Here is a 243793-nt window from a genome sequence, read left to right on the forward strand (position 1 = left end):
GCAGGAAGCAGCATAGGTTGGGGGAGTGCACAGAGAAGTGGCATGGGCTGGGAAGGGTTCTCAGGATTCCTTCCTCCTTTTTTTCCTTCCTTCCTCCCCCTTCTCTTTGCAGCAGACAAATAAATGGCTGCTGATGGGTGTGGAAGACAGCAAGGGATTGCAAGCTTTTTCAGTGCCATTGTAATTTCAAATATTTGCTAAACAGGATAGTTGTTAAGCAAGGATTGTTCGTGATAATTCAACAAGCTTTATTCATTCCAATTTTCTCCTCCACATTATTCTAAAAGAAAGGGGCCCATGAAACAGTTCATATGAACTAGTCAGATTTAATTCAAAACAGTTCCGCCTAAATCCTACCAATATAAAGCCCAATATTTGAACTTTAATTAAACTCAATTAAATGCTCAACCTCAATCCTACCAAATCAGCTTAAATATTTAACTTATTTATGGACCAAATAAACAAAATAAAATAGTCTTAAACTATGGGTTTATCTCCTTAGCCTTGTTCTGCAAAATTATGTCTCATCTAGTCTAATTTGGAAATTTCTCAGTGAGACTTGTTAAATGGGTTGACTGTTCCCAGATCAATCCTTCATTAAGTCCCCATAGCACAAGTGCTCTTTAATCACTTTAATTAAATTAAATTTTAAGTGAGTCAAAGAGCATGGTGTAGAAATTCAAAATTATAATGAATATCTGCACAGATTATCCCAGTATCAGTATGGACCGTTAACCAGTTCTTGAAGGTAGGAAAGAACAGTGTCCTCTCTAATTGTGCCCAGCTTACTGAGAAGACAATCTCCACTCATCATTTCCTATTACACATCAGAAGTTGTACCTTCCAACTTGTACCAGCACAGGTGAGGCTGTCTGGTTCACCTTTTGCATTTCATTTTATTATAGGCAACACCTCTACTCTACTTGGTTTCTGTGCATTGTGGCAGGAGCAGTTTCTACCCCAATACTTGCTGCCCTCCATTTTGTTCTACTAGTAGGCTGCCTTGAAGGAGGCGGTGGTGAGGCCCCTCCTCAAGAAGCCTGCCCTGGACCTGGCCATTTTGAACAACTATCGTCCGGTCTCCAACCTTCGCTTTTTAGCGAAGGTTGTTGAGAGTGTGGTGGCTCTTCAGCTTCCTCTGTTCCTGGAGGAAGCGGATTATCTGGACCCCTACCAATTGGGCTTTAGGCCCAAGTACAGCATGGAGACGGCATTGGTCACACAGGTGAATGATCTCTGGCGGACAGGGGTTGTTCCTCTGTCCTAGTCCTATTAGACCTCTCAGCGGCTTTTGATACCATCGACCATGGTATCTTACTGCGGCGCCTCAGGGGGTTGGGAGTGGGTGGCACTGTTTTACAGTGGTTCTCCTCCTACCTCCTGGGTCGTTCGCAGTCGGTGTTGGCAGGGGGACAGAGGTCGGCCTCGAGGCCTCTCGTTTGTGGAGTCCCTCAGGGGTCGGTCCTCTCGCCCCTCCTGTTCAACATCTATATGAAGCCGCTGGGTGAGATCATTCGTGGTTTTGGGGTGGGGTATCATCAGTACGCTGATGATACCCAGCTTTTTATTTCCACCCCAGATCAACCCAGTGATGCCCTCTCCGTGATGTCCTGCTGCCTGGAGGCGGTGAGGGTCTGGATGGGGAGGAACAGGTTTCGTCTAAATCCCGACAAGACCGAGTGGCTGTGCATACCGGCATCTTGGGTTGTCCATTCTATTCCATCTTTATCTATAGGGGGTGAGGTGTTACCCCCTGTAGATAGGGCTCGCAACTTGGGTGTCCTCCTTGATTCACAGCTCAGTTTTGAAGATCATATAGGAGCTGTAACCAGGGGGGCTTTTGCCCAGGTTCGCCTGGTGCACCAGTTGCGGCCCTACTTGGACCGAGATGCCCTACACACAGTCACTCATGCGCTCGTGACCTCTTGGATAGACTACTGCAAGGCTCTCTACATGGGGCTGCCCTTGAATACCACTCGGAGGCTCCAGCTGGTGCAAAATGCGGCCGCACGAGTTGTGATGGGGGTTTCCCGATACTCCCATGTAACACCTCTGCTCTGCGAGCTGCATTGGCTTCCAGTTGTCTTCCGGGTGAGATTCAAGGTGCTGGTGATGACCTATAAAGCCCTAAATGGCATGGGTCCAGGTTATTTATGGGAGTACCTTTTGCCGGCGTTAACTTCCCATCGTCCTGTGCGCTCCCACAGAGAGGGCCTCCTCAGGGTGCCATCGGTCAGGGAATGTTGACTGGCGGCCCCCAGGGGGAGAGCATTCTCTGTGGGCGCGCCTGCCCTCTGGAATCAGCTCCCTGTTGAGCTCCGGATGGCTCCTGACCTTCACTCCTTCCGCTGCGACCTGAAGACTTGGCTATTTGAACTTGCCGGCCTAGACTGAGGGACTGGGATTTTAGATCTTAAATTTAAAAAAAAATAAATTTTAGAATGTGTTTTATTGTTTAGGGCTATTGGTTTAATTGCATTTTAATTTTTGTATATTATGTGTTGTTTATAGTGTTTAATTGCCCTGTACACCGCCCCGAGTCCCTTGGGAGAGGGGCGGTATACAAATCCAAATAATAAATAATAAAATAAATAAATAAGCTTTTTTTGTTTCAGCCATGGAGATTTTTTAATGTGTAAAAAAGACTTTCCATACCCTGTTTTTTAAGCAGATGAAATTGTCAAGATTTCTGCCAGTTTCTCCTTCTTTCTACCCCATGTAATAGAAAGAGCCTTAAAACTCTTAAACAAAACAACAACAACAACACTCTATCTATCAGATAGAAATGTGTCAACTACAAGGGGAAACAATGGAGGAGCCAGGTCTCATATAAAAGATCTATCAATATAAACTACATGTCTTAAAAGATCCATTTTGAAAAAAGCAATTGATACTTGCTTTCCTGGCACAGGTGGGACAGGTGGAATCCACCAAACAGGTGTGATAAGTGGTATGTCCATTAAGAATCCAATGTCACCATTTTGGCCAATGCAAAAAGGGGGTTGAGAAGTGGAGATTTCTTATGCTGGCTCCATTTCCATTTGGTTTGTATACAGGTGTCAAGTAGCTTAAAGCTGCAGGCAGGACACAGGTAATTTACTGTATATTCCCAATGCTTCTAACGCAAAATTAATGATGCTGCTAGCCAAAAAAACAACAACCCACTTATGTCCCACCAGCTAAGGAAATTCAACACTTGGAGTATATTGTGTTACAACCATACAATATGGGCGACATATGCAAGCGGGTAGTGTTGGTTTTATGACACCTCAGGGTGATCATATTTTCTCACCATTACCCACATTCTCTCAACATGTTGATGCAAGTGCTTCTCAACAACAATTTTAGTTGTTTTCTGTATGTTTTGGATGTAATAATAAATGTGGTCATAGTGTAAATCCTGAGTTTTTCTTAATAGTTTCTCAATGCAACTACACAGTGGCAAACTCACTGCCTCGGTCCACTTCAGAAATCTACCCCAGTCCCTTTTATAACCTGATTACAAAAGTTCTTTTTTTCTCTTCAGTCAGCTTCACAAGCAGACTTGAAACCACAGTTTACTTGATAAGAAGAGAAGATTCCTTCCCCCCAAATATTTTTTTTTCTTTGAGTTGGGGAAAGATGTCATCTTACATTTGCTGAAAAAAATAGAAGGCATTGTTGAAAATAAGGGACTAAAGTGAAGATTTAAATGGCTACAGACATTATTGCTGAAAAATGTGACTGCGCCTTTTCAAGATTAATTATTGTTTGGCATGGGATATTTGCAGAGTGATTTTTTAAAAAATTCTATATGCAATGTACAAACTTTTATTCCTGCTGAGTTTCTTCTCCTTAATCTTCGTTCAGTTTTGTTGCCTGTTTTCTATTTTTCTTCATTCCTACTACTGTTTGTCACAAGTTTATCCCAAAAGAGAAAAGGAATGCACAGGTGGACTTTCATATTTCACTACAGTAGTATATAATTACTGTATGTAAATTAATTTTTTAACTGGTTTGTTTTGTTTTATAGTTAATTTTAATCAATAATGATACATTTAATCAATATTTGCATTTCTGCTATGTGATCTCTGGAATCTATGCAATACATGCATATATTGATGAATAGATAAAAAATAATTACACTGACCCCTATATTCTATTGCTATGCTTATAAATAAAATAATATAAATAAAAAAATGTATCACTTGTATACATTTATGGCAGAGGGGAATCTTATTATTGGGTTCAACTAGAATTGGCAATCTTAAATTAACCAGTGGTAAGGTTGGACATTGAACAAAGATTTCCCTCTCTCTCTCTCATACAGGGCATCCAATTAATGTGACCTATCTGTAGATAAAGAAATATGGTGGGAAGATATTTAGCTTTAATTACCTGTCATGTTGCATGTACTACTATAATCCATTATCTAGAGCTTGGTTTGTTTTGAACTGCTAAGGAAGTTTGGAACTGGTTAATGCCTGATGGATTGAGAAGTTGAAAAAACAGTTCAGAAGATTAGAGTAGCAAATCATTTCTGTACTTTCTTCATACCCATGGAGATGGTGGGTATGAATTCACCAGGAGTAAAGCTCAACTCCAAATAAGCTTCATCTATAATCTTGGGGCAAAATGTGGGTTTTCCCACTATAACACACGAGTGGCTTATGGAATTTCTTTTAAGAATTATGTATTTATTATATTTCTACCTAACACAACCAATTCTCAGTGTGGTGCAAATAAGCGTTTATTCAACAATGCACATCTGGTACTCTGAGGCAATACTGGGCTACATATAACCCTCTAAGACTTGCTCATTCACCTCTGTGGCAACAAGAAAAAAAATTGCTTTCATTGGAAGATTGCTTCGCTAGCCAGAAATTCGGTAGGTCCATGCCCCCTGCAGACATAGTGCCCAGATTAGGGAACAATGGACCCCACCGCTGCTTGCACACTTTTCTATGTTCTCTATACGTGACACAACTCCCAGGGCAGACAGGACAGGGAAAAGCTGGAGTTTCCCGAGACCCTTCCTCTCTCCTGAACGGGCAAGGGAAAAGGAACAGAGACCGAGATTTAGTTTTATTCTCAATAGGCGCGCGTGAAGCAAGCAAGGCACAGGGCTGTCTTTTTTTCCCCCAGGAGTATAGTAAAATTTATTAGCTTAAAGATGCCACAGCTCCCCCGCTGTTGTTCTTTTGCAGCAAAAGGACTACTACCTCTCTGGAGGAAGGGGGACCCCCTCCTTTTCAAAATCTGGCTCTAACGTCATCCGCTGTTAGGCCCCGACTTGTTTGGTACCCACGATCAAAGGAGGGCTGGAAGCGGGAAGGCAGCCTGGGCAGGAACTGCGCGGATCCTCCCTTCGAAGCCTCTCGGCTCTTTGTAGTCTCCTTTCAAGTCAACCGGTGTCCGGTTTCAGGCGGCAAGCAGTTCGCCCGGCCCGGCCCCGCCCCGGGCCACCCAGACCCCTCCTTCTGGGGTTGCGGCTGGGAAGGGAAATATGAAGGGGAGTAGTTGTTGGTGCCGCCGCCGCCGCCGCCGCTGCAGCGCTTCAGATAAAAGCCGCAGGAGGAGACGCGGAGGGAAAACCGCCTGGGAAAAAAAGGCGGCGGTGGGCGCCCCAGGCGCGATCTGAGCCTGAGCAGGCGGCGGCGGCGGCTTCGGAAGGCCAAGGACTGGGAAAGCCTTGGGAGCTTTGGCGCGCGCCCGAAGCTCGCCGCCTGGGCCGGCACGAGGCGGACCGCCTCCCTTGAAAAGTTTTGGTCGGCGGGTGGGTGGGAGAGCTGGAAGACTGAAGCCCAAGGGCGGCAGCTGCCTGAAGACGCCGGAGCCTCGCGCTACTTTCTGCAGTTGGAGTTCGCCCCGAGTTGGGAGGGAGAGGTGCGAGGGCTTGGGGAGCGGGGAGGGGGGAAGAGGTTGGATCCCGCCAGGTGGGTTGCGCGCGGGGTCTGGACTTCATCCTTTGCGCAGGACCTTCGCTCGCTCCTGCGCTGGGTTTTGCCTTTTTTAACGATTAATATTGCTTTTAGCGCGTGTTTCGAGCTTAGTGTGCGTGAGAGGACTTGGGGGATTTGGAGGAACTTCAGCGGTGCGGAAGAAAGGGATTAAAGCAAAAAAAAAAGAAGAGAGAAGATTTTTTTTATTATTTTATTTTTTAAGGGCGCAAAAAAAAAAAGTTCAGAATAGAGAAGCTGTTGAAAAGCTGGAAATGTCCTGTCCCTGCTGCATCTTGGTTGGGTACCTGTTCCTAGTCCTGCTCTTGCATGGTGAGTACTCAAGAAAGAAACAGAAGTGCATTTGCAATAATCTTTTACATTATTCTGATAACAAGAGTAATGCCTCAACTTCCAACTCCTATGTGTTGCTAACGCTGTTCTTATGGATAACAAATAATTTTCCCTTTAACGATGGGTTGTCTTCTGTCATTTCAAGCCTTTTGTATTGTAGTGGAAAACAATATTTTTTTTAATTTTTTTTTGCTGTACAAATGGTTAGAGACGTTAGCCTAGTATTTATTGGCAGTATTCTCATGACAGCCAGGTCTCTTATTTCCCTGGAAAAAATGAAAGAGGCATATTGGTGAACAATTTAAATATGCAACATTTGGGAGGCTGATTTTTTTTATTAAAAATGTCAGCTCCAAAAGCAGGAATTGCTGTATAGATGCATTCATGTTTTTTATCAGTTGCATATTTGATATATAAAATCCTGAAAGATCTAACACAATATTTAGGCAGAGAGAAATGTGAGATTTTGCTTTGTTATCCATATTAATATAGTCCCATTTTTGCCTGTTTAGAAGTTTCATAAAAGAACTTCCCACTTTTATTTTCTTAAATGCCTACCTTAATATCACCATGGGCTTAATAGAGAGGCCAAGTTGACTTCTACATCCAAGAAGACCTTAGAAAAAAGGGTCTTAGGCCATTGACCCAAACCAGTTTTTGCTTCAGATGCATTGTTCACTAATAAAATGATGGTACATTACAGTCACAGTTCTTTTCCACTTAATGATGAAATGCCAAGATGTATTCTAATTGGGGGGTGGGGGTGGTTTAAAAGTTATATACATAAAAGTAACAACAGGATCACCCCAAGCATTTGTAGAATTTACATTCTGTTCCCAGCACTCCACAAACAAGTAAGGAGACCCATACTGGTCTTTTGTAGTTTTGACCCCAAAATTGGTATCCAAGAGTACTGAAAACTGTGTTTAAACATATACTTTCTACTTAGTCATTGCCAAATCTTTTAAATTCATCTTAAAACAGAGGCATAATCTCATACTGTAGTAATGGATTCTAGAAAAGTACATGCTATGTAAGAAAATACATTTCTTGGCCTGCCTTGACTTTAATGTTCATTAATGTGCATTTGAATGTTATCCCACACTATTAGTGATGTAATGTACCTCTGTCATGATCCCTTTTCACTTTTCTTATTTTCTACTGTCAAGTCCATTATTTTAGTCTTTTCTCAAATGGAAGATAATAACTGCATCATTTTCGTGCCCTTTCCATTGCTCTAATGTCATTTTAGAGATCCGATAGCTATCTAGAACTGCAACTAAATTTGCAGATAACGTAATATTGTACATGTCTATAAAAGTGTTATGATATAGTTATCTTATTTTCAGTCTTTTAAAAGGTTTTTTTACTGTTGCTGCAAAATCTGGTATTCATATTCCCCTGATAAAATTCCAGTGTCTTCCAATAATCATAGCTGCTTCATTTGTCATCATTACTATATTATTATTTGACAGGTGATTTTCACATTTAATATTCTGTTTGTGATTTTATTGTCTATGTCTTCAATATGAGGAGAGTGTCTTCAGTGTTCAGGAGTCCTTCATAATCTGTGTTGTATTTCCCTATTCTGAATAATTTGTTTACAACTGCAGCCTGATTTTATCTAGTTTTTTTCCATCTATTACCGCCCACAGAACAATTTTTTTTCTGTTGCTTCCCTTTTGCACTAAAGCAAATTTCAGAGAGTTTGAATCAGTGAGAGGAATGTAAGGGAAAATTCAACTGTGCAAAAAGCCCATTTATTTGTTGCATTCAATTCCAGATCACTACACATGCATAGGGGAATATTCTTTAGTTATTAATCTACAAGAGGGCTTTTAAGTTTATATAGGAGCTTATGTTTATATAGAAGCTTATTAAAAACAGCTATAGACTAAAAATTGTTAAGAACATTGCTAATATTCTGCAGCAAGGCTTTTGTTCTTTCATAACATTTTTGCTTTGGTGATCTCCAATTTAAAATGTTCATAAAAGTTTGTAATATTTTAGATTATAGCTGAGAAACCTCTTATAGACACTTATGGAGTCTATTTTCAACTAGGATAAATGAATGATTGGAATTCTAGTACACTAACATTATGTTTTCCACTTTGCCCTAAATGTTATTTGATAGAAATGTTTATTCATTGGATGAATGAGTATCTGAATAGCTGTCCAGTATCTGTTAAATTAATAGAAATTAGTTTAACATCAGCATTTGAACACACCTGTATTTTTATACAGGTGTTTTAAACACATAGATGTTACCTTTCCATCTCTTTCGGACTCTCAAATGCTGAAATGCCACACATCATGATTAAAAAAATCTGTACCTTCTAGGTAACTTGTCATTTCATAGATAAAAGGCCTGCTTTAAAAAAAAGTACTTATTTTCCTCCAATAACTCAGCACAACATATACAGACTATATAAATATGTCTGGTTGAAACAGACCGGCATGAACGCCAAGGTGTACTTTAAAATTCTCTGGTCTGGGAGTCTAGAAATCAGAACAGAAGATTTGAAGTTAGAGGCTAAGTAAGGAGAGAAGGTGTAATTATAGGGTTAGACTCATAGGCTCATCTGCTTAGAATTACCAAGCTGTTTTAAACTTTGGCTGAAATATGAAACAAATCAAGGCCAGTAGTCAGATCAAAACAGCCGCTGCCAAAAGAATTTGAAATGGGGAGTTTTGCTTGTCCCTCCTTCAGAGTACTATCAAATTGGTAACATGAAAAAAGGGAGGAGAAAGAATCAATTGTTGGGGCTACAGTAAACATAGAGGTGAAGAACATAATAGAAAATCATAACCCTTTTGCATTCAAGTAAGAACAGATAATTGGATGGGCAGTGCTGGCTGGCCTCTTCTGTGTGATTTTTTTGTTGCTAAATTTATGTAACATTCATAATGTTGACCTTCGTTTATGAATAAAGGAATCTATAGAGTAAGGCAACTGCCACCTCTTTTTTATATAATGCAGGTAACTTAAGAATCTGTCAGTTTCTGGTATGTATCTTAAGCCTTTTGTTACTGTCATTAAAGGTCTAAACTCATTTTTTTCCCCTTGAACTAATATCCCTTAGATCAGGGGTCCCCAACCCTCGCCCGGTCTATGGACTGGTACTGGGCCGCAGCATGCCAGCAATCGGTCCGCACAAACAAGCAAAGCCCCATTCATGGGATGGAGGCAGCACACAAAACCATGCACTCTCCAATCCAGGTGGAAAAACCTCTCTCCATGGAGCCGGTCCCTGGTTGGGGATCTCTGCCTTAGATTGCGGGTTCTCAATCTGGTTTTCCCTTTCTCTCTCTCTCTTTCTCTCTCTCTCTCTCTCTCTCTCTCTGTGTGCGCATGTGTGATACAGCAAACATAGTATTAAAGGTCCTGAGGTCCAGCTTGGGAGAAATAAAAGAATATTTTAATGCTAATATATATTATGTCATTACATTTATAATTTACTGTCTCAGCAACTTTAGTCCTCGACTTGCAACCACAATTGGGACCAGAATTTCCATTGCTGAAGGCAGTTGTTAAGTGAGTCACACACGATTTTATGACCTTTTTTGCCATTGTTGTTAAGCAAACCACTGCAGTTGTTATGTGAATCACATCACATGATTGTTAAGCAAATCCAACCTTCCCGATTGACTTTGCTTGACAGAAGCCGGCTAGGAAGGTCACCAAGTGGTGATCATTAGACTCGGAGTGTCATTAAAAAACATGCTGGTTGACAAGTTGACAAGATTTTGATCATGTGACCATCATGTGAGTACCAGTTGTAAGTCACTTTTTCAGTGCCATTGTAACTTTAAGCAGTTGCTAAATGAATGGTTGTAAGTTGAAGACTACCTGCATTCTGTTCTCTTTTGAGACTCATCTGTGGTACAACTATTGCTAGTGGAGAATAAGTGCTTTATTATCCATCGTATTGGCTTGAGGTGAGTTTTATACAACAGAGGTCCCCAACCTTTTGGGCACCAGGGACCGGTTACATGGAGAGAGGTTTTTCATGGACCGGAGGGGGCGTGATTTTGTGTGCTGCCTGTATTCTGCAGATGGGGCTTTCCTTGTTTGTGTAGACTGGTTGCTGGCATGCTGCGGCCCGGTACTGGTCCACAGACCAGGGGCTGGGGACCCCTGTTATACAACATTTAGAATCAATTTGCAAAAGTTGAAATCAATGTGGCTGCATAGAACAAGGCTTCTTTACTAAACCTGTCATGCACTGCTCCAAACAATCCCATTTACTATACTGTCACTTGCAAAATGTTGAATCAAATAATTTCTGAAAAAGGTAATGGGCCTGAGTTCAGTTGGTTTTATAAGCAATTCTGTTACTTTTATTATAACCCAATATATGTGATATCTGATGCAAATTTTTCAAACGCTGCTGATTGGGTGAGATATAAATTTAGGATTACCTGATTAATTAATTTAGGACAGAAGATATAAATATTACATATAATTAATTTAACAATTTTTGTTGCCTTAAGATGTGATGGATTTGTTGAATTAATTGGAGACTAGATTTATCAGACTATTAACCCTAATAATCATGTGGGAGTTTGCATATTCAGAAACAGTACATTTCCGAACTTCAGTTTCTTGCATGCAAACACACACATTGCCTCCCGTGTCTTTTTTGTGGGTTTCCTATAAGCATCTGGCAGGCCATTGTTGGAAGCAGATGGTAGAGATAATCTAAATGGACTTCTGATGTCTTTGATTTTTGTTCTAAACATGGAGAGTCTTTGTCTTTTATTTCTATGACTCATACTCTCTGAATCTTTTCCGATTCCACCATTGGTCAAAATCTTGTCTGGAAGATTATATCCGTTGCAGCTGCATAGCATCCCAGCCTTAGGATTTTGCTTTTTCTATGGAAGATTCAAGCTAAATTATTTCTTCAAGTCAACTATTAAAATTGACATTTATCATTAATGACTGATAAAACTGAAAAAAATCTTATCAAGATACTAGATTACATAGTTGTATCGAACCAGTGGGACTATATGTGGCAATTCATAATTTATTATACATTTTATGTCAAACATACAGAAACTCTACTATATATTTAAAAATTGAATCAATTTCCTTATCTACTGACATTATGTAATGGAATAAAATGTAAATTGAAAAAATTCACTGTATAGACTAAGGAAAGGAGAAAAAAGGGAGAGAGAGAGCATCATCTCAGTAACTTAGAAAAAGACTTAAAATCTTACATTTATTACTTGTTAAAGGCTTGCATCATAGGACAGAATTTTTCTGTTACAAAGATTCTGAATTCATTTTACTGCTCATTTTAATCTGAATTTCTGGAACAGAAAAAATTTGTCACATGATGCAAACTTATTATTTTATTTTGCTTACTTTATATTTCCTTTCTCAAAATAAAATTGATATTGTTATATTGAGTCTGTAGTTAGTTAACATGAAATACTGGACTGTACGGCAAATACATACAGTATATGATACCTATTGTAATTGCTTTTAAAATATATCTTTGTGAACATTGTGGATATTGTTATGAATGTTGCTTTTCTTTTCTTTATAAAGCTAGTGTATATATAACAAGTTACACAATCTAAAGTTGTCTGGGCAGCTATATATACATACATATATATAGTGTTTTCAAGTTAGTCTTGACTGTTGACTACATGGAGAAGTTCATGCAGTTTTCTTGGCAGGATTTTTCAAAGTGGTTTGCCATTACCTTCTTAGTAGGGCTGAGAGAGAATGACTGGCCCAAAGTCTTTCAGCTGGCTTCATGCCTGAAGCCGCATTAGAATGCAGTCTCCTAGTATCTAGCTCACTACTTTAACCATTTCATCAAGCCGTTCCCCCCCCTCTCTTTTTTTTCTTTAACAAAACATTAAAATGTATCCAGTATTAAGAATTAGAATTTGGGCTGTGGAGGCATCAAAGTAAGGACCACTCTTGAATTTTCAGTAAAATTATCATTTCAGACAGCCATTCATCCTAGAAAGTAACTTATGTTAAACTATATTAAATGTCATAATTATAATACATTCTGTCAAATTTGTTTTTTATGTTTATTATTTATGCAGTCTTGTAAGTATATAAACATCCTTGTTGATTGAAGACATTCCTATATAATATAAAAATGTGACTTAACATCTTTTTAGTTGTATACTAAGGCTGCAGGCTGTAGAAAAGCTTTTGTCTTTTGGTGATAAAATATGTGTCAACTAAATATTTGAATAATTGAAATTAAAGAATTTTCAACTACATTATTTAAACTTAAATTACTTAATTACTTTAGTAAATTACTGAATTACCTAACAAATTCTGTTACAGACTTTCATGGGACACAGTAAACTGTTGCATTCTGTTCATTTACTTAGCTGTTTATTATTATGGTTGGTCACACAGCCAGATGTTTAGACAGGATTTGGAATTTTATCAACCTATTAAGTCTTTTCCAAAGACCTGGGGTAGGCGGATGTTATTTGATGGTGTTATAGTTAAAGCTGTTCCAAGCAAAGCTGCCTTTTGCAATTGACTGTTGATGGTTTTGTCAACACAATAGTGGTACTCTAGCTATTTTGGGATTGTACCCAATGTGTCTATCACCATTGATGTTATATTTGCTTTGCTGACTTACCACAGCCCTTCTTTTCAGGCCAGATATTTTTATAATCCTTCTAGGGGTTAAACTTAAGACCTTTTACATACAGATCATATGCTCTATCACTGTGTTATAGCTCCTCCCCTTTTATAATCTTTTTTCCTTTAGTAAGTTTGCATCACAATCACAGATTTAAACATAAGCAAGAAAACAAGAATATAGTCATTGCTCAGCAAAAAATAACATATTTAGCCATTCTCCAGTATCTTTTGCTGTTTTTCCATTTTATATTAAGTCCTTGCGAAAGGATACATATTTTTAAGGGATGTATACTAAAATATATACTGAGCCACATAGGGAAAATAGGTACAGAATTTCAGAAGAGCATTAAAGAAGATTATCCTTTAATAATTTGGCTTTAATAAGTTACTGTCATTAGAGCTCCATGAAACTTTCATTAACTAGCTCCAGATGGAAAACATTTGTCCCAACATTGTGCAATCTCCCTTCTTTCTGGTTTAAGTAGGAAGAGTTACTATGTTATTAATAATTTACTAATCAATTTGTATGGCCATCCAACTCACAATTGTGACTCTCAGCAGCTAGCATCAGCTGAAAAACACATAAACAAAAGGCAATAAAATACATTTTAAAAAGGACATCTATTGTTAAGCACAACCAGTTTTAACTCAACAAGCTTGTCTAACATCCTAGTCCAATGCCTCGAAAGTAGAGCCCCTCAAGCTAACCACAATACTTCATTCTGGACCAGTTGTTGCTTCCAGGTGGTCTTCAAGGATACTTATGTATAGTTTGCGTTGTAGTAGTCCAAACAGGAGGTGATCAAGTTTGAGGGATCGTGAACAGAGCTTCTCAATTCAGGAGCTGGTGCAATTAGTGTATAACTTAAGTTTGTTCAAAGACTTTCCTAGCCTTAGCAACCATTTGCTGTTCAAATAGGAACTGTGAATCCAAGAAGATCCCAAATGTGTAACAGTACTGTTTAGGGAAACACTATTCCATTAAAAAAAAAGTTGGAAAGTCCTCAGATCTCAGGGGCTCTAAAACCCACAATCACTTGGTTTTGAAATCTGTTCTTCCTCCAGACCCTCCAGCCTTCAACACTGGGGGAAAATCTAGGTGGAATCACTTGGTTGGCCAGGGATAAAGATGAGCAACCGAGCAGCATATTGATGTTGCTTAATCCTTTACCAATGAACCACCTCATCTAGAGGCTTCAGATACTGTAATGTGAAATAAAAGTGGGGACAGAGTTGAGCTCTAAGGAACCTCACAAAGCAAAGGCCTAAAACTAGACCTCTCTCCCTACCAATATGATTGGAATCAGCCCCAAAGGGAGGAGGAAAACTACTGTAACATCATTCCCCAGCATTCTAATATCCTATGCTGATCCAGAAGGATACCATGATTAATGACACTTATTTTACTTACTTACTTACTCACTCACTCACTCACTTACTCCGGGTGGCTGTATTGAAGATTTTTGACAGATGAGAGAGATGGCTAGCCAAAATTATGAACAAATGCAATATAGCAACAAATATTCTAAAGCAAGTCATTTCAGCAATGATTTAGGATGCAGGGGAAAGAAAAGCAACACTGCATGTAGCTCAGAATTTTTTAAAACTTCTGAAAAGTTTCTGCTCCAAAAAGCATGTTGCGAAAGATAATACTGTCTTAACAAAGTGAATATTCACAGGTTACATGTTTTCCTTATTTATTTATATCCTATTTGTATTAATTGTATAAATAACTCAAAGTGGTGAACCTACATAATATTACTTCTTCCTCCTGTTTTTCTGACAACCATCCTGTTAGGTGGGTGGGGCTGAAAGAAAGTGACTGGCCCAGTGTCTCATCCACCTAGCTCTCTGGCCTAAGGCGGACTAGAACTCCCAGTCTCCTGCTTTCTGGCATGGTGCCTTAACTACTAGACCAGGGGTAGGGAATCTTGACTCTTTTATGACTCATGGACTTCAACTCCCAGAATTCCTGAGCCAGCATTGCTGGCTCAGGAATTCTGGGAGTTGAAGTCCACGAATTATAAAAGAGCCAAGGTTGCCTACCCATGTACTAGATCAAACTGGCTATGTGCTAAACCTATCGAACCATGGAATCAAATAGGCCAAGTCTTGATTTCCCTTCGTGAAAATATTTGCTAATGATTGCACAGTGTCATCTTATACATAGTTATCCAGATGTTCCTTGCATAAATATTTGTAACCTCAGTGGGTATAATCTTGAGATCTATGCATATATTGGGTGTGAATATATAATATAATTTTTGTATAATTGTATCATTTCGGATATCCCTCAGTTTCAGAATTTTAGAACTGAAGTAGAAAAAAATTAAATGGCAGTGTTTTCATGGGATATTGTATTCTGTATATAAAATATATAATAGAGCATAAAGACTTGGTTTCCCTTTTACAATGATTAACAGACCAGTGCTACCTAGAAAGTAAGCTAATCTTGCTATAAATTGTCCAAATATATATGAAAGCTAATTTCTAAATACATTCTAGCATAAACAAGACATTTAAATATAAACAGAGAAAGAAATTGGGATCTGCAATCAAAAACAATTTGATAGTTTAAAAAACACTCCTGTAGAATGAGAACAAAAGAGGGTGTTGAAAATAAAGGAATTACCTCCAGAATAAGAGGCTACTTGATTTAGAAGGCCATAACTTAAGATTCGGATGGCACAGTTATTTATGGTATGACAAGGTTAAAGTAAATGTTGACTTTAGCAATCACTTTGTTAGATGTGCCATTCTAAGAGTCTGGAACAAATATAAAATAAGGTATTGGTGTCCCCCCAAGAAGCTTTTTTTTAGAAAAGTAATGGTGAGGAAGCTGGACTGGTGAACTTATGGTAAAATAATAACTTTTAACTTTGGTGATTCCATCCTCAAATCTAAGGAGGAGCTAGAATCAGAAGTACATGTCTGCCACTAGTTTACATATTTACAACTGAAAGAAAGATTTAAACTAGACAAGGCGGCTAGCCAATGGGGTTGGCCCTAGGTTTCCCGCCGAAACTGGGTTTCCCGCCAAAACCGTCCAGCCCAACGCCCCCTGGTGGCTGTTGCTACGCAGATGCCTGCACTTGGATACATAACAAAAAGAGCTATTGGTTTGACTCTGTTAAAAATGAATTCGAAACCCTATTGTGTGGCAGTGATGAATGTATTGCTAGGGTCTACAAAGTGTTATTGAGTTTGATTTTGGAAAGTAGATACGTAAAACATGGTATGATTCACTGGGCAAGGAACTTTGGATGTAATATAAAGCTTAAACAATGGGAGAATATGTGGATGAAAGCTTTAAAATTAGAATTTAAAAGAATTTTTTTACAAAATGATGTATTGGTATTTAACAACAGATAAGCTATCAAGACAGTAGAAAGGTATTTCAAATAAATGGAAATGCAAAGAAAGGACTTTTTATCATTTATGGTGGACATGTGATAAAGCAAAGAAATACTGGAGTACGATTCATATTCTAATACAGAAAATTCTGAAAGTGAATATAAAGATAAAACTAGAAAATTTATTTTGGGTTTAATGGAAAAAAGACTTCGATTTTTTATTATTATTTTTTTTTGGAATTTTGATGTTATATATGTGGATGGCAGCAAGATTACTCTATGCACAAAAATGAAGGACACTTTGATCCCCACAATAGACAAATGGTTGCAAAAGCTGATGGAGTTAGCCGAGATGGCTAAATTGACTGCTTTGATAAAAGAAAAAAAACACAAGTACTTTTGTTTCTACTTGGAAACCACTTCTGGAATTTGTGCTTGAGATGGAAAAAAAATAAAACTTTGATTTTGGGTTTTACTGATTAGATAGTTCTATTGTTATAGAAATGGCTAGTTTATACTGTTATGTAAAAGTAGAAAGTTGAGGTTTGATGTTACTTCTTATTCTACTGCACCAAAGGGAGTCAGTGCCTTTTTTTCTTTTTCTTTTTCCTCCCCTACTTTTCCTATTATTTGCTTTCGTATTTTTGTATTTTATATTATAAACTAATTTTTAAAAATGTGGCCAAAAAAAAAGAATTACTATGAAGTGCAAAAGGCCCAGCAGATGCTCCTGATGCCTTTGAAGATTATTTTGTAACTTGGAAGGGCTGTTTGCCTATGAAATTTAACCCTTTTTAAAAGGCATAAACAGGTGTCTCTTTTCTTTCCTCGCTGTTTCTCTTCCTTCTTTTTCCATTTCTTCTTCATTTTGCTGTTTCTGCCAGGAATGAGGGTGTGTGTGTGTGTGTGTGTGTGTGTGTGTGTGTGTACGCACGCACGTGTGTGTAATGTGTAATATTTATTTGTGCATGACAAAAAATAGTTGGAATATACAGGTAAGCTTTCATTACTTTTGTAAAAAGGGTAATTTATTTTACTGGTAATTAATTTGATTTAATAGTCATTAATTTAGTCAATATTTACTCCTTTCATCACAGCTCTACAAAATGCTTGGGAAGCAGGAATTATAGCTGTTGGCAGGTATCCATATTTGCATACATAAAATCAAATATGACACTTGCGCTCATTTATTGACAAAAGGGATTTTTTTAGAATAGGCTTCAGCTGAATTTGGCAACCCCAAGTTGATAAATTTGGAAGCTAGGCATTGCACAAAGCTTTTTTTTCCATGTAGTGATAGCATGCATGTAATTCCTTGTATGTAGGGTCCAAGGATTAAAATCTGTCAGTCAATTAACTTTTTGTAATATCTCTACAGTCTTTTAAAATTTGCACTCATCATAATCTCCATTTCAAGCAGATGGTCAGCTTCTAGAGGCCTGCATTCACACATGAAGATGTCTCTCATTGCCAACAAGTGGAATTTATTTTTTTTGTACATTTATTTTTTATTAATCTAAATTCCCCAGAATGTTTATGTTTCATCTTTCATTATCCAGGGCTGGGAGAAGGTTCTGCACTTCACGACAGCAGGATTTCTCCTCAAACATTAGAAAAGAACGCATGGCGAACTTTCAAGGAATCACAGTGTCATCATATGCTGAAACATCTTCACAATGGCGCTCGGATTACTGTACAGATGCCACCCATAATTGAGGGACATTGGGTCTCGACTGGGTAAGTTTATAGGCAGACAAAATGATCCTATTGGAAAACACTACAGGCTAAAATAACTTGCAATCAGTTAAAGGATTTGGGAACATTACTTTTTTTCTTCCCCTTAATGATAATAGCGTCTGCTTCTCTCTCTCTCTCTCTCTCTCTCTCTCTCTCTCTCTCTCTCCCTCCCTCCCTCCCACCCCTTCCCTCCCTCTCTCCCTGTCTCTCTCTCTCTCTCCATAAGTATCAAAGTCAGTTCTTATTGTAACATGTGGCTGTAGTGATTGGCTGCAGAATTTTGTGACCACAATCTGTGTTTAAGCCATTTTAAATATTTTCTATTGTCCTTACTTGGAACCTGCAGCATAGCATAAAATTGTTCATGTGCTGTTCTCTTGTTGGAACTTAAGTATTATAGGATCTGGTGAATAAATTCGTGATTTCATGTTTTGTCTTCTGACATCTATACAAATTCATTAATAAATTGAAATTACCAACTTTCAGTTGACAACCCAAGCACGTGTAAATGTTTAATTGACACTATAGATGTTCTTTTAGAGTAAGATTTATTTTATAGTCTTCTTTTATGGTGTACCCTAAATTATGTATTTAGGATTACAACTCCTTCAAGCCTAATCCAGCTGTCCTTATTTAGACAAAAGCCACAGTTAAACTTAATAGGACAATTACTTTCAAAAATACCAGTCTTCATTCAAGTCCGTAAAAGATTCTGATAGAAGCTACAGAAGCTCATTTCTTAGGTGAATTATTTCTTATTTATAATTGGCAAACAGGCAAGTTGGTTCATTTCATACATCATGTTTTGCATTTATAGTCTGTATACAACTATTTGATACAGGTGGTTGTTTAATATATTAGTGTAGCATATGTTACATTATTAATCTAGAATACATTTAAGCTACTGATCTAAAATTTGGAAGATGGTTCAGTATTTTGATAGGAATGTGGATGAAGCATCTTTACAGAAATTCCATTAAAATATCTCCATACAGCATACCATGAATTCTTTATATATAAAAAAGGAGAAAAAACAACAAATAACGAGAAATAAAAGGCTCTTATCAGAAGGGTTCTGTTAAGAAATCAATTTTGACAGTAACTAAGTTGTATAATTTCATTCTTTAACGATGTGTTTTTTTTCCCTGTTTGACTATAGTTGTGAAGTTAGAGCAGGTCCAGAATTCATCACAAGATCCTACAGATTCTACCATAACAATACTTTTAAAGCCTATCAATTTTACTATGGAAGCAATCGATGTACCACCCCAATCTATACCTTAGTTATCCGTGGTAAAGTCCGCCTTCGCCAAGCATCCTGGATTATCAGAGGAGGGACCGAAGCGGATTATCAATTGCATAACATTCAGATCATCTGCCACAATGAGGCAGTAGCTGATAAACTGAATCAGTTGGTGAACCGTACCTGTCCTGGATTTGTAGCAGAAGCTAAACCTTGGGAGCAGAATGTGAGCTATGATTTATGGAGAGAAGAGAATGGCTACGAGTGCACAAAGGCACTGAATTTTGCTATGCATGAACTTCAACTGATTCGAGTAGAGAAACAGTATCTGCACCATAATTTAGATCACTTAGTAGAAGAACTGTTTCTTGGAGACATCCACACAGATCCTGCTCAAAGGATGTATTATCGCCCATCCAGTTATCAACCTCCACTCCAAAATGCCAAGGTATGTGAACATTTCAGTTGTATTTCCAAGACATGTAAATGAAGTATGTTTTTAAATTACTTAGCCCAAAACTTAAGTCCAGATCCCATGCAGGCTTTGTCTGTTTCCACTTGTATTCCTTATTAGGGTTGCTTATCTTGTCTGTCAGTTATGCCTTCTAGACTTTATTATCCTCATTGTTACATCTTCTTATCTGACATTCAAAGTGCTATTTTCTGTTTGCTGGCTTATCACCCGTGTTGCCACTTTTTCATGTCTTTCTAATTTGCACCTTGGATGCAGACTTGTAAGAACAAATCTGTTTTATGTTTTTAATGTTTTAATTGGAAAGAATGTTGCAATGTATCATTTTTTTTCAATATATTTACAGCAGTGGCATCTAGAGAGGGAAGTGGGGTTCAAAATATTAAAAGCAGTATCATGACATAGGCCCTGAGTCTTTAATAGATGTAGTGCAGAGTACTACATACATGTACAAAAGAGATGGAGCTTGCTGACAGAATGCAATAATATTGCTTTTGTCATTTTGATGAAAACAGCAAGATACTGAAGACATTGCTGCTTGGCAAAATAATTTCCTTGGTGGCAAGGAAGCATTGATTCATACTCTCAAAAGTTTCTGCTCTTTAAAATCTGTCTGATAGTTACAAGGGAATACATTGCAAAGTTTCCTGAATAATTGAAAAATATACTGTGTGGCCACCCACCCACCCGAAAGGCAATTTCATATTTTATATTTTATTAAAAGTGAGGTATTTTATATGTATAGGAAAGATAAAAGTAGAATAAAGATAATGACAAACTTGTTTTCTATAGATTTTCATAATGATTGCGAAAAAGAAACAGTAAATAATGTATAGTAGTTCATTGCTTTTCAATATTTTCAAAGTGCATTTCATAAGATTTTTTCACGGCCTAACTTTTTTTCACTTTTATGTACCGGTACTTTATATATTTAATTTGCTTTATAATATTTTCTCCTTGCTCTTTATCCAAAATATATTCAGAATGGCTTACGTGTGATTAGTAACTGTCTCCACTCTGCCCCCTCCTCCCCCCGAAAGGAAGAAGCAAAGCAGGGGAAGCAACTCAGGCACAATTTGTTAAAATGTATTAAACATTAATCTGCCAGCACAGCTGATAGTATCTTTTCCCTCAAAATTGTAGAAAATATGGAAATTATTAAACGGAAACTCCAGTGCTTTCATTTTGAAAGGGATTAATGTTACAAAGCAGCAGAATATGGGCAATCCTCCTCAATGGACAGCATTTTTTTATATCGGGTGGGGAAGGATGGCCCCTTTATGACTGGTGGACTTCAATTCCTGCTGGCTCAGGAATTCTGGGAGTTGAAGTTGAAGTCCACAATTCATAAAAGGGCCATTGGTTCCCACCTCTGATTTATATAATCTTCAAGCATGTTTGGGTATTGATCATTTCATTGGAGGGAAATGGCATCCATTTAGAACAGGGGTGAGGAACTATGGCCCTTTTATGACTTGTGGACCAACTCCCATGACTGGCTCAGGAATTCTCTGGAATTGAAGTCCACAGGTCATAAAGGGGCCATGGTTCCCCACCTCTGATTTAGAAGATCATAAGTCACAATGAAACAAACCCAATTATAGCAGCTAGAATTAAAGGGGCAACTGTTTATAACAGAATGGAATAATACAGATTTAGGATAAGCATATCCCCGTGTGAATCAAAGAATAAAATTCTTGTCTTACAAGTCTTGACCGAAATGTAGCATCCAAGACTGAGAAGAATAAAAAATTAATGAAAGCAATTCCTGAAAATATTTAATAGCATTTTCTCTCACATTTGACCAGCTACTCTTTGCTATCAATTTTTTTCTTTTTGCCTTTCGTTAATACTGTAATAATTACTACAATGCCCACATTACAGTGCAGTAACACAATATGTTTTGATATTTGCGTGAAGTGTGATTATAATTAAAGCCCCAGAAAGGTTCCTGCTAATGGGGAAGATTTTTACTGAAAGAAATAAAAAAAACATGCCTGAGAAAACAGAAATGGAGGGAGAGAATGATAGCAATCAACAGCAGGGACAAAAGCTTAGAGTTCCTCAAATGGTGTACATGTGTCCTTCAAAATAACATGAGGATCATTCCAGCATACTGGCAGTTTGGCTTATTGATCAGGAGGATCAGAAGGACCATGCAGGAGGAATGTACTTCCGTACTACAGCTAGGGTAAAGAGGCCTACCAGTTGCCTAGTTTGATACCTATTTGAGGGAGAAGGGAACTTGGGAGGTGCTGACAAGAATACAGAGAGTGGTACTGATGGTCATGAGATTAAGACTGTATAGAGTAGTGTTTCTCGACTTTAGAAATGCTAAACTATCTGGACTTCCCAGTTGGATGGAGGATTCTGGGAGTTGAAATCCAGATATATTAAAGTTGCTAACATTGGGAAACACTGGTATATTTACTTTTGCATTATGGGATAATTTAGTGATATATCATGTGACTCCAATGCAGTGGAACACACCAATGTAAGATTTACTTTTCTTTTGAGTAAGGTGTTACAAAAAGCTTCTCTAATATTATGATTATGTCTAATAATCATTATTATGACACCTTTCCTAGTAATATTTTTTCTTATCTTGGAGTTTTACAGGAGGAAAAACTATTTTATATACTTATATACATACATGCATGCATATATATATATACATGCATGCATGCATACATACATACAAAGATACATTTTGGAAAGCCTGATGTCCAAAGAAGTCCACTAAGAGTATTAAGGTAGTAACTCAGTATTAAACTATGCATGATCCTGGAATTGGATGACTTTTTCTTGCAGAATGTGCTTCATAAAAAAGATGACAACTGAAGAGTTAACAATATGTTTAAAGAGGCATTTAAACATTTTAGCTGTAGTGAAAACTGAAGCCACAGCCCCTCAGTGAGCTATTCACAAGACATACATAGAAATGAGAATATATTGTTAAAGTTTCACAGTAGAGCTGTACATCTTTTCTGAAGACATCTCAAAGGAATGTACATGGCAATTGTAACCACATTTGAGATCAGAGTTGTCATCAGCTAATTCCAGCAGAATCTTTCAGGGTTACTTCAAGTTTACTCTTTAAACATTTTCATATCATGAAAATATGATCATAATCAAAGTGTGATTGAATGAACCTATAAAATATTTATAAACAAAGCAACATTTTTTCCTTGGTTGAACTCAGTGGTGGGATTCAAATATGTGATCAACCAGTTCTCTGTGTGGATGCCGCTTCCGGAAGTCCATTCTGGGCCTGGGCAACAAAAAAATTAGCTACCGGTTCTGCTGAAGTGGTGCGAACCGGCTGAATCCCACCACTGGTTGAACTGTATTAATCCTTCTGAATGTTTTCTAGTATAAATTTGGACAGTGCATACTTAAGTGAAGCATATGGTATTATTTTAGACCATATAATTTTATTGTATGAAGTGTTACAAATTGTTTTATTTTCATGAATATGCAATAAGAGAACAGAGGAACTGGCTGTCTGGCTCAGATCCAGAGCCCTTTGATGTAATGTTCCATTTCAAGCAAAAGTGCAGATAAAGTCTTTGGGTCAGACTGTGCAATTAAGTCAAAGGTGGGGGGGCTTATTGGGCAGCTTTCCCCAACAAAGCATCTTCCAGACATTTAACTACAAGAATGCTTAGCCAGCGTAGCTAATGGGAAAATTGGGAATGCTGTGATAAGACTTAACAAAAGTAGAACATCTATTTGAAGTAAAATTGCAGTTTGAAGAAAGAATTCATGTGGCTGCAAAGTGCATCTATTATTTTACCCATGTCCTACTTTTTAAAATATTAAACTTGCCTCTAGGATGTTTTTTACCCCAACAGTTATGAACATATATCTTTTATGTATATTCTTCTTATTGGTGATAATTATTTTGAAAGCATATATGACAGTTTCATGGAAATGTGTCATATTCCAGTACCTCTTCTTGTAAAAGAAATAAAATAACCTTTGCAGAAATATTTATCAAGTGAACATCTGCACTTTGATTACTTATGAGGTAAGCATAAAACGAGACTAGTGTTAAATATAAAATGGCTTGCATAATTATTATCCTTCTGTCTTGAATTTCTTTTTCTCATTACCCACAGCAACACTGGTGAAAATCAACTCTAAATACTAGACTATATTTAAAAGTTCTAACCTTAGTTGCTTCTGGAATTTGAAAACAAAGACATTAAATCAACTTCTTACATCAGGTTTTTGGCCATCAAACACAAAAGCAAGAATGTCCAACAGGATTTCTATCTCTGTCTTTTTCCTGACACAGATCATTCCACCAGGTGACCAAAATGAATTCTTTTTGATAGCTGAGTCTGAAACCAGTTTGAAAGGAATCTAGAAATCATTTTTACCCAAGAGAATCTGTAACTGATCAGTTACCACCTACACAAACGCCTAGCCTAGCAAGAGGGTATTGACTATTAGAGTATGGAACTGTTTTCATCTACTGGGTCCAGGTTATGTTTCTTCAGGAATAGCTTGATCACTGTCTCTTAAACAGGTGGACGTCACACTCTGTCTGAACAAGGCATTTACAACTCCCTGCATCCATCAATCTTGAGCTACTTTAAATGAACTTTTTGGATTATTCATTTTGTATTATTTTCTATTGGTTAGTAAATGCAAGGGCCTTGTTAATAAGGGACTTTCTCTAGGGGATGCTGATGTTTCTTTCCAAGATTGGCAAATGCTTCACTGTTGATACTTTAGATTTATTTAATTTGAGTTGTTCCTGACCTTTTTGGTTCTCTGTTTCCTATATTGGTGATTCCCCACAATCAGCAGCCCAACATAATGGCCAAGTCATCTGTTTTACTTTTAAAAATGGAGAACAAAGTTTGAGGGTCTACATGTATTCCCACTGAAAGGTATACTGATCTCTTGATTACCCATATCTTCTAAGACATTGATATCCCAAGATATAAACAAACAAATAAATAAATATTAAATATGGAATAATAAAACTGACAGCTGAACATCTTCCTTTCTGCCATTTAATTAGGACTGAGTAATTGGTTTTCTTCACCAGTAGGACTTCAGGGAATTCAATCACTACTTTAAACCCGTCCTAATTTACACTTTATGAAGTCAGCAACCCTGAGTGGCTGTGCTTGTAAAACATGATAAAAATAGTCTGTGGGAGCAGCACTTATATCAACATTGTTTCAAGCTTGGGAAGGGAGCACATTAATGTGTTGTAAAGAAGAGCCCTAAAGTGTAGGGTGTACTCTATGAAAGTAACTTAGGTCTTTGTCATGTTTGTCTTTGCACAATTTGCTCAGCAATTTGAAACGGACAAGGAATTAGTAACCAGTTCAGCTACTTCAGTATAGAACTAATATAGCACTTTTATGAAGTGCCACATCATCCTACTGCTTTCTGGACCAGTTGAGTTTCTGGACCCTGTTCAAATGAGTAAACTGCAGTAATCCAATATTAAACTTATTGGCTATGGAGCATCGGCTCAAGTTTGTTATGTATTCACATATTATTAATGTTATATATATTAAACAGGGCTGAGGTAAAAGCCGCAGCAGCTTTTGACAGCTGTCAAAAGCTGCCGGACAGAACTACGCAGGCGCCAACCGACTGACAGCTCTCGGCTGTCAAAATCACCTGGTAACAGCACGCGCCGCCGATGACAGCTCCGAGCTGTCAAAACCAGCCGACTCCGATTGGCGGAAGCGAACGGCGCGGGAACCCGGCTCAGTCCTGATTGGCCAACCTGTTGACAGCTGCTAGTATAAATAGGAGCCATGTTCTTCTGTTGTTTGCCTGGTTCGTAAATAAAGTTGAGTTGCTTAACTTCGCTGTCTCGCCTGCTTCTTCGCTAAAGCACTGGCGACGAAGGTGGGATGCCTGTTTGCATAGCTGAAGTCACCGCCTAAGGGGAGAAGAGATTTTTTCCCTTAGCCTGAGCTAGTCACTCGCTGAAGTCACTCGGGAGCCTAACTCCCACACAACGCAAGCAGCTGCACCCACGACTAGACAGACAGCATGACGAACCACGGCCACATTCGAGAGTTCAACACTCGCCACCCAGAATGCTGGGAATCTCATCTGGGCCAGGTAGAAGGATACCTGGTGGTGAAGAAGATTACGGACGACCGGGCGAAGGCAGCCACCCTCCTCTGGCTCAGCGGGCCCACTGTCTACGATGCCACTGTGGGACTCTTCAGTCCAGAACCTATCGCCACGATCTCCTATGCTGATCTCACTGAGGGGCTGAGTAAACACTTCATGCCCACGAAGTCAGAGCTCTTCTGGAGGGTAAATTTCGCCTGAAGAATACAGCTCCCTGACGAGCCCGCCAATGACTTTATAACCAGGGTCAGACACGCCGCACGACGATGTCGGTTCCCAGACTTAGAGGACCGAATCCGGGACCAAATCGTCATAGGGCTTAAAGATGAGCGGCTGAGGAGGAAGCTGATCGCCAAGCCCGAACTGACTGGCTGCCATTTATATAACACAATTGCTAAGTATCAGTGTCAAATTTAGATGGAACACCAGGCAGAAAACTTGATTCTCAGGGGAAAGAGTCAGGGGCATCTTCCCAATTTCAAAATTCGGCTCCCAGAATCAGCAACAGCAGGTCTTGCCTCATCTGAATTCAGCTTCAGCTTTTTCTCCAACATCAAGGTCCCTTTTAGCCTAAAGATATTATAGAACATAGGAGATTTGGTGGAGCCCACAGATTGAGTCCCAAGGAGCCAAGCAAGAGTATTGCAACAACACATTTCAATACCTCTTGGAATAGTGTGTTGGAGAGAGAGATGCAAAATAAATTGTTCAGGACAAAGCAACTCAGGTAAATCAAATGTTGCCGTTTAGTTTTCTCATTTGAAACATTATTTTATATTAGGTATGGAAATTTGTATTAACAAACATATCTGGTATTATGTTAACTATTAAATAACTAAGTGGGTAAGATAGATGATCATTTGCCATAGAACTCTAGAGATGTTATTGTTTTCAGGCAGTGATTGGGTAAGCAAGAGATTACACCTAATAAGGTGATTACAAAGCAAATTGGCAAATAAGCAAATAATTAGATGGTGACAAAAAATCTCCTGATAAACTATTGTTACTGCACAGATCAAAATATTGTAATTCACCAATATATTGTTTCAGGTGACAGTATATTTTTAATCTCACAAATTAGTTGTGCTTAAAGCTGTGCTGTAGTCTGTAATAGTACGTTAGCATTTCGAACTATTAAAGTATACTGAGGATCTAAAGGAATGTTTTTTTAAAAAATACCCTGCTCAAAATTAAGTGAATCTACCCCAAAAATAATCTTATCATTTGTATTATATAAAATACAAAGTATAGAGTAATTCTGACCTGGCATATCCTTTTTCTTCAATTTTTGTAACTCAACATTTTATGAGCTTCAAGGTTCACAAGCAAGTACTTATTTTAAAGCAAATCAAAGTCAGCTCAAATTAAAACCATTCTCTTATTTCTCTTACCTGTTTGTAATTCTTTAGCTTTTTAACTAAAATACAAATCAATTCCTAGTCAACAAACTGGAACTTGACATAGGTTATTGGATAAAAGCTGATATACATCAGAGCATCTGGACATTTTTATTGAAGCATGCTGAGATGTAGATAAAAGGACAGGAAAAATAATTCCTGAAACATTTTGTCTCACTGAATCTGAGCAAGGCATTTATTATTATTAACCGGGATAATATTGTCTAAAATAGAAAAGCTATCATAAACATATTCAGAAAAAGTTATGAAAAAAGCAAATTACATGTATATTTTTATTTAAAGTGCTGGTCTTACAACAGATATTTTAAAAAAATTGGTTAAACTCTGCAATTCTTGAACTGCATTTTAATTTCACTGTTTCATCAATTAAAGGAGAAAGTATAAGCATAGAGTGAAAGGGGATAGGAATAAAAAAGTTGGCTTCCGGTTTGCCGACAGCCATAAATGGATGCCTGGAGGACGGCTCCCGTCTTCCACGTCCAGATTTGCGTCGCTGGGGGATCCTAAAAGGACCGAAGAGTCACCCTGGAGGGGTGTCCAGACAGAAGGGGCTTTTGCAGAAATGCGGGGGGGCAGCAACCCCCTCATTAGTGCCTGCATTCCCTTTGTACCGGCGGACAAAAGACTGACCATAGGAATATGGCCAGCTCCTAGGCTGCAGACAGCCGAAGTCGAAGCTACCATCAGGCAACATTAAAGCAGCGTGGAAGAGACGAGAGTAAGATTCCTCTCTTGTACCTTAATCATCTTCTTTTCACCTAATTAAGCTGCTAAGTACTTTTCCCCCTGTGAAGAGGGAGGGGGAATTTAACCCTCCCTTCAGAAGGCGGCAAACAAACTCAGGGGTGTTTTTTTTTTAAAACAAAGAACGTTTAAGAAAGAAATAACAAGAAAAGAACTCTTAAAGTACTTGGGGGACACCCAGTGGCTAAATGTGAAATTGCAATTCTGACTTTCTCTTTAAAAAAAAACCAAGAAAATATTTAAGAAAATAAGATAAAGAGTAACCTTGAACATCAGATGTGAAAGCTTACAATGGAAGAGTTTCAAACACAAATTCATGCTCTGTGGGAAATATCTTACCAAACTTATCAACTCCTTTCTACAGCTGGCGATGAAATAAGAGCTTTTGGGAAAGAATTAGAAAGTATCTCGATGAAACAAACTCAAATTCAAACTGTGACTACAACTAATATTTTACTGGGACAGAATTCAATAGAAGAAATTGAACAATCAAATATACTGACATAAGAATTAAATAGTCAACAAATACAGGTTTTTGAAGATGGTGATGGAGAAAATATGGAAGGAAATTTATTTGAACCAGGACAATTGTTCCAAGAGGTGAAAATAATAAGATTTGGTGCTGTTGGCAGATTCTTTAATTCTTCAATGGTGGAGTCTGGAGGTCCACTTCAATATGAAATAGTAATACAAGAATGTTTTGATGACCCTGAGGCAAAGAAGTGTAAAATGGCATGGCAAAGGAAGAAAGCAAGAATACGAGTGAAGAAATATGAACATTTTTAGGAGGCCAAATAGATAATATTAAAATAGACAGGATGGTACTGGGACCATGAGAATGTTTTGATGAGTAGATAAAAATATTGATTAACTAATAAAAAATAATAATAAAAATAAAAAAATAAAATACAAATGTATGAATATTAACATTGAAATATTGAGTTTTTCTAAATGATATGGGTTAAGATGTATACATGCTAAAAATGATAGAATATAACTAATATATTTGGATGCAGAGACATGGATGTTTTGAATGTTAAAATGGAACAAATTTTGGTTAATTTTTAATATGTGGAAACTATAAATGAGAAATAAAAATATCTTATTGCCCTCCTCTTTTCTTTTTCTTTTTTCTTTCCTTTTTTCTGTTTTTTTCTCTTTTTTCTTTTTTTTCTCCTCATGATATGTATTTTAGTGACTACTATTTTAAATATTCTATAATTGTTATAGATATGGAAATGAGGTAAATGAGAACTGGATTACACTACTAGATATTGAAGAGAATTGTATAAAGGAAAAAGAGATTTTTTAGTGATATGAAATTGAAAAATCTTAAACGTTTTAATTTTAATACCAATGTAAAATTAAGCTAGAAAAAATATATAAGGTGTTTGATGTTTTTAAGATGGAATGTTAAAATATGAAATATACTAAAAGATTGATGGATATATATTCAAAAAATAAAATAAAATAAACTATTAAATGTTTTATGAATAGCAATAAGAAATATGTTAATCTAGATAAGAGATAGTATATATCGAACAAAAAAGAGAGAGGAAGTATTGGTTATAATAATGTGGAGATCTGTAATAATATGTGTTTGTTTGAAATGGAAATATTGTAACTCGGATACCACGTTGCTTCTTAAAGATATTATTGTAAATGTTGGAAAACTAATAAAATATTATTTAAAAAAGGAATAAAAAAGAGTTTACTTTTGTTCCAACTACTTAAAACTAAATTGCATTTCTTAAGCCTTTTGAAATTGATTCATAGACCATATTATAATTTCAGATTGCGTGCATCAGAGCTACAAAATACAATAATTCTCCTTTTTTTGTCAAAATATTAATTCCTGATGCATATTTTCATTTAGCAGTTTATTCATCATTTTCAAATTAGTAGACTGATAAGAATGTATGTTATGAAGAAGTGGCTTTGAGTAAGATTTGGGATTTAACATAGTATTTCATTTTATAATCTATATTAAATACAAGAAACTAATACTTTGCATTTAGGATAATTAACTATAGAATAAGGAGGATCATTCTCCACATGTAAAATGCTATATTATTCATCTGTGAAATGGGAAAATGCAGATGAATAAAACAGGATTAATGACATAATTAACAGTAAGAACTATATAAAGTATTAATCAAGTGATAAGTTTTGATTTTTGTACTAGAATATAAAATTTGCTTAATAAGACTTTATAGATTTCAGATTCTCATGCTTTTCCAGATTCCATATACTTAATATAGCAATACATTCAGTTTCAAATGCAGAATCTAAGCAGTTTCACGTAAATCAAATGGATTGCCTAAAATAGGTTTTGAGGGGGTTTTTTTGTTTTGTTTTTGAGAATGGATTCTTGACCTTTATCTTCACATTTCAGTAAAAGGAACAAAATTACAGAGTAGCATTTTTAACAGCCATCAGAGAATAAGCAATTTTAATTTACATTTTAAAAAATCCATTAAATTAAAGTTATCAATCAGCCTGGTTTTCTTGAAGGTTGACTTAGAAAAGGCACAGAATAAGTTTGGGAGAGAATTTAGCAGTTCTTAAACAAACAAGCAGTGTTTTCTTGAATTGAGGTACAGTTTTGGCAAAAAAAACCCCAACCCTTGTTTTCGCTTAGGCTCATTTCCCTAACCTAACCCTATGCAATTTTACATGTATCAAGGAATTAGGATTACATAACTTTGTTCTATAGAGATGGACCACTATAAGGAAGAAAATACATCTCTTGCGTAGTTGTAAGAAAGATCAGAATGTTTATTTTCACCACTATTAACATACTAAGGCTTGTGAATGCTCAAAGGGATTTTTTTAATAAAAAAAGTCTAAAGATTTATTTCCAGCATGAAATAGTTTTCTTTTTTTTAATTTATTAAATTTATTATTTAAAACATTGGACACGGTACAAACGGACTGACATACCTTCTTGTCTACAATATTCATATATGTATATATACACATAAAATACACTTAAGATACATATCAATTATATATAATAATACAATACTTAGAACAATTAACCAATCTATAAATTCTAATAGAGAACTTCCTTTTGTTCCCGCCAAAAATAAAACTTATTAGAAATTTTGTACTAACCTGATTGATCCTTATTTTTAATTTCCAAAGTTAATTTATCCATTTCTGCGCATTCCCAAATTTTCCTTATTACCTCATTTTCTACTGGAATTTCACTCCTTTTCCAATTCTGGGCAAATGACATTCTTGCTGCTGTAATAATATGAATCATCAGATACAACTCTTCTTTGGGGTATTTCTCTTTTGTTATACCCAATAGGAAAAATTCTGGACTAAACTCAACTTCTTGTCTTAGTATTTCTTTTAGCCAGGTCCAAATCATTTGCCAAAATCTTTGTGACTTGCTACAGGACCACCACGTATGAAAATATGTACCTAATTCTTCGGAGCATTTCCAACATTTGGGAGATACTGTCTTATACATTTTGGCTAAACGTGCTGGAGGAAGATGCCATCGATAGAACATTTTGAATAGGTTTTCTTTGTAAGATGAAGCCAGTGTTATTCTTTTATTTCTGTCCCAGAGCGTTTGCCATGTATCAAGATCAATGCCACAGCATGAAATAGTTTTCAAGCACCTTGATCTCTTAAGCAGGCAAAGCTAGTATTGTCTCATTTTTTATTTTAGCCACATTTAAGCACATGACCCATATGATAGGCAAAGGTTATGAGCATTACAAAATGAATTGTATTTCATACAATTATCAATTTTTTATTTTTTTTTCCAGAACCACGACCATTCGTGCATAGCTTGTAGGATCATCTATCGATCAGATGAACACCATCCTCCAATTTTGCCTCCAAAGGCTGATTTGACTATTGGATTACATGGGGAATGGGTGAGCCAGCGCTGTGAAGTACGTCCTGAAGTGCTCTTTCTTACTAGACACTTTGTTTTCCACGACAACAATAACACCTGGGAAGGTCACTACTATCATTACTCTGATCCAATCTGCAAGCATCCAACCTTCACTATTTATGCAAAAGGCCGTTACAGCAGGGGTGTACATTCATCCAAAGTGATGGGAGGGACAGAATTTGTCTTTAAAGGTAAGATTCTGTTCTCTTCAGGTTCAGATTCTTTCAGCCTGAGTGAGAGGGTGATGTAATAAGGTCTACTGCAGGGATGACAAACTGCTGGCCCGCAGGCCAGATGCGTCATCTGGAAGTCGCGCCCACCCCATTGCCGGCAATGGCAAAACCATCCTGATACGTTGCGCAATGTCACGTGACATCAAGAGTTTGACATGTCTGGTCTACTGGAAGAGATGGAACGTGTGAGGCGTGTGTTTCTTCCTTTTGGTTGTGGGCAATGATTTTAAACCTCATGAGGGGCTTCATGCACTAGTGGATTTTTTTTGTTTCGTGTCAAAACATATCAGGAAGTTACACTGCTTCTGTTTGCCCATTTGTATTGTTGTAATTTAATTAAAGTCTCGGAGGGTGTGCAAGTTAAGGCAGTTAATCAAGAAAAGTTAAGATATGCATGTTATTAAAGGGAAAAGATAGCAAGGGCTTGTTTATGTTTTAGGTAACAAGAAAAGTAGGAAGGAAATAGTAGTTTCAGGCAGTTTTCCTAATCCCCTGCCTTTAGCTGTATTGTGTTTATAACTGCTAGAATTATGTTTCTGTGTTGGCTAGGGAATTCTGGGAATTGTAGTTCACATATTCTAAAGTCGCTAGCTAAGGTTGAGAAACACTGTAGAGTTTTCAGGCAGAATTGTAAGCCCAATATATTTGAAGGGCACCGAATTAGAGAAGGCTGGCATAATAAAGAGAGATCTTTGGAAGCAACTTTCACAGTGTAAGTGTAGAGCTCAATACAGTCCTTGTTTAGTATGGTTAAGCAAGGTTTAGCCCCTTGATTTCAGACTGTGTGCAGGTAACTTCCTGTCAGCTCCTTAACCCATACATATCCTTTCCTAGCATTGTGCTGTCATTCTTGCAGGGCAGCTACACAATCCTGAAAAAGGCAAATTTGACTTCAGGCATTTCCAACAGGTGCTGTCTAAAAGCTTAAGCACATACTTGAAAATCTTCTTCCCTTTGAATCAAAAGTGCTCCCCCACCATATTGCTTGAGATGTTGGCTTTGGGCCAGGCAAACACATTATAACACTAAGTCCACAGAGCTGATTAACAGACTTTTGTTTTCTTTTCTTTTTTTAAAAAAATCAGGTGACATGACAAAATTTAAAATGTACCTTTTGCAGGTTAATTATAGAACAGCTTCCCTGGCTAAATGGTCAGTTAACTGGCATAAAGTAAAAGTAAAACTAAACTTTTAAAATGAAATTACTTGTATATTGGTAATGGCAGGGAAAAATAAAACTTTTTGCTGGAGTTTGAATTTTTATATATGACATTGACCCAGAATTGAAATGGAACCAATGTCTGTCTGCTTGATAATTCTTTTGAGGGAGACTATTCAGTTCAGTTGCAACTCAAAACTAAAATCATTTATATTACATATAGTCGTTCTTCTCAGGATCAAAATAACTTAGTTCATATAAAGCAAGTTTGTTTTTCCACAAACTGGTGTTTATAGATTATCATTCCTCAGGAAATTATGCTAGATGAAGTCTCAAAAGAAGGTAATACGTTAATGGCCACCATTCTATCTGAAGCTTAATTCCCATTTGGCAGCTACAGAACAATATTTAATATTTAATTGAAGTTTTGCATCATTCTCTCTCCACAATATTTCCATAAATACTAGTTTATAAGCTTGGCTGGCCAAGAGCATCAAGAAACAAAAACATTTATCTTCAATTTTCCATCCAAGAAATTAATTTTCAAATGGAGCATTATTTTTAATGGGATGTTATGTGCAAACACAGAGTTGTGTAGTTTGTGGAATGCATTTAGAAAAGTTTGCATTGTTTTAAAAATTAGTAGATGACTTGATCTTAACTGATCCAAAAATAAGTCAAAAATTGTAAATATAATGACCTTTAATGAGTAGATATATTCTACACTTAGTATGTATATTTCATGATCTAATTCTAAAATTGTGAAAGGTATGAATTTGTTAAATTACATTTCTATTTTAGAAAAAAAATAGGATTACACCATATGAAAACATTAATGTCTACATACTGATTATTTATAGGTAATGGGGGAAGGAAAATAAATTTATCCCACTTTGCTCTTCTTGCCAGCAAATAATAAATAATAATAAACCTTTATTGTCAAAGTACAACATGTGTACATTGAGATTAGCTGAGCCTCCCCCCCCGTGCTCTCTCCCCCCAACACACAGTGACAACAAACCCTCCATCCCACCACACTATGTGAACCAACTACACCACACACCGGCCTCCCAAGTCAATTCTGCATAAGATTATGTCCCATTCAAAAGCCTAACAGCCCACGGATAAAAGCTATTTTTCAGCCTGTTGGTACGGCTGGCTATATTCCTGTATCTCCTACCGGATGGTAGGAGAGTAAAGAGATACCGTCCAGGGTGTGAGTCATCCCTGAGAATCTTCCTCACTCTTCCAAGGCAACGAGCCCTGGCAATGTCATGAGATAAATGATAGGATTTCTGCATTTCTAAGACTTTCATATGCACAATTGTTAAAACCAAACTGCAAATTACATTTATCACATTTTTTAAATAAAAGCTTTTTTCCTGCTACTTTGTTCTAATAAAAGAAACCATAAGGCTTTGTTCCTGATCCAATTTTACAAGAAATAACCTGCATTCTCCTTCTAAGTAGTGTTTGCAATAAATATGTATTAAAAGTGTAATAAAATTTTCAGCAAAACAACTGTATGAGATCCACACAGAAGATATGAATCCCTTATTTTTCAAAATAAATTTTACCTGTATTTTTAAGATTTTATTACTATAGTTCAAGCATCAGATCAAAACTAATAGCTCTAGCAATTTCAGAGTTTAATCGCCTGAGTAAGTTATCCAGAAGTTATTTGTACCTAGGTTAAAGAAAATGAGAAAATTTGGGCAATATTGCTCATGGCTTCACTCCAAGGTCTCTTTAAGATGAGTTACATTAATGTGTACTAGTCTCATCGTTGTTAAAATTGTCAAATGTGGGTAGCTAAATGTCATTCTGAGGTACAGGCCCTCTGTTGGGAATTATTGGTAATTGAACTCAAGGACCTTGCAGATGGATGACTACAGTACAATGTAACATCTGTTTCTCCTCTGAGACCTTAAGGCAGGGGTGTCAAACTGCCGGCCCATGGGCCGGATGCATCATGCCAAAACCACGCCCACCCCATTGCTGGCAATGGAAAAAAAGTCATGATACATTGAGACACGTCACGTGATGTTGCAAGTTTGACATCCCTGCCTTAAGGAAGGTGGACTTTATATACTATTCTGATGGCCTGTGAAAGATATATTTTGCCCATAAAATGTTATTGTAACATTTTATCCTAAAAGCTTACCTATTTCTATATTTCACTCAGCTCCCTCCACTGAAATCAAATGCAACTACCCACATAAAGTTTCAGGTGTCCACTCACAAAACCTTGGCAGTAATAAGCAACACAATTACGTATTTGTAAACACTATGCATTCTAAAATTGTAAAAAATGCATTGTTGAAATACTATTTGTGAACAAAGCCCATTCAAAACTGCCAGCTCATTGCTTTTCTGGTTGCACAATATCCACATATATTGGATGCAAGATGATGATCTCTGGAAACATTTGGATTCAGCAGAACACAGCTACAACAAAAATTATTTATATTGTGTTTGAGGGATATCATTTATTATTCACAGATCAGTAGACAACTTTAATACTGCAAACATAGTTATGCCACTTTTGCATCTTAGAAAACTAGAGTATTTTTTTATTATTAAAGAGTTTTACAAAATTTTACAATATATCCCCAAATCCCTCCCACCCCAACCCCCCACTTCCCCCCCCACTTCCCAGAGCTAAATACAGGATTATAGTTACAACAATCATATTCTAAATAAAAATTTACACAATATACAATCAACCAAATTCGTACTGCGCTTTAACTCTCTCTTAGCATAACTACTAACACTAACAATATCCCACTAAATTCTACTCATAAGCTAAATGGAACTTTTTGGTTCCATATTTATTTTCAATATAATTTATCCATCTCCTCCAAACTGAAATATATCTCTCCTGTGAGTGATCCTTTAAATAAGCAGAAATCTTGGACATTTCTGCAAGATTAGAAACTTTAAACACCCATTCTTCTACCGTGGGCAGATTGTCCTTCCAATATTGTCCCACCAGTAACCGTGCTGCCGTTATCATATTCAACATCAGATTAGTCTCTTTGACATCACAATTTACAACAATACCCAGTAAGAACAATTGCGGGGAAAACTTTATCTTCCTCTTAAAAATCTTTTGAATGTTCCACCAAATTTTAATCCAGAAGGCTTTTATGTTTCTACAAGTCCACCACATGTGGAAATAGGTAGCTTCTAAGCTACCACACCTCCAACACTTAGACTGCAGATTAGGATACATGTTGGACAACTTCTTGGGATCCAGATGCCATCTATAAAACATTTTGTAAAAAATTTCTCTTAAATTTTGAGCCTGGGTAAATTTAACATTTCTGACCCAAATTATCTCCCAGGTGTCCAACGAGATTGGTTCCTGAATATTTTGTGCTCACTTTATCATGCAATCTTTAACCAATTCTGTTTCCGAATACAATTCAATTAAAGCATTATATATCCTCTTTATATGTGCACAATTTGAATCTCTAATTTGCTTTACTAAATTTTGATCTGTGATTGTGATACCAACCTTTTGATCTGACTTCCACCTAGCTTTCAATTGGGTATATTGAAACCAAGAGTAATTTATGTTTTCTTGTCTTAACTCCTCTGCTGATTTAAGTTGCCAATCATTCCCTTGCAATTTGAGTAGCTCCTTATAAGAAACCATATCCATACTCACTCCCATAGATACACCCTCTATCGCGTGTCCAGGAATTCCCCAAATCGGTATTTTATAATTTAACTTATTATAGTACTTTTTCCAGACACGCAGTAAAGCACTTCTAAGAATATGGGATTTAAAAGCCCTGTCTACCTTCTTATCATAAAGCAAGTATGCATGCCATCCATATACCAAATCCCATCCCTCAAGATGAAGTATTCTCTTGTTAGTTAAATTAAGCCAATCACTAACCCAGGTCAAAGCTAGAGTATTAATCCAGTACTGTCACAAACAGAAACTAATTCTTTTGAGTGTTTTTATATTTTTCTGCACAGCATATTTTCTAAGTATATACTCAGTAGCTACAATGTGAAAATACTTTGAGGGACACAATGAAGATGGAGCTAAAACGAATACTATCTTTAGCTGCATGAAATGCATTCTGTCCCCACTGCATCAGTTTTTCAACAATTATTCAGGGAAGGACAATAAAGCACTTTTCTACTTGGTTGGGATTGCCCTGCTGTGGAAGCACTGCCATCACTCAGATCAGCTGTTTGTTCTTAGTCAAGTCTGCATTGATTACAGCAACCCTGACTACAATAATAGAGGCAGAAACAAACAATAATGTCCAGACATATAGATGGACGGGTGACATTTTAGGTCCTCTCAAAGCATTATTTTAAGCCTATTTCTAAAGACCGAGCATATATTGAGAATATCCATATAAGATTAATTTTAATAATTTTAATTTTAATTTAATTTTAATCTTAATTTTACTTAATAACTGGTAACATAAGTGGATTTTGCTTTTATGATATCTGAGATATTTTCACTCGGTGCATAAAAATCTTGCAAGATGTGGTAGATCAGGGGTGTCAAACTGCCGGCCCGCAGGCCAGACGCATCATCTGGAAGCCGCGCCCACCCCATTGCCGGCAATGGCAAAACTGTCCCGATACATTGCGCGACATCACGTGATGTTGCGAGTTTGACATGTCTGTGATAGGTGGTAACTTAGACACCTTTAAATATTAGCCACATTGATAGAGGATATATCTGTTAACATGTTAGTCATGAATTCTAATGGAATCTCTAAGTCTAAAAAGTGGTAACGGAAAATCAATGGTTTAAAAGGAAATAAAAAGGAATAGTTGTTTTTTGAAAGGATCTTGCTGAATACCATTGGAAATAGAATGCTGGAGCAGATGGGCAAGTGTTGGAATACCTTTGAAGCAAATTAATTTTAGGCCTGTTACAGTTACATCACTTTTAATGTATAAAAGCACAGTTTAAAGGAAAACCATAATTTAAATATAAGGATTTTGATAATGTTCACAGAATAGCATCAAGTAATGACTGGACTATTGTTATTCTTCAAAACATAATGAGCGGTTTCTTCTTTTTGCAGTGAATCATATGAAAGTTACCCCCATGGATATAGCTACAGCCTCTCTACTGAATGTTTTCAATGGAAATGAGTGTGGAGCAGAAGGATCCTGGCAAGTTGGGGTGCAGCAAGATGTGACTCACACAAATGGATGTATTGCTTTGGGAATCCGTCTGCCTCACACAGAATATGAGATCTTCAAAATGGAGCAGGATGCCAGGGGGAAATACTTGCTATATAATGGCCAAAGGCCTAGTGATGGATCCAGCCCAGACAGACCAGAAAAAAGAGCAACCTCCTATCAAATGCCCTTAATTCAGTGCACATCAGCAGCCCCAAGAATAGAAGGAACATTAAAAGAAAACATTTTAGGATGGTATAATAGTGGAGCATCGGCAAGGAATTCCTGTGCATTTGTGCTAGCCACAATAGTGGCTGTTTATACTGTGCCACACTTGGACCTTCTCAGCTAGAACATTTTGAAATTTCTCAGATCAGGGCAATATAAGAATTGGGATTCATGAGAATGGCATTTTAAAGACAAAAAAGAATATTTTCTTGATGCACTTGAATGCCCAAAACTTTTTGTTATTTCTTCATGCTTTCTTATATTTGAATCATGAACAGCACTCATTTCTTTGAGCTTCATCCAGTCTGATCTACAGTCTGACATGACTGCACAATAGTAATTGCACTTTAAGACTGCAGTTTCTTTATTTCATGTTAAAAATTCTGTTACAACCAGAACATATTCTGCAACTTTTCTTCCATCAGCTTTGCTGTTGCAGTCCATTGAATTAAAACAAAAATCTTCACTGATTTTAATTATCAGGTATTATATTATACCTTTATCGTGCCAATACTAGAAAACTGCATCTTTAAGCTACAGTGTACATATGTATATACACAAAAATTCAAACCATGGATGTATCTAAATATACTTTTATAGATTTTACATATTAAATGCTTAGAATAAAAAAAACTGACATGAACTTCTCAAAAATTGAAAATTTATAAAGATTTTGTGAAATTCAGTGATGCAGAATAACACATGACACTTTTTATATTGTTGCTCAATACATGATAAATTAATGATTTTCTGATTTCCAGTAACTTGTAATTAAAATTTTAAAGTAAAATGGGGGAGGAAAGATCACAAGACTTCTCATTTAACAGCTAAGGTATTTTTTAAATGTATTTTCATGAAGAAATGTTGCTATATTCATTGCACAAACCTTGAATTTCATTTTATTAATCTGGAAAATTCATTAAAACAGCTAAGTTCTAATAAATGTCATTCTTTACAAGGAAGCTTTTAAAACTAAAAACATGTAGCAATTTCCTGAACAGTTTATAAGCAACTGGAGTCAAATTGCAAACTTGTATTTGGTTGAGCAAAGTAGAGGCATTTTAGATGAAGTGTAACTTCATCTTTATTATTAGTAATGGAAAAGAATACACTACAAATATGTATCATTGTTCTTTTTAGGGTCACAGCTCCTTCACCAAATATGAGAAGTCCAGAAAACACAGTATTCTCCAGATTATGTTGTTTTCTACAGGTGTGCATTTGTGTGTACCTATGCACTCACAAATGCCTACATGGTTGCCATCTACTAGTATGCATGCCAACTACTACTGTGCAGAAAAAAATAGTAATGGAACAGAGCATATGGATAAGCTAAACAACCATTATATCACAAAATATAAGAACTAGATAAATCTTACATATCTTATAGAAAAGAGTACAGCATATAGATTATGATTTAGCCATTTTATAACTTCCTTAACTTTAGAAGTCTAACCAATTAAAAATACAAGAAAAGGGAAACTTATCCTTTGAAATAAAACTTTTAATATAATGTCATGTCAAATTGAATTTTACAAATTAACATTGTAACTTATAGTTTATTCCCTTTTTAATAAAAATGGATTATTGAAAACATTGCAAAGAATTGAATATGAAATTAAGAAAATTGTTATCTATTTTTTTCCAGGAATTATGTCCAAAGCTGAATAGCAATTCTGTTTTTTTATTAATGTTATTTTTGAATCTTTACAGCTAGCAATATATGTAGATAAATCAAAAGTACAGTAGTACATCATGATCTTTATTATTTTTCAAATGTTTCTAAATATGATTTAAAGATGTTATCACCTACCGACTTCACTTTGGAAGACAAATGTATAATTCTGCAGTAATGACAGTTGTATTTAAACCCCATTATTTTTGAGTTTTTAAACTGATAAGGTAACAAGTTAGTTTTATTTTAACTGTGAGAAATAGAAGTTAAGACTTAATGTGGTCAAACTTCCAGTCAGGCCTCTATACCAGGGGTCCCCAATCCCCGGTTCATGGATCAGTAGTGGGCCACAGCATGGCAGCAACCGTACCACACAAACAAGCAAAGCCCCATCTGCAGGATGCAGGCAGCACACAACACCACACCCCTTCTGTCTGCAGAAAAACCTCTCTCCACATAATTGGTCCCTGGTGACCAAAAGGTTGGGGACCTCTGCTCTATACTGTATTCACTTACATGTACTTCCCACATAGTATTTGAGGATTTATGTGCATGTTTATTGACACAATTTCACTCTCAAAATTTCAGTTTACATACTAAGCTGATTGGCAAAACTGTTCCACTTTGATATTTAATAGGGAAGATGAAGATATCACATGTTTTTAAATTGAATCTTGCATAATGCACGTTATTGTTTAATGCTAATAAAGGGACTGAGATCTGAAATTTCCATCTCCTAGTACCTGGTTATGTTTTTGAAATTTACACTGGTGCTGGCTTAAATAATTTCCTTCTGATTGTTTAGGAAAGAAACAAAATATACTAAAATCAAAGGCAGATGAAACTATAAGCTTCCATTAAAATAAAACAAAAAACAAAAAGAACCTAGAAATGAACATTCACAAGATGTATAAAAAAGCCACAGAGACATTCTTAAAAGCAAGCAAATTAGTATCATTTGAAATATTCCATTATTGATACTCTGGCCACATATTAATTTCCAGAAAGAAAATTCATTTATACTAAAGGCATTCGTTTAAGTAATGAAATGCAAGTAATCAGGTGTATTTTCTGGTGTTGACAGGCAAATGGATTTACATGTGTGCAAAAACTACACCTACTGTATTAAAACCAATACAGTAATCAGCAAAACTTTTGGGATTAGGTTGTAAACTGGTTTTATATTTATGTATGTGCCCAGAAATTATAAGATAACACTTTTTTCTAATATTTTATCCCTATTCATTTTCTAAATTTACAGTGCTTGGGAAACTTGAGCATGTTATGTTAACTATTTAATTATGTTAATTCTATATTAATATCCTAAATACATGAAACTATTTATTAAAAGATTAATTATTCTAACTAGAACATATTTTTCTCAACTACAGCTGTCTCTCATTTGTTGCTATCCAGATGTGTTGAGATTGAAACTGCAAGCATTCTCTTAGAAATCACGGTTGCCAAACCTCTTTAAGGGTGTAAGTCTATGAAAATTGTTCCGTTAGATTGCAAAATGAAACATTTTGCTGTTTTACAAAAAAGTGACATGCTATAGTGAACTAACATTAAATACATTCTAGTACGAATTAACCAATTCACCTAGAAAAAAAGGTGCATATAAAGTAATTCTGGTAGAAATTAGCTTTATCTTATTTACAGTTGAAATTATTTATATCCAACTATCTTAACTTTTAAAATAGCAGGAAATGCTCACAAATAACTTGGCATGACATTGCAGCTAACATTTAAAATTTTCTTTTTGCTCTTATATTCTTTCTGATGGGAGATATAAAACCATTTAATATTTCCTAACCCACTTTTTTTTTTTTTGCAAAAGTTGCAGAGCAAATCTGAGTTTTATAGTCATTAATCTACTACTATGCATACTGGTTATTCTGTAATGTGTAAAAAAAAAGCAATATGGTGTAAGCATTGTTTTAAAGTGAACACAAGAAGACGATTTATGTAAAACAACTATTAGCACGTCTGTACTAGAAACCAAAGCTATGCAGAAAAATGTTCCAGTGCTTCCAACAAGAATTAAAATGTTGCCATCTAGTGGTAGCATTTTGCCTCAAAAGATGGATAGATTTCATAGTAGTAATTATATTTATCTATCAATACTACTCATTTATTTACAAGTCAGGGGCAGACAGCCAAACACTGTGGTAAAGGTAGAATAAAGTGGAATAAATAAAAATGCAATAAAATGTGATAAAAGGGGAAAAAATCCTCTGATCTAGCCAACTATTAGATAAAACACCAACATCTCAAAGCCATTAAAACAAAAAGCTAGCTCTGGTCTAAATTTCATTTGGGCATCTGGTTTTCAAAAACATGTTGAAAGCAAATTATTCAATTTATTGTACAATTCACCTAATCTATTTTAGGACTATAATGCTGCATTAAAAAAAGATTGTGCACAAATTAGGTTTCATCAGAAAATAGAGATTGTTAGAATTATGTTCTAGGCCAGACACAGTCATGTATTTTGCCTATTCTCTGGTGTATATCTAAATTTTTTTTGCTGAACTATGCTTAAAAGAGACGTGTCCATAGGCTATGGTCAAGAATCAGGATGGTGGCCATAATGGTGTGACTGATGCTGTTTTTCTAATGTAAACGTTTTTATCCATTACATCTGGTTTTTTTATGTGATACACATAAAAAAACAGGAAGAACTTTGATTGCAACCGTACAGAAATTTCTGTAAAAATAGTTAAAATGAAAATAGCAGCAAACTAGAGTTGCGACACAGAATCTTTTTTTTCTATATTTAGAAAAAGGCAATGTAAGATTTGGAAAGATTTACAAACACTGAAGATGTTGGAACATATAATGTACAATTCTGTATATTATAATAAAATAAATGTTTTTTGTTTTGTTTCTTTCCCCAATAATTTATAGGTCTCAAAGTAGATGAGAAGAATAGCACTGGAAGCTCAAACCACATGTGTCAATCCATTTGTCACTCATCATCCAGTAATCCTCATTTGATCTATTTCTTCTTTTGAGTTAGAAACTTGCAGTTTCTCTGAATAAAGGCAAGCTTGAGACAGATTTCTTCTCTTATACAAGTAGCTCCAGACCCAAACTAACAGAATAAATCTAATTCTGCAAACTAAGATTTTCTCAATTCAAGTATTTTATGTTTAACAAAGCTGTCACAATAATAGAAAAATAAGCAAAACAGAATCTTCACAAAGATATAACTTTAGCTAATCTCAGATATTACCTATGTAATTTCTATTTTGGTAGCTTCCATGTAAACCACTTTCAGAATGACTAATAAATGGGGGAGCGCCCTCAAGAACATTTCCCACCAGCATCCTTTTTAGTTAGGGAAACAGCTACCATAAAAACAACAATCAAATACTCAAGATCACTGAGGCAGCAGCTCAAATCTCAGAACATTCTTTCTAAATTATCTAAACACTGAATGCCAAGATTTATATGCTGACATTTGGGAAATGGCACAATATTACAACTGAAAAAGTGTAGATACGACAAATGACAAAATATATTTAACTTTTCAGAGAAACTTTATGTTTAAGCAACTAGATTAATCAAATGCAGTATGACTTATTTTTTATGTTTACATTAAATGCTTATTTGAATGAGCATGCATGAAATGATACCTCAGTATTACATCAAACATAAATTATTAACAGCAGACGTTCACTATGATCTGACCTTAAATTTAAGTACTTAGTGAAAATATAGTTGTCCAGCTTCTTCAGATTTCTGAAATCAGACATTATGCATAAACAAAAGTTTGCTAATACAAAATACCTCTATGAGATATGCTGAATGAGGAATCATTACTATTTCTTGCCTGAGAACTGATCATACTACTAGAAAATAGCCTGTTAATAATAACTTTGGGTCTTACAAATATTGTTACTTTATTACAAGGGCAATAGATTTGTATTTGCTTAAAACTTTTTGCAGACAACACAGCAAAATTATGTGTAATAAAATAGCATTAGATAATCATCAGGGAAAAGGTTTTAATTTATAAATTCATACATTAGATAACGCAGGTGCTAAGAGTCAAGAACAAAATCAAACAGCCTCTCAAATTTACCCATCTTTTCTCAGATAAGAATATGCCTATTCTTATGCAATTGCACTGATTCACAAAATATACTTATCTGAGCACAAATATCAACACATCCCAACATGCCAATACTTACTGAACATGATGATATTCAACTCCAATGGCTTATTTTATACACTTGATTGCATAACAGGGTACGTTAAAGTTTTATGATTGTTACCAAGAACTAATGGGGCATGCTGCATGTTTTCTGCATTGTTTCTCCTATAATCCCTCTTAGTATAGGTCTTTTAGATCAGGGCTTTTCAACCAGTGGTACGGGTACCACCTATGGTACATTGGCACCTGGCAGGTGGTACGTGATCATCCTAGAAAAGTGGTAGCGGGGGAGGGGAATGAGCTGAACCGGTGGTAGCACCGCACAAGCCTGAGCAAGATGGCTGGAGCTGCAGGGCTGTCAGGGCTCAGCGGAAGCGCCAGGATCAGCGCCAGGCTGCAGCTGGAGCTCGGTGCTTATCCTGGCACTTCTGCTGAGCCCAGAAGCGCCGATCACCTGGAATGTTGCAGCATCTCCAGGGTCTTGTGATTTACATTCAGATGCTTGGCAACTGATTCATATTTATGATCGTCAGTGTCCCAGGGTCATGTGAAGTGACCAAAACCTACTGCAACCACCCAGCAGACGGGGGGGAATAAAAACCAACCCACCACCACCACCCTGCTGCCAATCCTCCACAGAAATCCTCACAACAATGAAAACCTCGGACAGAAGGAAGAGCGCTGCTGGGTGGGCAGGCAGGCATCTTGCTCGGCTGTGGCTTCTGGGGCACTTTTTTCAGTGCCATTGTAACTTCAAACAGTCACTAAGCAAACTGCTGTAAGTTGAAGACCACCTGTACTTCATCACTTTTTTCCCCTTTTTTTTGGTCAAGTTTTTGACACCTTGCTAGGTGACTGGTGGTACTCGGATGTTAACGTATCCTAAAAGTGGTACAATGGGTGAAAAGGTTGAAAAGCCCTGTTTTAGATGTTCAGGAATTGTAATCCAAAACAACTTGTGTGCATGTAATTGCCAGCTTCCCATCACCTGTTATGAATACCAGGTTTCAATTTATTTTATAAACTTTTATAAATTTTATAAACACAACGGAAATATTTTGTACTACAAAAACCAATGGGTACCATAAATCCTTTGCAACTTTTGTGAATTTCCACTCAGCTTATAACATGTGGTGTTACTTTCCCAATATCCTTAATACCACCTGAACGTACAAAAGACTTTTGGCAATGAGAAATTCACTGGAAAACTCATTTTAATTTTACTTAAACATAATTATTTTCTTTGAAATCGATTAAACAGATTTTGGGCAGAGCTTCTTTCTCACTTTATACAAAAAGCAGACAAAAATATTTCAGGGCTTTTAAATAATTTTACTTTCTGTTATAATTTCTTACCATAAGCAAAGTTGCCAACTTAAATATAAAGCTTGCATCATGCAAGCTACAGGAGCCAATAATTCACTATATGTAAGATCTACTACAGTGAACACACTGCACTTTCTGATGGAAGCACTTACTAACAGGAACAAATATGTTCCTCACATTGGTGTACACAAGCAAACAGGCAAAGTTCTAACCATTTCAGGAACAGACAATTTAATCCGTATTACATAAATTCACTAAATACAGTTGGTATCACTCAGAATCACTTCTGAGAGTGAAATAGCTCAGCATTACATTTTATATACAATTATGAAAAGATTATTAAAAACTAGAAGCGCATCCACAAACAGGATTTTCTCACTTTACTTACAATAATTATTGAACCATTCCATAATATTTGTCTTTGAAAGCCTTGCCTTACTAAGTGGCCCAGCTAGGACCTTAATTCTAATTTATGATCATCAGATTATAGACTGTGGAATGCTTTTGTTATTGTCGTCTTTATTTTATTAGCAAGAGATCTGCAAAGGTTAGAGTACTTCCCCATACTATGTTTCACCACAGTTCTGGCTATCTGTAATAAATTCTAAAGTATTTAGCCAGTGCAAACCCTTGTAGCTTTAGTTTACTTTAACAGCGAACATATATATCTTTGAAGCTTTCTTTCACAGAAATATCAAAATGTATCTAGAACTTATAGCCTGTACATAAATCTTCCTTGTAATCTCTTCCAGTGATCAACTTCCTTCAAGGAATAAATGTTCTCTCCTGATGTACCAGTTATACAATAGAGTATGAACAGTACTACTGATTTTAGAACCAATTAAGTGAGAACTGGATATGAGCACGCTTCTTCCAAGTCACCACAGTCAGAATGCAGATACCAGAAAACATGAAGAGTAACTGTATTTGCATGCTTTTAAGTGAAACATCAGGCAAGTAATTTGTTCATCATCTTCTTTGTAAATTGCAAGATGTTTATAAAAGTTTATCACAGCGAATTGTGATGGTACGTGACATAAGTAGCTCTTCCATTAAAAAAACCATTAAAAATCAAAGGCAACCAAGATGATTTATATTTTTCCTAGAACAGTTCTCAGCTACGTAAAATCTACATAGCACTGCTTCATCATATGCAAGGACATACAAAATTCTGCTTACAAGCCTTCCAAAATATCAATTTCAAATACTTTCTTATGATGGATTATGTTGAACAGCTGTATTGTGCTTTCAAAATCATCTGTTTAATGACGTGAAGATCAGAAATTAAACAAATCACAAGATTAAGTGCAGAAAAAAATGTTCAGACCAAATAAAATGAATTTTATAGGATTAAGATATGCATAGCTAAAAGGCAGCTGGGCGAAGTTATTTGCTGAACAAAGCTTAATTTCTTCACAAAATTAAATGATTGGCATTTTCTCAATCAGTATTAGCTTTGGGTTATTTGGAAACATTATAGGGAATGTTCTTCTGTGGACACTTGGCCTAATAAATCTGGATGTAAAATCAAGATATAATTGATTCCATAAATTTAAAGGAACATCAGTGATACAACAGAAGTATCTGAAAACCCAAAATACTATTTCTAAAAAGTAAATTTAAAAGTTATGTGTCCCATGTCCCAAAACAAATCAAATTCTGATCTTTTCCTAAAAAGCCAGGTAATTTTACAGCTGCTGCTGCACAATATGGAAACTGCTACATTTCTTCTGAAGCTTCATTGGCACCAGGCTAAGCCACAACTAGTGAACAATATAAATCTGTGACAAGAAGGCTGTGTATAGCACGTTGTAAAATCTTTCTAAAAGAACAATTCACAGAAACAAGCTACCCATCAGAAAGTCTGTTAACAGTTTTATTATTTTGTTTGTTAAATACCATGGGACAGGGCTGTCAAGATGATTATTTTTCTTCCACAACCACCTCACAAGGGTAAGAAATTCTGCCATGATATCAGCAAAGTAAGGTGAAGGGGGAAAAAATGTATACACTAAGAGGAACATTTCCCCACAGAATGCCTCACTATTTTCCTGAACAAGCGAATTAGCATTCTAATAATCATTCTTTCCAAGAGGCAATAACAGATAAAATTTGAAAAGGATTATTAAAATAACATTTACAAGACTTTGAACAATTTTAACTCTTATTAAAACCACAAAAAGAAAGAACAATTCTTTATTTATGAGTTTTCATAAATGACTGAATGTGCAACTGACACCTGCTATTAATGAATTAATATACAATTTGTCCAGCAGCCGAACAGTTTGTCTTTTTATCGTGTTGTCTAACCGTGCAAGATCATTAGAGGCAAAGCCTGTATGATGCTGTACACAAAAATGGTCACTTTGGCCATACTACCAATGAAATGGTAGGTGTTTTTTTTTCTGGCCAAAAAAAAGGAAGCAGCATTCTGCATGCTTCTCTCTCTCTCTCTTCTCTCTCCCTTTCTACAAGATGAATTTCCCTAAAAAGAATCCAATGAAAATGGCTGCAATTACAACAAGGAGTGAAGGAAGAGTGTTGGAGCCATTATCTCGGAGGGCCAAGCCTGATGGTCCAGGTTTATCTGAGTGTGCCACCTTTCTCAGCCTCAAGCCTTCATCCTGAAAATACATGGAGGAAATTAATCAACAGAGGGGAAAATCACAAGACCACCTTCGGCCTGAATATAACCAGGATGCATTTCACAGAAGTATTTCAATGCTACCATAGACTTTATTTATTCATGCATTCTGCCTTTAAAGAGGGACACTTAACATAAAGGGGGCATAAAATATTAATCCTAAATAGAAAATAGGACCTAAGAAATTTTCCCATCTATATGATTACTATGATAATATGATTAAACATTTAAAATAATTGAGAACAGTGATTTGCTGGAAACATTGCTACTTATTTCAGCTTTAGGATTACAAATGGTGGCACAGAGAAACTTCTATACATTTAAGAACACCAACCCTGTTTTTTAGAAAGTTCAAGAAGTGAAGCCTAAATTCATTTGTACGTCAGAGACTACTAAACTACTAAAATAACCTGATTCACATTTAAAACACATTTTTATCTGTCTTGATTAATGAAAGCACAGCCTAATATCTTTAAATATTAGGCGTGTGTATCTGATTAATTTATCATTTTAGTAAATCTAGCTACCTTAATTCTTAAAACAGGTATTTTACCATCATTATTTACTGGATTAGTATTCTATCCTTCCAGCGTAGAAAAACTATTATAAACAGCTCAGTATAAGCAATTTTTAAAACTATATTTCATGAATAAATCTGTAAAGTCCAATTTTACTCTTGAACTTATTATATATCTGCAAACTTACTCTCAGATGTCTATTTTCCTCTGATAGTTTCACAACATCTGCCTGAAGTCTTTTGCATTCTTCCACTAGCTTCCTTGTTTCAGTGTCATTAAGTGAAATACTATGTGATTTTGGCACCGGACCATCTTGTTTTGTTGTGTTCAGTATTGGAGCAGATTTACTTGTTTCTATTTCATTCTGGAAACATTAAAAAAAACAGATGTTTTTCAATGTTAATGACACATTACTTTAAAAAAACGCAGATAATTTCCAAGGCAATAAATATGAAAGGGGTTCAAGAAGCAGAATTTAGTTTTGAAAGAAGTATTTTTAAGTAACTAATAAAAAATAAACTGGCACGATAGACTTATAGATTTACGCTGCAACTCATTCTAAGATAAGTCTCTAAAGAATTAACATATTCATGTCCAAGGATAAAATGGATAGAAACTTCTCAGTTGAGACACCATTCCTGAAGAGATTAGGAGACCATGAATGTTTCAAAGCTTCCACACTCTTTCTATTATTTTCTAACTACACTTCACCAACTAAAATTTAAAGCTAGTCATAGTCAACATTGACATTTGGACGAACGTAGCTCTTGAAACTGGAAAAGAGAGACAGAAGAGGGATATTTATAAATTACATATCATTTAAATCAAAGCATCAGTGGCATGGTTAAACGTACACAGAAAGTGCCATATACATACAAAGAGGCCAATCTGCAACACCAATCAAGAAATTATTTTAAGCAGATTTTTGTCACAACAGATGCAATATAAACAATGTTTGCATTTTTCTAACAGCAGTTACCAATTCCTACTGAAGGAACGTGGACGGAGTTATTTCTCTTCCCCACTGTTCCACCCCTATTGTGGTAGTCCCTAAGCCTTATGAGCAGACACAGACATGCTGCAGTGGGGAGGAGAAAATCCAATCATGAAATTTCAGGATCACAAAATTAAGCTTATCTATCTATCTATCTATCTATCTATCTATCTATCTATCTATCTATCTATCTATCTATCGATATAGATAGATAAAACATGCAATATTCCTTTGATTTAATCAATATTCTTGACATGCCTGTTTTTTAAGTAACAACAGCAAATCTACCTAACTATGCCTAGTAAAATACATAGTTTGTAAATGAATAAAAGTATCTGTTCTCATTAACACGCCATGGCTTGGTTTTACACATGAACCAAGCTGACTACCAGATTCAAATGATCATACTTTACTTAATAATCTTTTGTTGTATTCTGCTCCTTCATGCTAAATGACAGAACAAATTGAAAAATCTTCTATTAACTACAAGTTCTTGTTTCAGCAAGAAATAATGCTTAATATCATAGTTCCCAAATGGGGCATCATAGTGAACTCATAGGAACACTGCAAGGTATTTTAGATTTCTGAAGGAAACCCTACAATACTTGACACATCTGTCAGACATTGCACAAACTGCTAGCCTAGGAGTGAAAAAATTACTGAGACACAAAGGGCACCATGAACTAAGAGGGAACCTCTGAATTAATGGATTTGAAATAAACAATGATCATTTTAAATCCTGCCATTTCCAAAGCAACTGTGACCTACTTCCTACTAACTCAAAAGTGTTAACTGAAGAATTCTGAGTTTATTTAATTTCACCACAAAACAAAGAGCAAAGGGGTTGTATGAACTTGTATAAACCTTGTTCCTATCACTGTTTATTTACCAGATAAGTATCCTCCAAACTAGTCCAACACCATTTGGCTTGATTCCAGTTGCTGAAGACGGCTTGTAGAAAGGATCCCCACTGGTTCTATCCTAATTCTTAATTATCAATTTTGCCTCTTCCAAGTGATGTATTTCATTTTCTCGCCTTCCTATGCATCTCAATCCTAGAAATTTGCAGCAGTCCAAATTTCACAGGAATAAAAATGATGCAAATTTTGAACAAAAATGTACACAATAGAAAATAAGCTTAATCATGTAGCACGGTTTTCATTTTGACTGAACTGAACATCCTTCACTTTGAGCCTCTTTTGATATTTTTCTTAGCTAGCTGCAATGAACCACTTTAGAACTGGAAAAATCTTGAAGCTTTCAGCTCCCTCAAACAAACCTGATCCATCTTGTGTTTGACCTCACTGCCTGGTTCCATCATGTCAATCTTCTGTCTATTATTTGCAGGCTCCTGAAGAAAGTTTCTGTTGGCTGGAGTTATGTACACAGATCTTGATGAAAATAAAACCTGAGATGGCAGGTAAGACATACCCTCAGCACTCAGGAGATCTCTCACTGCAAGACTTAAAGGAATGACTAAATCAACGGCTAAAGGGTTAGGGCCTGGAACCCCAATTCTGCTACTTAGAAAAACATAAATGTTATGTACAAGCAGTTAAGCAATAGCCTATAAAGCACTGGAACAAACAAAAATAAAAGTTGTCTTTAGACACTTGAGTTTTATAGACTAAAACTAAAATCTTAAATGCATTTTTGCAGGTTTAAACCCTAGAAGATAATATAATTTAGTCATAATGCATACTACCGGTATAGACAGAACTAGAAATTCAATCCAGGTCAATTTTTTATAATTTTGGAGCAAGAAACAGTTGTTTGTACAAATGTTATGTACAAATAACTTAAAAGTAGGCTGCCACAAACTTAAATAGCAAAGATAGCAAACTCCTTTCTGGCTATTTGCAGCTCTAAGAATCTTGCACAAGGATTAATTTTTATGATTATAAACATAAGCACCCTAATTTGGGTTGATTTTTATTTTTAAAAAGCCTCTTTTTTTTTGCTTGAACAGCTTTTTCTCTGAATGTGGCATCGCATAGTCTGATGTGTTACTTATCAGACTGAATGAACATTCAACATACATATAAACAACTAATTTATCTGGTATGGTAAATATCACAGCTATGAAAACTGGACTGAAACCTTTCTGCCTGAATATTTTGCTTTACACCAAAATGAAATCTATGAACTATATCAGAATTGTCATTGTTCCTTGTCAAAAATACACTAAGTCTAATTACACTTCAGGAGTGAGACATTATTCCATAGCTATTAACAACATGCATTCCACCAAATATTGAGAATTTTTTCACAAAGGCTAGCATATATATTATGTGAATGTTAATCTTCACATAACTATAATCAAAATAAAATACAGGTAGTCCTGGGTTAACAACAGTAATTGGACCCAAAATTTCCATCATTAAACAATGCAGTTATAAAACCCAACATCGTGTATTTGCATCACTTAGTGTGGCCGACTGTGGCAGTCTCTACTACCATCATTAAATGAGGATCGTGGGTCATTAACTTGTGACTTCCTGCTGACTTCCAGAAGCGAAATAAACGGGGACACTGGCTGAAAGTCATGAGGCCCAGACAGCTTGCAAACAGCCTGGAAGGCAGCTAAGTGGCTGCTGCAAATCAGTACAAATGAAATTGGGCATGAGGTGGGTCCTGCTCGGGGCAGGAGGGTGCGCAAGCAGCTGCAGCAGCCCAGCACAATGACAACCAGATTGGGAGTGGCTAGTGTCAAGGGAGGCAGGACATGCAAGGACTCCTTGAAGACCAGTTATAAGTACCGCTCATTCAACACTCTTATAGTTGAATGGTCATTGAACAAGTGGCTGTTATCTAAGCATTACACCATGTATACCATGTTTTACTTGACATGCTGGCATATTCTTAAAAAATTTCAACTTTCAAGAAACCATTATAAAATATATTATTAAATTTTACTTGGAAATATTTTCTTCTTGTATTCCGTACGGAACTTTACTTGAGATAAAAATGTAAACATATTGGAAAACACTGAACTGCATACTAGGAGGAATCTGAAAGTGGCCTTTATTTCTATGACAGTAGTCCTTGACTTATGATCACATTTGGGACCAGAAGTTCCTTTGCTAAGCAATACGGTTGTTAATTGAGTCATGCCCAATTTTCTGAACTCTTTGCCATGGTGGTTAAGCAAATCATTGTAATAGTTAAGCAAATCCTACTTTTTCCATTGTCTTGGCTTGTCCGAAGCTCCCTGGGAAGGACCAAATGTCAAACCTGTGACTCCAGAATGCTTCAACTATCCTAAATACATGCCAGTTGCCAATTGTGATCACGAGACCAAGAGATGCTGCAATGGTTGTAAGTGCAAGATACAAGTCACCTTTTTCAGCACCATCATAACTTTGAGCATTTGTTCAATGAATAACGATATGCTGAGGGCTATCTGAATAGCAGTACGCCTTAATCAGTAAGGTATAATATATAGAGAAGTCCCATCAGGGGAAAAAATTGAAATTTACATTACTCCCATTTTCTTGTTACAGCTAGTCCTCAACATACAACTGTAATGGAGCTTCTCCATTATGGTTGTATGTTGTGACGGTTGTAAATCTTTGTAAATTTACCTTCTTTTTTGTGGCATTAAGCAAATGCTGCAGTCGTTAAGCGAACCCATTGCTAAGCGGCCAGTCAGAAGTTCAGGTCTACTTGTATTTGTAACTAGAGTAAATTAGCTATTCAAGTCACTTATTCTTCAGCTCTTTAGCATTAGCTAAATGTAAAGGAACTTTAGAGCTCTTCTAATCCATCTCCCGCCCATATCATCCTAGACTTTCCCAGGCCAATGGCCATCCAATCTTTGCTTGAAAACCTCCAGCGATGGAGCACTCCAGGAGACTGGCTCTTCTACTGTTTAATATTTTTCAAGATACAGAAATTTCTTCTTATTTCAAATTTAAATCTCAATTATGTCTTCTCTCCCACTTTCTATAAAGCAATATTTTGACACTAAACTGAGAGAACTGCTTCACAAGTATGAGCATGCCTATTTTGTCGCTTTTCTTATAGAATGAAGCTTAATAATAAAGAAACTGCTTATAAATAGAACAAACTAGTAAAAATAATGTTAAAAAAATTAAAATGTAAATTTCCATTTAGGGTAAACAATGTGTCTAACATTTCCTGAATATTTTAAAACAGAAGTATACAGTCTGAGGCCACTATTGTGGCATGCAGTCCCCAAATACCTTGAGCATAATCCTACTACTCCAAAAATTGTTAACAATAACAAGCATTATTATTAGTAGTAGTAGAGTAGGATATTAGTGTTTAAACTTGTATGCCACCCGACTGAATGAGCATAATCCTACTACTCCAAAAATTGTTAACAATAACAAGCATTATTATTAGTAGTAGTAGAGTAGGATATTAGTGTTTAAACTTGTATGCCACCCGACTGAATGATTTTGATCAGCTCACACAAAGTAAAATCAATAAAAGGGAATTATCTGCCTCTGAACTGATGGGAGGTTTGACAATGATTCCGTAGCCTTTTCCAACCTCATGAACATCAGCAAATCCTTTTTCTGAAATCAAGTTTTCTTTTGATTGATACAGAGTTCACTTCCAGAAAACCTGTGCTATGAAGATATCAGTGTGGCAAATCACATGTATGTTTTTTTTTTAAATAGGGGAGGATCACATCTCATTGATATGTCCCTGACCTAATTTACCCAATTGAGATAAGACATCATGTACATTTTCCATCGAAGATACTGAATGGCACATCAATGTGCTAATAAGCAGGATATAACAATGGATGTTATTAGTTTCACCAGAATCTTTTTCTTTATTACAGGAATTAGATGCCCTGATCATGCTATAGGACACAATAGTTCAGAATTACAGATAGCTATAAAGGTAGTTCAGAATTGCTGATAGTTCACAAACTTCCTTTCACTACCCTGAGTGCAAATTTCAAGAACCTTCATTCTTTCAAGACTAAATGAAAACCAATTTCTTTTTTCCATTTCCAGTAGTCATTTCTTCTTCTGCATATCCATTTCTCTTATTTGCTTTTGAAATGTATAAATTATAAACTCACTTATTACACAGGATATATATGGCTTTATTGATTCCAAGCCAATTTTTACTATAACTAAATTCACAACACATGTTAATATAAAAGTAGCTTGCTTAAAAGTTTACAAAGTACAGTGTTTCTACATTAGAAAGAAGACTGGAAAGCTTTAGAGGTTTTATTAAAGCACTAATTATAATCTCTATTTTTAACAACATGCAAAAGATCTAGGCAGAACTTAAACTTTTGAATATATTTTACTTACCAGCTTATCATTTTCATTAGGCATTTCAAATACACATCTCAATTTGGAGTCCATTAATTCCTCAGATTTTGCATCCTTCCACTATGACAACAATGAAATACATTATGTTACTAGATGTCATCAAATAAATTTTCATAATGTATAAACTCTGCTTCGTATACTGATTTTCAAGAACTAGCATGGCTTAACAGGCAATTGGTCTTTAAGTAGGAAATATAGACTTAAATCCTTGTGACATATAAATCATTTTTCATCAAGCATCAATATTTTTTATAGTTTTCAATAGTCATAGCTTTCTTTTACATTTGAACCAAAAAGCTACAATTAGAATATGGGTAAGGTATTTCTGAAGCCATGGTTTGAAATCTAGTCAGGCATGTAACAATCTCCTAATTCAGTTGTAAAATGAACCTACACTGAATGAAACCAATAAAGATGTTTATGTTCATGTTATACTGAGAAGAGGGAAGGTAACATGTGCAGAAATATATATTTGATTATATGTGCTACCACACAAGTTTTTCAACTGCCCAAACAAGTTATTTCTAAAACAATGGACAATATATACTTATGAATTCTTTTATTAGGAAAAAAAATTGACCGGCACATTCTCAGCAAGGGGGATCCTGCAAAGTTGTAATATTGTAGATTACAACCTGTAAAATTAGGAAGAAAATACAAGTCTAAATTGTTGTAATTCTTATTTTTCTATAGAGCAGAACTGATCAGCCATTTTGTAGTGTTCCTCATGATACTGTCTCAAATATTCAGATATGTTAATAGGTTCAAAATTGCTGAAGCTCCTCAAACAATATACTGAAAACACTAAAGCTGCTGTGAGAAAGACTACCATTCCCCCCCAAGCAGAAGCCATGTCAGTTCCACTACTTTGTCTCTAAGAAATCTTTCTCAGATACTGATGCTGTTTTTTAAAACAAATTCAGAGAAGTTGGAAAAGCTTTGAGATATGTGAGACAAAAGGAAGTCCAAGGAAGCTGATTTCAGAAAGGCTGAGAAGGAATTCATATCTGTCCATTTACTAAAAACTGAAATTGTAGATATTTACGTACCACTGCTTCCATATCTGTAATGTTTGTAGGGGCAAAGATCGTCTGTACCATAAACTTATGTTTACTCTTCTCATTTGGATCATAATCAAAAGGCTGTAACATAACTGCATAATAGACAAAGTTTGTATTATATAAAAGTCTGCAAACTTTTTCTTATGAACTTTTAATTTTATTGTAAATACAGAAAATATAGTGTACTTTAATGTATTTCAATAATGAAATTCTTTTGTTATATATCAGCTGATCCTTATTTTCTCGTAATTACATAGCTGCACTTTATAATTTGAAAAATAATTTTATTTCAATTATTTGTCCTCTTTAATTTAATAATTTCTAATCTGAAACAAAAATAAATTCAGAGCAGACAAATAAACTGGTTCCATTAAGAAATAGGGATTTCTTTTGTTAGATATTGTATTCAATGTTCTGAAATACATTAAAGATGATCAGTAGCTCTCAAATCAGAGTCCAAACAATGCTGTATTTTTTTCTGTTGAGGATAGAATGTATTAATCATTCTGCAAGTACGGATGATGGAGAAAAGAATCTTATTACATAAATAGAACACAGCACGTATCACACTGAATACAGCTTTTTAGTACACATTTTATGAAGGGCCTGAGTTGTACTGCTTCTCAACCAATTTATTTACTTTATACAACAATGTGCACTTATTCTTCTCATTAACAATTAGAAAGCCAAGTAAAACAAAATACTCTTTCTCCCAGAAGGCCAGGTAGCTTCAACAGATAAAAACAGAGCTCATAGAAACACTTGCCTACACAGAATACATTTTGCCCTGCAGAAAGAGTGAGCGCCTGTTACTCGTCCCAGCTTCTGCCAACCTAGCAGTTCGAAAGCACATAAAAATGCAAGTAGATAAATAGGGACCACTCCGGTGGGAAGGTAACAGCGTTCCGTGCGCCTTTGGCGTCTAGTCATGCCGGCCACATGACCACGGAGACGTCCTCGGACAAGCGCTGGCTCTTCGGCTTTGAAACGGAGATGAGCACCGGCCCCTAGAGTCGGAAACGACTAGCACGCATGTGCGGGGGAACCTTTACCTTTTTAAAGTATTATGCCTGGTTCAGATGCAACAATTAAAAACAATCCAAAGTGTTTATTTTAGCTTATCTGAAAGCTTCTATGATAAACCAAAGTTTATTACTTGATATTAGTTCATATACCACTGAGCTAAAACTGAACAAATCATATTATAACTTTTAACTTACAATTATCTTACAATTAAATAAAGACCAACTGAGCCTCCCAATACAACAAAACCATATAATGAAATAATTATTAGATGAATTCACCTAGCAAGGCACTAGCCATTTATGCCCTCAATATTACTAGCGTTTTCCTCTAAAAAAAAATCCAGTGGCTAGTAAACTAGTTTAAATGCTAAAGTTTTAATTCCTACTCATGACAAGGAAAGAACAGTGAAAGAATAGGTACTGCTACATGACATCCCTGTACAACATTACTTAAGGCAGGGCATATGCTGCATATACGTATATTAAGGAAGCTGTAAAGAAAGAAGAACATTGCTTTAAAGTTGGAGGAAGAAACATCAATAACCTATGCTACATTGATTACAATACCCTGATCACCGAAAATACAAAGGATCAGCAAGCCCTAGTACTAAAAGTCAAAAAGCACAGTGGAAAAAATGGAACTAAAATTAAATAGGAAGACGACCAAACTAACAACATGTACAACAACCACTCTTAGAATTGACAGTGAAGATACTGAGGTGGGGGAAAGCTTTTTGCCTTTTAGGATCACCCATCAACAGTAAAGGAACAAGCAACAAAAACAAGGAACAAATAAGCCTCAGACTAGCATTTAGTAGAGTAGCCATGAAGGTCTTGGAAAAGATATTCAAATGTTTTGATATGTCTATGCCTACAAAAATCAGAATCATGCAAGCCATAATATTCCTTATGAAACCAAATGGAAATGAAGGCTGGACTTTTAAGAAGGGTAGCAACAGTAGTGATGCCTTTGAACTTTGGTATTGGAGAAGATTCCTGAAAATACCATGAACACCAAGAAAGCAAACACATCATTGAAAAATCAACCCAGGTAATGTTTTATACCTTCTTCTCTCTCATCACAATCAAATTTAAAATATGGACTACAAATGCAAAACTATGAGAATAAATCTCAATATGCTCCCTCACCTAGGACAATTACTCCCTTATTACTTACTCTCACACACTCTACACTGAAGATACAATTTTGCCATTTATTTACCTACAAAAAAAATTCCATCTCTCCATCCTATTAAATATGGGACAGCTCCAGTCAGCAAAATTCATTTGAACCTATAACATCATCCTGTTACAACTACCCTTTATGTAGAAGAGTTTTAATACACTGAACATGAAATATTTATTTTGATTAAGTTGTATGTAATTTTGACTGTCTAATTAGAGATTTATAGAATTAGATTTTCTCTGCCTAGAACTGACCTCACCAGATTGACAGACTTCCCCTGTAAGCTTTCAGTAGCTACAAAAATTGTGGATAGGGTAGAGGAGGAAAAAACTGCTTAGTACATTCACTCATTATTATCATGCTTACATTAATTAACCTAGTTACCTTACACATTTCAATGAAAATAGACAAAGATGTATGTTTTATTTTTGTCAATGACAACTTCAAGGACATCTGCCATAATTTATAACTAATTATTTAATTAAAATATAATTGATATTTCTGTTTTATTTTCTGATTTATGTTAGAATACTGAACAAAAAGATCTTTTCCACCTAAAACTAAAAAATATCATCAATGGGAGGAAACATGTAATGTACTACAAAAACAAAATGTGACATATTTACCAACTAATGCTTATATTATGAAATGTCTTCATTATTCTCTAAAGGCAAAACTATTTTTAACAACTAAAATATTAAGGCAGCTATAATAGAAAAGCATTAAATTACAGTACAGCGTTCCGTGCGCCTTTGGCGTCTAGTCATGCCGGCCACATGACCACGGAGACGTCCTTGGACAAGCACTGGCTCTTCGGCTTTGAAACGGAAACGACTAGCACGCATGTGCAGGGGAATCTTTACCTTTACCTTTACCTTAGACAAAATAACTATTCTCTTAAATCAAGGATTAAGAAAATGCTAGTGGCACCACCTTGTGGATCAGTAGAGAACAGGTTGATAAAGCACTAGCAGGATTATAATGTACTTGCCTGACAGGAAGACAGTTCTTAATTTAAACTCATCTCTCCCCAAAGGAACATAAGATAAAGAAATTATAAATTCAATCACAAGTTTTGGCAATGCACAGCTTCTCTTTCTTGTTATCCTAAAGGCTGCCAATTCCAGCTCAAACTGGTGGGTAGCTTTTGCCTTTTAGGGTCAAACATCAACAGTAAAAGATGAAAATTCCTATTCCACATAAATGTATGCTTTATTTGTTGGCATATGTGCACCTGCATGTATACTTGCCACAAACACCCTAGATGACTGCAAAATTTCTCTCTTACTCACACACACACACACACGCACCACTGATTTAATAACTATTTAATTTTAAAAAATCCTATAAAATTATAATTGTAAAGATGCTTCTTTTATGAAATCGATTAACCCCTATCTGCCTATGCCAAGCATTCTCTCAGTCAACTATAGTATTCTCAGCACAGATTTTCCTTTCCTCCAGAGGAAAGGGGAAAAAACAGATAGAAGATAAGACAAAGGGGCAGCTGTACTAAAAAGGAGAAACAAGAAGTAGGAAAAAAAAATGGATATAGATAAGGGGAAAGAAGCATCAAGGGAAGGAGATACTTGTTTAGGATAAATGCACCAGACAAGCAGTTCCTCTCAACATTCAACCCAATGACTTCTATTTTTCTTGGTGAATCTAAAATGGTGCTTCTGATTCATAACGTGTTATTTTGGGGAAAACTCATTATAACAAGTAAATATGATAAAAAGTAGAGAAGATCTCCATATCCAATATCCCAGTTAACCCTCTCAACAAAAATTCAGGATTATTTTCTTAATCAAACTATTAGGCAGAATATAAGTAGTATAAATGTCAACAAACAATAATGTGGTTAGTTTTAGCTGATATTTTTAAAGGATTCAATAAGTATATTGTTTATTAGCTTTTAATTATGCACTTCCTAAATATTCAATACCTTTTATGAATGAAAAAACCCAAAAAAATGAAAAAAAATTTTTTTTACCAGATACAGTTACTGCAGTTCCTGGGTCAATAATTCCACTATTTGGCCGCACACAGTATCGACGAGGTGCTGTAGTTTTTACTTTAAAGCATATTTTTCTGTCTGATGGGTTTCGTAGTTTAAGATTCGTGGTGACTACATCTGTAAAAGGACCTGTAAAAAGTTTCAAGGATTATTTTTAGGAATTAATTCTGTAACATTTAACAAAATGAAAAATCAACAGACTATTCTTAGAAGTTAGTATGTTGTTTTTTAAGTGTTTCAATTTGCTTTTCAGTGCATATGCTATCATTTCTACCTGTTTTCACAAAAACAGAACTTCTTTCTTAGCAATTCTTTCATGTAAATTCTATCAATCACTCTACTGAAGAACCAAGAGTCAACCGAAATAGAATTTTTAATATGTATGATGAAATTTTCTTATATTTACCATATAATAATTTTAAGTACATTAAAAATTGCAATCATATTGTTGACAATATTGCTATAACTGTGCAATAAAGAATGAGGGTTAATTGGGACCAAAGTAGTATTTGCCACTGTGGTAACAATCTTCCTTAGTTCAAAATGGAAAAGGAAAGCAAATAATGGGAAAAAGAGAGAGCTGTCTAGTGCAAAATTTTATTTTAATTGCTAAACTCAACGTTCTGAGAAAAAGCTACACACTAAGACTCCTAGAAACACTCATTGGTGATGTTCATATTGCTCCTATGCCTCAATAAACTCTACTGGAGACTGGAAGGACTGATTGGTCCTCACAGTTACAGCCATCACAGCATCCCCATATCATTGTGATTGGGGAAAGCCAAGTTTCAGTCCTTCTTTAGGCATGAATGACTTTAGACCAATTAATGGTCTCTCAGCCTTAGGGAGACTGTACCGGTAAAACAATTTCCATTAGTCACCAAGAAGCAAGATTAATTTAAAGGACCATGACAATAACAATGACAACACACACACACACACACACACACACACAAACACCACATCATGCAAACTGTTAAATTTTGTTTTTAACACCACTAGCCAAACTGTTCATGCACAGGCTCAGTTGGACTGTAACACTAAATTATACTATAGCACTCAAGAAGTATACTGCTGACTAGCACTTGACAGACCAGCCCTCAAGGCCTTGGAAAAGAAATTCAAATGCTGCAATGTTTCTATACCTACAAGGTTGACTCAGCCTTCCCTCTTTCCGAGGTAGGTAAAATGAGGACCCAGATTGTTGGGGGCAATAAGCTGACTATGTAATAATGCCGCTTGGGGGGGGGGAAGCCCTAATAAGCAGGCATATACATAGAATGAAGGCTATTGCTAAGCACATTGATTTGTGCTTTAAATTGTAAGCCGCCCTGAATCTTCGGAGAAGGGCGGGATATAAATGGGATTTAAAAAAATAATAATAATCAGAATCATAGAAGCCATGGTATTCTCTGGAAGCAAAAGGTGAACTTTAAAGAAGCAGGATAGAAGAATTATCAAAGACTTCAAAGATTCCTGGAAATATAATAGATAGCCAAGAAAACATATTGATTGATCAATGAACAAATCAACCAAGAGTTCTCACTCAAGGCACAAATCACCAGACTCAAATTATCTTACTGCTGACACCTTATGCAAAGACCCCACTGTCTGAAAAGATTTTAAAGCTAGGAAAGATGAAAGAAGAGAACAGAAGGGGGCAATCAGCAGCAAAGTGGACAACAATGGCAGTGAGTTCACCGCTGGTTAGTGACACATTGTTATACAGAAAATCTATCCATGTGGTACCTGGAGTTAAAAACAACTTGAGGTCACATAATCAAATCAGATTGATTAGATCAGTGTGTTTTATCTCTTATCAATGCAAATGCAACGAAGGACATCAAAACCTTCTGTTTCTTTTCATTTAACTGCAGTCAATCAAATATACATCTGTACATTTACAGTCTTCAAAAATTAAGAATATACAAGTAGTGCTTGACTTATTACCACAATTAGGACCAGAATTGTGATCACTAAGCAATATAGTCATAAAGTGTGGTGTAATGTGACTGCAACGCTTAGTGATGGCAATCCTGACATTCGCCATTACCAGAATTAACCAAATTCCACCAGTCAATAAGCCAAGGACCTCCCACTTCCCCCAATCAAAGCCATTCCAGGCTTGGTCCTTCTTAGCCCTTCAACACTAAAAGTTAGTTAAAAGACGGAGGAAGGCCTTTCAGGGTGCTAACCAGCTTCATAGCTGTGTTCTTCTCTGTGAGCCCCAAGCAAGGCAACAGAGCTATGTTTTCAACCCCTTCCAAAAAGCCAGCAGAATGGGGGGCCTGCTTCTCCCCTGGGAAGAAGAATGTTCCAGAGGGCAAGTGCCCTACTAAGTGGAACTCTTTAATTGACCAGGTCCACAATGTATCTTCCCTGCCTTGACTTGGTAGGATGGGCTGATGTAATGGGATGAAGATGGTTCTGTAGGTTAGCTGGCACATGTCATGTAGGGGTTTAATGGTCATAACCAACACCTTGAGTTGACTGACTACCAATGCAGGTCTCACAGCAAAGGTATTATATGTAGTCTTTGGACATGCAAGATTGCTCACACGGCCGCATTCTATGCACAACCCAAGACAGCACTGAAGAAGGAATTTAAATCATAATAGCTCCAGATTTGTTCAGTTGTGTTACATGTGTCCCAAAGACAGGATTAATCTTCTGATCACTTAGATAGGTGAAAGCTTACAGCACAATAAGACATTTTTGGATATTTCTCTTTTGTTTTATTATTGTTACAACTCAGCGAAATGTTGAAAAGGAATTAGAACCCAAGACGATGTTCATCTGTCCCTTAACAGAATAAATCTCCAAAGATAACACAATGGGACCACATTTGGTAGGGCTGAAGAAGTCAGCAAATGAAAGTTTGATTTCAAACAGGTAAGAATTACAGAGAAGAAAATCCAGAAAAAATATTTCCCAATTTATCTTTATGGCAGATAGTGACTTAGAATGTGACTGACAGCCCCAATCTAAGTATTGCTCCCTCCTCATCACTTGACCCTGAATGACGTGTTCATTATCTGTCCTCTACTTCACAGTGCACATGTATATAGACAGAGACAATCTATACAGGTGGTCCTTAATTTACTACCAGTTAGAACTGGAACTTCTGTCACTAAGCAATGAGGTCATTAATGAGTCATCACGTGACCATGCCTGATTTTACAATGTTCTTTTGATGCTGTTGTTAAGCAAATCCAGCTTCCCACAATGTTCTACTTATTTCATAGATTCTAATTAACAAAGTTCTATTAAATCTTAAAGACTAACACTTTATACCATAGACAACATCCCCTTTGACTTGAGATAAAAGTATATTCCTATGAGGATGACTGTAGAGCAGACATGTCAAACACAAAGCCCGGGGGCCGGATCCGGCCCGCGAAGTGGTTTCATGTGGCCCACGAAGCCATCCTGGAAACAGTGAGGGAACGGCCCCCACTGCCTTGGCCCTGGCCCAGAGACCCTCCTTCTGCCAGAGACCCTCAGATCTGTCCCACTCCTGCCCAGGCCCCCATAGGCACCCTTGATGCGAACGATGTAGAGCTGGCCACGCCCACCGAGTAGACCATACGCACTCTAGCCACGCCCACCCAGTAGGCCATGCCCACCCAGGTCACACCCACCCAGCGCCCTGAGGGCAACCGCAATGCTGATGCGGCCCTCAATGAAATTGAGTTTGACACCCCTCCTGTAGAGGCTTCATTTTCCAGGTTATTCTGCCGCAGACTTAAAGCATTTGAACAACAGTTTAAATGTCATATTCAGTTCAGAACTAAATTCAGTAAGAAATTCAACATCTTCTGTAGCCTGAACTATGACAGTGAATTATCACTTCTCGTCAGCAAGGAAAGAAACTGCACAATATTAATTACTTTCTACGAAAGATCAGTATTAGTAATTTCAGAATGTCATTTATTTCTATCTCCAAATTTTAAAAGATTTTTATGCACCATGTTTTCATTTTTGAATCCATAGGATGCTGTATAAATTTTAGTTTTTGTTTACTAGAATAGATAAACCATAATATCATACTGTCCTAGAAAGCATTATAAATGTAGATAAAATTTAACTTTATAATGACAGTGAGATGGATCCAAATATGCCCTACTAATTTTAGAAAGTCTTTTCTACTCATAAAGGGAGTGGACAATTTATGGAAAGATCACTGTCTGAGAAAAGTGATTCCAAAACCAGGTAATTTTTTTCATAGTGCTACAGCTCTAAAACAAGATCATTTCTTTTTCTGAATCTATTGTATATTGCTCTCTAAACTCAATATACCTTCTATTTCCACAAGCATCCATGGAATACCACTACTGTAAAGCTTTCTACTTTCATCAGAGTTTACAGCTGGATAGCTCTACAAACTACTCCAAGATAATAATGCCCGATATATATGTGTGGATCTTTAGAAGTTGATGAAACCAATAAAGTGAATAAAAAGGTAAAAAACTAATAGTGGGGAAACTGAGACAGAGTCACTGTGGGAAGCGCTTGAAAAGGACTATCAAACAGCCGTAGTGGGTACTGTTTCTGATATAGCATTTAAATTAAAAAAAGGTGTTAAGGAATTTATTGTGCAGAGGTCTCCTTGTGCTACCAAAGAGTTGCACAGACAAGGAAGGGTACTGAGAGTAGCAAAAGTCACACACAGGAGTACACTGAGTTCTAAAAACAAAAAGTAGTTTACTTTTGAGGTGGTGTAAAAACAAAAATGCAGTCAAAAATAAACAGTGCAGGTCATAAACAATAGCAACAGTCCAAAGAGTAATCCAAATACAAAGTCTTCTTACCGGTCCAGAGGTCAATACACAGTTCAGGTTACAACAGTAGTAAACCAACAGCAGAGCAAAAACAGTAACAGTAGAGATCAGTGAATTCAGAGAGAGAGAGAAGCTACGTTCCTAGCTTCCTCTTATGGCCATGAGAACACTTACACACCCATTGGCCAATTAACAACTTAAAGACATAGCATTATGGTTAATATATTTTCAACCCAACATTGTAGGCTAACACCATATGCCTAACAAAAGGAATTGCAAAAATTACTAATGACACCAAATCTTAACAAAAACAAGCAGATATTCACTACGCACAGTCCGCAAGCAATTTACAAATCCAAATGGATTATTTGGAAACCACTGGAAATGTGTAAATCTTTCATTTGATAGACTCATCAGAAGAAGAGAACAATATACTAGGGTTTATAATATAGTGATTGGGTTGGATAGTCCAGTATAGTTGTACAGGTATACAGTGTATACCTATACATACATATAAGACTTTGGAATAAGTGCAGAGATCAGGAACTAAGATGATTAAAGGCCTGGAGACTAAAACATATGAAGAACGGTTGCAGAAACTGGGTATGGCTGGTCTAGAGGAAAAAAACGACTAGGGGTAACATGATAGCAGTAGTCCAGTATATGAGGGGTTGCCACAAAGAAGAGATCAACTTATTTTCCAAAGAAGCAGAAGGCAAGACAAGAAACAATGGATGGAAACTAATCAAGGGAAAGCAATTTGCAATTAAGGAGAAACTTCCTGAGAAAACTTAACCATGGAACAACGTAGTTTCACAAGTTGTGGATGCTTCATCACTGGAGGTTTTTAAGAAGAGACTAGACCAGGGGTCTTCAAACTTGGCCCTTTTATGACTTGTGGACTTCAACTCCCAGAATTCCTCAGCCAGCCAGCAAAGCAAAGCAAAGCTGGCTGAGGAATTCTGGGAGTTGAAGTCCACAAGTCATAAAAGGGCCAAGTTTGAAGACCCCTGGACTAGACAAGACACTTGGCTGAAAGGGTATAGGGTCTCCTGCTTGACTAGAAGACCTCCAAGGTCCCTTCCAGCTCTATTCTGATTATTTTTAAGACTATAGTGGATGAGGTGTTTGACTAGAATCAGAAGGACCCAAGTTCAAGTTTACCTTCAGCCGCAACATGCACTCTTGCACCCATGCGTATGCGCATATGGGCCGCCCGCACATGTGGTGCGTGCGCTACCGCCTGCACTCTGAGTTGGGCTCTGTGCAAGCTCATGGAGTTCACCAAAGCCTTGTCAAATATGGTTATCTGGAAAGAGTTTGAGACTGTAAGCCCTGAGAAAGTAGACAGGATTCTTGGGGATGTTAAGTCCAGCCAGCTATGTATTAGTTCCATGTCTCTCCTTACTGATTAAAGTCTGTTGGGGGACAAAATATGTTTACATCCAATGGTGGTGAATGAATCCTTAAAGGAAGCAGTAGCTTGCCAGCTCTTAAAGAGCCAGGTGTCTGCCCTTTCCTCCAAGTTTCATCCTCGGATTCAACAATTCTGGACAATTTTCATCCTGTCTGCAACATACTTTTTTTTAGGGTTAAGATTAGGATTTAGCTTCCTTTTTTAGGAAAGACTGTTGAGGAGGTGATCAACTTGCAGGTACAGAGCACCCTTCAGGATATGGATTATCTTATCTTTTTCAGTTCTGGACCAGATGTAGCACTGAAACAGCACAGATCATACCTATAGATGATCCATGGTAGGACTGCAATGGGGTTTTCTTTCTGGCCTTTCTTGATCTCTCAGTGGCTTTTGATACCATCAATCACGCTATCCTTCTGGATTGTTACAGAAATGACAGCACTGTGTTGCAGGGGTTCTCTTTCCTCCAAAGCGGTTCAGGTTGATGTTAGCAGGAGAGGTTTAGTTCTTCATTCCTGCTTTACAGGTTTCCTCAGAGTTGTACTCTCTCTGTGCTCCTATTTAACATCTATATGAAGCCACATAGACGTTTATTAGCACAGTGTTAAGTATTATCAATATACTAATAATACGTAATTTTATATCTTTATCCCTGCCCAATCAAATTAAGTTCTTTTCCAACACCTGAAGGCTGTGGATGTCTGGATGTGGAAGAACAAGTTTTGCTCAACCCAAGGAAAATGGAGTGGCTGTGGATTTTAATGCCATGATCCCTTGCCCCCACCCTTTAAATTTTAAGACTTTCCATCTTTAGATCTGCCATTCCCCAAGACAGAACTTGATCACAATTTTAGGTTCCTCTTGCACTCACAATTCCTGCTTAGAGCAGGCAGCAGCCAGGAGCAAGAGTTCCTTTGCACAATTTCATCTTGTACATCAATTGCGTCCATTCCTAGATTGGGAGGCCATGTTCAGTCACTTATGCCTTGATCATATCTTGGACTACTGCAACATGCTCTACATAGCATTTCCCTTGATCATCTGGAAACTATTGTTGTCCAGAATGTACCATGGGATGGTATAGAACATTATGCCAATTTAACATCACTACTTCATGAGCTGCACTGGATTTCTACTGCAATGCAAGGTACTGGTTGTCACCTATAAAACCGTTCATAGCATTGTGCTACTTTATTTGTAGAACCATCTATCTCCAACTATTTCTGCTATCCTACAAGGTCAGATAGAGCAGACAAGTTTTAGATCATCTCCATGAAACAGTGCCTTCTGATAAGGCCCAATAAGCATGCCTTCTGTCATGGCACATGCCCTTTAGAATAGTGGAACAGCCAAGGTACAGATGACCCTCCCTCCCCCTCTCTCCCTCCCCCCCCTCATACACACACACACACAAATTGTACACAGTCTCTGGTGGTGTGTTGTCAAGGATACTATATGGATGTGTCCATGAAATCATCAGTACTGTATGATAATCAAGCTCCAGTCCAGCAAAGTTTTACCTTTTAATTTTATATTTCAAGGTGCAACTGTGTCCTTGGAAACTTCTGATATGCTGTTCTTATTAAGATGCTTTACAATGGTAACACTGCATTTAGAACCTTCAATAATTATAATATGAAAAATTATACCAGAAGGAAAGGTTCTTTCCCCTATCAGACTTATGTACAAGAATTTGACAATTCATTCTAAGACTTTTACAAGTCCTTAATTGGTCAATTTTTGTCAACTCTTAATGGTGTGGCTTCTTCACATTCTAGGATGGGAAAAATTCAAAAATTGTAATATACACCCTAAAATAGAATTAAACAAATTCCCCAAAACAATCAAAAATCCCTACAAAATCTTGGGTCCACCCATTTCATATCAACACCCTCAAGAAATTATATTGTTAACAAATATCAATATAAGATGACTCCTATAGTAGCAATTTTCTCTATTATACAGCTAGTTGTCAACAGGACAAGAAGCAACAAGACAAGAAGAAATGGATGGAAACTAGTCAAGGAGAGAAGCAGCCTAGAACTAAGGAGAAACTTCCTGACAGTTAGAACAATTAACAGTGGAACAACCTGCCTCCAGACGTGGTGAATGCTCCAACACTGGAAGATTTTAAGAAGAGACTGGACAGCCATTTGCCTGAAATGGTATAGGGTTTCCTGCCTGAGCAGGGGGTTGGACTAGATGACCTCCAAGGTCCCTTCCAACTTATTATTATTATTATTATTATTATTATTATTATTATTATTGATTGTTTAACAACCACTGAAAATTATGATGGACCCAGAACAAGTGCTTTAATTTATGCCATGTAAAGCACTTTGGATCATTGTAAAATGTTGTGCCACCCCACACACATATGCACAATCATGTAACTACATTTTGGGTACTTGGCAACTGGTTCATCTTTACAACCAGTTACAGCATCCCGCAGTCATATGACTGTGATTTAAAAACTTTTTTGCAGGTTTCTGAAAAAAAATGTTTCTTCAAAACAATCTGTTTGCACTTAAGGCCATGATATTCATTTAAGGACCACAGTGATTCATTTAATGATTGCCACAAAAAATATCGTAAAATCAGTTCCAGTCATGTGGGTGCCCCGACTTACAACCAGAACTTCTTATGATGGGAAATCCCGTCTCAATTGCAGTCATAAGTCAAGGACTACCTGTAAGGTTTTAAAAACTAGTTAAAATGTTATTTAATGGATGAATCGGGTTAGTTTTAAAACCTACATTTATTCATGTTCACTATCCAACCAACTATTTGGGTATTTACTATGTTAAAAGCTATACAAAATGTGGAGAGTATCAAAACGTGGAGTGTTATGCTGAGCTGATCAGGACTAGTAAGTCACATGTAAACCATCTTTAATGCTAACAAATACATCAAATTAAGAGCATACTATGCTTTCAGATTTCTAATGTGCTTTTAAATATTAAATAAAATTATCTCAAAATCTGTCCTTTTCCCAAGTTATACATAACATAAATTATTTGCTTCAGCCAATTCCACATTCAAGCATTGCCACCTGGAAATAATAGGTGGTGACATTATATCCAATTATACACTTCTGTTACAATGTCACTTTCTCTGTAATTTTCTAGCAATTTAATTTTTTTCTGTCATGCATTTTGTATTCAATATGATCCTGGGCTCTTGCTTCCAAATCCTACAATTTAAAATATATGCTACTACGCTGACCAGGCAAACCCCATTGACATAGAGGCATGACATAGAACAGGAAACTCTGTACATTCAATCATACGACAAATACTCAATCCCAAAGAGGCAGGAAAGCTCACAATGACTGCAAAATTTAAGCCTCAAGGGTGAAAGAGAAGAAAAATCTTGCCCTGGTTTGCTCAACAAGTTCTCCTTTCTTCACAATTGCTGACAAAAACTGTTGTCTGAAGAGAAAAGAACAATCAGAAAGAAAGCATCTGATGGACCCAGTTTGGTATACATGTAGTCTTTGACTCAGAACCACTTGTTTAATGATGGTTTGAAATTATGAATGTGCTGAAAAAATGTGACTTGATCCATTCTAAGTTATGACAGTCACACCACCTCCATAGTCGCATGATCCCAATTTGGGAACTTAGCAATCAGATCACATTTATTATCACATCTTGTGGTCACATGATCATAACTTGCAATCTTCCCAGCCGACTTCCAACAAGTAAAGTCATTAAGGAAAGCCAGATGTGCTTAATAACTATGTGATTTGCTTAGGACCACAGAGATTTGTTTAACAACTACAGCAAAAATGGTTATAAAATCATGTTTGGTCATATGATGATTCGCTTACTGATTGCACTGCTTAGCAACCGAAATTCCAATCTCAATTGTGATCACAAATTGAAGGCTACCTGTAGTAGTTAAGACTATAAATTCTAGTCCCGTCTCAGGCATGAAAGCCGGTTGGGTGACTTTGGGCCAGTCTTGTTCTCTCAGTCTAATCCAACTCACAGGGTTATTGTGGTGAGGAAACTAGAAGGTGTGAGTATTAGGTATGTTGCAGCTTTGAGATATATATTAATAATGCAGGATAAAAATCCAATAATAATAATCTAGAAGACAGAAAAGGCAAGGGTGTGTGGACACATAAGTAAAATGAGATTGGAAATAGTCACATGACCCTGATGAATTCGTTTCCAGGAGAAGCACAGAGCTAAAAATCTTTCTCTGAGATTAAAGATGAGTGTGAGACTTGGAATCAAGAATATCTTCAAGGAAAACAGAATAAGGCCTCTTAGGGAGCGAGAGGCAAAGACTCTGAGTAGCTAGGGAGGATTTGTCTGGAAACCATGGTAACAGCAAAGCTAGGTGTCTCTGGATTGAAAAGAGAAAAAGTGCTGAACCATGACCCATAAAACTCTGGTGAGTTAACAGGAGCTCCAAGAAAGTGCTTCTAAAGGAGGGGTGTCAAACTGCTGGCCCACTGGGAAACCACACCCACCCCATTACCGGCAATGGGGAAAAAGCTCGGATACCTTGCACGACGTCACATGACGTCGTGAGTTTGACACGTCTATTCTAAAGCTTTGGATGAAGATTGCAATCTGAAGGAATAAGGACCAGCTTAATGGAGAATCAGGTTAGAGAAAATCCATATTCTCTCCAACATACAAGTTCTAGGACAATACCTTCCTGAGCATATTTTTCAGATATGCTAAATTGCTGAAAAATATTATATCTGGAAAGTAATTTGCCTCTAATTTGGAATTTGCCTCTAATTTTTCTGTCAGAAGTTTATTAGTTTTTGTGCAAACTAAAGTCTTGTATTATTTGCTCCATCTTAATTTCTTTGTGCCTCAAATTCGTCAATTTAGATTTGTGTCTGCTTTCCCATAGTATTTTAAATGCCTTATCTTAGATACCCAAGCTAAAACAAACTTTTAGTTTTCCTTCTTATTTTTAATAATATTTTTAAATACTAAGACAAATGATTATGTTTTCACCTCCTCACAAGGCAACAAAGCTGCTGCTATCTGGCCCCAAACCCCAAAGTTGCTAGAACCAGGAAGTGATGCTATACAGAGTTGCATCATATTTATTATGCTTAGTCTTGCAGGTGAGTTAATTTGCTGGGGCTGTAAGAGCCTCAATGCCCACACAAATGGAATGGTCAAAGCACTTACATTGGTAGCAATGGTAAAGTAAACCATGACCAAAAGCTATACCATGTACCCGATCAGAAGGATGATGGGACCAAAAATCATGACCCAGAAGGTCAAAACCCTCCAGCTGCATACATACAACCCAGCTACCCATTAAATACAGCTACTAAGTGGTCTAAACCAGGGGTAGGCAACCTTGGCTCTTTTATGACTCGTGGACTTCAACTCCCAGAATTCCTGAGCCAGCCTGGCTCAGGAATTCTGGGAGTTGAAGTCCAAGAGTCATAAAAGAGCCAAGGTTGCCTACCCCTGGTCTAAACCCACTCATTTCATTCTGTATAATACATCCATAAATTGACAGATCTATTGGTTTACCAATTACTAGAAGCAACACTAATAAGAAACGTGTTAACTATGATAAGCCATTGGTGACACAGTGGTCAGAATGCAATATTGCAGGTTAACTCATTGCTCACTGCCAGCAGTTCGATTCTGACCGGCTCAAGCCTTCCATCCTTCCGAGGCTGGTAAAAAGAGGACCGAATTTGCTGGTTGCAATTTCTAATCTGATTCTATAAACCACTTAGAGCTGTAAAGCACTATGAAGCAGTATATAAGTCTAAGTGCTATTACTATTATGTAACTGCTTAACTCTGTTCTTATATGCCAGGGGTGTCAAACTCGCAACGTCATGTGACATGTCGCGACATATCGTGACTTTTTTTCCATAGCCGGCAATAGGGTGGGTGCGGTTTCACTGCAGGCAGCAGCTTGACACCCCTGTTATATGCATTCAGTATAAGACATTAAGAGTAGAATTGTATATTGCTTGCAATTTAAAGAACACAGATTAAAAGAGTTTTAATAACAACTGTTAAAATATTGCAAACATTGGAGTAGGTTATTGTCCTAAATATTTTTACTGGTTCTATGTTTTTGTTTTATGGATATTTTCCTATTTTGTTACTATGAATAACCAGGAATCCTTAAGGAATACAGCAGTATATAACTGTAAATAATAAAGTGAGACTACCTATATTGATGTAAAGATTTTAGGACAACACATTCGTCTGCTACGTATGGTACAACTTAATGAACTTCTCCACCAGCACTGCCAAATATTTAATAATTGATACTTTAAACCTACTTCTCATATTACATGTAGAACTATTTTCTTTTGTATTATTAGAGATTCAGAAGCAAGTATTTATATTTATTCTTAACATAAATTTTCCAAATTGAAATTTTGTAGACATACATTTGCTATGTAATGAGCAATTTTTGCATTTTAGCAACTGAATTAAATATTTTACTTTTGTCCTCTCGAACCTTAACTTTTTGGCAAAGGAAAGTATACCAATATCATTCTTGTAAAAGCATCCGGGGAGCTGTTAAGATAGATAGGTCTAGAAGCCCCCATGGAAAAAGAGGTACTTTTGTAGTGTCTGTGAAAGCTACACCATAGTCATAGTTCTCTCTAGGGTATGGGCAATTCCTGGGTATGCTAGAAGGGGATTGTTTGCAATATCTTTCCATTACCCATGGCTCCAACTATGCTAGTTATTCTTACATCACTATTTTTAGTGGTTAACTATTATTTATGTTTGTATTTGCAATGATATATTTCATTAGTACTACCGCAAGCAATTATGAGCTATACTCCTAAACATATTTAGGAGTTTTACTTATGCAGGGACGAATATAATTTTTTTAATCTGTTTTTAACTTTTGTATCTCTGTTTTTTAATCACCCTGTAAACCGCCCTGAGTCCTTCGGGAAAGGGCGGTATATAAATGTAATAAAATAAAATAAAAAATAAATATATTCAATGTCCAAAAAAAATCTCAACATTAAGCTAACAATAATTTATTAGTTATATATATTAGTCTATGTGTGTGTGTGTGTGTGTGTGTGTATTAATTAATAATCTGTAACTATATCCTATATGGATTAAAAAGGTAATATAAAATATATGTTGCAACCATTCCCCTTTAATAAAAAAGTTACTTTATATAACATAAAATTAGTAATTAACTTTGCTCAAAATATCTAAAATTCTTATATTAGGTCAATCCCATTAACAATTATATGTTATTACTGGTTTTTCAAAATTATAAAAACAGGATTAAATCTTGAAACATCTTTATATTATTTAATATTTTCCAGTCTACAAGGAGATTCTTGCAAAGAGGCCAATATCTGCATTGTTACCAAAGGAAGGGCAAGATTTTCTCTTCTACTAAGAATTATAAACCAATTTTTCATGAACAATGATTATCAAGCATTTTCATCAATTTTCATGGACAGACTAAACAAGTTCTTACAAGAGTTCATTCATGAAAATCAATCTACCTAAAAGACAATTAAAAAATAAGGTGAGAACTGTACTGGATGTAATAGAATAGCCTAACAAGGCAATGAAAACAAGCTGTATTCATTTTGTTAGTGGAGACAAGGCTTTAGACAATCACCTGACAAGAGTTTTTGTTATGGGGAAAGTAGGGGAGGAAGGGGTGCTGGATGTTTGCCGACTTGAGTTATCTGTAAAAATAATAAATAAATGAATGGTGCTTTGAATAAATCATGTGATATCCAGAAGGGAATAAGGTTGTCCACTGTCCCCTTTGTTGTTTATTTTTGTTTCTTGAAATTTTGAACATAGACAAGATGAGAAAATAATGGGCCCAAAAATTATAAATGAGATCTTCAAATTCAGTTTTTGCTGATAATTTGGTTTTGATTTTACAAAACTTTCTGAAAGGGACTGAGTTTTTGATGAAAACATTGACAGATTTTGATGCACTAGGTTTTAAGATTAATAAACAAAAAGACGATAAAAATATGACTAAACAAGATCAAGACAATCTAATGAAAAAATCAAGTTTTAAAAATGACCTCTAAAAAGGTTAAATATTTGACTAAAAAATTGTATGTCATTTCAAAGTAATATTAAAATAATAATAATAATAATAATAATAATAATAATAAGAAGAAGAAGAAGAAGAAGAAGAAGAAGAAGAAGAAGAAGAAGAAGAAGAAGAAGAAGTAGTAGTAGTTGGAAGGGACCTTGGAGGTCATCTAGTCCAACCCCCTGCTAAGGCAGGAAACCCTATACCATTTCAGACAAATGACTGTCCAGTCTCTTCTTAAAAACTTCCAGTGTTGGAGCATTCACCACTTCCAATGGAATGAAGTTAAAAAAGATAGGTTGAGATGGGAAAAATTGCAACTTTCACTGTTGGGAAGGATTTCTCTGATTAATGTTTTACTTAGAATGTTACTTTTATTCCAGACATTACCTATACCGATGACTGATGTAACATTTAAGCAACAGCAAAAAGGTATTTCCAAAATTGTTTGGCAAGGCAAGAAACTGAGAATTAAATACAAACTGCTACAGGATGCCAAAGAAAGAGGGGAGTTAGAACTACCAAATGTTGACATTGTATTTTGCAGCTTGCTTTTTAATATGGATGAAAGAGTGGGTGACTTTAAGAAATAGACAATTGGAAATGGAAAAACATGAATTAAGATGCAGATTTTAAAAACAATTTTCTTAGTCATACCTTACTGAAAATTTTGAATTGGTATAAAGCAGAAATGTCTCCCAAATTTCCTTCATAGTTGTCATCCTAAGAAAACTTTTATTTGAAGGGAAATTAAACAAATATGGTTAACTTAACGCTGATCTGCTAAATTTTTCCCAAGGAGAATTTAGGTGAAAAACAAGAGAAAGACTGGAATTGGAAGACTTTACAACTCCATTGGATTCCCTATCCTGTTAATGGAAAGATTTAAACCTGGCAAGATTTATGAACTTGAAAATGCTAAGACTGATTTTAATGTGGAGTTGTATGATGGTATTATTGCTAAAATGTACTAACTTTTATTGAAAATTAAAACGGGATAAATAAGTGAAAGACTGTATGATAAAATGGGCAAAAATGGATAATATACAGTTGGATCAATGGGAGAGTATGGGGAAGGGTTTAAATTTACATTAAATTATAATCTTAAAGAACATTTTTTTGAAACTTAACATTAAGAAAACCAAGATCATGGCATCCGGCTCTCTCAATTCCTGGCAAATAGATGGTGAAGAAATGGAGGTAGTGACAGATTTTATTTTCCTGGGCTCCAAGATCACCGCAGATGGGGACTGCAGCCAAGAAATTAAAAGACGCTTGCACCTGGGGAGGAAAGCCATGGCAAATCTAGACAGCACACTAAAAAGCAGATAGTCAAGTCTTCCCAGTTGCAATGCATGGATGTGAAAGCTGGACCATAAGAAAGGCTGAGCGCCAAAGAATTGAGGCCTCTGAACTATGGTGTTGGAGAAGACTCCTACGAGTCCCTTGGACTGCAAGGCGATCAAATCGGACAGTCCTAGAGGAGATCAACCCTGACTGCTCTTTAGAAGGCCAGATCCTGAAGTTGAAACTCACTTTGGCCACCTAATGAGAAGGAAGGACTCACTGGAGAAGAGCCTAATGCTGGGAAAGATTGAGGGCAAGAGAAGAACGAGAGGACAGAGAATTAAGTGGCTGGATGGAGTCACTGAAGCAGTAGGCATGAGCTTAAATGGACTCCAGAAGATGGTAGAGGACAGAAAGGCCTGGAGGAACGTTGTCCATGGGGTCACGATGGGACGGACATGACTTCGCAGCTAACAACAAGGAACATTTTTATAAAATGATGTATTCCTGGTATATGACACTGAAAAAATTGTGAAACATATACAAAGGGATTTCAAACATTTGTTGGAAATGAAATCAAACTAAGGGTAATTTTTTCAGCTTTGATGGACATGCAAGAAAACAAGAAAATATGGATATTGAGCATCTGATTCAGAAGATTTTAAAAGTAAAGGTATAATTGAAACCAGAGATTTTTATCTGAGATTCAGTGATAAAACAAATGGAAACATTTTACGAAAACTCATTTTTATGTGATAACAGCAGCAATACTTTTGTATGCGGAAAGATGGAAGGGTTTACAAATACCTATGGTCTATACAGAAAGAAGTATGACGAATGAATGGTGAAGCTGATGGAATTGACACAGATGGTAAAATTGACAGCTTTGAGTAAAGAAAATACTAATTTTATTTCTATTTGGAAATCACTTTTGGATTTTTTTTCGAGAAACTTAAAAGAAATGTTGATTTGGGAATTTGACAATTAGAATTACACAGGATTAAAGAAATAACGCAGACAAATGCTAATCTTATAGTAAAAGTTTACTTTTTAATTCATAATTGTACCAAAGAAAGATATAAGTCATTAAAGTTGCCATTATTGAGATGCTGTGTAAATTACAAAATAATGGGGCAACAATACAGTCTAATTCTTGTGCTGTTGACATTGAATTGGCTAGCTACTTTTGGGAACCAAATCTTATCCTAGAGCTGCTGTACTGCTGTAAAGTTTATATATTAGGAGAAGCAATAATTTATCTATGTTGTTAGATGGTTCTTCATCTACAAAAGCTGAACAAAGGATTCAAAGCTATATTTCTCCACTAGGTGTTATAGGGTTATCTCTTGATCTAGGGTTATCTCTTGATCTTGCTGGTCTAAAACCAGCCTGTTCTTCAGCTAGGATATTGTATGTTTGACACTACATTGAAATGTCTTCATTGCCAAACTTCTACAGACAAAGACTCCTTTTAATAATCCCATTACAGTTTCCTTTCACTGAAAATGTCAATGAATGAGCCAGAGATATCCAAAGCATTTGTATATTCTACCATTTGAGCTATGCTCAGAAACAAGAATGAATGGTGCTATCATCTTGCTTTATATTCTTCTAAAAATATTAATAAACAGATTATTCAAAAATATGAATATATTTGTTCATGTTCTTAAAAATATAAACTGCATGAACCTTATAGGAAAACTGTATTTGATCCTATACCAATTGGTGAGTAAAATGTTCATGAGAACTTTCATAACTTTCTCTGAAGTCCTGTCCATTTAAAATACGTTATTTTCCCCAAACTGTAAAGAATTAAAAGGCAAACCACATAATAATTCAGCAAACTAATGTGCTATTATTTTGTCTTGCATACCCTTTCTCAACATTCAATTTTCCTGCTCAGGGTTTGCATAGTTTAAAACTCTGATCCCTAAAGCCCCTAACCATTCAATTTTTGAATTTCAAAGTTTTAAAAAAATGCTGTGAAGGCTTTTTTAGAATTATTATTTAATGCAAAAGGGATTATAAGAATTATATATCCAAGTCCATTCCCCACACCTAATTCATTGTTAAAAAGCACAATTCTCTTATTTTAAAATGAGTTACAAAATCTGGAATTAATTACGAAAACCTCCTACCAGAAGAAAAAAAAATGCTTGTTTTAAGTTACCTTTACCTTACACTAATTTGAAAACTTACCGGCATCACTGTTTTTCTGATGGAGTCAATCAGAAAGTCACATTTTTATCACCTACCGGTATTACATAACAGTCCTACAGTATTTCACATCAGAATTTACTGTACTATAAGCATACAACCATCATCCAAGGCTTATAAAGTTATCTGAGCTGTGTCTTCCAACACCGCTCCATCAAACTGCAGCTGGCGCAGCCGTTAATTGCACCATCTATATAAGATTAGGAGTGCAATTTATAAAAGTTCAAAATGCAAAATAGCATTAAGCGTTGCAGTGGGAAAACGCCCTGAACTAAGTACATACGTGACACATCAAAGGGTGTTTGGTGCCAAGGTATCACCACTCTTTTTACGGCCGTACCCGCACAGACAAACAACAGCCGCGGTCATGCGCTACATACAGCACTAAATATTGCAGGGGTCTTCAAACTTGGCCCTTTTATGACTTGTGGACTTCAACTCCCAGAATTCCTCAGCCAGCTTTGCTGGCTGAGGAATTCTGGGAGTTGAAGTCCACAAGTCATAAAAGGGCCAAGTTTGAAGACCCCTGATATATTGTATGCTGGCTGTACTGAACGTCAGGAAGCAACCCCTTCGCCAGCCCCAGTACAAAAAACCGACGGCCACAAGGTCTGAAGACACAAGACGCGTGGAGAGTTTACCGCCACAGTCCCACAACCCAGGGCCATCTGCAACTCGGGCCTCTCCTAGCCCAACAGGGGAGGGGCGGGGAAAAGTCGATGGGGAAAAATTGGGGGTTTCACGCCTGTGACGGGGGGGCATTCCCGCCTCACAGCAGGAGGAATAAGACCGTGGCTCGCCGGCTGGGGAGCAGCCCAACGTCCCAGGGGCCAGGGACGGAGGAGGCTGCGGTGTAGCAGAAAAGCGACGCCTGCCAGAGCTTAAGGCAGCTCCTGCCAAGCGGTTGGGCTCTCCTCTCTCCCCTCACGGGCCGCTGAGGGAAACCAGCAACCAGAGGCGACTTCAGAGGGAAGCAAAGCGAACCGCCGCCGCCGCCTTCGCCGCTCGCTACAGCAAACCCACCGGGAATTGGGGCGGGGAGGGTGTCGTAAAGACAGAGAAGAGCAAAATGGCGACTGCGGCGCTTCGTCCTATTCCAGCCGGATCGAAGCTCCTTCTCGGGCCTCAGAAAGGGCGGCGGGGGGGGGGAACGAATAGCTCGGGGCCTCCTCGGGTCTAGCCCACTGATCTCTTCCCCCATAACCGCGGGCTCTTGCGCGCGGGAAGGATCTGGCAGAGAGGCATCCGGTTTGCTTGCTCGGCCTCGGCTCTTTTCTATCACCGTACCTTTGAATTTTAGGTCGGTGGGCGGATCGAGCACCAGGATCTGCTCGTGCTTGGCCAGGATTCCGGCGGCCGCCATCGCTGCTCACGCGTTCGCTCGCTCCAGGAGGAAGGAGAGGGCGGGCAGGGGGAGGACGTTCCGCTGGGGAAGGAGGAGGGGAGCCTGCCGAGGAGGACTTGCAACGGCGGCGGCGGCGGCAAGGCTCGCAGCCGCCCCCTCCTCGTAGCCCCGCAAGCACGCGGGCGCAGAAGCGTGCGGGTGCAGCCTCCGCCTTGGCGTCGCTCTCCTCCCGCCTTCCTTCGCTGCCCCCTGTAGCAACTGAGTCACTCGCTCCCCGGCGCACTGCGATCAACGCCAACTCCGGCGCGGGCACGACGACAGCGGCCGAGAAGTTCGAGCACCCGCGCGCCAGCCGCGCGGGGGAAGAGCGCGGGCGCGAGCCGAGAAAAACACCGCCTCCGCGCGCTCCCCCTTCCACCCTTCTCTCTCCCGGGTCTCGTTGGTTGACAAGGCCGCTAGTCGGGGATCGCTCGTCACCGGCGGCGCCGGTCTCTCCCGCACGCTCCGGGAGTTGTCACGCGCGAGGGAACGTAAAGCTCAAAGGCGGGGAAAAAAAAGAGTCAGTCGGGAGGGATTTCTCTCCAGAAAGGGGCAGCGCGTGACAACTTGGCTGACCCGAAAGGGCAAAAATTGATTCAAGGACGTTAGGCATCAGAAGCTTCAACGTAGCCGAAAGAAAGCGGCTTCGTGGCTGAAACTCCAGGCGTAGAGCGCGTACACGAATTTCGCTCGAGGTGCATTCTGGGAATTGTAGTCTTCAAGTAAATGGGAAAGGGGAGTTAGGTTGCGCGCCCTTGGCTGGCTTAAGAACTTGACCGTCGACTTTAGGAAGTGCCTAGTCGGCTTAAGTGACAGTTCTCTGCCACGACTTAAAAGGGGAGAGCCTGAATTAGGCTCCACAAATCCAGATGACCTTTAGGTGTCATCAAAGAGATACATGTGACATCGAGTCGTTTTCGACTCCTAGCGACCACATACAAATAGTGGCAGCCTGAGATTTTGCAGTTCTGATAGCGCTCTAAGTAATTAGCTTCTCAATGAAACGAACGTCAAATCTCCCTTTATGCTACACTAACACAATGCAGAGGAATCTTTGTTAAGTTTCATCAGAATAAAAAGGCATTTTTCCACGCTAAAGGAGTAGAATACAGTGCAATGTGCGTTTATCTCAAGAGAAAATTTCTGATGATAAGGGCTGCAAATACCTGGACGACCGCTAGGTGACAGCAAACCTACAGAAAAGGCTAATAGTCCGGATGCTTGCAGCCCCTGTAGGGTTGCCTGTTTAATACTTAACATCAATTCAAAACTGACCAATTCGTTTACTCTGCAGAATTGGTGTTCTTGTTCTCATAACCCTTTAACTGCTTACTTTGTTAAACACTAACATAATTGAATATTAAGGAGCAAAAGGTGCAAAAAGCACCATTTACAAAAAAAATAACTCTGCCTTACTTCATCCTTTATACAATAAGGCCCACTGCAAAGTGTGCTAAGCTACAGTTTGATTATGATTCATTAAACAAACTAGAATTGGTTGGCTTTACATATTAAGACAATTGTAAACAAATTAAATTATAGCATAACAATATTCTAACTTCAGTGCTTCCTAGACTGACAGCTTTTTAAAAGTACTGCTGTGTCATATTTTATGCACAAAATTAATGCTTAATGGCCAAAGGAATATCACATAATATTTACCTTATGATCAAGGGCTGCCATACAAAACTTGTCTAGAAGTAGGTCACACTGAGATGATAATGCAATCTAATGTTAAATTAAAGTTCCTACTGTCAAATAAAGGGGAGCCCAATGTATATAATGAAGAATGAAATGCGTAGTAAAGTACTGTACTGCATGTATAACTGAGCACCAGTGATTGAACCCTTTCAGTTTAGTAGCCTATTTTAAAAGATACATGACATGAGCTGGCATTTTTCTCTACACAGGTGTATAGATGTATATGCATTGACATGTAAGCTGCAAAAGGATCTGATCTAAAGTTGATCAGATAGGAAGTTGAAGATACGCAATAATTTACTGTCTGCAGATCACTGCCTGTTTTCCAAAGTATGAATTAAAAATGAGTTAAACATCAAACCAAAATAATGACCTCCGGGAAGGAAAATATATTTTACAAAATGTTATCAAATCATGTGCAGTCTAATGTCAAGCAGACATTTTCATTCCAGTAATAGCCAGTGTTTGCAAAATTACCAAACTGAACTGCACACTCTTTTAATAAATGTACTTCACAGTAATGTCAAGCTCTTGGCAGTTGACTGAGACCAAACAGCAATCTTTTCACAGGCACAAATCACACAGGATCTTCTTAGAGATTTACTGAAAAGAAAGGCTTTCACCGCTTGAATTATGTCTCATTTAGAACTGATTTCTCTAAGAAAATTAGCGCCTTTCATAATTTCTAATGGATTTTCTATGAACTGTCAAGGATGCAAATCTTGTTACTGATAAGGTTGCAGTTATGTATTAACCAAACTGTCTCTTGAATCCTTTAAAGGTAAGGGTCATCCCAGATGTACAGTCATGTATTATTTGAGGTAGTCTTTAGGACTTGCATTCAATCATGTTTAATTCCATGTTTATTTCAGAAGCAATATAGACAGAATCAATATACAGTCCTCCACTTACAACCACAATTAAGCCCAAAATGTATGTTGTTAATTAAGACATTTAAGTGAGTTTTGCCCCACTTTACAATCTTTCTTATCACAGTTGTTAAGTGAATCACTGCAGACTCTGCAGTTGATAAATTAGTAACCTGGTTGTTCAGTGAATCCAGCTTCCCCATTGACTTTGCTTGTGAGAAGGTCACAAAAGGAGATCACATGTCCTTGGGACGCAGCAACAGTGATAAATATGAAATCAGTTGCCAAGTATCTGAATTTTGATCACATGACTATGGGGATGCTGCACAGGTTGTAAGGGTGATAAACAGTCATAAGTCACATTTTTCAGTGCTGCTGTAACTTTGAATGGTTACTAAATGAACTGTTGTAAGTCGAGGACTACCTGTACCATCATATGAATGTTTCCTATCTATAGGTCATCTTGTAGAGGACTCTCTTCTGAAGGTCTTCTAGACATATGCTTAGGAACATCCCAAGCTTTTTGTATTCCTTGGTTAGAAATTTGACAGTATGTTGGGTTCAGGGGAAACTTTAATCAGATATCACTGAAAGCAGTCACTTAGAAGATATTTATTTGTGAATACATAACACAGAATGAACAAACATTTATTGTGGAAAATGCCTCCTCTTTACCTTGTTTGCTTCTGCCATCAGCGTAATCAAGCATTAATAAATGTAGCATAAAAACAGCCTTGTCATTTTGAATTATAGTTCTTGAAAGGACAGCTCCTCAATTGTGGAGAAATATGATTTGGGGTAAGCTAGATATTACGGTATTTTATTTATTTGGAAAATTTATATTTGCAGGCTCGATAACCATCATATTTCTTATCATAATTTAAGGAAATACAGTGTGAAAGATGAATTATCTAAATTCATTTTTCTCTCAGTGAAACCAAAAAGTAAAAAAAATCTATTCAGGGATTGTTGGGGGAAGAGGTAACACTATGCATGCTATCCTGAGCTCATGAAAAAAAAATGGGATGGAAAAATCCAACAAATTAATACAATTCTGTTTTTTAAAATTAATTATCATTTATTTGTTCCCTGTTGAATTTAGTATGAATAAATAGCATAATTGTTTGCAAGCAACTCTTGTGACATGAATCACAGTGTTGGAAGTGTCCCCAGAGGTCCTCTGCTCCATCTCAATGCAGGAACTGCTAAAGGATTTTACACAGATGGTTATCGTGCCTCCAAAGATCTCCAGTGAAGGGGAACGCATCACTTCATGAGGCAATGTATTCAATTGTTTGAGAGCTCTAGAAATTCTGGCTAATACCACTATCTAATTTGAATCTACTACCCTGGTGATTTCAACCCATTGGTTCTGCTCTGATCACTGAAGGCAATAGAAATCTGTCCATTCTTTCCCTCCCTATGTCAATTCTTTAGATACCTAAAGAATGCTATTATGTTTCCCATCACTTCTCTCTGTGCAGGATAAGCATATAAGTTCTTTTTACCATGCCTAGTAGAAACTCATTTCCGGTCCTCTCACCATTTTGATTGTTCTTGTCTCTCATTTTTTATTATTGTCCTTTTTAGATTGCAATGCCAGAACTGGATACAACATTCTTAACTGGGACCTGACTGTGCACTTGGAGGAGCAGTGGGGAAAGATTTGGAAATACAGTTTTCTCAAAATAGGCCCAGGTTAAGAGATTATGCAATCCTGAACTAGATGGGAGAAGAGGTAAGAGGTTCAGGGTACCCCCGCCTGCTTTGAATCCCTCAGGAAATATATAGCTGGTTAAAATGATATAGCTTTAATTTGGCAAGATTCTGTGTAAGCAAATAAGACTGAACTTGATTGAATTTTGCTGTGTCATCTCTGGGTTTGGATTTGATCTAAATTAAAGGAGAGTAATGTGGGAGAATTAATTTATGTCCTGTCATCTGTGATCCTAATAATATATTCTAAATTATCATAAATACTTACTAAGATGCCAAGAGTTTCTAGGTGCAAAAATTAACCTAAAATTGGGTTTGGCTTATCTGTGGATGGGCTTATTCTCAAGCATATACTACACAATAATATGTTTTTAAAGTACCATATTTCCCATATTTACTTAAATCATCCATACACACACCTTTGAGGTTTCAGCCAAAACACCATGAAAAGTGAGTCAGTTTATTCATGGGTGATTTTTTTATGGTATGTCAGCTAAAAGTTTGAAGGTCAGCTTATCTGTAGATGGTGTTATAAGAGAGCATATGTAATAACACTTATCTTTTTAACAGGTGAATCACACTGTTGGCTCCCATTGAGCTTGTGATATACAGAAACAACCAGATCTTTTCTTATATATACTACCAAGGCAGGTTTCCCCTATTCTATACATTTGCCTTTCTTTTTTCCATATTTCTGTGTTAAATCTCAGCATGTTTATTTATTTATTTATTTATTTATTTATTTGTTTGTTTGTTTGTTTTTATAAACCGCCCTTCTCCCGAGGGACTCGGGGCGGTGTACAGAATAAGGTAGGCATACAGAATGAACAATAGTGAAAAAAACAATAGTAAAATACAAGCTGGGACCCCAATTAGAGCTATCAGGCCAGGCCGGACTGCTGGAACAGGTAAGTTTTTAAGTCGCGCCGGAAGGTGCGGAGGTCGGGGGCCATCCGGATTTCGGTTGGTAAGCTGTTCCAGAGGGCTGGCGCACCCACTGAGAATGCCCTCCCCCTGGGGGCCACCAGCCGACATTCCTTGAGCGGTGGCACCCTGAGGAGGCCCTCTCTGTGGGAGCGCACAGGACGGTGGGGTGCTGACCTTGGCAGAAGGTGCTCCCGTAGGTAGTCCAGACCCATGCCATGTAGGGCTTTGTATGTCATTGTTAGCACCTTGAACTTCACACGGAAGGCAACTGGAAGCCAGTGCAGCGCACGAGGAGAGGTGTGATATGGGAGTATCGGGAGGCTCCCAAGAGTGTCCGCGCCGCTGCACTTCATGTTGTTTTTGGTCTAGTCCTCGAATCTTTTTCTAGAGTGTTAACCACTCCTCTTAGTTTTGTGTCATCCACAAATTTAATAATCATTCCTTCAATCTATTTTTGACACCTTGACAATATTTCAGGAATTATTACAAGCAGTTCATTAATCATCTTGATCCTTTTAGTACCCCAGGATGTAATTCATCTGGTGCTTGCTCCTTGCAACAGATCCACAGCTTCTTTCCTTTTCTTTTAATTCTGTTCCCAAATTATATTTTTCTTGTTTTAGGTATTTCTCCCAAGATTTACTTTATTTTAAACTGACATAATCCTTTCAGTTTCCTGCTAGTGACACTTTTTAAAAAAAATAATTAGAAGTGATTTATGAAATATTTCAGTTGGCTTGTATAGTTTTATACTGTAGCTGGAATCACTGAGACTCTTCTGTTGAATTATTTATAAGCCACTGTAACAGTGATACTAATGAGAAATTTCTACATTGCAGCTTGTAACTGATACGCTCTACATACATTCAGGTGTTTTTCTGTCCTTCCTTTTTTCAGTTCTTGTACTCTTTTTTTTATTACTTGTTTAACCCTACTTAAATAGCCTTTAAGAATATAAGCAGCAATTTGGAAAAGCAGAAACAGTGCTGCACAGTGTTGCTTTCAGCGTCCAGGTCCTCCCTGTGGTACAGTATGTTCAAAGCATTATAAGAAAAAAAACATTGTGCCAAGGATTATTTGGCCCCAATGCAACTATCTATCTCAATACTTGGAAGCCTTGCCAAATTACATAAACACAATGTCTGGGTGAACTGGTGGATATGTATAATACTTACAGGATTTATTTCAGAAGCCTGAGGATCAAAGCTCTTTACTGAATAGAATGAGCACAAAAATGGTTTCTCTAGATACATTGCCATGAGCCCTAACAAGTCCTAATTTATTTTGAAGATATTTCTTTGCCCCATTTTATATGGCAAATATGAGTCATTTCACTGTTACTATAGTGTCTAATTTTTAATAAGCAATATTTTACTTCTGTGACCCCAAACACAAGAGAGGTATTCATCTGTTACTTTAGTCACTTTCAAAGCCTGGAGATCTATGATTCTGCTGACTGATACAATATAAAATCAAAGCTTTTATTGCTTGGAGATCCTTCAGCAGATTGGGTAATCATCTGGCAGAAAGTCTTCAGCTGCATTATGCACTGCAAGGTTGGGATCTCTAAGATACCTTCCAGCTCCATTTAGCAGTCAGGCCTTTCAAGAAAAATCCACTGTCATTAACCATTAGTATGACCTTTTAGCTATTTTATTTTTCAATATTGCAGCAAAACAAAAATACGTCTATACAGTATTGCCATTTTAAAAAATCTGTTATATGAGATTAGCCTTACTCTTTGTTACAGAGGTAAGTAATTCTACAACCCATGAGCCATTTTCTTTGGGCTAGATCAGGGGTAGGCAACCTCGGCTCTTTTATGACTCATGGACTTCAACTCCCAGAATTCCTGAGCCAGGCAAGCTGGCTCAGGAATTCTGGGAGTTGAAGTCCATGAGTCATAAAAGAGCCAAGGTTGCCTACCCCTGGGCTAGATGCTTTCTTCTCCAAATGGGAGCTTCCAGACAGAAGGTGCCATTACATGTTGTTTACTGATTTTTCGTATCCAACTGGATGGTCATTATGGAACAAGAATGCTGGATGAAGCCTTTCATTGATCCAGCAATTACCTTATCTTTTCAAATCTCATGTTAAGGGTTTTATATTCAACTTCATATCTATTATTGTCAGTGCTTTTTTGTAAAAGAAAAAGGTGCCGGAACTCACACGTCATACAACCCGCCTTGCCTACCCTACAAGGTTCCATCCAAAAAAGGTGCCGGAACTCCGTTCTGACCGTTCTATGAGAAAAAAAGCCCTGATTATTGTATTGGGCAAAATGGAAGAAGTATGAGCCTTGAGGTCACTTTTTATAGTCTTCAGGAAATTATTTAATTATTACATGTATTTCTGTGTGCCCAGGATCCTAGGCTCTGAGTGAATTAAAAACTACTTATTATAAAATTCTATAATAAATCACTACCATGCCAATATAACAACTTGGAAAATTACAATATAAATATTGTAAAACAAACAAATCAATTCCCAAAATGTGTATATGGCCCAATTTCACTGTATAACTAACACTATAAGAAATAAGAATTCCCCAATCAGATCAATCAATCCAAATCACTTCCCCATGGCTGCTTGAATAGTCTTGGCTGTCTCCTGAAAGACCAATAATCAGGCAAACTTTCAGTGGCAAGGTATTTTACAACTTTGATGCTATCACAGGGTAGAACTGGGTGTGGGCCCAAGTACCCATGTCACTTCAACTGTACTCCAAGCATCCCTTCTGGAAATGTGCATGGAAAGAGCAGAATCACTTTGAGAATAGTTCCTCAAATAGTTGGAACCAAGCCATCATTTTATAGGACAAAACTAGCACCATTAATTGCACTTGAAAAGCTATTGTTAATAATGGGATTGCAAATCAATTAAAATTGTTTTACATTGCAAAACAATTACACTAACAGTCCAACCACATTTTGTACCAACTGCTGTTTCTGGATTGTCATCAAAGCTCCACTTAGTACATACAGTAATCTTTCTGAAGTGATGAATCACTATTATCACTCAGTTCAGGTGTACTGGATGAAAGCTGTCCTGGCCGTAATCTCCACCTGTTGTTTTAGCACAGACATGTCAAACACAAGGCCCGGGGCCAGATCCGGCCCGCGAAGTGGTTTCATGTGGCCCGTGAAGCCATCCTGGAAACAGTGAGGGAACGGCCCCCACTGCCTTGGCCCTGGCCCAGAGACCCTCCTATCTGTCCCACTCCTGCCCAGGCCCCCATAGGCACCCTTGATGCGAACGATGTAGAGCTGGTCATGCCCACCCAGTAGGCCATACACACTCTAGCCATGCCCACCCAGTAGGCCACGCCCACCCTGGCCATATCCACCTGGCCCCGAGGGCAACTGCAATGCTGATGTGGCCCTCAATGAATTTGAGTTTGACACCCCTGTTTTAGCAGGAGTCGTAAGTGCAACAGAACCATCCGGTTGTGGATTAGCTACTTCAGAGAAAATGTTACTCTGCACTTCAGAAAAAGTGCTATTATCTATTCTAGGATAATAAGTAGATCAAGATTACAGCTCTTGTGTTTTAGACAAAGAACAGCTCTATTTGCTGAGATTTAATCTGAGCTTCTTTCATGCTATGAAGGAGCAACAGACTCCAGATCAAGACTTACAAAGCAATCTCTGGCCTGTTTTGGGATGGAAATATGCAGACATTAAATAGCAAGGAGCAGAAGGCTAACCCCTGTGATGCTCATTAGTACAATCATGGGTTCAATTGTTCCTTCTCCATGACTGATTTAAGTAGAGATAGAACTACTAAAACTCACTGCCTCCCGCTCCCAATTTCTGTAGGCAGACCACAAAGATTCTGTGCTTGATAGCATCAAAGATGTCTAACACCATCCAATGCTAAGAAAAATAATCAACCTGAGAGTAACCAACAGCATTTGACAATCATGACCAAGCCTGGATTTGACTGAAAGGGATATAGATTATCTGTTTCATTATGACTTCCTAATTGAAATCTTACTATCTTCTCCAGAATCTTCATCCAAAAAAGGAAAGTTGAAAAAACATTGTCTAATGCAGCCAGATTTAGAGAGGATTTCTAGGGGGGGGAATTATTTCAAAGCTGACAACACAATCCTCTCTCATAAAGAGTACTAATTACTTTCCATATCCATGTATAGCTGTCTCTACAAATGTTTAGGTAGCCAGGCAGAAGTGAGTTGAGCCGCAGGTGGCAGAGCTCGTACCACTTAGAACCCACCCTACCTGCTTTTTCAGATTTTTCAAGATCATCCCAGATCTTAGATTATCCAAGTGGTGTCTAATCTATTATAATAAATAGGTTATTTTATCCATGAAGAATCTTGCAAGAACTGTTTTCAGTTACACTTAATTTTTGTTACCTATGAAAGACCACATCACAGAAATTACAAACATTTATTAGTATTCTTAGACATTAAATTAAAACATTGTTATAGGCTCAAATCTTGTTGGCAATTGTACAATTATTATATAGAGCAAACAAAATAGATCGAGCAAACAATATTAATAGATTATAACATTTCATACATTAATGGGTCCAGCCCATTCAACATTTAATATAACAATTCCAAAAAATGTGTACTGGATAGATTATATAACTACATAAGAAGCAAAGTGCTCCGTGCACTGAAACATTACTACAGTTGGCTATATTGTATAATGAAAGACTATAATTAAATATTGTCAACTTGGATAATAGAAATAGACTGTGAATACTTAACAGAAAAAAATAATTTGATTCTCTTGCTTGAGTGATGTAATTCTGCCATTTCAAGAAAGATATAAATTGTCATGCCATGTTATACTACAGAATAACAAATATCTAGCAGACAAGCAGGTATGCTGCTTTATGGAGAAAGTGGGAATCAAACCTACTGGAAGTACAACTTTATTTCATTTTATCAATTCTTCTCACTCCAAAAAGATCCTTTATGAGTCCTTTTGGAATCTGAAAAAGTATGTTACATGATACATATTTAAGGATCTTATTTTCTCTACCTTCATTGTTTTGGAGGCAAGAATTGATTCTAGAGAATTATTTTACAGAAAATGTTTCAGTGGAACACCATAAAGCCAATTCTAAGCATTGAACCTGAATACTAGGGATTCACCCTACACACTACTCCAATTCTGATATGTGCAGAAGATTCATTGTCAAGAACTTTCTTCTGAATCTAATGGGTGCCCTCAGAAATTGTTGGTAGCAAAAAGTTTGTTTGTGGTCCCATGTCTATTTATTTTGTTTTGCTCACACAACGCTCACGACTAGCTGAAACATAATTTACTAATTTAACCCATTTCCTTAGTTTGTATCATATTTCCAGTTATAAATAAACCACATTTCCACAACATATTTTGGTCTAGCATTTTATGCAAATCCCGGTGTAAACTGAAGTTAAGGATTGTTCTGTGATGCAAATTTTTCTCCTGGTTAAGAGGGATATGAAACATGTTCATTTCCCACTCAACATTTTTATAGCAGGCTTTGTTTTGTTCAACAATACTAAACACAAAACTAGAAATCAAATTAATATAACCTGCCAACTTCCAAGTCAAGTTCATACATCAGTTAAAATGGAAAGAAAACAAAGCTGCAATTGAATGAATATATACTCAAGAAAATACCACATGGCATTGTATGGGCTTACTACTACATAAATAGACATGATATCGCCTTGTGATTTTTTTTTTGTTATCTATTCACTGAATTGCACAACTTCTGAAGTTGCCATTGTAAAATATTGATACTAAGCTTTGTTTTCTTTCCATTTTAACTTTTATGTATGAACTTTACTCTCAAATATTTTCTTTACTTATAAGCCAATGCACTGCACATAAAAGTAAATATTCAGCTGAACTTCTTCACTCTCCACTTTACTCTTCCACTAAAAATTATACTGTTTTCTCTTTATTCTTATGTCAATCTTCTTACCATAGCAAAATTGGATACGAATTTTGGCAGAAAATTTCAACCCCCAAAATTTATTCACTAATTATTCTCAGGAAAAGATAATCACAATTTTCTTTTAGGCTATTATTAGGCAGCTATTCTAATTTGACTGTTCTTGCTGTCAAAGAGCAGGGGTTTAACTAACGGGTCTGTACTGTTTAACAGAAAAACGAATATTGAAGCTTCTTTATAGAAATGTACTTCTATTCATTCAAAAGGAGTTTTCAATGACCTTTTTTTCTGTAGCCACCCCAAAACAGTATGTTGAAAATATTATTCAACATGAGCATCCTACAGGTGGCAAAAAATTGAATGTTCCCTCTCATTTTTACATAGAAATATTTTGTGCTTCCACAACTTCTACAAAATAACATTTAAACATGCAATTCTGTAATACCAAGCAATATAAATATGTTACTTCAAGCAGGTAGTCAGACTAAATGACTTGATAATCCTTCTATGATTCTACCCAGTAAATCAGTATCATAAATGCAGAATTAATTATGTACTATCAAGTCAGGATTGACTCTTAAAGAGACCATAAAGATTTTCTTCAATTGTATAAGTTTAAGGTCATGAAAAAATGCATCTGTAGAATTTCCTAATTGTCACTTTTAACTATTATAAACTTTTATGATGGAATCTTTGTTAGTTTACTGCACATGTACCGGAAGCAACTTCAACATATATGCAATTTACAATAAAGGAAGCATGAAATAAAATATATCAGTACTGTAATGGAATGTGTGAATAACCTTGGGGAAGATATACTATTTAGGAAACAATCAGACAAGAAGGACAGGAGCCCACAGTGCTTAACCAAGAAACTTACTAAAGACCTGCTTTAATGGATCAAGGAATTAACAGTGGTGGCGAGAAGTCTGTAGTGTGGTACCTCAGTGTTGACTGCTTCAAAACTCGTCGAATTTGGTACGCAACACATCTTGACATAAAAATATTGTCCTGGTACTCGTTGTCTGTTTGGTACTCAATGCACTGAGATTGTTAAAGTGGGTGGATGTGGAGAACAGACAGGAAGTTAGCCATACTGGGAAGGTCAATGCAAAAGAAAGAAGGAATCAGTTACAGAAAGCGGACAGGAAACTGACCATATTGGGAAGTCACTGACACAGGAAAAGGGACAGACACGAAGTCCTTCCTGGCTGAAACAAAAGATCACATGGCTAAGTCACATGGTTTGTTTGGTACTCGTCATTTTTAGTACTGGTCATACCTCCCCAAACCATTTAACAATCAGTACCAAGGAACCACTGTATTTTCAGAGTTATAAGATTATATTAATGTAGCCTTACAATAAAGTAGAATTAGTTCATCTAGTCATCTGGAAATTGAGTCATGGCAACTGGAGATATTTTCCTGTTGGTTTGAGATGTTTTGCTGCTCATCCAAGCAGCTTCCTCAGTCTGAACAAGTCATTTGAAATGCACTGACTCTTCCTGCACCAACCTCAGGTTTCCTCCCCAAATTGGTTAGCGATATTTTGATGAAGTTTCTCAGTCTGGAAATTGAGTCATGGCATCTTGTCGTGTTTCTTTGTCTGGTTTATCTGGGAGGACTGATAGTACTGAGGTCTTTCAATGGGTGGTTGGTTTTTTTAATTAGCTTGGTATGGTACCAGCGTAATATTCAATTTATTACAAAAAGGACTCCGATTAAAAAAAAACTTGTCTGTATTGTTCTCAACTTCCTTGGACTCCACCTTGCATCTGTATTGTTACTAAGTAAGAAATAGACAGATCAAATATATAAATGCAGATAACTGCACTAAAGGTCATTATATTAAACTAAAAAACAAGAAAAAATACAACTATAGAACTGATGTATTTAGACTGTCAGACTGGTATTAAATTATTTCAAATTTAAATGAATTCAATAGAAAGTGTATCCTGGTCTTTTTTGGCTTTTGGTGAAATGTCTGCTAGCATTTAACTTTTGCAGCATTTAGTATATCCAAAGCCTCTGCTTCTGTCTAACTTAAAGTGTTTGCATTTCAATGATTCAATGCAGAAGTACCTCATTTATCTTTATCTTTATTAGACTTATATACCTATTTATACCTTTAAAAATAATTCTAAAAGGTCATAGAAGCCAAATCCAGTAAAATAAAATGTTCTTCCTTCACTTGATTAAAGTACTACGCATTATAATTCTGTAAAAATATATATGAGAAACATACTCAAAATACAAAAAAAGATTTGTAAAAAACATAGGTATTGCTTCTTTAAACTAGTCAACAGTTTAAACAGATTATTCCAAATAATCTGAGTCATTCTTTCAACCAGTCTACTGCCTAAATGGTTTACATAATTCTGCAGAACTCAGTGGAAAGACATTTTTCTCTTACTAATCCCCTCATCAAAGAATAGTGATACTACTGTTTTTAGAGTGTGGACCATATCATTGGCTTTCTGAAGTCTGTGGTTCAATAAATAAATGATCTTGTTTTATTTTCAAGTGCATCAAATCAGTTCTGGTTTATTTAACAGCATCTTCGTGTTGTCTGAGCAGTCTGCTTCCTGAGTTTGATTGTTCCACTGTTGCCATTTTCATGAGTTTCCAAAGGTGGAATCTGCCGGCCTAGAAATGTTTAAAAGCAAAACAAAAAACATACACAGTGGTTAAAACCTTGCAGTTCTCTCAATGCTTGAAAATAAGGTTTTCTAGCTACAATATCAGATTTCCTATATGATATGGAAGGTGAATCCTATATTCTTCATTATGACCCTAATCAATTACAGGATACTTTCAGAGACTTTATTTTGCTTTTAAAATCTTTATAATAAAAAATTAACTTCCAGCTGGTAATGGAAATGGACTGAAGTTAAGCTCAGGTGCTTTGCTTGTTTTGGGACCTATTCCCTCATATTTTGATTACTCTATTGCTTGTTTTACTACTTAACTCAGGGGTGTCAAACTGCCGGCCCGCGGGCCAGTCATGTCCTCCAGAAGTCGCACCCACCTCATTGCCAGCAATGGCGAAAAGGCTCTGATACATTGCGCGACGTCACATGATGTCGCAAGTTTGACATGTATGGCTTAACTGGTCAACATAAATTTTATTTTCTCTTTCTTATTTTCAAATCCAGCTTCATTGTTTTAATTATTACTTTGTAGTGGTAAATAGGTCCAAACTTAAATAGAGATAGGTAGGATACCCACCCAATCTCCAAACTTTAATTGGAAATATTTCAATAACTGTTAAAAGCTCATTTTATTTTAGCCCCCTCCCCAAAATAATTTAGCAAAGAAGGTAATAGGCAGGAAAGGTATATGAAGTTACTTATTTCTTCAAAAGCTCTTTTGTCATGTTTTTTTACAGTCTTTTAGAAAGTCTGAATTCAGGAAAAAAAACCCTGTAGCGTACAAAGTAAAACAGAACTTTTCAGCGATGCAGATTTAGGTTTTGATGTCAGAACACAGTACAGGATTAACATTCACATAAAAAAAACCCAGATTGAGAATTCTGATAAGTTTCACACCACAAGTATTGCAAGTATATAGAACTTCAAGATTTTTATAGGATCTACAGTACTTCATAAAAATAATATAGAATATTATATAGTCTTTACTAATAGTCATTAAAATATTTTACAAGGAAAGATAATAATCAACAAAACAATGGTTACTGCAGAAAAGACCAAAGAATTGTACATTCACAAACTAAAAGAATGAAAATCTCTACCATATAAACCTGGAATTTTGTAGAATTTCACATGTCTTCATTTAAATGATATCCTTGCCTACATTTTTCCTGGTCTTTTACTCCTTTATTTACTTTATACTTAGCCTTTGAGAGTTTCTTTCTTCTCAAATTATTTTATTCATTCATTCATTCAATTTCTATAGCCTCCCAACTCAATAAAATGGCTCTGGGAAGCTTACAATTCTAAAATTATAAAACAATTTTTAAAAATGTAGAACAATAAAAACATCCACAAAATAAGTAAGTATAAACAGCAACTGTGATGATTAATGAACTATTAATAAAGCCAAGTAACAGAGCCCTTAACACAGGGGTCGGCAACCTCGGCTCTTTTATGACTCGTGGACTTCAACTCCCAGAATTCCTGAGCCAGCATAGCTGGCTCAGGAATTCTGGGAGTTGAAGTCCACGAGTCATAAAAGAGCCGAGGTTGCCGACCCCTGCCTTAACACATTCAGAGCCCCAGGCCAAAGTACACAGCCACGTTTTTTAAGCTTTGTGAAAAGCCAACAAGTTTGGGGTCACTCTAGTCTCTGAGGGGAGAATATTCCATAAGGCAGGGGCTAAAGCAGAAAAAGTCCATCTCCTTGTTTCCACCAATCAATAGTCTGCCTGACAGGATTTGCAGCATACCCAGTCTATCGGATCAGACTGGATGGGTGGAAACTCTGATGTTGTTATAAATGACATAATATAGATCTAGAAAACTGAAATTGAATCCCAAAAGCAATATAAGGCTCCACAAAATTAGAAAACATATAACTTTGTAAAATTACTGCATGTGAAATATTTCACATGGGCTGTCCCCTACTGCAAAAGAATAAAGATACCGAATATTTTAAACTAATGACAACATTTATTCTAAAATAAGACAATGGCCATCTGATTATATAAATGCAAGTTAGCTATTGTGACTGAATTATTTTAAGATAAAAATTCACACAAAATCTAAGGATTTTTAAGGAATCTAAGGTTTTCTAAGGATTTTTTTTAAATGTTGTCTAAAATCTTTTCTGGAATACATGGAAACAAGAAACGGAGGAAAAGTGTACTTTTCCAGTTTGTAGCCGAGGACACCATGTTTAAATTGTGGGAATTCAGCAAGAGTGCAATCTTTTCTCAGACTGCATTTCCTATAGGAGGTCAATTTTCACTGTTGTTAATAAACTGTTGTAATTATATTCTATTATATAGATTATATAGATTATATATTAATTATATTCTATTATTACTGTTGTAATTATATTCTATTATTCAAGTAACTACCAGTTCCTTAGACTATAAAAAATGACTTCATCAGAGATTCATAATGACTTTCATCCACTGCTATATGGTGATAAGAGCACTAGGACTCAAAAGACAAAAATGTAATTTGGAATGTGATTTATAGAACCGGTCAAAAACATCCTAAAGCAAACACAGAATGGTACAATGGCTTGTAAAGCCTGGGAAAAGTAACAGTTGTTTTAAGGTGTTTTTGACAGGCAATCCACACAATCATGTGTGTTCTGAGTTATGTTTCTTCCTTTGATTTTGTAGCCTAATTGTTATAAACTATTGTAGCACTTTTGATGGATGGTACCTAATTCTTGGTAGATGTACCTAATTCAGATGCCTTATAGATTTCATTGCTCCTAGTTCCCAGGAAATGTACTAGATTTTTGCTTATTATTAAATTATGTGCACCATATAATAGTGTAAAAATCAAGAAGGGTCTCTGATCCTTGATTACATTGCCTGTCTGGGACCTAATGTCTCAGTCATGGCACTGCTTGGATCTGCCCAATTAATGGAACTTTTACCTTAAATGTTCATAAAACTTCCTTCAGAATATTGGAACAATAAGTAAGAGTGTCCTTTTATCCTACATATCCAGCATTGGAAAAAAATTATTCCTGGATAATTAAATTACTGTATCTCTTTATATTACTATTGCTTGGGAAACAATTTTAATTGAATATTGAGGAATCGTCTATCAAAGCCTATTGAAAGAAGTGCCAAATTTGTCTCTGCAAAATGTAGTCTAGCCTGTAAGGAAATGAAAGATAGAAAATGATTTAGCATAGTAAAATATGATCATATATTTCAACTTAAAAAATGTAGGCAGACACACAATGTCAGTGTCGTTAATTATTACTGCTATAAAGCTGATCACACATATTGAATTATCTCATCTCAGCAGAAGAATAAAAATGTAATATTTGTATTTTTATTTAGTCAAGCATTTGGACTATATAAAACAGCAACAGTTTTTCTTATCTGGAAGACTAAATGGCATAATAGAATAGTGTGACATTTGAAAAATCCTTTATGAAGACTTAAGAGGAAATCAAAGTATGTCATTTATGACTCAATGAATCTTGCCTATATAATGAAGTAGGATTAGTTATTTCTTAGATCTTTTTCCAGACCTTCAGTTCTACATCACCAAGCAAAGACTGGTTTATTCTATATACTTTTTTATCATATAGATTATTTTCCTTATGTTATAAATCTTAAAAATATTAATTCTTGATTTTATAACATAAGAAAAATAATTCATTCTGAATTAGTGTGATGTGAATTAGTTTGAATAATAGCTATCTAGAAGAATAACTATATGATGCTCTATGAAACAATTATCTCTTTCATTGTTGTCCTTTCATGAGAAATAAACTAGGGCTTCCGCAAAACAGTGACCTAAATAACAAAACTTTTAAGTTGTACAAGCTTAAATATGCAAAAACAAGTTCTAAGTTTACTTACTGATTGCTTGAAACAGTTCTTCAATGTTAATTGCATTTTTGGCACTAGTCTCAACAACAATTGCACCTATAGATTCTGCATATTCTTTGGCATCTTTCATAGGAACTTCCCTAAAATGAAGTTTCAGAAGTTTAAATTAAGTTGTGCAACAGAATGTTTGATTCAACTATATTATTCTTCATAATTAGAGCACAGTAGATTCTCATTTCTTGTTTCTCATACGAGAAACATAATTCTTGTTCTCCTGAAATCTGTACAGTGCAATACAACACAAAATCCATGAGTGTTTTCTACCAGCACTAGGATTTGTCTACTTTTCTTTCTAACGAAATTGTGACTGTAACTTACAGACATTGGGCCTATTTATTACACATTTGTTACATAAGTGGCTTATATCAGAATAACAATACATTCTTTAGGATGTATTAAAACTCAATAAGAGTTCAGTTAATAAATTAATGAATATTTTAAAGGAAATTGAAACCTACTTATACATAATTAACTGATCACTGAATAAAGTCTTTTATTTTCAACTATTTTTCTTTGCTCAGTTTTGAAATAACTCAATTCAGGTTTAAAGTTTTTACAAATATTTTCCATATGCAGTGTTTTATAGATCGTTGTGTTAAAGAAATCAGATAATTTATGTGCTGTATGCTAATGCATTTTTGCAAACAGGACTATGTAAAAACATTCCTTACAGAAACCTTTCAAAGCCAGCAAATGCTGTTCTAGAATGACCCATGTATGAAATCAATCTTGATATCCCTTTAAATAAAATTTAATATTTCATTTTGAGAGATTAAGAATTCCCCATTTTTCATATAAATCATAAACTATTGGAAGTTTAATATTTGATTATGTTTCACACTTTCTTTTTTTTATTGAGCTCTTTTAAGTCCAACCTACCACACTGATATTCTATAGATCATATTTTTTCAATTTCCTTTGTATTTTCTACAAGAATGCAATTGGTACTTGGTTCGGTAAACAAACTAGTGAAAAAATGTGTACAATTCAACAAGACTTGTATATTTTTTTTAAAAAAAAACTTTTTTGGTTTTTTACAAATTTAAAATTAATAATCTTGATAAAATAATAACTTACCTTGATTTATCTGAATCTGGAGCAAAACATTATTTGCCATACTACTGATGTCTCAACTCTAATAACATTCCATCTATATTATATAGATGCATAATTACGTAGTTTTTGTAAAAAAAAATTAGCTTCGTATGCCCCTCATTTTGATACTACTTTAAACATCTCCACCATCAAAATAAACTACAATAATATTTCCCTTTTATATTCTCCCACTAAAAATATTTTCTGAACTTTTATCTCTCAAATGCTTTAACCTCTTCCATTATTATGAGAACCAGGATAATGAAGGAAACTATCTACCCTACATGGACCTAACACTAAATTGAAATTGATCTAGATTAATGTTTATATTAAGTTAACACTGAAGTATTTTATAGCTTATAGTATGTAGTTTCATAAGAGTTGCTGCTTCTGGTTTTGCATTTTCAAGTTTGGTTAGAAATCTTCCTACTCTTCCTTTTCTTTTTACAAGTCTAAATATAGTCAAGCTAACCAAAACATGAAAAAGGATCCTTTGCCCAAACATCAAAATTATTTAAAGGCTTAGAATTCAATATTATTGTTTTAGGCTTAGATTAATAGATATAATTTTAAAGAACTTAAAGCAATAAAAACGTAATGACTTATGAATACACAAAGGGCTTCACTGTGCCTAAATATCTAATGGCAGGAAATCATGTGGTTCCATAAAAAACAACAACACGGAATTGTAACTATATGGGTTTTGTTCCTACCATTTGATTACAGTTTGTAACCAAATATCATGGCCTGCAACTCTTAATTTCATAAAGCAAACGCCTGAGAATATGCTATAACACTTTTTCTTCCTTTTCATTATTTGTAAAGGTTCCTCTAAACATATTGACTAAGATAAGATGTAAGTCAAATCCTGACCAACTATGAAGTAAAGGACTTCATACAGTTATTGTGATTAAGGTGTGGGACTAGAAGCAGAGAGACCAACATTTAGCCCTCATTCTACTACACAGCTCAGCTGGGAACGCTGGGCTAGCCCCTTGCTCTTATTCCAACAGAGGTTTGTTGCTGTGAGTATAAAATTAGGGGAAATTCATAGTCATTTTGAGCAATAATGCATAAATGAAATAAAATGTATTACAAATATGGAAATGCTTATTATTCCTGAAACCTGGATCCACACATGTAGGGCTTTAAAGGTAAGTACCAGCACCTTAAATCTCACCCGGAGGGCAACCGGTAACCAATGCAGCTCACGCAGGAGGGGTGTAATATGGGAGTATCGGGGTGCTCCCATCACTACCCGTGCAGCCGCACTCTGCACCAGCTGAAGCCTCCGGGTGGTCTTTAAGGGCAGCCCCATGTAGAGAGCATTGCAGTAATCTATACGGGAGGTAACGAGTGCGTGGGTGACTGTGCGTAGGGCATCTCGGTCCAGAAAGGGGCGCAACTGGCATACCAGGCGAATCTGGGCAAATGCCCTCCTAGCCACGACTCCAATATGATCTTCAAAACTGAGTCGTGAATCCAGGACGCCTAGATTGCGTGCTCTATCAACGGGAGGTAACATCTCTCCTCCTATAACCAAAGATGGAACCTCTTGGACTAAACGAGATGCCGGTACGTAAAGCCACTCAGTCTTGGCCGGGTTGAGCCGGAGCCTGTTCTTTCCCATCCAAATCTGTACCGCTTCCAGGCAACGGGACATCACATCGAGGGCATCACTGGGTTGATTCGGGGTGGAGATGAAAAGCTGTGTATCATCAGCATATTGATGATACCTCACCCCGAAGCCACGGATGATCTCTCCCAGCGGCTTCATATAGATGTTGAACAGGAGAGGCGAGAGTACCGACCCCTGAGGCACCCAACTAGGGGGCCTAGGGGTTGACCTCTGTCCCCCTGCCAACACCATCTGCGAACGGCCCGAGACGTAGGAGAACCACCGCAGAACGGTGCCTCCCACTCCCAACCCCTCAAGACGACGCAGCAAGATACCGTGGTCGATGGTATCAAAAGCCGCTGAGAGATCTAATAGGACCAGGAAAGAGGAATAACCCCTATCTCGGGCCCGCCAGAGATCATTCACCAGCGCGACCAATGCCATCTCCATGCTATACCCGGGCCTGAAACCCGATTGGTACGGATCCAGATACTCAGTTTCCTCCAGAACCAAAGGGAGCTGCCATGCCACCACGCTCTCAACGACCTTTGTAAGAAAGCGAAGGTTGGAGACAGGATGGAAGTTATTTAAAATAGCTGGGTCCAATGCAGGTTTCTTAAGGAGGGGCCTTACCACTGCCTCTTTCAAGGCGGCAGGAAAGTACCCTTCACTTAGTGAGGCATTGATAACTGCTAGGATCCAGACTCATGTAACCTCCCGAGAGGCATAGACCAGCCAGGAGGGACACGGGTCCAACAAACACGTGGCGGCACTTAATTTCCCCATGATCCTGTCCATTTCATCGGGAGTCACAGGATCAAACTCTTCCCAAATGTTCTCGGCCAAACTCATTGTTTTCCTCTCGTCAGATACTGCCCAGTCAGAGTCCAGACCAGCCTGAATCTGAGCAATTTTGTCCACCAGATATTTACTAAATTCCTCAGCCCGTTGGTTCCTCTCCCAGAAGATAATTCAAGCTACATGTAGTGGAGGTGCAGATCTGTGTTTTTATTGGAGTAGTAGTTGAAAAAATTGAGGAAAAGCTCAAGTTTGTTTCTACGCAGCAATGCTGAGGAAAACTATGAAGGCCGTGAACATGGATTGGAGACAAATAACAGAAACTGAACTGTTGCCCTTCCTAACAGTGTGAAAGGGATGGAAGGAAAGGATGCGGTACATGGGCAACATAATAGGACTAAATGACAATATCCAGCAAGACAGAATTCTAATAGTATAGAGCTATGTTTTTCAAATTTGGCAACTTTAAGGTGCATGGACTTCAACTCTCAATATTTCCAAGCTAGCATGCTGGTTGGGGAGTTCTAGCAGTTTAAACACCACAAATCTTAAAGTCACCAAGTTTGAAAAACATTGGTATAAAGGAAGGCAGGGCACCAGAGTGAGATCATGCTCAAATATTTTTTTAAAGGCATGCCAGTTTTGAGGATTGAGTTGCGAATAAATAAAATAATTTGGACAAAAAGTAGACAAAAGTAGACAGTATAAAAAAATGTTTAAATTTCAGTAGTATACTACTATTATTTTGAAACTGTAGACATGTTTATTTCTTAAATACATTTCAATAAATACCATTTGTTGTTATTTGCATTGGTTTAATTTTTTAATTTTAAAAATCTTATAAAAACAGTATTTATGTATTTGTCATACTGTAGAAAAAGCAATGGAAAACTGCAAAAAGTAAATATATCAGAATATATACCTAATATCAGAAAGGTCACACTTGTTTCCAGCAATAGCCATTACAATGTTTTCAGGACCATGTTCTTTTAATTCTTTTACCCACTTCTTCAGTGTATGAAATGAATCCTAAATTAAATACATAAGTCAAAAGGAACTTTTGAAATATTGAAAATATTTGAAAACAATGTATAAAACCCATAATGGTACAAACAATCTAGAATGCCAAGCAAAATGAGATATGTTTGCAACATGCCCAACAAGCCAACAAATGTTGTACAGATACCCCGTGCTCATAACAGTATTTGTTCATAGTAAAATCTATGCATCACATGCTTCCTCCCTCAATATAATCAGAAAATTATATATGTATGCAAGAAATAAAGAAAGCACTCATGTTTTTGGAACATGCTTATTAATGAAAGGCTTGTTCATAGTAAGTAATAATTAACACCTTCAAAAGGAACCTCTGGGGCAATATACTTAGCTATATAATCCAGCTTTTAATTAGACAAAACTTACACAAAAATGTTCTGGGAATCAAAAATACATATTCAATTTTTCAGTATTTTGCGAAAGGTAGCAAAGTATGGGATATAAATAAAAAGAAATGCTAATGATAAGTGTGTGTATTATATATATACACAAACATACACATATACATACATTTATATACATATATGTATATACATATATTCTTTGTTAGCAAGCCAAAAAAATTTTTACACAAATATGAGCTGCCACTGCTGTGGCTACTGCCTGTAGATGGCCTTGGGCTAGGTCTGAAACAGGAAATAAGTTTTGTCCCGTGTCTGGGGCCAAGCAAGTGTATTCTGAATGCTTAACAAATATTTAACATATGTATATACATATATATTTATATACATACATATGTATATATACACACATATTCTTAGCTTACACAGCAGACTGAGAAAGACTTAAAATACAATAAGGCTAACATCATATTTTAAAGTAGGCAATCTAATTTGTTATTGCTATTTATCAAAATCAAAAATGATTTTTAGTTGCAATACCAGATTATAACACACTTTATCAAAGAATAATAATGAAGTTTAAAATACAGTACAGAATGAATAACAAAAAATGCAAATATAGTTTAGTATTTATAATAAACATTGTGACATTAAACTTTATAACTACATTAAGACTTAGTCTAACAGTATTCAAAAATGTGGATTGTCTGGTCCTCTAAGTTTACAATACAATAAAGCAAAAATGGCCATGATAGCCAATATAACAAATCACATCCATCAGCAAATCTTTTAATGCATTCAGTTTTAGAACCTGCAAATGTATCTATTTCCAAGCCCAGCATTTCTTGTGTCATAAATCTCATAAAGTGGTTTGTAATATTTACTATCTTTAACTGCAGGCAGATAGCAACTCTTCTATGAAGCTTACCTTTGAAATATGCAAAAAACATGGCTTGTACAGTTAAATTACTGCACTGGTTAATGACCGCAATGAAGTTAAATATGTTAACAAATGTCATGCTTTAATAGAGCACAGAGGAGAGTGGATAAGTACTGTAAAATTAATCTGCTTTTTCTAAAATGATAATAACATTTAAACATTTCATATATTGCACCAAACTAGCTATGTCAGTTATCATACAGGATTTTTTTCCTGTGGTTAGCAAGAGAAGAAATATATGCCTCAGTGTATTTTTGAATTTGTTTCTTTTCCAGTCATATAAATAAGATTTTGTTAATTTATTCTAGTTAAATCCATCTCTTTGTCTATTCTTAAATGAGTAGCAAAAGTGCCTTGAGGGAGACCCAGAATTTTTTTAAAGAAAATTAATTCTTGGAATTATTTTCTCATTTCTACATCCACCCAGTGCAAAATGTGTGTACTGCAACTATGCTATGGTACCTCAACGTGGCCCTGTTGCGTGTTTGATATGTGTTCTTTCGACATTGAATGAAGCAGACCATTAGTATATACCCAAAGGGTACTACTATCTGGGGCTTCGAAAGCACAAAGATCACCCAAGTTGTTTTGCTAAGGTAAGCAGGTGCCCATATTGGGCTGTATTAATATAATAGGAAGGTGATGCAGGCATATGATCACTTTGATGACAATGGCAAAGGCATAATTTCATATTATCTGAGAGAAGACAACCACTCATACTTTACTAAGAAAGTCACAAAAATAAAGATTGTCAATGTTGTGCTGGATTATAGGCCCCTCAGGGTAGTTGGCACTCAACATGCTACTGAAGAAAACTTGAGAATTTTTCAGAGTATGTGTATGACAAAGTTAGATTAAAGCCTTCCAATTGTTGATGTTTCAATGCAGAAAAAGGAAAGGCAAAGGTGCAAAGACAGAATAACAATGGAAACATGTAAGAAGCATGAATATGGGGAAGCTCAACAACAACAAAAATAATCAATTACATATTGACATCTGGGGGAAATTTGAAAGTTAGACAGAAAACCTTACTGTTTTCTACTCAACCCATGAGAAACAAAAAAGGAACTATATTGTACATTTCATACAAGTCCGCCAAGCAATATATATTTTTTGTAGTTATGGGCATTTGTTGATTTTCAGTGATAGAGGAACTCACAAAGATCAAATTTCGCAAAGTGAAATTCCAAATTGAGAAGCAGGACTTTAAACCTGCCTGAAATGAATTTGATTATTTTATGAAGCGACAAAAGCAAAGTTCACACTGCATTTATGTAAGTGATGGACAAAAACATCTGTTTACAGCCCTTGGAGCATTTAATAATGTGTCTGCTGAAATCCAGCAGAAATAATGTAAAAAGAAGCATCCCAAAGTACACTTAGTGTCATCTTTAAAACCGCTCAATCTCAAAAGATTGCCTACTCCAGTTTAAAAGATTAAAAGAAAATAATGTATCTTCTAATTATCTTGATTTAATACGATCTAAAAATCTTATGAAAATAGGACTTATTAACTTTTATGCTGGATTGCTCTCTAAGCCAACACAGTAGGATGCTGACAGAAAAACTCACTGAGCAATTATTAAGTTGGATTTTTGAATAAATGTCAATAATGGGACAACATTAAGCTCACCTGCTTAGTTATGTCATAAACTATAACAGCTGCAGCTGATCCACGATAGTACATAGGTGCCAGTGAATGAAACTATGAAACAAAAAAAGTCAGAAAGTTATATCTTGCACTTATGTAAATCAGAAAGATACAGCAGTGTTACATTCATATCTCTCTCTAATCTTCCTCCCATATTTACAGCCGTAAGGGATTGATATCTGTAAGTGATTGATATCAAGTAACAAAAAGCATTAAAATAAAATCATAGTACCCAGAATACTTTCTCCTATGCAATGAGGTAGGTCAATCCTCATTAACCCCACATGCTTTCCTGAACTGTGATTTTCAAGACTCTTCTGAAGCTCCATAAGGAGGTTAACAAGTCTGAACATCAGGGACAAAGTGTTCCACAGAACAGGTCTACCACTGAGAAGACCTGACATGAAGATTCCTATAGGTGCCACTCCTTAAGTGATGGGATCTTAACAAGTTTTTCTTCCAGTTTTTGCAGAATAGATAGATCCAGCCCAGAGTAGAAAGTCCTGAAGGTATTTAAAGCCTGTCCATTCAGCTTTTTAAAAATGGTAACATTGATAGTCAATACTCCTCCTAAAATAGTAGCATCACATTGCTGGATCTAGATATGCCTACAGCTATCTTGGCCCATTATCTACCCTGGGAAAAAGGTACTTTCCCTTCCTTCAAACAAATCTTTCAAGATGAAGAGAGAATGATGTGTACTCAAACAAACAGACAGAAAAGGAGTGAAAGAGATAAAGAATAGCTGCACCTGAATGTGCATCCCTCAATCCAGTAGTTTTAAGATTACCTGTTCCTGCCACATCCAAGGATTACATCCAGTATCTTCTAGCCCTAATTTGAGACCCATCATCATTTTAAGAGCAGCTGTTCTAGGGAGAGTGTAATTCTTGCTAGACTTGCCAGAACCACATTTCTAATTTTCTGTAACTGAAGGAAGCACAGATTATTTTTCAAGCTATAGAGCAGGGGTGTCAAAGTCGCAATGTCACGTGACGTGTCGCGACATATAGCAACTTTTTCCACATTGCCAGAGCTGGAGTGAGCGCAGTTTCAGCATGACGCATCTGGCCCATGGGTCGGCAGCTTAACACCCCTGCTATAGAGAGCTTGCTAAATAATCAAGAATTCAAGAGAAGGTCAGAGAAAAACATCTCGCCATTCTCATTCTCTCTCTCTCTCTCTCTCTCTCTCTCTCTCTCTCTCTCTCTCTCTCTCTCTCTCTCTCTCTCTTTCACACATACAAACAGTCAGGCATGAACAATCAGGCCCACATGTGAAGTTCCAATTAAACTGATGGATCACTACTCATGCCTATGCACAGGAATGTTCTCAATAATAATTAGCACCTGCTTGGAGTTAGGTAAGTGTCATTGGAATTCAAGGGAAGTTTGACTTAGTTCGGTTGTGGCTCAAACTGTAATGGATGGCTTAGCGAACTAGATGTCATTAAGTGAAATAAGGACTTTACTTGCCATTATTAAATAAAACTATATTAGCAAGGGGGAAAAATTATCCCAACCATGATATTAATTTACAGAGCAATATACCTACTTGATCATACCGTAACAATTTATACATATACATATAAACTAATTAGCATTGTTAAATTAGTAGTGATATAATTCCTCTCTTAAGTAACTTTCAAAACTTTCAGACAATATGGTCAAGCCAAGTGATAAGCTGAACAGTAGTTTTGTTAACAGGAAAAAATGGATTTGAATCAATAGCATGATGTAGCAAATAAAAAGGCTAATACAATGCAAGCTGCCCCCTTCACACCATAATGAGATAGATGGCTGGCTGACTGCAAGAGGTCAATCATCAGATTCCATTTCAGCCCACCAAAAGTCAGCAGAAGAACTGAACCAATTTTGAAATCGATGAATGTACAATGGATTTTAAAGATATAGAAGAAAATTCAAGTTTGTATTGCGGGTATAACTACTTCACCTCCTTTCCTTTGAAGCCAGTTGCAGGAAATAAGAACATCATGTCCGCAATAGGGTGAAAGAAAGACATGGGAATAGTTCAGAGATTGGGCCATTAGCTGAAGCCTAGAAAATCCTGAGAATGCAGAAATTAGAAGATTCTAGTAGTACAGAATTTTTGCCTTTCCAGAAACCTGGAACTAGAATTGACTGCATATTATTTTGATACTGAAAGCGTCAATCTATTGATGATTTAATGCTCCATTTGTTTAATCTCTATTATGCAATCGTTTCTGTCGGAACAGGGTAAACTGGAATATCTTGAAGTGCGGATTTAGTCTTATCCTTCTATGCCACACATCAAGACACAGAACTGGCAACTTAAACTAGTAGAAATAACTAATTAGTTGGGAAGAGTATTTCTTCTTTCGAAGGTACAGCACTAGAGTATTTTGAATATGTTTTGGCAGGGACAAGCAGGAACAAGCTGTTGCAAATGATGCACAAAATTCTTTATAGTCCCAAAGGTGCTTTTTCAGGAGGCAACTGGACTTTCTCGTGTTTTCTTTGAAGACTTTTCACTTCTCATCCAAAAAGCTTCTTCAGGTCTGACTGGACGGTGGGGAATGGAAGGATTTATATTCCTTGTGGACAGCTGGTCATTTGCATTCTTTTAGAGTGTCACTGAGACCATTTGGAGGTTTATAGGTGTCCTCGGGGTCACCTGAGTAGTGCAAATGTGTGTGGAGCCTTCTTGGCTGCAGGATGTTTTCTGCTCTGTGTTCCTTCAGTGCTGAAGACAGGCACAGGCTGTTGGGGATGAATCTGTGTTGTCAACATCTCAAACTGACTCTTTAACGGCTCTCTAAAAGAAGGCAAATGACCAGCTATCTGCAAGGAATATAAATCCTTCCATTCCCCACTATCCAGTCAGAGCTAAAGAAGCTTCTTGGATGAGAAGCAAAATGTCTTCAAAGAAAAAACAAGAAAGTCCAGTTGCCTCCTGAAAAAGCATCTCTAGGACAACCACGACTGGATGACTGAGAATCTCCATAGACAAAATTCCTCATAATGTTGCAGTTCAAGATTTTAATGCATTGTTGATGATCCAGTTTGCTCAGCAGATTCAACAAATATGAAGATTGGGATGCTTTTAAAGATTTTAAACAGGGTAGGACAATAGTAGTCCTCCATGGAAGAAGACAAATTTTAAAAATCCAATGGTAGTAATTTGGAAAGGCAGACTGAAGAAATTTTGAATATGTATGCAAGAAATCATACTGTACTTAATGTCTTTAGGTGGCTAAGATGGAACTTGATCAATTACCCACTTTTGAAATGGAAGACCCATTAATGTGTATTAAGGAAACCTATTGGGAATGGAGAAAAAACCCCAAATTGTTTATTGCATAAGCCATGCCAGTGGTAAATTCATTTTTGTAACTGAATAATTTATATTACTGTGATGTTTAAAACAATATAAACATACCATGCCTTCTTACCTTCAGTATCTACGTTACAGATGCTGGCTCCCCCTGCTTTATTAACAATACAGAATATGGCATGCAATTGTCTTTAGATAAAAGATTCATACTCACCCTCTCCTGACCTGCTGTATCCCAGATCAGAAATTTATGAAGCTCATTCCCACAAGGAACTGTTTTAGTCATAAAAGAAGCTCTAAAATTTGCAAGAAGAATTGCACATTGTTTAAAAATAAGCAGAGTTTACATTAAATTACTGTGCATGTATTTAAGAAAACAACATTTTTAGGAATCTAATCTTCACAAGAAAACAAAGCATTTCTCCTTAATATTTTGAGAAATAGCAAACATTTTACAGGTATTTCAAGCAACCTAAAGGTTAAATATAATGATGCATATATGTGTATAGCGCTATTTTTAAATAGGAAAATAAGTTATTGTTTTCTAGAAAGAATTCACATTTGTAAAATTTGAGATGCTAGAAGAATTAATGAAGATGATAGCCATTTAAACCACACTATCCTATCTTGTTAAAATGTGATGAATTACAAAATGAAATTGTTCTTTCAAGTGAAGCAAATACATGCCTAGGAAATTTCAACTGATCCATCCTAAATATTATAATTTGATTTTCAGTAACATTCAAGTAGATATAAGCAGAGATTAAGTAAAACAGTAATCTTTATTCTAAGCTACCGGTATATTTAATTCTAAATAACAACAAGAAAAAGCCAGATTCATTTTTTCCCTGCATGGCAGTGTTTAAGACTTCCTGCATAAATCATTATCATCATCTGGATAATTATTTCCCACTTTTTCAATTAATTATATAAAAGTATAAATGGAATACTAATTGTAATTGGGGCAGAGGTCAAGTCAAATGCTTCTAGTTTGTGGATGCCTAAGACTCACAGTTCTTATCCCTCCTGTTTAACACTGAAGTGGTAACTAAAGCATCATTAGGCAGACATCATTTAGTAGGTTGATGATACTCAGCTGCATATTTCAACACCTGGTTGACCAGGTGTTGCTGTTGAGGTCTTCACAGAATCTGGGAGCTGTTGAGATCTGGATGGGAAGGAACTGACCTAACCCTGACAAGCACAAGTAACTATAGCTTTATGATTTTTCCAATATCAGATATTTTTATCTTCAGTTTTGAATACTTTAAATTACGAAGGATTCATTAGTGTTTATTTAGCTTAATTGTACATGGTACTTACCCAATAGTAGGGCTAATATTGTGGTCAAAATGATCCTGAACAAATCGACAAACTATACTTGATTTGCCAACTCCAGTATCCTAAAATTTAAGAAAGGAAGAATCAGCCCAAGACTGTCCTGAATGCTCATCTGCTTTAAATGAAGAAACCCTTAGGTTTAGGGTATATTTACTTAAGAGGCTTTGTAAGTAAATGGCTGAAGGATATCAGAATATGGAAATGTTGCACCATTCGCTCATCCAGTAATAGGGGATCTCCCGAAGCAGTAGCTGAAATTTTCACAATTAGGCCCAAAATAGGTGTGTGATGGGGAAAGTCAGAGAAGCACAACTTTCAGTCTCAGGAAATAATACATCAGACTAGTATTTGACAGAGACGAGAGAAGGTATAAGAAACAAACAAAAAAGAAACATCATTTGAAAGCCTTGCCTGGGTATAGGTAGCCAACAAATTCTGTTCTATCACAAAATTCCCGTTGGTATTATTGTTCTTCCCATTAATTCTAAACACATACCTTCTCTGCCAACATTGACCATGTTAGGATACTGACTTTTGCAGAGATGATTATTTTTCAAGGCTAACATAGTTGTATTTTCAAATATATTTAAGACCAATTTAAGAGAGCCAATTTGATGTGGTGGTTAAGGCATGTTAGAAACTAGCAAACCATGAGTTTTGGTCTTGCCTTAGGCAGAAAACCAATTGGGTTACCTTGGGCCAGTCAATCTCTCTCAGCTCTAGGAAGATAGTAATGGCAAATCACTTCCAAAAAATATTTCCAAGAAAACTGGAGGGGCTAGTCCAGGCAGTTGCCAGGAATCAAGATTGATTCAAAGGTACACACATGTGCAAACAGACAACAAATTTAACAAATTCTAAATAGTAATTCTGGCAAAATATTATCAAATTCAACATATTCCACTGATATCTTATAAGCTGTTGAAATGATTTGTACATAATTTATTTTAAGATCTTTGGGGTCCATACCAATGCATCCTGCATGCTCCATTCGTGTATTAATTGGAAGTACTGTAGATGTATTTGTCTGACTCTAGGAAAATCTTTAGAAAGTTTGGCAGATAGACTGGGTAAAATTCAAAATGTCTGTGTGGAGGAGGCAAGAGTCTATTTTATTCCTTTGCTAATAATCTAGTCAATTCCTTAAAATTAAAGTCAATGGTGTTACATTGAAACATACCTCTGGGGTATATTGTGTACTATGGATTAATATATGCTTTTGCATGTTCCTTTCCTGTTGCTATTCTTCACTTTTCAAACGTAGGGTAGACAACATTTTATTTACACGGGACAAACAATGTTTAACAAATCAAAATTCAGGTATGTTCATTAAAGTGTTGCAAGTTCACTTTTTTCTTTCTGTAGTCAACAATTTGTTTCATTAGATAAAATTAGCCTTGTTCCAGAATTTGATGACAAGTAAAATGGTTAATATATTTATCCTAAAAGAAATTACTTATACATAGGTATCAAGGATATAAAATTTCCAGTTAAACATAGTATGAATATTTTAGATATAATTCAAACTGAAAAGATGTAGCAAATCTTTACTGAAGGTTATCCTTGGGGATAGAGGAAAAATAGCTTAAAATTAGAGTTCCTTTTGCAGAGATGGGGAACTATGGCCCCTTTATGACTTGTGGACTTCAACTCCCAGAATTCCAATCCTGGGAATTGAAGTCCACAAGTCATAAAAGGATCATAGTTCCCCACCACTGCTTTATAGGATAGATTTTCAGGGTATTTTAAATTGAAATATCTTCCTATTGCATTAATTTCAGTCTGCAAAAGTATTTGGATTATATTATTTGATGCAAGGAAAAGTATATTTAAACTATTTTATGCAGTGTGAACAGTACATTCAAAGAAACAAAAGCTCTGTGTAGAGAAAATTATTATATTTGAAACAATATTGAGCAATAGGCAATAAAAGTAAAAGTATCATAAAACTGCCAAACTCCAAAAAATTTCTGCACAAAATGTTCTAGTCATCTCTGACATGATCCCAATATTCTGATAAACATTCTGCAAACCAGTCTATTTCCACTTGAACCTCTGATGTCTAATTAACTTATTAAATGGCTTGACGTTGAAGTGTTTTCAATGTTTTTCTTTAGAACCATGAACATCAAAAACAAGCCAGTAAACCTTTTTTACTAAGGTACTCTCGTATTACTGTTCAAACAGTAAGCAACTGATGGATGTCTTCCCACTAATGTACTTCTGATTTCTTGGATTTATAAGTAATTCTCGCTTAACCCTTCAAAGTTTTGTCAGACTTTAAAAAAAGCTACTTATGACCTGCTCTTGAAGTCATGAGTGCTGCAATACCCCTGTGGATCGTGTGACTGCGCCAGACAACTAGCTTGCATTTATAATCAGTTGCAATGCCCGTTGGATATGCTGGATTCACTTAACAAACATGGGATTTGTTTAATTATTGTGTTATGTTTTATGATCCTGGCAAAAATGGTCAACTTATGACCAAAAAAGGTGTGGGGACGTATTGTTTTCACTATTTGTACAGTATATTGTGGTTTGTTTTTTTGTAACCAAACCAGAGTCACTGAAAGTGAATGAGTGGTCATATAAATTCTCATAAATAAATAATCACACTTGCAGTAAAAATAGTATGGTCAGTAAAAACTTCTATTTATGTAGCATAGCTGTAAAATTATGTACTTTATTGCTTTATTATTAGGAGTCCTCAACAACTCAGTTCTAATAGTTCCTAAGAACTTGGTCTAGCTTAGAAAGATGTAACAGTCATGAACAGTAATATCAATATACCATGATTAAAGTGTTTTCCTAGACTAAATTTTATTTAAATTTTAAAAAAATGTGTACCCAGTAACTACTACTCCAATAAAAAAATTGTTTATATTCTGAAGAATTATACAAGCTTGGTATCCTGTTGTTTCTCAGTCTTAGAAAATACTTCTAAATCTAACTTTACTATTAGTGTTTTTTCTAAGATATTAGCCTTTCAAAATACTAAAGTGATAACCCTATGCAAATTAATATGTAATATGTTCTGTAAAACCTAGGTAAATATTAATTTAATGAATTTCATTTCGCTTAAGAAAGATCAAAATATGCTGTTTCTAAATAAAAATACTGAACAAACTATCCTTATATTTTTATGAAACCCATTTTTTATAGAAAAAATGTTGGATTTACATTCAGAAAATAATGTTCAGCACTGCATTAGTATTTTTATAAAATATGTTTTTCAATTTAAACTTTGCTAAGACAACAGAAGTATAAAAAGTTACAGAACATTTTTGTTTCCTTTAAATTCCAAACATTTTGTTTTATTTAATATCTATAAAGGTAAAGTTAAAGGTTCCCCCGCACATGCGTGCTAGTCGTTTCCAACTCTAGGGGCCGGTGCTCATCTCCGTTTCAAAGCCGAAGAGCCAGCGCTTGTCTGAGGACGTCTCCGTGGTCATGTGGCCGGCATGACTAGACGCCAGAGGCGCACGGAACACTGTTACCTTCCCACCATAGTGGTCCCTATTTTTCTACTTGCATTTTTACGTGCTTTCGAACTGCTAGGTAGGCAGAAGCTGGGACGAGTAACAGGTGCTCACTTACGCGGTATTCAACCCGCCAAACTGCTGACCTTCTGATCAACAAGCTCAGCGTCCTAACCCACTGAGCCACCGCGGCCCCCTTAATATCTATACATCTCAGTATTTAAATAAAATGCATGAGGAATTATGGGGAGCTGTTTTCCTCCAAATTCTCTTAGGCATCTGGTTTAAATAATCAATAGGGGGAAAAAGAAGTTATGTGGAATGAAAATTCATCACAAGTTAATAAAGCTAACTACAGATTTTCCTTCCATTAGTCTGGAGAAATGAGGCAGATCACCATGCCAAGTAAATGCATATTTGAATATATTAGAAAGAACAGTGTTGATTAAAGAGGGGAAGTGCTGTTTCTTTTTCTCTACAACTATTGTCACACATTCTGTTGTATCAATTGTGTACAATGCCATTATACCCAAAATCTAGTAAAAGAAAAGCAATAAACAGATTAATATCAATATCTAGGAAGCTTCCAGATCACGAAGCATATTACCTATAAGAATCTTGAAGACAATAAAGTGATTACAAGAACGCAACGCTGATTTATCTAGAACAAATTTTGACAGGCAAACCTTGTCTCATGTTCTTTGATCAAGCAACTTCTTTAACAGATTCTTTAGTTATAATACACCAAAGAATTCCTCTATCACACGGGTGTCAAACTCACGATGTCACGTGACATGTCATGATGTATCGTGACTTTGTTCCCATTGCCAACAATGGGGTGGGCAGAGTTTTGATGTGATGCATCCAGCCCATGGGCCGGCAGTTTGACACCCCTGCTCTACCTGCTTCTCACAGCCTGAGATAGAATATATACTGCTCAAAAAAATATAAAGGGAACACTTAAACAACACAATGTACTGTATTTAACAGTAGGATGTCTTATCTTGTGTTCATTTTTTTGAGCAGTATAGTAATAATGAATTTTGCATAGACATTAGCCAAGATCTATTTTCTATCCTTCCAGATAGTCCATTCCTGACATTAAATGCAGAGCAATAGTGACTCCAATTATCCAGAGAAATAGCAAGATTCTTCTTCCCTGAATGTACACAAATAGAGGCAAGAAAGCCATCTGCTGTGATGTTTATATTTTGACACCTACCCAGAGGGAAATAGGACTCCACAGTCAAAATTCCAATTCCAAGTCTATGAATCTATACCTACAAAAAATGAGTGGTAATCCTTATACATACATGTAACAGGTATCTCAATACAGTACATAAATATAAATGCCTCCACATCAATAGGCTAGAGTTGCTCTAGTAGGCAACCCATCTCATCTAATCCCCACTGTCTACAACAGTAATTTTATATTGATTTGAAGTGACAGTCATGAAAGGCTGGGCCACTGGACCTTATTTCTTTGTTTCACAGATTCAATAGTGGAAATGTAATCTATTTCTTTGTATTTGAAAAACAAGCCCATCAAAGAGAAAACCATTGGTATTTATTTTCCTGACATAGGTGGGAATGGAGCAGAAATAGGAGAATCCAAAAGCAGAGATTAAGTTAACTTCAGTGTGAACAGAACATCTGGCTGTATAAATATAATGAGGGTACTCTAGAGAAGCATTTATACAGTAGTTGCTGCAACTTCTTAAAACAGGATGCAATCCCAAGAAAACTTTAAGGAATTGCAAACAGTATCATGAGTGCCCCTGCAAATTTAGGGGCACCTTTTTGCTGTAAATGTGAACTGATTATTCATAATAAATAGCTTTCTTAAATCTAGGCAGTGTAAAAATTAAACTATTAAATCACCATGACTGTACAAAATAGAGGAAAAGAAAGGAAGATTTCCCTGGAACTAGTCTATATGGGCTTGCAAATTATCAACTAGGAGGAATTCACCATAACACTGCAAAGAATTATTCTGAAAAGAGGATATGGTTAGCCACAAAGCAAAACAATTTTTGCTGAGTTGCATCTCATGGTGAACTGCTTTTTGTACTGAAGCAATTTCTTTCCACTTACAGCCAAAAGTGTGTAGCAATCTCTTTCTTCTCTTAGCTAAAAATGTTATCTGCTAAATACAAACCACAAAAATACCATATTTAGGACAAAACACCACACACTTAACTTGTGGAAGAGAGTGGAGAACGAGGTTTGTATAGTTTAACAGTTGAAATAAATACTTCTCAAGGGACTTTTCCCAACAAGAGAACAACATGCTAACCATCACTACAAAAATTACAACTATCTTTGAATCTGATCATTAATGCAGGTGTGGGAGTGTAGTTGCCCTACTCTTAATAACTGGTTAAAAGAACTGCAAGAAAAATTACTCCATGCCAAAATTAAAACACTCTCTTCGCATTTTTTTATTAAAAAGGTTAACGGGAAAGCTACTAGATCAGCTTGCCACATGAATTACGGTTTCTGTGATTTTTTTTATTTAATTTGATATAAAGCAGCATTCAGCGTTGCATGTGCACTCCCATCGTTAAGGAGATTCAATGGGGGGGTTCTACGGGAATCAAAACATGTCTCCCCGGAGAATAGCTATAAACCTTTCCCATCAGGTAAAAAAGGGACAACAGACAAAGTGGAATGCAACTGGAACCAATCTCGGACAAGGAGGAGGAAAATATGCCTGCTTAATCCTTATTTAGTCTAACTGCCTGAGCTGCCAAAAATCCCCAGAAAGCAAATCGGAAAAAGTAAAGTGAGCGGAAAGCAAGTCCGCGTATCCCAGGGGTCTTCAAACTTGGCCCTTTTATGACTTGTGGACTTCAACTCCCAGAATTCCTCAGCCAGCAAAGCTGGCTGAGGAATTCTGGGAGTTGAAGTCCACAAGTCATAAAAGGGCCAAGATTGAAGACCCGTATCCCAACTAGAACGGGCCAAAAGGAAGACAAAGAAAGCTGTTCCGTAAGTCGCAGCCTTGCCAAGCCGCTTTACGAGCGCCCGTCCCTCCCGGCGCTCGGCCCGCGCTCTCTGTCGGTCGTTTGTGCGGGACGCTGTTTTGTTTCCAATCTTCACGCGCTACCCAGAATTCAGCGTCTCCTTGCAAGATCCCCCTCCCCGCCCCCACCACCCCCTCGTATTTTTTTCTTTCTTTCGGTCGCTACTCACTCCAAGCAGGCAGACTTTTAGCTCTCGTATCGCCATCATCTGTTCGGGGCGTAGCGGCTTCGCATCCTTTGAGAGGAGCGAATGAATCCTCCAGTCTCTCTCGCTTGCTACCCCGTCAAAAACACGGGCAAAGCGGCGGCGAGTTGCAGCTATACTTCTCAGCAGCCCCCAAGAAGCCCTGTGCCGCCAGCGGTCACATGAGCGTAACCTCGGCTCCGGCTCCTCCTCGCTTTCTTTCGCCGCTTTCCTCAACACCCCAATCCAACGCTTGCAAAATAGCTGCACTTCAGCGTATTTCGGAAGACGCAGTTGCCGTTGTTGGAGCGGCGCGTTGGCCCCGCGGTTGGCCCTTCAGCCGTTCCAGGTTGCGAAACGGACAGAAGCAACGCTGCGTTCCCGCCCATTTTTTCCCCCCTCTCCGCTCGCGTCCCGCCGGCGGAGGGCTCAAACTTCCAAGTAGAATAACAGACGAGGCTTTGAAGGGGGGGATGGGGAGGAAGAGAAATCACTGATGTGAGGAGTGGACTGATTTAAAAGCTGCTGGATAAAATTAAAAAGCAAAATAAGATGCTCTACTTGGTTTACACGCCGTCTTTGGATTGATATTCGTACTAACTAGCCATTTACCAGGAAGTAAGATTCCAAAGCTTCAGTATACCCCTGTAAATAAAAACAAAAACACATCAAATCAGAGATTAAACCATCTAAGTAGCAATGCGTAGGATAGACTTGTTATTCCTTAAGGTTATAGCCAATAATGCAAACATGGGCTAAGGAAAGCAAATTTAGAATTCTAAGCCTATCATACAAAAGCTGAATTTTGTGACCTGTATAAAGTCCATTAATTTTTCTCTAATACAACGTTTTGAAAGCTTAATCCAGCCAGTTCAGTGAGATATCAAAGGGCAATAGAATTAATTCTCAGTAAACTCAGTAAACTAGTGTTTCTAGGATTACCAAAATAAGGAGTACTAAAAGTCTCATCTTGTACCTTCTAATAGATAACAACACCTATTCATATCTTCACTCAGAACAGGCAGAGAAACCACAGCATCTGACATAGCTTCCAATTACTCATTTTATTAGTTTTAAAGCCTGTCTTTTCTCTTAAGAATTCAAGATGTCATTCATAGCACTCCCATCTTCAACATTTCCTATCATCCCAACAATCTTCTGATACATTGGTTTGAGAGATAGTAAATAGCCCAAAGTGACAAGCTTAAACTGGGTAAATTAATTTAATTTAAACCTCTCCAGTAGAGTCCCAAAGGTGTTTTTCCAAAAGGCAAATGAACTTTCTTAGTTTTTTCTTTGAAAACATTTCGCTTCTCATCCAAGAAGTTTCTGGGATTATGTTAATGTTAAAGGAATTATCATGTTTCTTCTCGCTTGAGAAGGTACAAACCTTAAGATAATCTTTGTGTACAAAAAGGATAAACATGGGATTAATTATGAACAGTCTCTGTCCCTTTCTATTCCAGGAACTTTCATAACAGTCTGTATTTAAAGACCTGAGGTCAGGGAAACATTCCTAAGGAATCTCTCACTTTTCAATATGTTTAAACTTATGAAAAAAATCCAAGTCTTGTTATCCTAATGATAGGCCCTGCAGATTTTAATTTGGAAAACATCTGAGTTTTAATTCTCTAAAAAATTTTTAAAACATTTACTTTTAAGCTCAAAAAGTTGCAACTTTATTAAAAACAAATCAGAGTGTAATAGAGTCATAGAGCATACAACTGACTGCAAATATCTATGTTCAGTTCTTCCATCTCTCTAGTATCCAAGAGTAAAATTCTGAGATACCATACAAATAAACAAAACTATATAGTCTTTTTGTAAGTACAGTATGTGGCTTGGAAAATGTAGGATTAAGGTATAGCAATAATAGTCCATTTAAGGCAGGGAAAGCACTGTGGTTCCCCTCTCCCCCAACACTTAATGCTTGTTTCTTAACTTGTGAGATTATAAAATTGTCTGACATTTCCTAGATAAATTAGGAAATCAGGCCTTCTGATTTTTGTGTTTTTGGCTGCATTTATATTTATATTCTTGTTCTGTACTTCTGCTTATTCTTGCTTTTTAAATTTTTTATACTTATTGTTATTATGCTATGAGCAGTTTTGACTCAGGTGGTAGCTAAATTGAATGGATTAAAGTAAATATTAAATTAAAACTGAACTGAGTGTATGAATATAGAATGATAAAATGAGACTAAGAAGCATTTGCTAAATAAACTGATATGTGGTGACCAAAGAGAAATGCTGATACTGCTTACATGACTATGTCATGCCAGTATGTTTATGGAAAAACATCAAAATATTAAAAGTCTGAAGTCAGAATGCCAGATTGATGACTGGGAATGCTGTGAATTCTTTGGTTTAACAAGATCACATGTTTAATATAGTGGGAGAATCTGAAAAAAAAGTTACTGAGGAAGATAACTATTAATTTTATTACAGAAAGAATGTTTCCTATATGGTACAGATACAAGCCAAATATAGGTAGTCCTTCAGGTACAACCCTAATGGAGCCTGCCCATTAGGGTCATAAATCAAGACTGTCATAAAATGGATCACTCATTTTATGACATTTTTACTGTGCTTGTTAAGTAAATCAACTGGGTCATTAAATGAACAAACATTGGGTTTGCTGTTTGCAGGCATATACATAGAATGAAGGCTACTGCTAAGCTTGTAAGCCGCCCTGAGTCTTCGGAGAAGGGCGGGATATAAATGGAATTAAAATAAAATAAATAAATTAAGTCAAGGCTTTTCAACCAGTGGTACGGATACCACCTGTGGTACATTGGCACCTGGCAGGTGCTACACGACCATCCTAGAGAAGTGGCAGCGGGGGAGAAGAATGCGCTGAACCGGTGGCAGCATCGCACAAGCCTGAGTGAGTGATGGCTGGAGCTGCAAGGCTGTCAGGGCTCAGCAGAAGTGCCAGGATCAGTGCCAGGCTCCAGCTGCAGCTCCGCGCTGATCCTGGTGCTTCTGCTGAGCCCAGAAGAAGCGCCAATCAGCTGGAATGTTGCAGCATCTCCAGGGTCTTGTGAATTACATTCAGATGCTTGGCAACTGATTCATATTTATGACGGTCACAGTGTCCCAGGGTTATGTGAAGTGACCAAAACCTGCTACAACCACCCAGCAGACGGGGGAGTATAAAAACCAAACATACCCCCACCCCACCCCCACTGCCAATCCTCAACAGAAATGCTCACAACAATGAAAACCTTGGACAGGAGGAAGAGTGCTGCCGGGCAGCCAGGCAGGTGTCTTGCTCGGCTGTGGCTTGGGGGGCACTTTTTTCAGTGCCACTAAGCGAACTGTTGTAAGTCAAGGACTACCTGTACTTCATCACTTTTTTCCTCTTTTTTTTTGACACCTTGCTAGGTGACTGGTGATACTCAGATGTTGCCATATCCTAAAAGTGGTACAATGGGTGAAATGGTTGAAAAGCCCTGCATTAAATGATCTTCACAATCATTAAGTGAACTGAGAGGCCAGCATGGAGCCTCTGGAGAGAATCACTGCTGCCTGCCCATCAGCAGTTCTAGCAAAGTGAGGTGGCTCTCCACCTCCAAACCACAGTACCTCTAGGCAAGTGCCTGGACTTAACTTGGGGTAGGGGGCTGAATTTGCAGGGCTTCCCAGTGTGGAGCCTCCAGTTCAGTAGAACTGCCACAGTAGAATGCAAAGGAATGTTCTGCAAGCAATCTTAAACCCTATGCAAAGAAACACAGTACAGTAGAATGCAAAGGAACTTTGCTGAATCTGCTTTCTGTAGACGCTGGCTAGTATTTCTAGAAGCAAATCCAAGGCAAACACAAACAAGCACAGTGATAAAAAAATGTTATCTTTATAAAGTACTTACAAACAAGCACAGTACTATAATAAAGAAGAAAATTTTAAAGTATTAATAAAACAGCTACAGTATTCCAGTCCTCAAGGCAACAAAAGAAGTAACAAAGGTAGGAACAAGAGATTCACTTTTCTAGTCCTCCACACGGCAACAGTGAGGTGGAAAGAAAGCACACTGGGTGCAAAGACTCTGATCTGGATTGGTCATGTGTCCAGGGGGAAAAACATACATGACCATATAGACCTTGGAAATCACCTGCTGTAACTGTGGGTGACTACCGATTCTCAAAGGGAGGTCACAGGACAAAAAATGTCTGCTGCTTCAGGAAAGACTGAATTTAGATCACATGACTTCAGAGGCCTCCTGTTGGTCACAATGTTGAACTCGTGTCATAAGTACACTTTTGAGGTGTATTCATAACTTCAAACAGTCATTAAATAATCCTGTCTACTTGAAGAACTACCTGAATAGACTTCAAAGAAGTAATCTCTGGATTAATATAAAATAAGTAAAAAAGCTAATTTTATAAATAAAGTGGCTAAGTTTTATAGTCAGATAAAATAACAAATACTTTAAAATATCAGTCATATTTCAGATGAATTTGGCAGTAATTAAGCAAATATATATATCAAATATATAAAACACTGAAATAAAACACAAATTAATTCAATCTATAAGATTTAGCAGAAACGTATTGTGCCAAATGTCAACAATTAAGAAAACAGCCATTGTGCTTCATAGAACCTTGCAAAATATTTACAACACGTATGTAGAATACAAAATGAAAAGAATATCACAACATGGTTCTTTCTAGAGCAATCTTAGTGTACTTATTTCTTTGCTTAGAAACAACCAAAAGAAAAGATATGTGAAAAGATAGGAAGGAAATTATCAAAACAGCAGAAGAACTTTTTTGAGACTTAAGAGAATGAAATGTTTATGAGCACCAGTCTCTGAAAAGATGTGGATGGCAGAGAGACATATTATGAAATGCATGCAACAATGTTAGCACATACATTTACATGTTTGTGTCAGAAACTGAAATACAAATGTATAAGGGTAAAAGGTAAAGGTAAAGGTTCCCCCGCACATGCGTGCTAGTCGTTTCCGACTCTAGGGGCCGGTGCTCATCTCCGTTTCATAGCCGAAGAGCCAGCGCTTGTCCGAGGACGTCTCCGTGGTCATGTGGCCGGCATGACTAGCACGGAACGCTGTTACCTTCCCACCGTAGTGGTCCCTATTTTTCTACTTGCATTTTTACGTGCTTTTGAACTGCTAGGTGGGCAGAAGCTGGGACGAGTAACAGGCGCTCACTCTGCTACGCGGCACTCGGGATTCGATTCACCAAACTGCCGACCTTCTGATCGACAAGCTCAGTGTCCTAACCCATTGAGCCACCGCGTCCCTTGTATAAGGGTAGCATTTGTATAAAGTTGACACCCTGTCATAATTGCAGTTGCTGCAGATGGTGCTGGGAAGAAATATATTACTGGGATGTGAAAGACCCATATACGAATCTATATGGATAATGCAAGCTGTTGGAATTAGTATACACAGAATATGTTAAGGAAATCTCAGTAAAGATATGAATATCTCAAATCCATGTTTCTTATCAATAAGAAACTTTTGTCAGTAAATTATTACTAGCCAGAACTACTGGGCATAAGTACACACTGGCAAATCAAGATTTGTCTCTGCATAAGACATTAATGATCACTAGAAAAAATAAATAGAAATAGAAAAATAGAATTCTTTATTGGCTAAATGTGATTTCTCTCTGGTGCATAAGCTCTCAGTGTACATACAAGCAACAAGTGATAACCATAATCACAAAATACAAGCATCATAAATCATAGATACAATACTCAGTGATAGGTTATTAAAGCAATCAACATAAATCATAATAAGATACTAAATAAAAGCAATCAATACAAATCATGAGATATAACAAAAAGTTATAGTCATAAGAATCTAAGGAAATAGATATGTATCTAGTCCATACATAAAAAGTATGAAATAGGTGCATGAAAAAAGCATATGGACCCTTGAGAAAAAATACCTTTTGCTTAGTTACTTCTGACAGCCAAGAAGCAACTCATTGTCATACTGGGATTGTGACACTTCCTTTCTCAAGGGATGTAAACAGCCAATCATTTGCCTTTGTTCTAGTATTGTAGTTTTTGTTGCTCAAGGAAACGAAGCTAAGAGAGGCAGGTTTGTCACTTATACTCATTTTATTTATTTCTACAAAATATTATATACTGCTTGCCTTGGACTCAAGGCTGTCCTTAATTAACCAACATTCATAATTTACAACTCCCCCACAAAATAATTAATAACACTCTCAAACTAACTAAGTATATGGCAGCTCTTAGACTGCTAACACCAAAGATTCAGTGGAATAGTCTTGAGTACCTTCTTGAAGGCTATGAGGTTTAGGATATTTCACCTCAAGAGGTGAAATGTTCCAAAGTATGAAGCAGTCATTAGAGAAGAAAGGTAATTGGGTTCCTATGCCTTTCACTTATATGGAGTGGGAGTTCTCAGTGGCTGGTCCCTGCATGAATGAAACTATTTTCTTTCCTCGCAACCGTTTTCTGTCCCATTTCCTTGTTTCTCACATCAAATACACAACAAATGGCTAATACTGCTTAACTGTAACATATAAGCATTCTAAAAAGCAAGTCATCTGAATTTTATAATGGTTACGTTTCAGTGCTTAACAGTGTTGGGCAGAGATCAAAATACTCTAATTCATTTTAAAAATATTTTCATGAACATAAAGTGCGGATCTAATCACATCTAACCAACCTACTAGAGTCGGGAGGGCAAGGAATGCTGCAAATCCCCTCTTTTTGCATGGTAGTTCCTTCCCTTTGGAACATTATCCCCACAGAAATAAGATTGGCACCCAGTCTTTCACAAGGCGCTGAAGACCTGGTTTTGCCAACAAATCTGGGGAAGCCAGAATGGGATGAGGCCCATCAAGTGGCTTATTTGACTGACTGTTGTCTTCAGGGGGGTTATGGCTTTTTATTATATTTATGTGAAATTTTTATCTTTGTAAGCTGCCCAAAGTCACTGAGAATGAATTAGGCAGCCATATAAATTTTCATTCATTCACTTATTCATTCCTAAATACATCCTTGAATTTAAATCAAGAACTTGCAATGGAAATTCTCTTTTTCCGTATTATTTTCCATTTGTAGATAATTTTTAAATAAAATTATTATATTGTATTATAAAATTAGTATCCTGGGTAACCACTAAAATCTTTGGACCACTAAGTAGTATTTTAAATTGCAACTTGTGGGTTATAATCTGGTTACATGAACATAGAGAAATTTGTTATGGTGTTCAGAATATGAAATGCTTTTTTGTGTCATTTGGAAAATACCAACTACTATACTTTACAATGCAAAGTGCAACATTCACCCTGTGTGAATGTCTGTATGTAATTAAATGCACCTTCATATGAAAAGCTATCTAGCTCCTTAGAACTCATTATGTTATAGAAAATTTCTCCTATTCAACTTAAAATTTTCTTTCTATATGGTAATTTAAATATTATTTCATATCCTGCATTTAGGAGAACAGACAATAGCTTATGGCTTACTTATGAGGTATTTGATATGTACTGTCATATCTAATACTTAATACTTTATGAGGATTAAACTACCAATTCCTTCAATTTCTTCTTCTAGTTTTTACTGTCATATTTAACACTTAATACTTTATGAGGATTAAACTACCAATTTCTTCAATTTCTTCTTAACTTAAAATTGTCTTTCTATACGGTAATTTAAACATTATTTCATATCCTGCACTTAGGAGAACAGACAATAGCTTATGGCTTATTTATGAGAAATAGGATTCTTCATGAGCCAAAGAATCCAGACACATAGCTGATTTTGTCTCTCACAGCAGCAAGTCACCATCATTTTCCTCATCTTCTGGCAGGGAATACTTTCTTCTCTGCTTCTCCGTTCCTTAAGGTTCCAAATTTTTCCTATCCAATAAGATTTGCTATATGTCTTCCTATTAAGTCTCAAGGCCAATTTCGTCCAATAAAACCTGAAAGCACAGTATATAAATCTATACATCTTAAAACTCTTACCATGACCTTTAAGTGGGCAAAATAGTGTGACAACTTTTGAACCAAGGTACTTCAAATGGGCTAGCTTACAGAATGCTTCCAAAATCTGGGAATCATGACTGCCAAAGGAATGAAAGTTGTGGCTGCTTCAGTGCTATTGGCTACTGCTGTGCTACCAGGCTGCTGCAATCACATTCATTTTCAACATTCTGTGATAAGTTTCCCAGTCAGTCTCACAATCCCTCACTCCTTTCCCATCTAGCAGCAGCCACTTTCCTGCATATTAGAAAGAGATGGGGTGGGGTGGGAAGGGAAGGGGAGATTTTCAAAATTCCCACAAGGAAACCCATTACTAAAACCAAAGTTGGAAGATGCTCCTGCTGCACTGGTTTTTGCCTGCCTTTGGTCATTCTGTTTCTGCTTAGTTAAGGAAATATCTCTAAAATGATGACCCAATATGGCACAGGCTGTCTAGTACTTTCTAAATCTCTTGCCGTGCACACGTTCACAAAACTTTCCTTCAAGCTCATTAAGTTCTATGTTCTCTTCATAATCTTAAATATCAAAGTGTGATCCCTCATTATTCTACTGCTTAATGAATCTTCTGGGCACCAGTCAAATTGTATTTGCTTAGAAATGCATTATCTTCATCCAGAACAAATAGGTCACCATAATAAATTCCTGTCCAACCATCTTGCAGTTCTTGCAAGTATTGTTTCCTCACTGTTAATAGAAATGCCTTTGCTTCCTCTTCTGTTGATAGCTTTCTAGTGGGATCCTTCCTTTTATTCTATGTCCATTTATTTTATAGAGATCAGTGACAAAGTTGTTTGCTTTCCCCATTTACTTGTTCTTCACCCAGACTTTTCTTATCTGAATGTTGAGCCAATCTGCAGCTGGTAGTCCTACTGCATTAAGCAGATAAAAGCATTTTTTTAAAAAATACCATGGCTATTTAACAATACTATGATAACCAGTTCACACATAGTTTTAATAAGCCCTCCAATGGTTTAGAGAGATTTGTGAACAAGCCCTTGTAGGTGTTTCAGGGTAGTAGGGTATGAGGTTACAGATTTTAACTATTTAAATGGTAATATGTTATTGCTTATATTGTACTTTATATATTCATTTAAATAAATTTATATGGCTGCCCAACTCATAAATACAACTCTTGGCAAATGATGAAAAATAAAATATACAATAAAAAAATATTTCACAACCAACTGAAACACAAAGTGGCTAGTGAATACTACATATACCAGCAGTGTCGGTTCATTTAGCTGACTATCTCCATGCATGGGAAAATAACATGGTCTTCAAGTCTTTCCAAAAGATGAGCAAAATTGGGATCAACCTAGTCCTAAGCACTTTGGTATTCCATCATGCAGGGACAGCTTTGAAGACACTTTAAATTGTTTTATCTGTACTGGATGCAGTGTTCTTGACATAAGAAGAAGGTTTTAATTAAATAAGGGCACATGGACATAATATGATTTTTAATATGAGAGTGCTCTTAGACTTTCATGATATAGTTTTTGAAGCTTTATTATTTGCTCCATTTTAAAATATTGCAATCTAGATAGTTTTTAATTATACTAAACTCATCCCTCCCCTTCTTCTCTGGGATAGGTACTACAGATTACGTGCTACCATAGAACAACTTGGCAAATGGCCCATGGTAAGATCGTAATACAGAAAATTTAATGATACCATACCTGTATCTGATTATACCAGATGAATCTGGAGTTTCCTTTTGTAAGAGGAACTGTAGGCACAGTAACACATAATTTTACAAAAAGGTTGAGGTAGCAAATGTGGCAGTCATTAATGCAGCAGTCATTAAGTGAACTATTTGTTTGCGATGGGGCATTTTTGCTGAAAACTGGAAGTAAAGGCAGTTTTTGGCAAAAAATATCATAAAATGTAGTGACATAATTGTACGATGCTATAAATGGTTGTAAATGTGGGCCAGTCGCCAAGACCCTGAAATGCAATCAAAGTTCCAGCCATTAGAACTTCAGAGCCGAGTCATAAGTATCTTGGGAGATCCATCGTAACTTTGACTGGTTGCTAAGTGTTTTATCCATATTATAGATTGTAATCCAATGTTATTGTCTCTAAAGATAGATTAGAACCGGGTGAGACTATAACATAAGCCTTACTTTACATATTAGCTTCAAAATTTCATTTGGTCTACCCTTGATTTATCCTTATATTTCCAATTGGAGGACAAATATTATCTCACTACTGATTTTCATTATATTATGCCCTTATAACATTGCCTTCATTCTATTTCCATGCTACAACTGACGCAAGTTTTAACTGTTCCTATTTTAAAATAGTGCTCCCCCTTTTCTCCCAATGCATTTTTTGCCAATGGGAAAAAGGCATATCTAGTACTTTTCACTGATGATGTGATATTGTGAGATGTAGGGTCTGCACAGCTCCTACTGAGCAATTTAATTTTCTGAAGGCACATCCACTTTGTTATGATCTCTTAAGAATTATTCTCCATACCCATTTTTGCATGAGCTACAGGCGTGAGCACTGGTAGATGTCTTTCGCAAAGGCATCTCCCTACTGCCAGGCGCTTTCTGGTACATTTATAAGGTAATACAGCTTCCTTATAAATATCAATTTCATCTTTTTTAAAGAGAGCTAAACCTGCTTTTTAAATTGCATGCCCTTTGAAAAAGAACTAGAACTATTTTTAAAAAGTAGGATTTCCTTAAGAAAGGGCTAGACTAGTGTTGCAGTTTGATATAAACTAGAAGAGACAGCCTGGTTCTAACAACTGTCTGTGGATGGTTCTGCCATCACAGCGTAAATTATATACCTTTTTTGCTGTATACATATGGCTGTATTTTTAAAAACTTTGGTCTAATTCCTGGTACTGCTCTTTGCCAACACTCGCATGCCCTTGCAGCATTACCGGATGGAACTTATTCGTTATCAACTACTCTTTCCTGCTTAACCCCCCCCCCCCAACTTCTTCCATGCCTACAACTTATTTTCCAGTTACTTGGACACAGATTTAGCTTTCATAAGAATGCCAGACTCACAACCTGACACAGCATAGGCACAGAGCACATTGGGGTCTGCAAGCTATTAATTAGACAACTTGATAGGTAGCTAAGCATGCTACACCAAGCACCTCCCTATACCAGTACTAGTTCATCTCACATTACACAGAGTGATTGGTGGCTGTTTTCCTGTTGGTAGGTGATGCATGATGGAGGACTCCACCAATTCTTTTCTTTAAAGTGTTGTACATTAAAACAGCAAGGATAGCAATAGTCATCAGCTCATGACTGAGACAGAACAGAGGTAACAACAGAAGCAGCAAATTTTATGCCAGCATATTTTTCTGCAGAAAAGAAAGAAAAATAGTACATTAATGTGGCCATATGATGCTTTAATGCTTTAATCCTATAAGATTTCAACCAGGGAGCTCTTATCTGACAATATTTCTGATCATTAGGTTATAGCAGCTATTTTTCCGTCAAAATATTATTTTCTCTTAAATCTCAGTGTGCTTATATATGAGCCTCAAGATTCTTATTAATGTGTCTTTCCTTGACATAGTAGTTTGCATTCCAAGTCGTATTTTTATTAATTTTTTGTACAATTTCTTGTATTGTCAAGAGATAAGATAAAGCATGAATTTGCTGCATTGTGACACCAATTCTGAAAGGTAGTTCTTCATAGAATGACATCATAATGGTTTAATCTATTTATTGCTGTGCCAGACATCAATAGCTCCATTTGCCATCTTATAAACCAAAGGGGTCCCCTACAGTTAAAATAGTGAGTTCAATTTTATCATTCCAGTTTATTGTTGGTTAAGTTTAATGCAGAATATTCGACATAGGAAAATTGTACAATATAAGAAACAGCTTCTAACCTAGATAGGGGTTAAAAGTGTCCAACAAGAGGGAAATGAAGCCAGCGACAACACGGACAAAGCCAAGAGGACATCCGTTACAAGGGGGGGGGAGAGAGAAATGAGTGTGTCTGATCCAAGGAAGAAAAAGTAGGTAGAGGGCATCTGACAACTTTCAAGCGTAACTATGAAACGGTGCCACTGCCCACCAGGAGACACAAACATCTCAAATTTCATGTCTTTCAACCAATTTGAAGGAAGACGGGGAGACCAGGCCGGGTCCGAGTCAAGGGAAGCCATTCTCAGGACCAGAGCTGGACCCTGGGAGGGGCGCGCCAATGTGCCATGTGGGGTTTTTTTTCGAGCTGGCTAAAGCCATTCATTCCGCATTACCGATTCCGGCTGGGCCTGTCCGACCGGGATAAACCGCTCCTACAGGGCTGCGCCCGGCCGAGGCGGCTCTCGAGGCTGCGGTGAGTCAGTCGGAGGAGGAGGAGAGGTGAAAAGCAAGAGCCGCTCGGCTTGTCTGTTTCAGGCTCGCCTGCCTGCCTTCCCTCCCTTGGTGGAGGCGGGGGCAGCCGTTTGTGTCTGCCTCAGACCCCTCCCTCTCCGGCTCGCTCGCTCGGTTTGAGACTCTCCCGGGGACGCCCGGAAACGCGCCTGGGCCCAAAGGCCTCAAGCCAGCTGTCCTTTCCCTCAGCCCTCGCTTCTTGGTGCCCTTGCAGTTAAATGTAGCCCCTGGAACCGGGCGGGGAGGTTTGCAGGAACATGGCGGGTAGGTAGCACCTCCCTTCCACCCCCAATCCTCCTCCTTCGTCCCGTTGCGAGAGCCCCCTCCCTCGAAACCAATAAGTCCCAAAAGGAAAGGCAGCGCGCCTGAGAGATAGAGAGAGACCCCCCCCCTCCGCCCCGCGGTCAACTCCCCGATTTGGGTGGGGTATCTGGGCCTCACCGCCCGTGTGCAGGACTAGCGCCTTTGGGGAGCAACTATGGTGAAAGTGTGGGGTTGTGTTTTTTTTTCTTTCTTTCCTCTCCTTTAAAAAAAAAAACACAACAACCTCTGCGGCTCACTGGCGTTTCTCAGTGACAGTGAGGTAGGAAGGGCTTGTGGGATTTGTTGGCAGGGGGAGGCGTCCCCCTTCCGTCTCTCTTCCCTCCGAGTGGGAATGGGAGGAGGGGGCGAGGGCGAGGTGTGCGCTCGGGCGCCAGAGGAGCCCGGAATGAGGCTGGGGGTTGGAGGACGCCGCGCCGAGTCCCTGGGCGAGAATTCACGGTGCCTTTTGTTTTGTCTTAATCCGCCTGCCCAGATCTGTCGCTGCTCCAGGAGGACGTCCAGGAGGAGATAGACGGATGTGAGTACTTCCAGCCGCCGCCGCCTTCCTTTCCCTTTCCCCCTTGCACGTGGAAGGCCCTCCCAGCCCTGCTTGCTAACTGGGGAGGGCCGGGGGTGGGCCCACTTCCTTCTCACCCGGAAACTCGGGGGTACCCCCGAGGTTTGAATGAAATGGGGAGAAGGAACCCCTCTCTTTTCAAGCGCGGTTGGTGCCTTGGATGAAATACGGCAGGGGTCGGCAACCTCGGCTCTTTTATGACTCGTGGACTTCAACTCCCAGAATTCCTGAGCCAGCTATGCTGGCTCAGGAATTCTGGGAGTTGAAGTCCACGAGTCATAAAAGAGCCGAGGTTGCCGACCCCTGAAATACGGGAAGGGGGCAGAATTGCCTCGTTGACCTCTTTTGAATTTTTGTTTCCGTGAATGGAGGGTTTGAAATCGTTGGGGGCGGCCCAAGTTGCATTGTGGGAGGAAGTAGCTAGTAGGCTCAGCTGTCCGGGATGGTTTTTCTCCGTTTGCTGGCATGTAGATGCGCTTAATGCGGCTTGCAAAGTTCTCTGTGGGTGTCTTGACATCCTTTGGAGGCCATGAACTGAAAGCATGGGGAATGCTATGCATATGATGGGTTGGTTGGATTGGTAGCGTGGTTGCGAGGCTTTTGATGAATGTGATGTGTAGGTCATGTGGTGCTTCGGAGCTTCCACTTGCTACACCTTCCTTGGAAGGGAGTTGTTTATTTCTCACCACTGAAGTTGATGGAACGTGGAAATAACAGGAATTGGTTTTCTTTCGGGTTGTAATGTTTTCATGTTTAATTTATCCCTCTACTGAGGTTGGCTGTATTCGTGTTTTTTTGGGGGGGGCTAGTTGATGCAGTGAAGAACAGTTTACTTTCTATAAAGAATTTTTTAAAAATGTGGTAGTCTCTTTGACCTGGAATAATATTCAGCTAAATAGTTTTCTGGATAGAATAACTGGCTTCTACAGTGCAAACATGAAATAGTTCTTCATGTACCCCAAAATCTGCTCTGGAGAGATATAGAAACCTTAATAACAGATCTGGGGTGGTGCAAAGCAGGAGCTGTACAGAAAAGGGAGATACCCAGCAGTGCAAATACATATTTATTTGCATTTCATCGTATTTTGCTTCTCCTGCTTTAGAAAAAAAATGCAAGTTAATTTATATTTTAAATAAATTTGGATTGCAGTTGCGGGGGTGGGTGGGTAGAAGAGATTTCCTTCTGAGACTTTCTGCCAATTGGAATGACTATAATTATATCAAAACATATTTACTTAAAAACAGGTATAAGTGTTTCAAATAGGTTATACTTGCACTGTCCTTAATTTGGCATATTCTATTAATTCCTGAAAAAGTGTGAGTATCTTTTAAAAAGTAGCAAATGTGCTAACAGTCCATGTAACAATTTTGTAGCCTTCTCCAACATTTATTTTCATAATATATTGCCCCCCCCTCATATAATTCTGAGCCAATACTCAAGATGGTAGGGAATTCTGAGAGTCATGGTACAATGCATATGAAGATTATTATTTATTGTGAGGTTTGGAAGATCTGTGAATTATATTATGCCTCAGAGACCTGAACTTTTTAAAGTCAGTTTGTGCATTCAGCATTTTGATATCCATATAGAAACTGTTTTAAAAAAGGCTGCCATGCAGGAGGGCTTGTCCATTTAAACAGTATCAGAATCATTTTGAATCTGTCTAGTCAAATATGAAATCTCAGAAGACAAAACAGCAAGGTAGCTCTATGATATCCTGTCTTGTTCAGCCAGTATTCATTATAAACACCTCAGTTAGCCTTTGTTTGTTTTCTGGACAAGTGTGGACATTTATTTCAAAAAGTAGAAGTAGAAACTTAACATTTTCCCCTCCTGTAAGATTGCCTGTAAGGAATACAAAGTATTCTTGGATATGAAATATAGAATATAGTGATTAGCTGTGCAGAGCATCAGTATTTTTTTAAAAAGAATCTTTTGTTTTAATGATTGACAGGTGCAGGGTTGGCAAGCATAGACAGAGTATATTGGATTGCATAGGTACTAATGGAGATCCTTGATATAATGGAAAAGTGAACTAAAAATGGAAAAATCAAAAGTGATTGTACTTTATCACCAATAAAGATGTAAAACAATTTGATACTGTTTATTATAAAATCTTTTTTGAGTGACTCCAGTGCCATCTGCCTGGAGACATACATTGTGTGTAATTATTTCCTGGCCATTAACTCTTAGATTGAATTAGTGTGTAACAGAATTTATCTTGCAAAGTTTCTAATTTGTATGGGCAATTTTAGGGGAAAGTAAAGTTGCTTTCTAATTGTAAACAATGTTTTAGCATTCATCTAGTACAGCTGAATTCACATTAATATTCATAGGGTTGTTTTCTCTCTTTGCTAACCCATGAAAGTGGCATTTGTCGTATGAGCTTTCATGCCTTTACTTTCTTGATTATTAGAGTAACAGTGGGAAAATTTTATCAAAGAGGAGTATCTTTTAATGAGTGCTTGACGTGTTTGAATTCTATATTAGCTTCATTTCCTGTAAAAGTCTTCTTTGTGCCAAAGTTCTTCAACTGAGAACACATTATTTCTTGTTCTTACATGCTTTATTCTGAGCGTTGTACTCTGGGTGTTCCTCGAGTAGTGCAGCTGTCTTGCCCCTCTCTACAGAGACTGGAAACGTGCATCAAAATACTTCATCTGTACTCAGAGATTTATGGATAAAAGTAGAATCTTTACCTGGCCATAAGTGAGGCACTGATAATGCCAGTAAATTGAATTATATGTTATAAGTTGATCTCCTATAAGAGACTGGTTGGTGGGTATTTTAGCCTAGAATTTAATATGTAATTCGTTGTGTTCCTAGGTGTGGCGTTTCACGCCTCAGGAAGAAAGCTAAGATGTTCTCTACTTTTTCATTTGAGAGTTTGTACTGTAAAATTATTTTAGGCAAAAACAGCAGCCCATTGTCTAATGTGTAATGTCTAAATAATTGGACTTGGGGTTGTATTCCAGTTTGTCATTTTCAAGAACATTATCTTTCCACCTTCTATTTCTCCATTAATAATCACAATTATCAAGGGAACTTTAGTTTTTGTTAACCTTTTTCTTAGTTTGGCGGCCTCTGCCAGTCCTTGGAGAGGGGCGGTATATAAATCTAATAAAATAAAATAAAATAAAATAAATTTTCAAACAAACTAGAAAATAGCAATTCTAAGGAAACTGCTGCCATATGGCCTTTTACCAGAATTTGTACTATACATGAGAGGATTAGAGAGATTCTGAGGAAATATATTTTGGATGTAGAATGTTTAATTTAGACATAATATATAAAAATTGTAAATCCTGAAAGCTGACCTTTCTTGGGAACCAGTTTGCTACCTTACCATTTTAGCTATGTCAAAACATAAGAAAGCATTTTACAAAGCATTCTTTTTAATGAATTAATTTACCCTCATGGTTCTGGAACCATTGGAATATTAAAATGATAGATCATGTTTCCCATTATTACACTTTTTACAGAGACAAAGTATATTAATGTTATTAACTTGTGGTCATTCAGATGATTTTAACATTTTTCAGATAAATAGCTGAATAGGATTCACAAAATACCTAGTTTTGTACAATAGTTATAAAGAGGAAAGAAATCAACTATTATTTGTAAATAGATTGCACATATTATGTACTGTTGTGTAGTTTGCATATTGATAATTCTTCCTCTTCAATCATTCTGAAGTTCCTTATTGAATTGTCAGCCCAAATTATTAGTAGTCGTTGGGTTGGACATATACAATTAATTCTTCATTAAGGAACACAATGAAAAAAAATACGCTAGATTCCTATAGCTGAACTTGAATTCTTGAATTTCAAGGTTAATATAATTGCATTTTGAATGTAATAGTATATCAATCTTTGATAAAAATATCGCACCCAATTACCAGTACTCAAATGCTGAAAACATAGCTAGCCTTTGAAAGAATTAAATACTTTTTAAATAGCTAATTTTTTTAGTTAATTTATTTTTTATAATCCTTGTTTAGTATTTTCCCATTATCCCTACAATCTTGATACTACTGTAATAAATATTGAATGAATTAATTGCACATTTTTTTTCATTCTTATTTATGCAAATATCTATGCTGCATTTTGAATGGCTTCCCATTTTAAAGCTGATACCTCTGTAGTCCAAAAGTTCTATCTAGTTCAGGCATATATCTCCAGCATTACTCAGCTGTAGTTTTTGAGAAAGAACTATGTCACAATGGAACATATGCAAAGATGAATATATAAGATCTTCAGAAACACTGCAGCAAGATAATAAAATCTTATCATTTTATGTATGGTTTTTCCCCAAACTGTAAATACAAACCATGCAGTAAAAACACACTAAAATTCTGGCTTACTTCATACTTTCATTACTAAAAAAAATTATTTATTGTCATGAAATAAATACTATATAGCATAATGTTATGAAAATGGAAGAATTTCCAATACTTTAAATGAATTTGCATCAGGTTCATCATATCTGTTTAATAACCTTAAAAGTATACAATGTAATATGTTATACTATGTAAATATCTCAAAAAATATTTTTATATTCAAAGCATTAAACTGAACTGAACTAAATTGAACTGAAATATTTAAATAGAAAATAGTGGTTTAAATTAGTATTTAAATAAAATATTAAATATACTGAAATAATATAATATTGAAAACATACTCAAAAAATATGCTAAATAAATATGCTTAATTGCTGTACATATTTACAGTTAACTGAAAAATTCCTTGAAAAAGCTGCTTAGCAACTTTAAAAAAGTTTCAATCATATTAGTATCATAACTTTCAAAATAATTTGTATGAAATGATAATTTTTCTTAAAAGAAGTATTTTATTAAGTTATCTGTTCCCTTTTGCTTCAAAGCAGACTTAAATACTTTATAAATCTTTATAAACATAGAAGTGGAAGACTAAGAATTTTTCGTAAGGCAAAAAAGCCTAACCTTGCATCAAGGGTCCCATTGTGATGTACCTACCATTAAGTCAGTAACAAAAAGCTGATTTATATCTATACTATAGAGCTGAAGTACAAATAAGAAAGCATGTGGAGACAACTGGAATATTTATCTGTATAAAAAGAGTTAATATTGGGAATTTCATCTTCCCATTGTTCACTCGAAAAGTGCAATAATGGAAATGCTTTTTCTGACTTGCTATAAGTATTCCTTTCGCAAGAAGACTGTATTAGGAGAAACCTTGTTAGAATGGTAGTGTAATCAAAATGGCTGAAGTGGATTCCACTGATGGCATATACATGAAAGAATCAGAATCAACCTTTTTGGAAATAGAGGGTATTTTCTAAGACTTGTCTGTAACTGGATTTTCAAAAATGTTTAACATTTCTGTAAAGTGATTAAATGCTTTAGTTTTAGTTTTATTGTAGAGTGTTTTCATGGCTTGGTATTTTTATAGAAAGTTATGTACAAAAACAAATACAAATTTACACTTTTGATAAAAGGTATAGAATGATGTGAGAGATAAATGAATTAATGAATGAAACACGGACCAGTATGTTTACTTCAGTTTTCCAGTGAATATTTCATAGTTTTAGTTGTGATTTATACAATATGTAGAAACTGAGATGCTGATGCCAAGTTTTCTCATATATTCTCTGTAGATAAATCTTAAAAGAGTCTGTAGATCTTAGAGAATCACATAAAATAGCCTTTATGGCTTCATGGTTAAAGCATAATGATGCACTACTGTACTCATTGACATAAGTTAATTTCCATTAATGTGAGTCAAGAGGAACTGATTTAGTTAGCTGTTTTTAATAAAACTTAATATTTTTGGAAATACTTTAAAATTTCAGAAGCTAGCAGCATCTGATAAATTTGGTACGATCTGGAAAAGGCTAAGCAGAATGGGACCCACTTAGTGCGTCAGTAGAAGATCACCAACATCCACATCTTTGTAGACTAGCTTGGGAAGAAAGCAGTTGCAAATGATTTCTGAAAGAAATAGCCAAGAAAAAGCATAGTTTCACCAGGGATCAATTTAGCTCAAAGGTCTAACTTTTTTTAAAAAAAAATACCTGTTTTGAAATACTGTGACTTAATAATATATACACGTGGTGTATATTCATTAGCTTTTAAGAAGCAGAAAAATTGAAGCTCTGGAAGGTTTCAAAAAGGAAAAAAAATCTAGTATTGCAAATTTTCCCTTATTAATGGGTTGGAATGTCAAGGGTATGATAGTCCTTACTAGTGCTTCTGTAAAGGCATTAGCTTAAAAAGCAAAAAAAAAAGAGATTGTGAAGAGCTGCAAAGAATTTCCAAAGATCTCAACATCTTTCCCAGAGAGCAATTGGAAGCCCCACTATACAAATATGTTTGCTTGGCGTTTTAAAATAACGCACTTCAAAATAAATAACCCTAATACTCTATCCTACTATTGTGAGAAACCCTGGGATGCCTGTTTAGTGAAACTGTTGGCATAATATGTAACAGCTGTAAAACAAATTTAGATTTTGGAAAGAGTTTGAAAGTAAACAGTATCCTTACTTTTAACAATTGTGGTGTGGCTGCACTCAGAATGCTCTGTGCAGTGTTGATCCTCTCTTTTACCAAATTATATTGTACAGTAGGGAAAGAATTCAAGTAAAGTGATGTAATACTGGAAGTGCTTCTCTGTAAACCTATGTTACAATGGCAAACTTCAGTTGCAATGATGTCAGAATTGTTGAAGTCTCATTGCTATGATGTGTTCCTTGCCAGAGTTGCTGGGTCATCTAATGCAGCAAAACAAATACATGTGCACGCGTGTACACGCACGCACACACACACATACACACACATACACTGTTCATTGGCAAGAAGAACTGGTAGCATGCAGTTAATTAACTGCTAATTGTAGTTCAGAATTCTGGCTCATTATTGCAAGTGAAGCTTGCAGTGTTTGGACCTTTTAGTTTAGAACAATTAAGTGGGTATATGATAATTACACAGTTATAGACATTTTTCCCCTCTGACTATAATTCTAGAATCTGAGGTTACTGAATGGTGGGGTATTCATAATTGACAAGAAGAAATAATGTTCACATACCATGTATTTAACCTGTGGGATTGGTTTTCTAAATATGTGATGTCATCCATCTGTTTATGCTTTGAAAATGATTGGAGGTACTTATGGAGAAATATATGCATTGATGTATCGATGTGGTAGAAATGAGAACCACAACTGTTTACTCCATTTGCATAAACTAGTTTTAGATATATTTCTTTTTCCTCTCGTGTCATGGCTTTATTTTGCTTACTATTTCTTTCTTCTTTTTGTTGCTTTCAGAGAGGAGGGTATAAAGGTACTATATGGCAATAAGGCTATCGGTGCATGTATACAGTATTGGAAATAGTAGGTCTTTCATTACCAGATTCCAGAGAATGGGAAGAGAGGAGTGCTGATATCATACTTACATGCTTCCTCTCATATTTGTTAACTACTGTTTGAAAGAGAATGCAGGACCTAAGAAACATTTGATGTGATACAGTAGGACATTTCTTTTTATACATAGATGTTATGCTTCTTACGCACTGCATTAAAGATTACACAGACTGTAGCACTGTGCAGCTTATTTGATGAGGCATTTTGCTTACAAACACAGTTCCTCTTTGGGTCTGTGTTGTGAAGGTACACTAATACTGGCTTTTGTGTGCACACATGTACATAGGAAAACCTGGATGGGTCAGGATTTTTGCACTGTGATTTTGGTGGTTGTGGCAGGTTTACACAGAAAGAACAATGCTTCTAGTTAAATAGTCTGCATAGCCTAACTATTGAATGGGATGGTTTACAAATGTAAACTTGTCGTTATTTGTAATTAATTATTTTTGCTTTTTTATGAGAGATAATTTTTAGCCTATAAAGGATACAAATAGCCTAGATATCGCATGTGCTATGGTGCCTGATTCAGTTTGTCTTCAAAAGATTTTGTGGATAATCCTTTTAATTTCTGCAAGAGGTGAATTGAATTCTGTTGGCTTAGACCAGGGCTTCTCAGCTGGTGGTACGCATACCACCTGTGGTACTTTGGCAGGTGGTCTGTGACCATCCTAGAGAAGAGCAGTTGGGGAGGGGAATAAGCTGAAGCGACCCAAACATGAGGGAGAGGCAGCTGGACTGTCGAGGCTCGGCAGAAGCCCCAGGAGCGCTGGCAGGGCTCCAGCTGATTGGGGCTTCTGGAAGCAGTGCAGAGCTGGAGGTGAACTGAAGAGAAAAGCAGGGGAAGGAGAAGAGAGGATATAAAAGGAGGTGGTTTTGGCAGGAAAAGGGAAAAGACAATAGGGAAAGAGAAGGGGATGGAGAAGAAGCTATGGAAGGAGAGTTCAGCAGGCAGGGAGGAAACGGACAGGGAAGAAGCAGCAGCTGTTGCTGGAAGGTCCCCTGGTTCATTTTCTCTAGCCAGGAGAATGCAATCAGTGCTGATGAAATGAAAAGCCAGGAAACGAGCATGTCAGAAAGGAGGTGGGTTTATTTCGGAAGCCAGCGGGTTCCTGATCAGCTGGCAGCTTGAACAGATTACCATAAGGATTGTTATACAGTTTTTACAGCATTTTGTAATTCAGATACTCGGTTGGTGTGCTTTGGTTATTGGAATATTTAGTCTCTTTTACATTGCCTAGCAATGAATCCAAAGTGTTGGCTTCCATAGTTTTAATTCCTTTCAACAAATGTAATTAGTTTTACCACTTTATCTTGAGCCTATCTATGGCTTTTAGCAAGTTTTCATTGTAGCTAAACAGGGTTAATTTAAGGTTATTGTTTTTTGCAATTGCAGAGCCTTTTTGGCTCAGGTTGCTACATTGTTTAAAACACCGACATGCCTGAGGCAGCTTAAAGGGAAAAAAAATGGAGTTTAATGTTTCTTTATTTTGGGAGGCTTTTGTGAGCCTTTCTTGCTTTGCACTTGATTCCTGTGTCTTTAAGGGTACAGGGAAGGGACTGGTGGTGTGTGCATTCTTACTACACTGTGGAAGGAGAGCTCGGAAGGCAGGGAGGAAGAAGAGGAGAGGGAGAGAGGAAGAATGGCTGACCATCTAGTTCAAGGGTTTACAAACTTAGCAACTTTAAGACCTGTGGACTTCAACTCCCAGAATTCCTCAACCAGCCATGATGGATAAAGTGGGGAGGAAAAGGGGGGAAAAAGTGAGGGGGAGAAGGGAAAAAGAACAGACTTCCTCTGTTGCAGTAGAAGGAAGCATTAACATTGACCCTCAACTTTTTACTTTTCCATAATATAAACTAGCCATTTCTATAACAACAACTCAATCTAATCAGTAAAACCCAAAATCCCCCCTTTTTTAGTCATCAAGTTTTTGATACCTTGCTAAGCACTTGGTGGTACTCAAATATTGTCATGCCCTAAAAGTGGTACAATCTGTGAAAAGGTTGAAAAGCCGCTTAGTCTAAAATGTTGCCTCAAACTAAAGACAGTCTGGTTTGATACATTTTTCTAGCTTAACTATCTGATACTGTCATTTTATTTACCACTTACTATGGTGAGGACTTTATTCATTCTACCTCTGTAACTTAGTTTTCTTCCCTCTCTCCCATTGCATTTTCTTGTCTGGTATATCCCTGAATATTTTACTCTGCTTGAAACTCAAATAATGTCTTCTCAAGACAGAAAAAAAACTGCTTTTCCTCCTATGGTGAAGATGTTGCTGTTCTAATCTCTCATTATTTTTACTTGTCACATTCAATCAATTTGCAAGTTAGACCTTTACACACTAGTGTACAAATATCTTTGATCTCTCAGCTAAAATTCTAGTTCATGCTCTGATAATCTCATGCTCTTACTGTTTCTGCCAGATTCCCTTATAACTGTACAGTGTCTGTTCACTTATTCAAAATTTGCCTTCCCCACTAAATAATTCAGTTTCTGTGGTGCTCTGCTACTATATTCCTCATTCATTTCACCCTGCTTTATTTTTCTTCAGCTTCTGCGTTGTACTACTCACACTTCTTAAGCTATTGTATCTTCAACCCTGTGCCCTTCTCACATGTTAGACCTCAAGACCTATCATTTAAATCCTGTACAGCTGGCTGTTGAGTCTCCTAGTACAGTTTTGCACTGAATATCTTACTAGTTTTTCTAATTTTCTGAGAAAACTTCCAACATTCTTTATCCATATTCTTGGTCAAACATTTCATGCTTGGTTCAAAATACACTTATATTGTGACTCCTTTTAAGCATGTTTTGTTTAATAAATCATAATTGACTGGGTCATAATATGGCTTATTTAGTTTTGACTTTGTAGAGTGGGAATCCTGCCCCAATGTGAAGAGGTGATATTTCATTTTTATATAATTGGAACACTATAAATGTAAAATGACAAATTTACCTCAACCATTTTCCAGATGGATAATAACATTTAAATCAACCTCAAATTATAATTTAAATAAGACTCTTGGAGGTCTTCTTTTAACATTAAAAGTTTAGTCCAGCTGATATTGGCAATTTGGATTTTTTAAAAATAAGATTTTATTATTCAGCTAAATGAATTCTGAGAAATATTGATGCACAAGATCTTTAAAATACTACTTTGTTGTATTAACTGCTTATAATTCATGTGATTTTATTATTTTGTTCCTTGAAATATCAAACCCTTGAAAAAAGCATAAGGCTTAAAATATTTTTAAGAAATTGACCAAGTAAATTGTTCCATGTTAATAAAGCTGGTTTCACGTGGAAATTTGGTGTTGTATAGTTGTATATTTTATATCATTCATTTTAACAGCAGATTTACTGATAGGCTTTCTCACAAAGTATGGAAAATGTGAGTTCCAGACTTTTTGGAATTTTTAGCCATGTTTGAAAGGAAGTTTAAAAATACAGGTATAGTCTTTGTTTTACCCATTTTTTGTAGAACACCAATATATATATACCACTGACATATGTTATGTAAAGCATGGAACATTACAACAGCTGATGCTTTCATATATTACCTCAGATTTTTTTCATGTACAAAGGAAGTCATACACTTTTTTAAAAAAAATGTTTCCATATAACCAGTGCTTTGGTTTAAATATGAAGCTGAGATTCTAGCCTTTGGAATCTTCAGACATTGTAGTGGCCAAATACTATACAGAGATTACGATGATAGGTTTTTTTATTCAGTATGACACGAATTATAAACAAAGACTGTCATTTGACTAAAGAATCCTTTGTAAGTAGCTTTAATGTTTCCTTACAGAGAGTTTATATGATTTCTGTAACTTTGTAAATTATAGAAATTTGAGATATTGAAGATTTTTTTTTTAGAATGAAATGTAATATTTACATGGAAGGAGAATTAAATGTCATAATTCCTCCTCCAGAAGAAAGTGTCTTTCTCGGTATTCATTATTATGTTCTTAGTATATTTAAAATAGAAGGATCTTTCTATTTAAAAATTTATTTAGTGAAATATATTAGAATATCTTTTTTTTCTACTAATTGCAAGTGTAAATTTCAAAAGTCATTGCATTATTGCCCAAAAACCTCTTTTGAAAGAGAAAGCATTGTGAAAGATTACGTTTTAAGAAATATTATTGCATAAGTATTTAGGTATCCGTTTTAAACCATAGAAATGTGATCATAAGAAATGTTTCTCATGTCTCTGATAGTTGGTGTGGATGACTACAGCTCAGAATCTGATGTGACTGTTGTATCTTCAGCCCTGGACTTTGTCTCACAAGATGAAATGTTGACGCCTTTGGGAAGATTGGACAAGTACGCTGCAAGCGAGAATATTTTTAATAGGTATGGTTTATAGCATAAGGAATAGAGTAAATATTGTGCCGTGTGTGTGTATGAGAGAGAGAAAGAGAGAGAGAGAGAGATAATTTAATCTTTATATCATTTTGAAATTAAATGTATATGCAAATCTTTTTTCTATTTTGTGGATTACATGCCCTTTTTCAGGGCTGTTACCATATTTTATATAAAATTTTAATATTAAGAATCTTCTATGATCACAGAAAAAGTAAATAATAGTAGCTCAAATACTTTTTAAAATACATGGTTAAAAAGGGGAACTGAATGTTCATAGCTATTTACAAAGATAGGTCTAGGATACTGAAATATATGTGTATGATAAAAATGATCTTAATTATTGTAATGAATTCTGAGTTGTGGCTCTATACACTTGTATGTAATGTTTGTAGGCAGTACAATAGTGTTGTATTAGAGGAACAAAATTACTATATTATCTCAGCTTAAATTCAGATTTGTTGTGAGAGCCTAAACAGAATAGGAAATACGTACTAATTTGAATTCTACATAGAAGGCCAGTGAGATTGTAGATCACCCCAAGATATTTAGTAGCTATAAATGTTTGATTTTTTTTTTTAAAAAATGGGATAGATAAAGTTATTGTAATGTAATATGCAGTAAAATTACAATAAGCTTTTTTTCATGCTGTAGGCAAATGGTGGCTCGAAGTTTGTTGGATACTTTGAAAGAAGTGAGTGATGATGAGAAAGATTGTATTGCTGTATTGGAAAGAGTCAGCAGGCTAGCAGATGATTCAGGTATGTAATATGAACAAAGTTTATATGACAATATGATAAGAGAAAGAACTGGGAAATTCATAAAGTAATAAAACTTTAATGAAACACAGAATTGTCTTTAATTGATCAGGAAATGATGCAGGGAATGGAAACCATTCTAAGAGCCTTTTTGGTTAAACATAGGATAGAAATGCTCAAATAAAATCAAATTCAGAATGTTGTTGGCTGTCATGAAAAAATAATTGGAGATTAAATTAGAAGGAATCCATATGGGAATGAAGTTCCTGAATTGGTTGATTTTCTACAGAAATAATAGCTAATATTTTCTAGTAAAAATAGCTTTTGAGAAAGAAATCATTGTATGCAAAAGAAAGTTTTATGAAAGTACGTTAGCTGTTCTTTTTATTATGACAAAGATATTGTTTATATGTGAGATCCTTCCTTTGGGTTGTATGTGTGGGAGTGCTATTGTTTCTAGACGCTGGATTATAGTCTGCTATAAGTCTTGAGAGAGAGAGAAATCTTATGAGTGTTCCTCAGATTTGTTTGTATATTTATCCATCAAACTGCAAGTAGATAGTGAGGCAGATGTGGTCCATGATTCTGAGTATTTCAATCTTAATGTATTTAGAGAAGACACCTTCAATCTTAGGTATTTGGAGTACACCTATATAACAATGAACATCTTCAAAGGAATAAAATTCACAAGGGAAGAGGGGAAAAAAAGTACTCTCCTTCCTGGATATCCTCATTAGCAGAGGAAACAACTAATTAGAAATCCAAGTCTGTTGACAAACATTCCACATTAGCCAAGTGATTCATATTTATGATGGTCACAGTGTCCCAGGGTCATGTGAAGTGACCAAAACGGACAGGAGGAAGAGTGCCTCTGGGCGGGCAGGCAGATGTCTTGCTCAGCTGTGGCTTGGGGGGCACTTTTTTCAGTGCCATTGTAACTTCAAATGGTCACTAAGCTAACTGTTGTAAGTCGAGGACTACCTGTACTTCATCACTTTTTTCCTTTTTGGGGGGGGATCATCAAGTTTTTGACACCTTGCTAGGCAACTGGTGGTACTCGGATGTTGCCATATCCTAAAAGTGGTTCAATGGGTGAAAAAGTTGAAAAGCCTTGTTCTAATGTAGAACTTACCCTGAGCATTTTGGGGATGTGTAAGGAGCAAAGGTTGCTTTAATAATTTTCCTAGGCCATTTGATACTGTTTGATATAGTATCCAGGGTGTATCCTTCTATATTAGGGTAGGTTAGTGATTCTTTTACTCCGTGGAAAGATGATTCCAGAAGATTTGTGATAGGAAACTTATACTTGACACTGAGGCACTTGTACTTTAGCATACAGTAAGCATTTTTTGCAGAATGGGTGTGCTGTCCAAACTATGAGCATTGATATTAAGCTGAGTAATGTCACTTATTCAGAGTGAGGTATCATAAGTTTACTGCTTTGATACAGATGTATTTATTTTTATGAGTGGAATGAGGCAGTGGAAGTGCTGAATTAATGCTGGAAATCCATAAAGAATTAGATGAAGATTAATAAATAAAATGAAATCTAGATCAGTCAGAGATGCTTTTGTTGGAGGTTGTTTTGGCGATAGGATTCATCTTGTCCTCACTGTACTTCGCAGATTTTGCAGTTTGGGGTGGTCCGTTATCACAGATGATAAATAAGGCTCTATGCCATGGAATTCTTTCCTCCAGATGCATTAACTTCAACTTTGCTGAACAGAGATAGCCTGTGCATTGTTTTCCAGGTTAGATTAATTGTGGTGCATCGAGTGTAGCTAGCTTTAAATAAACTTCAGAATTAAGACCACTAGGCTACTAACTAAAATGGGGACTAAGAATATATTTATTCAGATTGTCAGTTAAGTAGCTACATTGGCTTATGAGTATATAAAATGCTAGACTTTCCCTTAAAAGGCCTACTAAACACAATGGAACTGAGTGCTTAAAAGACTGCCTTTTCCAACACAAGCTTCCTGTAAAGTGAGACATTTAATCAGAAACCTTTCTCTAGTTGCTTCTCTGCTGTCTTGAGATGAAGCAAATGGAACAGAAGCAAGAGATTTTTTTGGAGGTGATATTTTCTATATTTCTTTGAGAAAGTTGCCAAACTCCTTCCTTTCGTTTGCTACCATCATTTGGAATTATTATAGTAATTGTAATTTATCTGCTGTCTGTTGATATGTATGTTTATTATCATATTTATAAGTTGTGCTAGAGAAGGCTATATTAAAAATTCTTTTGAATATTTTGTCTAGGTAACCAACTGATGGATATATAATTGATACTTTTTTGGCATGATAATTAGTGTTTGATTAGTTTCAGTATATTTTGAAATATTACTAGAATTACTTATTCAATAATTTTGAATATTTTCGTTATAGAGGTTTAAATAATATTAGTTTTATCCGGAATACTTCAAAACTGTCTTCACTATGTAGAGGGTTTTTAGTCCCAGGTGTAGCTCCCTCTTTCCTATCTTTTAATTTAGATCTATCAAAGGATCAATAGAGAGCTTATATAGCTTGTAGAAATGGAGAAAATTGGGTATATTTTGGTTTATCAAAACCCTTTATCAGTGGCTTGAGTTTTGAAGAAGGAAAAATATGTTACTTTAAAAGTGAAGAAATAATCCTTTTCTTGTACATTCATTGTCAACTATAAATCAAAATAAAACTAATTATAACCCCTTTACTAGCAATGTACTATAAGTAATAGTAATTCAGATTTAAATGAAGATAAATGTGCAACTTACAAATTATTTTCTTGTTTGTGCTTTTATCGATAGAGCCAACAGTACGAGCTGAGTTAATGGAACAGGTGCCTCATATTGCTATGTTTTGTCAAGAAAACAGGCCGTCAATCCCTTATGCCTTTTCAAAATATTTATTGCCCATTGTGGTGAGGTATCTAGCCGACCAAAATAATCAGGTAAGATTACTTTAAATTTGTTGAAATCATGTAAATATTTTACCTATTTGGAATTAAATAATTTGTATGATTTCTTTTGCATCGTACCGAGCTTCATAATTTTTGTAGTTTATTTCAAGTGTAAATATGGTAAGTCCTTACCCTTCCTTATCTTGCCTTACTTCACCTGAAAAGCTCATCCTTTGAAATCTAGTTAAGGGATTGCTTAAAGACAAATTGGGAAAAATGATTTAGCCACTGAATTAATCAAATTTCTCATTGATAATATTATCTACAACTCAACAGTCCATTATTTTCCACTGCTATTTCATTGTTTCAATCAGAATTTGCAGTTTTTGTTACACTGTATACATTTTTACAGATTCCATTTTTCTTTCAAAAAAGTGAAACCTAGGAGTTTTAGAATTACAATTCCCACTACCCAAGCTACTTTTATTAAGGGTGAATTTTCAACACTCTGACACAATACCAGTATTGCCAGGCTTTTTAGAAGCAAAGTAAGGGTATTACTCAATTGCTATATATAATTTATTTTGTTACTAAAACTAAATCTTCCCAAATCACTCAATCATTTCTATGTTTGAGGCTACAGGAAGAAAGTGAGGACTCAGGCAAAGAAAATATTCGGCTGCTACATTAGACATTTTATATTTACATTTTATATTTGGGCATATGTGGACAATGTAAGGCTTGTGTGGAATATGTACATGCTACTGAATTTCTCCCATCAGATTAAAAAAGTTGTTTTTTTGGATGCTGAAACTGCCCCTAAAATATTCAGAGAACAAAGGGGTATGGTCCAGAATTTTATTTTAGAAAGAGAGAGGAAAACATGGGTAAAGCAGGAAAGAGCAAAGGTTTTCTTCTAAAAGAGCAAGGAATCTGAGAGGCAAAAGTCTGGGGAGCATAGGAAGGTAAACTTATGTGAGTTGGCATAGAAGAAATGTGTTTTTTATTCAAAATGTTTTGTGCAGGAGAAAATGAGACAAAAACTCATAACCTACACATTCCCAATATAGGAACTCTGCTGTTCCATGCAACCTTACGTTAAAATTTTGTGTAGTCTGTTCTGGAAGATTAATGTTGGCTTATTCTTTACATAGGAGCTTACACAGCTTTATAAAATTCATTTCTAATTAGGAAATGAAAGTTCATCAGATTCATTATTGTATGAGCCAGTGTTTTACCTTGTTATTTTGAGCGTTTTTGTTATTTTTCCTTTTTTTCCTATTCTGAAGATCAGAAGGTTTCTGGTAGCAGCTTTTCAGACTAGCAAATGTTGTTAAAATACATAAATTTTCATGAACTATAATTCACTTCATCAGGGAGAAGGGCGGTATATAAATCTCAATAAAAAAAAAAAGGTGCATGAAATGTCTAACAAATGTAGGATTTATATGAATAGGGAAAGGGAAAGAGGGAAAATCAGGATGTTATGCAATGCAAGTTATATGTTTAACAGATCACAAGTATTTTATCAGTTATCAGTTTGAGGTGTTAAAAAACCCTTGCCTTTCTTGAGATCTGGGATAGCCTGAAAACATTGATGTGTAGAGTATGTGAGTTCAGCAATTTCTCCCTTCTCTGCATTGGTAAAATATTTTTGTTCCAACTTTGTACTGCAGTGTTCTGGTAGATTAAAATGCTGTGATGTTACTGTTTTGAAACCAAAGTTGTGTCAATTTTTTTGTGCAGTCAGGCGCATAGAAAGTTTATGAATAAATGTAAGTATTTGAAGAATGGAAATTAATATTTCCAGATAAGAACTCAGAACGACTTCAGTATCATAGCAAACCGTCTAAAAACTGTAAAAGAGTTATTTGACTCTTCATCTCCCATTAATGCTTTGTAATGCTTAACAAAGTTTTCATTGCTGCAGTAATACAAACAAGGCCAGTTATTAGAATCTTTAACACTGATAACTCATTGCTCAGAAATATATTGCAGAATCCATAAATATTATACAGGTAGTTTTTGATTTACAATCATTTGTTTTATGACTGTTTGAAGTTATGATGACCCTGAAAAAAAGACCATTTTTCACACTTAAGACTATTGCAGCATCCACACAGTCACATAAAAATAATTCAGACACTTGGGAACTGACATGTATTTATGACAATTGCAGTGTCCCAGGATCATGTACTCAACTTTTACAAACTTTTGATAAGCAAAAGTCAATCAGATTCTCTTAACTATTTTAAAAACTACAGTGATTCCCTCGATAACTATGGCAAAAAAAGTCGTAAAATGGGACAAAACTCATTTAACATCTTGCTTAGCAATGGAAATTTTGCAGAGATTGAAACAAATGGAAATCTCCTTTTCCTGCTTTTTATGTTTTTACATAGGTGAGAAAAACAAGTCAAGCAGCATTACTTGTTTTGTTGGAACAAGAACTTATTGAACGATATGATGTGGAGACCAAAGTATGTCCAGTTCTAGTAGAACTGACTGCTCCAGATAGCAATGATGATGTGAAGACAGAGGCAGTGGCAGTAAGTAAGAAAATGATATACCAGGAATTGGTGTTTAACTGATTATCTGAATATAGATCACAGCAACAGAGGTGTTTTCATTGATAGAATAAATATTGTGTGACAGCTTTTACACAATACCGCCAAACATCACTTTTTATTTAGGGGCAAAAAGGTGGCTTGGACCAAAACTGATGTATAGCCTCAGAAAAAAGAAACATTTCGCTTAAATAATTATTTGTGATTTAGATTTATACAGAACTTCACAAAAAAAAAACACCTGTCAGTGGGTATAGCATTTCAGTAATACAGTAAAATATCTATGGTAAAAAAATAGAAAAACAATCCAAATTAGATTATCACATAGGGGTCAGTCAGTCTCGTGGTGTCAGCTCATTTTCCCAAAGTCAGTGGGGTAGTAGGGGCAGGTCAGAGGTTGAGAATAGCACTTCCACAGGAAAGGCACATCTCTGAGCTTCTCCCTCTCTTTTATCTCCTCCTTCACAAAAGTGCGGGGGTGAGAAGTATTTTTCCTGGGATATCTAAATTGGATATGTTGAAATTAGGAGGGAAGGTGTTCATGCAAGTACACAATGCCAAACCATGTAAATCAGGGGTGTCAAATTCGCAAGGTTTGACACCCCTAATGTAAATCTTAAAAGATCAAAACCAGTCCTTTGAAATGCCCTCAGAAATGAATAGGGAGCCAGTGCGGGTTTAATATGCTTATGTTGCAGGTCTAGTAACTGGGCCACTGCATTCTGGGTAAGTAGAAGCTTCCAAGTGATTTTCAAAGGCAGCCCCATAAAAAGCAGATTGCTTCCAGGCCACCTTGCCTAGCAGTTTCATGTAAATGTTAAAAAGCATCTGATGCCCAGGTCTGAATTGTGCCAGAAACGAATTGGGATAATGTATTCCTCTATATTTATACACTGACCAAAGTCTCAATAATCAGTAATCAATAATCTCTAGAAAGGGGATGCTTGACTAAAAATGATAGTTGTCAAATACTTAAAAATTCATGAGGTCTCTGAAGAAATGGGCAAACTCTTTCAAGCCTTTTTCAAGGCTGCTGATACTAGCTCCTTTGAAGCAAGGTGTTAACCTTCTCTCAGATGTCAGTAGTCTCCAAAGGAGTCAGGGGAGACAAGGAACAAACACATAGTTGGCTGAGTTCCAGATAACATGTCAATATATTGCTCCAGTCACCATAACAAACTGCCCATAAAGTGTCCAGATTTTGGTGAATCTGGATGACTTATCAACAAAGTTCTGTACCAATTTGTCATAGCAGCCTGACAGGAAATCTGTATAAGATAACTTGCCACCTTAAACAGGATAACCTGAGAGGAGAAATCATAATATTTTAATCATAACATTATTTCTCTTATACCTACTTATACCAGCTCTGAGGTCATACCCATATTCAGTCAGATTCACTTTTAATTTTTTCTCATTTTTCTTTCTTGATATTTCTAGCCTCACAGCCTGATCTTTATTTATTTGGATTTTTTTTAAAAAAAACATCATAGTGTACTTTTTAATTAAGGAGACTTTGCTTATATGGGTATAACTTCCTGTGTGTCTTCCCAAACCATGTGATTTACAACAGTGATGGGCAGTTCCCATCATCCCCATTATTGGCTGTGATGACATAGGATGAGGGGATTAGAATTTATTGTGACACATTGCTCACACATCCTTGAACCAAAAAAATCAAACATTAGTATCAAATCTATATTTCTTTGAATTGTTCATATCTACTGCTGCTTGAGGACATGCAGTAGAGTGCTATAGTAAACTGACCAAAAGTTCTTCATTTTGTCAATATCACAGCTCATTTGTATGTATCTTCTACTAACTTTATATTGACAAATAATTTTATTTCAATTTTTGTTGATAATGTTTCAGTCTATTAGTGCAGACAAATACACATACATGTACATTTATAGGATGCAGAGGCATAAGTTTATAAATTTAAAGAAGTTGGACTGCTAGATGGCTAACTCAGATTATCATTATGTTTAGATAATGTGCAAAATGGCCTCCATGGTTGGAAAGGACATCACAGAGAGACTCATTCTTCCTAGATTTTGTGAAATGTGCTGTGATTGTAGAATGTTTCATGTACGGAAGGTATGCTTTCTTCCTTTATAAATCTAGGCTGCTTTTTGTTAAAAAAAACTTCACTGTTAACTAAGAGCCATTATGTGTCTGTCGGTAGTCTGCTATAAGATAAACTGTTATGGTTGAAATGCTGAAAGCTGGTGGTCACAATTTACACAAGATACTAACAAAACTACACTTGAGATGCCTCAGAGAAGAAAAACTACCCAATGCATGGGAAAATGCTGAAGTGATTCTTGTACACAAGAAAGGAGCCCAAGATGATTTAAAGAACTATCACCCAATAAGCCTTCTTTCAGTCATTTATAAGGTTTTCACCTAGATAATAGCAAAAATAATATTAACATTAAATGATGCATAGCTAAAGGAGCAAGTAGGTTTCAGAAGTGGTTATAGCACAATGGATCTATATCTAGATTTGCTCGGCAAGTCATTGAAAGGCACAGCGAGTACACCATACCTCTGTGCGTGGCTTTCATTGATTACAAAAAAGCATTTGACTCAGTATTCCAGCAAGCAATAATTAATGCATGCTCAACCAAGGTGTAGACACTACTTACATAAATTTGCTACAATCAGTATATGAAAAAATGGTAACAATTTGTCTTAATGATCTTAAATCAGAAATCAACACAGAATGAAGTGTATACAATATCACCTATCCTTCTCTCAGCCTGCCTTGAAGTATTTCACAAACTAGACTGGGCAAAAGATGGAATAAAAATCAATGGTGCCTATTTAAATCACTTAAGATTTGCAGGATGATGTTGTTCTCTTCTCACAAGACCCAGAAGAGCTACAAAGACATATATACAAGACCTGCACAAAGCAGGAGAACCATTTGGCTTACAAATAAACCTGAAAAAGAGCTAGGTTATGTTTAATAAATTCACCAAAGAAAGAAAAAAAAATATCTGGAGAAGAACTAGACATAATAGATCACTACATATACCTTGGCCAACGGATCTCAATGGAAGATGATACAATAAAGGTAATTGAATGGCATGTTAAATTTGGTTGGTAGGCATTTGGCAAGCTAAGTGTCATTTTCAAGAACAATATCTCCCTATGCCTGAAGAGAAAAGTTTTCAATCAGTGCATGCTACCTGTTCTAATATATGATATATGACAGTGAAATATGGACACTAACCTCACAATGCAAAAGCTACAAGTGGTGCAAAGAGCCATGGAAAGATACATGCTTGGCATTGTAAGACAAGATAGAAAGACCTGCAAATGGATTAGAGAACAAACGAAATTATACAATATCATCAAGAGAGTAAAAGAATTGAAATGGAAACGGGCTGGTCACATAGCAAGAACTAATGGCAGGTTGGACCAAGGCAGTCATAGAATGGATCCCACTTGATAAAAAGTGTCCACGAAAGAGACCTAAAACAAGATGGATCGACAACATCAGCAAGTATTGTAGGCCCAATTGGCAAAAGAAAGCTCAGGACTGTATTGGTTGGAAATAGGTGAAAAAGGCCTTCATCTTGCAGTGGATAGACAATGGCTAAAATGATGATAAGCTAAACTATTTATATTAAGAATTTCAATTACATTCTAACCTAAAGGTTTGAATAAAGAAAAATATAATGCATCTGTAAGCCAAGTTAAATTTAAAATTGTGTTGATACAAGTAATTATGTTATTTCTCATGGGAAATTTGAGGAGTTGGTCCACATATTTGTAAAAAGACAAAGCTAAGGAAGATCGCCATAGAGGAGTAGTATTCTGTGGAGATTTATTCCCAGAATTTTAGTTTCAGAGAGCTGAGAAAAATTAGAAAGGTCATAAAAAGAGCCCAATTTAGACAAATGCATAAATGATGCTTGATTTACTGACAAAACCAAAGCAATATCAGATTATTTCACTAAGTGCAGTAATTGAAAGCAAACATTTCTAAGTTTATTATTCGTTTTAATCTGTGGGGAACATTATCCCGAATATGGTAGTTAGCAGAATGTGAAAAAAGATTTACTTTTAGATCATTCCATCGGGCACCTCATGAATGGTAAATTAGAGTTCCTGAAGCAAGAGAGAGAGAGAGAGAGAGAGAGAGAGAGAGAGAGAGAGAGAGAGAGAGAGAGAGAGAGAGAGAATGTTTGGGTATGTGCTTTGATCTTCAGCTGATTAATAGAGAATATTTTTCTTAGAATCTGAAAAACGTTCCTTTAGTTTTGTGCATATCACATCATAATCCTAAATATAACATGCAAACTTTCAGGATGAGAACTGCAGTGGATAATTAATCTTTGATCAAATAAAATACTTGCTATTAATTAAAAAGTACTATTTAAAAACAATTGAACTATAGTCCTGCTTTTTTGAATTATCTTCGAATCCCTAAACTATTACTTTCCTAAGTTCATTCATCTCCAGTTCTAATTAAAATAATTATTTTCGTCCAGGTGTGTGCAGCCAATTTTGGAGATATTTGTAGTGTAGTTGGACAGCAAGCCACTGAAGAAATGCTGGTGAGCTTCATATGTCAAAGTTCTATCTTTATTTAATTTTTAATCGTAAAATTGTGCTGAATTTCAGTATGGGCATTTAAATAGTTTTTTGGGAGTGTGAATAAAAATGGATAGGATAGAGTTAATTTTTGATGATAATTTCTTCAGGAATACAGTCTGTTGTCAATAGATTCTGCATTATTGCATATTATACCCGGAACAAGACTTACTTTTTTTTCATTTCGATAGGATACAAGCACATTTTTGGCATATTGCAAATAGTACTAAGTGTGATTTTATTGAATTATGTCATTACTTTTTGTCTTTGAATGCATTCCTATAATCTCTGCTTTCACTGATAAGTCACTGTAAAAAAACATATTTCCTTCTGAAGTGTGGATTATTCTACTTGTGAAAAGATGGAATTACCCTATTTTATGTTTCCAAAGGTAATATTGGCCATTGTTAAAGGCAATAGAATAATTAGTAGAATAGTTTCAGAAATATTAAGAAAAAATTAAAACAGTCCATACTTTATTAATCTTACCTAGCTCCTACATCAGGCATGTCAAACTGCTGGCCTGCGGGCCGCATGCATCAGGCCAAAACCGTGCCCACCCCATTGCCAGCAATGGGGAAAAAATCACAATACATCACGCGACGTTAAGAGTTTGACATGCCTGACCCACATTAAAAATTACTTAAATTTTTTCAAGTCTATAAGGAATGGTTAAACTTTAAAAAAAGAAGACCCAGATTAAATCATTTGTATTTGATATCATATTTTCTATTTTCCAGTTACCTAGATTTTTCCAGCTTTGTTCCGATAATGTGTGGGGTGTGCGGAAGGCTTGTGCTGAATGCTTTATGGCTGTTTCATGTGCCACATCACAGGAAGTCCGTCGAACAAAATTGTCAACACTTTTTATTAACCTTATCAGTGACCCTTCACGATGGGTAAGTTATTAAATTTGCCTTCTATTTCTTTACATTCTCAATTTCTTTGTTTATTCACTTATTCTGAGATAAGTACAGTTAACCTGAGGGTGGGTCATGTATAAAGAAAACTATTCAATCCTCTATTCTTCTGGAACCAGTGGTTTGTACTGTATACAGTGGGTATGTTGTAGATTAGGAGGAGGGTTTGGAGAAGATATCTTTGCTTATTTCCACTGCGCTATTTGAGAAGTTTTCTTAGAATTAAAGACCTTTGGAATAGTATGAAAAAATATTACTAGGAGTTGTGGAGAAAAATGAAAAAAACCCCACATATTTTTCTCTTTCTGGAAACTTCACTGAATCCTGGTGCAAATTCAAAAAAAGGTCTATCCACAGATCTCCCATTTGGATGCAACCCATTGATTATATCTATCCAATACTTCATTATAATTGTGAAGGCTGAGAATATATTTAATACGGGTGAGATTTTCCCAATTTTGTCCCTATTACAGGTAGTCCTCAGCTTGCGTCCATTTCTTCAGTGACTGTTTGTATTTATGGCAGCACTGAAAAAAAGGAACAAATGACTGGTCTTTGAAATTCCACCATTGGAACTGCAGCACCACCATACAGCACCAACATGGTCACAGAATTGCCAGTTGCAACCTTTTGCAAATTTTCCTCCCAGCTTTCCACAAGTAAAGTCAATGGAGAAGCTGACAGGGAAAATTGGAAATCATTTCAATAAGTTGCTCCTGCTGGTTTTTCTCCCGCCCACAACATCCCTGCTCAATTCTGTTTATATGATATCTGAGATTACTACTGATACCATTCATGCTTTCATTTTACAGTTAGTTAATTAGATAGTTTACTTTTACTGCTCTCTTAGTACTAAAACTAGCATAGAGATTAAAAACTGCTATTATTCTTCATGAAATAAAATTGGATCCATAATAAACCTTATCAAAATAAATGCATGTAATCAAAAGTTTTTTCAGATAGTTCAGGTAGCATATTGCCATATTTCATTTTTGTGCCCAAATGCAAAAATTCCCTGCTACATACTTTTGCAAGCGTATCACCTCCCTAATCATGCCAAATACAATAGCTATAGTTTTCTCTGGAATATGTTCTTCCAGGTTCGCCAAGCTGCCTTTCAATCCCTTGGGCCTTTTATATCAACATTTGCAAATCCATCTAGCAGTGGTCAGTTTTTTAGAGAAGAAGAATGTAAGAACACTGAAAGTCAGAATTTTATAGAAGAACAAAGGTATGGATAATGAAAATAACTTAAAATGAAAATAACTTTGAAATAAAATATTCGCCGCACATTTTCATATTTGCTCATCTTTCTCTAGAAGTGAATCTCTCACTTTCTGAGAGATTATGATAAAACATGTTCCAATTTTTTCCTAATATTTTGAAAGATGATTCTTTGTTTATGCCAAATTTCTGTTTATTATAGAAAATCTTTAATGGTTTTGAGGCTTCCATCTGTGAATGAGTCAGTGAGCTTATGTGTTGTTATTACAAATCAGAGTGAGTAATTTTTGACAGAAATATGCCACAGAAGTTGAGATCAGTTTCCTGTGTACTACAGTATGTCTACTGTTCTGTGTACTTCGTTCTGCTTTTTACCCCTTTTTGTTTGTTTTTGTTATTCCTGTTCAGCCATCCTACAAATCCTCATTTCCTTTTCCCCTTTCTCACTCACAAGTTGCTAATACAAATCCTTTTTTTGTATTCTGGCTAGATTCATATGTATGTTTACTAGATGAGATGTACTAATATTGACATCTATTTTCATCCAGCAGTGAAACAAATAAGGATTCAGAAGATGTGTCCACACATGATGTACAAAGCCAGACAGAGTTGTCTTTAGATACTGAGGAATGCAATTTTGAAGCCACCCCTGAAAATGACACAGCAGAAAGTAACCTTGTTTATTTCAAGGATGAGGCATTGCTACGTAGTACTTTGTCTTTAGAACCACGCAGAGAACCTTCAGATGAGAACGAACCCAGTTTCGATCACTGTACGTTAGCAGTGTTACCAGTAGAGCCTGCATTGTATTCACAGGAAAACTCACTTGTGGAGCAAGAACTGTATGACTCATTCCATTTCTGGAGGACTCCACTTCCTAAGATAGACCTTGATTTAGAGCTTCAGGAAAATGCAGGAGAAAATGGTTTAGCAAATCAGAAAGGACAGCAGGAGGTTATGGCGTGTGCATCTTCAAACATAATGGCTACAAGAAAGGAGTTGGAAGAAATGATAGAAAATTTGGAGCCTCATATAGATGATCCAGATGTTAAAGGTAAATAACACATTGTGGTGTTGTATAGGTTAAGCTTTGAATTAGATTTTTTTTTATAATAATGTTTATTACAGTTTACAAATGGAAAGATAAAAAACTAAAACTAAAAATGTAGCAATAAAATATAAGTGCAAAGAAAAAAAAAATAAAGGAAAAACTAAAGGAAGTAAAAGTAAAATAGATAGACAAGAAATGATTTTCCCGTCTGTTACTTTTTTAAAAACTCATGAATAAAAGAATATTTAAATGATTTAATGTTTTAAGATTATAGTAGGAAACATCTGAAATAGGTGATTGAATGCATAATTTTTACCTTTGGTAAATGCTTCATAAAAGATGTAAAATAATGCTTTAATTGTCTCAGCATCTACCAACTTTCTCTGTGGAGCAGTAGCAAGGAAGCAGAGAAAAAGGAAGTAAACACAGTTTAGAAAAGCAGGAAATTGCTAATTTGAGAAAAGCCCAGGAAGGATGTTGAATTGCAATATTTTAGCAATATGAGAAAAAAAGGCATGACAGACAAAATTCTAAATAGTAATAAAATCAGTGAAATGAAGTAATAACAGCTAGTTAGAGAGACACTTAGTACAATAGGAAAAATAGGTTCAACTAAATGTTTGTTAGCCTGTGGCCTGTCTTAAAAAATAGTTTTTCATTTTATCAGTTTCAGGTTACAGACCCACAAATCCTATTCCTTTGCTTTAAATTACAATTAAGAGTAACATTTTGGCATATTTAAGGACAGTAATATATTACTTCAGTTGAAACTGGGTTTTTCTGAAATTATATTATCTCTTGTGTTCATAAGGGTGCAAACGTTTCCATTATTAATTAGTTTTACTAATTATTGTACATATCAGTTTTGTTTTACTTTGGTCCAGTACTTACATTGCTCATGCTGTTGTGGTTCTAGCATGATTTTGCCAATATCAGTCACATTTTATAAGGCAGGAATACAAAGAAAGTGTAGCTACAGAAGATGTGAACACAAAATAGGTCACATGAGAATAAAAAAGAGACCGGTCTCTTTTTTATTCTCATGTGACCTATTTTGTGTTCACATCTTCTGTAGCTACACTTTCTTTGTATTCCTGCCTTATAAAATGGCAATTGCTGGATAAATACTGCAATTCAGGAAGCAATGGTTTAGTCAAGCCTGAGAACTGAAGATCGGATTAGCGCAAGATGAATTGGGAAAAAGCTCAATAATACTAATCAGAAGCCCAAATCAATATAACTAATAAAGTTATGCGTTATAAAGTGAGTTCAAATGTCAAACGTGAGAATAAAGTTACAAATCTAGAAATTCTCCCATTTCATAGGAATGTGCCTTTAAAGTATAGTCCTAGAATAAATAGTAGAATCCTTTTATTTTTAAAGTAGCATGGAAATTTATTCAGTGTAATTTATGTTAAAAGGCTAATTTTTTGCAGAGTAATGAGCAAATAACCGTTATAAGGTGCAATGACTAAATGAGAGATCAGCAAAGTGGAAGTAATGCTTATATTTTTCTCCCACAAAAAGGCAACTTTTAGCACCTTCTCTGCTTTCCATTTCCTTTATTCTGCAGAATATAATAATACTTCTGACTCCCTGAAGGCTCTTTTTACAAGATTGATAAATATTTGGGAAAACCATACGAATGTTCTCTTTAACTGTTTGGATTGTTTATTTGTGGAAATAATACATATTTAAGTTTCTATAACTTCTTCCAGTGCTGAACAAAGTCCAGGAAAAACAGCAATTAATTTTCTTTTTTTGTTCATATAATTTTTATTAAAGAAATGTTTAAAAGAATAAAAGGTATATGAATTTTGAAAAAAAGTAAGGAAAGGAAAGTAATAAGAGAAAAAAGTACAAAGAAAAGAAGTAGAGGGGAGAGAGAAAAGACAGGGAGGGGGAGGGAAGGAAGGAAACGAAAAGTATAGCTATAAAGAAACAGCTTAATGGTCTTCTTGATAATGGTTACAACTACATTTACATTTTACCACCTGTATCTAAGAACTTTGGTATTTTTTTTCTTTTCAAAAGAAATAAAAAGCTAGCTTGAGATCATAAGTTAGGTGACCTTTTTCTCAGTAGGTAAATAAACAGAATTAACAGCTTATCCCCTGTGTTGCTTTCATCTATAGTGTATTTAACAACTAGTAGTACAATTAAATTAGGTTCTGAGAACCTCTAATGCTATAGTTTGATCTTTTGGTTTGCTCCATTAAACAGGCTACTATATTATGAAGACTCTCCCAATAGTCAGATTTTAAGTAGAATTTGCATATATGTATAATAACATGAAAAGGGACGCTATGGCTCAGTGGGTTAGGACACTGAGCCTATCGATCAGATGGTCGGCAGTTTGGCGGGTTGAATCCCGAGTGCCGCGTAGCAGAGTGAGCGCCTGTTACTCGTCCCAGCTTCTGCCACCCTAGCAGTTCGAAAGCACGTAAAAATGCAAGTAGAAAAATAGGGACCACTACGGTGGGAAGGTAACAGCGTTCCGTGCGCCTTTGGCGTCTAGTCATGCCAGCCACATGACCACAGAGACGTCCTCAGACAAGCGCTGGCTCTTTGGCTTTGAAACGGAGATGAGCACCGGCCCCTAGAGTCAGAAATGACTAGCACGCATGTGCGGGGGAACCTTTACCTTTATAATAGCATGCTTTTGTGTCAGATGTGTGGTAACATGATTTCTGTATAATAATTCCAAAGTTTTATTTTAACCGTGAAAGACTTTAGAAAGCCAAAAAAGGCTTAATAGAATTAAAAAAAAACAATACTAGATTTCCTTTCAGTCTTTGTCTTTGTTTTATATTTTTTCGAAAAATGTCGACGATCCTAATCATTTCTTATGATTTTCAAACTTGGTTTTTTACTTAATACACTGATTGGAAATTAGGGTGCATTTATGAATTTTTTTTGATGTATGAATTAACTTGGTTTCCCAGAGGTCAGGGAAAACTCTGAAGAGGATGCCTGCCTTGAGCACAAAGATATGGATGAATCTGCCCAACGTTACCAGTGGAGATCTCTCTTTGCCTTTTCCCTACCTGTATGTTCAGAATGTTTGTGGGAAGCGATGCTGAATTACTAATCTCCGTACATTATTGCTGTGCAGAGAACCTTTCTTGATATATCACACATACTTCTTTCTACACAGCCCAAGTGGAGGTGCTCTCTGCTGCTCTCCGAGCTTCCAGTCTAGATCCTCAAGAGGAACCTGCAGCAAGCATGGGCAAGTTATCAAACTGTCAAAATGAAGTGTGCATCAAAGACCAACTAAACTGTACATTAATCCAGGATGACACAGTGCCTTTAATCAATGATGTTGTTGAGGTAAAGAAAAGACATAATTTAAGAATTTTTAAATTAGTATTAACACTCACATGAAATTCTATGTAGTGATTCGGTGCTGTGTGAATATGCCTGAAATGTTGCTGTGCACAGTTACTATTAAAGTCTTTCTTTAAAAAATGTGTTTTTTTCCCCCCTCCACACCTTCAGGACATTGTAGAATCTACTCTTCATTATATTCACAATGACTCAGACTTGAACACTAATAGTTGTTTCAGCCCTGAAGAAGAAAAAAAATCTAAAATTCAGGTACATTTTAAATGTTTCTCTCAGATTCATAGAGAAGCTATACCTCCATAGAAGCTAACCCTTTTTCTCTAGACTATAACTAGATAACCCCTAACCTGTTGGGCCATCATTTTGGAGATATTTTCATACCTAAACAGAAAAAACGAATGTCCAAGGACAAAAAACAATAGGAATAAGAACAAGTTCTGGTTCTCCAGTGGCTTAACTGCAGCTGACTACCAGCCAGTGGTGGAACCACTCTATCTAGCCTCCAGAGAGGAAGGGTATGAGTGATCTATTGAACCTCCAGGCGGTGGCATAGCAGTATGGCAATACTGAAGCAGTCATAAATTCACCAAATTTCAATCCCACGGGATTCATGGGTCCTGGGTTATGGATGCATTCTGTAAATTTGCCATTTGAGGTTTCTTAAATCAAAAGCTGTTGCTCTGTGATAATATTTTGGCTAGTTAGAGGTTACATAGAGAACACTTCTGGTGGTATGTAGATATTTATAGTTTATTTATCCGCTCTAATTTTTATTCTCCTGTTAGTGAGACTTGACACAGTGTTAGAATTTAAATGTTCCAGGTCTCTGTGAGCCTTGAGAGAACAAAAAATAAACATGCAAGGTCAAGCTGTATTTCTGTTTCTCCTTCTTGCTTTATTTACACTAGGGGGAAAAGGCTAAAGATATTGCTCTAATCCTGTTCTTACAATTATCAGTTTTTATTTTCCAATTTTAATCTTTACTGTTCCCTCATAACTGAAACTGGTTTCCCTCTTGGCTTTTTGACAAACTCATGATTTAGAAGGAAATTGCATATTCATAACTTTGGCTACTGCCATATAACACTTCCAAGAATCTGTTTTTGTTTAAATATATCTAAACAGAATGGAAGCAGCATACATGTAGCCTTTTTTCATCTTTTAACCTCAAATCCTTTATCTTTGTTTATTTCTGAGATGCCGCTTTTTAACCTTGGGACAAACAGTGTAGATTGTAACAAATTTGGATAAGAGTTTCAACCTATACATACAATTTTTCAATCTGAGTTTTTTAGAATTAGACACATGGCATACGCATTGATTATAATATCCCTAAATATTCACAGTTTTAACATAAAATCAGAAATCAGGCATTTAAAATTGACGGCAACTGCAAGTAGAAGGTTGGAGAGAAATCATTAAAGATATGAAAAATTTTCCCCAGTTCTTTAATCCAAACAGGTAAATCTTGGACAGGATATTTTAGTATCCGGTCCAAGATGATTTCTTTGGATTGGCCACCTCATAATTTCATTTGAGTATGCAACCATAAATGCATGACATGTTTTTACACCATTCAAGAGACAGCCATGCATTCTCCTTTTCTGATTTTGTAGAGGGATTTAGCTCTTTCAGATTACTTCTAAATTCTGTTTTTCTGTTTTAGGATGTTGTACCTCAAGCCTTGCTAGACCAGTATTTATCAATGACTGATCCTTCTCGAGCTCAGACTGTTGATACTGAGATTGCCAAACACTGTGCCTATAGCCTTCCAGGAGTGGCACTTACCCTAGGCAGGCAGAACTGGCACTGCCTGAAAGACACCTATGAGACGCTAGCTTCTGACATGCAGGTAATAAAAAATTCAGATTGTATTTGGATGGTTTAGAAATTTGTTGTGCAACCTTAAGCTTAATTTGTCTGGTTGGCGTAATAAAAAAACAAAACAAATGTTGGGTTATTTCTTGTGCTTCTTGGATTTTTTTTAATGAGAAAAGTGTTTTAGGAAGAGTGGAAAAGTTAATTAGTAGATTATATCTCTCTGTTTAGATAGTCAAATAACTAATGGAATTTTATTTCATTCTACAATATAGTTACACTGCAATCTGTTTGCTTGTTGAAATGTAATTTCTATAAAATACCATTCTTCCTGCTTAATTGTTGTTTGGGAAATAAATCTGGCTATCTAATAAAAGAAAAAACAGCAAGAGTTAGAAAAATACTTTAATTCCTGCTCAGTAATTGTTACAAAACTGCTCTACCAAGACATTACCAAGAAAGTGGAATTGTTTTAGTGTAAAATTGAAGAGCCAATCCTGTATTTTGCTTTGAAGTATAGGGAGGCTAAGTTACATATCAGGTATCCAATCTGGTAAAAAAGAAGGCTTCTGGTATAAAAATACTTGGTTTAATATTCCTGGATTGACAAGAGTCAAAATAATTTTTAAAGAAATCAGGAGAGAAACAAGTGGGCATCATTTGTTTTCTCCTGAAAATGTTTGTCCTATTTGCCACAGTTGTTTTTCCTAACTTTCTTCTGATAAAATTCAAAAGTATCTTCCCTTGTTTTGCTTTAATATTGTATTTGCGATGAAATTAACTGGAGTCATTTTGTATAATTGATAATTGCTTGTGTCCTTTCAGTGGAAAGTTCGAAGAACGTTAGCTTTCTCCATACATGAACTTGCAGTCATTCTTGGGGATCAGCTCACTGCAGGTGATCTGGTTCCAGTCTTTAATGGCTTCTTAAAAGATCTTGATGAAGTTAGGATTGGTGTGCTTAAGCACCTACATGATTTTTTGAAGGTACATTCTTCTTATATATATCTATATCTATATATATATATCCAAAAATAAATTGGTATTTTTTCCTTCTTTCCTATATTGTTCTGTGTTTAAACTTGTCACATTTATTTATGAAATGATTATATTTATAATTTAATTTCTGATGTAATTTTATATTGCATATTGCTGTCTTACAGCAATCTCAAAAGTGCCTTTTAAGACAACTTCATTTTTTATACAGTGATTTACTCAGTTTCTCTTAGCAATTTTTATTTTCTGTGTGATTCTTAAAGAGTGTTCATAATTATTTATTCCAGCTTCTTCATCCTGATAAAAGGCGGGAGTATCTTTACCAACTTCAGGAATTCTTGGTCACAGACAATAGCAGGAACTGGCGTTTCCGAGCAGAGCTTGCTGAGTACGTTTTTGTGATAATTAGATATGAGCACATGTGCAAGGGCATGTTGCTGGCTTGTCACATCTGAACCAAGATCAGTCTTGTTTTTCTCTTGATAATCTGTATCCTTAGCCACAATGCAATCCAAGGAGCTCATATTGGAAATGGTTTGTTTTGATTGGATATTTCTTCTTACCTCATCCAATGGGCTACTTAGACATTTCCCCACTGTCATTGCAGACCATTCAGGAAGGTTTTGTATACCCTTAGCAATAACATCTTGGCAATAAACATCATCAAGGACTGAGGCAAGAAAATGAGTTGAAAAGTCTCATTACATAATGCTTGGAAATAAGTACTGGTTTGTTGCAGTTATTGATATCTCCACCCTATTGTATTTTTAAGCAAAGTATTTAGAAAAATTTACAATAAGAACAAAATTGGAGAATGCTTCTTAAAGTGATTATTAAGATAGCCATTATTATACTGTTTCAAAATGAACATAGTTAAGATTTTGAGAAAATAGAAAACCAGCCCCTTAATTTTTCTCCTGCCAGATAAGAAATTAATAACACCGATCAGTGGTTACTCATAAGTTGGTCCTTATTCAGAATTTATTCTGAATTGAGTTTTAATTCAGAGAGGTTTCCTACTAAACTAATATACTTGGAATTATAGTGCACAAATCTTTTAGTTCTAAGAGTTAACCAAGTTGACCAAGAAAACATTCCTTGCTGAATCTGGAACAAGCTACAAAGGTAGTGGGTGACCTATAGATATTAAAGAATGCTTCAGAATCAGCAGAGTGTCAGTAGAGCAGACGGTTTCTGCTATCTTATGGTTTCCTTCAGATAGGAAATACTAGGTACGATCAGGACTTTAAAAAGTTCTATGCTGGGAGAGATCACAATTCTTTGTAATGTATCATCCTTTTCAATGTGCCAGAAATGATGGCAAAGAATGCTAGCATGGAAAATATGAAGAACAGCCATTTAATGTTAACATGTCCTATGAATGCTGGATCTCCTGTGAGTTGATCAGCAATAAATCCAACAATTGTTGAGTCAGTAAATACATTTGATATTTTCAGACCACATCATGAATGCTAAACAAAATGACCGGCAATGGCATTCACAGACTGGCTTCTAAGGTGGCTGTGACTGGTCACAAAACACCAATTTACTACCAAGCAAGCAAAGTTATTGCAACACTCCTTTTCTATTTACTCACGATAGTTCTATATGTATTCCCATGACTTCCTCTTTTGGTGGGGAAGGATTTACAAACAAAACATTTGTCTATAACTACTCTTTTATTTTCTCAGCATGCCTGTGAAACTGATGTAGAATCCAAAGGCATCTTGAAAAATTATGAAAGCTAGTGCCCTGCTTGGTAGCATGCCAGCTTCTTTTTTTATTTTTATTGAAACATACCTTATTGCATTGGCAGGCTGCCAACCATTGGCCTTGTTTAAGCTAATGAATTCCCTTTTAGGGAAATCTCTACAAATAAATCACCCATCTGGCCACTTTGACTCTCTTGCTCACAACTTTGTCAACAGAATTGCTCAGATTCACCTCAGTCTGAACTCTTCATGGGAGGGTGCTTGAAGCAATGACTGGCATAACATCCTGCAATGTTAGCTGAAGCTTCTAGTATTTTGGTTCAAGTAACCAGAATGCTGTCAAATATGTCCTCCGCCGTGTATTGGCTGGATCTGTGCCCACCTAGGTGTTTTGGAGGACAAGTGGGAATGTGATAGTTTTCACTCATGGTAAACCTGCTTAGCCTCCCACTAAATTTCCAAATGCAATTGAAGGTGCCTATCAGACTCCATATGGCTTGGTACAAGGCAGCTTAAGGACTGGCAACTGGAACCGACCCATTCTCTGTGTTCATACAGAAGAAACCATTAGGGAACTTGCATTTCCATAAAATAGAAAAATATTGTTGCTTGGTTTCAATTCTCTGTGATGGCTCTGATATTATGGAGCATGTCAGAATCCATTTATATCATATTCATAAATGGAATGTTTCAAACATTATTCCATGGATTCTGCCATCTCCCGAAGAGAAGAGGATAGATGTGTATTGAACCGGTATTAGGCATTTCAAAGGAAAGGAGAAGCCTTTTGAACTGGGGAAACAAAAGGGGGGGCTAGCATCTGGCTTTTGTCACGGAAGAGGGCAATAAACATGAAGGGTCCTAAGTTCCTTTTTCCCACAAGATGGATGATACGAGAGAAAGGATGGGGGACTGACCAAATGGGGTTAAGGGGGGTTAAGCCAGGAACTCTTTATAAGGGTTTACTTCATGGGATAATATTAAGTCCTGTCTCTTTTCCTACAACCAAGCATGTCATAGTAAAGATTCTTTTTGGAATAGATTTGACTCCAAGAATTTTGTCTTCCTAAGACGTGGTTTGGGGTGGGTCCTGACAGAGCAGCATATTAGTGTAGGTTATAATAGTAATAGTAGTAATGGAAGAAGTAGGGATAGAAGATTCTTATAAAAACTCAGCATATGGCTTTAGGCATATCGCTGCCCCCATGCACTGTATTTGAGAAATCATATCATCATTGTATGGAAATATCTCCATAAAGTTCAACTCATCTCCAGAGATTAATAACCAGCATTCTAAATCAGTGGCCCCCAAACTTTTGGGCAACAGGGACTAGTTCTGTGGAGAGAGTTTTTTTCATAGACCGGAAGGGGCGTGGTTTCACGTGCTTCCTGCGTCCGGTGGATGGGGCTTTGCTAGTTTGTGTGGCCTGGTGCCGATTCACAGACCAGGAGCTGGGGACCCCTGCTCTAAATTATTGTTCCAATAATTAGATTTCAGAAATAACCCCTGCAACAACCTTATTTCAGTACTGAAGAATGGCACTCAGGATAAATGATAAACACCATAAGGGTTTGAATAATAGTGATCTTCAAAGGTTCGTTATATTTTAAGACAGTTGCAAAAAATAAATTAGCATATGGTCAACTCCTTAACTTTAATTGTAATAAAATCATTATTGTGATTTTTAAAAATAATCATCACTTCTTGTTTTGTTTTTTCTATTCCTGTAGGCAGCTGATTTTACTTCTTGATCTGTATAGTCCCAGAGACATATATGATTATCTGCGACCTATTGCCCTCAACCTTTGTGCAGACAAGGTTTCTTCTGTTCGATGGATTTCCTACAAGCTGGTATAAGTTAAAAAGCAGTCCTTGAACACAACAGTTGAATACACAAACTATTTTAATGATTGATTTACGTAATGGACCATGTTTTCTAGGTTAGTGAAATGGTAAAGAAGCTGTGCAATGCTCCAACACCAACATTTGTGATTGATCTTATGAATGAACTGATTGAACGATTCTGTAGATGTCCAAAGTGGTCTGGTCGGCAAGCATTTGTCTTTATTTGCCAGGTAAGAATTATTCTTCCTCTTCATAATCACTGTTTTCTGTGGCTCCTCCATTTTCAGTACTGAATTATTTTGCATTTTAAAATGCAATGTATGAAAATGGCCACAAAAGGAATAAGGTACAAGCTGCTAACTGTATTATTCTTTTTTTTCTCTGCTCCTTACGTAAAGGGGGAGGGGGATGGAATCCCAGTAGCTTGCTCTGGATTATTGTAAATGCTAATCATTTTCTCAACCTAATTTAATCAGTTATTAATCCAATTATTTAGTAATTAATTATGCCAATTTAATTACCATATTGTAGTTTAGCATAATTTATTTAGCATATTATATCATCACAGGCATTTGTGGCCTATTCAAAATTTGTAGTTAAACAAGCCAGGAGTTAGTGTAATTTAGTGTAACTGTTACATATTGCATTACCCAAAAGAAGCATTCTTTTTAACTGACTGACTGTATTTATGACAAAGTGGGAAAGAAGAGGCTGAATAGGAGAAGAACATCAAAACTAGAAAGAAAAGAAAAAGAAGAGGCCAAATCTGACATAGATTCTTGTTCCATGCTACTTTAAGCCTTTACTGCTTACCTCACTGTCCACCATTAAACATTGGTTTAATTTAATGAAGCAGTTGTTTTAGATGTCATTCTTTTTCAGACTATTATAGAAGATGACTGCCTGCCAATGGATCACTTTGCTGAATATCTATTGCCCCATTTGCTACACTTGGCCTCTGACAGAGTTCCAAACGTTAGAGTCCTGCTTGCAAAAACCTTAAGACAAACACTTCTAGAGAAAGGTTGGTAGTAACTAACATTATCAAATTGCTTTGCTGTCTTTCCTATTATCTTGAAAGTAGTTTCGTATCTGCTTATTACCTAGAAGGGAATGACAGAGGCCACTGAATAATCCTCTGTTTTAAATTGGACTGTAATTTTTGAACTAAATTAGAATATGGAGAGTATTGTAGCCAAAATTTAGGAGGTTATAAAGTTTTCTAAGGGTCAGGTTTGGACAAGGGGGAAATGGAGATACAGTATTAGTATAGGTAGGTAGAAAGTACTCAGGAAGTACAGAATTTGCTTCTCCTACTTTTAACCAGTTTTTCTCCAGGTAGTATTTAATTAAAGCAGTTAATGATCAAGGCTGCCTGAAGTCTCAGCTGTAAAAACTCTTCCTATAATGCAGGGGTAGGCCCCAAGAGAATTCCAATAATTCTTGGGGAGGCTTAAATCATCTTATTTTTTTTTAAGTCTCCCCACAACAAACCCCAAATGGGTGAAAAGGTTTGCCTCTGTTCTTTACGATGTTACATAATATGATGACCATAATGGAGCCTGGAATTACAGTTGTAAGTCATGCTAGTCATTTAGTGGGTCATCAAATGACCATGCCCAATTATACTAGCTTTTTTTGCAGTGGTCCTTAAGTGAACGTAGCATTAGGTGAATGCAGCAGACATTAAGTAAACGTGGATGTCATTAAGCAAATTGTTCACAATGGGCATTTTTCTTTTTGTGAGAAACCAGAAGCAAACATTGGTTTCTGGTTAAAAAAAAAGATTATAAATCATAGTCACATGATCTTGGAGGGCTGCAACTGGCCATAAATGCTGGCTAGTTACCAAACACCAAAGTATGATGATCAGTCGTCAGAACTTTGAAAATGTAACTAGCTTGGCAGAGGTCTGCCATAATTTTGAATGGTTGTAAGTTGAGGACTAACTCTACTATATTCGTGCCACGCTGTCAGCCCTCCTAGGTAAACCACTCAGGAAATAACTAGATGAGCTGATTCTACTTTATTTGTAAGGTTATATTAAGAGCATTTTGCAAGTCTGAACATACAACTCTCCTGCTGCTCTTTTTAACCTCCTGATCGGTTAGGGTGGGTCCTTCCTAAGTTTCTTCCTCTGACTATGAAGCTGGTAGGCAGCATATCTTCCCCTCTTCCCTCAAGGACATTCTCACATACCATTGTACATACCCACTTTAGCTCTCAGAACAAAATAAAATAAAAAGAGAAGCTCCTTATATCAAAATAGTTGCCCAATCCTGCTTTAGTGACTAAACTGATTGTGATTACCTTATACAGTCATGGCCGAAATTGTTGGCACCCCAGAAATTTTTCCAGAAAATCAAGTATTTCTCACAGAAAAGTATTGCAGGAACACATGTTTTGCTATACACAGGTTTATTCCCTTTGTGTGTATTGGAACACAACAAAAAAGGGAGGAAAAAAAAGCAAATTGGACATAATGTCAAACAAAACTCCAAAAATGGGCCGGACAAAATTATTGGCACCCTTTCAAAATTGTGGGTAAACAAGATTGTTTCAAGCATGTGATGCTCCTTTAAATTCACCTGGGGCAAGTAACAGGTATGGGCAATATAAAAATCACACCTGAAAGCAGATAAAAAGGAGAGAAGTTCACTTAGTCTTTGCATTGTGTGTCTCTGTGTGCCACACTAAGCATGGACAACAGAAAGAGGAGAAGAGAACTGTCTGAGGACTTGAGAACCAAAATTGTGGACAAATATCAACAATCTCAAGGTTACAAGTCCATGTCCAGAGATCTAGATTTGCCTTTGTCCACAGTGCACAACATTATCAAGAAGTTTGCAACCCATTGCACTGTAGCGAATCTCCTGGGTCATGGACAGAAGAGAAAAAATGATGAAAGGTTGCAACGCAGGATAGTCCGGATGGTGGATAAGCAGCCCCAAACAAGTTCCAAAGGAATGCAAGCTGTCCTGCAGGCTCAGGGAGCATCAATGTCAGCGCAAGCTATCCATCGACATTTAAATGAAATGAAACGCTATGGCAGGAGACCCAGGAGGACCCCACTGCTGACACAGAGACATAAAAAAGCAAGATTACAGTTTGCCAAAATGTACTTGAATAAGCCAAAATCCTTCTGGGAAAATGTCTTGTGGACAGATGAGACCAAGATAGAGCTTTTTGGTAAAGCACATCATTCTACTGTTTACCGAAAATGAAATGAGGCCTACAAAGAAAAGAACACAGTACCTACAGTGAAATATGGTGGAGGTTCAATGATGTTTTGGGGTTGTTTTGCTGCCTCTGGCACTGGGTGCCTTGAATGTGTGCAAGGCATCATGAAATCTGAGGATTACCAAAGGATTTTGGGTCGCACTGTAGAGCCCAGTGTCAGAAAGCTGGGTTTGCGTCCGAGGTCTTGGGTCTTCCAGCAGGACAATGACCCCAAACATACGTCAAAAAGCACCCAGAAATGGATGGCAAGAAAGCGCTGGAGAGTTCTGAAGTGGCCAGCAATGAGTCCAGATCTGAATCCCATTGAACACCTGTGGAGAGATCTTAAAATTGCTGTTGGGGAAAGGTGCCCTTCCAATAAGAGAGACCTGGAGCAGTTTGCAAAGGAAGAGTGGTCCAAAATTCCGGGTGAGAGGTGTAAGAAGCTTATTGATGGTTATAGGAAGCGACTGGTTTCAGTTAGTTTTTCCAAAGGGTGTGCAACCAAATATTAAGTTAAGGGTGCCAATAATTTTGTCCGGCCCATTTTTGGAGTTTTGTTTGACATTATGTCCAATTTGCTTTTTTTCCTCCCTTTTTTGTTGTGTTCCAATACACACAAAGGGAATAAACCTGTGTATAGCAAAACATGTGTTCCTGCAATACTTTTCTGTGAGAAATACTTGATTTTCTGGAAAAATTTCTGGGGTGCCAACAATTTCGGCCATGACTTATAGTTGAAGATACTTGGCATGTGAAATTGAATTTGACTTAATAATAATAATAATAATAATAATAATAATAATAATAATAATAATAAAGTTGGAAGAGACCTTGGAGGTCATCTAGTCCAACCCCCTGCTCAGGCAGGAAACCCTTTACCATTTCAGACAAATGGCTGGCCAGTCTCTTCTTAAAAACTTCCAGTGTTGGAGCATTCACAGCTTCTGGAGGCAGGTGGTTCCACTGGCTAGTTGTTCTGACTGTAAGGAAAATTCTCCTCAGTTCTAGGTTACTTCTCTCCTTGACTAGTTTCCATCCATTGCTTCTTGTCCTGCCTTTGGGCGCTTTGGAGAATAGCTTAAGTCCCTCCTCTTTGTGACAGCCCCTGAGATATTGGAACACTGCTATCATGTCCCCCCTCATCCTTCTCTTCATTAAACTAGACATACCCAATTCCAGCAGCCGTTCCTTATATGTTTTAGTCTCCAGTCCCCTAATCATCTTTGTTGCTCTTCTCTGTACTCTTTCTAGAGTCTCAACATCTTTTTTACATCGTGGTGACCAAAACTGGATGTGGTATTCCAAGTGTGGCCTTACCAAGGCATTGTAAAGTGGTATTAGTAATGCAGCCTAGCACTGTGTTGGCTTTTTTGGCAGTTGCAGCACACTGCTGGCTCATATTTAAGTGATTGTCCACTAGGACTCCAAGATCCCTACTACTATTGAGCAAGGTACCCCCTATACTATACCTGTACATTTGGTTTTTCTTGCCTAAATGTAGAACCTTACTTTTTCACCATTGAATTTCATTTTGTTAGATAGTGCCCAGTGTTCAAATCTGTCCAGATCCTCCTGTATCTTAAGCCTGTCTTCTGGAGTGTTGGCTGTTCCTGCCAGCTTGGTGTCGCCTGCAAATTTAATGAGTTCCCCATTTATCCCTTTGTCCAAATCGTTGATGAAGATGTTAAAGAGCACTGGGTCCAGAACAGAGCCCTGGGGCACCCCACTACATACTTCCCTCCATGTAGATTCGGTTCCATTGAGGACCACACGCTGAGTACAGATGGTCAGCCAGCTACGAATCCATCTGATAGTGATTCTGTCTAACCCACATTTTTCTATCTTATCAAGAAAAAGGTTGTGACCTACTTTGTCAAATGCCTTACTGAAGTCCACGTAAATTATATCCACAGCATTCCTCTGATCCACTAATTTTGTCACTTGGTCAAAGAATGCAATAAGATTTGTCTGGCATGATCTGTTTTTGACAAACCCATGTTGGCTTTTAGTAATGAATTTGTTTGCCTCTAGGGGCTCGCTGATTCGTTGTTTGATTATGTTTTCCAGAATCTTCCCAGGTATTGAAGTCAGGCTAATAGGTCTGTAATTTCCTGGATCCATTTTTTTTCCTTTTTTGAAGATGGGAACTACATCAGCTCTTTTCCAATCCTCTGGTAGTTCCCCAGTGCTCCAGGATCTTTGAAAAATATAGTTCAGTGGTTCTGAGATCACATCTGCCAGTTCCTTGAGAACCTTGGGGTGTAATCCATCTGGTCCTGGTGATTTAAACTCGTCTGGGCAGGTGCTCACTTACCATTTTCTTGCCTATCTTAACTTGTGTTTCTATTCTGTTTTTTATGGCACTATTTTTGATAGGTTGGTCTGTTTTTTTCCCTTTGTGTAAAGACAGATGCAAAAAATGAGTTAAATAGTTCTGCTTTCTCCCTGTTGCTTGTCACCTTCTTGCCACTTTCACCCACTAATGGACCAATCATTTCCTTCACTTTTTTCTTGTTTTTTACATGTTGAAAGAAGCTTTTTTTGTTATTTTTGACTTTGGTCGCAAGCCTTAATTCATTTTGAGCCTTAGCTTTCCTCACTTCATCTTTGCAGGCTCAGGCTATTTGCTGATATGTGCCCCTCTTTCCACTTTCTATACTTGTCCTTTTTATCTTTCAATTTGTCGGAGAGTTCTTTATGCAGCTACACTGGTTTCTTTTGAGAGCTGTTATTTTTCCTCTTCATTGGTATTGTGCTAGACTGGGCTTTTATTATCTCACTTTTCAAAATTTCCCAAGCTTCTTGAGTTGTTTTCCCCTTGAGGATTCTCATCCATGGAATCCTTCTCAAGCCCTCTAAGTTTATTGAAATTAGCTCTCTTAAAGTCCAGGACTCTAGTTTGAAAGTTTATTGCTTGTGCTTCCATAATGTTGAATTCCAATATTGCATGATCACTTCCTCCCAAGGTTCCTGTGGCTTCAACATCTTCTGTCATTTCATCTCTGTTAGTGAGAATTAGATCCAAAATGGCTAATCCCTTAGTTCCCTTCTCTACTTTTTGGGTAACAAAGTTGTCTGCTAGGTTTGTCAGGAATCTGTTTGATCTTCTACTTGGTGCGGAGTTTGTCTCCCAATTGATGTCAGGGTAGTTAAAGTCCCCCATTACTATTGTGATGTGCTTCCTACATACCTTGGCTGACTAGCAAAAAGTTCATCTATTTCCTCTGGTTGGCTGGCCGGCCTATAGTATACACTTATGGCAGTGTCATTTCCCCTCCCTTTTATATTGACCCAAATGCATTGAAGTTTACAGTTTTCATTATTGTTGTGCTCTATTTCTGTAGAGATGTAGTTATTCCTTATATAGAGGGCAACTCCACCTCCTCTTTTATTTGGTCTGTTTCTTTTAAATAATTTAAATCCCTCTAGCTGTGTGTTCCATTTGTGGGTTTCATCCCACCATCTTTCTGTAATGGCAACAATATCATATATGCCCTCATTAACCTGAATTTCTAGTTCACCCTATTTGCTGTTCATACTCTGTGCATTGGTGTATAGACATTTGAGTTCTTTATGTGTGACCCTGTGTTTACTTTCTACATAATCTGTGTGGTGCCTGAGTTCCCCTATTGTCTTACTACCTACAGGGAGTGCAGAATTATTAGGCAAATGAGTATTTTGACCACATCATCCTCTTTATGCATGTTGTCTTACTCCAAGCTGTATAGGCTCGAAAGCCTACTACCAATTAAGCATATTAGGTGATGTGCATCTCTGTAATGAGAAGGGGTGTGGTCTAATGACATCAACACCCTGTATCAGGTGTGCATAATTATTAGGCAACTTCCTTTCCTTTGGCAAAATGGGTCAAAAGAAGGACTTGACAGGCTCAGAAAAGTAAAAAATAGTGAGATATCTTGCAGAGGGATGCAGCACTCTTAAAATTGCAAAGCTTCTGAAGCGTGATCATCGAACAATCAAGCGTTTCATTCAAAATAGTCAACAGGGTCGCAAGAAGCGTGTGGAGAAACCAAGGCGCAAAATAACTGCCCATGAACTGAGAAAAGTCAAGCGTGCAGCTGCCAAGATGCCACTTGCCACCAGTTTGGCCATATTTCAGAGCTGCAACATCACTGGAGTGCCCAAAAGCACAAGGTGTGCAATACTCAGAGACATGGCCAAGGTAAGAAAGGCTGAAAGATGACCACCACTGAACAAGACACACAAGCTGAAACGTCAAGACTGGGCCAAGAAATATCTCAAGACTGATTTTTCTAAGGTTTTATGGACTGATGAAATGAGAGTGAGTCTTGATGGGCCAGATGGATGGGCCCGTGGCTGGATTGGTAAAGGGCAGAGAGCTCCAGTCCGATTCAGACGCCAGCAAGGTGGAGGTGGAGTACTGGTTTGGGCTGGTATCATCAAAGATGAGCTTGTGGGGCCTTTTCGGGTTGAGGATGGAGTCAAGCTCAACTCCCAGTCCTACTGCCAGTTTCTGGAAGACACCTTCTTCAAGCAGTGGTACAGGAAGAAGTCTGCATCCTTCAAGAAAAACATGATTTTCATGCAGGACAATGCTCCATCACACGCGTCCAAGTACTCCACAGCGTGGCTGGCAAGAAAGGGTATAAAAGAAGGAAATCTAATGACATGGCCTCCTTGTTCACCTGATCTGAACCCCATTGAGAACCTGTGGTCCATCATCAAATGTGAGATTTACAAGGAGGGAAAACAGTACACCTCTCTGAACAGTGTCTGGGAGGCTGTGGTTGCTGCTGCACGCAATGTTGATGGTGAACAGATCAAAACACTGACAGAATCCATGGATGGCAGGCTTTTGAGTGTCCTTGCAAAGAAAGGTGGCTATATTGGTCACTGATTTGTTTTTGTTATGTTTTTGAATGTCAGAAATGTATATTTGTGAATGTTGAGATGTTATATTGGTTTCACTGGTAAAAATAAATAATTGAAATGGGTATATATTTGTTTTTTGTTAAGTTGCCTAATAATTATGCACAGTAATAGTCACCTGCACACACAGATATCCCCTTAAATAGCTATAACTAAAAACAAACTAAAAACTACTTCCAAAAATATTCAGCTTTGATATTAATGAGTTTTTTGGGTTCATTGAGAACATGGTTGTTGTTCAATAATAAAATTAATCCTCAAAAATACAACTTGCCTAATAATTCTGCACTCCCTGTATTTGGTTAGTGCACTTTGTGTGGCACTCACTAATAGAAGCTTGATTTTGCTTGACAGCAAGGTTGATATTCTTGTGCGCACACACATCTATGTTACATGCATTGATAGCCCTATAATTTTTAGATTGGCAGGGACAGGGATGTTCTATATCAGTTAACTCACTGTCCCCGCTGTTTAGTTTAGATATTCCTCCAGAAAATCTGTGAATTTATAGCCGAGAAACTCAGTCCCTTTCTTTGAAGGATGCAAACCATCTCTTTTGTACATTTTTTCATTGGACCAGCTACAGACATCGTGACTAATATATCCAAAGCCTTCCCCTTTACACCACTCCTTTAGCCACATATTGAATTGTGCTATATGCTGGTCTTTTCCATTTTGCTCCTTATACACTGGTAAAACCTCTGAAAAAGTAAGCCTACAGCCTATTCTGCTAAGTTCCTGCCCCAAGCTCTGGAAATCATTCTGCACAGAGAGTACATCCTTTGGGGACAGATCGTTAGTGCCAAGATGTACAATAGCCTCCACATCACAGTCCTTGCTGGCATTCTTGATTATTTTAAAAATACACTTGTTGTCCCTACTGGCAGTAGCACCTGGAAGACACCTGACCTCTTTCGAAACCTCTGTGTCCTTTCCTAAATTTACATCCCTTATAATTGAATCACCAACCAGAAGGTGGCTTCTCTTTTGGGATGCCTTTCTGTTCTTGCATGACTGGTGTGTAATACCAGATTCGCACTTCTCCCTGTCGAAAACAAGGTTTTCATCTTGGACCACGATCCCCTGCTTATTTGAGTTATTATCACAGATACCTTTACCTGTCTCCTTAATGTCCCTATTAAGGTCAGAAAGGGCACTGTATCTGTTGTGCAGGGACACAGTGAAAGCTTTGTGCTTATGGTTCACAGATCTCACCCTGCCAGATCCCACGGTTGTCCACACTGCCCTTCTCCTGCAGGATCTTTGTGGTAGAGGGGGCTGATAGCACGGAGACTCAAGGTTATGTGTTCATGAACAAATCTGCAATCCTGAACACCCATATGGGGAGTAAATCCACTGGACAGAATTGGATATATATTTGATAAGATTACATTTTACCTTTTACTCCTTCCAAAACTGTATATTACAGTGGGGAAAAAGAATCTCTTTCAAAAATGTTCTCCCTTTTTATACAGTCTGAGAAATAAGAATTACCTGATAAATGATCATTGAAAGAGACTAGTAACCGGAGGGGGAGGGGGGGAGACAGACTGGAGAAAAATATTTATGGGATTAAGAATGTGAACAGAAAATGAGTTGGAAAGAAAATACTGCATAATAAAGAGATTTTACTGGCAAAGCTGATAGCTTAGAAAAGACCTAGGAAGGTAATTGAATAAGGGAGACAGAAGCATAATTTGTGAGAAAGTACCTGTAAACATGGAAGGACAGTGGGAGGTGGAGAAGAAAAAAAAACAAGGTGAAGAATTCATCCTGAATTCTGCAGAGTGAAAAGGACCCATGAGGTAGAATCAATCATTTTTAATGAAAAATGTGAAGTGGGTTAGGTTTAGAGTAAGGAACTGGCCCAGAAGCCAGAATGAAATTACTGATTGCAGTAGGTAGATGATCCAATTTTGTTTATTTGGATTGAGGTAAAAGAAGATATGAACACTAAATGAGAGAAAAAGAAAACAATCTCTTGGCTCCTGTGGACTTTAGCTTACATTTCATTTCTGCAACATCCTAATTTTGCTGATTGGGGCATGACTAATAACTCATTCCCTTCCCATTTCCTTTGTTTTTCTTTCCCCTCATACAGAATACTTTCTGATGTGTGTTAATTCCCATCAAGAGGCTGTAGAGCAGACAATTGTGGCCCTCCAGATGGATAATGACAGTGATGTCAAGTATTTTGCAAGCATCCACCCAGCCAGTACCAAAATTTCTGATGATGCTATGAGCACAGCCTCTTCAACTTACTAAAAGTAGTTCCTGAATGTTGATATAATTTTAATAAAAGAGAACAAACATTACAAAATTGTAGGCAATCGTCAAGTGCTCCTAACATGGATTACTGAAACCTCTTTTCCACGGAGGAGAGAATATCTTGCCAGACGTAACTTCAGTTGGATGCTATCTAAATCTGAGATCAAGAATTTTGGAGTCAAGGGGGAAAAAAAACCTGTTATGTGTTGAATCTTGACTCTAGAAAAACTTCGCTCAGAGGATTGTATTTGCCACCAGAGCCTTAAATCTTCTGTCTTCCTGAATATGTGAAACTTGAATTGTCTGAGCATTTTCAGTGTAGAAAGGGAGTGATTTCCAGAGACTGTCATTTGTTTTCTGTCAAAGAGTTACCTTAGCAAACTCTTTCTTTCTTAGGAACCAATAGCTGGAGGATTTATACCGAGAAGCAAAGAAGCTGCCTCCAGTATTAGCTATTAAAGTTTTTAATCTTTGAAAAGACTTAATTTGTGTGCAGCTGGGCACATCCTTAAGTGTGAATAGTTTTGATGTGTGTAAATGAGGGAAAAGTAGAAGTTTGGTGTTTTATTTTTCTCACTTTAAGGATTCAGTGCCAACATTAAATCATAATCTGATTTTAACCCTTAAACACAGCATATTGCTGTGTCTGTGAGCAAAAATCTAGGCTGAGTACCTGTGTCCTGATATTTGATTTTTTTTTCATGCTGGTCATGACCTGAAGGAAATCTAATAGCACATGTACCTCTAGTCAGGTATTTTAAACTTGATCATGATCGGTTCTGAGGTACAACTTTTTTCTTCATATACTGTACATATCTTGGACCACTCGTGGGAGTGCTGCAGTCTTTAATCATGCTATTTCAAACTGTTGTGATAACGTTCTTTCCTTCTCAGAATAAAAAATTTATTAAGAATGAACTTTCTTTCTCTTAATACCATGTAATCCCATGATAGCATGAACAGTTTTTTTTTATAAAAGCTCCTTACCCTGTTCCGGTGTTCAAATGTGCCTAAAAATACAGGTTTAAATTAGCATGATTATGTCAGTGTGTTTTGATTCCCATGTTTTCCTAAAAAAATAGTTGAACGTCCTGATTCCATTGGAGAAAACAGCTGTACTATTAGTATTTATGTTTATATTTTCATAGCCTCAAATTGCAATGCAGGTATTTTAACGTGTGGGGAAATCTGACTTGGCCTCAGTTTGTATACAGTTCTTTTGAACCCTGATTATTCGCAAGTGTCTATTTTTAGGATTTACGAATGCCAAAATGCTTAAGATGGAGCTCGAGATTGACTCATCCTTCCAAGGTCACCAAAATGAGAACCTCGATTATTGGGGACAATATGCTGACATTGTAAATTGCTCAGAGTGCTGTAAAGCAACATGAGGTGGTATATAAGTCTTAAGTGCTATTGCTACTGCTATGTGAATACCTCAGCATAAAGAGACTGTGGCTAGTTTATAGTGCAGGTAAGACACTGGGATGGGAATTTGTAAAAGAATGCCCTCCTGTGAATCCTTCAAATTATAACTTGACTTTCTTAAGGCAGGGGTGTCAAACTGCCGGCCCAGAGGCTGGATGCGTCATGCCAAAACCGCACCCGCCCCATTGCCAGCAATGGGGGAAAAAGTCGTGATGGATCGCGACATGTCACGTGACATTGCAAGTTTGACACCCGTGTTCTAAGGCCTTCTTCAATTTGTTAACATAATTATAAGTATGCTTTTTCTGGTTAAGCCTAGGGCTTTGTTTAAGCATATGGGTGTCCATGTGCACACAAACTGTTCAATTAGATTTCAAACCAGATCAGATTATTGGAAAAGAAAAAACCTAATATAGTTATTACCCAGTCCTTTAATAGGACATCCAACTTGCTTGAAACATGCTAGGAATGGCCAGTATTCATGGTAACCACCCTCCTAAGAAAACTGTAGCCTAGTTGAATACTTGACTTATTCTTTTATCATATTCAAATGCTCTGCTATAACATTCATATCACAATTTTGTTAATAGTAAGCATTTGTTCTCATTTCTGGAAAAATATTTGATCTTATCAACATATTACTTGTTAGAGAACGAGGTAGGAAGGCAAAAAGGTTTTCTATTCTCTCTCCAGAGAATAAACTTCCTATCTTGCTCTCCCTCCTTCTGGCTTCTCTCTGGAAAAGAGAAACTAAAATCTTCTTCCCTAGTCAATCTCCTCTTCCCCTTTAAAAATCCCTCCTCAAGAGCCCCGCCCCCAGCCACCATGGAGGCCTCTGGAGCTCCTGACCTCTCTGCTGAATCCCCAGAGCTCTGGCAAAGCCTCCCAGCAAGCGCCGATCCCCCCCCCAATTCCCTTCTCTGTTACACTTCCTTCCTTCTCTCCTCATCTTTCCTTCCTCCACGCTCAGGAAGGGGTGATGGGAGGGGGAGAGATTGCCAGTGCTGCCATGTTGCTGCCAGTCTTGCTATCTGTGCCATTGAAAGTGATGCCTTGTGGCTGCGAGGGTGGAGGTGCTGGTGGGGGGGAGTGTTGGCGTCCATCAAAGCCAGAATACACTCAGCCTTAAATCCACGGGGCAGCCCCACCCCACCCCCTGGGTGTGCACACAAATAGAGTCCGGCATCCCTGCTGGCTGTCTTGCCCTGCAGGCTGACTTCAGCCAGGAAGCCGGCACTGGCCATCTCCTGTGCGCACACCCGGGGGGGGCAGGACAGAGGTGGTGGGGCAGCTCCTTGCTGGTTCCACTGGATCTTAGGCTGAGTGTGTTCTGGCTTTGATGGACGCAACCAGGTTGTAGATCAGCACCCCCCCACCAGCACTTCCAGCCTTGCAGCCACGAGGCATCCCTTTCAACAGGACCACCCCCACCCACCCACATAGTATAGGAATGGCCAGCAGCAGCATATTAGTGCTGGCAATCCCTCCCCCTCTCATCACCCCTTCCTGAGTGCAGGGGAAGGAAAGAGATGAGAAGGCAAAGGAAGGGAGGGAGGGAGGAAGGAATGGAGAGTGGGAGGGAAGAAGAAAGTAACAGAGGGAGGAAAGAATGGAGGGAGGGAGGAAAAACAGGATGGGAGGGTGGGAGGAACCATGTCCCGGCACTCGCCCTGGTCCCATCCTCTGCTGGAGACCCTCAAATCTGCCCCAGTCCTACCCCTGAAGCAAGTGATGTTGAGCTGTCTGCGCCCACCCAGTAGGCCACGCCCATCATAGCCACACCCACCCAGTAGGCCACACCCATCATAGCCACACCCACCTCCCCCTCACGAGGGCAACCACAATGCTGATGTGGCCCTTCTCTACTGTGATCTCTAGCTGTTGATGGGAGAATAACAGGGCAGAGAAAACAGTTGGTGTTGCGCTATCTGCAAAGTAGTTCAGATTTTCATACGCATGCATTGCTCTACTACAGCTGGAGAACATTCTCAAATTGCAAACTGGCCATTCAGGTACACTATAGTTTAGGTTAATTATGGCTCTGCAAAGCAATTGGCTCACAGCTCAGTTTGGCAGACCATGTAGGAGCTGTGGCCAGGGGGGCTTTTGCCCAGGTTCGCCTGGTGTGCCAGTTGCGGCCCTATCTGGACCAGGATGCTCTGCATACAGTCACTCATGTGCTTGTGACCTCTCGGATAGACTACTGCAATGCTCTTTACATGGGGCTGCCCTTGAGGACCACTCGGAGGCTTCAACTGGTGCAGAATGCGGCCACGCGAGTTGTGATGGGGGTTTCCCGATACTCCCATGTAACAACACCTCTCCTCCGCGAGCTGCATTGGCTTCCAGTTGCCCTCCGGGTGAGATTCAAGGTGCTGGTGATGACCTATAAAGCCCTAAATGGCATGGGTCCGGACTACCTACGGGAGCACCTGCTGCCGGCGTCAACTTCCCTTCGTCCTGTGCGCTCCCACAGAGGGCCTCCTCAGGGTGCCGTCGGTCAGGGATTGCCAGCTGGGGGCCCCCAGGGGGAGAGCATTCTCTGTGGGCGCGCCAGCCCTTTGGAATCAACTGCCTGTTGAGCTCCGGACGGCTCCCAACCTTCACTCTTTCCGCCGTGATCTGAAGACTTGGTTGTTTGAACAGGCCGGCCTGGACTAAGGGTTTGAGTTTATTTTAACTATTTATTGTTAGGGCCAATTAATTTAATTTTCTTTTTAACTTTTGTATGTTGCATTTTATTGCCCTGTACACCGCCCTGAGTCCTTTGGGAGAAGGGTGGTATAGAAATTTAATAAAATAAATAAATAAAATACTCCTAAAGTGATTGTGTGAATGAAGACTCTCTCTTTGATATATTAAAGAAGCCATGCTTCAAAGGGTGGCCTCATCTGTCTACAGGGGATGCATAGGCCATGCTTCTCCTGGGTCCGCTAGTGAAGCATAGGGCATTTGCAGAGACAGGTGTTAAAATCGCTGATCAAGACTAGCAAAGAGACTGCTTAACTTAACATTTCAGAGAGGGCTTTATGAAAAAGTTCTGTTGAATAGTTTGTACAGCCCTTTTCCTAACATGGTATTTGCTGTTTTCTCATGCTAAATCAAAATGGACAGAAAAAAAGTTTCTGCTTAGGCATTATCTATCCAAATTTCATCAGCTTATTAACTGAGGGCTTTTTCCCTGAATGTGAGTCAGCCTACATCAAAGTGCCAATCAAACAGTTGAGTTCCTAGTTATAACTTCTTTTATGCAGGATCCAATCTGGGTCGGTCACCGGGACCAGAAGAAGTTTTGTCTTCTGAGCTTTCAGACTCGTGTCGGAGCCCATCTTCAGGGAACTTCCTGTAGCAGGTGGTGTGTGCTTTGGTCTGTCCTGTGTGGTATTTATATGGTGCCTGTTATGTGGCTTTTTAAGAATCCGACCCAGATTGGATCCTGCAAAATTATCCTGGGACAAGTATATTCGCCATTATTCATAACATCGTTTAAATGTTTAAATCTGGACGAGATAGAAAGTATCATGAGGAAGCTAAGCTCCACTACATCCTTATTGGACCCGTGCCCCTCCTGGCTGGTTTATTCGGCTCGGAATGGGACACGAGGCTGGATCCATGCAGTGGTAACTGCTTCATTGAAAGAGGGCAGTTTCCCCGCAGCCTTGAAAGAAGCGGTGGTGAGACCCCTCCTCAAAAAGCCTTCCCTGGACCCAGCTGTTTTAAACAACTTTCGCCCGGTCTCCAACCTTCGCTTTCTTGCGAAGGTTGTTGAGAGCGTAGTGGCGCATCAGCTTCCTCTGTTCCTAGAAGATACTGATTATCTAGACCCGTACCAATCGGGTTTCAGGCCCGGACACAGCACGGAGACGGTATTGGTCGCTCTGATGAATGATCTCTGGCGGGCTCAGGACAGGGGTCATTCCTCTGTCCTGGTCCTATTAGACCTCTCTGCGGCTTTTGATACCATCGACCATGGTATCTTACTTCGGCGTCTCAGGAGATTGGGAGTGGGAGGCACTGTTCTTCAGAGGTTCTCCTCCTACCTTCTGGAACGTTCACAGTGGGTGTTGGTGGGTGACCAGAGATCGACCCCGAGGCCTCTCATTTATGGAGTTCCTCAGGGGTCGGTCCTCTCACCTCTCCTGTTTAACATCTATATGAAGCCGCTAGGTGAGATCATCCGTGGTTTTGGAGTGGGTTATCATCAGTATGCTGATGATACCCAGCTTTTCATCTCGACCCCAAACCACATCAGTGATGCCCTTGACGTGATGTCCCGTTGCCTGGAAGCGGTCCGGGAATGGATGGGGAGGAACAGGCTTCAACTCAACCCGGACAAGACTGAATGGCTGTACATACCGGCATGTCAGGATATTCAGAGTATTCCAACCCTTAATATTGGGGGTGAGTTACTGCCCCCCGTAGATAGGGCTCGCAACCTGGGTGTCCTAGATTCACAGCTCTCCTTAGAAGATCACATAGGAGCTGTGACTAGGGGGGCTTTCACTCAGGTTCGTCTGGTGCACCAGCTACGACCCTATCTGGACCTGGATGCCTTACGTACAGTCACCCATGCACTTGTGACCTCTCGTCTTGACTACTGCAACGCTCTTTACATGGGGCTGCCCTTGAGAATCACTCGGAAGCTTCAGCTGGTACAGAGTGCAGCTGCACAGACGCTTTTGGGGGCACCCCGATACTCCCATATTACACCTCTGCTTTGTGAGCTGCACTGGCTTCCAGTTGCCTTCCGGGTGAAATTCAAGGTGCTAGTGATGACATACAAAGCCCTACATGGCATGGGTCCGGATTACCTACGGGAGCACCTACTGCCAGCGTCAACACCCCTCCTTCCTGTGCGCTCCCACAGAGAGGGCCTCCTCAGGGTGCCACCGGTCAGAGAATGCCGGCTGGTGACCCCCACGGAGACAGCATTCTCGGTGGGTGCGCCAATCCTCTGGAACCGCTTACCAGCCGAAATCCGGATGGCCCCCGACCTTCGCACCTTTCGGCGAGATTTAAAAACCTATCTATTCCAGCAAGCCGGCCTGGCCTGATAGATTTGGGGTTTTATTTGTAGATCTGGGGTTTTATTTGTTTTATTGTTGGTTTATTGTATACTTACTTTGCTCTGTACACCGCCCTGAGTCCTCCGGGAGAAGGGCGGTATATAAAACGAATAAATAAATAAAATAAATAAATAAATCCAAACTGAAAATCACCTTAGTCCTACTGAATCCCATTTTTGCACATGCCTGTTGTGAGAATATAGTCCATTTATATTCTTTATTGCATTTACTCTTATCATAAAATTTGGCTCGAGTACCTAGTCTTCAGGAATCCTTGTTTACTTTCAAAAGTGCCCTGAAAGTATAAACAAATACTTTCTATTAGATCATTCCATCTACATCGCTAAAACATTTTAGTAAAATAATTCCTCTGCAGAAATAATTCTTCTGCAGCAGGTTTCCTTCTATGTAACTTACAATTTTGACTGGCATTTTTTAATCAATGCATGCAAAACAGGCATTTTAACCTCTGTCTTCTAGTTTTTAAATAGCTATTCCTCCCTGCTATGGCTGCTTTTTTGAAGAGTTAGCATAACATGGGTTTCTTATAGTTCCCTAGTACAGGAGCTGGCTTTATGACCATATGTATATTTTTAATTTTTTTTAACCAAAAAGATATGTAAGCAAACATTGCAAGTTTCATAGCTTCTTCTCAAATTGGAATAGAAGGACCATCAGCAAGAGTGGATATTGTGGAAGTTGTAAGCAAGCTTAAGTTAAAACAGTGTATGGCATTCTAATCAGACCTGTATTAAATCATCATATAATATTGCTTCCGATTTTCTGTTTTTGAACCAACTGAGAACTTTCTAGCTTTATTAATGAAACCTGAGTAATACTTATATATGTTGGTGTTTTTCTTGTGCGATATTATATATGAAGTATACGAATTTCATTTCTTCAGCCAGTGGGAAAAAATAAGAACTGGATAAGCAACTAACTCCCTTTTTTTTTAAAGTGACCATTTGCTTAGCTAATACCGGATTAAAACAGAGTTGGAACACTGAATACACTGAAGAACGACATGGGGGAAATAATTATTTTCCATTCTATAATAAGTCCCTAATGAAAACATGGGGCTACATTCAGAAACTTGGATCAAACAGCAACAAATTTGTGTTCTCTTCCGGCTCATTTTGCTATGATGAAAGTAGTACATCAAAATTTGAAATGGGGAGAACAGATTCTGCTGTCGGATAACATAAACCAGTTTAGGGTCACAGAAGCAAGCAGCAGGGCACTCGATTCTGCAGCATAGATAGTAAACTTCGTATCTACTATCTACAGAAAATTCATAAAAGAAAGAAATGGGAATGAATAAAAATTTAGGTCTCATTGCTGAACTGCTTTGTCTTCATGAGGGTGGATAAAACATTTGGAATTCAGAGCAGTTTGAGCTTACAATAAATTAAGTTCAAATCAGGTTGTTGTGAACATTCCAGAAATGCTTTGCATTCAAAAACTCTTTCAAATTTGCCAACAGGTATTTTGTATCCCAAGAGGATTTTTTTTTTCAACTGCCTTCCCTCATTAGTTCACCATTTTCTGCCAGAGAGCAATTCTGCTTCTTGATTAGACTGAAGAATCACAATACAATCCAGAAATGTGAGTTAAAAAGAACCACAATTACTAATCTGCTGTCCTTTTGGTTTTTTTGGTAGAATTGCATTTATTTAATACAAACATCTCATAAATTCAGTTGGTTATTACCACATCAGGACTTTGAAGGTGGGCCAGAGAATTTATTTGTGAATCTTAACATTTTTAATTCACTAGAACCATTAGCACATGGCTGTTAAAATTTATTTTCTTGATTAACATGTTCTTGACAAACAAAAATTAGCCATATCAAAATATCTGATGAACATTGATTATAAAAGTTTGACAATTTAATAGAAATTAGTATGAATTCAAAACAAAAGGGTCTAAATACTGTCAGAAATATAAAATGTATGTAACAGGCCAAAAAAAATCTACATACAACTGTCATTTAACCACCCTCCATAAATTTTCTTTTAAGGTTTTTTTTAAAAAGCCGTTCTTTAGAATGCATTTTAGAGTCATTTGTACAAACATTAAATCATGGCCAATGATTCACAACAGTGCAATAGGCAAAAAACAACAACACCTACCACATAAAAAAAATAAATATTACAGACAGAAACTAAATAAGCTATAAGCACCCTATAGAGTTCAATTAACATCATCCACTTCAAATTGAATTGAGATTTTAAGTGATGTGGCTCTGAAAAGCCACAATTTATTGTAAAAATTCACTGCTGGCAATGGTAACTAATTAAAGCATAAGGCAGCTGAACATTTCCATCACAGATTTATCGGTATATATTACCAGCTTTTTTTATTTATCAGAATCAGTCTCTTTTAAGCACATAAAATGTCATAAATATGCTTCCCTATTGTTTTTTAGGAAACACTAGGAAGGGCTTGGAGACGGACCTTCTTCCCTCCATTGCATTATGCTTGAGAGGACCTCCAAAGCACTTACAACATACTTTCAAATGTACCAAAAACTGGTACAAGTTCTATAACAATTATGGAGCCCTTTCTGAATGTAATACTTCTTTGAAACCCACTAAAATGGCCAAGATTATTTCTTTTATCATTCACCTCAGTTACAAGATCCTGATGGAGGCTTGCACACTTCTGTGTTGCACTGTACTTCAAAGTGCTCTCAATCCATCAAAGAAAGAGTGCAACAAAAATCAGCACCAACTCCTTTTCCTAAATCATGGAACCTTGATAATCAACAACATTCACTAATTTCTTTAAATTATCAAAAGAAAGGGGGGAAAAAGGTCAGCATTATGAGGTTTGCTATAAAACCTACAAAGTGCTTCCATTCTTATTCCTAATTAATTGGCAAACCTAGTAATTGGTTCTACATATAACTGCATTGACAATGTTCAAGAGTTCATAGTGGATTTATGGATATGTGCTTATCAATCTTTCCAGCTTAATTTTACATGTATTTTCATAAAGCTCTAAAAAAAGTCAAATGAAAACAACACGTTACATAATACTAAAGTTTTGAAGATCTTCTACTGTTTCGGGCACATCTATTTTGTAAAGCTCCTTTGTTACTGAAAGGCACAAGTAAGAGTGAATAAAAACAATTATGAAGTATGAGAGCAAAAAATTACAAAGCAAATAGATGAATGGGATAGGGATTGGACCTCCCCATTCTTAACCAACAGCCACTTTTCATAGTTTCTTTATCCCCACACAGACCATTGTGGAACATACTTGCAAACATTTATTTTGCTGTGCCAACTGTGGCTTCTCTACAAACACTTAACAGACATCTGCACCGACTAGAGATGTATCAGCCTTGTAAATAACTTCATAAAAGCCATTTCTATGCTAAGAGGAAGTTTCTTTTCAAGACCAGAGTGGGAATGCTTCTTACCAAACTTCCTTTTAAATTAATTACCCCCAAATGGCACAGAGTGCTCCCCCCTCTTCTGCTGGTCAGAAACATGGTTGTCTGCATGTGTGACCAGAAAGATAACCAAATGGAGAGGTGGGGGCGGGAGAGAAATATGTTCCTCTACTGCAAACTTCTCTAACTCTACCTGAAGTTTCTGGTGGTCAAGAATTACCAGATACATTGGTATATGCCCAGCAGAGAATGTACTTTTTCCTACATCCGTGCAATGAAATATCTCATATGAAGTAGCCCTTGGACAGATAATGCATGAGAGAATTTGAAAGTCTGCTCCGAAGTGAGTATGTAATCGTTTTAAAATGTACTATCCCCTCAATTCCCAACGATCAGCCAAAGCGAACGTCTGGCAGGCTGAGTAACTATACAGCTGCCCTTTCCTGCCATCTCTCTCTCTGACTCTGTCTGTCTGTCTGTCTCTCTCTGCTTTATCTTCCCAAGTAACCTGAGCCTGATAGGCAGAAGCCACACATAGGACGGGGACAAAATATCCCCAGAATGTAAAAGAGAAAATATTTACAGAATGTACAGGCCACAGATTTACAGTAAGTTGCACAGTCCTGGCTTTGCGCAGGCAAGAATCCAAATGCTCAGAAATCCAATTAAATTGGGGTTTCTTTTCTGTCCTTGCTTGGAGATGGCTTCACTGACTCCTGGATTGCCTTTGGCTGCTCTTTCATAGCTTTTGTCTCTGGGACACTGTCTCTTGGCAGGGGCGGCTGCTGCTGCTGCAGCATCGCCCCCCCTCGTTTCTCAAGCTCTTCCTCTTCCTGCACCTGCTGCTCCGTTTTGGCTCGCTGCATCTGCAAGAGGCGAAGCTGTACTCGCAGCTCAATGATGGCCTCACGCTCCTCATGAATCGCTTGGTTCAGATGGTTATTCTTAACCTAGATCCAGCAAAAAGGGAAAAAGGGTCACTTGAGCTTTATACACAGCCAGCTACTGATGGAACTAATGAATCATTAATAAGGCATTCCTCACTGCATCTCTCTCTTGGCAGGGAGACAAGCGAGGTCTCATCAGGCAGAACAAAACCAGAAAATCCAGCCCCAGCAGAAGTGAGCAATTTACAATGGCAGATTCAAAAGCAAAAAATAAAAAAATAAAAAACATGCTCCTGCTTTCCCCAGCTTTCCTCACAGATCTTAGGAACTGTTAATTATTTATTCATATTCATTCATTTTTTAAATGTGCTTACAAGGAAACTTTTATTTGTACTTTTGTTGCAGGATTTATCACTCAACAGACGTTAAGAGAGATGTGATTAATAGGATATGAAGTAGTTCCCCAGTACACATCACACCTTAGCCATTAACTCACAAGCTTTCACTGTCGCATCCATGCCAACACGAAGATTTATTGAGTTCAGAGGGGTTGACTCTTAGAGAAGTAAAGGCACATCTGCAAACTACAAGACCTAATTAAATAATTCTCCCTTAGCTTTCTTTCCAGCTATAATAAGGGAGCAATAATATAGAACAATTTTTCAGGCTGTCTCAAAGATTGTTAAAATAAATTAAGTATTCTACAAAGTGGTGTCATTGCTTTTGCCTTTTCTATATGTCTATGTATTGTTTTCACTGCCAGTTATAAAAAATTAAATTACAGAGTTTATTTCTGGGAGGCCTTTAGGTTTTCTATGACACTCGATCTATTCTAAGAATCAAAGAAAAAAATTATCTCAGTTGCATGTTTTAAGTGAAACAGGAAACCTCTCTCTGAACTATATTCTGGATTTCATCTAACTGGAAGAATTCATTAAACAGTAGAGAAGCAACATGGAATGTCTTTATTAGAAAGACAGGAAAACTTTTTCAATAAAAAGGTTAACCAGAAAACCCACAGAAATCTGATGAAACTTCCTGCATGGGTTACATAGATCAGTGTTGGCATTTTGTTTCTTCCAGAATGTCCTTTAAAAAAATAAACAAACTTCCATGAAAGAAAAGGACAGCATGGAAAAACAGGCTGGCAGAAATTTAACAAGATTTAACATATCCATTCAATTATTTTTGTTTTATTATATTTCATCGCTAAAACATAGCTCAGCAATAGTATTAATTTTAAAATGAGAATTTCAAAGCCAGAATGCTGAAAAATATATTTTGGTTCTTAAATAAAATGATAAACTACATGGAAAGTATTAAAGGAGCCAATCTTAGTCCTATTGATGAGCTTTTCCATCAAGTATCTGTCCAGATGACATCTCTACTACAAAATCATTGCGGACTACAAGGATGTCGCATTCACACTAATTCAGATTTTTTTTATTTATAAAATGACTGCATCAGAGCAAATATAAGTGCCTAAATTGTGAACAATTAATTTGCTATATTTACTTGAAAATAATACAATTCAGTGCTTTAGTTTCAACTGACCATTCTTCCCATTTTTAAATTTCCTGTTTTATTGTTTGATTAAATATATTTTAAAAAATCAGTTCTTAACACTTTAAACACTGGTGCTCATTCAGTTAAACTCTGCTATTAAAACAAAATCCCATAAAGAAGAGTTTTTCCTATTATTTTCTCTTATTTCGTTTTAAAATTATTCACAATGGTTTGATCTTGAAAACTGTTGATGCTAGTTTGCGTTTAAGTCTGCTTTCAGAAGCAACTGCTAATCAAACTGACTTCCTGATGCTGCCCTGCAAGTCCACTGATAGAGGGAGAAGCAGGAAAATGAGGATCTGCTATTTTCTAAGCTATGCTACTCCATAGTTAAGTAACTTTTAATATTATGGAGTTTGTCATTTTTGACTGAAATTTTCTTTTTTATCATATGCCGCATCGTATAATCCCATGCCTGAATAAAGAAGTCAGTGAATATCTACTGCAAAGAAAGCCACCTCACCTCTAGTTCTTCATTTTGCCGTTGCAAATCTTCTAAGATTATCTGTAACTCTTCTTCATCTTCACTCTCACTCTCACTCTCAGAAGAATATTCTTCAGTTTCACTGCGACCATGCTGGCGACTAGATGTGCAAGTGTAAATTTTGTATCACTTATGGCTTGGTTCGCTATACAACATTTTTCAAGCAGATTCATGCACACAACAAACATACTCCAGAACATGATTTAATGAGTTTAAGTGCTCATGGACAAGAATTACAATGTGGTATAAAAGCTAATAATAATTATTATTATTATTATTATTATTTTATTTATATACCGCCCTTCTCCCGGAGGACTCAGGGCGGTGAACAGGGCAAGCATAAAAAATACAGAGATACAAAAGTTAAAAGGGATTAAATATATGCCCAACTAAAAACAGTAAATACAAATATTAAAATAACAATAACCCCCCCATCCCCCATCATGCCACGCCGGCTTGTTCAAATAAGAATGTCTTTAGATCGCGACGGAAGGAGCGAAGGTCGGGCACCATCCGGAGCTCAACCGGTAACCGATTCCATAGCTCCGGAGCGCCCACAGAGAAGGACCTCCCCCTGGGGGCCACCAATCGACATTCTCTGATCAGTGGCACCCTGAGGAGGCCCTCTCTGTGGGAACGCACAGGGCGAAGGGAAGTTGATGCCGGCAGCAGGTGTTCCCTAAGGTACTCCGGACCCATGCCATGTAGGGCCTTAAACACTATTACCATTATCCCTTATAACTGTTCTGGTGAAACAATGTTTAGAATATTATTTAAATTCAGTAGGGTTGGCATCATAGAATTTTGCCTGGAGGGGACTATGGAGACCACCTAGCAACCTTGGCTCTTTTATGACTCTGAACTTCAACTCCCAGAAATCCTGAGCATCGCTGGCTCAGTAATTCTGGGAGTTGAAGTCCACGAGTGACAAAAGAGCCAAGGTTGCCTACCCCTGGTCTAGTCCAAGCCCTTGCTCCTTTCAGAATCCAGAATATGCAGCTGTAATAGCTTTCGCCAACTAGATATCCTCCAGATGTTATTGCTACTACTACACATAAGGACCTTGGCCTCAGACTTGCAATTCCAATATACGTGAAAGGTGCCAAGATGGAAAAGGCTATGCTGCAACATTGCCTAAAAAATAACTTTGCAGGTTCAGTTTTAAGTCCATTCAGGGAAGGAGAATCCAACACTTCCTTAGGCAGTCACTACCAGCCACAGTCTATGGCATGCTATAAGAAACTTTCTTCTAACGTTTAACTGGAATTAGCTTACTTGCAATTTCCACCCACTGGTTAATCCTAAAACAGAGGCTGGGTTACCTTTGAATTTCTGCTATTTCTGCTCGGAGACGATCTATTTCCTCTTTTTCAGATGCAATTTGACGACGTAAAAACTGTTCCATTGTTAGCAGTTCTTCCTGTTCGGTCAAAATCTCATTCTCCTATCAAACATAATTAAATTATATGAGGAATATTACTCAAATGATAAACGAATCTTGATTTAGGACATTGGTTTTCTTTTTGGTTATAGTCATAAAACCTAGCTTCTCATGTAGCTAATAGAAAAAAGGCAGAAAAAATGGGGAAGGATGAAGGCAAATGCAATGCCCACTGTACATATAATGCCCTTATATGCCCCTCAATGTATTTTTCTAGACTGAAACATTTATTGCACATTTTTAATAGATGTTACACAGTGCATGAAACCATAATAGTGCAAGTGCCCTTCTCATGTAGTTATATTTTCATTTCCTAAACAATATATCTTGGTAGCTCCATCATAAATTGAAGCACGTAGGAATCCTAAATTAGGAAGTTTGGGGGAGTAGGTGAAGTTTGTGACATAGTTTCATCTATTACATCTGGAAATTGTGGCTGCTTGCTGCAGTATGTCAGGGATTGGTTTTGGAGAACAGGAGGTTAAGCAAAACACAGAAATAGAAGGGGCCTGCTGCAGGGTGGAGAAGAACTAATAGGGACGGTAAGATGTTATTCTATAAGAAGTTCAATCAGTGCAACTAATTTATTATTTCAAAGGGTCTTGAAATTCTGAATCTACAATTGTCCAGATTTACATACAAGAAACAGCTTTTTCAGTTATAAGTCAGTGGTGAAACACAAATGCTGCTGCTGTTTTCAACTCCAGTTCCAGAAATTCCAGATCAACTACTTTCTGTGTCAACCACAAGAATTTCATCAAGTCCCTAAGGACACTTAGAATTGGCATTATACTTGATAGCTATCCCTTTACACAAACACACACGTTTGCAAGAAGAAATTATCTCTTTCAGCCCCCAACTTATTTTCACAGTGTGCAGCTTAAACATTAAGAATGAAAATACTTTAAACAGATACTACCTGAGCCAGTAAAATATTTATAACTTCTTCATTTTCATTCATTTCTTCTTTGGAAACATCCTCCTTTGAAAGACTAGCAATTTCTCGCGCAATCTTTGTTTCACATTCCTGTATTGAAAAAATCTTGACTAATAACTCAATTCAAGGGATCATACGTTAATGTGCAAGAATATTTAAATTGCAACTTCTGCAGGGTTTTTACCTACATTATTGGGAAACTACATATGTTATCTCAAGCATCCTAAAGCAGCATTTACAGATCAAATCAATCACTCATTTTTATAAGGCAGATGGTGGTTGAATGAAAATGGGTGTTTTGACTTTCCAAAAATTGGTAGACCATGAATTTTTGCTGGCATATCAGCAGCAGATTTGGGCAGTGCAGCAATTAGAAAACATTCCTACATGCTGGAACAAAATTAAGCAGTTCCAGGGGTGGGGAACCTTGGCTCTTTTATGACTTGTGGACTTCAACTCCCAGAATTCCTGATTAGGCAATGCCCGATAAAACACAAGGTAAATGTAGTATAAAGTAGTTTAGTCAAAGATCAAAATGATCAAACTCTGAAAACTGAAATCACATCCAGAAACCTAAAGCTTATTTATAGGAAGGTCAGTGGTATAGTAGATCTATTCTAAACAGAAACTATGTGAAAAAAGTATCAACAGATGATGTGGACATTACAATAGAATCACTTAGGTCCTGGCGTAGAAGCCTTGACAAAGTGCCTTTTCAATTTTTTATCCACTGGAATCAAAGCACCAGTGAAACCAAGAATCTAATAAAAAATAAGTGGTATCAAAACTAACAAAAGCCCCATAATATTTTAACTATACTGCTATAAATTGGACAATCAACATTCCATCCACACAATTTTAAAAGAGAAAAGCACAAACTTACTTGTCTTTTAGCTTCTCTTAGCTTCCTTTTCAGAGCTGTCAAAATCCTCTGCACTTCCCATAATCTTTCTTCTTTGGATAAATCTTTAATCCCTACCTGAAGATCTCGGTGCAAACAGTTCAAAAGAAACTCCTAGTTGTTTTTTTAAAACAACAACAACACATTATTAAATATGAAGATAGTCCTTATTCAGCTACCATTACTGTGACAACCTGGTTGCTAAATGAACAAACACAACTGTCATTGTGCTTATATTTTACATCAGCTTTCCTTTTTCCCTACTCCCTTTGGAATGTTCACTATGATGCTGGTGATTGCAAGAAGGGAATTAAAGTCTTATTTACATTCATTGGAGAGAAATTATTATAATCAAAAGGAATGCAGTAACATCGATTGTCTACTGAGCACATTCAGGGACGGTGAGCACATTAGGTAAAATAGCCAGTTCTAGCACATTCCTTCCACCTGTATTCTAATTGTATGCCTGCTTACTCTATTATAATCCTTTCCTGTCCAATCTCTTTGCTCTGCGAGGGAGGGATGGATGGATGGATGGATGGATGGATGGATGGATGGATGGATGGATGGGTCAGGCACAGGATGTGTACTAACCAATTGTAATGGCAACACATAATTGTGAAGGTTGTAAAAATACATGCCTGGATCATGAAGTTATTTTTTAGCACTGTTGTAACTATGAACAGCCACAATACAAGGCAGTTGGCAAGTGAGTTCTATTTTTCCACGAATGGAATATGTCAATTTTAAGTTAGCAAGTCAAATTTCCTGAAGATCAATTTCTGTCTATTACTGAGAAAAGTACTGAGAAAGCATCTTGGTTAATATATATTCTAATTGGACCTCCAAATCTGAAAATTAGGCCATTTGTTGCAATATTGTGAGATTTGACCTCAGTCTACAAAAGAATACAACTTAGGTTGGAAAAAAAATCAAAGAACTACAAACAAGAGAGAATTAAATCTTAAATGAGGACAGTATGTAAGAGAAAATTATGTATTCAAGCCTTAATTTAAATGTACAGGCTACCTGAAGTATACCGTATTTTTCCATTTATAAGACGCACCCTTGTATAAGACGCTCTGGCATGCAAATTTCTCTGCGCCAATCAGCTGTTTGGCAGAGCACTAAACAGCTTGAGCCGGCAAATCCGGAAGTTCAGCCAGCTGACGATCTTGCCCCCTCCCCCCTCCCATTGGTGGCAAGCCCACAGGGGCTTGACACCTGCACCAGGTGGCATGGCAACCCACACAGGTATGCCCTGGGCTGCGGAGGTTACCATTATTTTTCCGTGTATAATACGCTGCACTTGTATAAGACGCACTTGATTTTTGAACAGGGTGTTTGCAGGAAAAAATAGCGTCTTACACACAGAAAAATACGGTAAGTGAACTTGTAAGCTCTTGTCTTAATTCTAAAATCTGGAAGATTTTTTTTCCTTCACCATCATACCATAAATCTAGCTTTGCTCAATTAAAAGGGCCATAAATCAGTGATAAAAAGAATGGAAATAATTCCCTCAATCAAATTTTCAGAAAGTTCTAATCATTCAAAGAGGACCAACCTGTCTTCGGATCTCTTCTTTAATGCTTTCCTGTGTTTCTGGCAATGCTGGCATGGTTGCCATGTTAGACCAACGAAGAGGCTTTGTTACTGGCTTGAGGACCACATTTCCAAAGAATTCTTGTACATGAGTGAAAAACACGTAAAGGACACGGTTGCTGATCTAAGAAGACACAGTACCACTTTAGAAGTATTGTCATTCATTGTGTAGATATTTGCAAAATAATAAAACATTCCTTTCTAAACACACTTACAGTATTAATGTTTTCAAGTTGTGAAGGTTGGGAAACATTGCATTAGAGTATTAAAGCAACTGGATCTTTTGCAAGGTTTTCAGAGGTACTTAGAAAGCTGTCCTGCACCACAGCCATATGGCGACAGTCGCTGCAGAAACGGCTGTGTGTAAACACAACTATGCCCCAAAACAGGAGACAGCTGATGAAGCTGTGTGAGCCTTACAAAGAACTTGACCTATCTTTGCGAACAACATACAATAGTCTCTTCTAAATGCATCTGTCCTGAGCACATATTTTACCAGCTTGTTTGTAATGGAAAATGATGTGAAATGTCCATGCGATATGAGCCACAGTCTATGACAGGGGTCTTCAAACTTGGCCCTTTTATGACTTGTGGACTTCAACTCCCAGAATTCCTCAGCCTGGGAGTTGAAGTCCACAAGTCATAAAAGGGCCAAGTTTGAAGACCCCTGGTCTATGATATGAACAAAGATGGCCCTTATTAGTTTAGAGCAGCAATCTTTTCAACATTCCTGCTTTGTTGGATATGTCGCCCTGAATAACAGTTGAGAAAAGCTGTGCTATAGTCTTCTTAGAGTGCCATACAAACACCATACCAATCTCAAAACGCAGAATAACAGAGTTGGAAGGGACTCTGGAAGTCTTCTTATCCAACTGCCAGCTCAAGCAGGAGACCCCTACACTTCTATCCAGCCGAATAGGATTCTGTTTCTGCTTTTGCTTCTTTGTAGCTTGCTATGCCATCCAAATTTAGAAATACACCACTTAACATTAACTATGATTAATCTGACAGGTTCAAATTATTGTTTATAATTCTGGATTCAAACTAAATCTGGTTAAGGTCAATCACATATTTCAGGTTGGCAAACTGATGTTATTCGTTGCAAAATCTTCTTTATACATTTTAATACAATGTAACAACCTTTCAAAAGTCTAGAAGTATTATATTATGTATTTATAAATTAACATGGCAATTGCTTTAAATACTTATTTTAACCCTTTCCCCACCACAAAATATTGGTGGGAAAATCCTCAGCTATGTTCTATTACTTCTCAGGAATCTTAAAATGTAACAGAATTGGCCATAAGGATGCTGAAAAGATCTACTGTGTGGTATTTAGCTATTAACAACTTTCTAATGTTGTTATATTTAATATCTGGAAAAACTCCAAATTCCAAAAAGGTCTGACTTCAATTTCATAACACCGAAACTCTAGTTAAATAACCAGAGTGCAAAGCATTTGAACATATTGCATTCATTAAGGTGACCCTATTAAAAACAAAGGTGGAGTAGGATGTAAGTGCCGAGTAAAGGTATGAACAACTAATCCTTATGTATAGGAGACCTCACCAATAATGAGTCATATTAAAGAAACACAATACTTAAGAGTCCACCCTGATCTAATTACAAGTTAAATTCTTGGGCGTAATGGAACATATTTGAGCAAAATCAGTGAAATATCACTTTAAAATTATTTGTGTTTTTTTGCATTAAATTTTAAAGTATTGACACTAATTGCATAAAACAGCTATTTCATTTAGAAGATCCCATAGACCTTCTATTGACTGGTAACATTAGTAATAAGTAGTAAAACTACAAGTGGGTTTTTATTCCTGCAACTGCCCACTCGGGTACAAGGACCAAGAGCTTGTTACTATTTTAATATGTTTAGTTTTATAACTTTAATATGGTTTTGTACGTTGTTTTAACTTGTGATTGTGAAGCACCCAAAGATGGTTATAAGATGGATAGCTATATAAATGTTTTAATTAAATAATAAATTTAACAAAAGAAAGAATAGGAACTTTTTAGCTGCAATACTACAGTAAAACATCAGCACATAGACCTGCATTGTATTGTGGATGCTCCCTTTGTTGGTTTATTCAGAGTTCTTTAATTCAAAAGTTTTAAATTACTCTTATCTGAATCTCTGGCATGTTTAATTTCAAGGATAAATTTGAACATTGTGACCATAACTGTTACCAATTGTTATACAAAACAAAATTTTAAACTGTCCAACTTTCTTTTTTTTTCTTTACTGCATCCACATTACAGGTAGCTTGTTAAAACTTGTGGATATCTTTGTATCTAAAAATATGATCTTACAAATAATAAAAAAATATGTTCTCAATGGCCCTTGGGATTACCACCATCTTCAGATTCTATTTTTATACATAACTTTATTAGAGATGTGAATATAGATAAAATACCAACAGAAGAAAAACAGAAAAAAGAAAAAGTGCAGGAAAACGAGAGAGAAAAACATGAAGTATCGTCCAACAGTTACAAACAAACCTGTTTAAGATTATAGTTACGTGGTTCCCTTCTTCCAGAATAAAACCCTATTTAATTGGCAAATCCATAAGTCATCTCCTCTTCAAATTCCTTGATAGAGAAATATGTACCAACTTCTATATTAATGAATTCCTTCAAGCTAATTTAAGTGCCGGTAGGACATGAATGTCTGCCACCAAACTAAAATTTCTTATACAATTTAACCTTAGCTATCTTAAATGAAGCACTAATTCAAGATGGAAAGACTACAATATCTGAATTCAATTAATAGTTTGTTTCCTCTAAACCAGGGTTAGGCAACCTCGGCTCTTTTATGACTCGTGGACTTCAACTCCCAGAATTCCTGAGTCAGCTATACTGACTCAGGAATTCTGGGAGTTGAAGTCCACGAGTCATAAAAGAACCGAGGTTGCCTACCCCTGCCCTAAACCATATAAAATTTGCCATACACTAATGCCTTCTATATGGCAATTTGTTAGTACTAATCACCTAACACACATAATGCATCCAGCTCATTAAAAACACATGTAATTAAATATGTTTAAATTCTGATCTTCTGCTTTTGAATACTGTATTCAATATGGATTTGGTGCTAAATACACTTGAGCACACTCCAAAATGACTGAGCTTTCTGGTGGCATATGAAAAGCAGAGACTTGTATATCCTCAATCCGCAGCACAAATTTGGAATCAAGTGCTGACTGAAAGTCCACTTTAATTATGAGTTAATTATTTAGTAATGTCTTGCCAGGTGTCTTAACAATATAACCCCTGTATGACCTCGTGTTTCCCCTCCTTCAAAAAATAATTAAGAGGAAGCAGTTACTTATCTAATACTTCCAGTCAAACCTGCTACAAGATCTCAGTCACAGTGGTCCTGATATCAAAGTTGTCTTAAAATATCAAAAATTATGCTATACCTATATGCATGCATAACCAACCACATGCGATGCCAATAAAGTGATTTTCTGAAATGTGTTTGAAAACAGTTTTAAATAACAGAGGGCTTACATGCATACCTGGACAGTTGGACTGAGCACTATAGAAATGTTTTGGATATTCATTTTTGTTTCTAGCTCCTTTGCAATGACATGGTCCATATGCACAATCAGCCAGGAGATCAAGAGGAAATTACATTCTGGTAGCTCTTTCAGGAGGCGCTGGCATTCCTGCCGTTTCTCGGACTCCAGGCTCTTCCCGCAAGCATCTTCAAAGCGAGGCATCAGCTCTTTGGTAAGCAGGTTTTCAGGAAGTTCACGCAGGTATTGTTTCAGCAAGCTAGCTACTGTGTTGGGCTCATAGTCCTCTAGATTAGGGGATTCTTCTCGGTCGTATGCTGCTTTTAACTCATCCACCTTTGATTTAATTCCTTAAAAACATTTAGAATGATTTTTAAATCCTTCGAGAATAAAAAAGAGTTATAGTTCAATATTTTTCTGTCATCTCAATGAACAGTATCACTTGTTACACTTTTCGTCTGAGAACTCCCAAGAATTCACATGGTCTGCCCTGCCTGATGTTCTCACAGTTACTATCTATGAAAGGGGTCCCCAACCCCTGGTCCAGGTACCGGTACTGGGCTGCGGCATGGCAGCAACCGGGCCGCACAAACAAGCAAAGCCCCATACGCGGGATACAAGCAGCACACAAAACCACGCCCCCTCCGGTCTGCAGAAAAACCTCTCTCCATGTAACCGGTCCCTAGTGCCCAAAAGGTTGGAGACCTCTGATCTATGAGATTGTTCAGGCTAAGGTGAGAGAGAATGACTGAACGGGAATCTCTTCCTAAGAAAAATGGTTAGATGGGAATTTGAACCTAGCTATTTCAGCAGCTATTCTATCCATAAAAGACAGCACAAAATTGGTGATGCCCTTTGAATGGCAAATAATTATAAAAACAATCTAAGTCCTACCAAAATTCAGAGAAACACGCTTACTCGGTAATACCATTTTGTTTACAGGATTCTATCTTCAGCTGCTATTTAAAGGTCTTCCAGTCTTCCTGTACAATACTTGATATTGGTTTTCCATCCTATCTTCCTTCTGGAGAATAACACATTCCTGGGCCCAAATCACATATAACAATGGTACATAAGGGCTGCAAGTGAGGGCAAATAAAAAAGTGCAACGGAAGAAAGATCCGGCCATCTCTCATTGATTAAAAAAAAAGGCAGGAGGAAAATAGAGACAGGATGATACTGTAATTTGTGGAATTTCAGAATTCTCTCCATCCCTTTAAATTAGAAACTTGGCCTAAAAATATTCTTTGCACATATCAACTGTCAAAGAAGGGAGTCTCTTCCTCTATGACCCGCATAATAATATGGGAGGCTAGCAGAGAGGGAACAGATCACTCTAATCCACGGGTCCTCAACCATGGCAACTTTAAGACCACTGCTCTAATCCTTTTCAAAAGTTCTAGACCAGGGATCTTCAAACTTGGCCCTTTTATGACTTATGGACTTCAACTCCCAGAATTCCTCAGCCAGACATGCTGGCTGAGGAATTCTGGGAGTTGAAGTCCACAAGTCATAAAAGGGCCAAGTTTGAAGACCCCCTGTTCTACACTCTTAGCAGTCTACTAACTTCTATGGGCTTAACTAAAAGGTTATGGTAATCAAACAAATTGGCTTTCTTATGTCATTTGAATTTTAGGTACTTCCCAATTCTTATATGATTTTTTCTTCAAGCCTAGATAAAGAACAACACATTACTGAAAGAAGCAAGCTTTTTATTATGCTCAGGCAGCATAGAAACTGTTATCCTAAAAGCAAAAGACCAATCGTTCTTGCAGCCAGTCCTATCTTTTTTCTAAGCACTGGATACACACTGTCCCAGTGATAGTGACATTCATATTTGTGGTATTCTAGTGTCACAGCTGTGTATTTGAGATACTGTGCTTGCAAAGTATTTATTTTCAGTGCAGTTTTGTCTTTATTCTCTGCTTCTGCATTACATGAATATTGCTGGCATCGTGTCTCTCACAAGTGGCATTAGCAATTTGAAGCACAGCTATACAATTAAATAACTCACTCAAATCACTGTTAATTGTAAGTGTGTCAAAATTACACAAGTACTATGAATGCTAATTATCTTGACATTACTACCAGGATGTTTTCTTCAAATCTTAGCTAAAAAAATTAACCGTTGCTTGGCACTTTCTCTGTGTTTGAGGGCACCTACTAATGAGAAGGAATTCCTCCATCAAAGCTGAAGCATAGGGAGAAGACACAAATTAATGAACTGTTCTCTGCCTGCTTAAGTTTTTGACAAATAGGTACTTATTAGCAACGTACCTTCTTACCCTGTATAAATCAAAATATTTATTTATTTAGTCAATTTATATGGCTGCACACCTCAATAAATAAATGACTTTGGGCAGCTAATACTCTTAAAAATAAGCAAATACCTCTATAAAAAGTAAAAATTACACAGCAACCGTGCAAAATCATAACGACTCTGAGCAGAGTCAGGAAATGGGCTCTTTCACACAATTGGGGTCCCAAGCAAACAGCCTCAAGGATAAATCCTAGCAGACACAGGATACAAAACGTATTTAAAAATATATGAAACTTCCTATATATATTTACGCTATTGGCCTTTATACTGTCTTGCACAGAACTTTCTGCATGGAAAACACACACACACTATAATTGAGCTACAGTCCCTCTCCATGAATTATAGATACTAATACATTGCTATACTAACTTTAAATTAATTAAACCAACACCCTCCTATTGACATGCAGAGCAAAAGGACCAATGCAGTTGCAAAGTGCTCAATGCCAATTTAAAAGTCTGAACTGCACTTATCAAAGATGGCAGGTGGCAAGCAATGCTGTTTCCAAAATCAAAAGTAACCCCGGCAATGAATTCTTTACCCTCATCTGTAGAACAGTGGGTTAACCAAACTAACTTTCAAAACACATCTATTAAATAAGCCACTGAAATGTTTTAAAATATATAAACATGTTTGTGATTCTTCCAATCACAATCAAGTCAGAACTAATAATAAATTTCAGGTAAGCGTAAACCCTTTTTCATTTAGGGAAGCATCCCAAAGACAGAAATATGATGGAATTTTAAAAAAATCACGAAGCAGCAAAACCTCATCAGGCCCATGAAAATCTACCTGCAGGTGAGCCACTGTACCTGACACTCTGTAGATGCCTTCGCATTTCATGCCATATTTTTCTACATAATCTATACATTCTCGGAACACCGCTGGTAGACGGAGGCCATCATATAGCATGGTTCTCTCTGCTGCATCACTCAAAGGGACCCCAAAGACAGGCCTGTGCCTAGGAACGTACACCGGTGGCATTTCTACCTCCTGAAGCGTTTTTTTCTTTTTCTTCTTCTCTTTCCATTGTTTGACAACATCTGCTGCCGTCAAATCTTTTGATTTCTTCTCTTTAGGCTTCTCCTCCTTGTGCTTGTCCTCTTTATGCTTTTCATCTTTGGGTTTTTCTTTTATCTTAAAGTCTTTCTCCTTCTTTTTGGAGAAACTTGGCTTCTTGAAAACATGAATCCCTTTAGAGCGTTTTAGCTTAGAAGGACTTTCAGCTTCGTCCCCTGAGCTATCTTCCTGAAAAGCTGCATAACCTTCGGCTGTTGGGGGGAGAAGGAAGAACAGAAATAAAACCAGATGTTTAAGCTTAGCTGTAAGAGAAAAAAAAACCCTAGTGCTAATGTGCTATTATTCAAAACACACACTTTGTTCTGCAGAACTAAACAAGTCAAATATTTGCACATTTTCCTTTCTGAGAAAAATCAGATCAGTTCATCTCTTGATTATTTACTGACTAGTACACGTGGACTTTTGTCGCTATGTGCACTCTGAACTTATTATAAATAGCAATGCATTTTTTTAAAAAATTCTGAAAACATCTCACTTGAGTCTAATGTTATTTGGCTAAGAACTGTAACTTCATCACAGAATAAAATCTTGTATCAAAGCGAATACAGAACTGATGTACAGAATAATGGCCAGTATAAATGACACAACATCTCCTCAATTTAAAATCTTAAAAAGATAATGCCAAGGTTATTTTCAGCTCTTAGTTGATTTTTAAAAAAATCAAGGAATGGGGAAAGTAGTTTTTAAAAAATCTCTGTACTCTCACATTACTATAATTATCATGATCCTAAATCAGTACTTTACAAGCACATTTAAAAACAGCTGTTGAAAATTGCAAAGAATATAATTCCAACCTAACTCACTCAATCACTTTATTTTTCTTTCTTTTTTAAATATTCTAAACTATAGATATATTAGGTGTTCTAAACTATAGATATATTAATGTGCTTAGGCCCATTCTTTAAAAAGAAAGAAAACTTACTTTTCAATTCAGTTGGCAAAGCCATTCCAAGCATCCTGTCTCTTTATAAACTACGCCTGCTCGAGTGGATTATAGAAACTGTACAAGTGATTACAGTTCCACAGCCATAAGACAAAGTTAGTTCTTATGTGAATTACTAAGTTCTTTACAAACTTTGAAATATATGCATAGGTGTCTAATAACCGATACCTCCTCTATAACTAGCCCCGCCTAGCCTGTAGGTAGGAATGGGAAAATCAGTTTTAAACAAACACATACACCTATAATTAATTGCAACACAAATGCTATGACATAAGGCAGTACTTCCACAACTTTTTTCCTTTGTTACCCCAAACCACTTATCAGAAAGCCCTTTTTACCCAATGTAGGTAAAACACTTTAAATCAATTTAAATGTCCCTGTTATCATTAGGTAATAGGTCTCTGATTACCTAAAGAAACACCACTTTTACCCAATTTTCAGTAATTTACACAGGTTTGAAAGCACTGATATAAGGAAAGTACAAGGAAAAAAGGCTGAATGCAATTAAAAGTTTCAGGCTATTCAAAGTTGTTTTCATACTTCAGAAAATGCTAACAATGGACTGCTGATTAATAAAAATAATATTGCACTATAGCCATTTAAAATGATCAGAACACTTGGTGTAGATAGACAGATAGATAGATATTACTTTGAGAGAACATCATATTACTATTCCCACATGGAACTACTTCTCATTTAAAAAGTATGAAAGCATTTCCATTTTACAGCTGTTTAGAGTCTGACAACTGATAACTGAAAAGCCAGGGCTTGTCCTGGTTAAAAAAGTTCCTCCAAATATATATCAATTTCTTCATGCTTAAAGAACAGCTGGTTATTTTAAAACATGGATATGTTCAAAGTGAAGTAATAAATAAAGTATAAAGAACATTTGACAAAGAAACTGGGTCATGAAAAAAAGACCATCAATGCATCCTGACAGCATACATTTTTTCTTAAAGTGACCTACTTCTTTTTTCCTTTTTCTTAAATTTTCCTTTCTTCTTCCCATGTTCTTTCTCGTCATCAGACACAATATCAGGAGGTTCATGGAGGCTATCATGAGGTGGTGAAGGCTCACTCGTGCGATATAAACCAGGGAATTTCGTTGGGCTGATTTCTTCAGAGCTTGGAGTCCTGGCCAGACTTCCACCATGCTCTACCCTGCGGTGTTCGCTGGGACTGCTTGGGGGGGGCAGGAAGCACTCTGTCATTCTTACTCTCTGACACCACAGCAGAACAGTATCCTGTTACCTGTCCATTACTCCTGCAACAAGAACACAAGCTGAAACCCTCCAAATATTCTCAGGGACAAAAAGACCTTTTCAATGCTACGTAGGACAACAGGCTCATGGTACGTAGTACTTGCATCAAGCTGCAAATTTAATTATCACTTTAAAGCAACAGAATTTCAATTTCTGGACAGCAGATTCATTTAACATCCTGACTGGTATAAATGCTGTGATAAATTTTCTTTCCACGTTTTGGAGTTTCACACAGATTTGTCCTTTGAACCACAACTGCAACCTCCACATGATAATGATGGAAAGCCATGAAGTGATCTTGCTTTGCTATGGGATGACCATAATCAGAAAAATTTCCTGCTGGGAACAGAACGAGTTGGGGATTTCTTAGCAGGCTGCACAATTGGACTTCACAAGTCACATTTACCATGTGGACTATAGGAAGTCCATTTCTTTGTCAAAAATGAGCAGGAATTCCACTACTTTTTTCCGCATTATTTTTTAGTAAATATATCAGGAAGACATATCAGGAAAACCAATGTATTGCCATCACCTCATAACTTTAATTACCTCCTGGCAGATTCTCAAGATTAATTAATCCATGGAAATTCTCAGCTTACGCAATATACTAAACTTAATCAACAGCTTTAATCAGAAAAGTATAATGGCATTCTTGATGAAACTGGCAGGAATAATATATTAAGCTCATTTGTACTGTACTTACCATAATCTAAATATACCCTTCCACCACTTCCCAAGCATTTCATTCTTTTCCAGGCAATCCCCTTGTATTAACTTCACTTAGTACTCTTGAAACTAAAGACCTCTTAACACAGAGCTATTATTTAAACTAATGAGAAGAAATTACATTAGGAATGGAGTAATTCTACAATTCCTCTTATATGCCGTGTAGGTAGGCAATTAATAGGTACAAATTCCTAAGTATAATCATTCTTCCCTCGGCCCTTCAAACTGCCATCATCTAGTGCTCCAAATTGTTTTCACTGTCAAAACAGTAAGCCAGATCCATGTTGGGTCTCCTGAATGCCAGAACCAAGATCCAGCAAATGAAGGAAAAAGCAAGCAAGGAGATTTTCTAAGTAGTTCTTCCTTCCTTATATTGCCTTGCTCCACTAGAAATGTTTCCCAGCCCTCTGTAGCAGTTTTTCAGAAGGAATGGGCAGCTGCAAGAGAAAACATGAAGACCTGCCTACCTTATTGTTACTCTGATTTAAGCTACTGGTAAAATCCCAGGAACAAATGCTAATACAAAGCATAACATTGCAACACCATGTCTCTCCCCTCTCTTCTGAGATTCTTTGGTATGATAAGGAACAGAGCTGCTTTCAAAGGTTTTTTTTTTCATTCCTTAGCTGGAATCTGAACTGGATGAATATTTGTATACAGAAATTTAAATAAATATAATAAATAAGTGAAATTCAACATTCCCAAACAGAATTGATGCCAGATCTCTAAAAACATCACAAATGCATTGCAGTATTCACCAAATATACTAGGGAACAACTGCGTCTAAAAGCAGATCCATAACATCTATTTGAGAAAACATATTCTCAAGGTACATGTCCTTTATTTTTATCCTTTATTATTTTTATAAATAAGTCAAGGTAGCGAACATACCTAATATTCCTTTTTCCTCCTATTTTCCCCATAGTAACAAACTTGTGAGGTGAGTTGGGCTGAGAGTGTGTGACTGGCACAAGGTCACCCAGCTGGCTTTCATGCCTAAGGTGGGACTAGTACTCACAGTCTCCTGGTTTCTACTTGATGCAAACTAGCTCTAATATAGTATGTGTCAATGCTCCACTGGTATTTCAAAATATATTTTAAATGTAGATCATTGGGGGCTGCCTTTAGCAAATCTGCAAAGCGTACAAATGCTTATATTAGATGAATAACTCCCACACAATGACAGCACAGCAAATTAGCAATGGTGCACCTCAGGGCAGCCAAAATCTTGACCACTTTTATCTTTCTAGTTTTCCCCATTTTGAAGGTAGGATTGGAAATTTAGTATAACTACTGCAACTGGCAGAAGACAAGCACCTGTCTATTTAGAAACATCTTTCAAAATGTCTGCTAAAGTTTTAAAGCCAAAAATAATCCCAGTAGATATTTAAAAAAAAATTCACTATCTTTTCAATGGCACTCCAAGACTATTCTAGGCTCCAATGCATTCTTTCCCTTCATGTTAATTTTAAGATTAATGAAACAGTATAATACACGATTATAATGTAGACCTTTATTTTTCCACTCATTTACTTCAACTGCAGAATATAGTGCTTATTTTAAGGCAAACCATGACTTAGATAGGAAATTCTTGTTTCGATTACAATTAATTTACATCCACGCAAGCCTGTCTGAAAATCAAGTACGTTTTTCAACAGAAAGAATAAAATGTCTCAAGTGTACACTATGTGCTGGTAGAACAAGTTTTCATTCCAAAAACCAGTATCATGGGATAAAGATAATCAGGCAATTCATTGTTCCCACATGAATCACAATCACACTTCAATTACTATTAGTGAAAGGATTTCTAATGATGCAAGTTTCACAGGCAAAGCAGATACCAAACTGCACATGATGCAAGAGGTATCTCTGTACTCGCCTTACCGTCAGGGCTAGTGACAGCTTGTTAGAGAAATTCTAACAAGTGTGTAAAGTAAATAATCTTTCCCTCCTTTGGCGATGCTATTCTAAAGATCTGTGTGGCTATTTTACAATGAAATAAAGAAAAATAGAAATGCAAATCAAAATTCTCCCATATTTATGCAGTCTCAAAGTTGTCTGCATTTCCAATCTGGTCAGGCTGAACAGGTTGCTAGTCCCTTTGTTACTTCTAAGACAGATACAGTGCCACCATTTGTCTTTATCACTAATAAACCTCAGCTGGACAACCCAAGAATCTAACACTAAAGCAGAGGTTTTTCCACACCTTTCCTATTTTCTCTTTAATATCTGGATAATACTATGTTCCTCCAGTATTGTACCATATAGACAAGAGTCTCAGGCTGGTAAAAAATGCTAAGATCAACTATAGCTGAATAAATGTGAGAGGTCAATGAAGATCACATGCAGAAGTCACCTTCAATTTCATGACCCAAATATCACCACCACATAGAGTTTATTTTTGTAGCGTTGCTTTTAACGGGGCTTTTTTTCTAATAAAACACTCAAAACCTACTATGGTATATTTATTTGAAAGACTTATACCAAATCTTTTAAAGTCTAAAAATCCCAAATTGAGCATATTTTGTCCAAGTCTGCTAAATAAAACTCCTTTACATTGATGTAACGGATTCTCATTTAATGGATTTTGGGCATAACAGAAAGATAACAGACTAAATTTCCAACAGATATCCTCCAGAAATAACAGACATGTCCCTTGCATCTGAAGTAGTCCAGACAAAGGAGTTAAGTTTGTTAATGATCCTTGACGTTATGACACTGGCAACAGTTTATATGATTTGCATAATAACATTAGGCCAAGGATATCATTTTTCTTAGTAAATTGATGGAAATTAGGACATTTTTAGCAAAGGGTTGCAAAGGACATAAATCATTGCAAAGTCATATTTTACTGTTAAGATATTTGGGAGTAATGCATACTCCGTTCCCTCCCCCCAATGTTGTTAAAAGCTTTCATTGTGGATACATATACATACATACACACACACACACACACGCCACATAAATATTTCCTCTGACCTGTTTCATATTCTCAATTTGTTATTAAACAATTGCATTAACACTGAAGGGTGAAGCAGACTTCTCCAACACTGCATTCAGGGAACATATGTGTCTGCAATTCGGGGACGGTTGCACAGGTGCTCCATTTATATTTCTGCAAAGGTAACTTTCTGGCTAAGGGGCACTCAAATGGCAAAGTACAGAACAAGAACTCAGATCAACCAATCAGCAGGGATGTGCATTTCCACATAATGCGCAGTCGGGATTTGGAAGGTGTGTGCGTTGGCCTGTCTACAGCCATCTTCAACCTACACTTACCCATCAACCCCTTCACAGCATAGGTATACAGGAACTCCTACAGGCAGTTGCAGGCAACTCTAAATCAGCATTCAGAAGGTCACAAACACTTTTCATGCAGTTTGCCATTAAATCATCAGACAATTTAGTTTTATCATTTTATCATTAGAAGTCTATTTCAAATGTTAACTTCAGAAGAAAAATAAATATTGCGTTTTCTATTGGGACTTTCTGGGACTGAACTGCATAAAAACATAATTACTCATTTCAATTTTCCCAGTTATGCAGCTGCAACCTTTCCTTGATTCTCAGATGCTTGTTTTTGGCAGTATGTATGTCATCTCTACTCTACACATAATGAATATATGCAATTCATTTCCATGCATTGTAATGATGGCTACTAATTTGGATAGGTTTAAAAAAGTAATAAATAAACCAATAGAAAAACGTCTATGAAGTGCTATTCTCAAGACATCTAGGTAGATGAACAATTCCACACAATGCATCTATCAATGACAGAGAATACCAAAGGGCCCATCCAGCCACAGTTCAATATTTCTAAGGCCTCAATCCTATATAAAGTGTAGTACAGATACTGACCACAATAAAATCTAAAAGTGGGCTGTGCAAGTATCTGGACAGGGAAGTATGTATTATTTTATTTAGTAGTCAAGATGTTTATTATGATTGCCAAGTTTCTGTTCCTGCCCTTTTTCTGTCCATCTGGCTAAAGTGAAGTTCCACATAGCAGTTTCAAGAAAAAAGGAAATAATCAGGCTAATTTTGGCCAATACTCAGCAAATGCATTCAAAACAAACAAAAATGTTTGACAAAAAATTTTCTTCTCATTTTATTTTAAAAAGCATGCTCCAATGTCTCTCTTCCAAAAAGCAGCTATCGCTTTAACCACAACATGCAACACAAATGGAGCATGAGAATTTAAACACATGACTTTCACATCTGCTTTAGCCCGAAAATAGTTTTAATGATGGCCAAAAATACATGTAAAACTGAACATGGATGAATTTCTCCACAAAAAGGTTTAATGTTAAAATGTTTGCACAATGCATACTATGCAATGAAGAAAGTTGATTTAAACAATATTTCTTGACTGAAATTCTGATATCACTAGGGCTTTAAGAAAGAAATCCAACTATGGGGCTATAGCAACAGGGAAACCTTGGTAATGTATTAACCAGGTTAAACTTTAGAAAAGCTGCTGCTACTTATAATATACTCACTCTGTGGAACCTGAGCAATTATGCAAGGGGGAGGGGAGTAAATCTGACAACAGGATCAAGCAGAACAATATAAATATATATTAAAAATCCCTTTCCTTATAAAATTCTTCATGGTATTAACTGTTATAAGGAATAGTCTAATTCTAACTTAAAATAATAATATAGCTAAAGTAGTAGTAACAGTGGTATGAATTCCAGTGTTATGGAACTCTAGTGGAGTTTTATATGTATTATGCTGCTGACAATTAGCATAGGCAATCTAGAAAACCTATAAAAACATCACAAGATTACATAATTTAATGAAAATCTGAACACCATGATAATACAGGCAACAATACAATTATTAGATTAAAAACTATAAACAATACTGCTACAGCAGGGCACTTCCCAACTATAGTAATTCAATTTGTAACTTATTATATTATTATTCTAAATGGATTTAAACTTTGTTTATGAAATTCAAAGAGCACAAACAATAATCAAAATACCATAGATATAAAATGGTAATATTTACAATTACAATATCAAATGAAGATAACTTTTAAAAAGGAAATATTTATGTATCCAAAACCTTGGACCACATACGTTTTTCTAGCCCATCTCTGAAGAGAGAGAGCTGGGAGGAACCCAAAGTCTTTAGTATAATCATTGAAAAGATTTTAATTATATCAGAACAGAAAGTGGGCCTCTTAGACAAATAACAAGCCTCAGATAGGATTAGGGAAGAGATTACTACCCTTGTTCTAGACTACTTAAAGTTTTAAACTAAGCTAAACAGACAAATGTGTTTAGGACTGAGAATATGGTCAAATGAACATATGGCAAGCTACTTTTTTTTCCAATTTATGTTGCTGACAATTTTCAAGAGAGTTTTGCAGTAATCTAAACTGGATATACCGTGTTTCCCAAAAAAATAACACCCCCCCAAAAGACCTACCCGGATTTGTGGGGGTGGGCTTAATATAAGCCCTACTCTAAAAATAAGCCCTAATTAGGACCCCGTCCACTCAGTCCCACCTGGCTGCTGCAATGGGGCAGGAGGCCGCGCAGCGCATCGCACCGCTGCTGCCATGAGGCGAAGCAGGTGAGGGAGGGGGTGGAGCTGCCACACGCAACCCGCATTTATTTCCTTCAGCCCCCCCCACCAAGTCATTCCTTGCTCCCTTTCACTCCCCTCCTGAGCCGGACTGCCATGGTACTGTACGGAGGATGGGCGGGGTAGGCCTGGTCCCCCTCCGCCGTTTCGGAGCCAGGGGTGAATGACAGCGAAAGGCTCCGCTGCCACTGTGCACCGCTGGAGGGGCTTTCTTCGCACTCCACCCCACAGATCACCTGCCTGGGGGCAGCTGCCGCTTCCTTCTCCTCCGTCAACTCTCCAGTGGTTTGCACAGTGACCAGGTGGCACAAGCCTCCCCCGCTGCCTCCCTCTGCCAGCCCTCTGTCGCTGCCACTGGAGAGAACAGAGAACAGGAAGCGGAATGGCTGCGGAAGTGGGCCAGCAGCCATGCGGGCTCCTGTTGGATGGGGCTGTTTGTGCCGCCACCAGGAGGCAAGGCAGGTATCACGAAAAATATAAGACACCACCTGAAAGTAAGACCTAATGCCTCTTTTGAAGGCAAAAATAATATAAGACCGGGTCTTACTTTTGGGGAAATACGGTAGTTAGAAAGCAAATAACTGAAACAAATTCCTCTCCTTTACAATAGACAGCATTTGATGAATCAGCCTAAATTATTAGAAACAAACAAAAACAATATCCAGGCCACAGCTGCTTACCTATCTAGGGAAAGCACAAAATGTATCAGTTGATTATTAACAATTGTTCATAATAAAGGACACAGAACACGGTAAAGGTATTTTATATGCTAAAATAAATGGCATGTGAGACAAGACAGATATACTCTATCATTCAGTCACACCTATTCTGTATCTGCTGCTAAGTATAAAATGGGAAGACTTCGAGAAATGTAGCTTATGTCAATAAAATCTTCTCTTCAATACACAAAAATGGTGTGAGACTGTAGGTCTATAAATAAATACAAATGGCCCAATAAATCAGAGTATATCAAAGGAACCAAAGACAACAGATGATATGCATACTTATATACCATTAATGAGGGAAAGGCTTGGAAGTAGTAAAAGGTTTAAGCAAAATGTGGGTAGGATGGAGAAAGGAATAAAAAAAAGGAATAGCGAACAAAGCATTTTCCACCGTAAAATTTCAGTCTAAGTAACACATATTACCAGCATTGCTTTACCTGTTAATTTTTTCCCTATTAATTTTTCTCACACTAGCCAGAGGACCTCTTCCTCATAACAAACACAAACAATAGCTTTGGCAGAATCAATTACATTATTTATTTCAATCTCACATTCCATCACAGATAAAAAAAAGAGTAGGACAAATTGCATTTGGAACTAGTGATTGTAGGCCACAAACAAATACACACATGTTCACACATTCAAATACAGCTTGCATTGCACATTTCCACAATTCTTGATGACAGCAGCTGCTGTCACAATGACTGCAAAATGCATACTAGTGAATCAGTTTGAGAATATTCCTTTTGTTTAGAACACATAACTATCTTAAATGTGGCATACAGAAGATCTGAACAGGGACAAATAAAATTACAAAAATGTACTTTTAAATATATCTAATAACTGAAGTTGCTACTGGGATTCTCTCAACAATCCCTCGTCAAACGTACTCTGCTTTTACATGCCTGTTTTTCCCCACAAAATTAACCAGAAGCAGTAAAGACTAAGCAACTAGTTGTTTTAGATTACAATCCAACAAGCTTTACTGTTGCTCAGGAGTACCTATGAACCACCTGATGACTATGAATTAATTACCAGGCACCAGACTTTTCCTGCCTATTGCTTTTCACATTTACATCTAGCAAAGGAGTCTGGAAGTTACAGTCCCCGTGTATCTGGAGGCAACCTGGCCCTTCTGACTAGAGCAGGGGTAGGCAACCTCGGCTCTTTTATGACTCATGGACTTCAACTCCCAGAATTCTATGCTGACTCAGGAATTCTGGGAGTTGAAGTCCATGAGTCATAAAAGAGCCAAGGTTGCCTACCCCTGGACTCAAGCCACAGAGTCTCGTCCACAAATTCATCGTCGAAGTCTGGCGCCCTTGAGCAATGGGCAGAGAAATCCGAGTGAGCAATGATAAATGGCAGGCGGACTGCAGAGCGTTCATTCAAAGTTTGAGTCCCAAGGAGAAATGCAACCTGAAAGCATTGAATGTGGCACATAAAAACCCCAGGACAATTGCGTCCCATCTCCAGAGGCACCCCACAACAGTCAAACCTCCGAGTAAACAGGGTGCGCGGGAAATGACAGCGCAAGTTCCAACCACAACTCAAAGCGCTGTCGGGAGCTGAGCACGCATGCGCATTCCGGAGCACGCATCAGCTACTGCCCATCCCCATCGTGGTCACCGAGGGGCGGCCTCCCTCGTCGGGAATGGAACTTAGGTGGAAAAGGACCCGGAGTATGGGAAGGCCGTACATGCTCTTAACACTGACCTGAGGAATGGGGAGAGGTATCCTGCCGCTCGCACAATGGCTGTGCTATCTTCACCTTCTACCCGGCATCATTCAAACCTCGCTCTGCACTCCAACCCGACGTTGTCTGCTTGCAAGGTCGGGTATAGGAAACAGAAAGAGGCGCATGCGCGGTCACCCTTTTCTCCGTATATCTTGTTTCTTCCAGCCCTTTGGCTACCTAAGGGTAGAGGCCGGAATTAAGCGCGCAAGCGCGTGACGTACAGGGAGAGGCCATCATAGTGACTGAGCGACCGATCTTTGCAGGATCAAAGAAGGCAGGCGGAAGCGTTGCGCCTGCGCGCTCATTCTCCCTGCTATGGTTTATGTGGAATAGGCCAGATCCTGACTGATACCTTCCTTCTTATGGTGCATTTCGAGAAATGTAGTCTTTCTCCTAAATCCAAGCAGGAGGGACGAGGGAATTTTGAGTTGGGATTACTTGTGTGCTTCAAACTGCATTTGGGAATTGAGGCTGATTTGAGGATGGCGAAAACGCGTTCAGGATACAAGCCCACGTCTTCAACGTGCCTATCAAGTGATTAAAGCCGTGTTGTGTTTTCTTATTGGGCCTTATTCCTGATTGAAGGTGCATTTAGACCAGTATTTTTCAAACTTCTTAACTTTAAAAAGTGTAGACTTCAATTCCCAGAATTCCCCAGCCAACATGCTGGGTTGAGAATCCTGGGAGTTGAAGTCCACAGGTCTTAAAAGTTGCCAAGTTTGAAAAAAAATCTGATTTAAGGTATCCCAAAGGCCAATTCATTCTTGCAACATTTCACTCCAAAAAGAACAAGGTGGCCTGGGCTTTTATTCAGAAGAAATCTACTAAGCTACTGACAACATGATAGGCTTGGCCAGAATACAGCAAAATCAAGAAATTCTCCTGGCCGTCAGTGGCAGTGCTATTCAAGAGAATAGAAAGAGAAGGGTCTTCAGCCATTTCTATCTCTTCATTTTCCTGAATAAAAACCAATTAATTGCAAAAAAAACCCTACACTCAGCTGCCCATAGCCATCAAAAACACAACCCTTTTACCTTAATTCTGTTTCTTTTTATTAATTTCTATCCACTATTTACAAGAATTGGAATGGTCAGCCTGTAGTTTTCCAAATATGGGTAGTCTTTGACTTAAAATCATTCATTTAGTGACTGAAGTTACCATGGCACTGAAAAAAATGACTATGACCAGTTCTCACACTTAACAACTATCATAGCGTCACCACAGTCATGGGATCAAAATTTGGGAGCTTGGCAAACGGCATGTATTTGCGGCATCCCAGGGCCACATGATCGCAACCTTTCCAGACAGCTTCCGACAGTCAATGGGGAAAGCCAAATTTGCTTAACAACCACAAGATTCACTTAACTGCAGTGATTCACTTGACAACAAAAAGGTGGTAAAATCAGGCACACGTCACTTAACAACTGCCTTGCTTAGCAACACAAATTCTCATCCCAATTGTGGTTGTAAGTTGAGGACTACCTGTATATAGTAGAATACAGCCCCAGTCAGCATGGCTGAGGAGATGCTGATAGGTGCAGCTTAGCTATTTTGGGAAAACCATGGGTTTCTTTTGCTTTATGGAGTCAGTCATCCAGTGTTATCCTTAAAATAGGTTACAGATCATCAGCCTAGAACAGTGGCCCCTATGGGGCTTTGCTTGTTTGTGCGGCCTAGTTTCTGGCATGCCGTGGCCCAGTGCTGATTCATGGACCGGGGTGGGGTGTTGGGGATCCTGGCCTAGAATATCCACTAAATTTCATAGCTCAAGGGAATATTAACTCAGATGTCTGTAATCATAGACCAGTATCTAATAATTAGGCCCAAATGCCTTTTTTTCTTCTTTGTTCCTCTTGTAAAGAATCAGTCCCACCAAACTACTTTATTCCTTAGCTCATGCTTCATATACAAGGAGGATAATTGTTTTACCTTCCTTCCCTCTTATTGTAAGATATGCAATCTTTTTTATGTTTAATTGGTTCCTGTATTTTTGCAGTTTCGAATAAGAGGTTAAAGCAATGTCAGTTGGGCTGAATTCAGTTTTTTTATTTGATGTTTTCAAACACTGTACATAGTAATGGTTCATTTTTAACATGCCCATAATGTTTGCTACAAGTTGTTTCCATGATGCTTATGTCTTCTATAAAGAACTAAATTCCACCATTCCTTGTAAAACAATCCATTACTTTGGCTTGATTTTATCAGCTACTTTTTCGAGCGGAGGTATTATTTTTCCATGCGATTTGTCATTTACAGTGAGGACGCTGGGCTGTAATTCAGACTAAAGAAGTGTGGCTAGGTGATAGTAAACAAAGGTAAGGTACTGCTAAGTTTGTAAAGCCGCCCTGAGTCTTCGGAGAAGGGCAGGATATAAATGGAATTAAAATAAAATAAATAAATAAATAAGACTGTTGGTATGGAACTACCAATTGGCCACATAGCAGACATAGACCAGCTAGATGTATCTTAATATTCCAGTCACATGGCAACCATGAGAAGGCAAAGAAGACAGCAACAGCCAAAACATGAAAAGATAAGACAGGTCTTGAAAAGCCAGCTCTATGGGAAGAACAAGATCTACACCATCAATACAGCTTGCATTTATTTTGGGTCTGTTTTTTGTTTGCTCTTGACCACTTTTCGGTTGAAAAAAATCCAACTTTCTTGGAAAAAGATCAACATCTGCTTACGGTATTTCATTTCTTCCCCTTATTTTTTTTTCTATGCATGAGAATGCAATTCGATTAAAATGTTGTAATTCACATGTCCAGGATTCAAGCATAATCCTTGAACTTTTGAATACTTTATTTATATGGCAGATTGCCAAATGCTTTGTCTAATCATTTCATTTGCAACTTTATTCAATAGTTACAGAATGAGTTCTTTGTTGTAATTACTCTGGTGATAAAACAAGTTCATCCTTGTATGTTCTACTTAGTTTGCTGTTTATAAGTGGCTTCATATTTGCAGTGCACTATATAATCACATACTTCCATTTCACTTGCTGTGTTTGAAGGCAACAGAAATTTAATGCCAACAGTTTCAAATAGATATCTTATGTTCCCACCTTCTCCTACCATGTCTGCAAGCTTGGGAAAGATAACTTTAAAAAATGTATTTCTCTAAGAGGTCATTCTTGAATTAACTCAGAAGCAACTGTTCTTTCTTAAGGAAAGCAGTAAATAACTTTTCAGTTTATTTTTTATTGTACAGTACTCCCTTTTTAGGGACGCAGTGGCTCAGTGGGTTAGGACACTGAGCTTGTCGATCAGAAGGTCGGCAGTTTGGCGGATCAAATCCCGAGTGCTGCGTAACAGAGTGAGCGCCTGTTACTTGTCCCAGCTTCTGCCACCCTAGCAGTTCGAAAGCACGTAAAAATGCAAGTAGAAAAATAGGGACCACTCCGGTGGGAAGGTAACAGCGTTCCGTGCGCCTTTGGCGTCTAGTCATGCCGGCCACATGACCACGGAGACGTCCTCGGACAAGCGCTGGCTCTTCGGTTTTGAAACAGAGATGAGCACCGGCCCCTAGAGTCGGAAACGACTAGCACGCATGTGCGGGGGAACCTTTACCTTTACCTTTTTACTCCCTTTTTACGACTCCGTAATCCCTTATTTCAGGATAGAGCCAGGGAGATTGGATGAAGCTGAGTGTTCACTTTCTGATACCACATGGAGTTGATAGGAGATATTTTTTCTTTGTGCCCTAGGAAAGAAACATCTCCCGATATTTAGGATTCAACTCAGCCTTATGAGTGGGAGGCAGGCCTTTTCACCATAAGGCCACCACGCCACTTTCTATTATTTTTATTATAAGTCCGTGTAGAAAAAAAAGCCCCAGAAATGTGTACAGCATTTATTCAACAAAACTAAACTTACATACCGTACTACGTACATTATTATTTCTTTCAGTTTATTTAACAAAAACAAAAAACTTAAATATATAAACCAGTCCAAAGTCCAAAATTTTAAATAGTCCTACAAATGGTACTCCAGGAAATAAAATGTTTGTTCGGGTATGTAGATGATTTCTTCCAACTTTGTTTAATTATCAGTGAACGGGTGTCCTGCCAGATTTGTTAGAATTTAGTAGTTTCTTTTTAAAACTGGCAAACATGCAATGAGACACCTCTCATTATGACCTAAGGAAAACAGGCAAGAACATGTTGATCTGACCTGATTTCTTTTGAAATTGAATATGCTGCCATAAGTCTTTTTCCCTTTCAGATGTTCTATAATTTGGATCTAAAATCACCCTCCCTCCCTATTTCCTGGTTATTGCTAAACTCACAGAACATTCACAAAATGTTCTCACTTTACATTGCTACACATGGACTCTTGGCCAATGTTTACAAATTAATTATGGGAAAGGGTTGCAGGAAAAACATTCAGTTAATAATGAATCATTAATTAATTCACCTGCTCACATATTTTTTCATATTTATAAATACTTTGATCCTTTTAGTCTTTCGTTGTTTAGGTTGTGATTAACATTCAGCTCATCCCAAACAAGACTGCATGGTTCCAGATTTTTGGATATCACGATTCTGGGGACTTTCCATCAATGATTCTAGATGGAGTGGCACAGCCCCAGACAGATTTACTGCACAGTCTGAAGGTCTTCTGGGGCTCACGACTCCTGCTTGAAGAGCAAATAGCAGCCATGGTTACCAGGCCTTTGCACAACTGAGGGGTATGCCTGTTCTTAGCATGGGAACCCTGCTCATGATCACTCCTGCCCTTGTGACCTCCAAATTGGACTACAGCAATACATTTTGTCATAATGTGCCCGTTGATAGGGCACACAACTTAGGCGTCCTCCTGGATACATGACTCAGTTTTGAAGAGCATATAGGAGTTGTGGCCAGGGGGGCATTTGCCCAGGTTCACCTGGTGCGCCAGTTGCACCCCTATCTGGACCGAGATGCTCTACGTACGGTCACTCATGCACTCGTTACCTCCCGTATAGATTACTGCAATGCTCTCTACATGGGGCTGCCCTTGAAGACCACCCGGAGGCTCCAGCTGGTGCAGAATGCGGCCGCGCGGGTTGTGATGGGAGGATCCCGATACTCCCATATTACACCCCTCCTGCGTAAGCTGCATTGGTTACCGGTTGCCCTCCGGATGAGATTTAAGGTGCTGGTTCTTACCTTTAAAGCCCTACATGACTTAGGAGCGGGATATTTGCAGGACCGTCTGCTGCCAGGAACGACTTCCCATCACCCGGTCCACTCACACAGGGAGGGCCTCCTCAGGGTGCCGTGGGCTAGACAATGTCGGCTGGTGACCCCCAGGGGGAGGGGCTTCTCTGTGGGAGCAGCTGCCCTGTGAAATCAACTTCCCCTTGAGCTCCAGATGGACCTGGACCTCTGGTCCTTTCGCCGCCGCCTTAAAACATTTCCATCAGGCTGACCTGGACTGACAATAGGGATTTTTAAAAATGTTTTAAATATTTTATCATTGGGGCTTTAATTTAATTTTTTTAACATTTGTATTATTGTCTTTTATTGTTGTTAGCTGCCCTGAGTCCTTCGGGAGATAGGGCGGCATATAAGTCCCAAAAATAAATAATAAATAAATTTTATGTGGGGCTGCCTTTGAAGCATATTCAGAAGCTTCAACTGGAGTAAAATATTACAGCATGGGCAGATACTGGTGCCAGTTATTCATCACATGTGACACAACTGCTCCATGAGCTGCATTGGCTTCTGGTGTGCTCCTGCAATTCAAGATGCTGGTTTTCACCGCCAGGTTACTTATAGGACTGTCTCTTCCCAATTGTTTTTACCTGTCCTATACGATTGAGCAGAAAGAGCATGCTCCGGGTACCATCGGGACGCGGTGGCTCAGTGGGTTAGGACACTGAGCTTGTCGATCAGAAGGTCGGCAGTTTGGCAGGTCAAATCCCAAGTGCTGCGCAACAGAGTGAGCGCCTGTTACTCGTCCTAGCTTCTGCCAACCTAGCAGTTCGAAAGCACATAAAAATGCAAGTAGAAAAATAGGGACCACTACGGTGGGAAAGTAACAGCGTTCCGTGCGCCTTTGGCGTCTAGTCATGCCGGCCACATGACCATGGAGATGTCCTCTGACAAGCGCTGGCTCTTCAGCTTTGAAATGGAGGTGAGCACCGGCCCCTAGAGTTGGAAACAACTAGCACGCATGTGCGGGGGAACCTTTACCTTTATACGATTGAGCAGAAAGAGCATGCTCTGGGTACCATTGGTAGACAATATCATTTGACGGAACCCAGAAAAAAAACATTTTCTGCTCTGGCACCTGCCCTTTGAAACATTATTCCACCTGAAATTAGATTGTCCCCATTCCTGTTGCCCTTTCGCGAGGCCTTGAAAACTTGGGCTTTTCCTCCAGCCAGGCACCCTGGGTATAGGTTAGAATGTATTTCCTGCTTTTATGGATTAGAGTTAAGATTAGATCATAGCTCATATAATTCATAACTTATCCTCAGGTCTGAAGCCAGGGAGGTAAGAGAAGAAATGCAACTGAATGAATGTTTATCAGTCATTTTCAGTGTTGGCTATTTTCTCATTTTGCACTGAGATCTCCCTTCAGTTTGCCTGCCAATTTTACTTCTTTCATTGCAGGTTTGCCATCGTGGGGCAGCTCCTAACTCTGTAGATTTTCATCTTCCTCTCTTGCTCCCAGGAAGGAATTCTGGGCACACAGTTCATTGAGAGAGGAGGCAAAATCCAGTGCTATTTTAGAGGCATTATTGGCTTTGGTAGCCAATGTATCTCTAGTAGGGAGATAGTGAGGCCCCTTCCTGACCTCCTTGCCATGTTCAGTGGTGGATAGTCAGCAGTCATTCTTAATGTTTTCTAAGTAATCAGAATGTTTCAAAATTATTATTGAACCGTGATCAAAAGCTGAATTAAAACCCTTCATCCTCACCCTTAGATTAGACATCACTGAGGACCAGGTATCCCTCCCCTGGAAAATATCTACAGAACTGGACTTTGTCTCCTGTTCCAGAGGATGATGCTGTAACCTTTTTGGAATGCTTTTCGGAAACCACAGAAATTCTGCACCAAGACTTTCCCCAATTTAATTTAATCTTCTTGTATTAACATTACAAACATCCTAAGCTAGTTATTTTTATTAACTCTTTTGATTATGTACAGGGGTGGAATGTTTTGACTCGGAATAATTCTGCCATTTATTATGTCTAACTAGAGCTAGCGCACTGCTTTTTAAACTTCACTGGGTTTCTTCCACACTAGATGTTATTCTAAATAGCTGTGCTCTGTTTACAGAGTATGTAAATTATGTTAAAATAATAGTTGCCTGTATTTTGTGTGTAATTTTCCAAGTCTTTTAAAAGTGCAGAAATTCCTTACTCTCTGATAAAGCTTTTAAGTACACAGTAACCCTGTTTACTGACAGAAAGATGTGCATGTATCTATGTGTACATGAGGATTTTTTTTTACATAATTCACTCAAGCTTTTCCACTACCCCTTATTTCAGTATTGTAAATATAAACACAAATATACATATACTGAGCTTAAATAAAAAGCCATTCAAGTTTGTAACCAACACAAAAATCAGATTTAAATGGTTTAATGATTTAAAAACTGAACATCACAGTTTGGATGAGATGGACACACTTTAAAAGGAATATGCTTGATATGTAGTTATTTTTGATTTTTAAAAAAGTAAAATTTGAATTGTTTCTTGAAGATTGATTTTAATGGGATATATTCATTTTATGTTACCCTTGTTTGTTTAAATAAATAGATAAAATTCAAGAAGCAAGAAAAGCCAAAACAAATCCATCAGCTAAGGCAGCCCTGAAAGCCTTAGTATCTAAATGTCCTGTAAAATAACAGATCTTAAGGGCCTTCTGAAAGATCAGCAGATGAGCATTTCAACCACCAAAACCAACAAGAAGTTCCATTGTTGTGGCCCATCTGCTTCGTTTCATGTGGAATCCGATGCCCAGCATACTGTAACCTCCATAAAAGAATGCACGGTAGAGTCAAATTCCTGTTGAAAGAGTCCTGTAAATACCGAGGAGCAGAATTATGTAGGATTTTGAATGTAACTAGCACTTTTGAGTCCAAAAACAAGTTGGCAGCCAGTATAATGAATGTAGCATTAGTATTAATGCATACATTTTCCCACTGAAAGGCCACTGGAATAGAATAGAATAGAATAGAATAGAATAGAATAGAATAGAATAGAATAGAATAGAATAGAATAGAATAGAATAGAATAGAATAGAATAGAATAGAATAGAATAGAATAGAATAGAAACTGGAAGGGACTCCTGCTCAAGCAGGTCTCAGACAAGATCAACTGTAGCTTCTTAATCATCTTCATCATCACCTCTTTCTATACTGAGTTGCTGTAATTTAGACTAAAGGTGCTGAGCACACAAATCACTTATGTTTCCTGGTCCAGAAAGATCCACAAGTGCTACAAGATGAAGCTAATAGGAACTGTGAGTCCAAGAGGACTCTGCCAAATTGTAGAGCTATCTTTAGGAAAGTGTAACTTTGTCCAGAATCAAAGTTGTAACAGAGACAGAGACAGAACTTCTTGGAGGGATTTAACATGAGCTTATTTTGATGCGTACAAGCCCTCACAGCTTTCTACCGCCAGGCCAAGACTTCCATAGAATTCCAGTCTAGCCTCAGGTGATAATGTACAACTTAATACGATCTGCCTACTGATCTGCGAACTGCGCTCCCACAGGGTCGGTCTTCTCAGGATACCACGGGTAAAAGATTGCCGGCGGACAATACCCAGGGGGAGGGCCTTCTCTGTGGGTGCGCCGGCCCTTTGGAACCAGCTGCCTGTAGGACTTCCCCTGACCTTCGCTCATTCCGCTGGGACCTGAAGACCTGGCTCTTTGAGCTTTCTGGCCTGGACTGAGAGTATTAACCGGGATTTTAATTGTATTTTAATTGTAAATGGGGTTTTTAGTTCAAGGTTAGTGTAATCATTTTAATTGTTTTTAATTTTTGTAATTTGTTGTATTGTTTTTAAAAGACCTTGTGAACCGCCCTGAGTCCTACGGGAGAAGGGCGGTATATAAGTCTAATCAAATCAAATCAAATCAAAATAATACTATGCCCCAAATAAAGGATAACTTCATCTAGTATTTTAATGTAGATTCTAAATAGCATAGGAAAAGGGTAGATCCCTGTGATACCTCATGATGAGAGGAACCATGGGCTGGACAATTCCTTTCCCACAGTCACCAACAGAGTTATTGAGTGATATAGGCAGCTATAGAAATTGAATAAACAAACTGGGATGTTAACCTAATAAAAATAATTATGTGGCATTCAGGTTGCTTGGAAGCTCGCTTTCTCTGGAATGAGGTTGTTCCATAGAGGCGGATGGCCTCCTCTCTGCTAGTTAGAAAGGCCTTGGCAAGGGCCTTATAAAGCCCTTCACTTGGTTCCCATCTAGCTTGTTGTTCCTGCAACCTATTATTCATTTTTCTTCTTATTAATTGAATTTCTTTCTTTTGTTGTGAGCCACCCAAAGTTGTTGGGAATGGGCTGCCTACAAATTTGATAAATAAATGCAGTAGGCATCCATTGCGGGAAGATCTAAATACTGAAAAATGCAAAGGAGCAATTGAAATTTCAGAGCTTTGTAACCATTCAAAATTATTCTCGAATTTTTATTTATGTAGGAATTCTTTTTAGTAGTATTCTGATGTTTTCTGTACTATCTGGTAGCACAAAAAGTAAAATGATCTGAGTTTAGTGGTTGTGTAATTTTTTGTGCCTAATCTTAAGTGCATTTACCGGAAGGTCCAATTATTTTCAACTGAACATTCATATTCATAAAGATTTACTTAAGAGTCTGCAACTCAATTCTAAATTAAACAGTGTGGTATTTTTGTTCCAATAGATTTTTCAGAGAAAAGAAAATGAAAGTTTATTAAGAAAGACACTAGTATTTATGATTGTTACTCAACAATTCCTTTATCAGTGTCTGTGCTGCTATATAGTACCAGTCTTTTATCTACATTATTTATTTTTTAAATATCTATATTATTTGAAATATACAGTTAGACCCGATAAGGATAAAACATCCATGTTAAAAATAAAATGTTCATGGTACAAAAATAAAAATCTAAGAATAACCAACTTATAATTTGAAAATGGAACAAGGAAATTTACCAGAATGCATTATCTTAATTGTTAAAAAGCTGCCATCAGTGTCTGAAGAAGTCAAACTTTCAGGGATAAACTGCTCCATTAAATGGAAGCCATGATAGACTAATATGTTCTAAGCCCTTCTTCCCCACAACTTCATGGAAATGAAGGATCACAAGCAGGTGGTCCTGAAGATACCTATCAGATCAAATGGGACTTAGCAGGTCAAAATCAGTACTTCATACCGGATTGGTAACTATGGCAGGGACCATATCATGTACGCAATATACTCATTGCACCCAGTGCCAGTTAACAAGCAAATCATTGCATTTTGTGCCAAGCTTCTGAATGGTGTTTAAAAGTGTCACATGACAGTGTGCACTGTGAATGTTGTAAGTTTCTCCTACTTCAGGTAGGGTCTGGTTACAACCAGCATACCAGCCAGAGCTTGGCAAAAGCTGTCCTAGAATTTCCACCTGACCTCCAGCAGTAGCTCTGATGTAAGGAGAACCGCAAGTTAAGGAACTGTCCCTTAGGTTCAGTTTCAATAAGTAAAGAGCAAATTGGTCTTGCTGGAGAGGTCAATTTCAGCCTGTTTTTTCCCCAGTCAGATCCTTTTAATCAAAGCGCAAAGATTTTCCTGGAGGGGGAGGGGGGTTCATCTGAATAGGAGACCAGGACACTTTACATTGAAGCACAATTTACTTTATTGACTGCTGGCGTCAACGACAAGGCTAAGGAAGACTTATAGACTTATGCAAATTATATAGTGGATTGTATACATCAATTAGCAAGGTATTTAATTTGATACAGGTAGTCCTCAACATACAACCATTCATTTAGCGATCATTCCAAGTTACGACATCAGTTGCTAATGAGGTCAGCGAAACATTAGAATGTAATTAAAAGATGACAGGGCAGAACCATAAAGACAATGGGGTTTTGAAATAATAAAGAGGCATTATTCTATGAACATAAGTTTCTTTCCGGGGAATTTCTTTTGCTTTCTCAGAGCACTGATCACCTTCTATAATGTCCTACCACCACCTCATTTTTTCCCCCTAGCTTATCAGCATTCCTCGGTTTTCAAAATGTTTCATGGCTGACAATATTAATTTCCTTGTGAAAGTGTATTTGGGATACGGATTAGGGATTTTTAGCTTGAGCCCCCAAATTCTCCTTCAGTCTCAACCTCGATCACGGATGCAGCCTGATTTGGGGACATAAAGTTGGTATCACAAGAATATCACGCTTTACTCCAAATCAAAGGATGACTTCTCTCAATGACTTCATGTAGAGTTAAAGAAAATGGAACCCCATGGCACTTTATACATCATAGGCTATTAGAATGATTTGTTTTCTTCCACTGATAAAGGAGCAGAACCACTGTAAACAGGCTCCCAAATACTAAATCTTGTAGGTGGTTCAGACTTGATGTCATGGTTAATGATATCAAAGACTGCTGATTGATTTAGGAGAGAAAGCTAACATCCCTTGTGTAGGCACATCCTCTACCTAGGACTTGACAACAGTAATTAATCAACTAAAGCAGGGGTCTTCAAACTTGGCCCTTTTATGACTTGTGGACTTCAACTGCCAGAATTCCTCAGCCAGCATGCCTGGCTGAGGAGTTCTGGGAGTTGAAGTCCACAAGTCATAAAAGGGCCAATTTTGAAGACCCCTGAACTAAAGCAATACAACTTCTATCCATTCCTGAGCCTGACCTCTGACTATAAAGTATCTACGTATATCTATTCTATTAAATGTACCCATTTTGTAAAATATTTTTATCCTAGTTTGCTGCACTAAAGACATTCAGAATGGCTAAAGCTGAATTCTCCTTTGAGTCAAACTTACCCTCGGTGATTTCATTGAGACCTGCATGTACTTTTCTTAGGCATAGTGTAGGCTTGCCATTTTTAATATAAAAATTCCTACAAGCAAACTAATACTAATTCCTCTACAGATTAAAGCAGAAAACAATGAGCAAAATAGATAAAACAAGGTGTTTATTAAAGTTATTGGAAAATATAAAAAGTAAGAAAATACTTAATATTGTTGTAAATTGTTACTGTAATTGCATATACATCTGGAAGATGATTTTAATTGTATCATGAATTCTAGATTAACAGAATATTCTAATATATATTTAAAGGTTGAAGAATTTCTACAATAAGCAACAAAGTCATTCCAAATTCAATTATTTCTTGCAATACTTTTTAAACTATTACAATAATCTCAAAAATCTACCATAACAGAATAAGAAAATAATTGGAATTATGCATTTTACAGGCTGAGCATTCAAAATTATATAATTTTTTTACTCTTGAGACTATTAAATTGAACAATTTTCTTTGTCACTTTATAGAACAGACTTCCTATTGCAATACATTGCCAATTGACTAAATGCTACTGGATTACATAACTTTTTATACCAGTCCTCCATTTTAAGGTATAATTTTCTGTTATAAATAGAATCAAGTTAAATTACAGAGGACTGTTACTGTTTCCTCCAGGAAGCAAGACCATAAAATATACCTTGTGAATACTACATTATAAAATTAAAGAAATCTACAAGGAGCTGGCGGAGCTGCTGAATATGGTCATCTGTGTATTAATGAAGCTGTAATTGAGAAGACTAAATCCCACCCAGCCCCTTTTCCAAATTTGAAGGTACTTGCAGTGCTTGCACAAGTTCCTGATTTCATCATCTTTTATTATAATTCGTAAGATACAGCCCACATTTAATTGGTTGCCCTGAATGTTTGGAGAAATTAAAAATAATAATACAATGGAATTATTGTCTACAACAGTGTTTCTCAATCTTGGCAACTTTCAGATGTGTGGACTTCAACTCCCAGAATTCCCCAGCCAGCAAAGATGTAAGATCACTTATTTGCAAAATAAATGAATTAGAATATTCAAAGGAAGGAGAAACATTGTATATAGAGATTCTTTCTTTAAGCAATTATATATCTTTTCTCCATGGAAATCCAGTGTTACAACTGTATAATAGTTCTCAATGAAAAGCATTGAGGTTTACCACTGAGACAGTCTTAAATTAGATAAAATATACCAAGGGTTAACTTAGCTCACATGTAGAAATATACAATACAGGTAATCCTGTTTTGTCCTAACCATACCAAGTGATTGTTTGGAGACAAACTTCCCATTCAAAAGCTACTTACAATCCAGTTGTGGAGTTCTGATGACTGCACACCCCCTTCTGTTACATGACATTTCAGGTGCGTGATAAATGGATCACCTTTACAGCTGGTTGCAGCATTTCACAGTCACATGACCATGATTTACAATGTTTACAATATTTTGACCTTTTCAGGCAGAATCTAGCAAAAAAAAGCCCACAGGAATATATGGATTTGCTTAACAACTGCAGTGTTTACTTAACAATTGCAGCATTCACTTTAATGATCATCACAAAAAAACATACATGAGATCAGGTCCATTTGTGCCTCGGCTTACAGCGGTCATAATTTAAGAAATTCCAGGCTCCATTATGGTCATAAATCAAGGACTACTGGTACTTTCTTCTGGGCACTGAATGCCTGGAAAACAACTGTTCCTTGTGATGCTGTGTGATGTTATCTCACTTGATAAATACATAGCAGTAGAAACAACTTTGACTAAATCGCCAACATCTGTTGGAGATGGGAACAGGAATTACAGGACCCTATTTAGCCACTAGACGGTTCCTCTCCTCCAGAATTATTTCAAATATGTTCTGAAGAAAAAAAATGATTCTGTGGACACTTGAACACAGCCAATTTTTATCCCTAAACCTTGTGTTTTGATCAGAGATTCTAGGGGAAAATTTTCTTAATAGGTTCCACTGAAAAAGTTTGAAAAATCCTGTTCTAATCTTTGAGAATAGTAATCATTTCTTTACAATCTTCACCTGGATGAAATCACTTATTAAAAACCATAAAAGAATCAATTTGTAGACATATTTTCAAATAAAAGTATAGTTTCCATAAACAGCAAATAACAGTAATAAATTAAGCAGTTTGTTAACACTAACAATAGTGTATTATGGGCAGTGCTTTTTTTGTAAAAGAAAAAGGTGCCAGAACTCACACATGTTATACAACCCGCCTTGCCTACCCTACAAGGTTCCATCCAAAAAAGGTGCCGGAACTCCGTTCTGAGTGTTCAATGAGAAAAAAAAGCCCTGATTATGGGAATCTATAATTGGAAATGGGAAAATGCATATAAATTTTAGTAGATAGCACTGACTATAATTTTGCAAATAATTTCCTATTTAATCTAAACCCCATAATGTTTTAATCTAAATTTTCTGAATTACTATGATTTGTAATATAATATCCCAAATTCCATCCATTTTGTTCAAAACAGACTAGCTGAAGTCAAGAGTTAAGGAAGCAAAGAAAAGAAGGGTGCAACGAAAAGGATATCGTTAAGTATATCAAAACATTTTTATAAAGGGCTATTTATAAGGAGGGTAAATTCTTAAAACAAAAAAGCAATCTAAATTCCTTTTCTTTCTTAAAAATAGCTATTGCTGAAGTAATCGGTAATCTGCATAGTCTATAAAAGCAATTTACAGTTCACAAGTGGCACATGTGAAAAGCTCAAAAATATAACTTAATTCAGAACTCCAAATTATGATTCTGGCCAAACTTCATGATCAATCTACTTAAGGTCATACATGCAAATTAATCAATAGCCTGAAATAAAATTCAAATTATGAAACTTCATACATTGCCCAATCAAAACCAAATCTAAACTTTTACTAATTAATTGTTCCAACAATTTAAAGTGTAAAATTACATATTTAAAATATTATACATGTCTAGTTCCTTTCAACTGTGCTGCAGCTATACCATCCAAATATATGCAAAGTATACCTCCCTCCTTTCCCCCCCCCCCCAACACACATTCTTTGGTGTCTGCCATATTAAAATTGAATGATTTAGTTTCAGAACATACAATTTGAGCATCTTACAATTTTACTCCCATAGTCAACACATTCAGGTCCAATACATTCACAGCAGGCGTTGTGAAACCATCGGTATTTGGAAGCACCCATAGATTCACAAGAAATCTTGCATTGGTGTATCGACAGGCAGTCATCAAAGTAAACCACAGTACATATGCGTTCTAAGTAACCAAAACAGAAGATAGATTTTAGTTTTTTGACCAAAGTCTAAATCACAGATCATTCAAGTAAAACTTCTGCTAAACTCCTAAGTTAGTGGTTTCATGTACCATCTGTTTTCCTATAATAATACATTAGATCACTGCTCATATTTCATATGTTTTCCATATTTTAGAACAGGGGTCATATTTATGCGATTTTTAAAAATAAAATGAAAATAACCACACATTTTTAAAACTTAGCAAACGCCACAAACAAATCAATCTTTCAACCACAATATTTTACCTTTTTCACTAGAATATGGAGGATGAACGTTGTTTGAAACGGAAGCATTCTGATGCTGGGGATGGTTCACAGTTTCTAAAATTGAGACTAAATTCTCATGATGTGATAGTTCCTCTGCAACAGGAAAGGACACAATTTTCCAGTTCAGGTTACTATCACCTTCTGTAAGTGCTTGGAAAAGGGAAGGGATTGACTCATGCAGCTCCTCCACGGTACTTTTCGAAGTGGGAGGTGTGTCACTATAATTCCGAGGGTTACACATACCTGTAGACAAGTTGACAAGTTGTTCAACAACAGGTGCCCATAAGAATATGAGTAATAACATTAGAAAAGTTGATATTAACAACCTTATAGGCATTTACAAAAACTGCTTCTGAGATTAAATTTTGCTGTAACATGGATTTATAAAAGCGTTTTCTTTTTTTTAAAAAAAATCAGGTAGTCCTCGAATTACGATTACAATTGAGCCCAAAATTTCTGTGGCTAAGCAAGACAATTGTTAACTGAGTTTTGCCCAATTCATGATCTTTTTGCCACAATTCTTAAGTGAATCAATACAGTTGTTAAGTTAGTAACCTGGTTGTTAAGTGATTCTGGCTTCCCTATTGATCTTGCTTGTCAGAAGGTCACAAAAAACCATATGACCATCATAAATATGAGTTGGTTACCAAGTATCTGAATTCTGATCACGTGACCATGGAGATGCCACAATTGTCATAAGTGTGAAAAATGGTCATAAATTACTTTTTTCATCTCTGTTGTAATTTTGAATGGTCACTAAACAAATTGTTGTTAAGTTGAGGTCTACCTGCAGAAACTCTCTTATTCCTGTCATAAAATTTCCCAATATACGGTAATATACACAAAAATACAAATACCACAAACTGCATTTTAGAAGATTAAGAGCCTTTCAGTGCGAACAAAAGAACTTTTCATCCTATTTAGGCTGGAGAAGAAGAGACCATGGATTATAAATCCTGTTTATCTTCTACAACTATCTGGATCTTCCATCCAGATGCTTTTTAACTCAGTAATTGCAACAAACAATACCACAGTATCAATGTAATCTGATCTCCTCCCTCCAAAAAAGGATGGGAAATGATGGAGATGGCATAGAGCAGACTTCCCCAACCTCTTCGGCTTTGTGGACTGGCAAGGGCAGGGGGAGGAATGGTTCCACACGAGCGGCGGGCATGCACAGCAGCTGCTCATGCAAATGGAATGCACATGCACACACTTACCCATTGCTCACGCAAGTGGGGATGTACATGCACACACACATTAAGGCCCAGTAGTATAATATTTGAATTTAACAGCATAATGTATTAAGACTATTCATATAATACTTTATTTGATTACAAATCAAGACATGTTGCTTCAATCAATAAATGCAATCCTTTTACCAGATTTATAAAATCGGGACCATAAATCTTTGCCATATTCGTATCTTCAGACATGTTAGTACATTCCCGGAAGTTATTGCATTCACAACTTATGTTGCATATTTTAAAAAGAATATGTTAATTCACCAATAATGAGCTAGTGCACCAGAATCTTACTCTTCCCTGAAGACAGCAAGGCATATGAATTGACTTTTACCACAATTTAAAAATAATTAAATATGAAATTAGTCTGAAAAACTGTTTTGCTGCATTTGATTTCTGAAGTACTCAATACAATCCTTAATGCATTCTGCTAACTATAAAAATACAATCCTTCCACTAAAATAAAGTTTCAAGAGAACATCTTAAGTAATTATTTCAAGAACTAAAGTGGAAAAATACTTTGTAGATGCCTGTTGATAGTATCTACACAAATATTAGTACATATCTAACAATCTGTTCTAGCTGTAACATATGTTATACAATGGACTATTTAATTTACACCATGTGTAAATGTTTAGCATTGTATTTTAGCAATATATGAAAGGGAAACACTTAAAGGTAGTCCTCAACTTATGTCCACAATTGAGACCAAGATTTCAGTTGTTAAGCAAGGGGTTGTTAAGTGTTTCATGCCCAATTTTATGATTTTGCCATAGTGGTTAAGTGAATCACTGCAGTTAAGTAAATCATGTGGTCAACTAAGCAAATCTGGCTTCCCCCATTGACTCCACTGCAACTGTCATAAATAGATGTTGGTTGCCAAGTGCCCAAATTTTGATCACCTGATTGTGGGGATGCTGTGATGGTGGTTTAAGTGCGAGGAACGTTTGTTTGCTCACATTTTTCAGTGACACTGTAAATTTGAATGGTCACTAAACAAATGACTGTAATTCAAGGACTACCTATATATGTAGTTCAAATATATTTTTGTTTTTGTTGCATTATGCCTCTCTAACGGTCTACTATGTTTGCAAGGAAACACTGAACATTATATAGAAAAGTATTGACGTTATATACAGTAGCAGGAGGTGTCAAACTCGCAATGTCATGTGACGTGTCACGACATCTCGTGACTTTTTTGTCATTGCCAGCAATGGGGTAGGCGTGGTTTCGCTATGATGCATCCGGCTCGTGGGCTGGCAGTTTGACACCCCTGTTATATAGTGTTTGTGCTCATAGCTGCTTTTTCTTTTTAATTAGGGCATGATCTACAGTAATTTCTTTTCAGTTTTCTTCCTCAAAGAGATCTTAAGAACATGTGTCTTCAGTTTGCTATGGTTTCCCACATATCCTTTAGTAACATGTAAGCAGCAATATAAAATTCAAATAGCATAATCACCCCTGAATGAACTTTAGTACAAACATTAAGTAGTACAAATACAAAATTTGTCAGAGGCAATTCAAGCACCTGATCCCTTGTTCTCTATTGTGTCCTTAGCTAATCATAGCTACAGCATTGTTGTATATTTTTCCTTTTTCTATTTTTGTACAGCAGAACACAATTGTACACCTGGACCAGCTTTACTTTGTTGATGTTCATAAATGTGTAATCTGTTTTTCGATGACGGCTCAGAACTGCAATTTTGCATTTTTTAAAAATAGGACAATATAGATGAATAGAAAAAGAATTCCTTGTCCTTAGAGACAGTTGGCCAGAACAATTAACACCTGGGTAAATCTAGCACTCAGAAATGTAACGATATCTAAAATAATAGTGTTGGATATGACACAATATAGTTTGTGTTGTAACTCTGAAGTAAGGGGAAGTACACTAAATGTTGCGTTCATATCTACTGAAAATGAAATTATAAATCAGCAGTGACACATAAAGCTCCCTGCTTGAGTTTCAGAAGAATCTACACTAGCAGTTGAGACAGTGAGGCTAGATAAGAATTGGTTACTGCATAAGTAGCTTAATGTGCAGTTGACTGCCCTCTATCAACCCCCTTTAATTCCTCACTGGAGTTTAATCCTGGCACTACTTTTTTTGCACCTTCCATTCTTTGACTGGGAAGCTTTGGCTTCCTTACAAGAAAGGAAGCTTTCTTATCCAACAATTCTTCCAAGCAGAATTTCACTTAATTATTGGAACAGGATAATTCACTCCAGCCAAATCCCTACAGTAACATCAATTAAAACTCACAGCAGTGGGTGGCTAGCACATTTTTCCACAGTGTTGTCCATTACTTTCCTAGGGAGCTGCTGGGTTTTTTGTAGTAAATAATTATAAGAATTTCCTATATTCTATAGCTCCTTTTTACTGATAATGCAGTGGCATATAATTCAAATTATAGGAAACAGCAACCTAAGGTCTCCCATAATTTATGAACTGGCCTCCAGACTCCTAAAAACAGAGACTTCTCGTTCTCTTTTCAAACAAATCTAGCTTGTGATGAATCCTAACTCTATCTCAGTAAGTCTTCATAAAACAAACAATTCACTCTCAGATTGGCTTGGCAGATTGCAGCAACAATAAGCTCCTTCGCAACATCCAGCAGATCAACACTATCACAGTATGATGCAGCCATAAAATATGTGGAATGGATCATCTTTCCCCAAAACAACATTAGAAAATGAAGACTCAGCTTTCCTTAAGGCCTCAACGTAATTCATTACAGTTGGGAATTTAGCATTTAATATCTGCTGAAAGTACCAAGCTGAGGTTTCTTCTCATCAATTGACATTAATAAATCCTCAACTTTGTTCTGCCCACTGCTATGGGCATATTCCCATAAGCAGATAGGTGAGCATGTGCCATTCATGAACATTTAATAGCAATGAAAAACTGAAGAAAGATGCATTAAGCACTTCTGACTATAATGATAGCTGGGGGGATGTCACACAAGTTATGGTTGGGTTAACTAAACATTAATTCCTCTGTCTGCATAGTACATTCAAACAAATAAAAAGTTTCAAATTAAGTTAAAATTTCAAAACAAAGTTTTAGATTTTTGCATTATTGAAACAACATTCAACATACAATGACTGGCTCCTTACATGCTGACTCACAAACCACACAAGCCCATTTTAGTCTAATCTAGCGGGTTGCATGTCTTGAACCACAATTTTTCCAACTTTGAAAACAACTGGTCAAAACGATGTTTTTCAGAAAGATTTGCAGCATGCACTATCTTTTCTCAATCCTAATAAAAGTTTCTTCCTCCAATACAGGATGAGGTACACATTTCATGAATTTTGGTTTAAAGCACCAAGAGTTATTTCGTGAACAACTTCCTCCTTAACAAATAGTTAATCTTAACCTCATGTATACACTGAATTAAATATAAAATACCCATTATTATACCAGCTGCTACTTTGGGCATAAACTTTAAAAAATGCTAAATAATTGAAAATTACTACTGAAAGTAGCTGTTTTTGGTATAGGTGGGGAAAAAAATAAACTCACCAACACAGTCACAGCATTCATCCCAAAGTGTGCCTAGACAAAGCATGCACTCCTTACAGCAAGAACAGTTTCCTTCACCAGGTCGGCACTGACACAGCTCCTGGATAATGAGACACACACACAGAGAGAGAGAGAGAGACAGAAGAAAGGTTAGACAGACAGACAAAAATGTATCACATGATATTATGTCCTTCTGCATATGCAGTGTCAATGAAAGATTATGATTTGTATTTATGGTTCTTAAATAATCAACCTCTCCATGAGGAAATCATGGGAAGTTTCCTACCATCAAAAGGTGCAGAAGTAAGCCCCTGTCCTGGCTGAATGCATAAACTTCCCACTTCCCTCCATGATCCTTTATAAATTTAGTCCAGCCTTTGGATGTACAGTCTCCAAAAGCCCAAGTTACCTTCATTTCAGTGCCTTGGAAAACAAATTGGAAAAAATATAATGAACATTAATTCCATCTAGTCAACAAAAGCAACACTTCATTGTGTTGGAAATTATTTATTTAAAATTACCATCTTAAATAGTGATTGGGAAGTAAATTGTGCTAAGTAAACTTTGCTTCCACAAGTCTTGAATGATAGATGGATTCATACAATGGGTTAACCCATGGATTATTTTGATCACTTTATTATGAAGCAAGCCACCAGGACCAGATGAATTACATCTCAAGGTTCTCAAGGAACTGGCAGATGTGATCTCAGAACCACTGAACTATATTTTTCAAAGATCCTGGAGCACTGGGGAAATACCAGAGGATTGGAAAAGAGCTGATGTACATCTTCAAAAAACGAAAAAAATGGATCCAGGAAATTGCAGACCTATCAGGCTGACCTCAATACCTGGGAAGATTCTGGAAAAAATAATCAAACAACAAATCAGCGAGCACCTAGAGGCAAACAAATTCATTACTAAAAGCCAACATGGGTTTGTCAAAAACAGATCATGCCAGACAAATCTTATTGCATTCTTTGACCAAGTGACAAAATCAGAGGAATGCTGTGGATATAATTTACGTGGACCTCAGTAAGGCATTTGACAAAGTAGATCACAACCTTTTTCTTGATAAGATAGAAAAATGTGGGTTAGACAGAATCACCACCAGATGGATTCGTAGCTGGCTGACTGGCCATACTCAGCATGTGGTCCTCAATGGAACCGCATCTACACAGAAGGAAGTATGTAGTGGGGTGTCTCAGGGCTCTGTTCTGGGCCCAGTGCTCTTCAACATCTTCATCAATGATTTGGACGAAGGGAAAAATGGGGAACTCATTGAATTTGCAGACGACACCAAGCTGGCAGGAACAGACAAGACTTCAGAAGACAGGCTTAAGATACAGAAGGATCTGGACAGTCTTGAACACTGGGCGCTATCTAACAAAATGAAATACAATGGTGAAAAAAGTAAGGCTCTACATTTAGGCAAGAAAAACCAAATGTACAGGTATAATATAGGGGGTACCTTGCTCAATAGTAGTAGGGATCTTGGAGTCCTAGTGGACAATCACTTAAATATGAGCCAGCAGTGTGTTGCAGCTGCCAAAAAAGCCAACACAGTGCTAGGCTGCATTACTAATACCACTTTACAATGCCTTGGTAAGGCCACACTTGGAATACCACATCCAGTTTTGGTCACCACGATGTAAAAAAGATGTTGAGACTCTAGAAAGAGTACAGAGAAGAGCAACAAAGATGATTAGGGGACTGGAGACTAAAACATATAAGGAACGGCTGCTGGAATTGGGTATGTCTAGTTTAATGAAGAGAAGGATGAGGGGGGACATGATAGCAGTGTTCCAATATCTCAGGGGCTGTCACAAAGAGGAGGGACTCAAGCTATTCTCCAAAGCGCCCAAAGGCAGGACAAGAAGCAATGGATGGAAACTAATCAAGGAGAGAAGCAACTCCTGCGGCTCCCAGTCCTCTGCCATGTGCAGTCCAAAAAAAAAAAAAAAAGTGGGACTAAAAAAGTTCAACCAATCAATTCAAATATGCAGGGTAGGTGCATATCTCGTCTTGGCTCCACTCTTCAGTCAAACCCTGTTCTGCGCATGTGCACATGTATGCGCATGTGCACACATTTTTTTGCGGCTCCCAGTTTTTCCTTTTGTGAGGGAACCGGTTCCGAGTGGCTCTTTCACTGTTTCAGGTTCCTGACCCCTGGTCTAGTTTAACGAAGAGAAGGACAAGCAGGGACATGATAGCAGTGTTCCAATATCTCAGGGGCTGCCACAAAGAGGGACTCAAGCTATTCTCCAAAGCACCCAAAGGCAGGACAAAAAGCAATGGGTGGAAACTAATCAAGCAGAGAAGCAACCTAGAACTAAGGAGAAACTTCCTGACAGTTAGAACAATTAACCAGTGGAACAACCTGCCTCCAGAAGCTGTGAATGCTCCAACACTGTAAGTTTTTAAGAAGAGACTGGACAGCCATTTGTCCGAAATGGTATAGGGTTTCCTGCCTGAGCAGGGGGTTGGACTAGATGACCTTCAAGATCCCTTCCAACTTTATCATCATCATCATCATCATCATTATTATTATTACATATTAAGCCAAAAGCATATATCATATCATGGGTGAATCCTATAATTTGTTTGCTGGAAATTTCAATATGATCTGCTAGAAACAATATATTTACTTATGTTGTTACAGTTTAGAGATTTTTTTTCTTAACTTACAACTCAATTTTTTCACGAGTTAAATAGGTTAAAGCAGCGGTCCCCAACCCCTGGTACCGGACCATGGCATGCCAGCAACTGGTCCGCACGAACAAGCAAAGCCCCATCCATGGGATGCAAGCAGCACACAAAACCACGCACTCTCCAGTCCGTGGAAAAACCTTTCTCCACAGAACCTGTCTCTGGTGCCCAATAGGTTGGAGACCCCTGGGTTAAAGAGATTGTTGAAAGTTTATGATACTTTCTTGAAATCCTATCTGAACAAGATTTAAAGAGAACTATCCAGCAAGACAAAACAAATCAAGTATGTTTCAATACAAGATTGTTAACTTCATTCACATCTGTTGCACAGCTGATAAAATAAATATTTATGTTGACCATTCCCTGCATTCTGTAAAATGGAGTACAGTTCACACAATCTCTTCTTTTCACATGAAATTGATTAATAACAGCTTATTCTCCCTCTGTTCTTCCCCTCTCTTCAATACAAGCTCTTATGGAAAACAAATGTCTTCTAAAAACTAATTACTTTTATCTGAGAGGGTAATTTAGCTTACACAGAATTCATCAAAACTTGAATATTTAAGCAGGGCTTTTATATACAATTTTTTCAGATAAAGAATGTTAATTTAGGGATAATCCCTTATAATGTATTTATAAATTAAATTAATGTGTTTTATCAATACATGAATTTTTTAAAATTGTCAATGAACCATGAAATGCACCAAAAATGTTTTTTTGTTTAGTTTTTTTTAAAACAAATGCTCATTATTAAATTAAATTATGAAAATTACAAAATTGTTCAGTAGGGAAAAAAGTTAAAAAGTTTCTAAAAATAAATTATTCAATTTGTTATCTTGATAAGAGAAGAATTTCTCACAGAACTATTAATAAGTATATTTAATCATACATGAAGTATTTGTGCCTCTTCAACATATGGTCACCACAATGTAAAAAAGATGTTGAGACTCTACAAACAGTACAGAGAAGACCAACAAAGATGATTAGGGGACTGGAGGCTAAAACATATAAGGAACAGTTATATGTCCAGTTTAATGAAGAGAAGGATGAGGGGTGACATGATAGCAGTATTCCAATATCTCAGGGGCTGCCACATGGATGAGGGAGTCAAGCTATTATCCAAGCACCTGAAGGCAGGACAAGAAGCAACAGATGGAAAATAGCCAAAGAGAGAACTAAGGAGAAATTTCCTGACAGTTCGAACAATTAATCAGTGGAACAACCTGCCTCCAGAAACAGTGAATGTTCCAACACTGGAAGTTTTTAAGAAGACACTGGACAGCCATTTGTCTGCAATGGTATGGTTTCGTGCCTGAGCAGGGATTGAACTAGGTGACCTCCAAGGTCTCTTTCAATGTTCTTGTTTTTTATTATTATTATTATTATTATTATTATTATTATTATTATTATTATTATTATTATTATTATTATTCATAAAACATGAAACTCAGTCAACTGAACACTCAAATTGACTGGCACTAATGGTTGACACGGGCTGCTGCCAGCATGCCAGGTATCAACCAGGTATCTCCTAAAATGTAAGATGTTCCAAGTAGCGCAGTTTTTTGTAGCTTTCCTGGAGTTATTGCAGGAAGTTGCAATTTCTTGATGTGTTTTGTAAAGTTTTTGGACATAGTTCCCACTGCCCCAATGACAATGGGTATCACTGTTATGCGTTTTATCCATAATCATGCAGTTTCGATAGCCAGGTTGCGGTATTTCATAATTTTTTCCTGTTCTTTTTCTTCGACTCTGGCATCTCCTAGTACAGCGATATCAATCAGCTGTACGCTTTGGTTCTCTACAACTGTGATATCTGGCGTGTTGTGTTCCAAATGGCGATCTGTCTGTATTCAGAAGTCCCACAAGATCTTCACCCTCTCATTCTCGACAACTTTTTCCACCCTATGTTCCCACGGCTTTTCGGACACAGGCAAGTTGTATTTTTTACACAATGCCCAGTAGTTTGTCTAGCTTTGTAATAAGTTTGCACGATTTTGCTGCACTCACATATTAAATGTGAAACAGTTTCAGCTTTGTTGTTGCAAAGTCGGCAATTTGGATTGTTAGATTTTTGTATCTTTGCTTTCATGGCATTAGTTTGTAGTGCTTGTTCTTGAGCAGCCAGTATTAAGCCTTCTGTTTCTTTCTTGATGGTTCCCATCTTAAGCCATGCCCATTTCAAGTTGTTATCACATTTTCCTTCAATGTTTTTCAAATGTTGTCCATGCAAAGCTTTGGTTTTACATCTATTTAATCTATCATCCAGCCGTTTTTCCTTATATTCTGCCTTTGTTTCTGTTATTTTTATAATGCTCTGTTTTCACAGCCTGCAGCAATTTTTCTGTACTTTGATTCACACAGACATTCAAACTTCGTTTTTCTTCTTCTACAGTTTGGTGGATTTGCAGTAGCCCTCTGCCCCCTATTCTTCTTGGCAGGTACAATCTGTCAATGTTGTTGTTGTTGTTATTATCACCATCAAATTAGGCATAATTGATCGTGTAAGTATGCATAGATTTAAAATGTATATACCAGTTCTCCCTCTAAAAATCCTGAAGATATTTACAATGAAGTCTTATTGATGTTAAATACTACAGTAAAATTTCATATTCTTGAAAATATTTTCCCCTTTTCCTTTTAATTTAAAATAGAGGTATAGTTTCAAAAAAGATGATGTCTATAATTGAATAGTTACAATTATATAACTGATGCTCAAGGTTAAAAAATACTAAGCGAAGTACATTGAATTGTTTTCATAATATTAAAAAAAAGGAAAATACAAACTTTTGAGCTTAGTAACAAAACCTTTGTGGTTTAACATTTACTTAAAACAAATATACAAAACAGCCAAGAAATAAGCCTCAAGTATGTATTAGAAATAGGGTATGGTATGCATGTTGATGAATTGGAGTTATTTCTACTAATTCATCCATTTACCAAGCTGCTGCAGTTCAGGGGTTATTATTCCAGGTCCAGGACAATTATTGCATCATTCAAAGGTAGGTAATGAGATGACTCTGAGTCCCAGTATGCCTGCAGAAACTTCCCTTGGCATCCACTAGCATCAAAGCCCATACTGACGATTCTTTATTTAGGTTAAATGAAACCTGGCTCTTGAAAAAACAGACTGTCCACTACCCTCTTCATTTGTATTTACAAGAGGTGGTTCTAAGAATTTTTAGAAAGCAAATAAAAGGTTTAAAGCAAATACAAAGATATAAAGAGCAGGGTTTGGTCTAGTGGTTAAGGTACAGGCTAGAAACCAGGAGGCTGTGAGTTCTAATTGCACTTTGGGCATAAAAGCTGGGTGGATGACTTTGGGCCAGTCACTCTCTCTCAGCCCAACTCACCTTACAGGGTTTGTTATTGTGTAGAAAACAGAAGGAGGAAGGAGTATTAGGTATGTCTGCCACCTTGAGTTATTCATAAAAATAATAAAGATGGGTTTTTTTAAAAAATGGTTGTAGCTTAGTGCTTTATTCAGAAGCATCCATGTTGCCAGGAAAATAACAAAAACAAAAGTAAATTGGGATGGTAATATGCAACTACCATGATAAATTATAATATTTACCTTCTGCTTCCTGATGATTTTTGCCACATTTTGGAACATTTGCCCTTGCTGACTCATGTTTGCCATCCTATTACTATTCATCTCTTTTGAAAATATATTTTTAGATTTCTTTCCAATCCATTTTTGATTTTACAATTCTGGTCATACGTTACTGGGAAAACTGGCCATTTTATTTACTGCATGCTTCAAAGCTATCTGTCATTCATCACATTTCCTACAGAGATATTTTTTGCTTTGACTTCTTTTTCTAAGTGACGATCTAGCCACAGAGATGATGAGTATGTTCCAGTAACAAGAATTCTACAACCAGGAGCAATATTTCAATATCAGTGCATGGACACTTAAATTCTGTACTCGATTGTAGGAAAAGGCTATAAATTTAGTCGAATTAAACCAGCAAGCATTGTATACATGCTTTAGTAAACATGAAATACCCAATACTATCTTTAGAGTTACTTCCCAAACATAACACAAAGAAAATGTATCACATAGTTCTGAAAAAAAAGGATTTGACTTCTTTTGGATTTCTGTATTTTTGCATATCTTTGCCAACAAATGTTACCACAGCTTCCATGGGGATCCTACTAATATACTATATAGAGCAGACATGTCAAACTGCCGGCCCATGGGCCAGATGCGCCACACCAAAACAGCGCGCACCCCATTGCCAGCAATGGGGAAAAAGTTCTGCTACGTCGCGCGACGTCACATGACATCGCGAGTTTGACATGCCTGATATAGAGAGGCATTGAAGTGAACAAATAACACCAAAGTGGGTTGCTTATTTCATTTATTTCATATAAAAATGTAACTTTTTCCATATTCAATGAGCCACAGAGCTTTAGTTATCCATCAGTTTTCCCTAATGTTATTTAGTTCTAAATGTTCTTCAAAAAAACTAAAAACTAAAAAAACAAAAAGTATGTATTGCTTTACATAAAGAAAATATATTCATTTCTGGTCACAATATAATGCTTCTTTCACAGAGTATATATAAATAAGCCTGATCTCCATCAATAATATAAAAAATTATGAGTAGATAAAACAAATTCCAAAAATTAAGTCCAAGTTAATTACAATAATAGCAACATGTCTTATAATATTAATTACAATCAAACAGAATATTCTAATTTTGATGGAATGGTAAATTTTTATAGCCCTATATCAGGCATGTCAAACACAAGGCCCGGGGGCCAGATCCGGCCCGCGAAGTGGTTTCATGTGGCCCACGAAGCCATCCTGGAAACAGTGAGGGAACGGCCCCCACTGCCTTAGCCCTGGCCCAGAGACCCTCCTTCTGCCAGAGACCCTCAGATCTGTCCCACTCCTGCCCAGGTCCCCATAGGCACCCTTCATGAGTACGATGTAGAGCTGGCCATGCCCACCCAGTAGGCCATACGCACTCTAGCCATGCCCACCCAGTAGGCCACGCCCACCCGGCTCCTTGAAGGCAACTGCAATGCTGATGCGGCCCTCAATGAAATTGACTTTTTTTGACACCCCTGCCCTATATTAAGAAAAATCATCAAGTCATTGTTTTTACATTTGTTCGATCAATATATTTTTCCTGTATCTACTCTGTCACATACGGTTTTCCACATCAATTTTAAGTTTTGTTCCAGAGATCCAGTTTTACGATGTGTTTAAATGAGAAATAGGTAGTCACTTACAATTCATGGACAAACCCGTGCAGCATGAAAACAAAGTAACACTGGATAAAACAAAGTGATCTTTTAGTTTGTAATTTAGTATTTCAAGGAATGCCTCCTCCATTATGGAGGAGGATAGGGTGATAGGGCTTTCAGACATCTTCAACCATCTTCTTCCAGGTGCTTCCTCCAAGTGAAATGTTTCACCTGTAATGTCCCACTTATGTTTGAGGGAAGCATGAATGATACCCACATAAATATCTCCTCAGCGCAAGACAAAACTTCTCCTTCTATGCATTTCTATCATTTTAAGTGTCTGAACAGTTTTTGAACAATACTTGATTGTATATGCCCTATATACTTTCCTTATAGTATTCTTTGCTTTTTATCGATTCACTGTCTGGCCAAGAACCTAAGTCTCAGTAGATCAGAACTTTATTACCTAAACAAATCACCTCATTAATCAGTTTTACTGATTAATTTCAAAATTCTAATCTTATCATTTATAAGATGATGCTAATAAGCATTTGTATATTTCTTCATGGATTAATGGAATGAAAATACAAAAAAAAACATTTCCACATTCTTCAATAAGTTTTCTCTTCAAAATAATTTTTATTTCACTTCTTTCAAAATTATTATTACAGAAAAATGTCTGGATTCTTATCAAGCATAAGCATATCTCATACCTGTATTAGGCATTTGCTGACATCGCTAGCACAGAGGGCTTTGTTGCAGCACATGGACGATGGGATCCAGAAGTACAGGAAACCGATTATAAGGAACCCCGGGGAGTACCACAACTTCATCTTTCGTTCAGGAGGGAGATTTCTAAAAATGTTCCAACTGTATTGAAATAAAAAGTTGTATGAAAAGCCCACATTTTCTGAGCACAATATTAAGCTTCTTTCATTCTTATCCCATAATTCTCAAAGGCAGTTTGTTTTTGTTTCCCATTAGGTTTTTTTAATGCTCTGATCAGCAGCTTGTTTGGTAAAAGAATTCTCATGTAATTATAAGTCAAGACAATTATTTTTCCATTGACTTCAAAGTTATGTAAAGCATGACCCTTCAACCGCTAATATATATAATTATTTTAGTTACAACCCCATTGTGGTATTTATTTGCAACATATTTATTTCATGGAATAACAGAAGGAACAGGAAAAGGAGGCCTACTAGAACTAATGTAGAATTCTTTCTGATGGATAAATGAGAACGTGTCTTAACATAACCTCATTTGAATTCCAGCTATATAGAAGTATTACTTTACAAACAAAGCTTCTGAAGAAGAAATTGGATTGGTGCCATACATTAATCAACAGAATATTATACCGACAAAGAATATACTGGGTGACTTAATCTCTGCATCTCTGCTTCTAGTTAGTTATATTACATACTCAAATCTACTTACTATCTCCCTATCACTCTTTTAACAATATAGCTGAGAAACAGCAAAACAAAAAGAAGCAAACAAAAGATGGGGACGGGGGTCTCCTTTCTGTAGAACAAGGTCTAACACCTTTTCACTAGATACACCTGAACTTTAGCAGAGCAACTTGAAAAAACCTGACACGACAAACATCTCTAGGATTCTTTTTTGAATTACGGCATGTTCTTTATATACTGAACACGACCTTAAGAGTTACAAAATAAGGAGAATCTGAACAGTAATTTTAGATTGTTTACTGGAAAATTGGTTTTGGAGAAAGAATCTGAAAACTATATGATAAGCCTTTGAAAATTTTAGCCAACAGAAACCTGTCGGATTGAATCCAGTTTTTACAATTTCGTTGTCAGTCCTTCTTCCCGACAGGTAAACCAGTCTATCCATTGAAAAAAAAATGAGCTTTCACAATTAAAAATGTATTATTACCAAAAAGGACAGATGAACATGTATTTGATTCTAGATTTCAAAGTTTTTATGCTGGACAATAATAATAAAAAATGTATACAGAGACATTTTTAGAGCAAACAAAGCTGTTTGAAAGTCATTCACACCTGTTCACCCACACCGTATTTATTCTCTTTTCTACTTGAATTCCACTTTAAACCGTTTTACCTTACTCAAGTAAATCGTCAGTCGAGCCCTCCCCGTAGTTGGCAAAGGCAAATTTTCTCAAACGAGTGAGCCCCCAACTCTTGCAGGCACTTTTCAAAAAAAGGACTTTTAACGAAACCTCCAACGCGGCGGCCAAGATACAATCCCGAGCCAAAAGAAAAAAGCTCTCCCCTCCCCACCCGCGCGTCTGCTTCGCCTGGCTAACTCGGGTCGAGCTAACTCGGGGCAGAATGAGAACGTAACGGGCGAGGGGGGGGCATGGAAAGGCAGCAGAGCGAGGCTCCTCAAGTAAACTCCAGTTGCTTAGCGTGGACCAGCAAAAGGCGGCGGCGGCGGCGGCGTCAGGGAATACAAAGGACAACTGGAGAGATGGAGCAGCACTCGGCCATCCAGGCTTCAAAGAAAAGTTCGCTTCTGCGCAAGGGGCGCAACCGACGCCGCTTTCTAAAACAGAAGCTCCCACTAGCTCCAGACCCTACAAAAGAAGCCGCGGAGATCAGCCCGTGCGCGCCCACCTCCTACCTTCTACAGAGAAACCTCCGACACCCCCCCGACAACCCCCCCCCTCGCTTGCTCCCGCGTGTTTCCACTGCGGTCTCACCCTTCGCCGGCTCGGCTCCTTTACCTCAGCCCCGTTTTCCTCCTTCAGAGGCCCCTTACTCACTCCCCGCTTCTTCCCCGACCACCGCCTCCTTCCCTCGCCCGGCAGAGCCGCGCCCCCCCCCCCGCCGCCGCCACCCGGCTCCAGCTTGCGGAGCGGACCGGGACGATGAGAGTCGAGCCCTTTTTTTTTTCTTTGGCGGCGGCCCCGCTTGGCTGCCTTCGCACAGGGCCGGACGGCGGGCAGCGTCGAAGTACCTTAAAGGGACAGGCCGCGGCGGCTGCCTTCCGAGCAGCTTCGGCTGCGAAGGGAGGCGGGAAAAGCTTGGCCAAGGCGTCTCCTCCTTCTCGGCCTCAACATACGTACGCACAGAACAAACACGCACACACCTCAAGGCGCCGGAGGGACTCGCCCACGCGCTGTCTCCTCGCAGAAGGTCCGGGAGCGCATCGCGAAATTTGGCCTCTTGGCACTCTGGGGCGGGAAAGCGCCGCTTGGGGGTGAGGAGGGGGGGAGACCTGCCCATCCAGGACCGGCCTCGGGGGTAACCCGGCCCCTTCTTTGGCGCCACGGAGCGCACCTTTGGGCTCAGCTCCCAGGATAGTTCCTGCGGAAGGAGAAAAAAAAGGGGTTCGCTTCTCTCTTTCCAGAGGACGCGAAGGGCTTTTCCTCCTGTGACCCTGACGAGTTGCGCCTCCGCCCGACCTGTTGCTGGATTGTGCTGTCCACGTATTCGTTTTTTGAAAAATCTGCAAAACGGGAGCAGAATAAGTTCTACCTCTCTCACACACACATAGGTTTTTTGGGGTTGTTGTTGTTTTTTTTTTTGCAGAGCTAAGCAAGCAGTTTGTTGCCTTTCTTTCTTTCCCGCATGTTGCCATATGGGTAGGGCAACAGCATAAAACGAGGAACTTCATTTTTTAACCTATGCCAGTGAGTTCACAGAAAAAAGTGACAATAAAGGTTATCTTAAGCGATATTGGCATAAGAGTTTAAAAGCTCTGTGCCACAATTGCTAGATGCAAAATAGTGGTCTCCCCGGCCCACCACATTATGTAATTCTTTGTGGATTGACTAGAAGTGTCACCCGCTCCCCTTCTAAATGCCTTTTTTAAAAATCCCATTTATATCCCGCCCTTCTCCGAAGACTCAGGGCGGCTTACAATTTAAGCACAAACCAATGTGCTTAGCAATAGCCTTCATTCTATGTATATGCCTGCTTTTGTATAAGGCATTTGTACAATGAGCACGTAAGAAAAAGAAACAGCTTATAATTAGGAGATCATAATCCATGCACATATCTCAGTCATAATGTGATTTGTTTGATTTTTGCCTGCTGTGTGAATCCAACTGTTGTGTAAACCATAGTTTGTGCCTTAATATGTTACATGAAAGGAGCCAATTTGGACTTCCTCAATCTTGTTTGGATTGTGATTTATCGTGTGCATATCCAGCAGTTGAATGAGTAGGAAAAATAATTGTTTGCTGCAGTTAGTGCCAAGCTTCATGAAGGGCTTCAGTATTATTGAAACCATAGCTGTAAATTCAATACTTGCTTTCCTCTTTCTCTCCCGCATACCTCCTTGGGAGGAAAAAAATGGTCTTCAGTTCCAGGGCCTACCTGGTAGCAACTTTAAGCTGAGTGCAGCAGGTGCCCTAGGCAGCTGACTGGATAGAGCCACAGCAAGGAACTCAGAGCCAGTCGGGTGGTGGGCTAGAAAACAGAAGTCTGAGTTCTAGTCCCATTTTGGGTATGGAAACCAGCTGGGTGACCTTGGGCCAGTCATTCTCTCTCAGCCCAACACACCTCA

At 37.3% G+C, this 243793-nt stretch overlaps 6 protein-coding genes and 1 long non-coding RNA gene across 14 annotated transcripts; 2 read left to right on the top strand and 5 right to left on the bottom strand.

Annotated features, from left to right (window-relative positions):
• The first annotated feature begins 5935 nt into the window (after positions 1–5935).
• Positions 5936–42056, top strand: APCDD1 (APC down-regulated 1). Its single transcript, XM_083359362.1, has 5 exons — positions 5936–6251; positions 17819–17996; positions 19156–19687; positions 31776–32097; positions 38365–42056. Exons 1-5 carry the CDS (start codon positions 6194–6196, stop codon positions 38814–38816), a joined length of 1542 nt encoding a protein of 513 aa, XP_083215488.1. The 5' UTR covers positions 5936–6193; the 3' UTR covers positions 38817–42056.
• A 5661-nt stretch (positions 42057–47717) lies between these two features.
• Positions 47718–80361, bottom strand: VAPA (VAMP associated protein A). Of its 3 annotated transcripts, XM_083358753.1 has the most exons (8): positions 79862–80360; positions 79668–79829; positions 60601–60753; positions 56385–56488; positions 55315–55395; positions 51291–51419; positions 49205–49381; positions 47718–48479 (listed from the first exon to the last, which is right to left on the bottom strand). In XM_083358753.1, exons 2-8 carry the CDS (start codon positions 79741–79743, stop codon positions 48324–48326), a joined length of 876 nt encoding a protein of 291 aa, XP_083214879.1. In that variant the 5' UTR covers positions 79744–79829; positions 79862–80360; the 3' UTR covers positions 47718–48323. The 3 variants fall into 3 exon arrangements, with proteins under 3 accessions (XP_083214879.1, XP_083214880.1, XP_083214881.1); XM_083358754.1 differs by having other exon boundaries at positions 79668–80361; XM_083358755.1 differs by lacking the exon at positions 51291–51419 and having other exon boundaries at positions 79862–80226.
• Positions 80362–89434: 9073 nt separating this feature from the next.
• On the bottom strand, positions 89435–116517 carry RAB31 (RAB31, member RAS oncogene family). Its single transcript, XM_083358609.1, has 7 exons — positions 116273–116517; positions 109581–109660; positions 108472–108553; positions 104925–104996; positions 101877–101983; positions 97414–97523; positions 89435–93542 (listed from the first exon to the last, which is right to left on the bottom strand). Exons 1-7 carry the CDS (start codon positions 116309–116311, stop codon positions 93445–93447), a joined length of 588 nt encoding a protein of 195 aa, XP_083214735.1. The 5' UTR covers positions 116312–116517; the 3' UTR covers positions 89435–93444.
• A 12010-nt stretch (positions 116518–128527) lies between these two features.
• Positions 128528–176872, top strand: PPP4R1 (protein phosphatase 4 regulatory subunit 1). 2 transcript variants are annotated; one of them, XM_083358746.1, is made up of 20 exons: positions 128528–128896; positions 129429–129473; positions 141135–141270; positions 141934–142040; positions 144829–144971; positions 147323–147469; positions 149477–149584; positions 151990–152055; positions 152833–152991; positions 154113–154243; positions 154785–155290; positions 158445–158620; positions 158789–158887; positions 160302–160487; positions 161279–161440; positions 161737–161837; positions 164893–165013; positions 165103–165237; positions 165890–166031; positions 175242–176872. In XM_083358746.1, exons 1-20 carry the CDS (start codon positions 128890–128892, stop codon positions 175403–175405), a joined length of 2841 nt encoding a protein of 946 aa, XP_083214872.1. In that variant the 5' UTR covers positions 128528–128889; the 3' UTR covers positions 175406–176872. The 2 variants fall into 2 exon arrangements, with proteins under 2 accessions (XP_083214872.1, XP_083214873.1); XM_083358747.1 differs by lacking the exon at positions 151990–152055.
• LOC310638049 lies at positions 147777–155617 on the bottom strand. Its single transcript, XR_014492019.1, has 3 exons — positions 155604–155617; positions 155063–155136; positions 147777–147990 (listed from the first exon to the last, which is right to left on the bottom strand). It is a non-coding gene; the product is annotated as an uncharacterized lncRNA (long non-coding RNA).
• A 6758-nt stretch (positions 176873–183630) lies between the features above and the next one.
• Positions 183631–211207, bottom strand: RALBP1 (ralA binding protein 1). Its single transcript, XM_083361192.1, has 10 exons — positions 211021–211207; positions 201964–202260; positions 199786–200244; positions 196654–197003; positions 193083–193244; positions 191501–191632; positions 190600–190707; positions 189562–189683; positions 188219–188339; positions 183631–186252 (listed from the first exon to the last, which is right to left on the bottom strand). The coding sequence occupies exons 2-10, from the start codon at positions 202205–202207 to the stop codon at positions 185968–185970; spliced, it is 1983 nt and encodes a 660-aa protein (XP_083217318.1). The 5' UTR covers positions 202208–202260; positions 211021–211207; the 3' UTR covers positions 183631–185967.
• An 11966-nt stretch (positions 211208–223173) lies between these two features.
• TWSG1 (twisted gastrulation BMP signaling modulator 1) lies at positions 223174–242584 on the bottom strand. Of its 5 annotated transcripts, none has more exons than XM_083357684.1 (5): positions 242372–242584; positions 240010–240166; positions 231392–231491; positions 226601–226864; positions 223174–226317 (listed from the first exon to the last, which is right to left on the bottom strand). In XM_083357684.1, the coding sequence occupies exons 1-5, from the start codon at positions 242506–242508 to the stop codon at positions 226136–226138; spliced, it is 840 nt and encodes a 279-aa protein (XP_083213810.1). In that variant the 5' UTR covers positions 242509–242584; the 3' UTR covers positions 223174–226135. The 5 variants fall into 5 exon arrangements, with proteins under 5 accessions (XP_083213810.1, XP_083213809.1, XP_083213812.1 ...); XM_083357683.1 differs by having other exon boundaries at positions 242240–242523; XM_083357686.1 differs by lacking the exon at positions 242372–242584 and adding an exon at positions 242144–242218.
• Between the last annotated feature and the right edge of the window lie 1209 nt (positions 242585–243793).

This window comes from Vipera ursinii, assembly GCF_947247035.1.
Source record: "Vipera ursinii genome assembly, chromosome: 3".
In the NCBI taxonomy this organism is placed as follows: domain Eukaryota; kingdom Metazoa; phylum Chordata; class Lepidosauria; order Squamata; family Viperidae; genus Vipera; species Vipera ursinii.

What these genes read in the sequence shown, in the direction of transcription:
- RAB31 (XM_083358609.1), bottom strand. Translation starts at nt 116,311, where the DNA reads ATGATGGCGATACGAGAGCTAAAAGTCTGCCTGCTTGGA. An exon ending in ATACAGCAGGTCAGGAGAGG is followed by an intron (nt 104,997 to 108,471) that starts GTGAGTATGAAT and finishes TTTGTTTCATAG; the next exon opens with TTTCATTCACTGGCACCTAT. An exon ending in AGAACTGTTTCAAGCAATCA is followed by an intron (nt 93,543 to 97,413) that starts GTAAGTAAACTT and finishes AAACATTTCTAG; the next exon opens with GCCGGCAGATTCCACCTTTG.
- APCDD1 (XM_083359362.1), top strand. Translation starts at nt 6,194, where the DNA reads ATGTCCTGTCCCTGCTGCATCTTGGTTGGGTACCTGTTCCTAGTCCTG. An exon ending in CCTAGTCCTGCTCTTGCATG is followed by an intron (nt 6,252 to 17,818) that starts GTGAGTACTCAA and finishes TTCATTATCCAG; the next exon opens with GGCTGGGAGAAGGTTCTGCA. An exon ending in GACAGAATTTGTCTTTAAAG is followed by an intron (nt 32,098 to 38,364) that starts GTAAGATTCTGT and finishes TTCTTTTTGCAG; the next exon opens with TGAATCATATGAAAGTTACC.
- VAPA (XM_083358754.1), bottom strand. Translation starts at nt 79,743, where the DNA reads ATGGCGGCCGCCGGAATCCTGGCCAAGCACGAGCAGATCCTGGTGCTC. An exon ending in AACTGCAGTAACTGTATCTG is followed by an intron (nt 56,489 to 60,600) that starts GTAAAAAAAATT and finishes TCTATTATGCAG; the next exon opens with TTATGTTACAGCCTTTTGAT. An exon ending in TTACAGATATGGAAGCAGTG is followed by an intron (nt 55,396 to 56,384) that starts GTACGTAAATAT and finishes TTGTTGTCATAG; the next exon opens with TGGAAGGATGCAAAATCTGA.
- PPP4R1 (XM_083358746.1), top strand. An exon ending in TGAAGACAGAGGCAGTGGCA is followed by an intron (nt 147,470 to 149,476) that starts GTAAGTAAGAAA and finishes CATTATGTTTAG; the next exon opens with ATAATGTGCAAAATGGCCTC. An exon ending in AGATGATCCAGATGTTAAAG is followed by an intron (nt 155,291 to 158,444) that starts GTAAATAACACA and finishes CTTTCTACACAG; the next exon opens with CCCAAGTGGAGGTGCTCTCT.
- TWSG1 (XM_083357683.1), bottom strand. Translation starts at nt 242,508, where the DNA reads ATGGGCAGGTCTCCCCCCCTCCTCACCCCCAAGCGGCGCTTTCCCGCC. An exon ending in TCAGCAAATGCCTAATACAG is followed by an intron (nt 231,492 to 240,009) that starts GTATGAGATATG and finishes CTCATTATCCAG; the next exon opens with GAGCTGTGTCAGTGCCGACC. An exon ending in TCCATATTCTAGTGAAAAAG is followed by an intron (nt 226,318 to 226,600) that starts GTAAAATATTGT and finishes TTGGTTACTTAG; the next exon opens with AACGCATATGTACTGTGGTT.
- RALBP1 (XM_083361192.1), bottom strand. Translation starts at nt 202,207, where the DNA reads ATGACAGAGTGCTTCCTGCCCCCCCCAAGCAGTCCCAGCGAACACCGC. An exon ending in TGCTCAGTCCAACTGTCCAG is followed by an intron (nt 193,245 to 196,653) that starts GTATGCATGTAA and finishes GTGTCTTCTTAG; the next exon opens with ATCAGCAACCGTGTCCTTTA. An exon ending in AAGAAGAGATCCGAAGACAG is followed by an intron (nt 191,633 to 193,082) that starts GTTGGTCCTCTT and finishes AAAAACAACTAG; the next exon opens with GAGTTTCTTTTGAACTGTTT.